This window comes from Taudactylus pleione, unplaced genomic scaffold (genome assembly GCF_031769625.1).
Source record: "Taudactylus pleione unplaced genomic scaffold, aTauple2 ptg001303l, whole genome shotgun sequence".
Classification (NCBI taxonomy): Eukaryota; Metazoa; Chordata; class Amphibia; order Anura; family Myobatrachidae; genus Taudactylus; species Taudactylus pleione.
In genome coordinates, this window is record NW_028285703.1 from 1672834 (window position 1) to 1961191 (window position 288358).

General features: G+C 46.6%; 2 protein-coding genes and 1 long non-coding RNA gene across 4 annotated transcripts; 2 read left to right on the forward strand and 1 right to left on the reverse strand.

Annotated features, from left to right (window-relative positions):
- Nucleotides 1–5717: 5717 nt before the first annotated feature.
- On the reverse strand, nt 5718–176321 carry ITPK1 (inositol-tetrakisphosphate 1-kinase). Of its 2 annotated transcripts, none has more exons than XM_088462990.1 (11): nt 176178–176321; nt 174872–175053; nt 117149–117173; nt 63989–64114; nt 56093–56210; nt 26758–26856; nt 24362–24402; nt 22933–23098; nt 22539–22606; nt 10923–11085; nt 5718–7046 (listed from the first exon to the last, which is right to left on the reverse strand). In XM_088462990.1, the coding sequence occupies exons 2-11, from the start codon at nt 174964–174966 to the stop codon at nt 6757–6759; spliced, it is 1191 nt and encodes a 396-aa protein (XP_088319116.1). In that variant the 5' UTR covers nt 174967–175053; nt 176178–176321; the 3' UTR covers nt 5718–6756. The 2 variants fall into 2 exon arrangements, with proteins under 2 accessions (XP_088319116.1, XP_088319115.1); XM_088462989.1 differs by having other exon boundaries at nt 175940–176321.
- Nucleotides 176322–213245: 36924 nt separating this feature from the next.
- LOC148443312 (uncharacterized) lies at nt 213246–214914 on the forward strand. Its single transcript, XR_015875694.1, has 3 exons — nt 213246–213282; nt 213789–213914; nt 214631–214914. It is a non-coding gene; the product is annotated as an uncharacterized LOC148443312 (long non-coding RNA).
- A 33831-nt stretch (nt 214915–248745) lies between these two features.
- LYSET (lysosomal enzyme trafficking factor) lies at nt 248746–259404 on the forward strand. Its single transcript, XM_088462980.1, has 2 exons — nt 248746–249158; nt 255074–259404. The coding sequence occupies exon 2, from the start codon at nt 255090–255092 to the stop codon at nt 255483–255485; it is 396 nt and encodes a 131-aa protein (XP_088319106.1). The 5' UTR covers nt 248746–249158; nt 255074–255089; the 3' UTR covers nt 255486–259404.
- Nucleotides 259405–288358: the final 28954 nt, after the last annotated feature.

Genomic DNA, 288358 nt, shown 5'->3' on the forward strand with positions numbered 1-288358 from the left:
AATTTTTTTATGGTCCAAAACCAGAGCTGCCGGTCGCCAGTCATAAAATGCAGAGTAACAGAAACGCAACCCTGTCCACCACAACTAGCCCCAAGGATGACATATAAGCACCAATTATTTCATTTAATTAAAGGATTGCAGAGTTTCTTAATAAGAAACTTTTGACCTGTGGGTGCCATAAAAAAAATACTTATATTCTAGGGTGCAGTCATTCAAGAAAGTTTGAAAAATACTGCCATACAGTATACAGCCATGGCCAAAAGTTTTGAGGATGACACAAGTATTGGTTTTCACAAAGTCTGCTGCTTCAGTTTTTATGATGGCAATTTGCACATACTCCAGAATGTCATGAAGAGTAATCAGATGAATTGCAATTAATTGCAAAGCCCCTCTTTGCCATGACAATGAACTTAATCCCAAAAACATTTGCACTGCATTTCAGCCCTGCCACAAAAGGACCAGATGACATTATATCAGTGATTCTCTCGTTAACACAGGTGAGAGTGTGTTGAGGAGGACAAGGCTGGAGATCACTCTGTCATGCTGATTGAGTTAGAATAACAGACTGGACGCTTTAAAAGGAGGGTGAAGCTTGAAACCATTGTTCTTCCTCTGTTAAGCATGGTTACCTGCAAGGAAACACGTGCAGTCATCATTGCTTTGCACAAAAAGGGCTTCACAGGCAAGGATATTGCTGCTAGTAAGATTGCACCTAAATCAACCATTTATCGGATCATCAAGGACTTCAAAGGAGAGAGGTTCAATAGTTGTGAAGAAGTTTTCAGGGCACCCAAGAACGCCCAGCAAGCGACACAGAACCGTCTCCTAAAATTGATTCAGCTTTGGGATTGGGGCACCACCAGTGCAGAGCTTGCTCAGGAACGGCAGCAGGCAGGTGTGAGTGCATCTTCACGCACAGTGAGGTTGCAGACTTTTGGAGGATGGCCTGGTGTCAAGAAGGGCAGCAAAGAAGCCACTTCTCTCCCGGAAAAACATCAGGGACAGACTGATATTCTGCAAACGGTACAGGGATTGGACTGCTGAGGATTAGGGTAAAGTTATTTTCTCTGATGAATCCCCTTTCAGATCGTTTGGGGCATCTGGAAAAATGCTTGTCTGGAGAAGGAAAGGTGAGCGCTACCATCAGTCCTGTGTCATGCCAATAGTAATGCAGCCTGAGACCATTCAAGTGTGGGGTTGCTTCTCAGCCAAGGGAGTGGGCTCACTCACAATTTTGCCTAAGAACACAGCCATGAATAAAGAATGGTACCAAAGCATCCTCCAAGAGCAACTTCTCCCAACCATCCAAGAACAGTTGGGTGACAAACAATGCCTTTTCCAGCATGATGGAGCACCTTGCCATAAGGCAAAAATGATAACCAAGTGGCTTGTGGAACAAAACATTGACATTTTGGGTCCATGGCCAGGAAACTCCCCAGACCTTAATCCCATTGAGAACTTGTGGTCAATCCTCAAGACGTGGGTGGACAAACAAAACCCCACAAATTCTGACAAACTCCAAGCAAGAATGGGCGGCCATCAGTCAGTATGTGGCCCAGAAGTTGAGTGACAGCATGCCAGGGCAAATTGCAGAGGTCTTGAAAAAGAAGGGTCAACACTGCAAATATTGACTCTTTGCTTAAATTTACTGTAATTGTCAATAAAATCCTGTGACACTTATGAAATGCTTGTAATTAACTTCACTATACCATAGTAACATCTGACAAAAAGGTCTAAAAACAATGAAGCAGCAAACTTTGTGATAACCAATACTTGTCATTTTCAAAACTTTTGGCCATGGCTGTAAGAAAAAAAAAAACTCTTAAACCAGAGGTTCCCAAACTCTGTCCGCAAGGCCCCCTAATGTTCCATGTTTTAAGGATAACCATGCTTGGGCACAGATGATGTAATTAGTACCGCAGTCAATTTCATTTAACCATCTGTGCTCAATCATAGATATCCTTAAAACCTGGACCATTAGGGGTGCCTTGAGTTTGCGATTCTCGGAAGTTGACACCACCTAACCCCATATCCAGTAACTCTGTAAGTTCTCAAACTGCGAACCCCCTAGCAGTCCAGGCCTTAGATATCCTTGGCTAAGGAAGGACGGTTATATTCAAAATGAATGACGTACTAGTTAAGTCATCTGTGCCCAGAAGCTGGATTGTTAGGGCACCTTGGGACAGAATTTGGGAACCTCTGCTATAGATGAAGGCAGATTTTCAACTATGAAATTGAGAACATGGACAATGACACCAGATATAAATATATATACTGTATGTCCTGTATCTGGCATTGTGGCCCGGATTGTATCCAGACTCGCACACAGGTAACCAACATAGGCTATCCAGGTTATATATCCAGTTGGGAAAGAAGCGTCTTATTCACCGGTAGGAGCGATCTTAATGGTACTGATACCTGGCGAAATCTGATGTTTTGGAGTGCTTGTGGCGTCTATTCTGCGCGCTTTCATTCAATGTACCTTTTATTACTCACATTAAGGGTCATTTGTAGCCCAATTTAAAGGTATAGGGCCACACATGGGGCCCTTGAAACATATCAGCAGTCTAGATGTACCCTGAAGTAAGCATACATTAAGATGTTGTTCCCTTGTCAAACGATAGCAATTCCTCTGTGAAAGTGCGACAAGCAGCTTTTTCACAGACATATTCCTAAAAGTGTGAGGTGTGACCACATTCCCCATTCCATGTTACAGAGTGTGTGCTGGCGTGTCCCACCTTTAGGATACCACGGTTTTCGGGTCAGAAGATTGCAGCTAAAATACTCATGCAACTTTGAACTTCTTTGATTCCAAATACTGCATTGCTATTGTTAATTTACATCACCAATAATTAATATTTTAGTTAAAAATAAACAATAATAAACGATAGTACATTAGACGAATGTACATTTCAGTCCCTTAAGTCCAATATAGGTCACCTTGGATAATTTAAGAAAAAAAAGAATAATAAAAAAAAAAGAATGGATGCTACAAATATGATACATTGAAACGGTTTATGACCCCCGACACAACGTTCTATTCAGTTTACACCGCGTTTCGTTTCTTGCGTGGATGTTCCCCGAGTTGCTATGAAAGTCTCAAAAACATTTTTTTTTCAGTCTTTACATTTTATAAATGACAAAAACAGGAGAGAGAATCTCCCCCATACAGCATTAACCCATAATCGTGGAAACACCACTCACTTAAAATTGTAAAAACCGTGCATTGCACTCAATAGCTGCTGAGTAGGGATGTACACAGTATAACTGCCATTGGCAAATTGAATCCGCCCCATTTCAGCAGATCATTCTTGTGTTCGAAGACTGAACCTGCAGACAGTAAAATAGATCACGACAGACTCTTCTAGCTAAAAGTCACATTCATCCTACACAGCGCGCAAATGCTCTAGTAACAAAATAATGAATATAAAATAGTAACTACAATAAGCATAAATCTAGTTATATTACACCATAAACAAAGGGATGACTAGGGATGCATGATTAATACGGAATTCAGGAATATTCCATAACCTTGTAACAAAGCTGAATCGGACAATGAGAAACAAAGAATGTACCGGCTAGCTGTTCTGTAAGGTGAGACCCAAGCCTTAATAAAAAACATAGTGGTAGCTCCCATATATTACCAGATTTTCCCTTCAACTAGTTGTATGATTGGAAAGATGATCTTAAGGGTATATGATCAGCATAAGATATATAAAACTTGTGTGTCCCAAACAACAGATAAGAAAAACATAACGGACCTCATGTAGAGTTTGACAGAAGTGTAAAACGCGCAGAGAAAAAAAAAGTTGAATTGCGCAATCTATTCTGCGTTAGCCAAGACGCGAAACGCGACTGACTCGGCACAGGTAGCAAATGCGGCTCTAATGCAAGTAACAGAAACCGATGCACCAGGAATACGACAGGAGGGGTGGGCTTGAGGTAGAGTACAAAAATTCTAAAAATTACCATATATAACTACCGTACATTACATTGGAGCATTTGAGCCGCTAATCAAACAAGGCGCAAAAGTAATTTTTTTTGTTTCTTACAATGTTTGGGAAGGGGAAGGAAGCTCAGGTGTAGCAGAGAAGGTAGCATACTATATTTTTGTCAAACCAGAATTCAGTACAACCTAACTTTGCTTTTCAATAATAGCTGCTGTAATTTAACGTCATTTGCATTAATGGATGTGACGAGACGTTTATGACGAATCAGAGAAGGCCTGTGGGCCTGATGCAGAGCTGGACGCTATTACGATGTGATGTTTTCAAAGTGCGCATGCGCAAGAAGTCCAGAGACTCCTTACAGAGCAGGCACGTACCCAAGTGTCTGATGGCGTTCTCAACAGCGTTCAAGTTTGCGATACCTCAGCGTTTTATGGCGGAGACTGGGAGGCCACCTAAAGTGATCGCAAAAAGGGGGCGTGTCTAGGAGCGCTGCTCGTTTCCAAACGCAAATTCATTGCTACAGAGGCCGTGTTTAGTTGGACTTGAGAGTAGCTGGAGTAGAGCCTAGGCTACCAGAAGGGTCGATGGTACGACCGATGTTGGTGTGTTTACAATCTCCATCACAAACGCACGGATTACACAGCCTGAAAGTGGGCATTACACCGCTCCGCACAAAGGGAAGGCTGAGATTAGCATTTGCATATTCCCGCAGCCGCTATTGCAAGTTGCGGCTGCATTACTAACCATCTGTAAATCAAATCAGACCCTATGGCGGTCTTCGCCATTCAGTCCGCAACTTGCACCGCGGTTTGAGTACCCACAAGTCATGTCCCTCAAACCAACCAGGTCCATGTGCAACACAGCATGCACTTACTGTACTTAGGCCGTGTTTACATTCCCTATCCAACCCCAGTCTCATCCTATTTCACACACAGGGCATTGCAAAAAGACCCACATGCACTCTAGTGGCCAAAACAAGCTGCAACCTACGTCTACTTCAACTCTAAATAAGGTCCGTAGTGTACACTGTGTGGATTCAGTTACACAAGTATATAAATATAGCTGGAGATTATTGCTCAATCTCAGCTAGAACGATGAGATCTGCCAATCTTCAGTAGCTGACTGCTCAATGACCCGACTTCCATGTGGCTGGTCCACCTACACAGACCATCATCCACGTGTTGTGCGATACTGCTCACATCTGGCTGGTCGGCCTTATAACCAATGGTTCCCTAGGTGGCGATGTCAACAGAGAACTACAAATCCCAGTATGCTCTGTCAGTCATATTGGAATTTGTAGTTAGACAGCAGCTGGGAACCAAAACTTGCCTGTCAGTTGTGTGACTGTCTCAGTAGTCAATGCTGAAGGTAAATGCGTACAATTCTGTACCAGCCTATATGGGCAAGTTTGTTTTGACGACAGGTCTTTCGTGCTCTCGCAGTGCGCATGTTCTCGAGCCGAGTTGTACGCAGCTTGCGTCTGAAAGGGCGACACTTCGCTTTAATACGCAGGTTATGTTCAGTTTGAAGTGCGTGGCGACGGGAACTGTGGGCGATGCAGAGTTTTGCGAGACGAGTATGAGGCCAGGCATACGGATGGGATCGGTGCGGTTAATTAGACGTGCGCTCAGTATACAATGCGAATATGCACGTTTTTCTTTCTGTACACATTGCGGGTGTAATTATAGCAAACTTGCAAGCCCCTCTACATCGGCCCCGAAAGGAGCACAGCTTTCCAAATAAATTCCAAACTCTGCATATGCTAAGTAATGGAGTACATCTGTTTTAATCAGCAGGACAATTCCAATAGTATATACAATTTTTTTTTTTTTTTAAATAAAACTAAAATCATATTTTTCCACTTGCACAAAGTTTAGAGCAGAAGGCTCCTCCGCGCTACGTGGGAAAATGAGCTGGAAGAGCTCAGTGAATCACGAGACGCTGCACGTGACTGGATTACTTGTTCGCACAGATTTTGCCACACGCTTATTAGAGTCCAACTCGCTATCATGTTGGCGGCGGGCGAGCGTTCTTTACAGACGTCTCCCCTACAGCAGGAAGGATTAGTGATTTGAAGTCTTATGTAAAATCTAGCCATTATCACTGGACTAATTCAACAAAAGCAAAAAAAGCAAAAAAGTGCCAAAGTACTAGAAAGAGCCTTAAGATCAAAAAAAAAAAAAAAAAAAAAAAAAAAGAATTAGAAAAACCTACAATTACATAACCAGTGAATGACTTTGTGGTCGCCCTGGACATAGATTCTTTTACAGAATAAAATTTCTTTGTTTAAAAATAATTTCTTTTTTTTTTTTTTTTTTTGTAGAACGTTTGAGGAAAAAAAAAAAAGATGAAAAAAAAAATAAAAATTCTGGGTTCCCGTTATGTTCAGTCTCTCATTGCTGTACATCGCATGGCGGTACCTTTGTCGCTTTCATTTCATTTTTAGCCAAACATGGGTTCTCCAGAGTAGAGGTTCTCGCTGGGCGCCCCATGGTGGAATGATGCTCTTACAACCCTCCACCCCCCCCCGTCACACGAGATTGGTACAAAAGGCATTATTAACGAGCAGCGGCTTTCTTACCACCAATTTAATGCCAGCAGTGCAGATAGGATTGTAACTACAAAAGGGAGTAGGGTGCTATAACTTTTGTTTCATCCCTCCGAGCAGATGTGCCGTTTTCCTGTCCACAGTTCGAGTTCTCAGATATCATCATTAAAACGTAACCGTCCGGTTAGTCCTCCAAGAATCTTGTACACCCCCCCACCCCCATTCATCCGTTCTCCACAGTCCTTCTGGTTTGATAGATTACTGGGAGGAAGCTTTTGCCGCCAAGGAGGTAACGCAGTGCTGCTGGAAGCTAGGGGACATAGCAGAGTTGCACCCTAGTCTTTGGGTTTGTAGTTTCACTGATCCGTTGGTGTCATTCTCCACAATCCAGGGGTCTATCCTGGCAGAGGCGGTACAGCACAGGCGGTCCCCCACAACGCCCACGGTTGGCTCCACGGGAGGCTTGTTTGCGTTGCACTCTGGACGCTGGAGTATGGTTGCGATGTGGTTCAAGAGATCTCCGAAAAACTCTGGGACCCCCTCGTAGCCTGGGAAATAAGACAATTCATTATGCACCATCACGGAGACTGATGAAACAGGATCATTTAGATTTGCAGTGGTTATTAAAACCTTTAACAGTTTTTAACTTGCCCTCTATGATGTTTGTCTGGACTTTCCCTGAATGTCCTTACAAGCTGTGTATATTACAGAAAATGATTCGCAGTTGCTCACAGCACCATGCCATATTGCTAAGAAAATCCATCCTACAGACTTGCATCACTATTTTTACAGCCCTGTTGAAAGCAATTGAATGATTTTAAAAAGTGAGACATTTCTTAAAACTATTCTACATGTAAATTGGTACTAAAGGTGGTCTTGCTCATAGCAGCGAGCCAGACCGGGTGGCATTAAGCAAGGGGTGTTAAACCTGCGTCCCCCCTGAGCCTCCAATTTGACAGTTTCTGGTCTAACTCAAACTGCAGAGAACCGCTGGGATTTTTTTCAGTTTGTTAAATGGTTGTCAAAGCTCCTCCCCTATTAGCTCCCCATTCATGTGTGTGAAAGGCGTTGACAACCCTTGAAAATAAGCTTACGTCTGCCGAGGACCATTAGAAGCTGTGTGGGACCGTCCAGCTCAGGAGATTGCAGGTGAGTGATATTTTCTTGTTTCATTTATCCCACCAGCTGGAAATGTGCTTTAGACTGTACTATAATGGGTCTATGTCATTTACATTTATGAAAAGTATACGGTTTCAGGAGACACAGCTCATTCGCACTGGTATTCATATTCTGCAGCCAGGAAGGAGCAGAAGTCTATTCATATTAATAGGGAGGGATTTCATTAAAATTCATTAACATGCGGGAACGGGCAGCACCTGTCTCATTCGCAGTTATCAGATGTATGACTGCCTGGAAATCAGATCCTATGCAGGAAATTTAAAAGGTCATAACATCTACACAAAAGCATATCGCAGTTGCAGGTTGGTAAAATAAACACAAAAGCACTGCAAATACATTTCCTACAAAATAGGTGGATGATTTCTGCAGAGTGCTGCAAACAATTCTGCTACGCTAATTCAAAAGACGGGGAAGATCTAATAAAGCGCGATGTTCTGTCAGAACTACACACAGCGTACACTGCAGGTAATTATGGGAGGGGGAAAGCAGCAAGGCTACCCAACTCAGCTAACCTGCTACATAGTAGCGTGTGAGGTGCTGGCGGAACCTCCCTGATAATTAACTCTGCCTCCATGTTCCATGTGCAAAATAAACTGCAAGTGGTTTTAAAATGTTGCTCTAGGTTTACAGCTTAAATACCATTAATGTGACAATCTGCACTAAAGTATGGTGCCTCATGCCTCACTGGTCATGAATTGATAGGCTGGATATTAGTTTAGCCCACAAAATGGGTCATTATAGGTTGGCGACACATGCTTAAAGAGAAATGCAAGTATTCATACATATGTATATGCTACATACTTTCTAATATATCACAATGCATGACTGAGTTTGACTATTTGAGAGAATTAGTAATTAAGACATTGGGCTCGATTCTATTCAGCGCGATGTAAATAGCGCCGGGAGATAGCTCCCGGAGCTATTCAATTCATCGCGCTGTTAGGTCGGGGAAGGCTCGTTATCGCGCCTTAAACAGGGTGTTTAGGCGCGATAACGGGCATTCCCCGACCTAACTTCCCGGCGCGAGGCTGTTTTCCCGGCGCTAAGGGCAGAAAACAGCCTCGCGCCGGGAGTTTTGTCGGATTTCTTCTCTCATCCCCGGAGGGATGAGAGAAGAAATCATTAGTCGGACTTGTCAGCGCGGTGTATTGAATAGCTCCGGGAGCTCACTCCCGGAGCTATTTACATTGCGCTGAATAGAATCGAGCCCATTGTTTTTTTCGTGAATAGTGACATTTTTCAGAGCTGTGGTGAATCTATAAACAGAACATAATAGTGCATTATCAAATATACAGTAGCATCACTCTGCAATATTATTGATGTGTACCATCCGCAACTGTTACAAGGTTATGTAAATAGAGCAAGTCCATTCACCCACTTATCGGCCCTTTGATAAAAGATTTAGGGGTCTAGTTACTAAGCAGTGTTAGGAGACAGAGTGAAAAGTGATAAGAAAGTGATAAGGTGCCAGCCAATCAGCTCCCAACTACCATCTCACAGGCTGTGTTTGAAAAATTACAGTTGGGAGCTGATTGGCTGGCACCTTATCACTTTTCACTCTGTCTCCTAACACTGCTTAGTAAATAGACCCCTTAATTATCAAAAAGCGTCAAAACAAAACAAGGGGCCGATCCTACTTTGGCAGGAAGGACCCAACATCCATCTGGTCTCATTGCTATACTGATGTGCCCTGTGTTTCTTAAGTTCTGGTAGGCGGCCCAACCATTTAACACGTGATTTTATTACCTTCTGATTTTTATGTGTAAGTATAAACCGGTCTGTTAAACAATTTTTGTGGTTGCACTAGACACCTAGCTCAATAAGCCATGCGGCGCAAGACGCCTGCTGCGAGTAAGCCATCGGATAGAATGCGACTTGGGCTTACGGCGAGCGTGTCTTTCACGTCTTTTTTTTGCCCGAAAATGAAGCACAGCGGAATTTGGTGTGAAAAAAAAAGCAGCGGCAGCGTAGAACCTTCGCAGACACATTCAAACTCAGTCGCACACAGATGTACAGGTGTCACATATAAAACTAATCAGCGCAGTCTCGTGAAGAGTGTTGTCGCATCCCACTGCGCCTAAGACACATTTTACGGTGAAAAAGACGCAAAAATGCCACTCGCTTTGAGAGACACGGCGCGCCTGCAGTGATAGTGTCTGGGTACACACTAGAACGACATCTTCACGCCTTGTCATATTGGGACAACAAAATCAGGAAGTTTTAGTGTGTACCCACAATTCCACGCTCCCGCCGTTCACTTACGAGATCTTCTGGTTGACCGTGCGGCACGGCCAGTTAGACAATACCGTATGTGGGGCTGTGCAGTTTAACAAAGGCCGGAAAGAGGTACCGTTCCGTCGTTCATTATATGGCATAGTGTGTATGGGCAATCTTGGAGGGCGAAGGGAATTCGTCCCGACAATCGGCAAGATTGCCCGTCGTTTAGATGTGTACCCGGCCTTGACAGGCAGCAGCTGTAGCAGGAAAAGTTGTTAGTTCAGCACGTAAGATGCAAGCAGCAAATGTAGCCTTTAGAAGTTTATTCTGCACATCTAATATCACTCAGATATTAATATTCTCTTAGCTGTTATTGTCAAGCTGAAAGTTAGTAACTAGTGAATAGCAGGGAGAGTTACATTGTAACAAGTGGTTTTAGCACGCATGCACATTCAACAGTCCATTTTATTTATAACTCCATCCCTCATTGGATTCACACTTTATGCCTGGACTCCACAAGGAACCCCTATAAGCCCCACAGTTTTTACGTTCACAAGCGTGTTCTAATGCCAGCAGGAGCCAGGTCCTAATGGGAGGTTGGTTACCTCATTGTGTAATTACACCAGTCCCAAAATCAGCAGTAGGGGTGGTCCAGCTCATAAATTAGAGCACTTCTCATCATAAGAGCAATTCTCTACGCGTTTCTCCACCTCCAGAGCCCATCGGCGGGGTTCCTCAGGAGATGTGGTAATGCCCTATTGTGTTCTAATCATAGTATTTTTTTTTTTTCTTGAGTCAGTTTTTTTTTACCAAATTTTCCCCACAGCGCTAGGAAAAGTAAATATAAACAATTCACTTTTACATAAGTGGATATTCAGTGCGATCTCATTTGCTTTTTTTGACTTGCAGTGAGTAGGGTGCGCTGATATTATAACATCGTATTTTGTCACCTGATAGAGGTCATTACACAAGCTCAGATTCGCAAGCCAAAGTATTATGGTAAAACCCTAAACCAAGTACGGTATTACCTGGGAATGCATTGATGTCAATGACGGCGTGCTGTCCTGTCTTGTTGTTTATTATAATGTCGATGCCGAACAGAGAGATGCCAAGAGCTTGCCGCAGAGCCTTGGAGATGGCGCGAATGACATCGTCACTGGGGCGCTCGAACACACCTTCCACCTTGTCCAGCTGTGAGGAAACGGGAATGAGCAAGACATTCGCAGGAGTGATAGGAATGCAAAATTGGTGACCAGATAAAAGGGGCAGATGTACTAAGCTCTGGTAAGTGATAAACTACCAACCAATCAGCACCTAACTGTCACTTTTCAAACACAGCCTGTATCATGACAGTTAGGAGCTGATTGATTGGTAGTTTATCACTTTCCAGAGCTTAGTACATCTCCCCCCAAAAGTGTAAAACTTGATCCACTCAGTCTCTTATACACCACCCTAAAATTACAGTCTCTGGACAGCAGGGCACCATATAAAAGCACTTTTAAAAAATATTTATAATAAAATAATTTGTTTCATAATGGGATGATGAACTTTCATAATGTAGTGAAAATATACTTCAATATATTCCAGGTTCTTCTGCTAAGACAGGTACACCCTGAATGCTTTTACAATGTATCCCACCTTCAGGGATAGTGCCATTACAGTGGCACACGCAGGATTTTGAAAGGGGGGTTTCCTAATACAGAACCAATAGAAAAACTTTTAACCACAATACTATATGGTCGTTGAACTTTTGCTGACTTCTAGTATCCGGCCAGCACACATGAACCTCTATAGGAAAAAAAATAACACAATGGCCCCCACAAGCAAAAATCCACACACATTGATCCCCACAGAATAAAGAGAAAACATATTGGCCACAATAGGAAACAAATTATTCAGGAAAACACAGGAAAATAATAAAATTCATTGGCCCCCACAGGAAAAAAACTAAAACTTGGGAGGGGGTAGGGTGGGCAGTGTATGTCCCTGGGGCTGCGGAATGTGTGATATGGTGGATAGTGTATGTTCCTGGGTTGGGGGGTACTCTGTCTAGGTAGCCAAAGGATAGGGTGGGAGTGTATGTCCCTAGGGCCAGTTGGTAGTTTAGTCCTATATATATATATATAGCAGATTGTGAAAGATATAGAAGAGAAGGATAGTATGTAGCAGAGGATGATGTAGCAGAGGAGGATAGGGTGTAACAGGGTGATAGATGTAGCAAAGGATAGTGTATAACAGAGGGTGATAGATGTAGCAGAGGATAGTAGGATAATGTGTAGTAGAGGGTGATAGATGAAGCAGAGGATAGTGTGTAACAGAGGGTGATAGATGTAGCAGAGTATAGTAGGATAATGTGTGGTATAGGGTGATAGATGTAGCAGAGGATAGTAGGATAATGTGTAGTAGAGGGTGATAGATGAAGCAGAGGACATTAGGATAATGTGTAGTAGAGGATAGTAGGATAATGTGTAGTAGAGGGTGATAGATGTAGCAGAGGATAGTAGGATAATGTGTAGTAGAGGGTGATAGATGTAGCAGAGGATAGTAGGATAATGTGTAGTAGAGGGTGATAGATGAAGCAGAGGATAGTGTGTAACAGAGGGTGATAGATGTAGCAGAGTATAGTAGGATAATGTGTGGTATAGGGTGATAGATGTAGCAGAGGATAGTAGGATAATGTGTAGTAGAGGGTGATAGATGAAGCAGAGGACATTAGGATAATGTGTAGTAGAGGATAGTAGGATAATGTGTAGTAGAGGGTGATAGATGTAGCAGAGGATAGTAGGATAATGTGTAGTAGAGGGTGATAGATGTAGCAGAGGATAGTAGGATAATGTGTAGTAGAGGGTGATAGATGTAGCAGAGGATAGTAGGATAATGTGTAGTAGAGGGTGATAGATGTAGCAGAAGATAGTAGGATAATGTGTAGTAGAGGGTGATAGATGAAGCAGAGGACATTAGGATAATGTGTAGTAGAGGATAGTAGGATAATGTGTAGTAGAGGGTGATAGATGTAGCAGAGGGTAGTAGGATAATGTGTAGTAGAGGGTGATAGATGTAGCAGAGGACATTAGGATAATGTGTAGTAGAGGATAGTAGGATAATGTGTAGTAGAGGGTGATAGATGTAGCAGAGGATAGTAGGATAATGTGTAGTAGAGGATAGTAGGATAATGTGTAGTAGAGGTGATAGATGAAGCAGAGGATAATGTGTAGTAGAGGATAGTAGGATAATGTGTAGTAGAGGGTGATAGATGAAGCAGAGGATAGTAGGATAATGTGTAGTAGAGGGTGATAGATGTAGCAGAGGACATTAGGATAATGTGTAGTAGAGGATAGTAGGATAATGTGTAGTAGAGGGTGATAGATGTAGCAGAGGATAGTAGGATAATGTGTAGTAGAGGATAGTAGGATGTGTAGTAGAGGGTGATAGATGAAGCAGAGGATAGTGTGTAACAGAGGGTGATAGATGTAGCAGAGGATAGTAGGATAATGTGTAGTAGAGGATAGTAGGATAATGTGTAACAGAGGGTGATAGATGTAGCAGAGGTTAGTAGGATAATGTGTAGTAGAGAGTGATAGATGTAGCAGAGGATAGTAGGATAATGTGTAGTAGAGGGTGATAGACGTAGCAGAGGTTAGTAGGATAATGTGTAGTAGAGGGTGATAGATGTAGCAGAGGATAGTAGGATAATGTGTAGTAGAGGGTGATAGATGTAGTAGAGGATAGTAGGATAATGTGTAGTAGAGGTGATAGATGAAGCAGAGGATAATGTGTAGTAGAGGATAGTAGGATAATGTGTAGTAGAGGGTGATAGATGAAGCAGAGGATAGTGTGTAACAGAGGGTGATAGATGTAGCAGAGGATAGTAGGATAATGTGTAGTAGAGGGTGATAGATGTAGCAGAGGATAATGTGTAGTAGAGGGTGATAGATGTAGCAGAGGATAGTAGGATAATGTGTAGTAGAGGGTGATAGATGTAGCAGAGGATAGTAGGATAATGTGTAGTAGAGGTTAGTAGGATAATGTGTAGTAGAGGGTGATAGATGAAGCAGAGGATAGTGTGTAACAGAGGGTGATAGATGTAGCAGAGGATAGTAGGATAATGTGTAGTAGAGGGTGATAGATGAAGCAGAGGATAGTAGGATAATGTGTAGTAGAGGGTGATAGATGTAGCAGAGGATAGTAGGATAATGTGTAGTAGAGGTGATAGATGAAGCAGAGAGTGTGTAACAGAGGGTGATAGCTATGGTAGAGGAGGATAATGTGTAGTAGAGGGTGATAGATGTAGCAGAGGATAGTAGGATAATGTGTAGTAGAGAGTGATAGATGTAGCAGAGGATAGTAGGATAATGTGTAGTAGAGGGTGATAGATGTAGCAGAGGATAGTAGGATAATGTGTAGTAGAGGGTGATAGATGTAGCAGAGGATAGTAGGATAATGTGTAGTAGAGGGTGATAGATGTAGCAGAGATTAGTAGGATAATGTGTAGTAGAGGGTGATAGATGTAGCAGAGGATAGTAAGTTAATGTGTAGTAGAGGATAGTAGGATAATGTGTAGGAGAGGGTGATAGATGTAGCAGAGGATAGTAGGATAATGTGTAGTAGAGGTGATAGATGTAGCAGAGAATAGTAGGATAATGTGTAGTAGAGGGTGATAGATGTAGCAGAGGATAGTAGGATAATGTGTAGTAGAGGGTGATAGATGTAGCTGAGGATAGTAGGATAATGTGTAGTAGAGGGTGATAGATGTAGCAGAGGATAGTAGGATAATGTGTAGTAGAGGGTGATAGATGTACTAGAGGATAGTAGGATAATGTGTAGTAGAGGGTGATAGATGTAGCAGAGGATAGTAAGATAATGTGTAGCAGAGGATAGTAGGATAATGTGTAGTAGAGGGTGATAGATGTAGCAGAGGATAGTAAGATAATGTGTAGTAGAGGATAGTAGGATAATGTGTAGTAGAGGGTGATAGATGAAGCAGAGGATAGTGTGTAACAGAGGGTGATAGATGAAGCAGAGGATAGTAGGATAATGTGTAGTAGAGAGTGATAGATGAAGCAGAGTATAGTAGGATAATGTGTGGTATAGGGTGATAGATGTAGCAGAGGATAGTAGGATAATGTGTAGTAGAGGGTGATAGATGTAGCAGAGGATAGTAGGATAATGTGTAGTAGAGGGTGATAGATGTAGCAAAGGATAGTAGGATAATGTGTAGTAGAGGTGATAGATGTAGCAGAGAATAGTAGGATAATGTGTAGGAGAGGGTGATAGATGAAGCAGAGGATAATGTGTAGTAGAGGATAGTAGGATAATGTGTAGTAGAGGGTGACAGATGAAGCAGAGGATAGTGTGTAGTAGAGGATAGTAGGATAATGTGTAGTAGAGGGTGATAGATGTAGCAGAGGATAGTAGGATAATGTGTAGTAGAGGGTGATAGATGTAGCAGAGGATAGTAGGATAATGTGTAGTAGAGGGTGATAGATGTAGCTGAGGATAGTAGGATAATGTGTAGTAGAGGGTGATAGATGTAGCAGAGGATAGTAGGATAATGTGTAGTAGAGGGTGATAGATGTACTAGAGGATAGTAGGATAATGTGTAGTAGAGGGTGATAGATGTAGCAGAGGATAGTAAGATAATGTGTAGCAGAGGATAGTAGGATAATGTGTAGTAGAGGGTGATAGATGTAGCAGAGGATAGTAAGATAATGTGTAGTAGAGGGTGATAGATGAAGCAGAGGATAGTGTGTAACAGAGGGTGATAGATGAAGCAGAGGATAATGTGTAGTAGAGGATAGTAGGATAATGTGTAGTAGAGGGTGATAGATGTAGCAGGGGATAGTAGGATAATGTGTAGGAGAGGGTGATAGATGTAGTAGAGGATAGTAGGATAATGTGTAGTAGAGGGTGATAGATGAAGCAGAGGATAGTGTGTAACAGAGGGTGATAGATGTAGCAGAGGATAGTAGGATAATGTGTAGTAGAGGGTGATAGATAAAGCAGAGGATAGTAGGATAATGTGTAGGAGAGGGTGATAGATGTAGTAGAGGATAGTAGGATAATGTGTAGTAGAGGTGATAGATGAAGCAGAGGATAGTAGGATAATGTGTAGTAGAGGGTGATAGATGTAGCAGAGGATAGTAGGATAATGTGTAGTAGAGGGTGATAGATGTAGCAGAGAATAGTAGGATAATGTGTAGGAGAGGGTGATAGATGAAGCAGAGGATAATGTGTAGTAGAGGATAGTAGGATAATGTGTAGTAGAGGGTGACAGATGAAGCAGAGGATAGTGTGTAGTAGAGGATAGTAGGATAATGTGTAGTAGAGGGTGATAGATGTAGCAGAGGATAGTAGGATAATGTGTAGTAGAGGGTGATAGATGTAGCAGAAGATAGTAGGATAATGTGTAGTAGAGGGTGATAGATGTAGCAGAGGATAGTAGGATAATGTGTAGTAGAGGGTGATAGATGTAGCAGAGGATAGTAAGATAATGTGTAGCAGAGGATAGTAGGATAATGTGTAGTAGAGGGTGATAGATGTAGCAGAGGATAGTAAGATAATGTGTAGTAGAGGATAGTAGGATAATGTGTAGTAGAGGGTGATAGATGAAGCAGAGGATAGTAGGATAATGTGTGGTATAGGGTGATAGATGTAGCAGAGGATAGTAGGATAATGTGTAGTAGAGGGTGATAGATGTAGCAGAGGATAGTAGGATAATGTGTAGTAGAGGGTGATAGATGTAGCAGAGGATAGTAGGATAATGTGTAGTAGAGGGTGATAGATGTAGCAGAGGATAGTAGGATAATGTGTAGTAGAGGGTGATAGATGTAGCAGAGGATAGTAGGATAATGTGTAGTAGAGGGTGATAGATGTAGCAGAGGATAGTAAGATAATGTGTAGTAGAGGATAGTAGGATAATGTGTAGTAGAGGGTGATAGATGAAGCAGAGGATAGTGTGTAACAGAGGGTGATAGATGAAGCAGAGGATAGTAGGATAATGTGTAGTAGAGGGTGATAGATGTAGCAGGGGATAGTAGGATAATGTGTAGTAGAGGGTGATAGATGTAGCAGAGGATAGTAAGATAATGTGTAGTAGAGGATAGTAGGATAATGTGTAGTAGAGGGTGATAGATGAAGCAGAGGATAGTGTGTAACAGAGGGTGATAGATGTAGCAGAGGATAGTAGGATAATGTGTAGTAGAGAGTGATAGATGTAGCAGAGGATAGTAAGATAATGTGTAGGAGAGGGTGATAGATGTAGTAGAGGATAGTAGGATAATGTGTAGTAGAGGTGATAGATGAAGCAGAGGATAGTAGGATAATGTGTAGTAGAGGGTGATAGATGTAGCAGAGGATAGTAGGATAATGTGTAGTAGACGGTGATAGATGTAGCAGAGGATAGTAAGATAATGTGTAGTAGAGGATAGTAGGATAATGTGTAGTAGAGGGTGATAGATGAAGCAGAGGATAGTGTGTAACAGAGGGTGATAGATGAAGCAGAGGATAGTAGGATAATGTGTAGTAGAGGGTGATAGATGTAGCAGGGGATAGTAGGATAATGTGTAGTAGAGGGTGATAGATGTAGCAGAGGATAGTAAGATAATGTGTAGTAGAGGATAGTAGGATAATGTGTAGTAGAGGGTGATAGATGAAGCAGAGGATAGTGTGTAACAGTGGGTGATAGATGTAGCAGAGGATAGTAGGATAATGTGTAGTAGAGAGTGATAGATGTAGCAGAGGATAGTAAGATAATGTGTAGGAGAGGGTGATAGATGTAGTAGAGGATAGTAGGATAATGTGTAGTAGAGGTGATAGATGAAGCAGAGGATAGTAGGATAATGTGTAGTAGAGGGTGATAGATGTAGCAGAGGATAGTAGGATAATGTGTAGTAGACGGTGATAGATGTAGCAGAGGATAGTAAGATAATGTGTAGTAGAGGATAGTAGGATAATGTGTAGTAGAGGGTGATAGATGAAGCAGAGGATAGTGTGTAACAGAGGGTGATAGATGAAGCAGAGGATAGTAGGATAATGTGTAGTAGAGGGTGATAGATGTAGCAGAGGATAGTAGGATAATGTGTAGTAGAGGGTGATAGATGAAGCAGAGGATAGTGTGTAACAGAGGGTGATAGATGTAGCAGAGGTTAGTAGGATAATGTTTAGTAGAGGGTGATAGATGTAGCAGAGGATAGTAGGATAATGTGTAGTAGAGGTGATAGATGTAGCAGAGGATAATGTGTAGTAGAGGATAGTAGGATAATGTGTAGTAGAGGTGATAGATGTAGCAGACGATAATGTGTAGTAGAGGATAGTAGGATAATGTGTAGTAGAGGTGATAGATGAAGCAGAGGATAGTGTGTAACAGAGGGTGATAGATGTAGCAGAGGATAGTAGGATAATGTGTAGTAGAGGGTGATAGATGAAGCAGAGGATAGTAGGATAATGTGTAGTAGAGGGTGATAGATAAAGCAGAGGATAGTAGGATAATGTGTAGTAGAGGGTGATAGATGTAGCAGAGGATAGTAGGATAATGTGTAGTAGAGGGTGATAGCTATAGTAGAGGAAGATAATGTGTAGGAGAGGGTGATAGATGTAGCAGAGCAGGACAGAGTTTAGTAAATGTGATTACAACACATTCAACTCAAGTGCTCCTGACCAGAAGACTTACATATAAAGGGCTGTGCATATCAGATCGTCTCCTGCGCGTGTAGGGAGATCGGCAGCTCCATGACACTTCTTCCTGTTAAACAGCATGTGCCAGCTCTTGCATGCTGCCAGGTCCCGGAGCATGCTGTGAAAGAGAGTTTCCAAGCTACACTCTAACACTCCATGGAGTGAAAAGTGCACTTCAACTCCCATGAGTCACCTTGCATATGGTGAGTGAAGCAGACTGCTCTGCTCCCGGAGCTAGCCGATGACTGTTTACAGCTTCCTGATTGCGTTCCGCAGCGTAACGCAAATCCTGGAAGCTTTGCAGCCTGCCCGGCTGATTTACGAATCAGTCAGGGACAGGTGAGCCGGCTGTGATGGGGGGATAATGTGACCGGCTCAGCGGGAACTCTCCCGCTGTCCCGGCAATCAGCCCCTGCCTGTCTGAGCTCCAATCTTTGATGCGCGGCGATGGATTGATGGACAGGGGGTGTTTCTGGGTACTCGGAACCCCCCCCCCCCTGCGTGCGCGTATGCATTAGATGTATAAGTAATTCCCCTTATTCAATTAGAGGCGAATTCGGGCGTTTTTTCGCCGTCATTTGCGAATCGCCCGATATATCGGCCGCGATCAGCTGGTTTGCGGCCTGATTTCACCAAAAACTGGAGAAAACTTTTCTCGAGCCTAGGGCAGACGAAAAAAATTTCCAAAATCCCTGTTTTGGGGTAAAAATGTGGGGACTTCTTACAGAACCCTTTGGACAGCCCCCCTAATGATACTTTAGCGAAAAAAAATTGTAAGTTGCGTACTTTGGTGAAAAACGGCCGCTGAAATTTTGCTCATTTTTTTTTTTTTTCGTGAAAAATGCGTTTAACATATTGGGGCTGGTATTTTGGAGGGCCATAAGGATGTGCCAAGTGTTTTAAACATCGCACATGGCTGGCGCAGGTGGTTTTTTAAAACCGTTAAAAAAACCACCTGCGCCAGCCACGTGCGATGTTTTAAACACTTGGCGTATCTTTATGTCCCTCCGAAATACCAGCCCCAATACATTAAATGCATTTTTCACGGAATAAAAAAATATTGATCGAAATGTCAGTGGTTGTTTTTCGCCAAAGTACGCAATTTCCGAAAAATAAAAATTTCGCTAAAGTATCATTAGGGGGGCTGTCCAAAGGGTTCTGTAAGAAATCCCCACATTTTTACACAAAAAATAGGGATTTTGTACATTTTCCCCCTTGAAAAATTGGCGATAAATTATCCCGATGCGATATCGCCGAAAAATAAGCGATATATCGCCGCTAATTGAATATGGCCCTATGACATGTTACGCTCATAGAACAAAAAAACAACATATTAAAAGTTTGCTTTGCATTTTCAAAAATGAAGTTTGGGATGTTCATTGCTCCGCAGGCCGGGTAGGCACAGCTGCGTTCCAGTCATCCCCAAAATATATATTTAATACACTTTTAAAGTCCCTTTCCAGCTCTACTACATGAACACAATATAGGGTCATAAATGCATTGTACAGTACATGGAAAAATAAGGGACAGAATTTTCAGCTGATTTAAATGCAAATCTAATACGAAGGAGAAATTCCCGTGAAAGGTCACAATTTAAATGTCACACCATGTAATACAACCTCCTTACTGAGCAATTCAAAGAGGAGCTCTAATAATACCTACATAATTACTATTACGGGGGATATCTACATGTATATAATGAAATGTCCTGACTGACTGACTCACAGACTCATCAACGACCAGCCAAAACCCCTGGACCACGAAACATGAAAATTGGGGAGTATATTCCTTCCATAACGTGGACACCCACTAAGCAAGGATTTTCCGAAATTCAACTGACTAGCTATATACTATGGGGTGAACTTTGGGGCGTGGGGCTCCTTGAATTGCTCTGGCTGGGTCACCTTGGTGCATCACCATTTAACACTTATTTTTAACACTTTATATCACTCTTATGTTTGTTTCATAATTATGTAACAATTTCACACATTTTTTTTTTACCTTTCTAACACTTTTAACACTAAGCAGCCACTTTCACACCTAACACGTCTACACTTCATTCTTTCATTTATGTGGTGCCCTGGGGTGGTGTGGGTGGGCTGGTTTGGGGGTGCCCCACACCCCAGACATGAACCCCTATAGTGTTAGGGACTTAACCAATGAGGTTACATTGACGTTGGTGGGTTAGCTCATAACTTTGGCCATATTTATGCCAAAAACCTCATATATAATGAAGTATAATTATTACATGTATTATAACTTTAATGGTTGTATGGTGCACCTGCTCACTTTTTGTCTGTTTATGTTGTAGTACTAAGTCTCAGCTACGTAGAACATCCCATTACAGGTAGCCAGGGTGTGCAGTCCAGGCCCCCTCCCCCTAATGACTTACTAGACATACAGCACTGCAAAGGGGTAAAATGTGTTTTCACAGGTTCCTCAGTAGCTCTTAGGCCAAAGGTGAGGGAGGGTAATGTGTTAGTACAGGTGTGATGGAAGGAAAGTGTTACTACACAGGGGGAGGAAAATGTGTAACAGCAGTGAGAGGGGAATGTGTGACTATGGAGGTGAGGGAGGGGAATGGGTTACTATAGAGGTGAGGGAAGGGAATGGGGAATGTGTTACTATAGAGATGAGGTAGGGGAATATGTTACAACAGTAGGGGAATATGTTACAACAGAAGTGAGAGAGGGGAATGTGTTACTATAGAGGTGAGGAAGGGGAATATGTTACTAAACAGGCAAGGGAAGGGAATATGTTACTACACAAGTTTGTGAGGGGAATGTGTTACTACAGGGGTGAGCAGGGGTAATGTGTTACTACAGTTGTGAGAGAGGGATTGTATTTCTGGGGGATGTGTGTTACTACAGAGTTGAGGGAGTGGAATGTGTTAGCAAGGGATGCCAGCGCTCAGGATCCCGGCACTCAGGTAAGTATCCTAACCCCATGTTGGTAAGTATCCTAATCCTACCCCTGCCTGCAGCCTAAACCTACCCCCCCCACTCAACCTAACCCTAACTCTCCCCCCCCCCCACCGTCTTCCTAGTGCAGGGGTGGGCAATAAGCGGCTCCCCAGCTGTTGTAGAACTACAAATATTAGTATGTCATGCCACGGTTTTACTAAATGGCCATGCTAAAACTGTTGCAGGGCATTCTCGGATGTGTACTTCAACAGCAGCTGGAGGTCCACTTCTTGCCCACCCCTGCCCTGGTGCCTGACTCTAACCCTCACCCCAATACTTACCGTCGGGATGCTGGTGCCGGGATTCTGATTGGTGTCGGATTCCGGCGCCGGCATCCCGACTGCCGGGATCTTAACTGTATGCCGGTAGTACACAGGTGAGGGAGGATAATGTCTTACTATAGCAAAGAGGGAGGGGATACATTACTATATAGGTGAGGGAGTGGAATGTGTTAGTACACAGGTGAGGGAGGGTTATGTCTTACTATAGCAGAGAGGGAGGGGATGCATTACTATAGAGGTGAGGGAGTGGAATGTGTTACTATAGAGGTGAGGGAGTGGAATGTGTTAGTAAACAGGTGAGGGAGGGTTATGTCTTACTATAGCAGAGAGGTAGGGGATGCATTACTATAGAGATGAAGGATTAATGAGTTATTGGAGGGGTGAGATGGAAATGGAAGCAGTAAATATCTAAGGTCTACCCGGGTGAAACCAGGTACATCAGCTACTTATTCCATATGTACCAAGCTATCTGCCTTCTCCAACCTTTTACGGGCAGCCCCTCCTCAATATCAGTGACATCCTAAGCAAATAAATGAAAGGAAGGACACAGATACTGTAATATCTTACAAATAAAAATAAGTCACTGAACCTATATTAATACACAGTAAATTAGGATGTCAAGATTGACCGCCGGGAAGAGGAATAAGGGGTCGTGCGCGTATTTAACTCCCACGTTAGCCGTTCCGTTGTCTCAGAACATGAAAGAGAACAAACTAAAATCACTCACCGCTGTTAGGACTGAGGAGGATTCTGGCTTTGACACATTGTGACTATTAAAGAATATGGATTCTCTATCTGGAAGCAAGAAAGAGTAAGAATTAGAATTTCTACTGCGGGGGAGTAATCGCCTCCTGTCAGGTCGGTATTACAAAAAAAAAAATAGCGAGATGGAAAAGAATATAGCAAAGAAAATCTCTGAAGTCAAAGCTGTAAACAAAGATTAAAATGATTATGAATTCACTGGATCAAAGGCCAAAAGAAAGGAATGCGACTCTAAGACTTGCCACCAGGCGGCAGTGTTGTCAATGAAATCTATTAGCAAACTGTGTTGAGATGTCATTTCTTGCTCCATTCACTCAAGCTCAATGGGCTCACTATAGTCACTGACAGGTGAGTGTTACCTGAACTTCCTGGGGAGAAGTTTTTCAGCGATGGTCTCTCCACGACTGTGTATGAGTCTCCAACTACAAAGACTTTGTAGAGGACAGCATTATGGCTGATGAAACTCTGGATCACGCAGGGGGGCTGTATTGTCCGCAGACCCTCCTGGTTAAATATGATAGCCATCTACAAGAGACACACTGCATTGATCACCAGTAACAAGGCACTTTACTCCACTTCAGTTTTTTTTCGTTTGTTACGTTTCCATTCCTATCTATATGCTTATAATTTTTTTTTAAATCGACCTTAAGCCGTAAAATTATATACACACATACACACACACACACACACACGCACACACACGTTGAGTCTCCCATATCCAAAATGCTTGGGACCAGGGGTGTTTTGGATATCGGAATATTCCGTATTTTGGAATATTTGCATTTAATAATGAGATATCTTGCTAATGGGACCCAAATATACACACAGAGTGCATTTATGTGTTATATACACCTTATACACACAGCCTGCAGGTCATTTTATACAATATTTTTAATAATTTGTGCCTTGGACAAAGGTTGTGTACATTGAAACATCAAAGGTTTCATTATCTCAGTCATGCCAAAACAATTCCGTATTTTGGAATATTTGGATATGGGAGACTCAACCTGTATGTATGTATACACACACGCACAATGGTATATCTTGCTTTAATTGATTTATTTTTACTGCAGGACAATATCAGTTATGACTTAGGTTGAGCTTTAAAGTGTTCAGTAAGAAGAAGAAGAAGGATTTTCATCAAAGCAAGGGCCGGGGAGATGGACAGGGATTGCTGTAGTGGGATCGGAGGGTAGAACCACAGTACAGGCCACCCAGCTGCAGGCTCCTCTCCCGGCTGATCCCGCTAGACGTTTGCAGACAGCTGTGATCCATTAACAATACAGCACACTCCACAGTTTATTCCCGTGACACAGAATTAGCTGCTTTAGAGTCTCTCACCCAATTCATCACAAGAGGGTGGAATTACGCTGCCAAAATAGGCTTCACGTTGGGAACCAGAACAGAACACTGGGAAACGTAATGTTTGGAGCTACAGTTAATTATCTGGGTTTATAGGATATTAAATAACAGTTCCTGCACCCCAATCTGGGGCATACAATACCCGGTGGAGAAGATGGGGAGGGACTGTTACGCCAGTTTGCGCGATTTCATTCCCGGAAATCGAATGCACGCATATAGTGCGATGGCAGACCTGCATGCATTTTGCATGTATCAAGCTTTATGACCGCAGATGGAGGAGGTGGGAGCAGAGAGGATGACAGAAGGAAGGAGGGTCCTGCTTGTGAGCACTTACAATCTAATGGATTATTATCTACCTACTTAACATAACTACATGAGAGTTAATGGGAAAGCCATCAAGGAACAAAGATGAATTAATCTTCTTACCTCGTGTGAGTTCGTGCCATGGGCCACTCTCGTCTTGCAGACTGAAACAAGAAAGGAGAGATAGCTGAGAGCGCCGCCCTTGTGGCTTGTTTGGTGACACATAGCTGAGCTATACAGTATTTCACCATATGAGGGATTGACAGTGGTGAGTTATCTTTGCCTGAAATTAAATATGGGACAATGGTCCTCAAAACAAGCTCAATAGACCACTGTAAAGACCATTCCCTGTAAACACATGTGTTACCAACTCCAAATTCATCAGGGACCCAGCTCTGTATTGTGAGCACTGACAAAGCCATCGGCCTGGCGAGTATCTGAGCTCTTTTGGATGTCTGGTAACGCGTTTCGCCGCACTGCAGTGAACACGGTGCAGTACATGCTCTAACAAAGAGAAGACTGGATAACATGGGGGTTCTCATCCAGGAATCGCAGTAATCAACTTTACCATCTGTGGCTTTAAATAAACCATTTTTTTATTTGTATTCGATACAAATTGGGCATAATATTGACGACTAGTACATAGAACCAGCACCTGCCGGGTCATCTCAGTTTTCCCCCGTGCCGATCAAATTATCCTTTCCCCCCTGTTCCCGGTCATCTTCTCCAGGTGGTCTGTCCCGTAGCTGTTGTTTGGGGAGTCTGTGGCACACGGCCCTGTTCAAGCTTAGAGTGCTAAATGCGTTAGGTTTGGCGGGCACATCGCAGCTACGATTACGGAATTTCTGTCGGCTTTCTTACTTACATAGATATTAAGAAAATAGTGTAAAATAATATTAAAATAGGACTAATAAGCTTTGCTTGGCTTTTTAAATGATGAAAAGAAACAAAACAAAGGCCAATTTATGAAATTTGTGCACATTTGTCTGCTAAGATAATTATCTTATTGCACGCCCTTGACCCTTTTATTATAATATATATATATATACCTGTCAAACAAATAAAAATCTTGTTTATCTATGTCCAAAGCAAAGAACGCCATCAATCCGCCAAGAGGCAATACTTCCCATCAGCACACATGTGGCTGCCATTGTCCGCTAACTCGTGGGTTTATTCCTGATAGCTGGCACATTAGTGAGTAGGGCACGCAACATTAGAAAACAGCATGAGCACATTTCAAAGGGCTCCAAAATCATTGACCACAAGCTGATCCAATATTATAGCACATCTTATAATGCTCACAGATATATACGTCAAAGTCCCCTTACTTGATAGAAATTATAATGTTTGATATGATATTTTCATTTGCTGTGCAGCTAATGTTCAGATACGCTTCCCAGAGCATCTTTCAATAGGACAGATGACAGGCAGGAAGTCTGCAGTGCACAGGGGGGAAACAATCTTCAAATCACAAGTTTTATTTCAAATAACTTTGGGTGAGCAAGTAAGATGATAGATAGATATGAGATAGATAGATAAGATAGATAGATAGATAGATAGATAGATAGATAGATAGATAGATAGATAGATAGATAGAACACAGTGTAGTTTTATACATAAAATAGCACCACAAACGCCCAGAATGAGGTCATATTGACATAATTGCAGCAAAAAAGGGGGGGTTCATAGTAACCAACAAAAAATGAGTTACAATTTTACATAATAAAGTGAATGAACAAACCTGAGATTAGGCACAGAGAGATACTAACTGTTAGAAATTGCCTATTTTCCATGAGATTCTCAATAGTGCAGTTAAAATACAACTTCTAGACCATTTGCTAGAAAGCTCTGAGTAGCATCAGTTATTTTATGAACACCCTATATATATATAATAATAGATATGTGCATCATTCGTTTTAATAATGAATAATACTGTACCGCGCGACTGTAACCTAAGTGTGTGTTAAAGGCTGTGGGAGAAGCATGATACATAGGTTTCCTCTCTCGTCACGTCAGACAGCGCCATGTGGTGCGACTGGCCGCGTGAGCCTCTGCTAGTGCCGGGCATCTTATTTGCGTCATTTTGTGCCAAGAATGCGTATAAGTGGAAATGTGACGCGATCATGACGCACCAGGAGACTCTGCAGATTAATCTGATATGTGACACTTGTATATCTGTGTGTAACGGAGTCTCTCCATCAGCATAGGACGTGCTAGGATACAGCGGCCGCAGACGTTTTCCACGCCCAGTTCCGTCTATGGACAGGCACAAATTAATCAGCACAGTCTTCTTGTGCGTCCTAATCGCATCGCATTGCGACTTAAATGCATTTTTCGGTGCAGAAAGACGCCAGCAGAGCTGATTGGGACCTGACGGCACGCTCACACCAGGCATATCGCGCAGCATGGCGTATTGAGGCTAGATGTAAGAGAACAAAAATCTGTAGGTCTCCTTCTATCCAGAACCTCATTTGTGTTCATTGAAGGCTGGGTTATAGCTACATGTCAGCAATACTTACTGAATGGGAAGGCCAGGCCATTTTTCTCTATAAGCTTCAAGGTCTCCTCTCCGCATTCTTTTGACAGCTCCATGAACGGGGGCGAACACAACCTTTCATCTGGAATACACAAAGAGACATCATAAGCCAAGACATTCGCACCGATCTGTGCAGTATAGAGAGACAATGGGCCTGATTCAGTAAGGAACGCAATTCTGCGTATACGCACACACTGCAGTTACTATTTAAATGTTTGCATTCACATTGCGTAAGCAGCCTGACATAAGGACGCCCACTTCCCCTTACCCACATCCGTATTCTAAGGTAACATAGCAACAATCGGTAACATCGGACCCATGCGCACGGTTAAGGAAGCCCAGACCTCACTCAGGAATTGCTAACTTCTGCGCACACTATGAGTCCTCAGGCTGTGTCTGGTAGCGCAGTGGACAATAAATGCACGCCTCTGCAACGGCATTGAGATACATTGGCATGCCTGCGTTCGCCCGTTACCACCCACAAACGGCACTTCCTGTCAATCACTCTGTAAAGAGTCTGCGTACGCAATGCTGACCGCAGCGTCTGGCTCGCACATGTGCGCTGCGATGCATACGCGGTGCAAATTAATCGACAGATTGCGTGCGTATACTTTGCATGCGTATTCTGCGTTCCTTACTGAATCTGGCCCAATGTTCATATTTACCACCGAACGTCTAATACTACAAATAAAACTAAGATTTATGTATGAGCTTTAATATTCAGGTGTTTATAACACAATAATCCTCCTGCATCAGATGGAGTCACAGCCCTACTTTGTGATGCTGGGGGACCCTGCTCCTTCCAATATATAACTCTCAGTCTGTGGCTTCTTGCTGCCTCCATTCCCCACCTTACAGTGCATCATGTCACTGCACCTGTCCTCACGAACACATCACTCATCAATATTAGCCTGATGTTTGCAATAACTCCTTTTGTATGTATCATCAGATTCTATTTACAGTACAACCTGCCACACAGTGATTTCTGCTATAAACAAACATTTGTGGTTTATGGGATCGCAGCTGTAACTATTACCCTGAAGTTACAAACAAGGAAAGTGGTAAATACACAACTGCTTTGCATATAGCCTCCTACAGTGATTTCTGCTAAAAACCCACATTCTTGTCGTGGGATCACTGCCATCAGCAGGCTACATGCAAATCAAGGTTTCTTTAAAAAAGAAGAAAATTGCCCTCAACCACATTTTTGGTTCAGTCACCTCATGATACAATGTAAGCACACATGTAACAAATCGGAATGATTTATATTTATACTTAAAAAGTTACATTTGTGAACAGCTCAGTGTCCACACACTATGGGGCAGCCATATGATCATTACGCGGTAATCAGACATGACAAAGCTTCCATAGGATTGATGAACACATTCTGTTATCTATCAATTCTACCATCTACATTAAGAACCGTCATGCGGACACTTGTCGATTCATTACTGTGTTTGCAAGCTCACTGTGGAGGAGATGTACTAAGCCTTGGATAGTGATAAAGTGGAGTGAGATAAAGTACCAACCAATCAGCTCCTAACATTTTTCAAACACAGCCTGTAACATGACAGTTAGGAGCTGGTTGGTTGGTACTTTATCACTCTCCACAGCCACCTGTGTTTCTAAAATATCATCCATGACTTCCTTTAGGATATCTGTTGCTCCATTGTATCCAAGATGCACACAACACTACCCGTTAATATGGGGTCTATTTATGCAGCAGTGATAACCAGCTCCGCCAGTAACAAAAGCCAGAGAATGAGGTCATCACCGCTTCCATATATTTAGGAAACGGTACTACAGAGGCATCACAGATTTCTCGCCTTCCCTGTATTTTAGCAGATTACAACATCCCAACAGTCCGCTATGGGAACTGCGGTGTCTGCGTCTAGGGGACCTGCCGTAAAGGCGCTGCTTAGTCATCGACGGGTCAGAATAGTGCGCCAATGGCTGTACATGCACATTTTACAGTGACAGTTCGCCAGGAGCGCTAGGCGGGCAGTGAATTGGAAACAAACCATAAGGGGCCCTGGATTGGCGAATTGCGGTGCTACTAAAACCTGTATTGCGGCAAAAAGCAGCGACGCAGATCTTCAATTAGTGCAGGGTCTACATAAATAGACCTATTCACGATCTGGTCAATGAAAAGACACAGGCCCTAATTCAGAGGCGCTCGCAAAAAGCGAGTGCTGGCTCTGAATCAGGGCGGGCGCTGGTTTTTTTAGTTGTGGCTTCTTGGCCGCTCGCATAACTGTGGGTCACCACCCACAGCTTATGCGAGCGGCCAGGTGAAGACCATCGCGACCATCGGGCTTGCGACGAGACCCTTGTGGTAGGGTCCCGTGGCCGCAAGCCCCAGTGGACTAATAGAGCAGGAAGTCGACCTACCGACATCACGAGTGATGTCAGTAGTGCCACCCACAAACGGTAGGCGTTCCTGCAGGAACGCCTCAGTTTGCCCAGCCACCCCCCCGCACCGCCTTCCACACGGGGCGAGCTGTCGATCAACATCGACAGCCGCCCCATTTGGATGCGAGTGCCGGAGCGAGTGCTTTGTGCGCTCGCTCCGGGGCTCGCGCACGCCGCGCATGCGCACTGGGCCACTATCGACCCGCTTGCGAGCGGGTCTGAATCAGGCCCACAGACCACTGAGGCAAAAAATAGAAAAAAGTTATTTAAAATAATTAAAAAAAAAATTAATCTGTAGCTTCAACAACAAAATAGAATAAAAAAAAAAAAAAAAGTTGCATCGACCAACGAAAAATGTAAAAGGATTTTCTACGTTTTAGGACATACATTGGGCACAAGACATTATACAATAAGTCCTTTGCCTGAAACCTGATCGGTCCTGTTTTAAATATTTGAGGCCTTCCTTTGAGCCTGTACAAAGACTGTTTGCCGCTCATTCTAAATATTTGCACTACGCAGAAACAGCTTAATCCCGTCAGACTTTTACTACTGCTCTGTAGGACTCTGATGACGACTGGGAGTTAAAGAAGCTATGTAGCTGTTGGTGGCTTGGAGGCACGCTACACAGCAATGTACGGCAAAACCGCGAAACCCACAGCCATTTTCTGGTCATACCCAATTCCTACATCTAATGTTAGTCTCCTCATAAATAATAATATGGTTATACATTTAAAGCCCCTTCTCAAAAACTATTAAAAGCGATTCTGAGCAAATAATTCACAAAGTCATGTAAGAGAAGAGACCTGAGTGAGCATACTATTTTATCAAGCATTCACCTAATGTCAATTTCGACACAGTGCGCAGCATTCGGGGGCAATATAATGCAATGGAAACTCTTGCTTAGGCATACCATCCAACAGGGGCAGAGGGGCGTGGTTACACTCCGCAGGGGGCGTGGCCACATCACAACTGTATCAAGCAGTGAAAAGAGTGGACAAGTGTAGATGTTGCCCATAGCAACCAATCAACTTCTACCTATCATTTTATAGAATGTACTTAATAAATGCTACCACAAAACCAATTGGCTGCTATGGGCAATTTTTCCACTGGTTGACTTCTCTACTTTTATCACTGCTGGATACAGTAGCCCCTTACTTCAGGTAGGCAGACTTGGGGCCTTACTTAAGGTCGCCGAATCTATTTTACACCTGATTTGTACTGGATTTATTATAGTAATACAATTGTCCCCAGACAGTCTTCAATTTTCGGTTGCCCCTTCTGCAGGACCTCAGGATCCCTCGAGGAATCCACTGGAAAGAGGAAGAATATGGATCAACTCTCCTCTGAGACTAGGTGGCAAATTTACTAAGTGAGAGTTTTTAGAAGTGGAGATGTTGCCCATAGCAACCAATCAGACTGTAGCTATTATCTTCTAGAACGTGCAAGTTAAATGTTGAGGAGAATCTGATTGGTTGCTATGGGCAACATCTCCACTTCTAAAAAAAACCTCTCACTTTAGTAAATATACCCCTAAGACTTAAAATATAAGCAGGTGCAATAACATAAGTAGTAAACTGCTGCCTCGGTGGCAGAGGACATAGAGATGCAACACTGCTGTAAAAGACTGGTTAACGCATCAATGTCTACCCAACGCGTTTTACACCAAGCGAATCCGAGCTTTAATGTATATTACAACACACAGGAGTGGCAACTGCATGACTGCGGCACATTTGCATTACTAGTGTTAATACCGGTAACAAGGAAAAGTCTTGGTGTTTTGCACATTTGGGGCTGTTCATGGCAGTTCCAGAACCCTAGATTATTATTTCTACACCGTTTTCTACAGAACTTCCTGTCCTGTATCCTCTCCCAGTGGTGATTACATGGGCGTCAGGGCCTCCCTGCAGGAAAGTGAGCCCGTGGATCTAAGTAATCGCCACTACAGAGATAGAATAAATCACCAGTCGTGGATTCCACTGAAACAATGTTCATGTGCTATACAACTGTACATAAGTAATAACTTCTGTAAAAGTCTTGTAACTTGAGCTATATTTAATACAAAATAAGATTTCTTTAATATGCCAAATTATACTTCTGCAGAGCAGAAATAAAAAACAAATCTGGAACTTCATGGTTTGGATCAAATAACCAATAATCAGCAACACACTTATTATAACACTGCAGTAGGGCTGCATCTACAAATAATTCCTATTTCAGGGGTTAATACACAGCAGCAAGCTCTCAGATGATTTCAGAAGGGCAAAGCTTCCCATTGCGTCAGTGAATGTGCCCTGGTGTACTGTACAGTCCATAGTTTACTGTAAAAGGCTTGCTGGGGAACTCGGGGAAAGCCCAGATACTGGCTCGGCCTACCATGTAGAGATAAACAGTATTTAGAGACATATGCCAAATAGAGTAACATGGTTATAGGAGCCTACCCTCGCTCATCAAAGACAGATCAAGTGTACTTGTGCCACCCACCACGATACCAACCTACTGCAATTAAAAGGCACAAAATTCAATTTGTAGAGTTGTAGAGGCCATTATTCGGTTTTAATTTCTAGAGTGCTGCTGAAATCTGTCCCTGCCCTCTCATCTGCATACTGTAGGCAGTGGCACTAGGCAGGAAACCACATCACCCTGCTGGGAGGGCTCTAATATGTTACCCGGCTAATGAAATCTTAAAGATTTTTTATTTAGTGCACTTCTAAATACATTGGATAAACTTTAACATCGAAGGCAAAGCTGGTCTGACATAAAGCTTGGGTACGGCTTTCAATGCAACATTTTGGTCCAGTATAATATCAATAAAATAGTAACTGTGGTAACTGGGAAAAAAAAAACCCTGTAATGCTGGCGGTATAGAAGTAACTGATAATAGATAAATAATAAAGAAATGTACTGGGGGTTTTTTTCCCAGTCGGTCCAACAAGTCTCTGTAATGATGACAATTATTGAATACAAGCAAGTTGTGTGCTGTGCAATGCTTCCACCTAGTGGACGAGTCATCAATTACATCTTCAAAATAAAATGTTGGAAGTCGGTAACCCAATATTTTCATCCATAATTCCCTGTTTCAAAATGACTGTACATTTCACATCACAATATCACAAAGGATTAGCTAAAAGAAACCTCAGAAGATTTGATCACTACTGATGCACATGTTCGATATTGTTTACAATTAGGTAAGAGTTTCTGATATGGTTTCATGTACTTTTAAGCCACTTTGACTAATGCACTCTTTATTTTAACAGTCTGCTTTAACTGATCTCCACTGTGTATTAGATTGCAGGTTTCCAAAACAGGCCAGTATTCAATTAGTTTCGCGTATGCGATAAAGTTTCACCTGCCGACCTTTTTCGCCTACATCGCGTATTTTAGCAGCGGAAACTTATTGCGCGCCTGCCCGCGATTCACCTTATTCAATACCAAAAGAGGCGAAAATGCAACCCGGCGAATGCAAACCAGGCGAAAAGTGCCGACAGAATTGGGGAAATCAGCCTGACACCCCCTAAAAGATGCACTAACATTGGGGATCAATGTACATGCCCCCGAATAGCCCTAATACAGCTATTTGGGGTACTTAAGTTGTGTCAATTTCTTCTAATTAGCGTCTTTGCACAAGTAGTGAAGAATAGCATTAAGCAGTTTTTAATGGTGAAAATAAGTAGTCCGGTCAAATTTGGGGTACGTGAAAATGGGTGCCAGCATGGTTTAAAGTCGCTAATGTAAAGTTTAAAAAAACTTTCAAAAACACACCTTCAGTAAGCACCTGTAATCCAAAAAAACAACTCACCCCTACTTGCAGACCCCCCCAAAAGTCTATTTTTCTAGTTTAAGTTTGTACCCCCACTTTGCACTTTTTCGCCCCCATTTTCAAAGTGCTTTTTTGGGGTGTTCCTCACATTTTTTACGTTTTTTTCTTACGCAGTTATCCTTTCTTTGGGGGGCTGTCCCAAGGGTGCTGAGTGGCTTCCCCACCTTTGCACCCCAAAATAGCAATTTTGCACTTTTTTTCTCCACCTATTCAGAGGCGAATCTTTTTCGCTTATTACATTGCATTGCGTTTTCATGTATGCGAAAAGTGTTTGCAATTGAATACGGAGATAAGTTTCCGCCTGGCGAAAAGTCACAATCGGCGACACTTTTTTGCGGATTACAAATATTCGCGGCTAATTGAATATGGGCTACTGTATGTTTTGGGTGTTTTCTAAGGCGGGTGGGGGGGTTTGGTTGTTAAGGTTGTAGGATAATTGCCTAATATGAGGATACAACTATACAACAGTGAAGGTAATACAGGCACTGCTATATACATGACGCACTTTAAAGGTGTACATGAGTATTTTCTTTCCATTTTGGAGTAAAGATTTTTTCCTAGCACAATTAACTAAACAGCGCTGAGATGCTTTACAGTATTATATAAATAATTTCAAACATTACTGTACTTTTGTGAAATTCGGTAACAATTAATTTTAACATGTACTGCACCTTATTTCTGCCTAGCTGGCACCATAATCGGCCATAAATCATAAGTATTTAAATTGTCTTTTCAGTTTTCTCACATGCAATTTTTTATATTTGTATGTAATGAAGGAGACAGTGAGGCTGAGTGGGTGTGGCCAGAGGTCACATGCCTCTGGCCACAGCCCCTCCCCTTCTCGGTATAGGCCTTTGATTTGCGTTTGAATTTCCTTTGAATCTTTAACACTGAAACCGTGGACCGCAGCCGTCCTAATCAGTGGTGATCACGGCTGTAACACGGAGACCGTGCCGCGTTCGTGCAGTGTGGTAGCCCTCGTTTATTTGTTACTTCCACTAAAGTTAAACAACGATAAAAAAAAAAAAAATAAGGTCCAATTATTTTTGCCAGATTTGCTTCCAGCTGGCATACCAGGTATTCTAGCACTAGACTAGACCATATATAATCAGTTAAAAATTAACAAGATAATAGTCTACAAAGACAAATCCCCCCCAGGTGCTATAGGACAATTATACCTGCACTCCCCTTCCTGGCTCATAGTTTACATTATGTGATGTGACCTCTAATCCCCAACAGGAAAAGAAGAAAATTAAAAATGCTGCTGTAACCCGGCAAACAAACAGCAAGGTAACCGGCAGGTGTCAGACATACCTGAGAACAGGAAAAGCTATAAGAAGAATGTAAATGTGATCATACAAGGAATGTGCGGCTTTTTTTGTCGGTGGTATTTGTGGAATGAATACGCCTACCAAAAAGAACAAGTTTACGGTGTGATAATAATATTACGTTCCTGCTAGAGATGTGCGCGGACCCCCGTGTTTTGTTTTTGGATCTGGATTAATCTTCGAGTTTTGGTAAACCACCCTCACGTGTTTCGGTTATAAATCGATTTCAAAAAATAAATAATTAAAAAGTCAACTAAAAATTGATAAAAAAAAAAATTAAAATGTCAAAATCCAAAACCTGAGTTCAGTTTTTAAAACAGAGTTCCGGACTGGCAACAGATCTGAGCCGAGAGCAGGGTTGCATAAAATTGGATTAGATTAGAAAAAAAAAATTAAAAAATAAAACACGGATTTATTTGATTTAAATAGGATTTTTTATTTAAAAAAATATGAAGTAAACGATTAGCACTTTTAAACTTTTATTTAAAAAAAATTGTAATAATAAAAATCATATTTAAATCAAATACATCCGTTTTGATTATTTAATTCCAATTATATGCAACCCTGGCCGAGAGAGTTCAAACCGGGTCACAAAAGTGAATCCAAACCTTGACCCGGTTTACACGGAACCCCTAAATTCGGGTGTGTTCGGATTTCAGAAATCCGGACCTGCACAACTCTAGTTCCTGCCATCCAGTGTCTTATCCCCCCTTCATATAACCTGGGCTGAATTACCCGATCGTTTCATTCGATAAGTGCAAGCGTAGGACCGTGAGGTACAACAAGAGCAGAACATGATTTCACCAGAGAAACTGGTTATGGTGGCTGGTACAGGTTATTGTAGTTTCGGGGAATGCAGTGGCACATAGTATAAAAAGGTAACCTAACCACTTGCACGTCTAGCAACGCTGGAGGATTAGTCCCCAGGCTGCAGAACTCTCACAAGTCAAAGCCAATCATCGTACATGGTGTCACAGACAAATCTAGAAAGATGACAGTCCCCCCCCCATACACTACACATCACTTTAGGAAGCAGGTTGTGAATTAACAGATGTCATCTGCCTGCCCCCTTTTACAATGCAGAACTGGGTGAGCAGATGCAGCGGCAGTGAGGGGGTTGAGACCTCTCCAGGCACAGCCAGCAGAACAGGGAGACTTACATAAGAACAGTGGGTGCGATGCGCAGAGTCTGCCGATGTCCAATTAACTCAACTGGCTTTGTACAGCACAAAGCACGGAAGAGCAAGCCGACAGGAATTAAGGCACTGCAAGGCGGCAGCTGCCTAATGATGGGGTTACCCGGGTGCATTTTGCGCCGTTAAGCAGTCTGTACATGTTTCCTACGGTGAGAAGAGAAGGAGTTTGGCTTGGGGGAAAGGGGTAGGCGCTAGGTGTTTTTTTTTTTTTTTTAGGCAAGAACGGGCACAATTCAAAAACAAGGCAGGTTGGTGTCATGCTATGCCCAAAACCTTCATATATACGTATCTACGTGGGAAGTAATCTTTGCAAATATATTGCAGAGAAATCAGCGACATTTATTTCATGACAAACTGGATCTGTTCTGAACAAATTTTGTTTTCTGGTATAATAACATAGTTAAAGGACAACTAAATCCAAAATTGTAAAAGGGCATATTTCTCAAACTTTAACTCTGGCGAATAATTCAGAGAGTTATTTAAGAACAGGGATATTTAAATAATAGATTACACCGACATTGTTAACGGCGAGTATCACAATCCCCATAATGTCGATGGGAATGATGATATTACCCAATTTCTCAAGCACCAAAAAGGTTATCTGCTCCAAGCTTGCCTTCAGTAGCAAACGCCATTCAGATCGCAGTAGCTACCAATTCCCATTTTCGGAAAAACTGGTCACGCGCAGCAGTGTCCATTAGGAAGCGAAGTCGGTCACCGCTGCATTCAGCAAGTGCCAAAATAATTTCCAAAAGGAAAAGCGCTTTGCCGAAACAGCCTGGTTTTGGAATTGCTTTCCCGGCAAGGTAAGCGCGGTTACATGGCTGCTATAGATCAAAGCTAAACAATGCTAAATTATTTATTTATGTGGATAAATCCAAAAAATAACAAATAGGTCCCTAAATCTTCACACAGATAATAATAAGGCGTCTAGTTACTAAGCAGAGTTAGGAGACGGAGTGAAAAGTGATAAGGTACCAGCCAATCAGCTCCCAACTGTCATTTTTCAAACACAGCCTGTGAGATGACAGTTGGGAGTCGATTGGCTGGCACCTGATCACTTTCTTATCACTTTTCACTCTGTCTCCTAACACTGCTTAGTAAATAGACCCCTGAGTCACAATACGCTCTGTAGTGGTCATACACTGTCAGATAAAAGTTACCATCAAACAAAGCAACGACCTGACATGCTGTAAACATACCATACCTATGTCATACGTGGTCAGATAATTTTGTTTTGTCTGCCTGATGGCGAGTTATCCGAGCATAAATTATAGCTCCTGCCGGCCATGCTGGAAGTCTTTTCACGCACGACATACTGATAATAGGTGCTCGGATGCGGACGAACACTGCGCAATTATTGGCCCAATCAGCCACTAAGATCAATAGATGAAATGCCTGCAGTCATTATACAAACATAGGTTACATGATATAAATCTAGGTAACACAGAAGTCTGCTTAGTTTAAACGAAGACTGCCTGGCTTATATAGCAGGAATGACATAACAATAGTACAAGGATACTATAAACATTATCTGCAGCCTGGATATTATCCAGTTTATAATTAAATACTATAAAAGAGGTATTCAGGTTACAGTTTACAGATTGGACTTCCCTTCCCATACATACACATCACACCAACCAGTGATGGGGAAGACCCAGGACCCCCGGAGACGCCGCTCCTAAAGACCAAGGGGCCTAAACGTAGTTGGACATGAGTTGCGCCTAATCATAAACGTAAATAATGTTTCCGAAACCCCTCGGTACAGCTAGCAAAATGCGCCTCTTTACTACAGTCAAAAAAGTTCAAAAAACAGTACACAATGCGTACGCGTTACAGTACATGGCCGGACGGGGTAATTCATAGGCAATACAGTTGCAGGGAGCATATAATAATAAAATCAAACACGTACAGAATAATTAGCATTTTAGAAGCCTTCCCTTTATAAAGTGACTGGAATACGCATATTAGTGCGGAATCGGTATGTAATGCCAGCTGTCGGGATGCCTCCTGTCAAAATACCAACAGCAGCATCCAATGGTTGGCATCCCTCCCCCCTTCCCCCCTAGTGCCTAAACCTAACCCTCCTCCCTTCGTGCCTAACCCCCCCTTCCCCCGTGGTGCCTAAAACTGCCCCCTAGGGCTGCCTAAGCCCTCCCCCAAAACCTAACGCGAACCCTGCTATGCTACCTAAACCTATCCCTCCGGGCAAATATCAAAGGGTTCCCCAGACTTACCTCATTCAGGCTGGTGTCCCTCAGGATCCCAGTGTCGGGATTAAGGTGGGAGTCGGTATTTCGACACCTATCTTAAATCCCTTGTCGGGCTTGCCCCGTCAGGATTTAGACCAGCGGCCGCATAACTACTTCCCATTACAGCACAGTGATTGCTCATTGTACCGTGATCCTGAAAATAGATCATGGCAAAATTATGAGAATAACTGGGAGTGATTTAGAGGCTGCCGTCCGTTATCAATTTGCAACTCGCATCAGGCGTCGGGGACCCGAAAGTGATCCAAATCGAAAGACACATATGCGTTGGGTTGGTACGAAGCATACGATGTATTTTGTACCAACACGCCCCTACTGCAGCTAAAAGCGACTCGGTCAGCATATGTATAGCGACATACTACACATGCACCGAGCGAAAAAGAGCACGTTTACGAGGTAACAAAGGGCGGGATGTACTAAGGTTGCGGTGACCATTCCGCCAGTCACCGCAACCTTACTAATCGCATATGTACTAACATATGCGATTAGTATCGCAAAGGACAACTCTTGCGATAAGAGCTGCCCTTTTGCGAAGTAGCCGAAGCCAGGTGACCCCGTCCCGCGGAGGCGGGGGAACCAGGAGGAGCGTGGGCCGGCGACCATGGACAGCAGGTGAGTGGGGGCCAAGGGCTGAAAAATGTGTTTACGTCCAACTGTGCATGAGCCCCAAAATGTAGATATGAAAAGCGCATGTTTACCCTGAGGCATTACCAAATAGCAGTCGGCTCTTAAATCTGACTGCATAGCTCCTGAATTTTATTCTATCTTGCTCAGCCATTTTGGAGAGTCAAATTCGTTGGAGGAAATTCCCATTTGCCTACAGACATAGGGGTCTAATTACTAAGCTTTGTTAGCAGATAAAGTGAACCAAAACTGGCCTTTTTCAAACACAGCCTGTGACATGACAGTTAGGAGCTGATTGGCTGGTACCTTATCACCGTTCACTTTATCTCCTAACACAGCTTAGTAAATAGACCCCATAAAACCCCTGTGAGGGCCACACAAATTATCATCATCATTTACTTATATGGCGCCACAAGTGTTCCGCAGCGCCTTACAAAATACATAAACAAATAAGTAACCAGCGACTTACAATACAATACACGGCCATGGATAATAAACATTGCTATATTACCGACCTTTACACCCACATAAGCAGCCGGGAGTTGGTTGCCCTAGTGGGGAGTAAGAGATAAATGGAAATACAGTAGGGAGAAGCACAAGAGGGTAGAGGGCCCTGCTCAAAAGAACTTACATTCTAAAAACAGTGCAGGCGCTACATGTAAGGGTTAATAACAACAGAAGATGTAATGATTCAGCAAAGAGCCAAAAGAGAGAGAGGTGGGTGGTTGAAATGTTAACAGTATAATGGCACTTGCAGATTATATTCTCGGGTTAGCAGCAGCTAAGGTACACAAACAGCCCGTCACATTGCAGTAGGGCCGACAGTATTTGTATAAAGTCCTTTCACATTTACTAGACGAGCCTGTTCTTCTGTGACCATCCCAGCTGTCATTTTATTTTATTTTTCACTCATTTCTCCCCTCGCAAGGGACTCTGACAAGGCGATGGCACCGAGTGTTGTCACATTAATGGACAAATGCATATATACGTTCGACGTGCAATATGCATTGCTTAAATGAATGGACATAGATGGGCATTTCATCCACTATGTCCATCTATTACGTGGTCACGGCGTCAGGCGGAATTCAGCTTCAAGAACCTAAGATGTAAAACACGGCCTTAAAATGATCTATACATACTGTTCAGTCTGATAAACTGACCAATGAGATAAGAGGCTCTTTAAACTTATTCGTATATTTACTGGGCGTCATTAGACGACCACAGAACAGTTCTATAACGATTTGGCAACATTTTGCGTGCAGTATATAGAATACAATTAAGTTGACTGCGGTTTGGCGGCGGTTTTGCTATCTGCAGATTTACTAAGGCCAAAACCGCTGCAAAACTGCCATCAAAACACATTTTAGAATAGAACACGGCTGTCATTTAGAAACCGCTGCAAAACCGCCACCCGGGGTTTAGAAAAGAACCCGCCACCAAACCGCTGGTGTTTAGAATAGAATTGAACCCGCCGTTAAACTGCCGCTTAGTAAATTTTGCCCAAAGAGTGGATTGATTACAATGATTGTAAATAAAGGGATCCATTTATTGGTGGTCTCTTACAACTGCAGGAAAATGCGGAGGAGAAGCATTCATAATGTATTATATTTGTCCTAATTATCAGCAGGACAGCGTAGAAAGCGACTTGCTGCTGCCTCTAGAAGCGGCCAGGTGGAGTGAAACGCGTTGCCGAAATAGTGAAACATTTTTATTTGTTTTATGGCTTATTTTTCATGTTTTATCCAGATCATGCCAATATTTTCATTAAGTGATATCAAAATATATTCTATTCATCTAAAAATATGTTTCATGACATTGGCACGTGGGAGACCAGATAAATTCACACACTTGAAGGAAGTTTTGGAGGATCATAGACATGTACTGCGCAACGCACCGAGTGTACCTAAAGTAGCGCAAAACTGATCCTTTCGTAGAGGGTGGAAGGATAGGGTTAAAGCTTTAACATTTCTTTTAAAAAAACTCACCTTAAGCTGGTCCATTATGGAGTTATTGGAGGGAAGCCGGCTGCCGGGATAAGACAGTCGGCTTCCCGATTGCCTCCCATGGAAACCTCTTCTGATAAAGGACAAGTGGGGGTATAATTCTGATAATACGTTTTTGTATTATGTACATCCTTAGGCGGTCTGCGCCTGGAGCATGGATGTCTCATCAAGCAGACCCTGAACATGCAGAAGATCCGGTATAGGTGGAAGATATACAGCCATGTGTCATTGTTTAATGAACTAGTCGTCCTCCATTCCTTTGACTGCTCAAACAGACACCAGTGGAAGTCTTGTCATAGCACAGGAGATGAGAAATATTGCCTGGTCACAGAGCCTAAACACTGGGTAATCCACACTTGAATTAAAATGTCTATTTATTTACATTGACATGGAGACGATAGTCTAAGGAAGCTATACCATTCAGGGCTCTGCTTCCTATAAGGGGGAGTCGTAAACTAAAAATTCAGATATGCAATAAGTCAGCTGTTTATACCCAGAGGAAGACAAGCTTCACAAAATTGTAAACAGAGGCCATTATCACAGAAATCTCCCCCGTAATTCCAGAAAAGTGTCACCGATGTCCTGAGAAAGACTTGTTATTTCCAACTAAATTCTTGGAACGTGCACAATGCATGGAGAGATCCGCGGACAGACACAGATTTCACAACTGCTCATTTTGGACTCCAGCATAATGGCCGTCACTAAGTTTTCATTTATGTGTTTGTCGGTGATTCCTGACCAATCAAGGGGCAGGTTCACACTTGGCACGTGTAGCACCCAACCAGATGATGTAAATGATTAATGGAGAAGCTGAAATGATGTAATTGCAATGACACGTGAACGGTGTATTCAAAAGAGATTAACAGTTATGTTTTTTTGTTTTTACATTAATTAACACTGTTGGATTTTCCAAATAGTCACATTGAAGGCCTTTCGGTGAACTGCTGATGAATGTGATATCCACTATGCCATGCGTTAGCTGTTTTTGGTTAACCTCTGCTAAGAGCAAGTGATGTGCTTTGTGAAAACCATATTTATATGGAAAACACTGCAGATTCCGATTGTTGATCTTCCAATCAAAAGAGGCTCTTGTATTCTGCCTTGCACATGGAATAACTATGGGCTCGATACAATTAGGTGCGAGTTCCATCGCACCCGCGAGTAAGTGCGGCTGTATGCCACAATTGCGGTACCTATGGACTTGCACACTTCTGTTCGCAGCCCCATAGGGCCACGAAACCTAGTTGTCAGCGAGTGTCAGTGTTCCACTGTCCTGGGAGACCAAGTGTCAGTAAGTCATTGTCCCGGGAGCCCAACTGTCAGTTAGTTGCAGTGCCAAAAAGAGGTTAACTCAAGATAATCCAGGAAACTGTAAAAAAAAAAAAAAAAAACTTTCTGCATCTCCGCCCACTGCTGTCTTGGGAAATGACATCATCAGCAAAGGACGCCACAATATGCATTATTTGGTAAGAAATTATATCAACAAGTTGAGCTGCCCAGTCGCTGCAGCTAGACCAACACAACAATCCCAACAGCGCTCTGGAGCAGGTTTTCATCCAGGATGTCTCTGTACATTGCTGCATTCATCTTTCCCTCTATCCTGACTAGTCTCCCAGGTCCTGCCGCTGAAAAACATCCCCACAGCATGATGCTGCCACCACCATGGTTCACTGTAGGGATGGTATTGGCCTGGTGATGAGCGGTGCCTGGTTTCCTTCAAACATAACGCCTGGCATTGGCGCCAAAGAGTTCCATTTTTATCTCATCAGACCAGAGAATTTTGTTTCTCATGGTCTGAGAGTCCTTCAGGGGCATTTTGGCAAACTCCACATGGGCTGTCATGTGCTTTTTGACTAAGGAGTGGCTTCCATCTGGCCACTCTACCATACAGGCCTGATTGGTGGATTTCTGCAGAGATGGTTGTCCTTCTGGAAGGTTCTCCTCTCTCCACAGAGGAATGCTGTAGCTCTGTCAGAGTGACCATCGGGTTCTTGGTCATCTCCCTGACTAGGGCCCTTCTCCCACGATCGCTCAGTTTAGACGGCCGGCCAACTCTAGGAAGAGTCCTGGTGGTTGCGAACTTCTTCCATTTATAGATGATGGAGGCCACTGTGCTCACTGGGACCTTCAAAGCAGCAGATATTTTTCTGTACCCTTCCCCAGATTTGTGCCTCGAGACAATCCTGTCTCGGAAGTCTACAGACAATTCCTTGGACTTCATGCTTGGTTTGTGCTCTGACATGCACTGTCAAGTGTGGAACCTTATATAGACAGGTGTATGTCTTCCAAAATCATGTTCAAACAGCTGAATTTACCACAGGTAGGCCCGTATTCAATTTAAAGCGAAATGTCCGGATCTGCTATACTTTTTCGCCGATGACATCATTTTCGCCTGTTTTGCTTTTACCCGTATTCTCAATGCAATGTACTAGGCGAAAAAGTTTTGCCTATGAATAGCAAGTGCAGAATTGGGGTTTTGGGGTGCAACATTGCGGGAACCCCCGTGCAGCCTTCAGACAGTCCCCCAAAGGTAAACTGTCAAAAAATAAAAAAAAACACTTAAGGACTCCCCAAAAAATGACTGAATAAGGGGGTGAAAAAAAAAGTTGGTGTACAAAGTTAAAAACTAGCGAACTTGACTCTGGGGGGGTCCCCAAGTATGCCCCAAGTGTTTTTTTTATTGCAGGTGCATGCGGCAGGTGGATTTTTCACGATTTTTTCAACTTCACTTTAGCAACTTTAAAATATGCTGACGCCAATTTTTAGGTACCACAAATTTGCTGGGATAAGTCATTTTCAGGAAAAAATACTCCTGAATACTATTCTGCACCACGTATAGAAAAACGCTATTTAGCAGCTATTGAGCCCGTTTAAAAACACCAAATACCTTCAGCAAGCCAAATCGGGGGGTAACCATAGCTAACCCCCATGTCAGAGCATCTTTTGGGGGGTGTCAGGCTGATTTCCCCAAATCTGACAGTACTTTCCGCCTGTTCCAGTTTCACCAGGTCCCGTTTTCGCGTACTTTAAAATTGAATACGGGGTAAAGCGGGCAGGCGCGCGATATTTTTCCGCCTACAAAACAGGACGTGAAAAAGTATCGCGGCTCGGCTCAAATTGAATACGACTCGTAGACTCCAATTAAGCTGTAGGAACATCTCAAGGATGATCAGTGGAAACAGGATGCACCTGAGCTCAATTTTGAGCTTCATGGCAAAGGCCGCGAATACTTATGTACATGTGATTTCAAAGTGTTTTTTTATTTTTTTTGTTTTTTTTATTAAATTTGCAAAAATCTCGAAAAAAACTTTTTACACGTTGTCATTATGGGGTATTGTGTGTAGAATTTTGAGGATAAAAATTAATTTATTCCATTTTGAAATAAGGCTGTAACATAAAATGTTGAAAAAGTGAAGCGCTGTGAATACTTTCCTGATACACATGAAATAGAAACTGTAGGTAATTGAGGGCCCAGAGCGTCATTGGGCAGATATCCTGGATAATGGGTGAGGTGTTTATAGTTCTATATTAGGCTTAGTTCTGTCCAACTGAGCATGTAATTTCCGTGATGATGTGGACACTATGATAAAGTTTGCATTATTCTATAGTTAATGGTTTGTTCTCTTACAATTTCCCACAGTACACTGGGTGAGATGTGCCCTTATGATGTGGCATTTACCAACACTCCTGTACTGGTGCAGATATCTACACAGACGCAGCCCAGCACCGTGGTACAATACCGTGTGTGTGAGGTCTGGGCCGCTGTAGTCCATTCTCATTTTATAACAATGGATTAGTGTCTGTACAAGTCCTGGATTTAGAGAAATTAGCATAGGCAGTATTAGCGCTGAGTAAATAATTGACATGTGGTATGTGGTACAAGAACCCACAGGTTTTAACCGCAGCACCTGTTCCTTGCTTAGGTGTGTAAATCATATTCCATTATCTTCCAGATTTAAATCTGCCATATGCTAGTTTCAGCAAGCAGAGCACAACGCTGGGACCGGAGAGCCAGATTAGGGAAATCAGGAGCAGAGATCTGGGTCACAGAACAGTACACAAAGTAGACGCAGAAAATGGAGCCTCAGGCAAAAAGCAGCAAGAACGCGGGAAGACTCCGGGTTCAAAGTTCTAAATCAGTGCAGAGGATTGTGAGCCCCAGCCGGCAACACAGCGCAGTACAAATCCCTGGCTCCGCCACCTTTCACACATAAAGCTCTGCAGAACGATCTGTGCTCATGGGATTACATTTACAGTCCTGAGTTACAGCGGATAAGACCTGCTCTTTCTACTTTCTGCAAAACGCTGCACCCAGCATGACGACATCACAGGCTCAAGACCTCCGTTTTCCTTAAAGGGATGCAGGTACAGTATAGAGACTTTTTCATCTTGTTGTCAGGGTCCTACTGGGATGTTGTGTTCATTCTAGCACCCCGCACCTGTCACAGTTCCTCTTTCCTGCCTGGGGTGTCGCTCTCTGCTGTGGGATGGATGCCGCGTGGCAGGGTGCGCCGTGGACTGCTGTGATGGGGTTTGTACAGCAACTGGTCCACGCTCTCTGCCCCCCCCCCAACTGTCTCATGGTGCCGCCCAGCATTCTGCGAGTCTAGGAGGTACCATAAATACATCATACAGCCGCACTTACTCGCCGGCATGTTACTAGCATCTAATTGGATCTGGAATACCATATAGATCCTATTTCTATACATTAGGCAGAATGTTGAATGATGGTGGAGCATTGTCTGTCTCCTGTAAGGTAAAGCATGTGCCTGGGACATTTCATAAATCAAATAACTAAAAGATTATACCTGGCTTGGATGTTCGCTAGCTGTTGTGAAACTACAAGTCCCAGCATTCAATGTGTTGACAACTACTAAAGCATTCCGGATTTCATCCCTAAAAATGGTGCAATTCAGAATTACTGAACATTTCTTGCATGCCGCCAATGGAATAAAAATGTAACTGGGGCAGCAGGCAGACGTGGCAGCTTATAATACACATTTAGTATATGCAGAAGTAATTCCGGGAATGCCTCCATGTAATTTCTTTATATCTGTATGAACCATGTAAGCATTAGGTTATGTTACTGTTCTTTTAAATAAAAAGAAAAAGAAAAAAGGAAAAAAAAGTCTTCTGATGTTTTTTCTTTTCTTCCAAGGAACAATAACAGTATGTCCTGTGCCTCATCACAATTGTATATACAGATCTGCTGGGGGCTCTGGGAGACTGCAAGGAAAGGTTTCAAACCTGTCTCGCACACATCTGTCGGTGTCACATCTCAACGGAGGTTTTATCCATGTAACAACCGGATTTCACCATTCTTCCAGTATTTAAATTTTGGGTGAGAAAATAACCGAAAAAAAAACCCAGGGGTATCGGATACAAGCTGCAGCTCCTTTCTAGCTATGGGTGTAAGCCTAGCCAGGTTTAAATCCAAACTTTAAAATGTCTGTAAAATACAAGGGTTGATGGGGGTCCTGTATTTCTCCTCTAAGGAGAACATCGCTGCTTCACAATCAGCTGGTTTAAGCCTAGTGATGCCACACGGAGGGCCATATTCAATTAGGCTGCAAAAACTTGTTATCCCCATGTCAGACCATCTTTTGGGGGGTGACAGGCTGATTTCCCCAAAAGTGACAGGACTTTGCTACTTACCTTTCCGCCGAGTCCCGTTTTCACCGATTCCAAATTGAATACGGTGATACTCTGGGCACGTGCCTGATACATTATCCGCATAAAAAAAAACTCAGATGACGGCGAAAAGTCCTGCAACGGACTTTTCGTCTTTAATTGAATATGGCCCTGAATGTAGGTGTGGCCTGTTTATAAAGTATATATGGTAGACAGATTGGGAAAGACACTATTAATAAGCTTTCCCTAAGTCACAGGAACATAAAAGTACTCCTCATCGTCATTGGTTATTTGTAGGGCACCACAAAAACGCTGCAGTGCTGGACAGTGAGAACAAGTCACACACAAACAGTATACGTACACATACAAGCTGGTAAAGGAAGGAAGGAAGGGTTCCGCACTATAGACAGTGAAAAAAGGTCGACAATGTCTAGATAGACTTCAGAAGTTAAACAGTCAATAGGTCGACTGGGACAAAAGGTCAACACACGAAATGTCGACATGTAAGAAGGTCAGCAGCTACAAATGGTTGACACATGATTTTTTATTTTTTTTACGTGTTTTATGGTTAGGCACTTACTAGAGGGTTAGACACTTACCCCGACGGTTAGGCGCACTTACCAAAGGGTTAGGCACTAGAAGGGACGGTTAGGGTCAGGCACAAGGAGGGAGAATTAGAATTAGACACTAAGGGGAGACTAAGGGTGAAGATTAGGGCTAAAAAAAAAAAAAAGCATGCGTCACCCATTTTTGTTGACCATTTGCATGTCGACCTTTTAACCCTGTCAAACTTTTGTCCCAGTCGACCTATTGACTGTCTAACATCTGGTGTCTATCTAGACACTGTAAACCTTTTTACGGTCTATCTGTTAATCCACACCTGTAAAAGGAGAGAGACAGAGAATAGAGGTTATGAAAGAAAAATAAAAAAAATCATGATAAATAGAACAAAATAACTGACATTTACGCCACACGTTCCCAAGGTCCAAGGTCTAGTATAATTTAGCTACGCCCTGCTAGTTCATTACAGCTGGATAAACATTATAAATTCATCATGTCTGGACTTTATTATTTGCAAAGTTTATTATAAAGTATCGATGGCAAGCATGGGCCTAAGGATAAAACAGTATTATTTATCACTGAAATCAAAAACAATCACTGAGGGAGTCACTCTACCCGCCCAGGACCTTGGACTGTAATAACCAATTGAACAGTAATATGTTAAATAATAAATGACAGGCGCACAATAATGGGCTGTTCTCTACTGCTGCTATAGGATAAAACGTCAATTTCATTTAACAATTAAACCAAACGTGACATTTAACAGATATTTCCAACAGATGGAATTCCCCCATTTGTTAAACAATTACAGTTTAATGACCAAGTGAAAATTATTTAGTGGATTATACCACAACAGTTACAATGGGGAGAGCACAGTTATATTCCACTGACTGGAAAATCAATCTTCGAAAACTTTTAAAGGAATTGTGGATCGACTGGAAAAACGCAGAGTGGAAAAAAAATAAACAGTCCCTTCACTCCAACCTACTAACACTATAGGATCACCCTTTCAATAATTTCTCATTTAAAATGTATTTATATCTTAAACATAGATAAAAAACACTATTTGAATTAAGACCAATAAAAGTGTACCTAACTAATAGCCAAAAAGCCCCCCTTCCCTATACACACAGAAAATAACTGCTAGTTACATCAAGGTATGTAATTAAAAGCAAATCTTTGCACAAAACCATGACAGAGTTTTTAATTTTTTAAGTTGAATCAACACTCATTCACTAGAAACGAGTGACATCACTGAGAATGCAGCCTATCCATTCACTAGAAACCAGTGACATCACTGAGAATGCAGCCTATCCATTCACTAGAAACCAGTGACATCACTGAGAATGCATCTTATCAATTCACTAGGAACCAGTGACATCACTGAGAATGCATCTTATCAATTCACTAGAAACCAGTGACATCACTGAGAATGCAGCCTATCCATTCACTAGAAACCAGTGACATCACTGAGAATGCAGCCTATCCATTCACTAGAAACCAGTGACATCACTGAGAATGCAGCCTATCCATTCAGTAGGAAGCAGTGACATCACTGAGAATGCAGCCTATCGTATTGCTCTGAACCAGTGACATCACTGAGATTGCAGCCTAACGCTTGTCACAACAATGATATTTTAAAATGAACTATGGGCATAAATGTCGGACAAATGGTCGGGAATGCATACACACTTCAAAATGTGCACGATATCGGCAGATCGTTCACCACACGTCATGCAACAGGTCATCTCTGTATTCCCAGCACCCAACCTGGTCTGAGCAGTGCAGTATGAGTAAATTGGTAATTAAATTACATAGAGTTGAAGGTATGCACTGAGTGATTTGCCTCCATACACAGCTGCAGAAGGTGCCAGACTACAGAGGAAAGGTCAACAGATGAGATCACATTTATTTGATGTCCTGTTTGCTAGGTACACTGTGTAAGGAGAGTTACTCCATTTCCAAATATGGGAGGATCCCCTAAATAAGGCTCTAGATTAGAAGGAGAGATGAGTTGCAGCACACACAGTAAAGTTCATTCAGTAATCGCAAAATATGCAAATGCATGATACATTTATATTTGCACAGATGTCCCTAATCACTGACCCAGTACATAACTAGGAGGGAGAAATGTGTACGATGGAACAAACACCTCGTCTAGGTCTTAAGCTGGCCACACACTAGACCAACTTACATCCAACCATCCAACTAGTTAATTGGTTGGAATGAATATCTGGTAAGGGATGAAAGCAAATGACAATCAGCAATTTGCTCCCAAACGCCGGAAAATGGACAAAAACTGTTGTTTGAACAAATTATTTTGATCAAACATTTAACAAACTTGTCTAACGACCATTTTCATCTGTTTTCTGGCATTTAGGAGCAAATTGCTGATCATCAGTTACTCCCATACGTTACCAGATTTTCATTCCAAACAATCAACTAGTTGGCTTTAAGCTGGCCACACACCTAAAGATCTGTCCAACCAGCCAACTAGTTGATTGATTGGAATGAAAATCTGGTAACGTATGGGAGTACCTGATGATCAGCAATTTGCTCCTAAAGGCCAGAAAACAGATGAAAATGGTCAGACAAGTTTGTTAAATGTTTGATCTAAACAATTTGTTCAAATAACAGTTTTTGTCCATTTTCCGGCGTTTGGGAGCAAATTTCTGATTGTCATTTACTCCCATACCTTACCAGATTTTCATCCCAACCAATCAACTAGTGGGCTGGTTGAACAGATAATCTTTAGATGTGTGTCCAGCTTTACATTAGTCTTGAGAGTCTACGGACATCAGGAACTTATATGTATACAGAATGTTTATACAACACTGCTGGAAGTGCATCTAGCACTGAAAGTATCGGCAAAGTGTTTTTGTAGAAAAATAATACTCGGCAGTCCCAGTTATACCTAGAAAGCTCCCCAGAATACCACCCCCGCCCCCCTTACCGCCCGCAGACACACACAGTCCTCTCAACTTCTCCCCAATCAGTACAGGCAAACTTTTCCACCTGTGCAGATCCTGGCAATGTATTCTAATAAAACAGTGCCTCCAGTCGCCAAAAAAATACATAATAGATGCTGTTTTACCAGACGAGAACATTCTATTATAGTGGTTCCCAAACTCCGCCATTACAGTCCAGTTTCAAAGATATTCATGCTTGAAACCAGATGGTTAAATCAATTTGACTGAGGTACTAATTAAGTCACCTGTGCTCAAGCATAGAAATCCTTAAAATGTGTACTGTAATGGCAGAATTCGGGAAACCTCTGCTCTACTACAATGGGGGTTGATCTATCAAGCAGTGACAAGAGTGGCGATGTGGAAAAGAAGCCCAGAGTAACCAATCAACTGTGTGGTAGCATGTATCAAGTACATTGTATAAAATAATAGGTAGAAGCCGATTGGTTGCTATGGGCAACTTCTCCACACCTGCCCACAAATAATAAACAAACAAACAAAACAACGGAACTCAGGGCCTGATTCAGAGCCGGACGCTCTGACCAGAGTGCTTGCTCTGAATCAGGGTCCTCCTCCATGAAAATGGAGCGGCCTCCTGGCCGCTCGCATAGCTGTGGGTGACCACCCACAGCATTTGCGAGCGGCCAAAAAGATGGTCGCGATGGTCTTGACCATTGCGACCATCAGACTTGCGACGGAGACCCTGTGGTAGGGTCTCCCTGCCACAAGCCCTAGAGTGATTTTGGCTCTATCAGAGCCAAAATCACTCCCACTTACATCACTAGTGATGTCAGTGGGGCCGGACCCAGACGGTAGGCGTTCCCATGGGAAAGCCTCCGTCTGGCCACCACGCCCCCGGCACGCCCACCAAAGGGGGCGTGCTGTCAATCAACATCGACAGCACGCCCCCTTTGGTGCGAGACCCGGAGCGATGGAAAGCCCGTCGCTCCCCGGGTCTCACGCATGCGCACGACGGAGCTCCCTCCGTCGTGCGCATGCGCAGTGGGGAACATCGACCCACTTGCGAGCGTACTGCCGCTCGCGAGTGGGTCTGAATGACCCCCTCTGTCCCAGTGTCGCTGGACAGATTCACTGTCTGCCGATGAGTTAAAGATTATTTCCAAGCAAAACATTATGAAGAGATTGTTTTTTCTCTTCACATCCTAATGAGGATTCTGGTTCATACAGTTATCCCGTGGGAGTCAGTGAAATTCATCAGGTAATCGGGTCAATTGGAACATACACCCATTTATAAAGTAATCTGTGAAGTGCACTTATGGGTTATTAAATACAAACCCCAGTAAGCTCTGTGGGTTGGTCCCTGAGCCCTATTCAGTGCACTATTGCCTCTGCACCATGGAAGCAACCACTCTGTGGACTGAACCAATGTTCATTACATTAACTATACACCTGGAGCCAGTGACATAATTGAGAATGCAGCCTATCCGTCCACTAGGAACCAATGACCTCACTGAGAATGCAGCCTATCTATTCACTAGGAACCAGTGACATCACTGAGAATGCAGCCTATCCAGTCACTAGGCTACAGTGACATCACTGAGAATGCAGCCTATCCAGTCACTAGGAACCAGTGACATCACTGAGAATGCAGCCTATCCATTCACTAGGAACCAGTGACATCATTGAGCATGCAGCCTATCCATTCACTAGGAACCAGTGACATCATTGAGCATGCAGCCTATCCATTCACTAGGAACCAGTGACATCACTGAGATTGCATGATTAGTATAAAATGCTCTGTGGGACAAAGCAGGCAGCACAAGACACTGACAGCAGCAATGGAAGGAGGTGGGTGCAAAGTACCCGGTCTCTCTCAGGCCCCAGGAGTGCAGGGGAGGCGTAAATATGTCCTCTTGGTACACAATCATACAAACTTGTTTATTTTAAGGCTTCGGGCACCAGGGCATTTCATGGCTGCTGACAGCAAATGTCAAAAAATAGAGGTGAGAATATAGCAGAGGGTATATTTACTAAAGTGAGAGTTTTTATAAGTGGAGATGTTGCCCATAGCAATCAGATTCTAGCTATTATCTTCTAGAAGGTGCCAGATAAATGTTAAGTAGAATCTGATTGGTTGCTATGGGCAACATCTCCATTTCTAAAAACTCTCACTTTAGTAAATACACCCCCCAGGATTCTGTTTTCTAAGCAAAGCAACATTACTGGGTTACTTTATTTTGACAAATAATTGTGAGTAATGCAAACAGACACAAAACATGTGGTACAACAAAATTGTGAGAAAAACAAACACACACAGATCAGAAATAGGATAATAGCAAAATAACAGTCTAGACAGTCCGCTTTCAGCAGCCTTTCTCCCTTCTGAAATCTATCATACAAGACCATACACCTTGTGGCGCGAGACACCTGGCACGAGCGAGCCGCCAGGTGCCACTTGCGCCCAGCACATCGAGACGGGCTGCTTGGTGACATAGCAGCAACAGTGTATGAGGACATTATCCAGCCCATCAACAAGTTAGTGACATCACAGAAGTGCTAGCTAACGGATGGCACAACATGAGGAACTGTACTGTGTGCAGCTGCACTCTAGCAAAGGTTCTGATTTTAGACCCACTTAGGCTTCTTAAGTAATCACAAATAAATGTGGATAATGCTTGGTCAAGTGTTTTTTTTTTTTAAAGAACATAGGGTGCAGGCGCAGAAGGGACGGGATGTATTATAATGACATATCAATAAAACTTAGAAGTCTCTAGGACAAAAACGCGTAGGATGGCCTCCTTTGCTTTTGTTGTTCACACCTGGAACTGCCCCACTTGATCCATCAGTGAACTGGATATTGACCATCATTCTGGCAGTAGTGGGGCATTATTCAGATAAGCAGCAATTATTTTTATATCCTATAAGCATTAATACACTAGGTGGCTGTACCAGATTGCATTTTCAGATAACTAATAGTGGCTTTGGGCCTTACCTCAATCTGGGCCCATATAATTCTGCTATGGATCACACGTTTTATGAGCTGCACCAGAAGCCCAACCTCTGCCACAAGCAGTACCACCAACCCTACCTTTTGCATGAGCCCTGTCATAAGCCCAGGCCTTTCTCCCAAGAACTGCGGCCAGGGGGACAGGTATGGATTACCCGGGCCTGGGATTGTCAGAGGGGCCGGTGGGGAACCCAGGGAGCTGTGGACAACAAACGCCCAACACCTCAAAGTGGCGTCGTGCGAAGAGGATGTTTCTCTTCCACAGCTCACCAGGCTCCGCTGGAGCTGTCTTCTGGTATTTATCATTATTTCTAATAATAATGCCCTGATCCCAATTGAGAAGGCAATGAGCCACTAAACCAAAAGCTCAGTCTTCATGTAAATCCCATTTTCTCTTAACCAAACTAGTGCGGTTATGACAACTGAGAGCTTTGAAGGATCCCTGGTAACTTTTGATTACCATCAATGTATGGATTTAGGGGGTCATTCAGACCCACTCGCGAGCGGCAGTCCGCTCGCAAGTGGGTCGATGTTCCCCACTGCGCATGCGCACGACGGAGGGAGCTCCGTCGTGCGCATGCGCGAGACCCGGCGAGCAAAGGACTTTCCATCGTTCCGGGTCTCGCACCAAAGGGGGCGTGCTGTCGATGTTGATTGACAGCATGCCTCCTTTGGTGGGCGTTCCGGGGGCGTGCCTGCCAGACGGAGGCGTTCCTATGGGAGCGCCTTCCGTCTCAAGCCGGCCCCACTGACATCACTAGTGATGTCAGTGGGAGTGATTTTGGCTCTGATAGAGCCAAAATCACTCCTGGCCTTGCGGTTGAGAAACCCGACCACAGGGTTTCTCTCGCAAGTCCGATGGTCGCGATGGTCAAGACCATCGCGACCATCTTGTTGGACGCTCGTATAGGCTGTGGGTGGTGACCCACAGCTATACGAGCGTCCAGGAGGACACTCCATAGTTATGGAGGTGGGCCCCGATTCAGAGCGAGCGCTCTGGTCAGAGCGTCCGGCTCTGAATCAGGGCCTTAGTCCCATCTACACCACATTACCAAGGAGTTAACTGAACCGCTCATTTGCTTATATAGAACCAAACCCACCTGAACATCACATTGACTCCTGATCATCAGCACAATCCCCACCTACTGAGCTCTATTATATGCTCATAATGTTTATTCATTCATCACAAAGCTGTCCTTTGTCTGTGTATAATACACTGGTCTTTCTGTCTACTTGTATGAGCAACAAAGACTCATGGGAGAGCCGGACACAACAGGTTACCCTCTTCATTGATCCCGTGTGCGAACACAATGCATCTGTTTAATCTTATTAATCAGACTCTGACCAGCCAGAGGGTGCTAGAACGGTCCTTTATTTGTAGTGCCTACAAATATTCCGCAGGGCAAGCCGACAAAGCGTACAAACAAAATTATTAAATATAAGTGGAACCAAAAATTAAACATGTGTATATAAATATATATATATTTTTTTTTTTTGTTTGTTTTGCGTTGCTTACTAAACAAACCACTGTGACATCAACTATCAAACATGGAGGAGGAAACGTGATGGTCTGGGGCTCTTTTGCCGGATCCTTAGCCAGCGTCTTGCTGTGACTGGCGCCCTAATCCAAAAGGGCTCCCGCAGCATTTTGCAGCACCACGCAATACTTATAGTCTACTCCTAGTTGGTCACTTTAGAGTTTCAATTAAAATGTTTAAATGGAAAATAAATGTCATTTTACGTTTTGTGTAGAACTCCTGTCATAACATGAGGATGCTACAAGACGCCTTTTCGTGCTGCATAAGCTTTCAGTTTGGGTTAGGTGTTGTTTAATTGGCTCATTGATTTTGCTAATTAACTGCTAATTGCCTGCTCTTGTCGCATGTTAATACTTTAAGTATTTTAGGAAGAGTTAGGTAACTAGAAGACACGTGGATAAATAAGCCGGAAATCTCTCGTTCAACAAATGTTATTGATGCAAAGTGGACACGTAAACCAGTCATAAGCTGCATACACACGTAAAGATTTCCTGTCCAACCATCCAACCAGTTGATTGGTTGGAATGAAAATCTGATAATGTATGAAAGTAAATGACAATCAGCAATTTGCTCCCAAATGCCGGAAAATGGACAAAAACTGTTGTTTGAACAAATTGTTTAGATCAAACATTTAACAAACTTGTCTGACGTCATTTTCATCTGTTTTCTGGCATTTAGGAGCAAATTGCTGATCATCAGTTACTCCCATATGTTACCAGATTTTCATTCCAACCAATCAACTAGTTGGATGGTTGGACAGAATATCTTGACGTGTGTATGCAGCTTTACTCCAAAAAGGCCACCCATAAATAATACTCAGAAATAAGCCAAGTGACCCGGTTTGTAGTTTTTTTTTTATTTTTTTATTTACTACGTTTGTGCTTTACCTTAATAAACATTAAACTTGCTTTCAGTATTCACGTAGAATTTGGTCTAATTTATTATTAATGGTGCATAGCTCCACAAATGCATTAAACAGCATCTGCTGGTGTTTTTTGTTCCCCATAACATTTGTAAAATAATAAAAACAACAGGTCTGACACTATAAATTGCTGTACAGCTGAAAGGAGGATGGTCAGCCCATGGGAAGCATAGCCAACCCAATGATGGCTCCACGGAAATACAGAACCAAGACCATTCATGGGACGTAGTCCTTCTTTCGGCAATCACAGTGTTGAAATTCAAAAGGTCCACACCAGATCGTCGAATGTCATAATGTCTATATGGTCAAAATGTTGGACACCTGCAACATGTTGACACAGTGCCGACCTATGAAATGTTGACACAGCCATAATAATTGACAATAGAAATTTTAGGGTTAGGATTGGGGTTGACGTTAGGTATAAATTTGGATGTCGACATTTTGTACCAGCTGACATTTTGGCTGTCGACATTTTGAACATCTAGACAGTTTGTCAGTGTTGACATTTCGCAAGTCGACATTGTGACTGTCGCAATGCTGAACATGTCGAAATCATGGTGTCTACATAACGACTGTCAACATTGTGATTTTGACAAATCATCAGACCAGATCTGCCATTCATAGATGGTAATGTAGCTTTACTGAAAGGAAAAAAATAATATTAGGCAGTAAAGCGGACTTGTATTATTATTATAGCGCAGGATAGAACAGCAGGGAGATGACTAGCTTTTCCTGCCTACAGTAACCTTTGTAGTACTGGCATCACGATTACCTTACATGGACGATCTAAGCAGTTCTGCCATCATTGGAACACCCCCACCCCTGCCATCCTATTTACAGGGGGACACCAGTGATACAATTTGGGCATTATAATAATACAAAGATATAATAGAGCAGATACACAGACACGCATAATGGCGTCTGCGCTTGTATCAGCTGAAGCAAATGTCAGCGGGAGCTAGTGATATTGAGGAGGCATGAGGTATGTGTTTGCGGGGGGGGGGGGGGGGCAGACAAATCATGTGAGCACATCACTTAGCCAGTATATATGGTACATATGCTTTATAGAAGCGGCAGCTTACCTTGCATGTAGGACTCAATCCTTCTGATGAGCTCATAAGACTTGGAGCGATCCAGTAGTGTGCGAATGGCAGGCAAAGGGTCCAAAATGATGGTCTCTGGATGGGCCTCGATATATTCCTAATAGTGACAAACAGAGGATCTTAGATTGTAAGCCTTTTTGGCCAGGGACCTCGCCACCTACATCGTATGTTACCCAGCACATGGAACACAGAGAGGTTGGGCAAAAATGCAGGTTTAAACTACAACTCCCACTATGGTTGGGATGATGACCCTGGGATGATATTACAACAAAAAGGTGCAAAGGGCCTGATTCAGAGCCGCTTGTAAGCGGCCGCTCGTTCGCTCCGAGCGATGTTTGCCCAACTGCGCATGTGTACGGATCGTTATACGCATACGCGAACCAGTCAGTGCGGTCGAAATTCATGTGCTCGCAAAATAGCGAATGCCTGATAATTTGAGTGACAGAAAGAGGCGTATGTGGGTGGTAACAGGGGAAGGTGTTTGAAAACGAGGAGTGGAGATCAGAACGCAGGCGTGCTTAAAAGGTCAAAACGGGCGTTTTATGGGTGTGCATAATTAATACAGCAGCGTCATTGACCACGTCACTGGGTTATTTTATAGTCAGAACTGCTCGCAAAATTGTGGTAGCAAAAACCAACCACAAGAATAGCGAGCAGCTCATACCCTGGTCGATGTACTCGATTAATCTAATAAATAGCGGACATGACGTAGGATGCGAGCGGCCAGGGGGTGTAGTTTCCCAAAAAACGACCGCAAGTTTTGTTCGCTCGTTCAGACCTAGAGGCGTGAACAGACTGCAAAGAGCAAACGGTTCATTTGAATAGCCACCCCTTTTTTTTGAACGAACGACCGCAAATAGCGACCGGCTCTGAATCAGGCCCAAAGTTCCAACCTTAACTAAAAGGCAGCAACGTTCGGAAAACGTTTTTTTTGCTAAATTACAAGCGGCTGATTGGCTGCTTGGTCACTGCTAATTTTGCACCTACAGTGGATGTAAAGTTAATAAATAAGGTCTAGAGGTTTCTATGCAGAACAGCAAATCTTACAGAACATATTTATTCTCATTATAGGAGTCCTTTGGAATAACTGACATCAGAATAATTTGGAGTGCCTGAAAAGCCTAAAAGAAGGACCAGAGTAAAGAGAGGCTTCCTTTTATCTTATAGGAAGAGCAGACGAGAGTCCAGCATGTCAGCAGGTGATCCGTTTAGAGGCTGCTATAATACATTAAATATTAATCCAAGGCGAGATATATAGGTCAGGGACGCCAGAAGCAGCTGATCCGCAGTACAAGGACATAACGTGTGCGACATGACCTCAGTCTACGCAGATCACTTTCTCCTCTGCACACAAGGTTTATAGGGCTACTGACTACACAAGACGGTTTTATGATGTTTAGACGGAAACATGTTTTGTAGTTTCCATCGGCCGTCAAAGTGAAATGTTGGTAACATTTAGAGCGTAGGTATTTTTTATTACTATTTATTTATTTCTCAATATAATGTTACTTTGAGATTGGGTGCTAAATTGATAATATCTTATAGAGAAGTGATCACAAAATGCCGTACCATTGTGCATTGTGCTCCTACAGTGACGACAGTGAAAAAACAAAACAGATTTTCAAACAGTGATCAATCGATCTATCTGTATATTTTAGATAGATATAGATATATATATTAGATATATACACACACACACAGATGTGACCTCAACCACTATTGCTGCAGTTGCACCAAATCAGCCCTTTTCGGCGTGCTAGGTCCCGAGTGATTGGGCTTGTGTCGAGTGTCTTTTGAGCGTGTCTTTCCCCGGATAGGTGTCTAAGGGCCGTATACGACTAGCCGCGATAAGTCCGTTTCTGCGGAAAAGTATCGCGAATTACGTCATTTTGCCATGCAAAAAGTTTCCTCTGTATTCAATCCAAATACTTTTCACCGGTGTGGAAACTCAATGCAATGGAACCTGCGAAAAAAATTTGCCTATGAATAGGTGTCGAAAAAAAAGTGCAAAATTGGGGTGCAAAGCTGCGGGAACCACTCTGCACCCTTGGGACAGTTCCCAAAGGTAATCTGAGTAAAAAAAAAAAGTCTTTAGATCACCCCAAAAAAGTACCTTCGTTTTGGGGGCCAAACTTAAAAACTCGCGAAATAGGCTGCAGGGGTGTCCCCAAGTATGCCCCAGGTGTTTTTAAAGTTTGCAGGTGCATGCGGCAGGTTAATTTTTAACAATTTTTACAAAGTACACTTTAGCAACTTAAATATATGTTAGCACCCATTTTCATGTACCCCAAGTTTGCTGGGACTACTTATTTTGAGTCAAAAAACCTGCTAAATGCTATTCTTCATCACTTCTGCAAAGACGCGAAATAGCAGCTATTGGCAGCATTTAAGTACCCAAAATACCTTCAGCAGGGCTATTCAAGGGTATCAAGAGTGATCCCCAATGTCAGAGAATTTTTTGAGGGGCGTCAGGCCGATTTCTAACTAAATACGGGGATAAGCGGGCACGCACGCGATACTTTTTCGCATTGAAAACCAGTGATGTAGGCGAAAAGTCCAGCATGCGAAAAGTACGGGACTTTTCGCATCTAATTGAACATGCCCCTTAGTCGCAATGTGATATGACAAAACTGCTTAAATGGATTGCACTGTTTAAATTGATATGTGACACTACATTTGCGGCGTGTGTATGAGCCTGAATCTGTATATAGTGCTACGATACAGGGGCCACAGCTATGTTTCATGCCAAGTTCTGTTGTGCTTAATCTGCGACTTATTGCAAACACATTCCTGTATAATTAAAATGGCATTGACTGATGTTTCGTAGTGGGTCTTCAGTGCGAATAAGTCACAAATTTAAAATTTAGATGTGTGAAGCTATGAGGACACATCCCACGGTGGTGTGTGGCCCACCCCATAACCCACCCCACCCCACCTGAGATATAAAAAGTAAGTATGTGAAAGGATAAAGGTAAATACCGGTTCATCCCTAAAACATTGCCTTCACTGTCTGCAAGGGTCATGTTCAAATCAATAACTACCCCATAGACCCAAAAGGTTCTGTCGCTCAACTGTGTTCACCCTTCCATGGAGCATTAACCAAAATATCACATGAAAACAAAATCTGAAAGGCTACTACGGAACTTTTCAGCTTTACCGAGTCGCCCCCTAAGTATCTCACACCAGATTGGCCCTTAAATAGAGATTAATAGAACAAATAGACATTTTTACCAGTAATAATGCATTACTACATGCTTGGACTGATTGCTTTATTGTGTGGAGAGTATATTTCTGCCTAGGAGCGGGAAATGTGAGCACACAGCCAGTGCCGTGGGCAGAGGACGGAGTTTGTTCTACGTTTATTGTCAGACGGGAGTCTTGAACACTCGTGGTTTAAATAGTGCTCAAAAGCACCAGAGCGGTGGCAACACAATGAAGAGAAGGCTGCCCCTCTGGTCACATGGGAGTAATTACACTCTGAAGAAGCTCCATGCAACAGTTTGAGCATAAGTTTTGCCATGTGATAGAGGAGCAGCTTACTTGCTTAACTTCGCCATGTCAGCATGAGGGGAACTAAGAGCTTATGGAAGTTAGTGCAGGAAATCTGCTACCATTCAAGGTGCCCGTCTCATACCACCCTCAAGCAAACTAGGGATGTGCGGGCTCGGATTAGTTCAGATTTTCCCGACAAAAATCGGGTCTCCGAAACAGGCAAAATGTCATCTTTCATGGACTTTTGTCCAGGAATGATGATATTTGTCCATGAAAGATGACGTTTTGCCTCTTTCTGAGACCCATTTTTTGGCGAGAAAATCCGAATTTGGCGGGAAAATCTGAACTAATCCGAGCCCGCACATCCCTAAAGCAAACCGCGGTGGGATTGCAGCCACACAGATAACAGTGCAAGCTTGAAGTTATTTTGCTGTACAGTAACAAAGCCCTTCCCCAGCCTCTTCCTATTCGCATCAGCCAAGTGACAAAGCACTGATAGGTGATTGAAGAGGTGACCGATTAAATACAACAACAATATTAGATAAGAAACATATGGTTAATCAGAAGCTTTTAACCGGCCAATGTCTATTTTATAAAACATATATGAGCCATGTGGGTAGTTGCTCAAAAGTTTCACAAAAAAACAACCTCAAAAACAGATCTATATGGTACCACAGCAAATGCAGACCCCTAGAGCCCACAAATGAGTTTTCCATTGAAATATTTTAGGAATAAAGTCACCTGGTACTCAGATTTCATTTAATGGAAAGAACCGTGCTGCAAATAACTAAAAAAAAAAAAAAAAAAGGACACTGAACTCATCTTTATTTTGTTCCTCAGATGATTTCATATCTCCCAGGAACTTGCTGTATACGGCGCGCGCATGAAATTTACAGCTGTGCACTAGCTACTTCTGCCCCATTCTAACTAGTGATTTAATGAAGGTTCATGGGAAGAGTAAAAGGTGTGTATCCACTAATAGACGGAGAAACGAGAGCACGATTACGACATTGTAATCGTGCTGCGATGAAAGATGTAAAAAATGATCAGCTGGTCGTTTTTGACATTTAAATGCCCGATTTGCGGCCGATTACTGAGCGATCGCACGATTACGATGTCGTAATCGCGCAATCGCTCAGTAAGTGGTTGCGTAGTCGATACACACCTTTAAGGTGCTTATCCACTACGCTACCTTACTGAGTGATTGCACGATTACGACATCGTAATCGTGCAATCGCTCAGTAATCGGCCGCAATTCGGGCATTTAAATGTCAATAACGACCAGCGAAGTGCGTGCCCGCTGGTATCATCGCCCGTACATGCTGGTCAACCTGACAATCACGTCAGGTTCAGCATGTCCGGGGAAGATTGAAGTGCATGCACTGAACGACTGAACGTTCAGTGTAGGCACATCACAGACTGTGAAACGACTGCACGATTACAATGTCGTAATCATGCTCTTGTTTCTCCATCTATTAGTGGATACGCACCTTTATATTATAGCGGACTAACCAGAGCAGGAGCAAATGAGCTAAGGTACTGAAAAAAATGCTGCTGGAAAATAATTTAGTTCAGAATTTGACGGGCTTCTTTAAGATGAACCCACTGCTGACATCAGTAATCGATTAAAATAACAAATCAATTGATTTAGTATAGTAATACCATCTCTGGAGGTACCTTCCAACTTTGGAAATGTAATTACCAAACGACACATCCCCTCACGCCTCTATGAAAGCTTGCGATGTTTGCACTACCGTAATTAGCCGATATAAGCACAGCAGAATTTAATCCCCCCCCCAAAAAAAAGGATTTGTCTCCTACAAATCAACTCTAACTTCAGAATTGAACATATGGCCACTTACATAATGTACTGTGGGAAAAATGTATCAAGCCATGTGGACAAAGTACCAACCAATCAGCTCCTAACTGTCACTTTACAGGCTGTGTTTGAAACATGACAGTTAGGAGCTGATTGGTTGGTGCTTTATATCTCTCCATACATTCCCCACTTTGTGCAATAGTCACTGTTTACTTGTCCAATTACAAAAACTAAATTAAACGCTGAAATTTTCTGAAGACTTAATTGGACCCCCTATAAAAAAAAAAAAAGCTGCATTGATACAAAAGGGTTTTTTTTGCGTCCTCTATTATGTGGCCGATGTTTGAGAGCAAAGTGTTCTTCTTTTATATAATCCTGCGGCTATTACATTTACTGGAACATAGAATCGTTACCGTCAGCCATCTATTGGTTGTAAAAAAATCAAAAAGAGTTTGAAGTTCAAACATACAGAGAACGGGAACCCTTAGGAGGACTGGCGCGCCAGTTCCAAAGATAATAATGAGAGATTTAATAAACTTATTTTAGCTGATCTCTGCAGCTCTATAAAGCCTGGCACATACAGGATTCCAGCTTAAGGGACAGGACATTTTTCATGCCCTATTGCCCGAACAATCACTGGCCGGATTAATAGGATGGGAGAAATTTTTTGGGCTTCAGTTTATGTATTCTGTGGAAATTAAAAGATTACATCCTGGTGAAACAGGATAGTGCTCACTGTCTTTTTTTAAAAGGGATATCTCCATGATCCTATTAATAAAGTACACAATGTAAAAACTAATACAGATCGAGTCTCCCATATCCAAAATGCTTGGGACCAGGGGTATTTTGGATATCGGAATATTCCGTATTTTGGAATATTTGCATAACATAATGAAATATCTTGGGAATGGGACCCCAATATATACACAGAATGCATTTATGTGTTATATACACCTTATACACACAGCCTGAAGGTCATTGTATACTATATTTTTAATAATTTTGTGCATCAAAAAAAGTTTGTGTACATACATGAAATTCATTTATGTTTCATATACACCTTATACACACAGCCTGAAGGTTATTTATACTATATTTTTAATCATTTGTGCTTTAAACAAAGTTTGTGAACATTGAACCATCAGAAAGCAAAGGTTTCACTTTCTCAGTCATGCTAAAAATATTCCGTATTCCGGAATATTCCGTATTTCGGAATATTTGGATATGGGAGACTCAACCTGTAGAACAAAGCCACAATATATCTGCCATTACTGTTTTTTTTTTTTTTTTTTTGTATATTATTTTTATCAGATTTTTGATAATATACATCCATACATACATTTACTGTAACATTACAAACAGTTAAAACAACTCAACACAAGCACCATTCTGATAGTGACGTCATAATCAGGAAAAAACTCACAGTACAGGTTATATATAGCACATAGCTGTGTGTGTAGTGCTAATATCCACAAGAATACAGCACACATTAATGGGATTGGAACGAATGACAGAACTCGGTGTCCTGTGCCTCATTTATGTCCCAAATTCCCAGGGAAGCGATGGGCAGTCTACTGGCGGCCATTTTGTAGCCTGAACCAATATGTGTAAGTCTAACAATTCATTAGGAAGCAACAGCTCATGAGTATTAGAGGGAAATTCAATTAGAGGCGAAAAGCCATATTCGCCTGTTTTTTTTGTGAAAAGTGGAAACAATTCTCCAAAAATGATTCTCCAATCAATAGCTGGTGAAAAGAAATGCAAAATCTTTATTTTGGGGTGCAAACGTGGGGAAACAACTCAGACCCCTTGGGACAGCCCCCCCAAAGGACAAATACGCAAAAAAAACAGAAACTAAAACCTAAGAACACCCCAAAAAAGACATATAATTTTTGGGGTGTAAATTTAAAAAGTGGGGGGATAAACATTAAAAGTAGCGAAAAAGACTTCTTGGGGATCCACAAGTATGGGTCAGGTGTTTTTGGGATTGCAGGTGCATGCAGCAGGTGGATTTTTCAAATTTTTTAAAAATTCACTTTAGAGACATAAAAACATGCTTGCACCCATTTTCAAGCACCCCAAATTTGACAGGAATTCTTATTTTCACCAAAAACTACAGCTTTATGCCATTCTTCACCACTTTTACAAAAACGCTAATAGCAAGCAATTTACACAACTTAAGTACACAAAATAGCTTTATTAGGGCTATTAGTACACATCTATTCTGATTCCCTATGTTAGTGCATCTTTTTCTGGGGTACAGACTGATTTCCCCAGTTCTTTCAATACTTTTCACCTGTTCCGTATTCGCCTGTTTCCGTGTCCGCCTGTTTTGCAAATTAATTAGGCGAAAAGCAGGGACGAGCACGGAATAAATTCGCCTCTGAAACAGGCGAATGAAGCGAACAGTCGGACAGGCGAAAACTTCGCCTCTAATTGAATATGGCTCTTAGTCACTAACTCCTCATGGATTGATCAGTTCCTTGGCGATAACACAATAACAGCCGCTCTACATAGCAAAAAAAGGTTGCGGGTATAATATTTTGATCGCGCGCGTCACCCACCTGGAATCTCTGTACTACTTGCACAGACTCGATGTCATTTTGATCAGCCTCTAAGATGACATCCGTTAATTTGTGGATGATGACATCTAGCGGGCCTTGGTCCTCAATGGGTTTGGCCAGATTAAGCTGAAATACAAAAAGACAGGCAAGTGAACTAATTACACTTATGAATGGCAAGCATCAAAAATTCTAACAAATTCCTAAAAAAATGATTAAAGCATTATATGTGAATGGTAACGAAAGGCCTGTAAGCTGCAATATACACCTGGTAAAATATGTTAGACTTAAGGCTCATACACACTAGACGATAAATTGAACGATATGGACGATAAATATATCGTTATCGTTCATAACATTCAAAATCGTCCAGTGTGTATGCACAATATCATTAACAATGAGCGCTCCCGCGGATCGTTAACGATGTCTGCCATCGCCCGAACATGCAGGGCAACTTGACGACATAGTAGGCTGTGCATATTCAGGATTTAGGCGGGTGACGTCACTGAACGATATCGTCCAGTGTGTATGCACGATGTCATTAAGCCGGATGAAGCATATCGTTAAGGTTGTAACCGGCTTTAGGGTACACTAAGCCTTGGAGAGAGATACAATGGACGGAGATAAAGTACCAACCCATCAGCTCCTGTCACATTATAGGCTGTGTTTGAAGGAGGACAGTTAGGAGCGAATGGGTTGGTACTTTATCTCTCCCCAAGGCTTACTATATAGACCCCACCAAACTCAGGTGAAGTATCGGCTAATATTTGCCTGCTCACCATCATATTTTAGGACCTGGCTGCAACCATAATAATTATCGTGTCCCTCAATGCGGTGAAACATAACCTACTTCGTCATGAAAGAATGGTCACAAAAAAAATTGCAACCAGAGCTCTGGAAGAAGACAATAGATTAGAGAAAAGGCTCCTCTACTGAATAATGATCAATGCAATCAAATTTACAGACACCATCACAGAATCTAGGCCTAAGTCCAACTACAAAGAATATTTTATACATTAATAAGTTACGTCAGACAAATATAAAGAGAAAATAAAGAATATATAGGGCGGAATTCAATTGATTCTACCCCCCTTCGCGCCCGACGGAACTATTCAATTTTTGCTCCTGTCGGGCGCGATCAGCTGCTAGCGCTCTATTTCAGCTCGCAGCCCCAGAAGGGTGCGAGCTGAAATCGGTTGAAAAAGTGACCTGTTTGGGCGCTCAAACGGCACTTTTTGCAATCGCGCCCAGCACTTTGGTCGGGGTTAGCCGATTTACGCGGCTAAACCCGACCGCTTTGGGCGTGAACAGCGCGAAAAGCTGGCACAATTGAATAGCGGCCCGCGATCTCCCGTCACTTTAGACGGGAGATCGGGCCGCAAAAACAATTGAATTCCACCCATAGTGTAAGTGTTCCTCTCAAGCAACACTGTTAAAGTTCCGAAAATAAATAGATCACCAAAAAGTTGAGAACTGCAGATCTATACAATTGTAAGACAGTCACGATGTTGACAATCAGGATGAGGACACTGGAATGTGACACAGTTGTTATTCTTAAGGGAATGGCATTAGTGGTGTTAACTTGATGGTAAAGCAGCATGTTTAAACTTGTATTGCCGTCCACTTTAACATGTGATTAGCAGCATTACGACTGTGTAGAACTGCATCCTGAGCACTAAACTATTATTTGCCCTGGTGTACTTTGAAAATTAAAATGTTCCCTTCCTATAAAACATTCCCAGGAAAAAAACAAAAATTGAGAAGAGCTGTGATTGTACTTTGATGTCACTGCTTCCTAGTGAATGGATAGGCTGCATTCTCAGTGATGTCACTGCTTCCTAGTGAATGGATAGGCTGCATTCTCAGTGATGTCACTGCTTCCTAGTGAATGGATAGGCTGCATTCTCAGTGATGTCACTGCTTCCTAGTGAATGGATAGGCTGCATTCTCAGTGATGTCACTGCTTCCTAGTGAATGGATAGGCTGCATTCTCAGTGATGTCACTGCTTCCTAGTGACTGGATAGGCTGCATTCTCAGTGATGTCACTGATTCCTAGTGAATGGATAGGCTGCATTCTCAGTGATGTCACTGATTCCTAGTGACTGGATAGGCTGCATTCTCAGTGATGTCACTGATTCCTAGTGAATGGATAGGCTGCTTTCTCAGTGATGTCACTGATTCCTAGTGACTGGATAGGCTGCATTCTCAGTGATGTCACTGATTCCTAGTGAATGGATAGGCTGCTTTGTCAGTGATGTCACCAATTCCTAGTGAATGGATAGGCTGCTTTCTCAGTGATGTCACTGATTCCTAGTGACTGGATAGGCTGCATTCTCAGTGATGAGTGGGTTCTTAAAATAAAATGTATTCTTGTTTTAAAGAGTATCAAGAGCGAACATATAGTTTTCAATGCAGCATAATATTAAATAACATCCATAGATCTCAATTAAACAAGCCATAAAGGGGCCAAACTATCACGGAAAATGCCATAATAATAAACATACAAAAAGAAGAAGTCTATTTGCGCTAATAAGACATTATTTATTATAAAATAATAAAATATCAAATAATCAGGGGGTCTGATGTTCACTAAACACATATAAATAAATTAATATATTTTATATGCAATGTATATTTATTCAGACTAGAATAGGACTAGCCATAATGTAAATATTAATATTTAGACATATGATACATACATAAATACCAACAAATGCTGCATATAAAAATACAACCAATAAAACGACTATAGTGATCACAATAACTCCATGGAGATCTCCAAGTCTAAAGCTGGGCATCCACTATACAATGACAGTTAGGAGCTGATTGGCTGGTACCTTATCACTTTTCACTCTGTCTCCTAACACTGCTTAGTAAATAGACCCCTCAGTCTTTTTAAAAAAGCACAGTGTCATTCACATATTATGACACTGCTTTTTAAAAAGACTGAGGGGTCTATTTACTAAGCAGTGTTAGGAGACAGAGTGAAAAGTGATAAGGTACCAGCCAATCAGCTCCTAACTGTCATTTTTCAAACACAGCCTGTGAGTTGGTAGTTAGGAGCTGATTGTCTGGCACCTTATCACTTTCACTCTGTCTCCTAATACTGCTTAGTAAATAGACCCCATAGTCCATATATTCACAAGATATTGCTCCTGGTTTTAAGCCACAAATAAAAATACAAATGGAAACATGAAAGCTTGTATAATCACCACTCTCCGCTAGTGTTAGTAATCAGCACTCAGCATGCGCCGTTGCGATCGCAATCGGGTCGAAGGTTAGCCTTGCAAACGCACAGCAGCCGCACTGTGCATGCGTAAGCCCCGAAGCGAGAGAGAGACTCTCTTGCTCCAGAGCTCACTACAAAAGGGGCGGCTGTCGATGTTGATCGACAGCTCGCCCCCGGTTTTGTAGGCAGGCCGGGGGGATGGTTTAAAAAACGGAGGCGTTCCTTAAGGAACGCCTACCGTTTTGTGGGCGGCCGCACTGACATCAACAGTGATGTCAGTGGGGAGCTTCCTGCTGGATCAGAGCAGGAAGCTCCCTGGGGCTTGCTGTTGCCGAGACCCAACCTTAGGGTCTTGTCGCAAGCCCCGATGGTCGCGATGGTGTTCACCATCGCGACCATCAACATGGTCGGTCGCTAAGCTGTGGGTGGTAACCCACAGCTTAGCTAGTGACCAGGAGGCAGCAGTAAAAAAAAAAGGAAGCGGCCGCCCTCATTCAGAGAGAGCGATCGCTTCTTGCGACCGCCTTTGAATGAGGGCCAGAGGGCCTGATTCAGACCCGGTCGCAAGCGCTGAGCGCTCGCAACCGTGTCGATGGTGGCCCAGAGCGCATGGCGGAACCGGCTCCGTCGTGCGCATGCGCGAGACCCGGATAGCGACGGGCAAGTCGTCGCTCCGGGGTCTTGTACCAAAGGGGGCGTGCTGTCGATGTTGAGTGACAGCACACCCTTTTGGTGGGTGGGCCAGGGGAGTGGCTGCCCAAACGGAGGCGTTCCCATGTCAACGTCTCCGTTTGGGGGTGGCCCCACTGACATCACGAGTGATGTCAGTGGGAGAGATTTTGGCTCTGTTAGAGCCGAAATCTCTCTTGGGCTTGCGGCAACGAGACCCTACCACAAGGGTCTTGTCTCAAGCCCGATGGTCGCGATGGTCTTGTCTTGATCATCGCGACCATCTTCCTGGCCGCTCGCTATAGCTGTGGGTGGTCACCCACAGCTATGCGAGCGGCCAGGAGGCCGTTCCGAAAAAAAAAAAAAAAAAAACAGACCGGGGCCAGCGTCTTTTTTTTTTTTTTTTAGAACGGCGTAATATGTCATTCACATATTAGACTAGGAGATCTCCGTGGAGTTATTGTGATCACTATAGTCCTTTTATTGGTTGTATGTATTTTTCTATGCAGCATTTGTTGGTATTTATGTATGTGTCATTACCAACGCCCGTCGGGATCTCTCACTGTCGGGATTTGAACCGGCGGCTGTTGAGCAGATGGTATTTTAATCCCATTCCACCTAAATGTGTAAACACTGCTGTATTATGAAACTGAAAACCTGATAACGGTTGTTCACAATTTCACATTTTGATTTGTCAATTATTGATCTGTACAGCCAGTTGCCGTAATCCATGTCATCGGATCACACAGGGATCTCCCCATTCAGTTTCAATGACCGGATTTGGACACAAATTGCACCTCTTACAGGGTCATGATGAACAATGATGCAATCAGGCCAAATCACTTAGGCCTATGTCTGTTTCTGGAAGATTTAAAGGGTGCACAATGGAGGCAGACACGGTGTGTGCAGAATCAATCATCCTGATAACGCAGTTTATCAGTTCGCTGCATATTTGTGGCATGAACCAGTTTAAGCAGCATCAATAGTGCATTGATAAGACTTGGGGGAGATGTATCAAGCTCAGAGACTGATCAAGTGGAGACATTGCCCAAAACAACCAATCAGCTTCTGTCATTTATCTAGCACAGTATTTGACAGAAGTTGATTGGTTGCTACGGGCAACTCCTTTACTTTAGCTCTCTTTCCAAGGCTTGATATATCTGCCCCTGAGGAAGAGATTCAATTAGCCATGAGGTTCTGTCAGGACCTCTAGCGCTAATAATTCTTGGGTTATCCAGGCAAGAATACCGCACTTATTTCATGCCCTATAGTAGGGATGGGGGACCTCCTGCCCGGGGGCCGTATAAGGCTCCCGGGGTCATTTGGTCTGGCCCTCCGAGTTTTTTTCTGCTAGCCTCATTTGGCTAGCTGGGTGCCTAGAATCCTGCAGCCAGAATCTATGCAGCAGCGCCGCCTGGAGCCTCCTTAGGACGCTTCAGACGGTCACACCGCTGCCCATATATATATATATATATATATATATATCAAAATGGCCCTTGGCAGAAAAAAGGTTCCTCGCCTCCCTGCCCTATAGCAATGCAAGCAAAAACTGCGAGGTTTCCCTACCTGGTAGGTGCGCAGCAGCACGTTGCACAAGGTTCGGGTCATAAAACAGATACCTCCACAATGGTTATATGACCAGTACAATTTAAGAAGCATAAGACTTAGATAAGTGATTTCATTTATTTCCAGTATAATAATAAATGAGCTAAGGGGTCCCTCCATCAGGTGATCAATGTGTAATAAAGTGCGGTTATTAAGTGTACACTAAGTTCAGGCAGAGACCTATATGTAACTAGCTGGGGGCAAGTTTCCAAGCTAAACTCACAGTACACAGCCAACAGTAAATATATGTATTTTTAGCAAAGAGTAACATTGAATGGGAACCACGTTCTTCAAACACATGTTTCAGAGAAATCCCTAAGGCAGTATATATGCCTCCAACACAAACAAATGTCTTGTATAGGAAAAATAAAACTGCATTTATCTGCTCTGCTAGCTGGCACCGAATACATGATTTGCAGAGGTCCTGCCACCGCAATCAGCAATGACCCCACATTACTGTGGCTGCAGAATTTACTTGCGCAATGTCGCCAACCTCGCAAACAACTCACCGAGCTAATCACCGGCATTCCAGGTGGATAAATACCAAATGCCTGCCCTTAAAGGGAAAGATTTTAATTAGATATATATCTATCTAAGTCGTGCCCTTATATTAAGGCTGAATCGAAAAAAACGGAATTCTCCATAGAGAATATTATACATGCACACGCACCTACCTGTGACTGTGTACTATGTTATATCCCTTTTACACACGCTAAAACCCGGGTTATTGCAGGGTTAACCTGGGCAGCTCCTTGGTGTAAAAGAGGACAGGGTTGGATTCCTAGGTGGAGTGACCCGACAATCCAACCCAGGTAACTAGCAGGGTTTAACACGGGAATGACCTGTGAAACTCTGCAGTGTAAACGGCGAGATCCGGATAACGGTGACCAGAATCATGCCGCATGTCTGCCGATTGACCGGCTTCAGTGGAGCTTGGAGATGACATTATCTCCAAGCTTCCACTTCCACGCCGGAAAAGCCGGGTCACTGCAGACCCAGCTCCGGTGTGAACAGCGCCGACTCAGGAATATCCTGGGTCGGCGCCGGCTACACTTCGGGTCTGATCCGGTTTGGAACCCTGTTCCAACCTCCAGGTCAGACCCGGAATTTATGTATAAAAGCTGTATTATACATATAGAAAACAAAGGTAGAAAAGGCGCTCACAATTATTGGAGGTAGTTTAAAATGGTCAATACCACATATACCCCAATGGGTAATAAAAGATGGAACTAAGGCCCTCATTCAGAGACGCTCGCTAGAAGCGAGCGCTCGTTCTGAATGAGGGCAGCCGCTTGTTTTTTTAGTGCGGCCTCCTGGTCGCTAGCTAAGCTGTGGATTACCACCCACAGCTTTAGCGACTGACCAGGGTGATGGTCGCGGTGGTCAAGACCATCGTGACCATCGGGGCTTGCGACAAGACCCTAAGGTTGGGTCTCGGCAACCGCAAGCCCCAGGGAGCTTCCTGCTCTGATCCAGCAGGAAGCTCCCCGCTGACATCACTGCTGATGTCAGTGCGGCCGCCCACAAAACGGCAGGCGTTCCGTCAGGAACACCTCCGTATGTGTAGCCACCCCCCCGCCCACAAAATGGGGCGAGCTGTCGATAAACATCGACAGCCGCACCTTTTGTAGTGAGCTCCGGAGCGAGAGAATTTCTCTCTCGCTCCGGGGCTTGCGCACGCGCAGTGCGGCCGCTGCGCATGCACAGGGCCTAAACATCGACCCGCTTGCGAGTGCTCAGTGCTTGCCAGCGGGTCTGAACGAGGTCCTATGTCTTTTTTAGCATCAAAGTTCTCCTGTGAAAGTTAATTAGATTCTGATGGTTATCCGATAAACGTTGGAGTTCCTTCTTTGAAGGTAATTTTTCTGTGATATCCACCCAGACTCCTCAATAGGAAGAAGAACACCAGTGGGACGGTTCTCCAAGGGACTAATCCTTCCTTTACTGAGGTCTCCACTTTAAGAGCTTCCCTGACTAAGTTGCGGCTTGGGAAACTGATAATACTTGTGTTCACACCTGAACACATGACACCCCTCAATGGCCACAGCTGCTGGGGGAACGGCGAGCCAGGGTGGGGCTAAGCTCCATCCAGTCCGGGGGAAAAAAAACCCACCATCTCCAACGCTCGTCCATCGATGGCTAAGAACCATTGGCTCTCCATCATCAATAGTAAAAGCATTCAACATTGGTCATTAACCATTGATTATTTCGAATCATCGATGGTCATCCCTAACCCATCTGTCCTTGCAGTTTTCATCAGAGAGCAGCTTGCTCTCTACATTGCGATGGTGTATGAGTATCTTCTCCTTTGAGCCTTTCCCACATAGCCATTTCGTTTCCGCATGATTTCAGTGACAATTTGGATTACTAAATAAGCCCCACAGTACATTATGCTGCAGAATGAATTTAAAGCTGGACAAAGTAGGTTTTGGTAACCCCTGTGCTTACGAGCCTTGATGACCGAATAAACTATCAGCTGTAGTTCTGGGAGTATAGGTAACAGGCTGCAGACCTCAAGCATCGGCGAGTGCCGATGTTTTAAAGTAGCAGTAATTTAAAAGGCAAAATCAACCTGGTTTTGCCTCTTAAATGACAGCTACTTGAAAACATCGGCACTCGCCGATGCTTGAAGTCCTTATCCTAGTACATATACTCCATGGTCTCCTGGCAAGCAGTAGTGAATATGAAAGGGAGCAAGATATCACACTACTATATATTCAATCTCACCAAAGGACTTCGTAATAAACAATGAAGAAAAAAAAAATGACAAAACAAAACAAAAAAAAAATTAGAAACCGTATGAAATTCACATTTAAAATGATGCACGACCGTGACGGACAGGTGTTTTGAAATCTTTCCTTCGCCATCACCCGGAGGCATTTTGCATCATACCATAAAGCCGTGCCTGCCTCTGTATAACTCCTGCAAGCAGTTTATATTACCAAGCCGGGTCTGTACTTTCTGTGGAACCCTGCACAGAATCAGTCACAAAAATCTCCACAGGGAAAGGTTAATAAAAATTAATGACTACCTAAAAAAAAAAGAAAGGAAAAAAAAAAAAAACACACAAAAAAAAGTTCTCTCTTTCAGAGGGGAAGGGCCACGGAGTGTTATCTTAACAGGAAATGAAAAGGGGGCCGAAGAATAAGCAGCATTAGTAGCAAAGAATTCTGAAATTCACCCTGGAACATTCATAGGATGAGGCAATACCTAGATTAGCACATTACTGAGGGACTGAGAATGTTGCTAATCTTGGTAAAATAAACCGCTCTGTTCAAATGACCCCAAACAAATGAGAGTGGGGTTTAAAAATCAACCCTGCGCTGACACGTTTTGGAAACCTGAATCAGCTCCTCGTTCCCAATTCTTAGCACAGACGTCGCCCCCAGCGGCGAAGTGGTTACTGACTGACACCTCAGTAAAATATGCCTTGTGGGATTTGGCGTTTGGCCACTGTGTGTGTCAGGTCTTTCCTGTGGAGGAGACATACAGTATTCAGGTCAGTGGTGAATAAGTGCACAATGCAATGCAAGTTTACAGCAAGCAAAAGGGCTCTGACCTTCCGCCGGCAGTTTTCTCAATCTCACCCTCTATGATGGTGTCAGAGGAGGAAAAGCAGGTCAACAGGAAGCCGGAGATCTGGATAAATTACCCCTAATCCACACACTGCTGTTTAAATACACACACCTCAATAATAGGAGTTAGAAATGAGCTCCGAAGCCCAAACTCCAGCATGATAAATGGGCTGCTCCATCAGTGCGCAGTGAAACCGCCAGAGTTCAAATAGAAATCAGACGTTAAACTTTGGCAGAGCAACTGACGCAACGAGGTGGTCATAATGATCACATGTCGACATGACGTGTTTCTACCGTGATCGTCCTAACCCTATCCGAACGCTAAACTTGCAATGTCGGCACTGTCGCGGTCAACATCCACCATGTCAAAATGATGTCCATGTTCACTGTTGTTGTGGGGATGTAGCCGGAATGTTTCGACATTCCGGCTACATCCCCACAACAACAATCACCACGGTCTATATACTGCGTATAACCCTGATGCACCTTACACAATGTTTTCGGCCGTAGGGCCTGATCAGCAGAGGATGGAATGGCAAAACTAGATTTTCCCTTTTCACCTGCTAAGGGGGTGCGCACAAAAACACATTAATTTCCTCAGAAAAATCAATGCGAGTTTGAAATTGAATTGCAATTCGTGGTGCGAGTTCGCCGTCGAGAACGGCCCCGCAGAACCCAACTCGCAACGAACTTCGGGCCTGATTCAGAGCCGGACACTCTGACCAGAGCGCTCGCTCTGAATCAGGGCCCTCCTCCATGAAAATGGAGCGTCCTCCTGGACGCTCGTATAGCTGTGGGTCACCACCCACAGCATATACGAGCGTCCAAAAAGATGGTCGCGATGGTCTTGACCATCGGACTTGCGACGGAGACCCTGCGGTAGGGTCTCCCTGCCACAAGCCCTGGAGTGATTTTGGCTCTATCAGAGCCAAAATCACTCCCACTGACATCACTAGTGATGTCAGTGGGGCCGGCTTCAGACAGTAGGCGTTCCCATGGGAACGCCTCCGTCTGGCAGGCACGCCCACCAAAGGGGCGTGCTGTCAAACAACATCGACAGCACTCCCCCTTTGGTGCGAGACCCGGAGCGATGGGAAGCCCGTCGCTCCCCGGGTCTCGCGCATGCGCACGACGGAGCTCCCTCCGTTGTGCGCATGCGCAGTGGGGAACATCGACCCACTTGCGAGCGTACTGCCGCTCGCGAGTGGGTCTGAATGACCCCCTTAATTTGGCCCTTAATATCGTAATTTAAGAACATTATTAGAACTAGAAACAAGGTAAAGACTTATGCATCAAGAAAATTGGCGCTTTTTTTAAAATTCATTAATCTACCCCACACAAATTGCTGGCTGAGACGGCTGCCTTATTAGAAGAAGCATATCCCATAGATTATTTTCAGCATTCGGCAAAACCCATCATGACAGAATATGGCAATATGCCCAAACTTAAAAGGCTAACGTCACGCTCATGGATTTCGATCTATTAGTGTAAATGTGCAAAATAGCCTCTAGGAACCTCTTTGTCAAATATAACCCCAATACCTAAACACACTATAGAGTTTAGCTGTCCCACAGACCACACCATTTTTGGGAGATTGGTCACTGAGAGTCTACTCTTCACTGTTTCATAAATGTTGTTGGGTTCACACATTTTCACACTGGGATCGGTATGAAATACCGCCGGTTCAAATCCTGATGCTGGAAGACTGGCAGTGAAGATCCCAACAGGTAAGTATTGTTACAATTTACTAACTTAACCCCCCCCAACCCTATTTACTAACCTACCCCCCCCCAACCCTTCCGTAGGGATGATTAACCCTAACCTGCCCCCCCTCCCCAAGTGCCTAACCATAACCCACCCTTCCCCACAGCCGTTAAACGTAAGTCTCCCGGGGGGGTGCCTTACCGTAACCCCCCCTTTCCCTAGCCTAACCCTCCTGGGTGGGTGTCTAACCCTAAGTCCCCCCCCCCGGGAGCCCCTAACCAAACCTCACCCCCCCCCCCCCCCGCAGCTGTCCGAACCAGGCTTACCTTTGATCGGTATGCTCCCGGGGGAGGTAAAATGACAGGCGTCAGGATCTCAACACCTGTTATTAGACCCCTGCAGGGACTAGACAGTCGGGAAGCCGGCGGACGGCATTTCGACCGTCGGCTTCCTGACTGCATCCCTTCACATAACCGTGTTCATAATTGGTAAAGTTAACGAAATAGATGTGGTGGAAGGGGCTGGTCATGGATGTGCAGATGTACTAAGCCTTGGCGAGGGATAAAGTCATTTTTCAAACACAGCCTGTAACATGGCAGATAGGAGCTGATGTAATCATTCATTTTTTTTATTTTATAGAATACCTTTCTGAGGGGGAATTTCTTTCATCTACTCTCAGATACACCCTATTAAAACCTTGCCCAATGAAGAAAGCGAAAAAAATAAAAGGACATACAAGATGTTTGTAATGGGACTATTTATCAATCTGCCCTATTATATGCGGTTATATCATATATAACTATTCTTATTGCAGGGATAGAAAATCGGTTATCGCAGCAATTTAAGTCTTACAATAGCACAGCGGCAACTGAGAAACAACTTTCCGCTCCGGAGATGTGCGCACATGTGACCCTGCTCGCCGGTTGGCGCATGTACACAGGAACTGAAAGCTCAGACTCGGGCTGTCAGTTCAACTAAAACAACAAAAAATAATAAAAAAGTGTAATAAAAAAATATGTTCAGTTTATTTTTTTTTTATTTGTATTTTTTTAAAGACAAGAAATTGAAATAAAGCATTTTTTTCATTCATTTGTTTTTCATAGATTGAAATAACAGAACAAGAACGAGGATTGCGGCTGCAATAACAAAACAAGGACAATGATTAGGCTTTGCTATATACGGCGAGGGTTACCCATTTCCGCTGGAAATAATGCTTTCAACGTGTAATAAACTGATAAGGGTAATGTTAATTTCCCACTAACTCCTCACTCAAGAATGTAGATATGAATAGTCAAATATCACACGTGTGCTTTGGCTGCTTGTAATGAGTAGCAAAAAATCCCACTGACGGAATACATTGGTAATGAAGTGATAAGTTTCCAGCAAACAAACAAGAGGCAGCATCAATATGAACCCAGGTTATCAGGTCACACAGCACATTGGGACAGCCACAGAAAATGCTAAGTACTCCTATAATCACCATAGCATAATCCAGTGTCATTAACCTGCTACATTACATAAATAAAGCCTCTAGAGACGGCCTGGCCAACCTGTGGCTCTCCAGCTGTTGTGTAACTACAAGTCCCAGCATGCACTCCCACAGTTTTTTTATCCGGGAAATGCTAAAAATGTGTATCAGGGCATCCTGGGATGTGTAGTTTCACAACAGCTGAAGAGTCACAGTTTGACCAGGCCTGATCTAAAGGAAAAAGCAATAATAAGAGTTTAGAAATTCTTCAAGTGTACTTACTGCAGAAAGATAAGGCCTAACCCAACTCTAAAATGCAATGTAAAAATCTGAGATATGGTAAGAACTTACCTTTGTTATCTCTATTTCTACGAAGTCCATAGGGTTCCACAGGATACCTTGGGGTATAGGTGATGACGTCAGGCATCGGGCACCATAGAGTTAAAGTTTTCAGCCTCCCAGGATGCACTAGGGTCCCCCTCCTATACCCCGCCCCCGGGCCAAGGCATCTCAGTTGCGTACCAAGCCATAGGCCGGAGGAGGAGGAGAAGGAAGAGAGAGAAAAAAGATCTGGACACACACAAGAATCACATTCTCACCAGAGGGAGACTGAAAAACCGGTGACCAGAGTAAAGCCCATCTGCAGTACAGGTGCGACAGGGCGGGAGTCCTGTGGAACCCTATGGACTTCGTAGAAATAGAGATAACAAGGGTAAGTTCTTACCATATCTCATATTTTCTACTTCAGGGTCCATAGGATATCCACAGTATACCTTGGGGATGTCCCAAAGCAGTATCCTTTAAGGGTGGGGACGCTCCCGTGCTGAAAGGAGAATCCGCCGCCCGAAGGAAGCATCCTGAGAGGCAAAGATGTCAAACGCGTAATACCTCACAAAGGTATGGACAGAGGACCACGGGGCCGCCTTGCATATCTGGACTGCAGAGGCACCACTACGAGCTGCCCATGAAGGACCCACAGACCTAGTAGAATGAGCCCTCACAGAAGGAGGAACCGGCAGGCCTTCATGAAGATAAGCTTCTGAAATCGCCATACGGATCCAGGCTGCCAAAGCTTGCTTTGAAGCAGGCCAACCCTTTTTACGGAAGCCATAGAGGACAAACAAGGCGTCCGACTTCCTAAACGAAGAAGTGCGGTCAACATAAGTCCTTAAGGCCCGCACAACATCCAAAGTGGCCTCACCCACTGAAAGGCCAGGTGAGTTAAAAGCCGGTACAACTATTTCCTCGTTAACATGAAACTGGGAAACAACTTTGGGAAGAAATTCAGGACGAGTGCGCAGCACTGCCCTTTTCCCATGAAAAATCAAGAAAGGGGGTATACAAGAGAGAGCCCCTAAATCAGAAACACGTCTGGCCGAAGCTATGGCCAGTAGGAGAACAGTCTTAGCTGTTAGCCATTTAAGATCCACTGAGCCCAGTGATTCAAACGGCGGTCCCTGGAGAGCCCTCAGGACCACAGCCAAGTCCCAAGGCGCCACAGGTGGGACAAATGGCGGCTGAATTCGCAGAACAACTTGCATAAAGGTGCGCACATCAGAGATTGTAGCAATCCTACGATGAAACCAGACAGACAGGGCAGAAACCTGCACCTTCAAAGAAGCAAGGCGAAGCCCATGGTCCAGTCCCGCTTGTAGAAAGGCTAGAACTCAAGACAGACGAAACTCCCTAGGTGCATAACCTCTCGGTCGACACCACTGGAAGAACGTATGCCACACGCGATGGTATATTCTCACGGAAGATGGTTTCCGAGAAAACCCCCTGGACCTTAACATGGCCGTCTCAACAGCCACGCCGTCAAAGACAGCCGAGTCAGGTCCGGGTGAAGACAAGGACCCTGTGACAGAAGGTCCGGTCGTAGCGGCAACCGCAGAGACTGTCCACGGACAGACCCCGAAGGTCTGAGAACCAGTGCCGTCTGGGAGCTATCAACAGGAGCGTCCCTCCCTCCTGTTTGAATTTCCGGATTACCCGTGGAAGAAGGGAAAACGGAGGGAACAGATAAGCGAACCAGGAATGTCCACCGGACGGACAGAGCATCCACCAGAGACGCCTCTTCGTCTCTTGTGCGAGACCCGTACACCAGCAACTTGTTGTTGTGCCAGGACGCCATGAGGTCGATCTCTGGAAGACCCCACCTGTCCACCAGCAGTTGAAAAACATCCGGGTGCAGGGACCATTCCCCCGGATGAACGTCCTGGCGACTGAGAAAGTCCGCCTCCCAGTTTAGCACTCCCGGGATGAAGACTGCTGATATGGCTGGGAGATTGCGCTCCGCCCATACCAGGATTCGGGACACCTCTACGAGAGCCGCCCGACTTCGGGTTCCTCCTTGCCGATTTATGTAGGCTACGGTGGTAGCGTTGTCCGACTGGACCTGCACTGGGTGACCTTGGAGAACCCGATGTGCCTGCCGGAGGGCATTGAACACCGCGCGGAGCTCCAGAATGTTTATCGGAAGCTCTGTTTCTGCCTGAGTCCACCTGCCCTGGAACAAGTGTGGACCCGAGACTGCTCCCCAGCCCCGAAGACTGGCGTCCGTTGTTAACAGGCCCCAATTCGCCACCCAGAACGGACGACCCTTGTTGAGATGGGTCGTCTGCAACCACCAGGCTAGGGACAGGCGAACCTCCGGAGTGAGCACCATCGTCTGGGACTTTAGACTCTGAGGCAGTCCATTCCATTTGGACAGGATCAGGTGCTGCAGAGGTCTGGAGTGAAACTGGGCATATTCCACCATGTCGAATACTGACACCATGGAGCCCAGTAACCTCATCGCCGAGTGCAGAGACACCCAGCGGCTCTGTAGACAACTGCGCACCCTCAACTGCAAGGCAGAGATCTTTTCCCCCGTCACAAAGATCCTTTGCTGTCCGGATTCCAATAAGGCTCCGAGGTGCAGAATCCGCTGAGACAGGATCAGGGTGGACTTCTGCCAGTTTATTAACCAGCCGTGCCGTTGCAGTACTGCAATGGTCAGGTCCAAGTGGCGTAGAAGGAGCTCCGGAGATCCTGCCACTAAGAGAAGGTCGTCCAAGTACGGCAACATGCGAACTCCCTGCAGCCGCAGGGAAGCCGCCATGACCGCCATCACCTTGGTGAAAACACATGGTGCTGTCGCCAGGCCAAAAGGTAACGCCCGGAACTCCTGCCTCGGACAAATTCCCGTGTACCAGAGTCTGTCTGAAAGGTGCCTACCCGGGAACATGTTCCCGGGTAGCCGCCCCTGCAATCGACCAGGGCTTAAGTCCCGGGATATTACCCTGCTTCTGTCTGAATGGTGCTACCCGGGAATTTACTACTCCCGGTCAGCACCAAGCAGCTTTTACATTGACAGCGCAGATTGTCCTATAGGACGCTCTGCGCTGCTGCTCATTACAATGAGTTGACAGCACTCTGCGCTGCTGCTCATTACAATGAGTTGGCAGTGCAGAGCGAACCTATAGGACGCTCTGCGCTGCCGCTCATCACCCCCCGCACCGGTGGCTGTGGCGCTGACAAACGAGTCAGCGACCATGGCCGGGTCCTCACACCGGCGCTGGAGACCGCCGATGGTTTGCAGCGACAGCGGGCCGCCCGCACTCCCACTGGACCACCAGGGTAGATAGGAGTTATTATATTAACTTTTTAATAGAGGCTGCACTTTGATTGGATGGCTGCCTGCTGCACGATGATGACATCATCAGCGGCAGCCAGAGGGCATAGGTTAGGAAGAGCAGAGGAGAGGCAGGTAATATTTAAAACTAAAAAACCTGGCTTATGTCTGAAAGGGGTCTACCTGGGAATTTCCCGGGTAGACACTGCAGTGTGAAAGGGGGGTCTCGACCAAATGCCCGGGAATTTGCACAGGAGAAATTCCCGGGTCTGAGCAGGAAATTTCCCGGGTTGTATGTCTGAAAGGGGTATAGGTGAGCACATGGAAGCAGGAACGTATAGATACTAGAGAGGCTAAATCTAAGTTGCTAGTGTTTTGTGTATATATTTTGCACCACTTTGTCAAACTCTGCATGTCGGGTGACCGATTGCCCCTTTTATCAGGAATGGGCCTGCCAGCACAAATTCGGAGATGGGGGTAGATGTGTATTTATTAAACTGACTTTCTTTATAGTGTAATTGTCCTTTATGAATGGACTCTTCTGTTATTTCATTTACAGGGCGGTAAAAATTGAAATATCCCTACTTAGGGAACGTTGGAGCAAGTTCTAATTCTGCTAATGAGGAGAAATTTGGACAACAGCAGGTACTTTAGAGGATGCTCTAGCCATTTATTGATGCACATTATTAATTAAAAAAATGTTGTCACTAAGTGGCGATACAAATCCTTTGAAGATCACTAACATGTCCTCCATTGTGGTCAACAACAGTTTCCTTCCTCTATAGCAAAACGTAACATGTCAGGTGGAATAGCCAGCACTTGATGTCAGATGCGGTCTTTCAGATCTGACAGGGTAAAACAACCTTTCCAGTACAAATGGCCATTCGAAAAAAAAAAAAAAAAGTCACATGGGATGAGGTCTGGTGATTGTGGTGGCCAAGAGGTCTGGTGACCTGGTCTTCAATAGTGAAGTGTTGCCTTAGTAGTCGTTGAACACAACAGGTGAAGTCGGGCTTTGCGCCATCTCACATGACAAAATTTGTAACATTTTTTTCCCCCAATAGCTAGCTCATCCCTTGAAATATCTGTTGTCCAAATGTCTGCTCATTACAGGCCTCAGAACTCGCCCCAGAGTGCTCTAAGTGGAGATACTGTCATTTTAACAGCGCTGTATATTTAGTGCAGTAATTCTCACACCTTAGCCAAGACGGAATAGAGGAGTCATGGATGCAGGTACATCAGTCAGATCTTCTGTATCCTGTAACTCATGGTCTGGTCTCCGAGGCCTGGAGAACTAGGAGCAACACGTTCTGGTTTAACTCAACATACAAAAAAAAAAAAACTACTGGCAGCTTAAGTGTAGCCTCCATAGTATTAAAAGGGGATGTGAAGCAAATTATGACAAGTGAATTAATCATTTTTTTTCTTTTTGTACCGTATATATACACACACAAAAGATTGTGGATTGCAGACTCCAACAAGAAGCTGGTAGAGACTTATATGGGGTGCGGAAGTTTGGACAAATACCACGTCTTACCTACCCTTAAACCTTACGCCTAGTTCAACATTTTATTGCAATGAAATTTCTGGCTGGCTCCTCGGTTTTATGTAGTTTAGCTTCCACAAGACAGCACATCAATGTTTAGGATATACATCATTTAATTTAAGAGAAAGGTCTCAGTAGCAGGCCGAGCCCCAGCATTACCTCATGTATAATATCATGGATTGTCTCTGAACCTGGGTAGTCAGTGATTAGAGTTACAGTAGAAACCTCACTACAAACAGCTGTACATAGAGAGTTGCCACATTAGCTTTTGAATATGAATCATACATAAAACAACCAGACAGTACAGCTGCATTACGATATCCAACTTTATGCTTCTTGATTGCACTTCTAACATATTATTAAATAGAATGCCATTGTTTTTTTGGTTTTTTTTATCTCTGTCCAATCTTCTCCTCTTAGATCTTCACAAATGGGTACATATATACTAAAGCAGAGTTCACACTATCCAATTATCAGGACCAATCAGCCGATTAGCCCGATAATTGTATAGTGTGTATGCAGGAGCGCTAGCAGATAAACGCCTCCAATCGCTCCTGCAACAGTCAGACCCTGTACTTGCCTCCTCTCCTGGAAGTTGCTGGAGGCTCACGATTTTCTGGGTAGCTCCCCAACCCCACCCCACCCCCGGGAAGATTATGTGGATCTCCTGCATCCTGCCCACTTCCTAGTGAAGTGGGCAGTATAGGGAGATTATGCAGGGTATTTGCAGGTCCATAGAGGACGGGGCTAAATTTATGTGAATTGTGTCATTTAATCAGGCACCCTCCTCACGGACCCGCAAATCGGATAGCTGCTTGGATAGTTCACCCCTGAAGCTGTCAGCTGCATTTTCTCTCCGTGTATGTACCAGTCATGTACAATCAGTGGGGGCAGCCATTTTGTGACCTGAATCATGTACCACTGGCAGCATGGCTTCCACTTGAATTTGTTTTAAAACTCACGTCACCGGGCTCAAGTCAGTGAATAAATGGTCATGTCAGCCAAGTAAAGTAGTACCTAAACGGTCACCATTGCTATGGGGACAACCCAAGATGATCAAAACAGTCCAACTCCTTCAATGTCAACAGGAAAGAGTCGGGTAGCAAAGTCAAATCAGCCAAGATAATGGACAAGTCCGCTAAGAAGACTTCGACCACCGACAAGAGCCTGAAAAGATCTAGAACCCTGCAGCTGTTTTCTACTCCCCCCCCAATAACTGGATGATGTGATGATTTACTCAGGGCTTAAGCCAGGCAGCGGAAGATTTGAAACAGCAGCTCAAGTGGAAGTGACACAGCGATGATGAGTTACAATGGTGCCCAAATGCCTGAGTACAGTGGTTCTCAAACTGGGTGCGGCAGGGCATTTGCAAGGGTGCTATGGATTGGTGATCCAGCCCAAATCAAATGTTGGGCCACATGCTGCCTGTTGCCTTTAGAGAGGCAATACACGACCATATACACAGGTTTCCCTGTTTAGTATGTGCCTGGCATCCCAGTCCCCTCTGTTACTTATTCACCTTTCTACTCCTGTTTCTTCGTATGGCATCCTACACACAAAGTCCTGGCAGACCTCAATGTAAGAGGGTTCCCACTCCACCCCTGACACCATTCATCCCCCATGTTTGTCCCATCCTCTGTGTTTCTGTCACCAACTTTGTATTATTCTCCCTGTTTCCAACCTGTAGGTGTACCTGTGTCTCTGTCTCCCCCTTTGTGTACCTCTATGTTCCCCACTATTTCTCCAGTTGTCCCACCATCCGGCCTGGTTCCCTCCTTTTTCTACCATCTGCTGCCACAACCCATTGCGCATGTGTACCACGCCATCTCCCACTTAGTCTTCCAGTTCTCCCCCTCTTCATGGTTTTCTTTACTGCTCATCTGATCAACGTCATAGGCCAACTCAGTGCTGGTGGCTGACAATCAAAATTTACATGGACTAAAAGAAGCGTTACCATGTCTACCACCATATAACTGAACCTAAGGATGACCATGAAGCACAACTTTCCCAATTGAATATTGTTTTATATATTCTCTCTATGGGAAACAATTGGCCTTGAAGTGCCGTGAATAAAAAAATAAAAAAAAACTCCAAGACTCTAGGGCGCCATGATTTAAGAAAGTTTAGGAACCACTGCCCTAACAAAGTTACCCATCTGTATGCAGTTTAGGGATAATCCTAAACGCAGAGCTCTATTCTATCTGGCAGAATCCGTGTGGACACACAGCTTCTCTCTATAGATCCGCAAACGTTTATAGAAAGGGTTAAAATGTTTCCAAGCTCGGTCACCGGGTGAATGGGTGATTAATACTTTGGGCTTTGTCCTACAGATGGAGAGGGAACAGCAGGTAACTGAGGACTGAACTTTGTGCCTAAAACATGATGTCAACGCACAGCCCCCAGCATCACCCTCTACCAACAGAAAATGCTATTGAACCGCAGATAAGGTGGCAAGAAGATATGTAAACTATTGCTGCTATGGATAGCCTGTGTGTGACATAGCATGTGTGGAGATGTCTGCCTTTTATAGCCAGCACTAACAAGATTTGGTCGGTTTGGTTTACAAAAAAGCACTGTTTAGTGTTATGTGATATCTTTGGACGTGATACTGTATTCTCATATTGTTTTTTTCTTTTCCTTACCCCATTTTATTGTGAATTGTATTGATAGGTTTATATGAATATGTGTCCCTACTATCTTTGGTTGCATTGGAAGATATCTGAAGTATTTAGATGATAAATCTTTGTTATACGTGCAATCTTTCAAGAGGTTATTGTATTATGGTGCATATTCAATTTCTCATGTACTGTTTTTACTTTTGAAAAATCAATAAAATATATATTTTAAATAGCCACCACCACCACCAATTAAACAGACCTGTGCACACAGGGCCTGATTCAGACCTCCTCGCGAGTGCACAGCGGCCCATACTGACTACTTACTAGTGATGTCAGTAGTGGACTTCCGGCTCTATTAGAGCAGGAAGTCCACTCGGGCTTGCGAGACCAGAGACCCTACCACAGGGTCTCCACGTAAGCTATATGGTCGAGATAATCGCGACCATTGCCAGGGCGCACGCACACGCTGTGGGTGGTCACCCCCAGCTGTGCGATCGACCTGGAGGCCCTGATTCAGAACGAGCGCACGCAAATAGAGTGCGCCTCTGAATGAGGCCCACAGTCTGGTTCCTCTGTAACCTGCTGTTTGCCGAATGGTGCTTTCCTAGCAAGTCTATTCTGCTGGGGGTAGTAGTGTATCCCCCTCCCCCCCTCCCATTGTAGGTAGCGATTACCTACAGCCAAGTGTTCTCCTCAGGCTGTTTTTTGCAGGCGCAACACCCAGCAAAAAACAACTACCATCCGGCACTTCCTCCCCCCGCCCCAATGCGTCACGTCCCCTGTTGCCAAGTCACCCTCAATGTGCCCTTGTTGCCACAAACACGGATGCTGGAAGTGACGCCTAGCTGTGCCGACATCACATGTTCTTCCCATCGGAGGCTCCCAGTCCGTCTGTCATCTGTGTCCGCCGGCAATAAGGACACGTTAGTGCGGGTTTGGGGCGATGGGACACGGCGCACTGGAGTGAGGGGTGCCGGGCAGTAGGTTGTACAGGGATGCAGCGTATTGGGTCAGGGGAGAGTTCCGGGTGGTGCAGCTCGGCCCAGTCACAGTACAGGGTGGTGTCAGGCTGGAGGGCAGAGATCCCTCCCCCAGTAAAAAAGCAAGGGCGTGCTGTTCGGGCGGGAACAGTCACCTGAACACATTAAAGAGAGTAATCCTGCGTCCACTCTCTTTCTATGTAGAAGCTGAAAAAAATATCTGTAGGGACAGTGGGCCCGATTCAGAGGCGCTCGCAAAAAGTGAGCGCTCACTCTGAATCATGGCGGGCGCTGTTTTTTTTAGTTGCGGCCTCCTGGCCGCTCGCATAGCTGTGGGTGACCACCCACAGCTATAGCGAGCGGCCAGGAAGATGGTTGCGATGGTCAAGACCATCACGACCATCGGGCTTGCGACGAGACCCTTGTGGTAGGTCTCGTGGCCGCAAGCCCCAGAGAGCCGGAAGCTCTCTCACTGACATCACTGGTGATGTCAGTGGGGCCGCCCACAAACGGCAGGCGTTCGCTTAGGAACGCCTCCGTTTGTGAAGCCACCCCCCGGCCACACCTACAAAACGGGGCGAGCTGTCGATTAACATCGACAGCCGCCCCTTTTGTAGTGAGCCACGGAGCAAGTGCTTTTTGTGCTCGCGCGTGCGCACTGGTCCACCATCGACCTGCTTGCAAGCGGGTCTGAATCAGGCCCAATATTTGGGAGCCTGCAAGTGGGGACACTGTATCTGGGAGCAGTATAAAAAATTAATTCTGTGGTGCCAGCGCTAAATAACATGATGCGGATTTCACTAGAGGGGCAGATCCTACAGACTTCGATTATGAAAAAGCTGCAAATGACTGGGCCTCTAACAAGAGGAGAATTAATATATAAAATGTTATTTCAAGTTTAAAGCATTATATGGTCAGGATTTATAACATTTTATCATTGCGAAGGCACCCACTCGGCTACTTCTTGATGCCACCCGGCTGGAAACATTTTCTGGGAAGACCACTGCAGCCTATAACGAATAAAAGCAGGAGACTCCCAGGTATCCCATTACATTATTTAACTAAAAATCTAAGGCAATCACACAGTTCTAGCAGCCTGCTTTAAGCATGGCCCTATCCAATGCCCTATTAGTTTTACTGAAAATAAACCAACAGATTAAACAAAATAAATATAATTCAGACAAAAGCTCTATGTTGCCCCCTGACAAATGCAGCCCGAGGCTGGCACCTAGATTGCCGGCACGGTGAATACAGCCATGGTTAGGAGCAGTAGCTCAGCTCCAGCTAGAAGTCACGGCTTGACAAGGTCCCTGCACGCTATGATGCAAGCCGGGTTCTCCCAGCCGCATTGATCACATGGAAAGGAAAGTGGGTCCCTGCACAACGTCAACTAAATCACAGGGAGCAGCATGACCAGCATGAGAAACACAATTAATGTTTGCAGACATTTAACAATAAACAGGATAAAGGAAGAACCTGCTCCAAGCAGGTTTTGTGTTGTTAACGACTTACTATCCATCATGTAGAGCCAGGATTCCAGAGAGATGTACAGTCGTAGGTCCTGTGCTATATTAAAACGGGGGTGCAGGTCGCTGGCATAGGAGAGCCAACGTTAGACAAGCCGTGATAGAGCATAGCCACAATCCTTACTTAAACAATGGCAGATGAAATAAACATTTGTCTTCAGACAGCTGTCACAGTCACTTATACTGTGCTGTGGATATTGCACAGAAGGTTAACTACAAGTCCTCATTGAAGTGAATGTACAGTAGTGAGTGTACCAGTTGCCTTGGTCTACCTTGCTTGAACTGCACTCCCCTACAGCAGGACATGGGTCTAGAGCAGGGGCCAGCAACCCGCGGAATGCTTTTATGTGGCACTCAGAAGGTTCTGAAGCTAGGAACAATTTGAAAGGTCCAGACTAAAGCCGCATACACACTAGACGATGTGTGTATGCAACGACATAGTCAGCGGTGGGCCCGATGGGGGCACCGGTGAGTGACGGATGAGGGGGGGGGGGGGGAGAGATTGGGCCGCCTGGAGATATTGTTAATTACCCGCGGGAGCTCGCATCGTTGGACGTTCGGACCATACACACTAGACGATACGAACGATGTATCGTTGAACGATATCGTTAACTGTCATTGTCTAGTGTGTCTATGCGGCATTAGGTACACACTATAAGATTATCTGCCCAATATGGGTAGGAAAATCTGGTAATGTATGGGAGCAAATGACAATCGACCATTTGATCCAAACGCTAGAAAACAGACAAAAAACGGTCGCTCGGACAAATTGGTTATATCATACGGATGTAGCCAATTTGTCTGAACGACCAATTTTGTCTAATATCCAGCGTTTGGATCAAATGGTCGATTGCCATTTGCTCCCATACATTACCAGATTTTCCTTCCAACCAGCCAGATTGGGCAGATAATCTTATAGTGTGTACATAAGATCAATATATTGCAATTAAAAGAACAACTTATTAAGTTATTGGGTTAAAGGACACTGATAGCAAGGAGGTATCCTATACCTGGTCTAGGCGATTAAAGCATAAATCCAGCCAAGAGAAAACACACACACAAAAAAAAGCTAAAAACAAGCTAAACATAACAAACTGATTCATTTTATTTTTTTTTACAATTGCCAGCTTGGCAAGACGCTAAAGTGTGTACCTGCATAGATGAATACACAAGGGGAAGTGGACAGGATAGCCATACTGATGAGACCTGGGCGGAGGGGGGGCGGCACTGACAACCACTCTAATCTGTTTGACTTGGGTGAGTGAGGAGTTGGTGAGGACAGATAAAATAGTGGTTAGTGGTCATCATTACCTAGCAAGGGACTCTACAATTAATGCATAGCAGTGCAAACTGGAAATACCACAGTTAATTAGTATAAGAATTTCAGTAGGAAATTGTACCTTCTGGTGGAGCTATTCAAAGTACTTCAAATTTGCACCTTTCAAGTGTAGCATACAACCCTCATGGTCTCCACAGAGAGAGGGCAGCCATTTTGTCCTGCTATAGGATTGTTATCAGGGAACTAGGAAACTAGTGACATCAGCTAAGTGCTCTGGAGATAGCTTGTGTGTGTATGGATAGATAGATAGATAGATAGATAGATAGATATTTAAATTAAAGCCAACTTGATCTGCCCTTCTGAGTTAAATTCACAGCCAGTGTGCAGATCGTTACGGTAAGCCCACGGGCAGTTCTGCAAACATTTGCATAATCAATAATGTCTGGAGATTTTTATTTACAAATGCATCTCTAATGTGCAGAAGGCTATACAAATAAAGAAGCATGAGGCCAAAGCAGAGCATAACACCATATTACCCAATAACACTTCTATGGAAAGAAGGTATTCTTAGTAACTTCAATGCCTGGAAGAGGACGGAGTGTGTGATGTCAACAATGAAATTCCATCCATTCCTAAACACACTTTTAAGAGAGAACACCTTCCAAAGCTCTCCACCTTATGCTATATATACCCTCACAAATCAGATGATCCTTGTTCTCCTGAGCTCATCCCAATCTAATATCTGTAATCTCTCTCTATTGGTAGCTTTCCCTCATTATTCGAGGAGTATGCAGTGATTACTCCTATTCTGAAAAAAAATTCTGATCCAAGCTCACTCCTAAATTACTGTCCTCTCTCTCAGGGGGATGTAGTCGGCATCCCGGAGAGCGGAATCCCGGCACCAGTATCCCGACCATCGGCATCCCGAAGGTAAGTATCGGAGTGTTAGGGGGAGGTTAGGGTTAGGCACCGGGGAGGGAGTGTTAGGATTAGGGTGTTGGGAGGGGGAGGTTAGCTTTAGGCACTAGGGGAAGGGGGCTTAGGGTTAGGCACCAGGGAGGGGGGGTTAGGATAACACTTACTGTTTGTTCCTATTGGTGTCGGGATTCTGTCTGTCGGGATGCCGCTGTCGGTATTCTGACCAGCGGCATCCCGACAGCCCGGATTTCATACCCAAACCCCAGCTCCCCTGCCCCTCCAAACTTTTCAGAGACTTGCCTACATCCGCCTCACACACACACAACCTATTGGACCCATTCTAGTCAGGTTTCTTTACAAAACATAAAATTGGGATGTGTAACGCTCAGACCTATTGCTAAGTGGTATTGTTTCAAATGATTGGTTAAATTGAATGGACACAAATTGTTGCGAGATAATAGTTTACTGGTCTCAACAGACGACAATTGGTGCTTGTACAGAGAAATGTAGCAAACATAGATGTGGGTTCTTTGTATGAACAAATATTGTAATGTACAAAATGACACAAGTGGGGCAATTTTGGACATGCAGGATGCAGCAAAACAAATACAAAACAAGTCAATGTGGCAATGTCCATTAACAATTTTGATGCGTCGGGTGTTTGCCGTAAAGTGGAAGGTGGTAGTGGGTCAAAACAGAACCCGGGATAGTCTATTCCGGGATTTAGAGAGTCCAATACATAATTAAGCAGAGTCAGATTTCCACCTAGTGTTGTTGACTTTTCAGAGCTAGGGGCGGCGTCCTGCTTACCTGTCTGGTAATCCTGGTTATGCGTGGTTGGTGCCTGGATGCTTGTGGATGTGTAGCAGAGAGACATGGGCACGGGTGGCCTGGTGTGGTTAACCGCATGACGTCACTCACGCACAATGGGAACCTTCAGGAGATGCTTCCTCCGGCACTTCAAATGTAGACTGACCGTGGGGTATCCATCCTTCTCGTCTGTTACATCAGAGTACGTTGCTGGTACGGTGTGATGAGGCACGGATCCCCAATCCTGGTTTTTTTTGCGGGTTGATTCCTGCTAGGTGTTGGTATAGGTGGTGGTCTGCAGTGATATCGGTTCAGACCAGTGGGTGGCGTGGTCCGCTGTGGGTTCGGGTGTTCACGGTAGCCGTGGTAAAGTGTAGCGCTTAGCATGGAAGATGTGGATGTGACACCAACGTGTTTCTGCCATGGGCGGGCCCTTCCTCAGAGAGTATGAATCTTTACAAAGCAATCCACAGAGATTGCACTGACTACTGCGGGCCATACATCTATGGCCTAGATTCCCGTTTTGCCGATATGATGTAGGCCATCGATCGTCGATCCATCAGAGAGGAAGAACAGCGTGTTAAAAATCCTCGAATCGCCAATCCCAATGATTTTTTTTTGTCTGGATCAGTGAATCGAGGATTTCCAACATGTTAAATTTCCCGACCCCACTGTCTGCAGAATGGGGAATTAGAGCAATACATCGCAGATGTATTGGCCCCTCTAGGTGGTAAATGATTTGATCAGTGCCAGGTCTAAAAGGTCAATGCACACAATTCCTAGGTCTTCAGAACACTGCCCTGTCCTGGTTCTCATCCTACTTATCAAAATCACTCTTTCGGGGTTTCTCTGGATCCGCCTACTGTCCATATCATTTATCAGGATGTGCAGTACCACAAGGCTCAGTCTTAGAACCTCTGATCTTATCGCTCTCTACCACCTCTTCGGAAAAGTAATAAGCTCCTTCGGATTTCAGTATGGTCTCAATAAGGACGATATCCATATTTACCTATCCTCTCCAGATCTCTCAGCATGCATCTTGGCTCATGTTACTGAATGTCAGGCTGCCATTAGAGGTCATCTCGCCACCTCAAAACACGATCTTTTAAAAAACAGAGCCAATAATGTTTTCACCAGTCAACAGAAGTTACCGACCTGGCATCTTTACTACTGCTTACAACAAGATAATAAATCCTACCCCTCAAGCTCAATGCCTAGATGTCATTCGTTACTTATCCAGAACACACATTTCTCACCCAAGACACTGCTAAAACCCTCTAATTCTAACTCCTTATCTCCTGCATTTTTTATTGCCATAGTCAACTTAGTGGTCTTCCCCTAATCAGACTGTATCAGTACCAACAGTCATGGACATGACTGGCCTGTTTCCAAACACTCAGCAGACCACCGATTGCTGGCCTTCCCAATCAGAATCCTCAACAGAACCCAGCTGGGCTCAGCCTCAGGCTACAGATGACATAACACCTCTCCCAGGTGTTACCACTAACCTCCAGCACTGATGACTCATGCAGGGAATCACCTATCAGCAGGCTGTTGCGGTGCCGGCTTCTCTGACCTGCTGTTGCGTCTAAAGATGCAGCATCGGACCATCTGCGTGAGCATTGGTCATCCGAGTAACCCTTAGGTTATCTTAGGATGGTCGGGAAATTCACTGCTGCTGAAGCCAGTAAAGCTGGGTCCGAGGACGCAGCCACTGGCTAGAGCACACCCAGAAAAGGAGTTCGACATGATGTGCGGTCAGGTGAGGGAGAGCCTTACCTGTCACACTTCGGTATACTCCAGGGTTTTGACTATAAAAATAAGAAAAATGTAAAGAAAATATTATAAATATCTTCTTTGTATTATTCTAATATTTTTTATAGTCAATACTCTGGAGTAAAAAGTCTATGGCAGGTGAGGCACTGCCTCCCCTGACTACCTTTTCTGCACATCCCTGATCAAAACACACCAAATTTCCAGCACTATATGCTGCTGCACATTTGTATAATGCCCACATGGACCCTCGGATTCATATATGTATCTGTAAATCTGGCTCTGATACTAGCCAGTGCCTCCTCAGCCATTTACCTCAGCGCACGTCACTGGTCGCCACCCCTAAACGCAGGCAGCATTTTAATCTTGCTGTGGGGCTCTGTGAGCAACTTTGCAGCCCCGGATTTGCAAATGCCCGGTGCATCTTCTATGCATGCGCAGATCTAAAAACATTGGAGATGTACGTACACATCAGATTTACGTACATCTCTGAACTAGGCCCTAAGAGCTCGGAAGACTTGGACAAGCGGCAGGATTGCTTGCGTTTAGTTGATCACAGACCTCTGTTTGCCTAAATTGTATACATGCACCCAAAATCCCATCTCTTTACAAATTTGCAATATTCAGTAACAAATGCACAATTTTTTTTTAATTTTTTTTTAAAAGCATGTAATACGTCTACCGTACGTCTTTTAGGTCAGTTTGGGGCTAAGGCTAAAACATTTTATGAGCGACAACATTTTCTCCAGTCCCCCGGGATTGGCAGTGGATTGCTAGATGGGGTAAATGACAGAAGGTAATTTGGATTATTGGTCCCGCAGAGCGAGTTCCGTTTTCATCAGCGTAATTAGTGACATTTACGTGTACAGCCTAAAAATAAATGCACATGTCTTTTCAAATTTAAAAAAAAAAAAGTTAACATTTTCGATTTTCCATCCATACTCAGGGCAATGTGTGTTTTGGATATCCTGGCACAAAAATAAAAATAAACACGGCTTTGGGAATCAAAGTACGCCAAGTTTCAGTGTGATCGGTTCCCGGCGTCTGTGTGCTTTTCCTGGCTTGGCATTTGAAGCATCTCACGTTTTCCTGATGCTCTGGCTTCTAAGCTGCTGCCATTAATATTTCATGTGAAAATAAACCATCTCCGATGTTTCAAGAAAACAGCAGTTCCCTGGCAACCGGAATTGTGAAAATCCCTCCCCAGCAGTCTTTCACTGAGGGATTTGTGATCCACAAGAACCCCACAAGCAGGGTGCTATGTGTAGGACTGGGTGCTAATAAAAAGCCACTGTGCTCCTCAACCCCTATTCTCTAAGACTTCAAAACAGACCAGTCCTTAAGAATTTATAGAGTAAGAAATCGAGGTCATAAAAAAAAAAAAAAAAAACTTAAAATGCGCCTAATGGCTCAACTTGGCTTCCTGCGTTCTAGATCAGATGATAACATCAGCGTCACTAAAAATGGTGCCAGTAGATGGCATGCTGGGAGTTACGGTTCATCAGTAGGCGGTCTTAATAAAAGTTTAAAAACACAACAAAGGTAGTCACGGAAACTGGATTTTGGGCTTAAAGTAAACAAAGATTATAGGTAATTATAAATTTTCTTACCCACAATAATTCCAACTAAATCTGTCTCTTCTTTCACTTATTTACAACATCACTCATAGTGGCCTTTAATGGATAACTAAAAAAATGAGACCAACTAAAATCACTATGAACTAAAATTTACCGGAATAACTATTTAAAATAAGAATTCGGCCTTAAATTGCCTATTGAAAACACAGACACACACTGCCAATTTTGAATTATTGACTATTCCATAGCAAAACCGGTACAGTCTACTCGTAATTCCAAAACCTGCACTGTTACTCAGTGGTGTATTGCAGGACATAATTATATCTGTGTCCAGCCAGCAAGTGCACAATTATCTGTAAGGAGTCTTTAAAAATTATTGAATTATTTTGTTTCAAATAGTTGATCTATCGTTCAATTCAATATAAGGATTTCAACATTTTTCATTATTGCAAAGTATTCCATTGCTCCCACCCGGCTACTTCTCGATACCACCCCGATAGCAACATTTTCTGGGTTTAACACTGATATACTTTTCAGACATAAGCCAAAAACCCGGGTTTTTGCACATGAACGCACATCGATCCGGGTCTGTATGTCTGAAAGGTTCAACATGGGTTGACAGTCCCGAGTCGTCATCCATGTGTAAAACGAGTAACCCCAGCTTCAACCAGAGCCCAGTGTCCTGGGTCCAAGCTGGGTTTAAGCCTGGATTTTAAGTCTGAAGGGCTATGAGCTGGAGATGGCATAATACCTGGCATGGCACCGAATCAATCAAAAGTAAAGAGGGAGGGGAGAGTGAACGACATAAAATGTCAGAAATTTAATAAAAGTGTAGAAGGGAGTTAGGATAAAACACAAATAAATTATATATATATATATATATATATATATATATATATATATATATATATATATATATATATATATATATATATATATATATATATAGCTGTAATATAAAAAACCTGAAAAATTCACATTGGCACACAGAAGGCTGCAGACTAAACGCGTTGGGTGTGGAGGTCCGTCTGCCTTACGCTATTTAGATTCAGCTCAGATAAGGTGAAATGCTTTTTATCTAATGTACATGTGATATGGTTATAATAAATATATATATATATATATATATATATATATATATATTATATAGTAGAGAAAGTACAAGCGCCTAATAGTGTAATAATTAAGAGTGTAAAGTGAGAGTTTTTAGAAGTGGAGATATTGCCCATAGCAACCAATCAGATGCTAGCTATTATCTTCTAGAAGGCGCTAGTTAAATGTTAAATAAAATCTGATTAGTTGCTACATCTCCAACTTCTAAAGTCTCACTTTAGTATAAATACACCCCTAAAAGTGGTAAAAGTATGTACATAATATTTCTCATTCTAAAAAGAAAATTTAGTGATGCTTATCCATCAAGGGATTCCCAGATTAGTAAATACCCTTCAATAGTCTGTCTGGCATTGACTCATTTGGACATGGATGATGTTATCATGGTTCCGGTATAACAATACATATGAAAGAAAAACTCACAATAGTGTAATAAGAACAAAGATAGTAGGGCGGGGAGTGGTGTAAAGTGCCAATAATTAAGTGCTCGGTGTCATTATAGAAAGCAAAGTCTGCGTACCAGATGGTAATTCTTTAAGGCTTGTCTGTGTCATCTTACATACAGTATATAGCCACCACCTCAGTACAGGTTGAGTTTCCCATATCCAAATATTCCGAAATACAGAATTATTTTGGCATGACTGAGATAATGAAACCTTTGATTTTTGATGGCTCATTGTACACAACCTCTGTCTAAGGCACAAATTATTGAAAATATTGTATAAAGTTACCTGCAATCTGTGTGTATAAGGTGTATATGACACATAGATGCATTCCGTGTTTATATTGGGGTCCTATTCCCAAGATATTTCATTATGGTATGCAAATATTCCGTTATCCCAGATACCCCTAGTCCCAAGCATTTTGGATATGGGAGACTCAACCTGTACTGTCTGGCGTCACTTTCATACACATGTAAAATATATCATCACAGTATGGCAGCATACAAGAAATAAAAATCACAGCACTGCGATATTGTACCACAAAGGGTTAAGGGGTGGGGACAAAGTGTCGGCGCGATAATAAAGTGCTTTGCGCTGTGTTAGCAGTAACATCTGTGTACTAGGAAGACTGTAAGGCTCATCTGCGCTATGCTTTGTACAGTATACGACTTCCTTCTTCCAATGGACATGTACAGGCTCTCAGATAGTACACAGAGATACAAGAAATCCTCCATAGTGCAACATCATTATTTATAAAAATATGAGATATGGTAAGAACTTACCCTTGTTATCTCTATTTCTACGAAGTCCATAGGGTTCCACAGGATACCTTGGGGTATAGGTGTGACGTCAGTCGCAGGGCACCAAAGAGTTAAGCTTTCAGCCTCCCAGGATGCACTAGGTCCCCCTCCTATACCCCGCCCCCGAGCCAAGGCACCTCAGTTAGTTACCAAGCCATAGGCCGGAGGAGGAGAAGGAAGAGAGAGAACAAAGATCTGGACACATACAAGAATCACATTCTCACCAGAGGGAGACGGAAAACCGGTGACCAGAGCAAAGCCCATCTGCAGCACAGGTGCGACAGGGCGGGAGTCCTGTGGAACCCTATGGACTTCGTAGAAATAGAGATAACAAGGGTAAGTTCTTACCATATCTCATATTTTCTACTTCAGGGTCCATAGGGTATCCACAGGATACCTTGGGGATGTCCCAAAGCAGTAACTTTAAGGGTGGGGACGCTCCTGTGCAGAAAGGAGAATCCGCCGCCCGAAGGAAGCATCCTGAGAGGCGAAGGTGTCAAACCTGTAATACCTCACGAAGGTATGGACAGAAGACCACGTAGCAGCCTTGCAGATCTGAACTGCCGAGGCACCACGTCGAGCTGCCCACGAAGGACCCACAGACCTAGTGGAATGAGCCTTCAGAGAAGGAGGGACCGGTAGGCCTTCATGAAGATAAGCTTCAGAAATAGCCATACGGATCCAGGCTGCCAAAGTTTGCTTTGAAGCAGGCCAACCCTTTTTACGGAAGCCAAAGAGGACAAACAAAGCGTCCGACTTCCTAAACGAAGAAGTGCGGTCAACATAAGTCCTTAAGGCCCGCACAACATCCAAAGAGGCCTCACCCACGGAAAGACCCGGTGAGTTAAAGGCCGGAACAACTATTTCCTCGTTAATATGAAACTGGGAAACAACTTTGGGAAGAAACTCGGGCCGAGTGCGGAGCACTGCCCTGTTCCCATAAAAAACCAAGAAAGGGGGTCTACAAGAAAGAGCCCCTAACTCAGAAACACGTCTGGCCGAAGCAATGGCCAGAAGGAAAACAGTCTTAGCTGTTAGCCATTTAAGATCCACTGAGCCCAGTGGTTCAAACGGCGGTCCTTGGAGAGCCCTCAGGACCACAGCCAAATCCCAAGGCGCCACAGGTGGAACAAAGGGCGGCTGAATGCGGAGAACACCCTGCATAAAGGTGCGCACATCCGGGATTGTAGCAATCCTACGGTGAAACCAGACAGATAGGGCCGAAACCTGTACCTTCAAAGAAGCAAGGCGAAGCCCATGATCTAGTCCCGCTTGCAGGAAGGCGAGAATCCGAGACAGACGAAACTCCCGCGGTGCATAACCTCTCGGTCGACACCACTGGAAGAACGTATGCCACACGCGATGGTATATCCTCGCGGAAGACGGTTTCCGAGCTCGTAACATGGTCCGCACCACCGAGCTGGAAAACCCCCGGGACCTCAGCATGGCCGTCTCAACAGCCACGCCGTCAAAGACAGCAGAGTCAGGTCCGGGTGAAGGCAAGGACCCTGAGACAGAAGGTCCGGTCGTAGCGGCAACCGCAGAGGAATGTCCACGGACAGACCCTGAAGGTCTGAGAACCAGTGCCGTCTGGGCCACGCGGGAGCTATCAACAGGAGCGTCCCTCCTTCCTGTTTGAATTTCCGGATTACCCGTGGAAGAAGGGAGACCGGAGGGAACAGGTATGCGAACCGGAACGTCCACCGGACGGACAGAGCATCCACCAGAGACGCCCCTTCGTCTCTTGTGCGAGACCCGTACACCGGCAACTTGTTGTTGTGCCGGGACGCCATGAGGTCGATTTCTGGAAGACCCCACCTGTCCACCAGTAGTTGAAAAACGTCCGGGTGCAGGAACCATTCCCCCGGATGAACGTCCTGGCGACTTAGAAAGTCCGCCTCCCAATTGAGCACTCCCGGGATGAAGACCGCTGATATGGCCGGAAGATTGCGCTCCGCCCAAACCAGGATCCGAGAGACCTCTACGAGAGCCGCCCGACTGCGAGTTCCTCCTTGCCTGTTTATGTAGGCCACGGTGGTAGCGTTGTCCGACTGGACCTGCACCGGGCGACCCTGGAGAAACCGCTGTGCCTGCTGGAGAGCATTGAAGACCGCACGGAGTTCCAAGATATTTATTGGAAGCTCCGCTTCTGTCGGCGTCCACCTGCCCTGGAACAAGTGTGGACCCGAAACTGCTCCCCAGCCCCGAAGACTGGCGTCCGTTGTCAACAGGACCCAATTTGGAACCCAGAACGGACGTCCCTTGTTGAGGTGGGTCGTCTGTAACCACCACGTAAGGGACAGGCGAACCTCCTGGGTGAGCACAATCGTCTGGGACTTCAGAGACTGAGTCAGCCCGTTCCACTTGGACAGGATCAGGTGCTGCAGAGGTCTGGAGTGAAACTGGGCGTATTCCACCATGTCGAACACCGACACCATGGAGCCCAATAACCTCATCGCCGAGTGTAAGGACACCCGGCGGCTGTGCAGACAACTGCGCACCCTTGACTGTAAAGCAGAGATCTTGTCCTCCGTCACGAAGATCCTTTGCTGTCCCGAGTCCAATAAGGCTCCAAGATGCAGAATCCTCCGAGACGGGATTAGAGTGGACTTCTGCCAGTTGATTAGCCAGCCGTGCCGTTGCAGCAGTGCAATGGTCAGGTCCAAGTGGCGTAACAGGAGCTCTGGAGATCCTGCCACCAATAACAGGTCGTCCAAATACGGCAACATGCGGACTCCCTGCAGCCGCAGAGAAGCCGCCATGACCGCCATCACCTTGGTGAAAACACGTGGTGCTGTTGCCAGGCCAAAAGGTAACGCCCGAAACTGGAAGTGGTCGCTGCTGATTGCAAACCTGAGGAACTGTTGATGGCGCCAAAGAATAGGGACATGCAGGTAAGCGTCCTGTATGTCCAATGACACCAAGTAGTCCCCAGGTTCCAGCGCCAGAATGATGGACCGTAGGGTCTCCATCCGAAACTTCGGGACCCGCAAAGACTTGTTGAGTGCTTTGAGGTTGAGAATCGGACGATATGACCCATTGGGTTTCTGTACCAAAAATAGATTTGAATAGAAACCCTGGCCCCTCTGGGAGAATGGAACCGCCACTATAACTCCAGCCTGGAGCATAGTGTGCAATACCTTCCGCAGCTCCGTAGCCTTGTTCCGGTCTGATGGGAGACCCGTGGTGAAGAAGCGAGCCGGGGGTCTGTGCCGGAAGGAGAGGGCGTATCCGTGGGAAACCACCTCCAGAACCCAAGTGTCTGTCGTAGTGGTCGACCAACACTGGGCGAACTGTAGCAGGCGGCCTCCCACCCTGGGATCCCCCAAAGGGAGGCCCGGACCGTCAGGCCGCAGGCTTGTCATCTGGCTTGGGGGCCGGACGTCTGGTACTCCATGCCTGCTTCCGGGGCTTGACCGATTTCTTAGGGCCAGCCTGTCGAGGAAACGACTGTGGTTTGGGCCTGCCCTGGGCCCTAGATGACCGAAAGGACGATGGTCCCGAACCAGAAGGAGCAGCGGCCGACGGGAGACAGGCAGATTTGGCTGCCGCCAGCGTGGCCACAATCTTATCCAGATCCGGACCGAAGAGAACTTCTCCGGTAAACGGCAACGCTTCCAGACCTTTCTTGGAATCTGCGTCCGCCTTCCAGGATCGCAGCCACAAGGTGCGACGAGCAGCTACCGCTGCTGAAGAAATTCTAGACACCAGAGTACTAATGTCTAGAGCCGCCTCGTTGATGTAGGTGGCCGAATCACGGAGATTGCCAATCAACTCCGCCTGATCGGCCGGACAGTCGGATTCAAAAGAAGCCTCTAATGAATCCGCCCAGCGCTCCATCGCTCTGGCAACCCAGCAAATGGCCATAGCCGGCCGTGCTGCCCCCCCTGCAAGGGAATAAGCGGACTTCAGGCAGATTTCTACCTTGCGGTCCGTAGCATCCTTAAGGGAGGACATGGATGGCATCGGCAATGTGGCACTACGGACAAGACGGGTCACGTGAGAATCCACCTGTGGAGGGGATTCCCACTTCGCAAAATAATTATCCGCGAACGGATAAGCCACCGCCAGGCGTCTCTGCGGCTGGTATCTTTTGCCAGGTTGTTTCCACGCCTCCTCTAAATGGTCCACCAACTGACCCGAAAGAGGAAAGACTGTGGCATCGCCCTTCACATCTTTGAAAAAGGCATACTTAGATTTAGCCGCTGGGGGAACTTCGTCCTCAATCACCAAGGCTGTGCGGACCGCCCGAATAAGTCCAGGAATATATACTTTGGACTTAGCATCAGCGTCCTTAGTATGGAGAGGTTCCTGATCGTAAGGATCTAGAATCTCCCCATCATCAGACGTCCCTTCGTCATCCTCATAAGGAGCGGACAGAGACGCCACCGGCCTTTTATGAGACCGCATCACAGACTCCCTTGCAACACATCCGACAAGTGCTGTACAGAACTCGTCAGGGAGTTAACCCACGCTGGCTCCTGAGAACCCGGGAGCGGGGAAATAGGGAGACTGTGGGGTACCACCAATTGTCGTGGGAACCCCTGCATGGGTGACGACACCACAGACTGCTGGGACAAACCCATCGGAGTAAACGCGGGCTGCGGAGCTAACTGGCCCACTAAAGCTGTTAACGCCTGAGCGAAACAAGCCCAGGGCGGCTCCTGTACCGGTGCTGTAACCGTAATAGGCCGCGCCATGGACAAACACTGCTGGCAAAGGCCCTCCGCGCTACCCTCCCCCTCCGCTAACGGTACTTTGCACGTGGTACACTGTAGCCGGAGGGGGAAAATCACTTTCAGACATGATGGCACCACGTATGTGACCTCTCTCACCAATTAAGTATTAAATAGGCGAGAGACCACCCTGCAGCACCGCACCGCAAGGGCTTTAGCAGAAATAAAGCTGACAGTTTAGAGAAGAAAAGATTACAGGCAGCAGCGCTAGCACAGTCACATACAATGCAGAAAAATAACAATTCCTGCACTAACAGCGCTGATCACTCAACTACACAGACACAGGGCCTGGTAGGACACAGCGCTGCATACACAGACCTGACCACAGCGGAGGAGAGGTATGCGGGGGGGACCCAGACCACGATGCTTCCTTCCAGCGCTTCCAGCAGCGTTGTTCACCATGCGTTCTGGAGAAGATGGCCGCCGAGGAGCAGAGAGGAGGCTGGCCTGGGGGAGGAGCGCTGCCACAGGACCAGTCGGCAGCATGCAGAGAGGGCTGTGTGCAGCGGGGGAGGCGCCGGCTGTGAGACAGGGAAGGCGCGCTCCCCTGGCATGCATTTAACCCCTGGGACGCCGCAGCGCTACCGCTCTGCTGCGGTCCGCTGTCCCAGGGGGTAGTGGAAGCGCAGGTTGGTCGCCTGGCTCCACGCTGCAGCCAGTCCCCAGGGAGCCCCCTGCCCCCTGACTTAGGACCATGTGATCAGCGGGGACCCACCGCGGGACCCCGCTGCTTACCTCTGTCCCCCTTGAATCCGGCCATGGTCCGGAGCATCTGGGGTCACCGCTAGCTGTGACCCCAGACGCCCACCAGCATCCCCGGATCAGTACCGGCGTTCTGGTACCGGCGGGGTGTAGGGAAGACAGCATGGACGTCAGGACTGACTGTCCATGCTGTTCATCCAGATGTGCAGCCACAGCTGCATGAAGAATAAGCTTCAGGGGCTCTTCTAGCCCCCATTCCAACAGGTGCACCCGACTCCGGCCGGGCACCAAACTAAACTGAGGTGCCTTGGCTCGGGGGCGGGGTATAGGAGGGGGACCTAGTGCATCCTGGGAGGCTGAAAGCTTAACTCTTTGGTGCCCTGCGACTGACGTCACACCTATACCCCAAGGTATCCTGTGGATACCCTATGGACCCTGAAGTAGAAATTAGATTTATGCCAATACACAGCAAACACGAAAAGCATTACAATGTACATAGGCCAAAACACAAGGTGCTTATCGGTAAGTCTCAGTGAAGTCCTTGTAGTATACAAATGTGTCCTCGTACATCTAGCTCCAATACACCACATGGCGCGAGATGCCTGGCACAAGTGAGCCGCCAGGTCCCGTGCGCCGGACGTCTTTTTTGTCGAAAATGTACCTAAGTTGCAATGCGATGCACTAGGACGCACCAGGAGACTGATGGTTCATTTGAAACGTGCCACTTGCATATCTGTGTTTGAGACTCCTATTGGTGAACCCAACAGCTAGGTGTACATAGTCGTCGGAACGGGGGGGACAAGCGGGTATTTTGCCCCCCCAAACATCGGAGTGGCGGCCACGGATGGTTAGGGGCTGTACTTTATAGTAATAAGCTGCACTGCATGGAGGAGGAGGAGGAGGAGGTGTAATATGCAGTCTTAAAAGACACTACACCTCCTCCTCTGTCCAGCGCAGAGGCCGTGCAACCTATTGCCATAAAGCAAAGCCCCTGACCGTCCACAGCCACTGCTCCAGTCCCTGCCTCAGGATACAGGTAAGTTGGAGGGAGGAAAGAAGGGAGGGAGGGGGAAGCGCCAAAATGAAATTATATATTGTACTCCCCCCATAAAATCGCTCTGACGCCGCTGTAGGTGTATCTTGCCTCAGCCAAAGACTGTTCGCGTAGTGGTACATAGAAGCTTTGCTCGCTTCTGTATTGGACTTGGCATTTATACCCTGCACACAGGCAGCAGTGTTAGATCAGAGCCCCTTGAACACTACTGCCGATACCCTCTCTGTACCCTTCAGGAAACCTGTCCATTAGCACTTTTTATGACAGAAGTGGTGCGCAGGCCCTGGCTCCGATGCACAGACCAGCACACAGTGTAAGCACCAGTTTCCAAAAGCTAAAATGTATTCAAATATTGCTCAGAGGACATTTTTTATTCAGGTATTTATTTTTATCATGGAGTATTCACCATGAGCAAATATTTCATATACTGTATCAAACGGTTTAATGCGACAAGTCCCTGCAGACTATCGCGGGTGATTTTTCTTGAAGTTCCAGCTGTTTTCAGTGCTTTCGTCTATTTTACACTTTTTTGGAGTGCAGACAATTTTTCCCCTGTTCCTTGTAAGGGTCTATTGTAATATCCGGACAACCACTTAGAGGATGTTTCTCCTGAAGCGGAATTGGTTACATGTGTAGTGCAGTATATTGCTAGCAGTACGCTACACATGTGTCTCCTGGGATCTGCTCGTGTAACTGGAGATAATGGATCACTAATGTGTGTACAGTACAATCTAGACTGCAGACACTGCATTTCTTCCCCAGGAAAAAAAAATCAATACACTGTAAGAGGACTGTCCCCAATTGTGCTGTGTGAGGCTGTTGGGGCCTGGACTTTACACATGATAATGACTGGAGACAATCATTGCTTTTGACGAAGGAAACAAACTGTCTAGTCATTCAAACCACCCATTGTGCCACTGTACACCAATTTAATGGATTCTTGTAACTCTTTGGATGTTCTTATAGGTTGGGTATGGGACTCCGGCGGTCAGAATCTCGACACCATCAGGTAAGTAACCTAACGCTAACACTTACCCCTAACGCTCACCCGCCCCGATGCCTGAACCTAACCCTCCCCCTAGTGCCTAAACCAGACCTCCCCCTCCTCACAAAATAACCCTAACCCTCCCCCTAGTGCCTAACCCTAGATACTTACCTTCGCAATGGCGATGGTCGGGATTCCGGCGACGGTATTTTGACTGTCGGCATCCTGCACGCCGTTCTTACATATGTCAAGCATCTTACAGTTTATTTAGCTTATGAGTTTCCACTTCCCCAGCACGGACGTTCCCATAACCAAGTCTCTCTCCGATTTCCAACCATAGCCTCTTATTCCAGAATCCTTGTGTTACTTTATATATGCCACCTTCCTGTATTCCATAAATATATGCAATATACCATACTAGAACGTCTGCGTCATACAAACTATATTCCTTCTGAATGCTATGCCCAGCCCCCCCAAAATGACATAAGCCCCCTATATTTGCCCTGACCGGTACCACCAACCCTAATCATTTTAGTTTAGAAAGTACTTTGCTTGTGTGCAAAAGTGATCAGCTTTGTTTCTGTGTCCTGTAAAGGGTTCAAACTTTATTTAAATCACAAAATTAAATTGGCTAATTTAGTCAAAGTTACTATGTGGGCAATTCAATTTAGCGCGATGTGAATAGCCCCGGGAAGGAGTTTCTAGATCTATTCAATTCACCGCGCTGTTAAGTCCGACTAAAACCACTTAAGGGCCGTATTCAATTAGGTGCGAATGGCAGTTTAGTGCGATAAAGTATCGCAAGTGACGTCATTTAGCTGCTGCGGAAACTCAATGCAATGGGACCTTCGAAAAAGTTTTGCCTATGAATAGGTGTCGAAAAAAAGTGCAGAATTGGAGTTTTGGGGTGAAAAAAAACCCTGCACCCTTTGGACAGTCCCCTAAAGGTAAACTATCAAAAAAAAGTTTAAAAAGTACTTTCGATCACCCCAAAAAAGTAGTTTAATTTTGGGGGCTAAAAAGTCCAAAGTTGGGGGACAAATTTAAAAACTAGAGAAATAGACTCCAGGGGGTCCCCAAGTATGCCCCAGGTGTTTTTAAGTTTGCAGGTGGTTGCGGCAGGTGGATTTTTAATGTTTTTTTAAAACTTCACTTAAGCAACTTTAAAATATGCTAGCACCCATTTTCATGTACCCCAAATTTGCTGGGAGTACTTATTTTCTGCAAAGAACACTGCTACATGCTATTCTTCACCACTTCTGGAAAGACTCTAATTAGCAGCGATTGAGAGCATTTAAGTACCCCAAATACTTTCAGCAGGCCTATTCGGGGGTATCTATAGTGATCCCCAATGTCAGTGCAACTTTTGGGGGGTGTCAGGCTGATTTCCCCAAATCTAACAGCACTTTGACTGTTTGAACTTCGCCGGGTTCCGTTTTCAACGATTTCTAATTGAAGACGGGGATAAGCAGGGACGAGCGCGATACTATTTCGCATGCAGAACCCGCGAAGTCGGCGAAAAGTCTGGAATACGAAAAGTACGGGACTTTTCGCACCTAATTGAATATGCCCCTAAATGAGAGAATGCCGGTTAATGCACCTAAAGCTGGGTGTTTAGTCGAGCTAACCAGAATTCTCAGACTAAAGTGCTGGCACCGAGACTGCCAGCGCCATGCTAAGCTGAAAAAACAGCATCGCGGCCGGGCACTTTAGTCGGATTTCTGCTTGCACTCTCAGGAAAGTGCGAGAAGAAATCCTTTAGTCAGGCTAACAGCACAGTGAATTGAATAGCTCCGGGAACCCCTTCACAGGGGTACTCAGCATCGCATTGCAGAGCCAGCTGGAAACAAAAACGGGGGTTCATTAAAACAAATGCGTTGGATATCAAAATTCATAAAATGCATTGAAACTAAAAAAAGCTCTGGTCCCAAATATGGGGGAACCTTATAATAGTAATATTATGACAATTTTGCTCTATTTGTTTAGTGTCCGTATACTTCTGTGACATCACAAAATTGTTCAGTTGGCCCTATTAATGATGGATTTTGTTTAAAACTGTGCCACAGGTGCCATTTAAGGGTACACATATAATGGAAACGTGCCACTTCCGCTATGATATTAGGATGACCAATCACCCAATTTGTCATTGTGATGTCATCACTGATCCATCCAGCATCCCTAAACATAACAGAGACTTCAGCAAGCAGGTAGTAATGTAAAATTTTGTTTATTACTAAATTTGTGATCAAATTTAAGCCAGCCGATGACCTCGATTCTCTACTATAGACAGTAGAAACGTCTGCCACGTTTTTAGGATATAATGCTGTTGGGATCTCAAACTGGAATAAAGCACATTCAGCAGTTACTGTGACCTCACGGACCATAGCTGTAGTATATTTTTGTTGACAATCACAAACTCGACATGGTTATAATGTTTAACCATGATTAGGGGCGATTCAATTGTTGTTTTTTTTTAAAGTCACGGTAATTAATGGGCTCCAAATGTTGCAATTCAATTGTTTTAGATGCCCATTAATTATTGCACTCTTCGTGGCCAATCAGCCAGGGTTTAGCAGTTTTACTCCCGTTTGGGCGCCCAAAACCAGGACATCGCAGTTTTCAGCTTGCCTCAGGAGGGAGCGAGCAGAAATTCTGTCGCTAGCGGCTGTTCGCACCCTAATGACCCGGCACTACCAGCCGCCATCAAAAACAATTGAATCAACCCCATTGACACATTCATGTCGACATTGACCATGTCGGCACAGGTATAATGTCAAATATGTGTTTTGAGGGTGATTCTATCCATAACCCTAAGGCTAATGGAAAGGTCAACATTTATAATGTGGACACACTGTTATTGTCGACATTATATTGACATTTTCACCATGTCGGCATCATGAAAGTAGACATTCTGACTGTAGACTGCACACCCTGGCCCCCATCCTTGCAGGCATACCGCCCAAATTTGAAATGGAGAAAATTGGGACAGGGGGACGTGCCTATGTCATGGAAGGGGCATGTATGCATGACAGAGGGTGTGCGTGCCCATCACCGAAAATCACTAGGCTGGTCCTTGACCCTCTCCAGTTCCCTCCAATAACCCTGTCACTGACACACGCACCTTCCACTAATACGTGTGGCGTTAATGCAGGGCAGCGGTGAACGGGACACACATGCCAACAGCCTGGCCAATCGCGACAGTGCAGTCCCTATCGAGATGACGGTACAGAGCCCTTAAAATCGGGTCTGTCCCACTGAAATCAGCTGGGAGATATGTTGTGTAAGAATCGACCGATTCACACTTTGCATTTCTGCAAAACAAGTCTGCAAAACGGTCACTCAAACTCTGCTGGCTCAGGGAAGATAAACACCCCCCCTCCTAATATTGCATCCTACTGCAGGGGAACGAAAGAGAACAGATTTGACCTATGTAGTTAAGTGTAAACACTGCAGTTATCTCATGTGCATTATATAGCTCAGGAATAGACAGCCCTCACTATATATCAAAGTCAAATAGTGGCTTTCTTGTTCTTTAAATTGTTAGTTACGTGTTTCTGTCCCTCGCACGCCAACAAATAAACACAAATAAAATCTCCAGTGAAACACTACTTATCCTAATGGGTAAATTCATCGTGGAATATTCCCATCTTGAATTTGCTTTAGAATTTATCCCTATGTAAGAACTTTTTCTATATTGTATAGTTATTTAGGTTAATAGGTTTCACCCTTAATACAATTTACAGGAGTTCCAGGGACTGAAATAGTTACAGATTAATCTCATGAGATTTATTTGTAGAGACAGAAAATAGACCAAAGAGATGCCATTTAAACTCTATAAAATATACTTTTGGCTAGATGAGAAGCAGATCAACTGAATCATACTTCTACGTCGTAGATCACTATGGGAGGCGAAGCACCAGACAGCTAAACTGGGTCAATGTCTTTTTGCTATTTTGGGTAAACTCCAGAGCCACTTTACACGCAGTGGAAACAGCCATATTTTGGTCCGAAGCAGGAGGCGCAAGGATGCAGCCTATCAGCTTATTGGGTAATGAGGTCACGCCACTGGAGGCGCGATGTCACCAATGGGTACATGTTAAAAGGTCGACATGTGAAAAAAGGGATGAATGATCCCCATAGTTAGCACAAGGGAGCAGATTCAGAGAGAGGATTATGCCGGTGAGTGGCGTATCTTGCATGACATCACTGCACGCATGCTCATCCGCGCCATTGCAGACCTGCTCGTGTCTGGCACTTGTGACACCAGAGTTGAAATTGGGGTTGAACAGGGCGATCTAACATAGACCAACTTCAGTAAGGGCAATTGCAGCTCACACAGACCAGCAGTTACGCACATATGTGCCCGTTAGTGGGCACATTTTAGGCACCTTCTACAGGGCCCGTACAAAAACATGCTGAAGACCACTAGGTGCATTTCCTCTACATAAATGGGGAAAGATGCTATTTTGTGGGAATTTTGTATTTTCATGGAGTCATTTTGTTGACACACGTGTCAAGCTGAGAACACAATAAGCAATGCCCTTGGGTTTGTTAAGTCACTTGTGCTCAAAGCCTGGATATCCTAACAACCTGGACTTCCTGGCGGAGTTTGGGAAACCCTGCCATGTACTATAGAAAAGTAGAAGTCAGTCTGAAGAACACATACCGCCTTGGCCTACCAAGCAAATGCCAGCATGGTTCTCTAAATTAGTGTAAAGGAAATATCTACCTTGAAACGACTGCAACTCACTAGCTTGTATGATGTGTACCCTCACTTTTCCATCTAGCTTCCATCTGTGCTTTACAGCCATGCATTTATATCATGAGGAGTTATCTTCCCTGCCTGGGAATGCAGTGGCATTACAAGGGTGGGTCGAGTAGGACACATACCCAAGGCGTCGGCACAGAAGGGGTGCCAGTGCGGGGACTTGCATTCAGGCTCAGGCCTGGCACGCATAATCCTCGGTGGATCTGCCGAGAGCCCACATTATTCTGCGCAGAGGGGCAGATTGCCACCCACCAAAGCCCCAGCAGCACCTGCTCTTCCTAGGCCTCTTCAGTCTGCTGCAGCAGATGTTACACTGATCACATTGACGGAATGACTGCACTTACTGACCAGGGTCATGAAGTGGCGGCACAATAAGGAGACTATGGGGGTATGGCACAATATATGGGGACTCTTAAGAAAACATGGAGGGGGACACTAAGGAGAGCACAGGCAAGGCAGGCACTATGAGGAGATTATGGACAATGAGGCAAGTGAGTAGAGAACAGACAAGGAGGGTACTAAGAGGAGTTTACAGACAAGTGGGGGTACTATGAGACTACGGACAAAGGGGGGCAAAATGAGGATAATACAGACAAGAGGGGCACTATGAGAAGAGTACAGACAAGAGGGGCACTATGAGGAAAGTATAGACAAGAAGTGTACTTTGAGGAGAGTACCGACAAATGGGAACTATAAGGAGAGTACAGACAAGAGGGGCACTATGAGGAAAGTATAGACAAATGGGAAATTAGGAGGAGATAACAGACAAGGGGGGCACTATGAGGAAAGTATAGACAAATGGGAAATTAGGAGGAGATAACAGACAAGGGGGGCACTATGAGGAAAGTATAGACAAGAAGTGTACTTTGAGGAGAGTACCGACAAATGGGAACTATAAGGAGAGTACAGACAAGAGGGGCACTATGAGGAGAGTACCGACAAATGGGAACTATGAGGAGAGTACAGACAAATGGGAACTATGAGGAGAGTACAGACAAATGGGAACTATGAGGAGAGTACAGACAAATGGGAACTACGAGGAGAGTACAGACAAGGGGGGGGATAGGAGAATACAGACAATGTTAGCACAAAGGAAATACAGACAAAGGAGGCATTATAAGTAGAATGCATAAAATGGGAGGGCACTGTATGACATTCTATCTTTATCTGAGTACCAATAGGCCAATTCAGCTAGAATTTTAAAATTACAATTTAAGGGACACCATTTTTTTATTTGTCCCAGGAGCCATTGACCCTAGTTACGCCTCTGCAGGAATGTCACACAAAGCTGATCCCTGGATTGTTATAACCAGTGCAGACAGAGCAGCAAAAGTTGTATGAGGGCAGGTACAAGCTAAAACAGAAATATAAAATCACCTGATTACGGAAATATTTATCTGCTTCCTTTAAGTTTCAAAGAGGCGGAACATGGAAAATTGCTAGTAATTTCACAATAAATAAAAGGTATGCAGTTACAGGCTCCTTTTGTATCATATGTTGCTAAAAATCATGATATAACAAACTAGACAGAATGTTAAAAAAAAAAAAAACCTCTCTCAATACTTCTCCAGTTGTGTTTGTATATTTCTTTCTTATAGTAAATAGTTTTCTAAGGGGTGATTTGCAAAATCTACAGTAAAAGTAGGTGCTGAATATGAAACCGACAACGGCTGCAGGACTTTACCCTACGTCAGCTGTCACTATACGACATCACGCTGCAAAGCTTCAACCCCTCGTCAGGGTGACATAAATAGGATGGCAGTCACCCAGCCCTCAATGAAGGATTACAAATATGCATGAAAAAGGTAATAAAAACAATTCTGGAAGGAAATTTGGCACTAACTTTTCTTAAGAAAGTCAAACCTTGATGACCGAGAGCAGGAGTTACGCACATGGGTTGGGTAGGGGATGCCAGCGGTCGGGATCCGGGCGGTCAGAATCCAGACGACGGCAACCCAACAGGGTTAGGATATGGAATCTGTCGGTCAGTATCCTAACACTCCCCCTCTCCGTACTCCTACCTCCCCGCTGCCTAAATCTAACTACCACCCTGAGTGTCTAACCCTAACCCTCCCCGTAGTGCCTATCCCTAACCCCCCCTGTAACCCCAGTACTTTCGTCGCCTGCATTATAAGCACTGGCATCCCAACTGTCGGTATTATAGCTACAGTCCCCGGCACCCAGAGGCTGACTGCTTGTTGAGCACAAGTCAGTTTTGCAGGTGGATCTTGCATGTTGTCTCACTGTGCATGCTCTGGAGAAGGGGGTACACAATTACAGGCCGATATGGAATAGTACTCCACTACGTCGCATCTCCACTTCCAGCTTGTAACTGGGTGCTTAGCGAGGGCGAGCGGTTGAAGTTTGAGGTTATGCCGTTATGCACAAGTAATCCTACTTTCAGGCGGACCTTGCGCACCAGACGTAGGGATACTGAGGAGGACGGCTGTGAAACTAAGCGTAAGGATAGGGGTGACCCAGTCGCAGAAATGCATACACCTCTGTATACAGGCGGAGAGAAGCATTTAGTCCCGTGCGCGCAACGCAGGTTTAAATTAAGCTCGACCTGCGTTCACCTTTCCGCATACACAAGAGGAAACCAAGGGTTGTGGTGCCCTGCATCATCCGGTGTGAAGAGAATTAAAGAGAATATTTATTAATTTCACCAATAAAAAAGGATTTTACTCTGTAACTCGTTCCTGCAGCGAAATATAAAAAATTATTAAAAAGCGACAGATTTGCAAAATGTGAGATTGCCAACAAATCAAAGGGCCTGATTCAGACCCGCTCGCGAGCGCATAGTGCCTACCACAAGGGTCTCGTCGCAAGCCTGATGGTTGCGATAATCGCGACCATCACCAGGCCGTCCGCTAAAGCGGCAGGTGTTCACACACAGCAAAGCGAGCGGCCTGGAGGCCGGGGAAAAAAAACAAAACGTCCCGCCATGATTCAGAGCAAGCACTCCCGAATAGCGACCGCCTCTGAATTAGGGCCAAAGTTCCAAAGAGCACCCGATTTGTAGAAGTGTCAAATGTGACCAGAGGAAAATGTGTATTATTATCAAAAGTCAAGGAACATAAGTACTAAATGTACAATAAATATTCACACAAACTGAAAGAAAAAAGGGCGGAAGAGCTGTTTTAGTAGACTGTATGGTTTCCTGTCAGAATGACGACATGATCAGAATGTCGACAGTAGATTTTAGTGTTATTATTATTAGGGTTAGGATAAAATATGCTATAAATGGAATGTCAATATTCTGATATTGACATGTTAAATGCCGACATTTGGACCTATTCGACACTTGTGAATGCAAAAAAAAAAAAAAAAAAATTCTGCCGACCTAATGTCTACATCGACATTCAGAATGTCAAAATTGTGGTGTTGACATTGTGAAGGTCGACTTTTCATACCACACCTAACTGTATTATACAAGTCACCATTGTTGTAATTCGCATATAGGGCTGGGGCGGGGAGGGCACCTCTCAGAAAAAGGAACTTCAGCGTGCGACCCCTGAAAAAAGGGACGTGGTCACTCAGGAAAAGCAACGTGGCCTTGAGACATGCTCCCTTTTCATCACTGTAGGGGGTGTGCCCAAGCTCGCAGCGCAGTGTGATTATATGGCGTGCGCATGCGCACGTCATCTATTCACTCGCCGATGAATGTTTCACCGGAACCCCCCAGCTGCAGGACACTGCGGCCTGCAGGTGGGGATGGCTGTCTCAGTGAGGTGCCCCCCCATAAGAGCTTTTCAGCACTTTCAAAACAGCCTAGCGGGAACACTAATAATGCTAGTAAGGAAGAAGTAGTGAGTAAAAAGTCCTAGAATACAAATTCAAATGCCATTTACAGACATATAATTTCACAGTGTGTCCAAACAGCATGCGAGATAAGATACTGCTTGGAATTAACTTTCAAATATGTTAGGAGACATATTGTGATCTATTTGTCGGTATAATAAGAGGAGGAGTGTGCACCTAATAAATGCACACAAATAAATCTCACCGAACGTGACAGTCACAATTATATCAGAACCGTATAAAATAATCTCTGCAATATTATATCATGCATACAAGCAAGGTGTGAGATTAAATGGGCAATTTTGCAGCAGACAAGGAGCGGTTACAATAAAGCTGCCCATCCGCTAGACGACAGGCGAAAGACTGCACGATTACGACATTGTAATCGTGCAGTCGTTTGCTCGTTCAGTGCAGGCTCATCACAGACTGACAGTCATTCAGTGCAGGCTCATCACAGACTGACAGTCATTCAGTGCAGGCTCATCAATAATCTGCAAACATGCTCAACCTGACGTTATGGTCAGGTTGTCCAGCATGTTTGCCCGATGATAGATGTCTAAAACGACCAGCACAAGCGCACATCACTGGTCGTTTAGACATTTTTTAGACAATCTGAAAATGATTTTCAAACTATTATCGAATGATACCGATAATCGCCTAGTGGATGGGCACTTTAAGATTTATTTCACAAAATATTGCGAATATCCACTTCAATAAATCGGCGTTTGTCCGACTTAAGAAAAGTTAGATCACATTCACCGAACCAAATGTTAGCGTGAGAGGGCTTGTTATTTACAGTTCACTAGTACCAACATTAAACAGTAGGACAGAAGTAGGCTTATGTTTGTGGGTGATCTGTATAATTAGGAGTAATCCTTGTGGGGATTAGCACTACAACAGAAACCCAGTGCTGTTACAGAAAGCCTAACGAGAACTGTATGTAAAAAAAAAATATATAAATACACAGAGACAGAAGATGTCCTATATGTAAAACACACACACACATACATATACATATATACATATATAAACAGTCAGGTCCATAAATATTGGGACATTGACAGAATTTTCACATTTTGGCCTCTATTCACCACCAGAATGGCTTTGAAATGAAACAAACAAGATGTGCTTTACCTGCAGACTTTCAGATTTCTTTTGAGGGTAATTACATCCAAATCGGGTGAACGGTGTAGGAAATACAACAGTTTCTATATTTGCCTCCCACTTTTTAAGGGGCCAAAAGTAATGGGACAAACTAAACAATCCTAAATCTAACTTTCACTTTTTAATACTTTGTTGCAAATCCTTTGCAGACAATTACAGCCTGAAGTCTGGAACCATAGACATCACCAGATGCTGGGTTTCATCCCTGGTGATGCTCTGCCAGGCCTCTACTACAAATGTCTTCAGTTCCTGCTTGTTCTTGGGGCATTTTCCCTTCAGTTTTGTCTTCATCAAGTGAAATGCATGCTCAATCGGATTCAGGTCAGGGGATTGACTTGGCCATTGCATAACATTCCACTTTTTAGCCTTAAATAAGTCTTTGGTTGCTTTTGCAGTATGCTTCGGGTCATTGTCCATCTGCACTGTGAAGCGCCGTCCAATGAGTTCTGAAGCATTTGACTGAATATGAGCATATAATATTGCCCAAAACACTTCAGAATTCATTCTGCGGCTTTTGTCAGCAGTCACATCATCAATAAATACAAGGGAACCAGTTCCATTGGCAGCCATACATGCCCACGCCATGACACTACCACCACCATGCTTCACTGATGAGGTGGTATGTTTTGGATCATGAGCAGTTCCTTTCCTTCTCTTCCCATCACTCTGGTACAAGTTGATCTTTGTCTCATCTGTCCATAGGATGTTGTTCCAGAACTGTAATGGTTTTTTTAGATGTTGTTTGGCAAACTCTAATCTGGTCTTCCTGTTTTTGTGGCTCACCAATGGTTTGCATCTTGTGGTGAACCCTCTATATTCACTCTTGTGAAGTCTTCTCTTGATTGTTGACTTTGACACATATACACCTACCTCCTGGAGAGTGTTCTTGATTTGGCCAACTGTTGTGAAGGGGTTTTTCTTCACCAGGGAAATAATTCTTCTGTCCTCCACCACAGTTGTTTTCCGTGGTCTTCTGGGTCTTTTGGTGTTGCTGAGCTCTCCGATGCGTTCCTTCTTTTTAAGAATGTTCCAAACAGTTGATTTGGCCACACCTAATGTTTTTGCTATCTCTCTGATGGATTTGTTTTGAGATTTCAGCCTAATGATGGCTTGTTTCACTGATAGTGACAGCTCTTTGGATCTCATATTGAGAGTCGACAGCAACTGATTCCAAATGCAAATGTCACACCTAGAATCAACTCCAGACCTTTTACCTGCTTAATTGATAATGAAATAACGAGGGAATAGCCCACACCTGTCCATGAAATAGCTTTTGAGTTGATAGTCCCATTACTTTTGGCCCCTTAAAAAGTGGGAGGCACATATTGAAACCGTTGTAATTCCTACACCGTTCACCCGATTTGGATGTAATTACCCTCAAATTAAATCTGAAAGTCTGCAGTTAAAGCACATCTTGTTTGTTTAATTTCAAAACCATTGTGGTGGTGAATAGAGGCCAAAATCTGAAAATTCTGTCAATGTACCAATATTTATGGACCTGACATATATATATAATTTGTTTTTCTATTGCATAAAATGTTGTACAGGAATGCTCACCCCCAGCAAATCCTTGACCCTTTGATAACAAAGACCTCTCTCTCGCCAGTTATAAATGATTTTCATTATATTATAAATATGCTCCTCAGTCTGTGTCTTCCTGCTGCCTCCATTCCCCTCCTCACACCAGGTCACTGTTCCCTGTCACACACAGCCCTGTCCTCACTAACACATAGGGCCCCATATATCAATTAATCTAAATACCAGCAGCGTATTTCATTTAGTAGCGCAATGACACTATAGAATATGCCACTGGTATGTATCATTATCATTACATATCCCTCCGGTGAGGTACAGTGACAATCTCCCTCCTCAGCGAGGGTCTGCAGCTCTGTTGTTGGCAGTCTATCGCTACAAGCAACGGGTTTCTGTGTTATGCGCATGACACAAACTCGGCGGGGACCCGGCAGTGCCCGGAAGGTTTCGCTGAAGCTGGAAAAGCTGCTACAGGGTCTCCATTGCCGACATGGGGCTCATCGCTCTCGCCATCTTTAGATTACCACCGTTTGTTAAATATTGACATACAGACATAACCCTTTCAGCACTCGCTAAAGGTGTCATGAATAATAGGGCCCATAGTATCATACAACATTGTCTAATATTTGGAATACGAGATACTTCACACTGTACATACAACTGGCAAGTACAAGCCAGTCTCCTCTGTAAGTCATCCACATCAACGTATCGACAACCTGTAGCTTTGTAAATCTAAAATATATATACACATTATTCTCTTCCAGTTTACAGACATTTATTAGTCACAGTACAATTAGTATTCAAAAATGAAAGTGCTACAACTTTATTTTGTACAGGTCTCGTAAATAACACACAAACAAAATCTATTTTCTGTCAGAGATAGATGAATGAAGGATTTAACTTTGACATATCAGGTCATCTTATACATTCCAAAGCACATATCCTAACCCACTGCTCCATGCTCCTTCCTCACTATCTACCCCATCTGTGTCGCCCCTGTCTGTCTTAGGGCCTGATTCAGAGCCGGACGCAATTAGCGCTCGCTCGTCCCGAAAATAGGGGTGGCTATTCAAATTAACCGTTCGCTCTTTGCGGTCTGTTCACGCCTCTAGGTCTGAACGAGCGAACAAAACTTGCGGTCGTTTTTTGGTAAACTACGCCCCTGGCCGCTTGCATCCTACGTCATGTCCGCTATTTATTAGTTTAATCGAGTACATCGACCAGCGTATGAACTGCTCGCTATTCTTGTGGTTGGTTTTTGCTACCACAATTTTGCGAGCAGTTCTGGCTATAAAATAACCCAGTGACGTGGTCAATGACGCTGCTGTTTTAATTATGCACACCCTTAAAACGTCCATTTTGACCTTTAAGCACGCCTGCGTTCTGATCTCCACTCCCCGTTTTCAAGCACCTTCCCCTGTTACCACCCACATACGCCTCATTCTGTCACTCAAAATAGCAGGCACTTGCTATTTAGCGAACAAACGATTTTCGGCCGCACTGACTGGTTCGCGCATGCGTATAACGATCCGTACGCATGCGCAGTTGGGCAAACATCGCTCGGAACGAACGAGCGGCTCTGAATCAGGCCCTCAGAATGTAAGCTCTCAGGAGCAGGGCCCTCGTCCCTCACGTGCTTCTCCTCCCCCTACTTATAGTATGTTTTACTCCTAACTCCCCACAATGACACCTAACACTTGGTTGCTGACACCCTGCTGCTGGTGTTATGTAGCTATGTGTATAAACCATGTCCTTGTCCTGCATTGTTTTGTATTACTAGTAACTGTTTTTCTTGTGTGCTCATTTATGTACTGTGTGAGGCGCTGCGGAACCTTTGTGGTGCCATATAAATAAAGGATAATAATTATTCTTCTTCCTGTGTGTATATCATAGTGGGAATAATGGCAAAACAAGATAGGAAAAATGTCCATGCAAGTCAATACCAAGGTCGCAGCGGTCTCAGATGTGTCCACCATACATCTAGCATCCTTGCAGGTTAAGCAGCCCTTCTAGTCGCTCCATGACGTGGCGTGACTCTGTAGCTCCGAGCGTCTTTTCGCGCGACTTTTTATGTATAAATGCGTCTTATTCTCAAAGCGATGTGAATAGGATGCACAAGCATTAATATGGTATGCGGCGTGGCTATATTCCGTATGCGTCTGCGGGTGTATCTGCATGCGAAAGGCTACAACTGTGACCCTAGAACACCGCATTTCGCATGCAGGTACAGAATATTGGCATGCAGCATATCATTTAAATCGGCAGAAGCAGCTTTGTGCGTCCTATTTGTAGCATACGTTCTAGCACCCTGCACCTGTCACAACCAGTGCAGTTCCTCTTCCCTGCCTGGAGTGTCGCTATCTGCTCTGGTGCTTCTAGCACACTCAACTGATGCAGCCAACTTCTAAAATACAGACCAGTGAGCTAGAAGCTCCAGAGCGATACCCCAGACAGGAAGTGCACAGGATGTGACATATGCAGGGTGCTAGAATAAATGCTATGGCCCTGATTCAGAGCCGGACGCTGTTTCAGAGCGCTCACTTTGAATCAGGGCGGCATTTTTATTTTTTTCTCAGCCGGCCTCCTGGCCGCTGGCTAAGCTGTGGGTGACCACCCACAGCTTTTGCAAGCGGCTAGTTGATGGTCGCGACCATTGGGCTTGCGACGAGACCCTAGTGGTAGGGTCTCGTCCATCCATTAGTCCATCCTGCACTAATAGAGCAGGAAGTCCACCTACTGACATCACTAGTGATGTCAGTAGGACCGCCCACAAACGGGAACGCCTCCGTTTGTCCAGCCACCCCCCCTGCCAGCCTCCAAAACCGGGCGAGCTGTCAATCACAATCGACAGCCGCTCCGTTTTGGTGCGAGACCCGTAGCTACGGAGCGCCCGTCGCTGGCCGGGTCTCGCGCATGCGCAGGGGGTAAACATCGACTCGCTTGCGAGCGCATAGCACTTGCGAGCGGGTCTGAATCACTCCCTATATTTGCACTAATAAGACGTATTTAAAGGTAAAAGGTTGCATGAAAAGACGCTCTGCGCTACCGAGCTGCTCGGCGCTCACATGTTATGTTTAACACGACTTGAAGCGCACAGAGGTAAGATTATGAGGACACATCTGTATTTGTACTTACTAACAATTCTAGAAAGAGAAAACAGCATTAATACTACTCACCTGCACGACTTCTATTCCTCTTTTCCTAAAAGAACAGAAAACAGGTGACTTAATAACAGGCATGCAGTGCACTTAGTGCAATTACACAAAAGGCTCAATTCAAATGTAAAAAAAAAAAAAAAAAATGGCAAATGTTAATATTTCTCTATGTTTAAATGAAGAAGAAAAGAGCAGAGGTGGCCTCTGACACAAGCTCCCAAAAAGTATATCAGACCCCATTGAGGCTGATCCCACGGCTGAATTGTACGAGATCTGTGGCCGGATTATGCCTGGCATCGCCGTGGTCAGTCAGTGCATCTACGTTCAAGATCGTAGTCATCTTCAAGATATGAGCACTGTCCATTCAGGCCAATTACAACTGTGATATTACAGCCGTTGTAGGGTATGTTAACAGTATATGGGGGCAGATGTGCTAAGCCTTGGAGAGGGAAAGTGGAGAGAGATAAAGTACCGAGCAACAAGCTCCTAACGGTCACTGTACAGGCGGTGGTTGGAAAATGACAGTTAGGATCTGATTGGTTGATACTTAATCTCTCTTAAAGGCTTAGTACATCTCCCCCTATGTCATAGATTAAATACCCTGCGGCTCTGGACAGAGCTGGCATTTTTGCGGGGCATATTTATGTTAATAAGGGGCCGTAATACCACTCCATACACCTTTGGAGCCACAATCGGTACTGGCATGGATGAGGAGGATCCTTTCACTGGACGCACTTCTGGAAGAAGCAACACAGAAAAAAGAAAGAAAAACTAAATAAAAAACACTTATGACCGGCCAAGACACCTCTAACCTTCAGGTGTCTTGTACAGAGGGAAAGAGCCCCTATTTTTGCTACCCAGATATAGCAGTGTCTGTGGGCTTATGATTACTAACCGGGTCCCGTCTGTTTACATAACATGAAGCCCTTTCATGGTGGAGCTCAGAAGAGAAGAGACTAAATACAAATACCTGCGCACCTCAGACAACACGCTTGCTTTTGTAACACACAATCCTGGCGCTGTGACTACTGGACAACAATGTCACTTACCATACAAGTATTCATCAAAACTGGTGGACAATCTGTAAACCAAATAAAATTCTTCCTAGTACTACCTAGGGGTCTTCCTCCCTCCAAATTGAGACCATATTCTCTTATTCCAGAATTCAATATATATATATATATATAAAAAAAAAATTTTTTAAATACTGCGTTCCATAGCTACTAATACCTTTGGTATATTTGAATGATTCTATCATAATCACCTATGTCCATAGAATGCATAATAACTCAGGAGACACAGAAGAGTGGCTGCCCGATAATCGGAGCACCTCTATACACTAGACGATGTATCGAGGAGATCTCCATTTCACAGCCTGAAGTTGGCTGAATGAAGATATGGAGTATCAGACAGGTTTGATAACCAAACAAAACGATCCAGACCATTTTTCAGGCTGTGAATGAATATCAATCGGATCCATACACTGAACGAATCGTCTGGTGGGCCGGTTTGTAAGATTATCGTGCAGAATATGGGCCGCTTTTTATTACACTAATTACATAGACATCTTAATTTGCAGTATACACAAGAGCCAAACATCAATCTATGCCATGTTCCTATGCTATGAGACAATTAAATGGCCCAAGCTTTTTCAGAGTACAGTTATTATTTTCTGATATCCCAGCAACTGACTGTATGCTATTTCAAAACTTTAATTTACTATTGTTATTATTACATATATAGCACCATGCAATATTTTGTTTCTACACATTACAAAGAATTTAAAAAATAGTGCTAAATTCAAAACGCTGTAAAGGTCATTCAATGTTGAAAAAAAAAAGTAATAATAATTACCCCCAAAAATGTTCAAAAATTAAAAAAAAAAAAAACACTCAACTCTGCAGCCTCCCACCACTTTTTTTCCCCTTTTGTACCCTCTGCCCTCCCCTCCCTGGTTAATTTGGTCATTGAAACAACAGGATTTTGGTACTTACCGATAAATCCCTTTCCCCGATTCCACAGGGGACACTGGAGTGTCAAGTACAGTGGGGTATAGATGTGGGATAACCGGGAGCTGGCACTTTAATAAATCTGAATAGTAGCTAGCTCCTCCTCCTCTATACCCCCCTACAGGTCAGTCTTAAGAAACTGTGCCCGAGAAGAGCTGGAAAATAGAATAATAGAGTAGAAGAGAAGCTAGAACATACATGAACAAACAAGCAAATATACAAACAAATCAAGCAGACTTGAAGAAAAACGACTGTCCAAACCAGAAAGAACAATAACAAATGCAGGTGGAACATCGCCGGGTGGGCGTCCAGTGTCCCCTGTGGAATCGGAGAAAGGGATTTATCGGTAAGTACCAAAATCCTGTGGTTTTCGCCTTCATCCACTAGGGCACTGGAGTCTCAGTCCATTGAGGACGTCCCAGAGCTCACATCCCGGGAGGGAGAGCGCTGAGAACCCTGCAAAACAGCACGGCCATACTGTGAAGCAGATGCCGCAAACGTGTCAAAATGGTAAAACTTTGCAAAAGTATGCCGGCTCGACCAAGTGGCTGCCCAACAAAGCTGAGTCAGGAAAACACCGCGGGCAGCAGTCCATGAAGGACCCACCGAGCGTGTAGAATGCGCTGTGATTAAAGTAGGAGGTTGTTTTGATGCAGCCAAATAGGCTTGTCTGATTGTCAGACGAATCCATCTAGAAATAGTTGCCTTAGAAGCCTGCCAGCCCAGAGGCGCCATATCATATCAAACAAACAGCATATCAGAGTTCCGGAGGGATGCAGTCCTATCAAAATAAATCTGAAGAGCCCAGACAAAGGCTAAGGATCTGGGAGCCGAAGAATCGTCTTTAAACACCGGAAACACAAATCGGTTGGTTGATGGTGAAACGCAGACACTACCTTAGGCAAAAAAAGATAACTGCGTACGTAGCTCAGCCCTATCCTCACGAAAAATGAGGTAAGGCGAATGACAACAAAGCGACCCTAGCTCCGACACACGCCTAGCAGAGGCGAGCGCCAAATGGAGAACCACTTTCCATGATAAAAATTTTAATTCCATAGTATGCAAAGGTTCAAATAGGGAAGACTGGAGAAAAGAGCGGACCAAATACAAATCCCATGGGGCCGTTGGAGGTACAGACGGAGGTTGTAACCTGACAACCCCCTGTAGAAATGTTTGGACATCCGGCAATAATGCTTGTTTCTTCTGAAAGAAAAATCGACAGAACCGATATTTGAACCTTCAAAGATCCCAGACGAAGACCTGCTGATAATCCAGCCTGCAGAAAAAGCAACAGCCTGGCTAAGTTGAATTCTGACGGTGGCGCACACCTAGCGTTCATACGAAGAGACATACACCTTCCATATACGCTGATAGTGCTTTGAGGTAACGTTCCTTCCTAGTCCTTAACACAGTAGGAATCACCCTGGAAGGGATACCCTTTCTTCTTAAGATAGCCCTTTCAACAGCCACGCCGTCAAACGAAGCCGCATTAAGTTCTGATAGATAAAAGGACCCTGTTGCAGTAGATCTTCTTGCAGAGGAAGAGGCCCCTGGTCGTCTATCAGTTGAAGACGTAGGTTGGAACACCACGCCCATCTGGAGCCACCAACAGAACCTTCACCCTTTCTCATTTGATTCTTTGAAGCAGACGAGGAAGACGTGGGAGTGGTGGAAACAGGTAAACAAACTGAAACCGCTAAGGGATTGTTAGAGCGTCCACTGCCACCGCCTGTGGATCTCTTGCCCGTGTGCAGTAAAGTGGCAGTTGATGGTTCAACCTCGATGCCATGAGATCTACCTGAGGGAGACCACAACGCTGAATCAGTTGTTGAAAGACCTGTGGATTGAGCATCCATTCTCCGGGATGAATGTCTTGTCGACTGAGGTAGTCGGCCTCCCAATTTTCTACCCCGGGATGAAAATTGCTGATATCGCTACAGCAAATTCCTCTGCCAAGAGAAGAATGCAGCTTACCTCCCTCATTGTGGACCAACTCTTGGTGCCGCCTTGTCTGTTGATGTACGCCACAGCCGTGGCGTTGTCAGACTGCACTCTGATGGCACAGCCCTTCAACAGAGGATGAGCTACTTGAAGAGCATAGAACACGGCCCTTAGCTCCAGAATGTTTATGGGCAGTACAGCCTCCAGTCGAGTCCAGCGGCCCTGAAAGTGTCTTCCCTGAGTCACTGCCCCCCATCCTCTCAGACTGGCGTCTGTGGTGAGGAGAATCCCTTCCCACATTGCAAACCGCTTTCCTGCCAATAGGCGAGAGGAATTCAGCCACCAAAGGAGAGATGTTCGAGTCCTGGGTGACAGTTGAACTCGCTGGTGAAGAAAAAGGTGGGACCCTGACTACTGAGAGAGGAGGTCCAGTTGGAATGGACGGGCATGGAACCTCCCGTATTGGATGGACTCGAAGGTCGCAACCATCTTCCCCAGAAGGCGAATACACAGGTGTACTGACACGCTGCTATGGCGCAGTATCAATCGCACACTGTGTTGGATGGAGGTGACCTTTTCCTGCAGAAGAAATACCTTCTGTTCCACCGTGTCCAAAATCATCCCTCAGAAAGGCAGACACTTAGTAGGCTGTAGATGAGATTTTTGGTAATTCAAGATCCATCCGTGTTGTAACAGAAGACTCTGTTACCCGGATGCCCTGCAGTAATTGAGTGACTGACGGAGAGAAGGAATGCCTGATGAGGAGGCCAAATGGGAATGTGAAGATAGGCATCCTTTATATCCAAGGATACGAGAAACTCGTCCCTCTCGAGCCCCGCAATGACAGACTGCAGGGAATCCATTTTGAACTTGAAGGTCCGCAAATAAGGATTGAGATGTTTCAAGTTTGGCTTAGGAACTACAAACAAGCTGGAATAAAAGCCTTGACTCTGCTGATGGATAGGGACATGCACTATTACTCGAGAAGACAGTAGCTTTTCTATTGCTTCCTGTATTACAACCAGTTTGTCCGCTGACGGCAAACCGGTTGTGAAAAAAGGAGGAGGAGGTTGGAACTGAAAATCCAACTTCAACCCCTGAATAATGATGTCCCGGACACACGCGTCCTGACAAGACTTGATCCAAACTTCTTTGAAATTGCGAAGGCGAGCTCCCACCCTGGGGTCCCCAAGGAGAGAAGGGAGCACGTCATGCCGGAGCCTTAACTGAAGACTTATGCTGCTGGGAGGAGGATGCAGTGGCTCTACCCCTGCCTCTGGAACCACGGGAGATAGCGGGAGCTCCTCTGCCATGACCCCTGAATCTCCCTGGGATACAAAAGGACGGTCCAGCAAAGGGTTTCCTAGGAGGAGGAGCAGCAGATGGGAGATAATTGGACTTACCACCTGTGGCTTGAGATATCCACTTATCCACTTCCGTTCCAAACAGAGCTTCCCCTGTGAATGGCAGCGCTTCCACGGCTCGCTTAGATTCCGCATCTGCCTGCCATCGTCTCAGCCACACGTCTCTGTGGGCAGAGACAGCCAAAGCCGAGGATCTAGAGGAACGACTACAAATATCTTTTGAAGCCTCTTCACACAGGGGCGGGGCCACAATCTCCGGTTATTACAGCAATGAATAGAGTATGCTGAGGATGCTCCGGGAGCTGTATAGGCAGCGGTGTGAGCGTCTGAAGCATCCTAAGGAAGCTTCAGGCAGCACTGCTGCATAGATTCTGGCTGCATGGTGCCATTCTAGGGACCCTACTAGCCAAATGAGGCTAGCAGAAAAAAGCTCAGAGGGCCAGACCAAATTATTCCGGGGGCCTTATACGGCCCCTGGACATGAGGTTCCCCATCCCTGCGCTAGAGAAACCAGATCCTCCGCCGGAACACCAGTCTTAAAGGCCCTCAGCAAGCTGCGTAGCCCATGCTTCCACCACCTTGTTGACCCAACAGCTGACTAATGCGGGTCGAAGGGACACCCCCGCTACAGTGTACATCGACTTTAAGGTAGTTTCTAACTTCCTGTCAGAAGACTCCTTTAAAGAAACTACTCCTGGAACAGGGACCACCGTCTTTTAAGACAGACGTGACACTGAAGGGTCCACTGAAGGAGGAGTTTCGCATAATTTCCTGCTCTCTGCAGGAAAGGGATAGTAGGATAAGTTTACATGAGATCTGAAACTTTTTATCTGGGTGTTTCCACGCTGAGGTAAGGATCTCGTCCAATTCCTCAGACACTGGAAAGGAGGTCGCTAGTCTTTGTTTCTTATTAAAGATAGATGGCCTAACTTCCACAGGGTCCATGTACGATTCCTCTGGCGCCTGTTCCCCTATAGGGTCCTGTACCTCCCCTTCCTCTGTATCAGGCATGTCGTCCTCTTCCGGATTATCCTACATAAGGGGATTCGGTATTAGTCTCCTAGTAGGGACACTAGAGGACGATGCCACGGGAGGAACCTGGGCTGACATAACCCTTGTCAGCCCTTCTACAGACATGGCTAAAGACCGCGCCCAGTCTGGTTCAGAGAAGGCAGACCTCTGAGATCTTTCAACCTCTCTCTCCCTGCGAGAAGCTTCCAGCTCTGCAGACATTTGAGACATGACTGATGTAATTTGATCAGCCCAAATAGGATGTTGTGGGGATGCTGCAGTCTGTGTTTCTGAAACACACTTCTCACACAACAGGGAACTGGATGGTAGTCCCTGTGTAAACTTCTCTCCACAATTCTTACAGGAGAAGCTTTTTGTGCAGCCTTAGACCCCTTTGAAGTCATGTTACCAATTCACTGTTCACACACACAGACTGAGAAAAAGGTAGTGATACACACAAACACACACAGAAAGACTGTTTAGAAAGAAGATATTAAGGGCATAGAGGGAGATTATGCTATTAACCCAGCCCAACCAGCGCTGATGCAGAGACCAGTGCTGTGTAACACAATATAATGTGCTGTAGTCGCTGTGTAAACACAGTCTTTCATGCTCTTCACAAGTCTAACCCCACTGTGCAGTCACAACCTGGGCAGACAGGTCTCTCTTCTGCGTTTGTCAGTAGCATGTGTCTTCTAAAATGGCCACCAACCTCCTTCTGGGAGCGCTGGGGCAGCTGGGAGGCAGGAGCAGAACTGTGTTAGGCTCCGCCCTTGCTGCTTTTTAATGCCCGCCTGTCATTTCTCCTGGCCGCCCTGCTGCTCAGGGTGCCAGGAGTCACTAACCTTCTTGCTGCCAAATGCTGCCGGCGGCGGCTGAGCTATTGGAGAACCGCGACGAGCACCGCATGCAGCACGTCTGGGTACCCCCCAGAGAGTGGTCCCTGTAGGTGAATTCTCCAGCCCACGCAGCAAGCAGCTGCGGTGAGCCGCCTGTCTGATCTTCTTGCTGATCGAGGATCCTTGACTTTTAGCAGAGAGCTCTTTGTATGTGACCAGCTCCCTTGGCACAAAATTAAGACTGACCTGCAGGGGGCTATAGAGGGGGAGGAGCTAGCTACTATTCATATTTATTAAAGTGCCAGCTCCCGGCTGTTTTAGCGGGGCGCGGTGCCCTGCCCTCCTTCTGGAGGGCAAAAAGTGCCCTGCCCTCACAGCCTGCGAGTACCGTCTTCACCCGCGGGTCGCAGTGTCCCGCAGGTGGGGAAATGTGCAGTGACCCGCAGGTGGGGAAATGTGCATGCGCCCGGCATCTATTCTCCCTGTCTGCAGCGCTAGGGGGCTGCCCAGCGTGTCCGTAAGTGCCGGGCACGCTCCCAAGAGTGACGAAAAGGGGACACGTCCCCTTGTTAATGGCCAAGCCCCCTTTTCGGGCGCACACACGGAAGTGCCCTCTCTAGCTCCGGCGCCCTGCCTGCAGCCGGAGCTAGAGTGAACACTATATACCCCACTGTACTGAGACTCCAGTGTCCCCTAGTGGATGAAGGAGAAATTCATAATAAACAGAATATATAAATATAAAAAAATATATATACAAAAACATTTTTTTCTTGATGTATATATGTGGCTGCTTTATTGATTCTGAAGCATATTGAAAAAAAAAGAATATACAATATAATATGAGTTGGACATAAAATACAATAGGTCAAGCCAATATAAGATATTCATTAATCATCAAATACATTTACTATAATATAATTATAAATTAAGGAATGCCGTGCAAGCAAAATGAACATTCTATCAAACAAGGGGGGGGGGTCATTGTCAATTAACCTCGTTAAAATATTTGTTAAGTAATTGTTGAGTCTGTGTAGAGAGAATAGAAGTGTAGCTCTCCCATACTTCCAAAAATGTAGCTACTCTAGACTCCTTAGATCGGGGCATATTTTTTTTAAAGAAACACACCTTAAGAAAATCATACAAACATTTCATAATACTATTAAAATTTTATGCGCATTTATACATGGATTTGCGAATGATTAAAATGTTCTAGTGTGTACGAGTCCCAACTCATTTTATTGAAAAAAAATATTCACCAAAAAGTCAACTAGACAAAACAGTATTGCACAAGCTTCAGACTGTATTATGAGCGTATATTATAATGGCATTATCCAAGCCCTCAAAACAGGCAGATTTTTAGCTCAAGCCCTTACGTTTATTTTTATTTTATTTATTTTTGCTGATGAATGGTTGTGTCACACAGGAGCAATTTAAAGTTGTGTTTAGAATCCATAATATAACGGCTGTAAGAGTTTAAGCGGCGTTAGAAGGACAGGCACACGTTCAACTTCAAAACCGGATTCTTAATAAAAGGGTAAAAAGCGATCATGTCAAATGCTGATCCATTTTATTATGGCAGGACCTGTCACATAGAACACTTTAAGCACTCATAAAAAATAAAAAAAAGTATAACGTCAATGTCAAAAGATTTTACGTAACAACTGAAGCACTTGTAAGATTTGAAAGGAGCGTTTCCATTGTTAACAGCGCAAGCATTTAAACTGCTAGTGGATAATAAATGAAAAGCAACATAAATCTTATTGTATTTTTTTCTTAACACCTGAAGCCACCAAATTCTCAAAACCGTCTGTAGTCATTTTAAATAAATAGAAAAATATTAAACGTTGTGAGATGTTTTTGCATCACTGCAGAAAAAAACAATTAATAGAACTTCAGTCTCTGGCTTTATTATCGAAGGATTAAAAAGCTGCCATGTTTCCATAACCTATTAAAATGATAGGATACACACAAAAAAAAAAGATAGCAGAGACCTTCCCAAGGCAACTACGAAGTTTTAGAAAACACTACCGTTTAAGGATGGTTAAAGAATGAAGTGAAAGAATAATTATTCCATTTCAAAAAAAATGTTTGAGACGTCAATTTAAATGGAAGACATTGAAAAGCAAGAAAAGTCCACAAAACAAAACAGGAAGAATGGTAGAAGTGCAGGATCAGCATGGCGAGGGCAGATGGGATTATGGTTTCCCTCACCGTAAGGTCTGGTTACCATGACAACCAACTAGGCCTCAATTGGACATCCTGCTAATGGCTGAAAGGTTTTATAGACTTGTCTGAGGGGGCGGCCGTGGCAAAGGGATCAGTCCATAGACAAAATAAAAGACAACTATTTTTATTGATTAAATTAGTTGTGACTGTATAAAATAGTACAAGTGTGCTTTGCTAAAACGTAAAAAAAAAAAAAAAAAATCACATCATCGTTCCACCAAACAAATTATACAAGCACACATCTAACAATTTACACAACAGTACATTGTGAAGATTGTTGTAAAAGAATGAGCAATAATCTCATTTTCTTATAGTATATTAAATTAAGCTTCTAAATGAATTGAAAAGTGGAGGCAAGATTTAGATGGCATTACTCAATAGAGGCCTATGGGCTTCTTTCCGGGATGCTCCCTCTGAGAGGGATCCAATCAGATGCCACCCATCTCTCCCCGCAGCCAGCGGCCTCCTTCTGCGCATGTATAGAAGGATGGCAGGGGGACTTCTGGTTGAGAGGGGCACTTATGAGATACTCTAAGCACATACCATGGTATGTACCGGATGAGAGGCTGGATGTACCGCATTGCGTATGCGATGCTTTGTACATCCCGCCCTTAGGGAGATGCACTAAGCCTTGGAGAGAGATAAAGTACCAACCAATCAGCTCTTAACTGTAATTTCTCAAACACAGCCTGTAAAGTGAGTTAGGAACTGATTGATCGTTATCGCTCAATCGTTCTTTCATCGTGTAGTGCAGGGATGGAGAACCTCAGGCTCGGGGCCAATATAAGGCCTGCGGAATCATTTGCTATGGCCCTCTGAGCTTTTTTCTGCCAGCCTCATCTGGCTTACAGGGAGCCTAGAATGGCACCCTGTAGCCAGAATATGATGCTTCAGACGGTCACACCACTCTCTTTATAACTCCCCAGAGCATCCTCAGGATGCTCCGGGGATTGCTGTAATCACTGGCGATTGTGGCTCCGCCCCGTGTGATGTCACATGGAGGAGGAGTGGTCTGCACCAGGCCCGTGAATACTGTTATATATATCAAAATGGCCCTCAGCAGAATAAAGGTTCCCCACCCCTGGTGTAGTGGATATGCACCTTCAGATCTGTTTCAGAGAACCTTTTCTTATATTATAATGCTATGTAAAATGATAGTATTTTAAAATAATTCATCCCTAAATTCATGTGCCGTTCACCTTAAAGGTTATTTTGCAGAACAGCACCTCAAACTGCCATTTTAACTTTGAAACCTTCGTCCTTCATCTGTTCTCATGTGGTATTTGTTCCTTATCCTTCCGTGAATAGGGAACGTGTTGCTTAATACAATAACTGGATATTAAAATAAATGTTCTGCAAACAAGACATTAAAATTCTGTAAGGAGCCAAACAACAGTCAGATTCAGTGATACACTTGTGCGGCCCAATCGCTTATCAGTGCACATGGCAGTGCACCATTAGTGAGTTTGGAAGCCGAGGGCATAATAAATACAATCTACATCCGTGCCCATACCCACAGCCTTGTAGGTCTGAAATGGCTGAAATAGATGTTAAAATTGTAAAAATATATGGACATTTATTTAAAACACCCGATGGAGCAATTCAATTTGTAGCTCGGTCTGACCGTGATAGCCGCCGGCGCCGACATTTCTACTCGCACCCTCTGGAGGGTGCGAGCAGAAATGTGTGAGAAACCCGTAGTTAGGGCGCCCTAACCAGAACTTTAGACGGGTTTAGCCGTTTTACATTGCTAAACTAGGTCCTAATAGGGCGTGAAGAGGGCGATAATTAACGTGCTCCCAGAACAATTGAGGCGCTCATTATTAATCACCTCCTACGCAACATTTGAATCTCCCCCAGTGAGTCTGTGCTTTCCAAGTCTGTACACAGGCACATACATCATCATACTTCACCAGTGGAATAAGACAAAGAAGGTCTAATAAAGGCCTAAAAGCAAATTATAATTCCCAGTTTAATGGGTAGGGTATGTAATGCAGACAGTCAGGATCCCAGCAGTCAGAATCCTGATGCCGGAATCAAGACAGGGTTAACATACCAACACTTGTTGGTCGGTATGCTAACCCTCACCCTCTCCCTACCCCTCCCTCTTTTGCGCCTAACCTCCCCCCTTAGTGCCTGGATCTAACCCCTCCCCAGCACCTAACCCTAACACTCCTAATAACCCTAACCCTCCCGCTAGTGCCTAACCCTAACCTTCCCGCTAGTGCCTAACCCTAACGCTGTCAGGATTCCGGCACCGGGATATAGTCCGTCGTCATGCAGCTTGGAGGCATGCTGACTACATCCCCATTTTAATATAGCCCTTACAGTAACGATTCAAGAGACTGTACACTGTGAGCAAAGCTCCCAATGTGTGTGCCCAGCACTGCAAAGAACGACCGCGCCACCGACAGGCCGATATATAGGGCGGCCGGTACACATCACACGATGTGGTCCCGACAAGTCGGCACCAGCCGCGTCCTGCTGCATGGGGTCGCCAGTCGCATCGTCAGATTGAGCTGCATGTAGGGCCGACCTGATGATGCATCAGACGACCAAACGGGAGCGTGCGTGGGCCCACATAGTGGGTACATAATAGCCAATAATGACGATCTGTATGCCTGATCCGTCGGTTCGGGCGAAATAGCTTCTAATGTGTACCCAGCTTTAGACTATGCTTAAGGCAAATATTTATTAAACTACTCAGAAAACTACAGTGTGGGTGAGGTTTAGTATGATTTTACAGAGTTTCTTGCAGTTCCAACAAAATGATTGGGAGTGTCGTAAAAGAAATAACACATAAAATAACACATAATGCATTACTCAGGTGGCATGAAGCTTGCTCAAATTATACTTGGCAGCCTAAACTACATTCTCATTGCCAAATACAATAAAATAGTTAGAAGACCAGATTTCCAGTAATCCTGATAAACAAGGCTGTGTTTTGCAAATACAGGTCCTGCGTAAAATCTATTATAGGGCCCCACCTTTCCTCACTGGGAGGAGCAATAACACGGTCAAATTTTTTTCATAAGCCCCTGGAACTCCATGGTGAAACAATATTTCCCTAGGTTCTTATTCAGTTAGTTAGTTTAAAAAAAAAATAAAAAAAAACAACTTTAAACTTTTATAAAAGTTCAAACAATTAATAAAATATGAGATATGGTAAGAACTTACCATTGTTATCTCTATTTCTACGAAGTCCATAGGGTTCCACAGGATACCTTGGGGTATAGGTGATGACGTCAGGCATCGGGCACCATAGAGTTAAAGTTTTCACCCTCCCAGGATGCACTAGGGTCCCCCTCCTATACCCCGCCCCCGAGCCAAGGCATCTCAGTTACGTACCAAGCCATAGGCCGGAGGAGGAGAAGGAATAGAGAGAAAAAAAGATCTGGACACACACAAGAATCACATTCTCACCAGAGGGAGACGAAAAAACCAGAGTAAAGCCCATCTGCAGCACAGGTGCGACAGGGTGGGAGTCCTGTGGAACCCTATGGACTTCGTAGAAATAGAGATAACAAGGGTAAGTTCTTACCATATCTCATATTTTCTACTTCAGGGTCAATAGGGTATCCACAGGATACCTTGGGGATGTCCGAAAGCAGTATCCTTTATGGGTGGGGACGCTCCTGTGCTGAAAGGAGAATCCGCCGCCCGAAGGAAGCATCCTGAGAGGCAAAGGTGTCAAACGCATAATACCTCACAAAAGGTATGGACAGAGAACCACGTGGAAGCCTTGCAGATCTGGACTGCAGAGGCACCACGTCGAGCTGCCCACGAAGGACCCACAGACCTAGTAGAATGAGCCCTCACAGAGGAAGCAACCGGAAGGCCTTCATGAAGATATGCTTCTGAAATGGCCATACGAATCCAGCCTGCCAAGGTCTGCTTTGAAGCAGGCCAACCCTTTTTACGGAAGCCATAGAGGACAAACAAGGCGTCCGACTTCCTAAACGAAGAAATGCGGTCAACATAAATCCTTAAGGCCCGCACAACATCCAAAGCGGCCTCACCCACGGAAAGGTCAGGTGAGTTAAAAGCCGGCACAACGATTTCCTTGTTGATGTGGAAACTCGAAACAACTTTGGGAAGGAAACCAGGACAAGTGCGCAGTACCGCCCTGTTCCTATGAAAAATCAGAAAAGGGGGTCTACAAGAGAGAGCCCCTAAGTCAGAAACACGTCTGGCCGAAGCAATGGCCAGAAGGAAAATTGTTTTAGCTGTAAGCCATTTAAGGTCCACTGAGCCCAGTGGTTCAAACGGTGGTCCCTGGAGAGCCCTCAGGACCACAGCTAAATCCAAGGCGCCACCGGTGGAACAAAAGGTGGCTGAATTCGGAGAACACCTTGCATAAAGGTGCGCACATCAGGGATTGCAGCAATCCTACGATGGAACCAGACGGACAGGGCAGACACCTGTACCTTCAGAGAAGCAAGGCGAAGCCCATGGTCTAGTCCCGCCTGTAGAAAAGCCAACACTCTAGACAGACGGAACTCCCGAGGTGCATAACCTCTCGGCCGACACCACTGGAAGAACGTATGCCACACACGATGATATATTCTTGCAGAAGAAAGCTTCCGAGCTCTTAGCATAGTCCGTACTACAGAGCTGGAAAATCCTCTGGCCCTTAACATGGCCGTCTCAACAGCCACGCCATCAAAGACAGCCGAGTCAGGTCCGGGTGAAGACAAGGACCCTGTGACAGAAGGTCCGGTCGTAACGGCAACCGCAGAGGACTGTCCACGGACAGACCCTGAAGGTCTGAGAACCAGTGCCGCCTGGGCCACGCGGGAGCCATCAACAGGAGCGGCCCTCCTTTCTGTTTGAATTTCTGGATTACCCTTGGAAGAAGGGAAAACGGAGGAAAGAGATAAGGAAACCGGAACGTCCACTGGACGGACAGAGCATCCATCAGAGACGCCTCTTCGTCTCTTGTGCGAGACCCGTACACCGGCAACTTGTTGTTGTGCCGGGACGCCATGAGGTCGATCTCTGGAAGACCCCACCTGTCCACAAGAAGTTGAAAGACATCCTGGTGCAAAGACCATTCCCCCGGATGAACGTCCTGGCGACTGAGAAAGTCCGCCTCCCAGTTTAGCACTCCCAGGATGAATACTGCTGATATGGCCGGGAGATTGCGCTCCGCCCAGACCAGGATACGGGACACCTCTACGAGTGCCGCCCGACTTCGGTTCCTCCTTGCCGATTTATGTAGGCCACGGTAGTGGCGTTGTCCGACTGGACCTGCACGGGGTGACCTTGGAGAACCCGCTGTGCTTGCTGGAGAGCATTGAAAACGGCGCGGAGTTCCAAGATGTTTATCGGAAGCTCCTTTTCCGCCTGAGTCCATCTGCCCTGGAACAATTGTGGACCCGTGACTGCTCCCCAGCCCCGAAGGCTGGCGTCTGTTGTCAACAGGATCCAATTCGCCACCCAGAATGGACGACCCTTGTTGAGATGGGTCGTCTGCAACCACCAGGCTAGGGACATTCGAACCTCCGGAGTGAGCACCATTGTCTGGGACTTTAGACTCTGAGGCAGTCCATTCCATTTGGACAGGATCAATTGCTGCAGAGGTCTGGAGTGAAACTTGGCATATTCCGCCATGTCGAATACTGACACCATGGAGCCCAGTAACCTAATCGCCGAATGCAGAGACACCAGGCGACTCTGCAGACAACTGCGCACCCTCAACTGTAAGGCAGAGATCTTTTCCCCCGTCACAAAGATCCTTTGCTGTCCGGAGTCCAATAAGGCTCCGAGGTGTAGAATCCTCTGAGACGGGATCAGGGTGGACTTCTGCGAGTTTATTAACCAGCCGTGCCGGTGCAGTACCGCAATCGTCAGGTCCCAGTGGCGTAGAAGGAGCTCTGGAGATCCTGCTACCAACAGAAGGTCGTCCAGGTACGGCAACATGCGGAGTCCCTGCAGCCGCAGGGAAGCCGCCATGACCGCCATAACCTTGGTGAACACACATGGTGCTGTCGCCAGCCCAAAAGGTAACGCCCGGAACTGGAAGTGATCGTTGCGGATTGCAAACCTGAGGTACTGTTGATGGCGTAAAAGAATAGGGACATGCAGGTAAGCGTCCTGTATGTCCAACAACACCATGTAATCCCCAGGTTCCAGCGCCAGAATGATGGACCGTAGGGTCTCCATCCGAAACCTCGGCACCTGCAAGGACTTGTTGAGCGCTTTGGGGTTGAGGATCGGACGGTACGACCCATTGGGTTTCTGCACCAAAAACAGATTGGAATAGAAACCCTGGCCCCTCTGGGAGAATGGAACAAGCACTATAACTCCAGCCTGGAGCATAGTGTGCAAAACCCTCCGCAGTTCCATGGCTTTGTTCCGATCTGATGGAAGACCCGTGGTGAAGAATCGGAACGGGGTCCTGTGCCGGAAGGAGAGGGCATACCCGTGTGAAACCACCTCGTGAACCCAAGTGTCTGTCGTGGTAACCGACCAACACTGGGCGAACTGCAGCAGGCGGCCTCCCACTTTGGGATCCCCCAAAGGGAGGCCCGGACCTTCAGGCCGCAGGCTTGTCATCTGGCTTAGGGGCCGGACGTCTGGTACTCCAGGCCTGTTTCCGGGGCTTGGCCGATTTTTTTGGGGCCAGCCTGTCGGGGAAAAGACTGTGCCTTAGGCCTAACCTGGGCACTGTAAGGCCGAAAGGATGACGTACCTGAACTGGAAGGAACCGCAGCAGACGGGAGACATGCCGATTTGGCTGCCACCAGCGTGGCTACAATTTTGTCCAGATCCGGACCAAATAGGACTTCTCCATTAAAAGGCAAAGCTTCCAAACCCTTCTTGGAATCAGCATCCGCCTTCCAGGATCGCAACCATAATGTGCGACGAGCAGCTACAGCTGCCGAAGAAATCTGAGAAGTCAGGGTACCGATATCCAAGGCCGCTTCATTGATATAAGTGGCCGAATCTCGGAGATTGCCTATCAACTCGGTCTGTTCAGCCGAACAGTCTGAATATAAAGACGCCTCCAAACTATCAGCCCATCGCTCCATAGCTCTGGCTACCCAACAAATGGCCATAGCCGGCCTGGCTGCCCCCCCCCCCCCCGCAAGGGAATAAACTGACTTTTGGCAGATCTCCACCTTACGGTCCGTAGCATCCTTCAAGGAGGACATGGAGGGCATGGGCAATGTGGCACTTCGGACTAGGCGTGTTACATGAGAATCCACCTGTGGAGGGGATTCCCACTTAGAAAAATAATTGTCCGCAAACGGATAAGCCACCGTCAAGCGTCTCTGAGGCTGATACCGTTTGCCATGGTGTTTCCATGCCTCCTCTAAATGGTCTACTAACTGACCCGAAAGAGGAAACACTGTGGCGTCACCCTTAATATCCTTAAAAAAGGCATATTTTGACTTGGACACCGGAGGATCTTCATCCTCAATCACTTACGCCATGCGGACTGCCCAAATAAGTCCAGGAATATAAACCTTGGATTAGCGTCCGACTCTTTAGAACGGAGAGGTTCTTGGTCAGAAAGATCCAGAATCTCCCCATCATCGGTCGTCACATCGGCATCCTTATAAGGAGTGGACAGAGACGCCACCGGCCGCTTATGAGGTCTCAACACAGACTCCCCTTGTAACACATCCGACAAGTGCTGTACAGAACTTGTCAGTGAATTAACCCACGCAGGCTCCTGAGAGACCTGAGGAGGAGAAATAGGGAGACTGTGGGGTACCATCAATTGTCTCGGGAAACCCTGCATGGGTGACGACACCACTGACTGCTGGGACAATCCCATCTGTGGGAACGCAGGCTGCGTAGCTAACTGGCCCACAAGGGTTGTAAGCGCTTTGGCGAAACAAGCCCAGGGCGTCTCCTGTACCGGAGCCGTGACAGTAATTGGCCAAGCCAATAAATAACACTGTCGCGTTACCCTCCCCCTCCGCTATTGGTACCTTGCATGTAGTACAAATAAGCTGGAGAGGAGATTCACTCTCAGACATGATGGGAAGTATGTGACCCCTCTCACTGATACTCGTTAGTATAGTGGGAGAACCACCCTGCAATCGCCGCACCGCAAGGGCTTTAGCAGAAGAAGAGCAGGGACAGTGAAATGGCTGACAGTAGAAAGTGAAAGCACAGGCAGCAGACGCTAGCAGAAGTCACATACAATGCAAAGAAATCAATTCCTGCACTATCAGCGCTGATCCTCAACTACGCAGACACAGAGCCTGGTAGGACACAGCACTGCATACACAGACCTGTAACCAACGGAGGAGAGGTATGCTGGGGGACCCAGACCGCGATGCCACCGATCATCAGCGTCCAGCAGCACTCACCATGCTTCCAGCAAAAGATGGCCACCGAGGAGCAGAGAGGAGGCCGGCCTGGGAGAGGAGCGCTGCCACAGGGCCAGTCAGCAGATGCAGAGAGGGCTGTGTGCAGCGGGGGAGGCGCCGGCTGTGTACAGGGAAGGCGCGCTTCCCTGGCATGCAATTAACCCCTGGGACGCCGCAGCGCTGCCGCTCAGCTGCGGTCCGCTGTCCCAGGGGGGTAGTGGAAGCGCAGATTAGTTACCTGGCTCCACGCTGCAGCCAGTCCACAGGGAGCCCCCTGCCTGGGGACTCTGGACCATGTACTCAGCAGGGACCCACCGCGGGACCCCGCTGCTTACCTGCTGCCCCCTTGAATCCGGCCATGGTCCCAAACATCTGGGGTCACCGCTAGCTGTGACCCCAGATGCTTACCAGCATCCCCGGATCAGTACCGGCGGGGGTGTAGGGAAGACAGGATGGACGTCAGCCTTGACTGTCCATGCTGTACTTCCAGATGAGCAGCCACAGCTGCAAAGAAACTTCAGGGGCTAATCTTAGCCCCCCTCTAAACAGGTAGATCCAACTCCGAGCCGGGCACCAACGAAACCGAGATGCCTTGGCTCGGGGGCGGGGTATAGGAGGGGGACCCTAGTGCATCTTTGGAGGATGAAAACGTAACTCTATGGTGCCTGATGCCTGACGTCATCACCTATACCCCAAGGTATCCTGTGGATACCCTATGGACCCTGATGTAGAAAGTGCGAGTACTGAGTCTCACAGCTCATAGGGCAGGGGAGCCTGGTAGCAAGTAAGCTGCAGTATGTGGGCAGGCTATTGAGTAGTATTGGTCATCGATGATTGATGGCGTCTAACCTAACCATCGGTGGAAAACCATAGGTGCTTCACTCCTGCACATGTGCAGACCGCAACTGCCATCGGTCTGCCTCCGCCAATATAGATCATTGGTGCCCCCCCATCAATGGCAAAACTATCTGCCATCGCCATCAAAACATTGATAATTGTTCAACATCAATGGTCATGGCAACTGCTACCTTCGAGCTCATTCAGACCCGCTCGCTATGCTGCGCTCGCTCGCAGCCGTAAGGACGGCCAGTGATGCCAAGATCACTCACTAAGACATTAGGACTCCCCTTATGTCTTGATCTCCGGGTGAAGTTAGACGCCCACTAGCCTGGACAAAAGATGCCCACTTTCAGACGTCATATCCAGGAAGTGTATGAGAACACTGGTACCATCGGGCGACATCGAACCAGCACGCAGTACTTGAGGTAGACCCTAGCCTACCGCTAGCACTGCTAGTGCTGCTGTCCTATTTCACTCGTATGACGTGTATGCGGAAGCTGCGTCTTAATTATGCACGCCCTTATAATGGTGTAATAACGCACTGACACGCCTGCGTTCGCACATCCATACCCCCATTTTGTCATTCCCCTATCACCACCCACAAACGGCCCATGCTGTCACTCAAACTAGCGGGCTGGCTGTATGCTGAGAGCAATCGTCTCCCGATCGCTGTGACTGGTTCGCGGACTGCGTCTTTTACGCATGCGCAGTTTGCAACAATCGGCCGGCTCCGTGCGCAGTCCAGTGAGCGGGTCTGAATCGCCCCCTCAGTACCCGCTTATGCATACAGAGCATTATCCTTTTCCACAGTTCTCTCCGGAACTAATGAAGCGTACACATAGAAAGACAAAAACAGTTTTCACTTCGTGCCCCAAGTACTCTGTAAAAAAGACTCACCGTAAACATTAAACGGGGCAGCTGCAGTAGTAACAAAATAATTTTTAAGAAGAATCTTCTATTAAACAGTGTCCATAAATCTGCCATTTTATAAATAATAGACTTAAGAAGCACATCTAGTGCTTAGCTGTCAGCAAGTAGCCCAGTTCAGAACACGTCAGGAGACAAATTTAGCCGGTTCTAATCCCAAATATGCAATGTGCAAAGAATTATTATTATTATTGTATGCAATATTCTTTTTTAGATTTTAGTTAGTAGATGTGTTATATCATCCGTAGTAACTATTACAGGATACATGTACAGTCCTAACACTTCCTAGTCATTTTGGAAAGTTTTAAGCTTCTGAAGGCGTTTGACAGACTACCAGTTAATTACGGACAGGACTATTTATGCAAGTGCATATTTATTTCTATGGTAACACTGGGTACACAATGGATTATAAACTTACAATAAAAGAGTACATGCAGGGAACTAAACAAAACTACACTGTCATTCTTCATCATCATTATTATAGTTGATTTGTAAGGTGTCGCAATGCCTAAAACAGGGGCAGACAAGGTAGACCAAAAAAAACGCAGGACGTTAAAACAAGGGGTACGGGAAGGCTTGTCAGAGAGCTTACAATCTGATGGGAAAAGGGCATAGCTGAGAAGACTTAAGACACACCTGCTTCCTGGGGATAGGTTGCAGCTACAAAAATGGCCACCACTGTCCACAGGACACTGGTAAATTGAAAGAATCTAGAGCAGCCCCAGCCAAAAGGTCCATCGTGATCTACCGGTAGCTCGCAGTACATTTCAGTATGTTACTCCCAGTATGGGGTATATTTACTAAAGTGAGAGTTTTTAGAAGTGGAGATGTTGCCCATAGCAACCAATCAGATTCTAGCTATTATCTTCTAGAAGGTGCTAGATAACTGTTAAGTAGACTGATTGGTTGCCAGGGGCAACAACTCCACTTCTAAAAACTCTCACTTTAGTAAATATACCCCGGGGGGAAAGATTAATCAAACCTTCAAAAGAGGACAAGTGGAGGTGTTTCACGTAGCAACCAGATTCTAGCTATCATTTATCTAGTATGTTCTATAAAAAGGTAGCTAGAACCTGATTGGATGCTATATGAAACACTCTGGATGATTTGATACGTCCCCCCTCTAGCCATTCTGCTGGAATATCCGCGCTAAATGATTATCTTGTCGGCATAAGCTAGCGATGGGTAACAGGCGGCCCTAGGCCTGCATGCAGCTCCCCTCACCTGTGGACCCAGCTCCTTCCTGCTTTATGGACAACTTGCAATAGACTGAAATATTTTACTGTGATTAAGCCTTTGCGATAGAGGGACATCCGGGTTTATGACCCAGAAGTCGCTCTGGCATCCTTCTGCGATAGCGCAGAATGACACTCACTTTGCAGGGGGTGCTAGGAGGGACCTCCCTCTCTTAGGGAGAAATGTGGCAAGAAGCCCATAGGCTTCTATTGGGTAACGTCATCTAAAGATGCCGTTACCAACAGGTCCAAGCTCCGGAATGTATGGCATTCCAGGGCTTGGTACATATGGAAATGCAGCCATAACTCCAAAAACGAGGGGATTTTCTAAGTTTTGACCGCACTTCGCCCTTTAGTACATCCCGCTCTTTGTAAGCCAACTGAATATTCATGAGCACCCAGCCCAGGGACTAGTACAATAACTAAAAAAGGTCCTTTAATCGTGAGATTACTAGTAGGGGACTGCAAGGGGAGATTTAGCAAAGTTTGGAGAGATAAAGTACCAACCAATCAGCTCCTGACATTTTTCAAACACAGTCTGTAACATGACAGTTAAAAGCTGATTGGTTGGTACTTTCTCTCTCTCCAAGCTGTGGAAAATCTCCCCCTAAATATTGGCTGCCTCCGCTGCATGTTAGTGACAGGTACATGGATATATTATCCCAGAATCACCTCATGAAATCCACATACATAGCTGATAATCAGTGTCATGTAGAAAATAATAGGCGGGTACGCACTCGAACGATATCGGCTTCATTTGTAGCTTCCAGGCAAATCGCAATGACAAATCGGGCATACCGATAAGTGTGTATGCCCGATTTGCCCGCTCCCGTGGTAGCATGCGATATCTTCTGGTTGGCCGAGCTGCACGGTCAATCAGAAGATATCGTGAAAGAGGTCATGCTGCCGACTGCAGCGGGGCATCCTACATCGCGCCGTCGCTCCCTGCATCGCGCAAGTGTGTATGCACTTGCCGATGCGGGGTCCCGTCGTCCGTCGGATCGGCCAGCTACACATCGCTTAATACACAATGCATTTTATAAACCGTCTGTCAGGATGACACCAGTCAGTATCCCAGAGCCAGCATCCTGACGGTAAATATTGAGGTTAGGAGTTAGGGTTGGGCACTAGGGGGAGGGTTAAACTGCGGGAGCAGGGCAGGTTAGGTTTAAGCTGCAGGGGGAGGATTAGGTTTAGGCGTGGGAGAAGGGGTAGGGTTAGGATACTTACCTGCAGGTGTAACCCTGTTGCGATGACTGCTTCGGGATCCTGAATGCCGGAATCCCGTACTCAACCCATCAGGAGTTGTATTCGAATATATTATCTTACAGTAACATTACACTGGTCTTTAATAAGATCTATTGATTTTTGTAGCCATCAATTTAAATAAAAATTTTTTTTTAAAAAGATACAATTTGGCCAACATGACCAGTGACTGGCAGAGTCATTTTCTAGCGTTCGACAACTGGAAGCCACGATGTGACCTTACCAAATTATTTCTGAATCTGTCTCCTTCCCTGTCATAGGTTTATGCAACCAGAAATGTGTTGGGCTCCCTCCAAATATACAGAAGTACAAACACTTGGACATAATGTTTGCCAGTTTGTCGCTTAAAAGCAACACAAGGGGAGTCTGGCCTGCATCAACCATTTCCCTCATTTATACTTCAATGACAGATCATTCATTCTGCCAGGCTTGATTGCCATCTGTTACCAAACAAGACCCTCACTGGCACTAGAAACTGCCATACAAAGCGGTTTAAAAGTGGACTTGCCACTTCAAAAATAAACTTGCTTTGCTATCTATAAACAAGAAATACTTACTCAGCCAGATACCTAAGTTCTGATCAAACGGTGCGCAAGCGTTGGAGTCACAAGTTGGGTGGGTATAAAAAATTTTCTTTAAATAAAAAAAAACCAAAACCCATTGTTAATGCGTAGGGGTGGGGGCGCGTTGGGTTTTATTACGGATATATAAACACTTTTAATTCATGCTGTCAAAGTAACTTTAAAAATGAAACAAGTATTTTGCTCAGGGCATCGTTTCCAGTAACTGGCTCCTGAGAGGTGACATCTTAATTCAAGTGCTTCAGTCCCCGGCGCACTGTGGGGCAAATATTTTGTGGCAGTCGTAACAATTATTTCAATAGGAAAACAGTAAGTTGTCTCAAAAGCGACTCAGTGATATCAGGAGTTCTAATCAGTGGTATATGTATAATAGATACAAGGTGCAATGCACACAGGCTCCCGAGTCTCAGGGGGCCCTGTGCCGCACGCGTGTGGTATAAGATAGACAGTAATTAGTTAGACAATGTCTAGATAGACACCAGATGTTAGACATTTAATAGTTAGACAAGGATAAGAGTTCGACGCAGACAGAAGTCAGACACACTAAAGTTAGACATGTAAAAAGTTCAACAGGTACAAAAGGTCGACAGGGTCAAAAGTTCGACATGAAAGTGGTCGACACAAAAATGATCGACAAATGCCTAACCCTCCCTCCTGGTGCCTAACCCTAACCATCTGGGTAAGTGCCTAACCCTAACCCTCCAGTAAATGACTAACCCTAATCTTAAAAAAAGAAGAAAAAAAAAAAAAAATGTGTCCACAATTTTTGTTTTTTAGCCCTAATCTTTGCCCTAACCCTTCCCATGGTGCCTAACCCTCCCTCCTGGTGCTTAACCCCAACCCTCCAGTAAGTGCCTAACTGTAACACTAGACCTAAAAAAAAATAATATTTTTTTTAAAACGTGTCGACCATTTTTGTGTGGATCATTTCCATGTCAAACTTTTGGCCCCGTCGACCTTTTGTACCGGTCAACCTTTTTACATGTCTAACTTTAGTGTGTCTAACTTTTGTCAGTGTCGATCTTTTAGCCTTGTCTAACTATTAACTGTCTAACATCTGGGGTCTATCTAGACATTGTCTAATTACTGCCTATCTATAGTCCGGAACCCGTGCCGCATGCCCTGCACCCACTATTACCCACTGCTACCGCCTAAAACACAGCACAGAAATACCAACAGTGTGATCGCTGTTTATACCGTGCTTGATTGATCAGTGATTCGCTGTGACTCTTGCATGAACATCTGCTCAGTTTGTCTAGTCTGTATAATTGAAGTTTGATGTATGTAGTTTCCCCAGGGGTGGGGGCAAGCAATAATAAGTCACATGGGCTCGCCGATTTCTTAAGGCACACCTGGTTCCTGGCGATAGGTTGCATCCACAAAATGGCCACCATCCCTGTCCACAGGACACTGGTAAATTTAAAGAATCTAGAGCAGTCCTGGCCAAAAGGTCGATCACGATCTACTGGTAGCTCGCAGAGCTCCCGCTGGTAGATCACGACCAACTTAATCGCAGCAACTGGGTACGCTGGCCTCTGAAGCTTCAGAGTCCAGCGTTCCCAGTGATGCAGTGCGCGGCTGACGTCATGACATAACCTGCAATGTGAGGAGCCTGCGCGCCTGCTGGATTGCAGCGGTAGCACCTGGACTCAGAAGCCTTGACAGCGTGGAGCAGCGCCAGCGTGAAGACAGGCAAGTTTCATCACAGGGGTGTGGGCGGGCTGTTCTGCACTGGGAGGGGGAGCTAGTCCAAAAGTCTGGCCATCCCTGATCTGGAGGAAAAGCGTTCCTGCATAATTGGATTATAGCCATTCATGCTGGTGACCTTACATTTTGGTATGTTACTCCCAGTATGGGGAATATTTACTAAAGTGAGAGTTTTTAGAAGTGGAGATCGGATCCTACTTAACATTTATCTAGCCCCTTCTAGAAGATAATAGCTAGAATCTGATTGGTTGCTATGGGCAACATCTCCACTTCTAAAAACTCTCATTTTAGTAAATACACCCCTGAGGGTGTTCTTTGGCAAGTGTGGAAGGAAAGACGGTAAATCGGTGCGAAAACTACAAGCAGACGGCCCTGCCTGGTGCTTTTGTTCACTGTGCATGAAACTGATAGCAAAGTCCACAACAGATTTTCCTGTACTGGAAGATCACAGTCTGCTTTCAATTACCAGAGCTGTAAAGTAATAAACAGTCATTACGTATCCTTCCATAGGCGCAAAAGACTTGTGTCATAAAATATTACCGGTCTTTGTCTGCGCCAGCTTTGATGGTATCAAACACGGCTTCCAGAATAAGCTGTACAACCAATGCACAAATAGGTCACTGGAAGTTTATTAAAGTGGTATGCCGACATTCACAACGCCGTCATTGTAATGCTGAATGTTGATATATTTAGAATGTCGACAACTTTGTTTATAATGTCGACTTTGCGCATGTCTGAATTATGTACATATCAGCGGCTACGGTTATAGTATTGTTGACATGCACGACGTCAACATGCATGATGTTAATATGTCGACAAAGTGTCAGTGTTGATATTGTAAATGTCGTCATGTCAAATGTCGATATGGAGACCCCCGTTAACATACTGATTGTCTAACTCGTAGACCACACCCATTAAAGTGTACCCGTCGCATATGCACAATGGTGGGGGCATGAGCATAATCAGGCCCTGTTCACTGCTGCGAAAGGACATCCTCATGCGGCGGATCGGGTGCTTTATTACGCAGATCATGCAGAGATCCATGGAGCTGATGTGGTGGGTTCAATATTTAAGAAAAAATATGAGATATGGTAAGAACTTACCTTTGTTATCTCTATTTCTCTTTCATCTACTAGGGGACACTGGAGGTGCTTACGCTGGGGTATAGAGGCGTGGATAACTGGAGCCGGCACTTTAAATAATTTAGAAGTGTGAAGCTCCTCCCCCTCTATGCCCCACCAGCCCTCCGTTTAGAAAATGTGCCTACGGAGCTGGTCACAACCTGCTGTGCTCCAGCAACACATCTATTTTATTTATTTAGGTTTTCTTTCTTTTTACATCTTTTGACACTATATTAGGTACCCTTCGCCACCTCTCTAAAAGTGGGGTCCGGGTACCTGGCGCCCTGTCCTTATAGGAGGCAGGAAGGAGTGCACAGTGCTTCTACTAAAAGCACTGACAGCTCCTTACCGCCACAGCACATTCTCAACAAGAAGAGAGAAGTGCTGACTGCTAAGAGAGAGACTTCTATGGGGGACCACGCAGTGAGTAACCACCTGCGCATCCCCCGGCTCCCAGCCCCACCGCTGCCCAGCGTGGTACAAACTTAGTGTGCTGAGCAGCTTATGCAGAGCGCTACACGCAGCTCCCCTGCTCTCCCTCCTCCCGCTATTACAGGAGACGTTCGGGTGCTTATGAAGCGCGCTACAGCGCGGCACCCGGATCTCCCTTCACCCACTGCTCAGCTTCCTGCTGTCTCTCCTGCCGCTGATTAGCGCGGCTCCCTGCGGTCCCTCCTGCCGCTGACTAGTGCGGCTCCCTGCTGTCCCTCCTGCCGCTGCTCAGCGCGGCTCCCTGCTGTCCCTCCTGCCGCTGCTCAGCGCGGCTCCCTGCTGTCCCTCCTGCCGCTGATTAGTGCGGCTCCCTGCTGTCCCTCCTGCCGCTGCTCAGCGCGGCTCCCTGCTGTCCCTCCTGCCGCTGCTCAGCGCGGCTCCCTGCGGTCCCTCCTGCCGCTGCTCAGCGCGGCACTCGACTCTCCCTGCTGTTAGTGGCGTGGGCAGCCTATGCAGAGCGCTGCTCACGCGGCTCTCTCAAACCCTCTCCCCGCTGTTACAGTGGCGTGGGGCAGCAGGTTAAGTGTGCTACAAGCGCGGCCACCTGCTCTAACTCTCCCCGCTGTACACACGCGGTGTGAGGCGCGCGGGGGGGAGGTTAACGGCCACAGAAGCCATCTTGTAAAGCCCTTCAGGGCATAAAGAAGGGGGTGGAGCTTAAAGGCAGCGCGGGTCTCTCTCCCCTACATGGCAAGCGGCTGTATAACAGCAGGGCTGCCGTTCTTCATTACACAGCAGCACATACTGCATCTCTATATAGGAGATTGCAGTGTAGAGACACAGAAGGCTGGACTCCTCTGCTGCCATGTGCTGCACAAGTGCATCTCCTGATACATCCCTGGTAAAGAGGCTGTAAGTAACTGGGGTGTAAGTGCAGGGGAATCTGATCTGTGGGAGGGGGGTTTCTCCTCCTCTGTGTCCCACAGCCTTCTTGTTTATCTTGTCTGTGTCTTTTCTGTTGTATGCTGTGTTTTCTCTGGGTGACTGTGTGTACCAGGTCCAACAGAACCAAGGCTTCTCTAAGGCTGTTTGTCTGTTTCAAGTGTAACAACAAACAGACTAAGCCACATGCCACTGGGTCCACGTTATGTGATGTTTGTAATAACAACGGGTTCACAGTTGGCGATTACTAGTTCTTCTGCTCCGCCATGGGCAGGAGACACCCTGGTTCAGAGTAAAACGGTGCTTGCACCCTCCACTCATAACAGCGTACTCTAATGACTGTTCTCCAGTCAGAAGAGTCGGACGAACAATTCCTCGCTACAGAGGATACCGTAGAGGGTGATTTGGAGGAAATTTTAGAAGAAACCCCTCAGGAGTTAGAGTCCACCTCCCGAGGGGTAGAACCTCTAATCTTGCAGTTATCAGTGGCCTGGATACAGCCGGATAAGCGGTTCCAAATTCCACGCAGGTTTCCCCCTAGCTACCCTTTTCCATCATCTATGATGGAGAACTAGGAAACACCTCCTCCGGTAGATGCGTCTGATTTCAGTCTCTCTAAGAAAACAGCAGTTCCGGTGCCGGGAGCTACTGTTTTAAAGGACCCTTCGGATCGTAAGTTTGAGACAACACTATGATCTACATATACTGCAGCAGGAGCTCAGCTTTGACCTACCCTTATTACTGCCTGGGTTAACAAGGCTGTGGTTTACTGTGTTGACCAGTTGATTACACTCGGGTACTTCCAGAGCAGAATTAAGTCTACTAGCCGAACACATCTGTGAGTCTGCAGTTTACTTAGGAGAAGTTTCTAAGGATATCAGTCAGATTAGTGCCTGCATACCTGCATCTGCTATTTCTGAACGCAGAGCTCTGTGGTTGCGCGCTTGGCAGGCAGACGCAGAGACCAAGCGTGTGGTTGAGGATTTACCATTCACGGGTGATATGCTTTTTGGCCCGGAATTGGACAAGTGGATATCCTAGGCCGGGGGGGGGGGGGGGGTAAGTCCTCTTTCCTCCTGTCTACTGCTCCGGCTTCCAGAAGACCTTATATTGGACCTTCGTTTCATTCCTTTTGAGCACCTCATTCCTTTTGTGGTAGAGCCAGAGTTGCTTCCACGCAACCGTGAGGCTGCAGAGGTAGAGGTCGTCCACACACGGTTGCACGTAGACCAAAGCCTAAACCAGCTGAGAAACGGGTGGCTTGACGGTCTTCCGTCCCACCTGGGGTTTCCTGCGGTGGGAGCACACTTGCTAGAATTTCAAGTTCTACAGTAGGCTATCAGGTCTCTAGTAGTTTCATATGTGCTAGTTCCGGTTCAGGAGCATTAGCGAGGTATGGGGTTTTACTCAAACCTGTTTGTAGTGCCCAAACCGAACCCATCTTAAACCTCAGGTCCTTAAAATCTGTCTCTGAAGATGTATCATTTCAAACTGGAACATCTGCAGTCCGTCATTGCGAGCTGGGAACCAGGGGGGTGGTTATTATCCCTGGATATCAAGGAGGCTTATCTCCATGTTCCCATTGGGAGCCACACCAAGCTTTTCTGCGTTTTGCCATATTGAAAGATCATTACCAGTTTCGGGCATTGCCGTTCGGGTTATCCTCGGTTCCCCGCATATTCACCAAAATCATGTCAGTCATGATCGCTCTCCTTCGGTCTTCAGGAGTGAACATAATCCCTTATCTGGACGATCTGTTGCTCAAGGCTCCATCGGTATCTCTTCTATCAGATCATGCCTTACTGACCTATCACACTCTAATCCAACACGGTTGGATAATCAACTTCAAGAAGTCAAATCTCAATCCGTCCCAGAAGCTTCTATTTCTGGGCATGATAGTGGATAGGGAATCACAGAGGATTTTTCTTCCAACAGCCAAGGCCAGGGATATCCGGTTGTTAGTTCAGCTAGTCCTCAGTCCAAAGAAGGTGTTAATGCTTCTTTGTCTCTTAGGAAAGAGGGTAGCTGCTTTTGAGGCACTACAGTTCGGCCGATTTCACTCCAAGGTTTTTCGACTGAACCTGTTGGCACAGGGGCAGGGTCTCATCTGCTTCTACATCAACAGATCCGTCTGAGCCCGATTACCAGAATGGCCCTTCTCTGGTGGACGTATCCACAAATCTTTTAGCGGGCCGGAGATTCGGAGTGTGGGACTGGATCATTGTACCAACGGATGCCAGCCTCCGAGGATGGGGAGCAGTAGTCCTCGATTATGAATTTTAGAGGGTCCCCTCTAGAACAGAGATGGCCATAAATGCATTGGAACTCAGAGCGCTTTACAATGCTCTGATGGAGACAACCGAGTTTCTAAAGGCTCATCCGGTAAGAGTTCAGTCCGACAACGCAACGGCCGTCGCTTACATCAACCACCAAGGAGAAACTCTGAGTCGCATGGCTAGGCGAGAAGTAACTCTGATCCTCCGGTGGGCCGAGAACCATTCAGTAATCCTGTTGGCGGTATTCATCCCGGGTGTGGACAACTGGGAAGCAGATTACCTAAATTGACAGGATATCCATTTCGGGGAATGGAAGCTTCATCCAGACGTGTTCAACATGCTGATACTTTGATGGGGATGTCCTCAGGTGGACCTCATGGTGTCACGACTGAATTGTTAGCTACCAGTATACGTGTCAAGAACTCGAGATCCGCAGGCAGAAGCATTAGAAGCTCTGACAAGTCAGTAGATCTTCGACTTCGTTTACCTTTTTTCCTCCGATTCCGCTTCTTCCTTGTCTTCTAAAAAAGGATAAGACAAGCGACAGCCTCTGTAATTCTCGTGGCTCAGAACTGGAATTGGAGAAGTTGGTTCTCGAACCTTCGATCCCTATTGTCAAACGATCCGTGGTCCCTTCCTCTGCGCCCGGATCTTCTACAGCAGGGCACTTTCATACACCCCAAACTAGCGCAACTGCGTTTACCGGGGTGGCTCTTTCGCCAGTTTCGGCTGTGCATTATCATCGCATCTGGCGTGCTCATATCTCACCCGGTTTCTGCTTTTCCTTCAGACAGGTCTGGATTCTGACCTTCATCTGGGAACCTTAAGGGTGCAGGTCTCTGCCTCTTCCATTTTCTTTCAAGGGAAATTGAAAATTGGCCCTCATTCCTGAGGTGCAGACGTCTCTTCAAGGGGTCTGGCGCGTGCAGCCCACTTTGGTACCGCCAATAGCTTCCTGGGATCTAAACTTAGTGCTTCTGTTTCTTCAGTCGCCCATGTTTGAACCTTTGGAGGAGGTTGATCTTAAGTACCTGTCTTGGAAGACTGTTCTGTTCCTGGCTCTCGCTTCTGCTCGTAGAGTTTCAGAAGTGGGTGCTCTGTCTTATAAGCCAGACGGCAGCCGCTTTTCTTGCCAGGGTTGTGCCGGCTTTGCATATCAATCAGCCTATTGTGGTACCGTTGTTGGTGGAGGACTCTGGTGTTTCTTCTACCTTAGATGTGGTTAGGGCTCTCCACATGTATGTTGCCAGGACAGCGTCCATCCGTAAGTCTGAGTCGCTTTTTGTCCTCTATGATGCTGTTCGGAGGGATTGGCCATCGTCTAACCAGACTTTGGCACGTTGAATTCGGCTGACTATTCATCAGGCTTATGTTAGTGTCGACTGTCGGCCTCCTTCATCCATTAGGCTCATTCCACACGTTCTGTGGGTGCGTCATGGGCGGCCGGTAGAGGAGCCTCCACGTCACAATTGTGCCGTGCGGCCACTTGGTCTTCAGTTCACAGGTTTGTCAAGTTTTATAACTTTGATACGTTTGCTACTTCGGCATCCCGTTTTGGCCGCCTAGTTCTGCAGGTGCCGCAGAGCGCTCCCGCCCATGGGGAAAACTTTGGGACGTCCCCAGCGTAAGCACCTCCAGTGTCCCCTAGTGGATGAAAGAGAAAATGGGATTTTGGTACCTACCGGTAAATCCTTTTCTCTGATTCCACAGGGGACACTGGACGCCCTCCTCAGCGCTCTTAGCCTGCCTGTTCTGCTTGTTCTGTATGTTGTATGATATATTGTGTGTTCTTCTCTCCTTTTCTTACTCCGCTTGTTCTCCATCTCCTCTCGGTCTTCATTTTCTAAACTGAGGGCTGATGGGGCATAGAGGGGGAGGAGCTTCACACTTCTAAATTATTTAAAGTGCCGGCTCCAGTTATCCACGCCTCTATACCCAGCATAAGCACCTCCAGTGTCCCCTGTGGAATCAGAGAAAAGGATTTACCGGTAGGTACCAAAATCCCATTTTCTAAGTCCATAGGGTTCCACAGGATACCTTGGGGTATTGGTGATGACGTCAGGCATCGGGCACCATAGAGTAAGTTTTCAGCCTCACAGGATGCATCATGGTCCCTCTCCTATACCCCGCCCCCGAGCAGAGGCATCTCAGTTACATACCAAGCCATAGCCCGGAGGAGGAGAAGAAAGAGAGAGAAGAAAGATCTGGACACACACAAGAATCACATTCTCACTAGAGGGAGACGGAAAAACCGGTGACCAGAGTAAAGCCCATCTGCAGCACAGGTGCGATAGGGCGGCAGTCCTGTGGGACACTATGGACTTTGTAGAAATAGAGATAACAAAAGTACGTTCTTACCATATCTCATATTTTCTACATCAGAGTCCATAGAGTATCCACAGGATACCTTGGGGATGTCCCAGAGCAGTTTCCTTTAAGGGTGGGGACGCTCCTGTGCTGAAAGGAGAATCCGCCGACCGAAGGAAGCATCCTGAGAGGCAAAAGGTATCAAAAGCGTAATACCTGTCAAAAAGGTAAGGACAGAGGACCACGTGGCAGCCTTGCAGATCTGGACTGCAGAGGCACCACGTCGAGCTGCCCACGAAGGACCCACAGACCTAGTGGAATGAGCCCTCACAGAGGATGGAACTGGAAGGCCTTCATGAAGATAAGCTTCTGAAATTGCCATACGAATCCAACCTGCCAAAGTCTTCTTTGAAACAGGCCAACCCTTTTTACGGAAGCCAGAGAGGACAAACAAGGCGTCCAACTTCCTAAACGAAGAAGTGTGGTCAACATAAATCCTTAAGGCCCGCACAACATCCAAAGTGGCCTCACCCAATGAAAGATCAGGTGAATTAAAAGCCGGCACAACGATTTCCTCGTTGATGTGGAAACTTGATACCACTTTAGTAAGGAAGCCAGGACGAGTGCGAAGCACCGCCCTGTTCCTATGAAAAATCAGAAAAGGGGGTCTACAGGAGAGAGCCCCTAAGTCAGAAACACGTCTGGCCGAAGCAATGGCCAGAAGGAAAATCGTTTTAGCTGTAAGCCATTTAAGGTCCACTGAGCCCAGTGGTTCAAACGGCGGTCCCTGGAGAGCTCTCAGGACCACAGCCAAATCCCAAGGAGCCACCAGTGGAACAAAAGGTGGCTGAATGCAAAGAACACCTTGCATAAAGGTGCGCACATCAGGGAGCGCAGCAATCTTACGATGAAACCAGACTGACAGGGCAGACATCTGCACCTTCAGGGAAGCAAGGCGAAGTCCATGGTCTAGGCCAGCCTGTAGGAAAGCCAACACTCTAGACAGGCGGAACTCCCGAGGGGCATAACCTCTAGGTCGACACCACTGGAAGAACGTATGCCACACACGATGGTAGATTCTTTCAGAGGATGGCTTCCGAGCTCTTAGCATGGTTTGCACCACAGAACCGGAAAATCCTCTGGCCCTTAACATGGCCGTCTCAACAGCCACGCCGTCAAAGACAGCCGAGTCAGGTCCAGGTGAAGACAAGGACCCTGTGACAGCAGGTCTGGCCGTAGTGGTAACCTCAGAGGAACGTCTACTGACAGACTTTGGAGGTCCGAGAACCAGTGCCGCCTGGGCCACTCGGGAGCTATCAACAGGAGCGTACCTCCTTCCTGTTTGAATTTCCGGATTACCCGCGGAAGAAGGGAAAACGGAGGGAAGAGGTAGGCAAACTTGAACGTCCACTGGACGTACAGAGCATCTACCAGAGACGCCTTTTCGTCTCTTGTTCGAGACCCGTACACCGGCAACTTGTTGTTGTGCCGGGACGCCATGAGGTCTGTCTCTGGAAGACCCCACCTGTCCACCAGAAGTTGAAAGACGTCCTGGTGCAAAGACCATTCTCCCGGATGCACATCCTGCCGGATGAGAAAATCTGCTTCCCAGTTGAGGAATCCCGGGATGAACACCGCTGATATAGCCGGGAGATTGCGCTCCGCCCAGATCAGGATGCGGGACACTTCTGCGAGTGCTGCCCGACTTCGGGTTCCTCCTTCTCGATTTATGTAGGCCACAGTGGTGGCGTTGTCCGACTGAACCTGCACGGGACGACCTTGGAGAACCTGATGTGCCTGCTGGATAGCACTGAACACCGCGCGGAGTTCCAAGATGTTTATTGGAAGCTCAGTTTCTGCCTGAGTCCACCTGCCCTGGAACAAGTGTGGACCCGTGACAGCTCCCCAGCCCCGGAGACTGGCACCCGTTGTTAACAGGACCCAGTTCGCCACCCAAAATGGGCGACCCTTGTTGAGGTGGGTCGTCTGCAACCACCAGGCTAGAGACAGGCGAACCTCCGGAGTGAACACCATTGTCTGGGACCTTAGACTCTGAGGCAGTCCATTCCATTTGGACAGGATCAATTGCTGCAGAGGTCTGGAGTGAAACTTGGCATATTCCACCGTGTCGAATACTGATACCATGGAGCCAAGTAACCGCATTGCCGAGTGCACAGACACTGCAGACAACTGCGCACCCTCAACTGCAAAGCAGAGACCTTTTCCTCCATCACAAAGATCCGCTGCTGCCGGGAGTTCATCAAGGCCCCGAGGTGCAGGATCCTCTGAGACGGGGCCAGGGTGGACTTTTGCAAGTTTATCAACCGGCCGTGATGCTGCAGTAATGCAATTGTCAGTTCCAGATGGCTTAGAAGGAGCTCTGGAGACCCTGCCAACAACAGAAGGTCGTCCAGATATGGTAACAGTCAGACTCCCTGCGTCCACAGGTGAGCCGCCATGACCTTTGGTGAACACTCGTGGTGCTGTCGCCAGGCCAAAAGGCAGCGCCCGGAACTGGAAATGTTCGTTGCGGATTGCAAACCAGAGGAATTGCTAATGGCGCAAAAGAATAGGGACATGCAGGTAAGCGTCCTGGATGTCCAATGACACCATGTTATCCCCAGGTTCCAGCGCCAGAATAATGGACCGTAGGGTCTCCATCCGAAACAGAGGCACCCTCAAGGACTTATTGAGGGCCTTGAGGTTGAGTATCGGACGGTAAGACCCATTGGGTTTCTGCACCAAAAATAGATTGGAATAGAAACCCTGGCCCCTCTGGGATCCCCCAAAAGGAAGGCCCGGAACGTCAGGCCGCGGGTTTGTCATCTGACTTCGGGGCCGGACGTCTGGTACTCCAGGCCTGTTTCCTGGACTTGAACGATTTCTTGGGCCCAGCCTGTCGTGGAAAAGACTGTGCCTTAGGCCTACCCTGGACACTGTAAGGCCGAAAGGACGACATACCAGGGACCGTAGCAGACGGGAGACAAGCAGATTTGGCTGCTGCCAGCGTAGCTACTATTTTGTCCAGATCCGGACCAAATAGGACTTCTCCATTAAAAGGTAAACATTCTAAGCCCTTTTTGGAATCAGCGTCCGCTTTCCAAGATCACAACCATAAGGTGCGACGAGCAGCAACAGCTGCAGAAGAAATCCTAGATGTGAAGATACTGATATCCAAGGCCGCTTCATTGATATAAGTGGCAGAGTCCCGGAGATTGCCCACCAACTCGGCCTGTTCTGTCAAACAGTCCGAGTCCAAAGATGCCTCCAAACTACCAGCCCAGCGCTCCATAGCGCTGGCTACCAAACACACGGCCATAGCCGGTCTGGACGCCATCCCCGCAAGGGAATAAATGGACTTAAGGCAGATTTCCATCTTGCGATCCGTAGCATCCTTCAAGGAGGACATGGAAGGCATGGGCAAAGTGGCACTTCTGACTAGGCGTGTCACATGAGAATCCATCTGCGGAGGGGATTCCCACTTAGAAAAATATTTGTCTGCAAAGGGATAAGCCACAGCTAAGCGCCTCTGAGGCTGATACCGTTTTCCGGGATGTTTCCACGCCTCCTCTAAATGATCTACTAACTGACCAGAAAGAGGAAACACTGTGGCGTCACCCTTAATACCCTTGAAAAAGGCATATTCGGATTTGGCCACCAGAGGATCATCATCCTCAATAACTAAAGTCGTGCGGACTGCCCGAATAAGGCCAGGAATATATACCTTGGACTTAGCGTCCGACTCTTTAGTACGGAGATGTTCTTGATCAGATAGATCCGGAATCTCTCCATCGTCGGACGTCACGTCGTCATCCTCATAAGGAGCAGACAGATGCCACCGGCCGCTTATGAGGCCGCAACACAAGCTCCCCCTGTAAAACATCCGACAAATGCTGTACCGCATTTGTCAGAGAATTAACCCACGCAGGCTCCTGTGAGACCTGGGGAAGGGAAATAGGGAGACTGTGGGGTACCATCAGTTGTCTCGGGAAACCTTGCATGGGTGACGACACCACTGACTGCTGGGACAATCCCATCTGGGTAAAAGCAGGTGGCGGAGCTAGCTGGCCCACTAAGGTTGTAAGTGCCTTAGCAAAACAAGCCCAGGGAGGTTCCTGTACCGAAGCCGTGACAGTAAGTGGTCGCGCCAATAAATAACAATGCCGACATAGCCCCTCCGCGTTACCCTCCCCCTCCGCTATTGGTACATTGCATGTAGTACACATAAGCTGGAGAGGAGATTCACTCTCAGACATGATGGGAAGTATGTGACCCCTCTCACTGATACTTGTTAGTATAGTGGGAGAACCACCCTGCAATCACCGCACCGCAAGGGCTTTAGCAGAGTAAGATCAGGGACAGTGAAATGGCTGACAGTAGAAAGTGAAAGTACAGGCAACAGCGCTAGCAGAAGTCACATACAATGCAAATAAATCAATTCCTGCACTATCAGCGCTGATCCTCAACTACGCAGACACAGAGTCTGGTAGGACACAGCGCTGCATACACAGACCTGTAGCCAACGGAGTAGAGGTATGCCGGGGGACCCAGACCGCGATGCCACCGTCAGCAGCTTCCAGCAGTGTTCACCATGCTTCTACAAAAATGGCCACCGAGGAGCAGAGAGGAGGCCGGCCTGAGGGAGGAGCGCTGCCACAGTACCAATCGGCAGGTGCAGAGAGGGCTGTGTGCAGCGGGGGAGGCGCCGGCTGTATACAGGGAAGTCGCGCTCCCCTGGCATGCAATTAACCCCTGGGACGCTGCAGCGCTTGCCGCTCAGCTGCGGCCCGCTGTCCCAGGGGTATAGTGGAAGCGCAGGTTAGTACCTGGCTCCACGCTGCAGCCAGTCCCCAGGGAGCACCCTGCCTGGGGACTATGGACCATGTGCTCAGCAGGGACCCACCTCGGGACCTCCGTTGCTTACCTGTCCCCCTTGCATCCGGCCATGGTCCGAAGCATCTGGGGTCACCGCTATACTTACCAGCATCCCCGGATCAGTAACAGCGTTCTGGTACCGGTGGGGTGTAGGGGAGACGGCATGGACGTCAGCAGTGACTGTCCATGCTGTACTCCCAGATGTGCAGCCACAGCTGCCTTGAAAGAAAAAACTTCAGGGGCTATTCTTAGCCCCCCTCTAAACATGTGCTCCGACTCCGAGCTGGGCACCAACAAAAACTGAAATGCCTTGGCTCAGGGGCGGGGTATAGGAGAGGGACCATGAAGCATCCTGGGAGGCTGAAAACTTAACTCTATGGTGCCCGATGCCTGACGTCATCACCTATACCCCAAGGTATCCTGTGGATACCCTATGGATCCTGATGTAGAAACGGCAAGAGACAGATCAAGGTTATTTAAAAATAAAACAAAAAATGTATCAAAGATGTATCAAAGTTTCTAAAAAGGACAAGTCGGGATGCTGTATGTAGTAACAAAACTAACTAACTAGCGTTCCCGCTAGGCTGTTTTAGCAGGGCGCGGTGCCCTGCCCTCCTTCTGGAAGGCAAAAAGCGCCCTCCCCTCCAGAAGGAGGCATGCGCCCGGCATCTATTCTCCCTGCCTGCAGGGCTTGGGGGCTGCCCGGCGTGTCCGTAAGTGCCGGGCACGCCCCCAAGAGTGACGAAAAGGGGACGCGTCTTATAGACACGCCCCCTTTTCAATGACCACGCGCCTTCGGCGTGCGCGCGAACATGCCCTCTCTAGCTCTGGCGCCCTGCCTCACGCCGGAGCTAGAGTGAACACTACTATCATTTATCTTGTACTTTCTATAAGTGGTGGGCACGGCGACGCTCCCGGCATTACACGGCGGGCACTGCGACGCTCCCGGCATTATATAGTGGCCACTGCAATGTTCTCTGAATTATATAGTGGTCACTAAAATGCTCTCGTTATTGTCTGGCGGTCACAAAAATGCTTTCAGTGGTGAATGGCAGTCAATGAAATCCTATCAGCATTATATGGCAGGCATTATCGCTAACATCTATCTTGCCTCTAGGTCGACTAGTATGAAGTTAAGCCAATGCCTGTCACCAACACACTATGCAGGCAGAACCAATATTCAGCCTAACATTCCACTAAAACTAGTGACATCACAGCAATGTCACCAGTTCTTACAGAATAGATTTAGTTACAGTCTACAACATGACTTCCTCCATTATGAACCGGCAATGGGGAGACTTTAAATTCTTGGTATTTAAGCTTCTTCCTTTGAACAAAACGTGTAATAATTGCAGTTGTTTGGTATAAAGTACTGTGGGAAATACAGTAATATAACCCTAGAGGATGAAGTAAGGTCTCATGAGAGTTATTCCTATTTAAACAAGTAATAATCCAGCCAGCGCTACAGGGGGGAGTAGAATGTAAACATCCTAAAATGGATGTACATGCTTCGATAGGATCTGCTGTTTCCGTGACTCCCTGGAAAGGCCAATCTTCTTCCTGGGTCAGGTCATCTATCTAAAGCATTGCTATCCTATGACAGTGCTTTCACCTACATGCCGATCCATGTCTTACCCACTCCTTTAATACAACAACTCCCAGCAGACTACAGACTGACTTATTGTTCTATCACCGTCCTTGAGTTAAGAAATGTTTACCGTTTCATCGAGTGTTGATACACAATGAGGGTTACTTACGGACTATACTTGAGATGTGCAAATCTAAGTTACTACTGTAATGGTTTCTGTGCAGAACTGCACCTTCGAGCAACAGTAACAAACAACCCTCATTGTTATTACTCTAGATGCAGTTACAAGGCTTTACTCTGGGGAAACCACTATACTGTAACTCTTACATCTCCTATGCAAGCAGACGAGTGACAGTCCACCACAATTCCAGCATCGGCAAAACGAATGCACATGCCTTTAGTGGAAAGCCGGTTGGCGATTGACTGTTACCGTGGAACGGCCACTCTCGTTCTTGCTTGGCACAGAACATGGGAACACAATGATCAGTACTCTAAGCCGGCACTGCAGACCCAAAGATTCGTAATTGTGCATTACGAACATTTACAAGGGGGTCCAGGGTAAATAGCGACAGCAGGCGACTTGTCCACAGATCTCGCGGGTTAAATATTGGGGGCCTTTAAAAGCAAAATAAACCCAGTGGATCCGATTATCTATAATGGGAGGATAGATTTCTTTTAAAAGATTATCAGATGATCCTCATTGTAAGCACTGCTTATAATCCTTTATTTAAGGAGAACGCCACATTAATTCACACAGTCAAACCCTCTTTCCTTCATGCAGTCTATCTGAAGCTGGGCCTAAATTGGCCAGGCTGCGGTTGCTGAAGCTTTCCGTAGCCTGGCCAGGTTCTCGCAGCTGAGAGGCCAGGAAATCTGCATCCACCGGCACAGGCTCTGGCCTCATCCCTCCCGGAAAACGGGTGCTGAGCAGGAACGACTCCACTCCGCCCCCCCAAACGCTGCATCATGTCAATAATGCTGCAGCTTGGGAAGGTCAGAGGGCGAGATCACAGGACCCGTTCTGCACATGAGCAGAATGGGACCTGCGCATGCACAGACCACTCACCAGTGGCGGGCTGGGCCGGGGGGCAGGGTGCCATGTGCCCCTCGGGGGCAGGGTGCCATGTGCCCCTCGGGCCGCAGCGCCATGCGGGCCGTCTGTGTCTCTGTGACACGCTGTGTGTTTGTTTTGAGTGGCAGCCAATGAGTCTGTCAGACTCTCACTGACTGCTGCTGCGCCCACTGCAGTAGCCGCTCCATCTTCCGGCTCCTGCAGTGGGTAATGGGAGAGACGTCATGACGTCCCTCCCATAATGCAGAGTGACCCGGCCCGGGGAGGACGAACGGAGGAGCTGATGGCGGTGGCGGGTGCGGGGATAGAGGCAAATTTTTTTTAATTTTTTTTTTTTAATTACATGTGTCCACTGGGGGGGCAGGCACTACAAGGGGGAGACCACTACTGGGGACACTACAAGGGGGAGACCACTACTGGGGACACTACAAGGTGGGGGGGGACTACTACAAGGGGGGGGCACTACAAGGGGGAGACCACTACTGGGGGCATTACAAGGGGGGGGGGGGGACTACTACTGGGGGCACAACAGGGGGAGACCACTACTGGGGGCACTACAAGGGGGGGGGGGGAGGGGGGACTACTACTGGGGGCACTACAGGGGGAGACCACTACTGGGGGCACTACAAGGGGGGGGGGAGGGGGGGGACTACTACTGGGGGCACTACAGGGGGAGACCACTACTGGGGGCACTACAAGGGGGGGGGGGACTACTACTGGGGGCACTACAAGGGGGGGGACCACTACAAGGGGGGGGGGGACTACTACTGGGGGCACTACAAGGGGGGGGACCACTACAAGGGGGTGACCACTACTGGGGGCATTACAAGGGGGGGGGGGGGGACTACTACTGGGGGCACTACAAGGGGGAGACCACTACTGGGGGCACTACAAGGGGGGGGGGGGGGGGGACTACTACTGGGGGCACAACAAAGGGGATCTGCTACTGGGGGCACTACAAGGGGGGGGGGGGACTACTACTGGGGGCACTACAAGGGGGGATTACTACTAGGGGCACCACAAGGGGGGGGATTACTACTGGAGGCACCACAAGGGGGGGGGGGGGGGGGACTACTACTGGGGGCACTACAAGGGGGGGGAACCACTACTGGGGGCACTACAAGGGGGGGGGAACCACTACTGGGGCACTGCATAGGGGGCTTACTACTGGGGGCACATGCGGCACTGCACAAGGGGGGACCACTACTGGAGGCACTGCTTAGGGTGATCACTACTGGGGGCACTACTGTAGGCCTGCATAATGGGGTCCTCTCCTGGGGCACTGCATATGGGCACCACTACAGCAAAAATTAGGCTATGGGCGGTATTCAATTTGAGGTGAAAAGTTATTACGTAATTTTTCGCCAGCCATTAGCTGGAGAAAAAAAAGTGCAGAATTGGGGTTTAGGGGTGCATGCTTAAAATAAATATCCTGCACCCTTGGGAATGCCCCGTAAAAACAATGTGTGCTTAAAAAAAAAAAAAAAAAAAAAAAATTTTTACATTTTGGGGTAAAGAAAAAAAAAGTGGGAACACATCCTAAAGTACCGAAATAGATTCCAGAGGGGTTCGGAAGTATGCGGCGGGTGTTTTCTTCAATGCGGGGGAGTAGCGGCAGGTGAATTTTTGAAGAATTTTTTAAAATCCTTTTAGGTATTTAAAATATGCTTGCACACATTTTCATGTACCACAAATTTGATGGGCATAGTTATTTTTACCCAAAAAATGTGCTAAATGCTCTTCTGCATCACCTTCTTCAAAGCCGCATTTATGCACCTGCCGCGGCTATTTAAAAACCCTACTTCCCTTCTACATGCAAAACGGGGGTACCCATAGTGATCCCCCATGTCTGGACATCTTTAGGGGGGGGGGGGGTCACAGGATGATTTCCCGAAAATTCACATTTTTTTCGCTGATCCCAGTTTCACCGGGTTCCGTTTTCGCGTCCTATCAAATTGAATACGGGGAATATCAGGCACGCGCGCACGATACTTTTCTGCCTGGAAAACAGGCGAAGGAGGTGAAAAGTCAAATTGAAAACGGGCCTATGTAACTATCTAAATGGTTGCAGCTGTACTGAACAAGCATGCCCTGAAAACCTGCACTGTGTTTCAGTGAAGAAGAGTTTGCAAAAAAAAAAAAATTGCCCAAAGACGACAGGACACATTAGATAAACTCGGAATTATTTATTTGTGTTAGGATATATTTACCAAAGTGCGGGTTTTAGCAGTGGAGATGTTGCTCATAGCAACCAATCAGATCCTAGCTATTATCTTCTAGAAGGTGCTAGATAAATGATAGGTAGAATCTGATTGGTTGCTATGGGCAACAACTACACTTTGAAAAAAAACACACTTTAGTAAATATACCCCCAATACAAATAAATAATTCCCAGTTTATCTAATGTTGAAGTGTACATAGTTTATATGAGGTCTGGCCGTGTGTACAGTATATGTAAATGAATAACTATACATAGCAGGAAGCGTATGACTAGGGACACTAGCCAGAACAAACTTACATTACACACACAAGGAGAAATACTGCACAAAGTTCTCATACTAGTTTTTAGCCTATGAAACTTAGATTAACTTAATATTAACCCTTTGCTGAGCGCAGAGTCTATTTTTCTGCCTTGCACTCTCAAAACACACAAATTAAGTGTTGCAGAGGCAAAGATTATAAACAGATGAGGGAGAGAGATTGTCCCTTTCATTGGGGGGGATTCAGTTCAGTGCGATGCCGAATAGCCCTGGGAAGGTGTACCCTACTGACCGAGCTGCCAAGTCTGACTAGAACCACTTAAGTCGGAGAATGCCGGTTACCGCGCCTTAGGCTGGTTGTTTAGTCGTGGTAATTGCATTCTCCGACTAAAGTGCCGGCAGCGAGGCTGTTAGCGCAGCGCTAAGCCGGAAAACAGCATCGCAGCCGACGCAAGCCGGATTTCTGCTCGCACCTTAGTTCCGTGCGCTCTCACTGTTGCGCCCAGAAACGCCCAGTTTCACAGAAAGAAAGATCCGGCCGAGTTGCTTACGACCCAGAGTAAGACAGACACACACAAAGGGTACGATCGCATGTGCACAGAGGTCTGACTCGGCATCAGGCCCATAATGATTTGGCATAAAAAGAAAAAAAATAATAATTTTTAAATAGTCGCTGTGACATTTTCGTTCAAACTGATATGAGTAATGTGTATCCATGACGGACGCGGTCACCTATCACATGGGGATCACTACTAGTCTACTTGTCTTTTTTTTTTTTTCATAGGTTTAGCAAGACAACAGTAAAGGTGCGTATCCGCTAGACAATTAAACTGAGTGATTGAACGATATCATTATCATCATTATCGTTCAATCACTCATTCATCGTTCATAAGTCGTGCGGTAAAATGACGAAAACAACCAGCGATGCGCGCTCCCGCTGGTCGTTCTCAACATCTATCATCGCCTGAACATACTGCCCAAGCTGCCGGTATCATCAGATTGTGCATGTTCTGGGATGAGAGAGGGTGCCTGCACTCAGTGGTGGTTCTAGGGGCGGGCTAACAGGGCCATCACCCGAAGCGCCGGCCCCTAGAGGGCGCCACTGAGTCCCCAGGAGGGAAAAAAAAAAAAAAAATCCCATAGGAAAAAAAAAAAAACCTGCGCCGGTCCCCCCCGTTGCCGGCACCCGCTGATATTTGTTATCAGCGGGCACCCGGCTCCCTCCCTGCAGCAGCAGCCGAAGCTCACTCCAGAGCTTCGGCTCCCGCATAGAGCACTATGGGAGGGACGCCATGATGTCTCTCCCATAGATCCGTGGTGGAGCCGCGGTCGGACCAGATGGCAGCGGACACAGGAGCGGGGCCTAAGGTAAGTATTGTGTTTGTATTTTTTTTATTTATCAGAAAGGAGGCATGGGGGCATTACTACTGGGGGCATGTCTATAAGGGGGCATTACTACTGGGGGGCATTACTACTGGGGGCATTACTACTGGGGGGGCATTACTACTGAGGGCATGTCTATAAGGGGGTATTACTACTGGGGGCATGTCTATAAGGGGGCATTACTACTGGGGGGCATTACTACTGGGGGCATGTCTATAAGGGGGCATTACTACTGGGAGCATGTCTATAAGTGGGCATTACTACTGGGGGACATTACTACTGGGGGGCATGTCTATAAGGGGGCATTACTACTGGGAGCATGTCTATAAGGGGGCATTACTACTGGGGGCATGTCTAAGGGGGCATTACTACTGGGGGCATGTATATAAGGGGGCATTACTACTGGGGGCATGTCTATAAGGGGGCATTACTACTGGGGCATTACTACTTTGGGCACTACTATAGGGGGAATTCCTACTGTGGGCACTACTATAGGGGGCATTATTACTGGGGGCACTACTATAGGGGGCACTACTACTGTGAGCACTACTATTGGGGGTATTACCAATGGGGGCACTACTATAGGGGACTTTACCAATGGGGGCATTACCACTGCGGGCACTACTGAGGGCACTGCATGGGGGGCATCAATACTGGGGCCATTGTGTAAGAGGCACCACAGCTGTGAGCATTCTATAAGGGGCACCACTACTGTGGGCATTGTATTAGGGGCACTACTACTGTGGGCATTGTATTAGGGGCACTACTACTCAGTACTGTGGGCCTTGTGTATAAGGTGCACTAATTTGGGCATTGTGTAAAAGGGGCACCACTGTGTGTCATAACATGAACTGCACATGGCAATTATTCGCCACAAGGGGAGAGCTTGAGGGAAGCCCAGCACCTTCATAAGTGCACGCCATACAGTGTGATGAATTGGGAGGGTTCCGCAAGGACACGCCACCTTTCTGGAAGCACGCAGCGGAGCATCATCTAAAAAGAGTTGGGGGGGGGGGGGCACGCAACTGTGACCTTTCGCCCTGAGCTCCACAATGTCTAGAACCAGCCCTGCCTGCACTTAATGACATATCGTTCAGTGTGGGCACATTATACACTGTAATCATGCAATCGTTCTCCATCCTGTGCAATGTTGTAATCGTACAGTTGTTCCACTCTCGTGTAGTGGATACGCACCTTTAGTCAGTGTCAGGGAGCACAAAGTCACTGGGAAAGCCACGCATCCATCAAGGAATCTTCTCGGCTGCTGAGGAATCACAGCCAGACCCAGGCCACTAAAGCGACTGCCTAAGGTTCCAAGGTGTAAATGGCTCTTGCAATATATCGATGGGCTGACTGGTTTATTTTGCAAATTACCTAGACGAGAACTGACATATGCCTGGTCACTTCAGTCTAACCCCCACCCACCCCCTGCTCTGCTCGATCCGTACCACCCCCCCCCCCCTGCTCTGCTCGATCCGTACCACCCCCCACCTTACACAATTATTATATAAGGGGTCATTACCGGTCTCCGAATATCTCTCACATTGAACCCTTCCCTCTGCGCAAGATCTGCGCCCGTCATCCTCGTTCATAACTTGCTCCCATTCTCGGTTACACAACGTTTGCTGCACCCATTCTGTGGAATGCTCCCCCATGTAGAACAAGCTTTTCCTCTAGCTCAAACGCCTCCCAGCATTTTCTGAAACTTCACCTCTTCCCCTTTATCAGATTCCTGAGCCACCTTCTTAGCCTCCCTAGGCTAGTCTCAGCGATTACCACCCATCTACATAAATGTGTATTTATCCCATTCATGTACTCAGTCAACCTATTGACCTTAAAACCAACATTGCTTTAGTTACTAGATAATACGGCTCCACCAAACCCCTTTGTCATTGTAATCTGGCTAGACTACCATGCAATCTGTGGTGTTCAGCCTCATGTATCAAACACACACACACACACACACACACACACTATATAATATATATATATATATATATACATACACATATACATACATACAAAATGTGAGCTTGCAGGCAATGACCTCTGATACCCAGTTTTGATTTTTATTATCATCATCAGCATTATTCCCTACTCACCTGGGCATGTTCAATCACTGTGTTGAGTATGATTGGTCGACAGTTATGTCATGTCTACATAGATGACATGCCGACATGATGAACTGTCGACAAACTGTCGCTGATGGTCTAGTGATATCTTACCTTGTACTTGTGGTTGCAGCGGCTCCAGTGTCATCTCCTGAGTCCTGGCGGTCACGTGTGTACGAGTTTCATTGGCGATGTCTTAGCAGCGGTGTCCTGGTGAGTATTTTCCCCACTATATCAATCCCGCCCCCTAAAGCCTAACCCTTACCCCCCCCTACATCTTAACCCTAGCCTCCCCCCGCAGCCTAACCCTAACCCTCCGGGCGGCGCCCAACCCTAGCCTTCTGTATCCTCAGAGTGTTGACATTTCACACAGCAACAGTTCAGATGTTGACATTGGAAACATGTTGACATTTTGAGGGTGTCGACATGGTGCCTGTCGACAGTTTGAACCATGTGTTGGCATTGTGGGGTTAACATAGTTACTGACAACCTTCTGACCGAATAACCAATTATTCACTGTGGGCTTCCCCCTCTCTGCAGGTGTTTTAGATAGAGATTACCAGATTAATTTTTGGGGTTACCTTCTACCAAGCTACCATTTAAGCAGCATTTTTTTTGCTGGAGTGCAAGTTTTTCCCGCAAATGTTAAATGCATTGTACCCTCCATTCGCTGTTCAATTCCCATTTTCCACTCCACATCTCATCCTGTACTATTATCTTGAAAGTAACAAAATATATATATATTTTATGAGAACATTTAAAAAAAAAAAATTATTATTCCCAATGTATATTATTTGCTATAAACTATATATATAGTTTAGATAAGGTGACATGAAGGACTTAATGTGCTATTTAGTCATACTCGAGGATTCTGAAGTCTGCCTTCTAGACATAGAAAATAAATATACTGGGATTTCACCTTTCAGGAAAAACAGCAGCGACATAGATTTGATGTCTAGGCGCACTTTGGACATATGACTGGGGTGCTGGCGCTTTACACTTTAAATATCCACAAGTCTAAAAAACAAATAGTCCTTACTTTTTAAACAGATCGGAGGGATCTGTGTGTATATGAGCCTCCTCACTTTTCCTTAACAGTTCTGTACACTTTTCTATTCAGTCCTTGGAAACTTTGTGTGTGGTTTCCTCAAAACAGAAGAAAATGACAACACATAGTATAGTATTGTCTAATTACAAAAAGGGATGAACCAATGTATCTCACTCACATGTAAAACAGAAATATAAAAGCATATTACACCCCACTGGTGTATCACCTGGACCTATCAGTGGGCATGCGGAGGACCTATGACCCGGGGCTCTGGGCTTTCTATTCCCTGCACCATCCCAAGGAGGGTAATCGCGTTGTATGGGATCACGGTGATACACCAGTGGGGTGTGATATGCTTTTATATTTCTGTATTACATGTGAGTGAGATATTGTAATAAAATCTTTGTGATTATCTACTTGACAATATTGCACTACGTATTTTCCTGGTCTCGCAAGCGGGTCAATGGTCCCCCACTGCACATGCGCACGCCGGAGCCGGCGTGCGCGAGACCCGGCCAGCAACGGGCGCTCCGTCACTACGGGTCTCGCACCAAAACGGGGCAGTTGTCGATTGTGATTGACAGCTTTCCCCATTTTGGAGGCGGGCAGGGGGGGTGGCTGGCCAAATGGAGGCGTTCCCGAAGGAACGCCTGCCGTTTGGGGGCGGTCTCAGTAGTGAGCTTCCGGCTCTATTAGAGGGACGAGCCCCTACCACAAGGGTCTCGTCGCAAGCCCGATGGTCGTGATGGTCATGACCATCGTGACCATCACCTGGCCGCTCGCAAAAAAAAAAAATGCCGCCCTGATTCAGAGCGAGCGCTCTGCAAGAGCGTCCGGCTCTGAATCAGGCCCTATGTGCTGTCATTTTCTTCTGTTTTGAGGAAACCACAAACACAGTTTCCAAGGAGTGAGTAGAAAAGTGTACAGAACTCTTAAGGAAAAGTGAGGAGGCTCATATACTGTACTCACATATCCCTCCTATCTGTTTAAAAAGTAAGGACCATTTGTTTTTTGGACTTATGGATATTTAAAGTGGAATGCGCCACTGTGGTTCATTTTTTAATTATTTGTATGTGTATTGGGAGGGGTTCTGAAGACTCCTCATTTGTTTCCACGGGCTGCTATCCACTGATTGCGCAAATTTCTATATTATTACATTGTTAGTAGCTGGCAGGATAATACGCTGTAAATCATATACACTAAAAGCATAGATCTGATTTTGGAGGCTGTAATTCTGTATAACATAAACAATGCAATAAGTGCTTTCCAAGTTTCCAAAGGGAAATGCCTCCTACTCTGAACAATCAATAAGTTTTCACCTTCAAAAATGTTTTAAAAATAGCCAGTCTACAATAACCTGTGTACTGTCTATATCCAACTTGTGTACATAAACAATCACAATACAAACACTTGTATTATTATCATCCCTTCATTATATAACTACAACATATTCCTTGCAGAACGTTCATAATAATAATAATAATTATAAAAATTGTGACTCAAGTAGAGGGTTTAGAAAAAATAAATATACTTCACGGGACGCATGGTAGCCATATAACCTGTAAAAAGGAAAGCATGTTACCCTTATACTTAATAATAACTTAACACAATACATTTAATCATAGAAAGAGACACCTATCTGTAATAAACATACCGGCAACAGGTATTTTAAACAAGTGTCACAGGATAAAGCAAACAAATTTGACATTAAAGAAGTAGCTGGGGGCCACGGGTGACTGCTCGGGGGGGGGGGCTACTGTTGCCCATCGCTGGTTTAGAGAATAAATGACAAACAAAAAGGGGGTAAATACCTATAAGCACAAACCGTCAGCAGTGATACATGCAGAGGCACTTAATAATCTGAAATGCAAAACTGGGACACACGTGTGAAGTTTGCTCAGGACATAAAGTCCATCTAACACTAACTTTTAGGTCTCAAATACAGTTCATAGAAACAGAAAAAAATAACAAAAACAGAAGAGGACCAATAAAGTACAACTGGGACACGGGGACCCCTGTACACGTTAAACTTCCTTTAACAGCGTAATAAGGTTTTCAGTAATAGAATATGGTTCAGTGTTCAAAATGGCTGCCCCTATTCTTACCAGATGACTGGAGCAGTGGAGCTCACCTCATGTTTACTATGGGCCTGTCTCTCCGCAAGAGGACACTTGAATTACACATAATATGTTATTTTTGTGTAAAGAAATCTCATATCTGACATATCTTTAGTTTCCTCATGTCCTCGCAAGACGTTTTTAACACTTTATCTCCTCAAAAAAATAAAAACTATTTGCAGGAACCAAGCAAAACTCTGTATCAACATTAAAGGGAAAACTTCACATATTGGATATTGGGGCCCATTCAATTAGCGCTATTGATCCGCCACCATGACTGAGATGCGGTTTCCCATGTTTTTAAGTTTGGTTTTTTTAACAGACAAAAAAAAAAGGTAATAGAATTTTTACAAAACTGTTAAACAGCAGGGTTCAAAAGCATTGGCGCAACATTTAAGTGCGCAGATCGTGGTGTGATTTTTAATGAGCTATTTCTTACAGATGGTGAAAAATGTTCTTTGGTTTAGTACTGGTTCTGTACTGGTTGCCAGTCTGATTGAAGGCTAACAAAACTGAACTGGAGTCCTGGGCTCTGACAGTAACCATCTAAGGCCGGTATCCAATTAGCCGTGGTAAATTACAGTGGCTAACTATCTTGCCCGGGGCTATCCAATTGGCCTCGCTGCCGGCACTTATAGGGGATTTTGTTTCGCCTGCTTCAAGCAGGCGAGACCTAATCAGTGATAAGAAGCCATTTTTCTCCTGATCGCGGCAGTGAAAATACATAAGAAAAGCGAAAAGTCGTGGACCTATGTGTTTTCGTGAGAAAAACAGAAAATTTTCGGACGTGAAAAGTCAGGGTTTAATTGGACACCACGGAAAAAAAAAATTGGTGAAAAAGACCCTAAAATCAGCAAAAAGAAAAACATTTAGCTGCTAATTGGATAGCGGCCTAATTGTGTATGTGTCTAAAGCTGGGTATACACCGTACGATGTATCGTATGATATATTGTTCCAACGCAGCCTAGAAACACATTGTATAGTGTGTATGTCCGATCCGTTGTTACAGTTTCATCTGCTGTCCTGACTATCAGATGGGACGATGTAATGAACGGATTGTAGTTATGATCTCGGCGCTCAGGATTTTATCGACGACATCCCGACAACTGGGACCATAACTACATCATAAGTCAAAATCCCGGCACCAGCATCCTGAGGGTAAGTATTGAGGTTAGGGGGAGGGTAGGCTGATGGGAAGGAGAGTTAGGTTTAAGGGTAGAGTTATAGCGTTCCCGCTAGGCTGTTTTAGCGGGGCGCCGCGCCCTGCCCTAACTCTGAAGGGCAGAAAGCACCCTGCCCTCTATCGCGGCGCCCCGCTGAGCCAGCCTGCGGGTTCTGGCCCTGATTCAGAGCCGGACGCTCTGACAGACCGCTCGCTCTGAATCAGGGCCTGCTATTTTTTTTTAGAACAGCCTCCTGGCCGCTCGCATAGCTTTGTGACCACCCACAACTATAGCGAGCGGTCAGGAAGATGGTCTTGACCAGGAAGATGGTCTTGACCGAGCGCCCATCGGGCTTGCAACGAGACCCTTGTGGTAGGGTCTCGTGGCCGCAAGCCCCAGAGATATTTCGGCTCTAACGGAGCCGAAATCTCTCCCACTGACATCACTCGTGATGTCAGTGGGGCTGCCCCCAAACGGAGGCATTCACATAAGAACGCCTCCGTTTGGGCAGGAACCCCCCCGGCCCGCCCACCAAAGGGGGCCTGCTGTCACTCAACATCGACAGCACGCCTCCTTTGGTACGAGACCCGGAGCGACGGTGGTCAAAAAGACGGCGCAACGGTCACCACCGGTGAATGGATGCCATGCCGGGCGCATCACTGTGACCGCAACACTTGGGGGCTGCCCGGCATGTCCGTAAGTTCCGGACACACCCCCAGGAGTGACGAAAAGGGGACGCGTCAAAGACACGCCCCCTTTTATTTGGTCACACCCCCTATTTGGACGCGCGTAGAAGTGGCCTAGCTCTAGGTCTGGCGCCCTGCTTGCTGCCGGAACTAGAGTGAACACTAGAGTTAGGGTACTCACTAGTAGCTGTCGGTATTCTAACCAAGTCGGCGTCGGAATTTGAGCGCCAGCATCCCGTACCCAACCCTAATGAACGATGCAGTGCAGTTACATGCAGCATGTACTGATACACTGCGCCGTCCGACGCCTCAAAACGCCGGTCTGATTATGGATCGAACGGAGATATAAAAAAAATAAATAAAAAAAAAAAGCTAAAAACTAAAAAAATCAGACCCGCTATGAGGGAGGATTTAGAGGTGCACACAAGTCTGTTTTGCAGATGGATGTAGAGAATTTTCACACTGTGCATGCGCAGTCCGAGCTTACGCAACTCCTCTGCGTCTTCACCGGCGGCTGACTTGAGTCTAACGGGGCAGCAACTGGGCGTTTGCACATTGGCAACTGCCCTGAGGGCGTGTCATTGGCGTGTAGGAGAGCAATATTCAGAGGTTAGCGTACGGATCTCTTGCACCAAGGATAGGTCTGGTACAAATGCTCACTGATCGTTGTGACGGCTACTTTCACCAGGGTAGGAGCGGTGCGGACGTATAGATGCGGCTGACTTAATACAGGCGGAAATACGGGACGACTTTTGTCAACGATATAAACGATATTGTTCATCGTTATGTCCTTCATATCGTTGACTTTTTTGCACTGAATGACCAACAATGCGCGTGGCCGTATGGACGATAACGAAGGTCGACCGTACATCGGAGGTCGACCGTACATTGCTCGATATCTATGAATTCTTCATCTTTTAAATACGGTCAGAAATCGTTCATAAAATCATTCATGATAGTTGCTGATCACTCAATTTTAAAATAGGAAAAATCGTTCAAAGATATCGATGATCGAGCAAGTAGTCCCGTATGTACACAGTTTAAGGTCAACTTGCGCACAACTACGAATATGATCCTAGGCCTTTAACTACAAGAGCGCTGGAACTATGCGACACCTGGAGCCAAATAACTGGAATGGGATTGAAATACCAGCGGCGGATGCCCGACATGAGGAGATCCCGATTTGGGCAGGTAAGTATACTAACCTCCCCTGTCCCCCTCTAACCCTCCCTTAGTGGTGCCTAAACCTAACACCCCCCCTTAGTGCCTAACCCTAACCTCCCCCCTTAGTGCCTAAACCTAACACCCCCCTTAGTGCCTAACCCTAACACCCCCCCTTAGTGCCTAACCCTAACCTCCCCCCTTAGTGCCTAAACCTAACACCCCCCTTAGTGCCTAACCCTAACCTCCCCCCTTAGTGCCTAACCCTAACCTCCCCCCCCAGGGGTGCCTAACCCTAACCTCCCCCCCCAGGGGTGCCTAACCCTAACCTCACCCCCCAGGGGTGCCTAACCCTAACTTCACTCCCCAGGGGTGCCTAAACCTAACACCGCCTCCCTGCACCCTAAACCTAACCCTCCTAGGGGTACCTAACCCTAATCTCCCCCCCCCAAACCTAATGCTAACCCAGCTAGACTCCCTAATGACCCCCCCCCCCGCTAAGGGTGCCACGGATTTACCTTCATTCGGGCTGGCGTCCTCAGCGCTCCGGCGTCGCAATTAACATAGGCGACTGTATTTCGACGCCCATGTTACATCCCTTGCCGGGATTCCGCTGTCAGCATTAAGACCAGCGGTCTCATCACTACATCCCGAATAACTACCTTGTGAGACCAGACAAGTCGTCCATCAATCACTTAAGGTGGACGAGGGCTGCATAGGCTTGAGACTAGAAAAGTCTTCTGATATGCGTGTGATTGGCTAAGATTAGGAACCGGTTACTTGGGAGTTTTTGTCAGTTAAGACTTTATTACTATTGGTTGTTGTTGGTCCTATTGAATAGTTAGGGGGGGAGGGGCTAGTTGGTTATATATGGTCTTTTGGGGGGGTTTTTTCATATCAGGCTCCATCTTTTTTTCTGACTGGAAGGCCCACCCTCCCATCCCCCACCCATTATTTCGTTTGTCAAATGCGGTTAGTCATTACAAAACTTCTCACAGGTGAGGCACAGCAGGCAGGAGGGCGCTGAAGATCAGCGGGAAACATGTGGCGCAAGGAGCCGCTGTGGGGCACTTGCCCCTTCAAAATTAGGCCAGATGTCCTACTCCTGCGGGGGGACCTGGGCGCCTTTCTGCGGAGGCGCTCAGACTGTGCTCGGGTTAATAGGAGGAGAGTCCTTCGCAGTGCGATTGCGTCCTCAGGAGGGGCGTTATAGTCGTCCCTCATTTGGTGATATATATTTAGTTTGGCTAGAGCTGATCTCGTAGAAACCTCTTTGCCACCTTTTGGGAGATTCCAATTTGGTCATAATTAATATAAACGGTGACCTTTAAACCAAGCAGTGGTTGTCCATCTCTTTATTTCATTTTAGAGTTATAAGGTTGATTATATATATATATTATATATCACAATACTGAATTGCCTTACGTGCAGATGCGGCCGGCAAATGTGATTATAATATTTAATTTCTTTGTAAACAATGTGCGCAGACCCATCACGGAACTGTAACAAACAACGAAAATCTGATCCGATTTGGACGACGAAACCGGAAATATCCTTTTATTGATGACCCCTATTCCACATGTTGGAACTAAAAGTGAACTAAAACTGCTCATTCATATTTGAGAGACAAAGGAATGTTTTAGATATACAAAAATGTGACTGTACACCGGCCGCTGGTTACAGAGGGCGTAAACTTAGACCTATTGTGGTGCGATAGGAGATCCAGACCTGGAAACCTGATGCCCAACAAGTCATGAGAACAATATCTGTTGCAGGTTCAGTTTGAATAAACACAATACAGACAAAAACTGGAGATGACCCAGACCAGGACTGGTTCAACAATGTTACACTAACAGCCATAGAAAAGGACTGACAATGCAACCCACCCAAACTGGATAAGGACAGAGTTAGTCAACACTGGACAAGTCTTGTTAAGAACATGCAACCAGAGAGGACACCAGTCCTACAGACCTCACACAACCATAATACCGTATGTGAATTTGACAAGTAATAGAACCCAGCCCCAGTGAAATATTCACTCAGATTGAGCATTTACAACCTATAAATCTAATTATATCACCTCGCCTTACCCTTATCTCCCAGAATGATCCGATCACCTGCCAGTTACCTTGGCTTGAGCCCTCTATCTGTATAGATTGGACAAATGTTGTGCCACATGCCTCAATGAGGTCACTAATAAACAGGAAACATCTGATTCTAATGGATGGACCATTAAACCATCCATCACAATAAATATAATCCTGCCCTATTCCCACCATTATGCAGGTCTCCCAAGGGGCAAGTATGGCTGACCAGATTGGAATTCCAGTCCAACTTCAGATCTTTAATTCAAAAAGGGGGCCGTGGGTTAAGAACAGCTTCAAAGCATGACATCTCTAAGGGTCCTGGAGTGTTTAGGTACAAGGCAAAAAAAATAAAAAGTAACTTTGCACCTGGGCACTCCATGTTGCAATGCAAGGGGTGCAAATAATTTTTTTTATTTATTTTGCATGTGGGGTAAATACTGGCTGCTTTTGCATGTAGCCCATAAATGCTGGATAGCTTTACGTTTACGCAGCAATTTAGATTTGAGCTAGGACACACCTCTCCAAATTTCTTATGCTGGGCACACACAGTACAATGTGTACCCAGTGATGCGATCCACGGTCCGACAGCCCAATATGTCTGCCCCCCCTTCCTCCGCATAGACCAGCATGGGATCTTTCGTCAATTCTCCAGATCTCTTGTGCATGCAGAAAGATCTGGAGGAGCAACAGGCGACCTCATGGGAGAGCGCAGTGGACGATATCATGCCCACACATGGAACGATATAACTGCGATATCATTCCAATCCGTCGGTACGGCCGCTATATCGCTCTGTGTGTGGGGGCCTTAAATCTCTCTGTACATCTAACATCTCTTCAACCTGCAGTGTAACTGGGTTTTTCTAAAGTGCAAAGTTACTTGCTCTTTTTTGGGGGTTTGCTCCCATCTCAGAATCAGCCCCAGATGCATTTGGAGAAAACGTCTCCATAGAGGAAACACACAAGGGCCGGGATGTACTAAATGGAAAATGCAGTAAAAGCCCCGTTTTCTGGGTCTTCCCTTATTTTCCATATGTATTATTGGCTGTCCGCCGAGACTCCAATGCGGAGTGCTTTTGCTGGCGTTACCTTATAGAAGCCTTTGGGCTTCTTCCGCATCGCGCTGGTATGAGGGATGCCTTCGGATCCCTCCCAGCATGCCCCACGGTGTCACTCTGCACATGGACTGCCTGGTCATAAACCTGGAAGCCCACGGCGCATCGCTGATCGCAAACGACAGCTCTTATTAGGAGAGTTGTCATCCTTTGCGGTACTGATAGCATATGTTAGTACATATGCGATCAGTAACTATACGATATCTGGCGGGATGTACCGCGCAGTGTTAGCACATCCCACCCAGGGGCTTATTCAGATTCGTACAAGCGTAGGCCATGTATAGTAAAAGTGTGTACGTCTAAACGTGATTGAGCCAGACCGGGACACAGACACGTGTGCGCATGTCAAGAGGTACGCATCTTGTGGGTGCTCTCGCCCTAGTCACCCCTATGTACTGACGACAACAATCAGCAGCCGTGTTTAATTGGCGGAGTCCATCTTGACCCCTCCCACTGACAGTATAAAATTATGAGCGGAGCAGCGGTAGTGTATTCACAATATTTCATTGATATCTGCATTCGCCCCACAGCAGGAAAGATGAACATTTACATTTGATTTTTAAAGGAGAAGACAAAGGATACAAGTTAATTAGTATTTATTAATAACATTGTCCATTCACAGACAGACTGTCTAGTTGTATAAGACTTCCATAAAGTACTATATTGTATACATTTACTACTAACACTGTCACACAGGCTATGGTTTTATCCCGGTACAAATCTGGCACACAGGCTTTGGTTTTATCCCGGTATAAATCTGGCACACAGGCTTTGGTTTTATCCCGGTATAAATCTGGCACACAGGCTATGGTTTTATCCCGGTGTAAATCTGCCACTCGTTGCCGTTTTCTCCCGGGGTAACCCTGGCGCATATTCTGCCCCTGCACAATGCGTCAAAACCAACATGTAACATCTGCCTGAAATGACAGTTGGGAGCTGATTGGCTGGAGCACCATTATCATAGGCAACGGGTTTTATCACTCGTTGATCAATAAGGCCCTATGGCGGTTGGCGACAGGGCCTGTATGTCAACTGTCAGAATGTCGACATGGTCAAAACGTCGCCGTTTGAGAGGTCAACACCACATTGCCAATTTTTGTGTTGTTTTTATGGTGAGGCTTAGCGATGTGACTCCGCAAATATTCTGACTACTTGCCGGCACAGCGTCCGCTTTCCGAACTCCTGCAGACCCTTCACACAGCTTCATGAGTACCAAACTCAGGATCCTCCACTGATCATCAATAAATGAATTACTGTATGTTGCCGTATGGCGAGTGTCAAATATCCTATGAGGATATATGAAGACTATGCCGGAGGAGAGAGGCGTCAAGGTCTGAACAGGACAGGAGTTATGGCTGTTACCTTAATTAATAAACAAACAAACAAAACACGCACACACACAAAATATCTATACAACCAGCTCTGCCAAGCAAACAACTTCTCCTACCCTATTTGCCAGGATAGAATGTTAATCCTATCTACTCCCTCCACTAACCTAATCTTACCCCTGGCTCTATATCGGTTTCTGATATATTAAAATGATGTTTATCATGTATGTCATGTGAAATGTTCACTTCATTCCAGTTTTACCGTGTACCTTGGAAAACCTGAGTTCCGTATTTTTATTTTTATTTCAATTATTGTTTTGTAACGTCAAAACAATTACAGTTATGTAGGTGTCAGCAGAGCAAACAGACTCACACTCCTCACTATTTACAAGCATCACTTAGAGCTTGATCCTATTCGCCGCAAACCTGCTCGCTGCGCAGTACCGCAAACTTACAGTACCTCCGTACTCGCTGACTTTTGTTTGCAGCCCCCTACAGGTCTGCAAGTCTGGGGTGAGATCAGGCCGCGCTATGGTGCCGTTGCCGGCGTTTCCACAACGTTGTAATGCTAACCAACCCACCCCCTTCGCCCCTAATAGGACTGGCCCTAAGTGGTATAGAAGTGCCGCTGATGTGGGAAAACACTGCTCATCTGGCATCCATATATAATGTAGCACTGTACAATAACCGGGTAAGGTAGAAAGTTATTTATAGGCTGATATAAATGGCTGAGGGCTCTGGGCCTGATTCAGACCCACTCGCGAGCGGCTGTCCGCTCGCGAGTGGGTCGATGGTCTGCACTGCGCATGACGGAGGGAGCTTTCCTTCGCTCGTAGTGTCTGATCAAAGGGGGCGTGCTGTCGATGTTGACTGACAGCACGCCCCCTTTGGTGGGCGTGCCGGGGGGCGTGCCTGCCAGACGGAGGCGTTCCCAAGGGAACGCCTACCGTCAGAAGCCGGCCCCACTGACATCACTAGTGATGTCAGTGGGAGTGATTTTGGCTCTGATAGAGCCAAAATCACTCCTGGCCCTGCGGTTGAGAAACTCAACCGCAGGCTTCGGCTCGCACTGGCGATGGTCGCGATGGTCAAGACCATCGCGACCATCATCCTGCACGCTCGTATAGGCTGTGGGTGGTGACCCACAGCTATACGAGCGTCCAGGAGGACGCTCCATATTTATGGAGGTGGGCCCTGATTCAGAGCGAGCGCTCTGGTCAGAGCGTCCGGCTCTGAATCAGGGCCTCTGTCCAAAAGAGCTTACAATCTAAAGCAGACATGCAGCAGAGGGGTTAGCATTACTGCCTTGCAGCACTCGGGTCAGACCCAATCTGTGTGGGCTGTATGTTCTTCCCCTGTTTACGTGGCTTTCCTACAGGGGTTGCGGATTCCTCCCACACTTCAAATGACATGCTGATATGTTATTGGACCATAGTGTGTTTGGGAATTCAGACTGTAAGCTCCAACGGGTCAGGATCTGATATGACTATGAAATATTGTCTTTATAGTGCTGCGCAAAATGCTGACACTATTAACAATAATAGATAATATTGTGAAACAATATGAATGGGAGTATTTAGTGAGGACTGCACATCATTACACCTAAACTAGCCTATTATTACCTCTAAGTTGACTTGTTATGGTTATATTTTATGACATCATACTATACTGTATGGCAAGTTACAATTTTACATAAGACCACAAGAAATCATTAGGTCTGTTACGCAAACTGATAAATAATGTCAGGTCATCCGAACGGTTTACAAGTTTTTATGTCAAATTCAGGGGGCAAAAGAGAGAGCCGTACGCGACCCTCAGACCATAGCATACATATACCCCATGTAAGATATGGTTATGTCAGGCTGACACTAATGCCTTATAAACAAGCTTAAATGTGTTCACAAAGGCGACATTTATTTGGAGAAACTCTACAGATGTTTTATTTGGTGCGCTCTTATTTTGAGGTCCTGGAACGTGGGAAATTAGGGACCTCCTTTATCCAAGCCTGGACCCGTTGTACTCAAGGTACAAGTCAATGAAAAAAAAATAGTCTTTAGAAGTTTTTTTTTTTTTTTAAGAACAGGGAGAAGTGGTCCCAGAGACCTGCAGTTTCCACTCGCTGCAGATACACTCCAAAAATAAAGCCAGACTTGCACGTACCAGAGCAGACTATTGCACCTACCTGCACAATTCAGCAAAGGCCTGGAAGTTCAATTTCTTGATCTTTTTTTCACTCAGCCAATATCCCACCCGCTTCCCTTTCAGGAACGTCTGCATTTTCGGCACCTGTCTCAGCAGCGACCCCAGGGAACAGTGGAGGGGGTCAGCCCGGGACCTCCAATCAAAGCGGCCTGCGCCCGTCACCTGGTGAATGGAGAAACGTGTTAGTAAACCAGTTCCGCAGCTACCTGTCGGCAAAGCAGAGCAAAACTTTATCAGCCTTGCCAGTATTTAAAAGGTTAAAAAAAGGGGGGTCCTGCCGTGTTAAGTAGCAAGTGGAGGGGCTGATAATAGCTGAGAAACATCAATTATTCAGCGGTCTTACTGACCAATTTAGTGTCAGGAATACAAGTGTTATGGCGAGCGGGTAGGGGGGGGGTGTTAGCCACAAACTGCTACAAAACAGTATAATAAAATATGTCTATTTCCAAAATGTACCCTGAAATTCCATGTACCCTAAAATTCTAGTGATTCAGGGACCAATTAATGGGGGTGGCATTCACTTTGTGGCCTGACCATTCTAGGGACTTATACAATAGAGGCAAGCAACCCGTGCAGAGATCACTACCCTCAGCATCTCCAGGCCACAGTCTGATGAGCCTTGTAGTCCGACAAGTGCCGAAACAGCCGCCCGTTTGCTTACCTGTGATAGACAGTGTACTAAAGGCAAAATCCAAAGTGACTCATTAACCCCCAGTTCTCTTTACAGTGCCACATGCAACAGGAGTTTAAGTTAAGAAGAAAGCTATACTAATGAGTAAGAGATGGCTCTAGATCTAGCAGCACTGGGAGAAAATGTATGCAAGCTGGATCCCAGTAGAAGCCATACTAGATTTACAGCATGCACAGTTACAAATCGCACACTCACACAGCAGTGCAGGCAGGGCAAGGTGCACCCTCTCTTAACCCTAGCAATGCCAGGGGAGAGGGGGCAGCACGTTTGCATAGCAGGCAGGAAGCATGATGTGCAAGGGAAGCACTGATGAACTAGGTCAGCCTGCCCCCTGCACATGGCACCTTCACTACTGACCTGATTGGCAGCTGCTGGACCTGGAGTGGGGTCCAGTGCAAGGAGACAGCTCCTGCTCTCCCTCTTGCTGGTGATCTGTCTCTTCTTGACTGTCTCCCTCCCTCTCTTGGTGACTGTTTTTTTCCCTCCCCCTCTTTCAGATCTCCATTTGCTAAGCTGGGTCCCTCCCTGGTCTCTGCTTCTCTCCCTGGCTGGAAGGGTTATATAGGCAATTCAGGCTTTCTGGACGAGGACACACCCTCTGTCATAGCTTCAGGTCCTCTTCTGTTCTCTGTAGCTTCATTGGTGGGAATGGAGAGAAGCGTGGAAGTTGGAAGCAGCAGAAGCGGAGAAGGCAGAGTCAGCACACACAGGCTGCTCTGTATGTATGGGGAGGAAGTAGGAGGAAGCATTACCGCTGCTGGCCACTAGGGGGCAGGCCTGAGACCGCACAGCACCAGAACAGTCCCTACTTCATGTGATTGGCACGGACAGGACAGGGACAGGGACAGGGACAGGCAAAGTTTTCACCAGTTTATAAAGGATTAGTAGACCTCTGCAAATTAAAGCTTGAATAAAGGCGATTGCGATGCTTTACAAAATAAATAAACAAAAAAAGACAAGACATTGGCTACATCCTTGTTTATATCATACCAATGATGATGATTATTATTATTATTTCTTATTTATTTATATATCGCTAACATATTCCAAAGCGCTTTACAGATGGCCAAGCATTTATCATAAGGTCCCTTAGACTAAGCACCACTTTAGCGGAATGTGGGTTTAGCGATGGACGCTGTTAGGCTGGGACGCAGCAGCGATGCTAACGTATGCTAATGCAGCAGGCGGCGCCTGACGCCTCCTGACCGCACTGCGACACCATCGGCCATCTGAGTAACCCTGAGGTTATTCAGATTGGCCATGGCAGCTCCATTGTTGAGGTCAGGCAGTCTGCGTCGGCCACCGTTTTCCGGAGTCCGGCATCGCCCCGCCACCCCACCGCCAACTGGCTGCAGCCTGTCAATCAGTCTGCGGGTCAGGGGGCACTGCATGCAGCGACGCAGGACTTGTTCTGCTCAGGCGCTCTGCCATCAGAGATGTAAGTAAACCATTGTACATCTCTGAAGCAAGCCCTGTGCCCTACAGTCAAGGTCATTGTTGGCATCGCCCTAATGCCGGGTACACACTAGGCGATATGTCGTCCGATCCGGCGGATGGGGCAACATATCGTCCACATCGGCGAGTGTGTACCCGCTATGTCGTGAATGCAGCATGGCCCCCATTGTGGCCGATGCCGGGTCCTGCCGCTCACAATATTATGCTGGGTGCACATCGTTTAGTCTATACCCAGCTTTAGGAAGGGATCGGGAGTAAGCGGCCATAGCAGAGGATTGTCACGTCTGAGACTGGAGTAGAGGACGTGGTGGGCCTAAGTTGGGGGAGGAAGCGGAGACGAGGGGCCTGGATGTACGTTCTCCTCATCCACAGGTCTTGAGTGTTGGCGAGACCTGGGCAAAGGTGCGGAATCTAACCCACAGGATGGTGTTCGCCAGTGACCCCCCCAATTGGGATTTGGGCTTAGCTGCACCCCGTGAGCAGGTCGCGGTCCTTTGACCAGGTACCCAAGCCCTGCAGGGATAGAGACACAACACTCGTGGCCCAGAGAGGTTATGCCTGCTTAGGCACAAAGCAATGCCCTAAGCATACAGTAATACACCTTGACACGAGGACCAAATATCAATAAGGATTTCAAGTGGAGAGCGACTCACGGTTACTTGAGAATTCACCAGAGATAGAAGGCACACAGGTAGAGGTGGTATACACTGTAGCACGGATGTTCACCAGAGACGTATAGGCACACAGGTAGAGATGGTAACATTGCTGCTATAAGGAAAATAGGAACCTGGACCGGGAACTCACTAAGGCACGCTAGGAGACAACCGTTGTTCAGGCAACTTCCTGTAACCTGTGGAACAGTTATATACCCAGGGGAACCCTTAGACAGGTGCACAGCATCAGCTGATCACAGACCTATCAGGAAGGAGGATACAGTCACATGGGCCGACTGTCATGGCGGCGCCCATGTCCGGACTTGCGATGCCAGACACCATCCACCAGGAAGCCACTGCATGCGGGGAGAATGCTCAGCTTCTCCCTCGCCGTCGCGCAAGCTGCCCGACCACCCAGGATGACAGGGGAAGCCGGCGGCGCGGTAAGCGGGAGCCGATCCCCGGCTGAGCCCTGACAAGGATGTAAAATAAGGCGGCAGGGCCGTGACCTTGAGCTTTTCGAGAGGATCAGCTGCCCAAGGTGCAAATCTGACGGGGAGGGGGGCTCAAATTTCAGGTTAACTTGGTTACAATTGACAGCTTGGGAGTCGGCAAATTTCATTCTTGCCCCGGTCGCTAACGTTTCTAGTTACAGCTCTGTCATCAGGGGTGTACTTATGGGAGGAGGTTAGTCTGATGCCCTACCCTGAGCAGGGCACTGGCATACATTTAGTCACATGGTCCGCTATGTAATGTAAGTGTGGTGGCACTTAGTGTAGGTGGAGCTGTGTGAGGCGGGGTAGCATTATTATGGGCGTAGACGTCTTCAGTCCGAAATCCAGGTATAGCATGTTCCAGTTTAACCTAAATGAAGGACCGCGGCCAATTAGGCTTAGCCCACCCGCTCCCTCCTTTTCTATTCTCCAAAACTGCGGGATAGTGAGGTTACATCACAGTGTTTGCATGTTATTACAAAATAACAAGAGATTATACAGTTACTATGGTAAAAAAAAAAAAAAAAAAAGATTTTTCTCTGACATTTTGCTGTAGCAGAAAATAGTTTTAAAGCTGCATCACCACCTAGGTAGGATATGTTACTAAGGGCTCCTCCATGGGGCACAGCGAGGGGGATTGTGTAGTCATATGTTTTGCTAGATGGCAGTGCTGGGGCGTAGGTTTTCATTTCACCTGCTCACCTGCTCTTCACCTGATCATTTCACCTGCTCACCTGCTCTTCACCTGATCATTTCACCTGCTCACCTGATCATTTCACCTGCTCTTCACCTGATCATTTCACCTGATCATTTCACCTGCTCACCTGCTCTTCACCTGATCATTTCACCTGCTCACCTGCTCTTCACCTGATCATTTCACCTGCTCACCTGTTCTTCACCTGATCATTTCACCTGCTCTTCACCTGATCATTTCACCTGCTCACCTGCTCTTCACCTGATCATTTCACCTGCTCACCTGCTCTTCACCTGATCATTTCACCTGCTCACCTGCTCTTCATCTGATCATTTCACCTGCTCACCTGATCATTTCACCTGCTCTTCACCTGATCATTTCACCTGATCATTTCACCTGCTCACCTGCTCTTCACCTGATCATTTCACCTGCTCACCTGCTCTTCACCTGCTCACCTGCTCTTCACCTGATCATTTCACCTGCTCACCTGCTCTTCACCTGATCATTTCACCTGCTCTTCACCTGATCATTTCACCTGCTCACCTGCTCTTCACCTGATCATTTCACCTGCTCACCTGCTCTTCACCTGCTCACCTGCTCTTCACCTGATCATTTCACCTGCTCACCTGCTCTTCACCTGATCATTTCACCTGCTCACCTGCTCTTCACCTGATCATTTCACCTGCTCACCTGCTCTTCACCTGATCATTTCACCTGCTCACCTGCTCTTCACCTGATCATTTCACCTGCTCTTCACCTGATCATTTCACCTGCTCTTCACCTGATCATTTCACCTGCTGTTCTTTTTTATTTGTTTTATTACTGTTTTATTTCATTTTAAATGATTCATGAAAGTACTTCCATTATAATTTAGTATTTTGGGCCTTTCATTCGTTGGGTGAAAAGCAATATGCATGGAATCCGTGATCTGCATGGGTACCGATAGCCGTGGTGCACGGCTTTTTTCCCCTCACTCCCCCAGCCCCTTCCCATCTCTTTTTCCTTATTCCCCCATTTCTCTCTTTCTCCTCCTTTCTTATCTGGTCTCTCTCCCCCTCTTTTCCTGTTTCTGTACATCTCCAAAATTCTCTCGCTCCTGAATTTGTATACCCCTCTTTTCCTGTTTCTGTCTTTCTCCCTCCCCCCATTTATCCGCTCTTCCCATCTCTCATCCCCCATGTCTCTCTTTCTCCTCTATTATACGGTCTCTCCCCCTCCTGACTCTCTCTCTCCCTCTTTTTCTGTTGCTGTCAAACCCCCCCCACCCCCACCCCCGTCTTCCCATCACTCTTCCCCATGTTTCTCTTTCTCCCTCTTTTCCGGTTTCTGTGCTCCCCTTCTCCGCCCCCTCTCTCCTTCCTGTCGCTTTCTCTCTCCCCCTGACACCTGGCTTTCTACCAACACCAGACTTTCTCCACAGCCCTCCTTCTCCGGGACAGGACCCCTTATCAGGTGCTTCTCGCTCTGGTGTTCCCACGCCCCCGACTCAGCCGCATTGACATGCTTGCATTCTTCCTTACTGAGGGCCCCATTTATTAATGATCGCATTTGCAATGCGACCTGGGCATGGTACTACCGCCCATGATCGCATGGTATTACAACCCATGATCGCATGGTATTGCCGCCCATGATCACATGGTATTACCGCCCATGATCACATGGTATTACCGCCCATGATCGCATGGTATTACCGCCCATGATCGCATGGTATTACCGCCCATGATCGCATGGTATTACCGCCCATGATCGCATGGTATTACCGCCCATGATCGCATGGTATTGCCGCCCATGATCGCATGGTATTGCCGCCCATGATCGCATGGTATTACCGCCCATGATCCCATGGTATTACCGCCCATGATCGCATGGTATTACCGCCCATGATCGCATGGTATTACCGCCCATGATCGCATGGTATTGCCGCCCATGATCGCATGGTATTACCGCCCATGATAGCATGGTATTACTGCCCATGATCGCAAGGTATTGCCGCCCATGATCGCATGGTATTACTGCCCATGATCGCATTGCAAGATGCGATCATAACGCCGGAATGCATCACCCGGCACATGCAGGGACATGGGCTCCAAAAGGAGCCCGTCCCTGCGATGTGCCTGGAGTGTAGGCCAGTGCGGGGGCTACTGCGCATGTACAATGCCACTGACTGCACATGCGCGGCCGCCATTGCCATGGGAGGGTTCTTATGCAACCCTCTCCCGGTAAGTTTTGCGATGTGTAGCCCATTGGCTACAATGGGTTAATGCCATCTTCGGATGGCAGTAGCTGCGGGAGCCAATCTCCATAATACGTCACATTCCAAATGTTGGTAAATCTGACAGCATCGCATCCCCCATAGAAACTGATACAGGCTGCGGGAATGGAGGGATCGCAGCAGGTTTTGGAGATATCTGCTGCGGTCCCTTCTTCTTACTATAGGGTGATACTAAATATTTGTGGTTACCCCCTGAATATGGGTGTTTTCATGGAATAAGCTGCAAATATGTAATGATAAATGGGCCTCTCAGTGGCAGATGGGGACTGTGTAAGCAGTGTGTGCATGCTAGGGACACACACGCTGATACATGATGTATAGTAACTTCCACACTCTGGACACGTCTTCAGCAGTCCGGACTGCAGCCCCCCGAGTAAACTCTGCCATCCCCAGTGAGCCATGACTGCACTGGCTACACTGTGACTGGCAGGGACTTTCCAATGGAAGCGCCACCTGCCAGTCACACACAGGACTAGCAGCCCCAGTGGTAGGTGTTTTCTCCCCCTGGGACTGCCAGTCTGGGGTGCGATTAGCAAAAAGCGTGATTCCAGTGGTAAGGCACTCTTCTGCCTTCCCTTCAGCCACACCCGGAGCTGCAGCTGATGCAGTCCCTAGAAGTCAGACCTGAGCGCATGCGCCGGTCTGCTGATGTTTGTGCGCCGATCCAGCCCCTACCAGATTCATTGCGCATGCGCAATGGACCTAGCAGGCGGTGAGACATGGGCACTGCAGAAAGTAGCATGGCGGGTAGCCCCCTCAAGGAAGGTAGAGAGGCCACTGATCTTCAGACACGTATTTTATTCAATTCTGAAAGGATTTTACCAATTTTTTTTTTTTACTGTTTCTGGAACTAGTTATAAGGGGGATATTTACTAAAGTGAGAGTTTTTAGAAGTGGAGATGTTGCCCATAGCAACCAATCAGATTCTACTTACCACTTATCTAGCACCTTCTAGAAGATAATAGCTAGAATCTGATTGGTTGCTATGGGCAACATCTCCACTTCTAAAAACCTGCACTTAGTTAATTTGCCCATAAAAGTAAAAAATTAGACCAAACATGCAGGTTTTAGTGGGAGGCTCCCGATTTTTCAGGTAACCCCCCGCACCTCCAGAAGGGTAGGCACTTTTCCCACATTCTGCCCACTTCCTAGTGAAGTGGACAGAATGGGGAGAATATTAGCGGGCATTGGCGCGGTTCTGAGCATTGGGGGCGGGCCCAATGACGCGACTCTGGGAGAATCACGTCATTTAGCTCCGCCCCTATGTTAATTACGCGTAATCACGTTGAATTCCCGCGAGGGGGCAGGGCTTAACGGCGCGATTCAGCCGGCCCTGCCCCCAACTCCGCGTACCTGATTTACCTCCCCGGCTTTCTCCCGGGGAGGAACATTCAATAGTAGGCAAGTATGCGGCACCCTAGAGTACCAGCATTTTTTTTTCACTGCACCCCTAGGCCCCAAATTTGTTATTGAGAAATTCAGAACAATTATTAAATGAAATAAATTGTGCTTACCTGTCACCTGTCAGGTTCTGTTATGTGGTGGTGGGCAGGGCTGTTTGTCCACATATTTTATGACTGGCAGCTGCTAGCATTGGTCTACACCAGTGGTTCCCAAACTTTTTTTGAATCACGGCGCCCTACAGTATCAGCATTGTGTTCAGGACACCCCTAGGCCAAAAGTTTGTCATTGAGAAATTCAGAAAAAATGTAGTAAAGTGAAATAAATGGCGCTGTCCTGTCATCCTTTATGTTCAGTTATGTGGTGGTGCACAGGTATGAGCTTCTGTTTGTCCACATATTTACATTACATTGACTATCATTAATTTTATTTGGTGCTAGATCACCAACCTGAGGCACCCCTGCAAGTGTCCCGAGGCACCCCATTGTGCCACTGCACCCAGTTTGGGACCTACTGAGATAAGGTATAATATCCATATAGTATATAAGATATAAAGGGTATCCAGGTTAAAACAAACAAAACTGGTGCTTTAATATTGTCAGCATACAGCAACAGAAAATAAGAACCAACCTAGCCCCAATGCAGGGCACTACCTCACTTCTTCAGATAGAACTATCCAGGGCAGCAAGTCTATAACAGATCAAGCAGAGAGTGTTGTGTACAGAGACACATCCATAGCGGCAGCGGGCAGAGAAGAGAAGTGTCCCCCACTGAAGCTGCCTCCCTCTCCCCTGGAGCCGTTACACACGGTAGTCTTATGTTTGTTTGTTTTTTGGGGGGTTGGCTGGCCAGGTCTCCTTGGAATTGGTTATGCCCCTCCCCCTCCTAGCCGCAGTACCTGGGCCCCTGCTCCTGGCCTGGCCACCACAGGCTCATCTAGGCTGTACCCTCTTGGCAGCCCATAGGTGTAGTTACACCCCTTTTTAAACTTGTGTAGGAGGATCCTACTGTCACAGCATAGAAAAGTATGTAGTGTGTGTAACTGGACCTAGGTGTATCTACAGCTTGTAGATAGCCCTGTGTGACACTAATCCCCCCCCCCTCCTTAGTAAACCATGTTGCATTGCAGGTGCAGAGATTTAGGGGGAGATGTATCAAACCTTAGAGAGAGAGAAAGTACCAACCAATCAGCGTCTAACTGCCACTTTTCAAGTACAGCCTGTAAAAGTGACAGTTAGGAGCTGTTTGACTGGTACGATATCTCTCTCCACTTTATTTCTCTCCAAGGTTTGATACATATCCCCCTTAGATTTGGGAGGGATGTGTCCAAACTCAAATCTAAATTGCAGTATACAAATAAAGCTGTCCAGCATTTATGGGGTACATGTAGAAGCAGCCAGAACTTACTCTGCATGTGCCAGCACAAGGGGGTTATCTGCACATAGGGCATAGGCCCCTCCTCTGAAGAAATGCAGTAAGGGGGAAATGGGGAGCGGAGGGGGTGTGACACCTTCTCAGAGCTCCACAAAGGAAGTGGCGGAAGCCATTAGTGGAGGGTGCACATCGTTCCGGCTCTCACTGAGCAAGTCAGGGGCAGACACTCACTGAGCAAGTCAGGGGCAGACACTCACTGAGCAAGTCAGGGGCAGACGCTCACTGCGCAAGTCAGGGGCAGACGCTCACTGCGCAAGTCAGGGGCAGACGCTCACTGAGCAAGTCAGGGGCAGACGCTCACTGCGCAAGTCAGGGGCAGACGCTCATTGCGCAAGTCAGGGGCAGACACTCACTGCGCAAGTCAGGGGCAGACGCTCACTGAGCAAGTCAGGGGCAGACGCTCACTGCGCAAGTCAGGGGCAGACGCTCACTGCGCAAGTCAGGGGCAGACGCTCATTGCGCAAGTCAGGGGCAGAGGCTCACTGAGCAAGTCAGGGGCAGACGCTCACTGCGCAAGTCAGGGGCAGACGCTCATTGCGCAAGTCAGGGGCAGACACTCACTGCGCAAGTCAGGGGCAGACACTCACTGAGCAAGTCGGGTAAGACACGCACTGCGCAAGTCGGAGGCAGACACTCACTGAGCAAGTCAGGGGCAGACACTCACTGCGCAAGTCGGGGGCAGACACTCACTGAGCAAGTCGGGGGCAGACACTCACTGAGCAAGTCGGGGGAAGACACTCACTGAGCAAGTCGGGGGCAGACACTCACTGCGCAAGTCGGGGGCAGACACTCACTGCGCAAGTCGGGGGCAGACACTCACTGAGCAAGTCGGGGGCAGACAATCACTGCGCAAGTCGGGGGCAGACACTCACTGCGCAAGTCAGGGTCAGACACTCACTGCGCAAGTCAGGGTCAGACACTCACTGCGTAAGTCAGGGGCAGACACTCACTGCGCAAGTCAGCGGCAGACACTCACTGCGCAAGTCAGGGGCAGACACTCACTGAGCAAGTCAGGGGCAGATACTCACTGCGCAAGTCAGGGGCAGACACTCACTGAGCAAGTCAGACACACTTTTTAGAGCAGATTAGGAAATAACAGATTAGGTGAAAGGTATATAACTGCTTCTAATTCTGGGAGCCGTACAGTAATATGACAAATTTAATCATTTGACTTTAGGGCTAAATTGGAATCTTTTATGTGTTCAGAGATCATTCATTTATTAACCCTTCTCTAGAAATCAACTATTTGCCCCTAAACTGACATCATTCCCCACTGACCTGATTTAGGGCCTGATTCAGACCCGGTTGCAAGCGCTGAGCGCTCGCAACCGGGTCGATGGTGGCCCAGAGCGCATGACGGAGCAGGCTCTGTCGTACGCATGCGCGAGACCCGGATAGCGACGGGCAATCCGTCACTCCGGGTCTCGTACCAAAGGAGGCGTGCTATCAATGTTGAGGGACAGCACGCCCCCTTTGGTGGGCGGGCCGGGGGGGGTGGCTGCCCAGATGGAGGCGTTCCCATGAGAACACCTACCGTCTGGGGCCGGCCCCACTGACATCACAAGTGATGTCAGTGGGAGAGACTCCGGCTCTGTTTGAGACGAAAGCTCTCTGGGGGTTGCGGCCACGAGACCCTACCACAAGGGTCTCGTCGCAAGCCCGTTGGTCGCGATGGTCTTGACCATCACGACCATCATAATGGCAGCTCGCTATAGCTGTGGGTGGCCGTTCTAAAAAAAAAAATGACCGGCCCTGATTCAGAGCGAGCGCTCTGTCAGAGCGACCGGCTCTGAATCAGGCCCTTAGGCAGGACAGTCCTGGTTTGAGAAGACTGTTCTGCAGTTTCAGCAGGGTGCCCAAGAATACCAGGAAGTTGTGTATGTCCCTGCTAACCAAGGTGACACTTACCTGCGCCCACACTCATGTGCCGTGTCCACACGCCTGATGTGGTGGGACCACCAAACCCCCTTACCGCCAGTAGGCCAATGTTGGCGAGTATGCGTGTAGGGCCTGATTCAGCGTTCTGCGCAAATCTAATTGTGGGCGTACAACTCCGGTGCTTGAAGATCTGCGCTTGCATAGGATCAATAATGCACATGTGATGATCTCTTTCTGGAAGCTCGCTCGCAGTGCCCATTTTGGGGGCGGAGCGGAGGTGGCATCAGGCAGCACCCCAGACAATGGGAGCCGTGTCTCCCCCGTTCTCTGAAGGTTACTCAGATGACCGATGGTCATGCAGAGTGATCCCATGCAGCGTATTCGGGCTCAGCAGCGGATCACAGAAGCCGGCAGAGGGGCATCTATTCACATAAGAAGCTTCCTGTGGCATTAGCACATTATTGGACAGCCGCTGCGTACAAAGGCCCTCATTCAGAGCCGTACGCTCTGAGCAGAGCGCACGCTCTGAATGAGGGCCGGCCTCCATTTTCATGGAGCGTCCTCCTGGACGCTCGTATAGCTGTGGGTCACCACCCACAGGCTATACGAGCGTGCATTGTGATGGTCGCGATGGTCGAGACCATCGCGACCATCGAATTTGCGAGCCGGAGCCTGCGGTTGAGGTTTTCAACCGCAAGGCCCAGAGTGATTTTGGCTCTATCAGAGCCAAAATCACTCCCACTGACATCACTAGTGATGTCAGTGGGCCGGCTTCTGACGGGAGGCGTTCCCGTGGGAACGCCCCCGTCAGGGAGGCACGCCCCCGGCACGCCCACCAAAGGGGGCGTGCTGTCAATCAACATTGACAGCACGCCCCCTTTGATCGGACACAATGAGCGAAGGACTTTCCTTCGCTCGTCGCGTCTGGCGCATGCGCACGACGGAGCTCCCTCCGTCGTGCGCATGCTCAGTCCATAACATCGACCCACTTGCGAGCGGACAGCCGCTCGCGAGTGGGTCTGAATCAGGCCCAAAGTCGCATCGGCTGGGCAGTAGCAGCGTGCAGATCTGAATCAGACTGTAAAAGGAGAGCCTAATGATAAAGGCCGGTTACCTGTTCCTTGTGTGCCGTCCCGTGTCTAGTGAAGGGCACAAGGGTTACTTGAGTGGATTAGTGACTGACCTGATGCTGGGAGGACAGGAGAGCTGCTGGTGATCCTGTCATCATTAATTATTAATCTGATTTAATGATTCATACAAAATGACAACACCAGCTTTACCTGTCTCCTCCTTGTGCCAATGTGTGCAAATAAATGGGAGGAAATTCAGTTTTAATAACGTTAGATACCTCACATCCCTCCTTCAAGTCTTAGAGGTAGGGGCATAACTAGGTTTTTAAACCCCCCTATAGCAAAAGTTTGTAAGGGCCCTATGTACCATGGTGAAAAATGTATATAACACAGGTAACTTTGGCAAAGAAGATGGGCTTCACCCCTTGCACCTATGGTAGTTACATACAGTCAGGTCCATAAATAATGGGACATTGACAGAATTTTCAGATTTTGGCCTCTATTCACCACCACAATGGCTTTGAAATGAAACACACAAGATGTGATTTAACTGCAGACTTTCAGATTTAATTTGAGGGTAATTACATCCAAATCAGGTGAACGGTGTAGGAATTACACCGGTTTCTATATGTGCCTCCCACTTTTTAAGGGGCCAAAAGTATTGGGATAAACTAAACAATCCTAAATCTAACTTTCACTTTTTAATACTTTGTTGCAAATCCTTTGCAGGCAATTACAGCCTGAAGTCTGGAACGCATAGACATCACCAGACGCTGGGTTTCATCCCTGGTGATGCTCTGCCAGGCCTCTACTGCAAATGTCTTCAGTTCCTGCTTGTTCTTGGGGCATTTTCCCTTCAGTTTTGTCTTCATCAAGTGAAATGCATGCTCAATCGGATTCAGGTCAGGGGATTGACTTGGCCATTGCATAACATTCCACTTTTTAGCTTTAAAAAACTCTTTGGTTACTTTTGCAGTATGCTTCGGGTCATTGTCCATCTGCACTGTGAAGCGCCGTCCAATGAGTTCTGAAGCATTTGACTGAATATGAGCATATAATATTGCCCGAAACACTTCAGAATTAATTCTGCTGCTTTTGTCAGCAGTCACATCATCAATAAATACAAGGGAACCAGTTCCATTGGCAGCCATACATGCCCACGCCATGACACTACCACCACCATGCTTCAATGATGAGGTGGTATGTTTTGGATCATGAGCAGTTCCTTTCCTTCTCCATACTCTTCTTTTCCCATCACTCTGGTACAAGTTGATCTTTGTCTCATCTGTCCATAGGATGTTGTTCCAGAACTGTAATGGCTTTTTTAGATGTTGTTTGGCAAACTCTAATCTGGTCTTCCTGTTTTTGTGGCTCACCAATGGTTTGCATCTTTTGGTGAACCCTCTATATTCACTCTTGTGAAGTCTTCTCTTGATTGTTGACTTTGACACATATACATCTACCTCCTGGAGAGTGTTTTTGATTTGGCCAACTGTTGTGAAGGGGTTTTTCTTCACCAGGGAAATAATTCTTCTGTCATCCACCACAGTTGTTTTCCGTGGTCTTCCGGGTCTTTTGGTGTTGCTGAGCTCTCCGGTGCTTTCTTTCTTTTTAAGAATGTTCCAAACAGTTGATTTGGCCACACCTAATGTTTTTGCTATCTCTCTGATGGGTTTGTTTTGATTTTTCAGCCTAATGATGGCTTGCTTCACTGATAGTGACAGCTCTTTGGATCTCATATTGAGAGTTGACAGCAACTGATTCTAAATGCAAAAGTCACACCTAGAATCAACTCCAGACCTTTTACCTGCTTAATTGATAATGAAATAACAAGGCAATAGCCCACACCTGTCCATGAAATAGCTTTTGAGTTGATAGTCCCATTACTTTTGGCCCCTTAAAAAGTGGGAGGCACATATTGAAACTGTTGTAATTCCTACACCGTTCACCCGATTTGGATGTAATTACCCTCAAATTAAATCTGAAAGTCTGCAGTTAAAGCACATCTTGTTTGTTTCATTTCAAAACCATTGTGGTGGTGAATAGAGGCCAAAATCTGAAAATTCTGTCAATGTCCCAATATTTATGGACCTGACTGTACATGCCCAGAGGCCTGCTGTGCGCTGACACTGCGATCAGCAACTTGCTGTGATATTGCCAAAATGAGCGGCTTCTATAACAATATATATTGAATATTGAAATATAGGGATTATTTTGGAGAGTGCCTGTAACTCCAGTCTGTACATGGCCAATACCTCCCTGCGTTTGCAGACATATGCCAACTGCACCGACAAGTCTTCATGCAATCCCGTTCCAGCGTAGGGCACACTCAGTGGTGAATGTCATTTAATGCTATGTGTGGACAGTGACATCATTTGAACTTTTCTCATGTAGCACTGGGTGTCGAGCCAAACAGCTCAATTCTTTAGGGGGATATGACTACATCTCGGGGTCTTCTGCTGCAACTGCTTCTGCCAATATGATCGTCAGTCCCAGCTCTATGGGGACACTCATTTGTACTACATTGCTCATCCCTTCTCACCTAGACATGGGTCCCTTGCAATCCTACTAGCTGGTGAAGAAAGAGAAACACCTGTCAAGAGTGCATCTCGCGGCAATGCTGCCTGAATTTCATTAAGGTCCTGCCTTTCCTGACAGCATTGAAGTATAGACTGTCAGCTCCTGTGGCAAGGAGATGGTATAGGTTAGCAAGGGGGTGGCAAAAGATATTCACCTCATGCAGCATTTTACACAGAATTGCCCATGCAGGACCGGAGTAAAGTTCAGTCTTGTTTTCATGTCTCCTTACATTGTCTCTCCTTCCTCGTATGACATTACTAACTCCATGACTCACAAATACACTCCCTAATACTGATCATACACCGTTATCGCATCCAGCTATTATTACCACAGTACTGATTATTCCATTCAATAGTGATAAAATCCAGACAGGTACAAACTGGAACATTTTATTCCTACCAAGGTGATATTAAGGGCCTGACTTTGAGGTGGCCACATTTAAAACATCGGACACAAGCGCCCGATGTTTTAAAACTGATGTTCGAGGTCACCGTTCGCATGTGGCCCGGTGGTTACCACCGGGGGGGGGGACGCAGATCGAAATTGCATGGACATGATAATTATTCCCCAGATTTAATGGTAATCAGCCTAGGCTGTCTTCACTGAAGGTGAAGAATACCAGGGTAGGGTAAAACACACACTTGAAACCCCATTGAAATAAATGGACCATTGACATGAATGGAACAAATTCAGCACAAAGCTGGTGTAACCTCAGTGGGATCATTTTCCTGTTATTAGGAAGGCTGAGGAAGAATTTAAGTGAACAGGAGAAGCCAAACAGGCTGACAGAGTGGTTCGGAGATAGGGCCCGATTCAGCAAGGATTGCCGATGCAATTGCGGCAGCAAGTGCGTACGTAGTTCTGCTGATAAATTATGCAAATGACCGCGAGCGCAATGCCGTCAAAGCACAACACAAAGATGCCCACTTCCCTTTACTCACATCCGTAATACCTTGCAAGTCAGCAAAAACATCGGTACAATCGAGTACCATCGGACCCTCATGCCCAATTAAGGCAGGTCAGACCTCACTCAGGAATGGCTAAACTGTGGTCAGGCTGCGTATGGGTTTGCAGTGGATAATTTAAGCACGCCCCTGTAACGGCATATGCACTGACACGTCTGCGTTCGCTCAACCCCCTCCCCCCCCGCTGTCAGCACCCGCAAGCGGAATTTTCTGTCAATCACTTTCCGATGGGTCTGCGTACAAACTGCGATTGCAGTCCCGATCGCAGCATCTGGTTCACGCACGAGCACTGCGACTTATATGCATGTGCAGATGGCGAAAATCATCCGACTGCGTGCTTCTTAGCACTTGCGATCCTTGCTGAATCAGGCCCATAGTTTGAAAACTTTTACATTCTCTAGGGCAGGCGGGGTTCATGTGGGAGGAGTACAGCTCTGCTCATAAGATGAGACGCAAACTGAATAGGCTTGAGACTATATAAGAGTCCTTAGTGTTTTTGTAATTGGTTAGAATTTTGGTCAACTGTTGCTAGAATAGTTTGAGGGGTTTATTTGGTTGGTTGGTTCTGACCATGTGTGAGTTTTTGGGAGTGGTATATGTGGGCTTTATAAGGCTGGTGTACGCCCAGCAACTTCCTTTCTGGACGGTGTTTGTCCCTCCCTCCCTCCCCTATCTATTTCTTCTGCTCTTTATGTGTTGTGTTCTTACTAACACTATGTTATATTATCATGTTGGGCGGGAAGGTGCTACAAACCAGCGGCCACGTAAGGTGTAAGAAAACGCTGTGGAGCACATTTCCTTTGAAGGGTCATAGTATGGCCTACGTCTGCGGGAGGACTTTGGGCGTCCGTCTCTGCGGACACGCTCATACTATGCAGTATTATAGGGGGTTGTGAGACTTCACAGCTCAGCTTACAATGACCACGGGGGGGGGCATTTCAGTCGCTCCCTAATATTGGTTATGTAACGCTCGGCTTACAATGACCACAAGGGGGCGTATCAGTCGCTCCCTAATATTGGTTATGTAACATATGGCTGGAGCTGAGTGTTTGTAGCATCCTTCTTTGCCTCCCAAAAATAAATTAAATGCTCAGGGTCATACCTTCAATAAAAGTGAGTTATGACCATTTAACCAAAGCAGTCTGTGGGCCTGATTCAGAGCGCAAGCGGGTCGATGGTCGGGCAGTGCGCACGCTGCTGCGCGTGCGCGAGTGAGAACTGCACTCGCTCGGTGCTCACAGCAAAACGGGCCGGCTGTCGATGTTGATAGATAGCTCGCCCCGTTTTGTAGGCGGGCCGGGGGGGTGGCTACACAAATAGAGGCGTTCCCTCTATTAGAGCAGGAAGTTCACTGGGGCTTGCGGTGGATGAGAGTCTACCACAAGGGTCTTGTCGCAAGCCCGAAGGTTGCGATAATCGCGACCATCGCCAGGACGCCCATACAAGTTGTGGGTGGTCACTCACAGCTATGCGAGCAGCCTGGAGGCGGATTTTATTTGAATTTTTAAATCCGCCCTGATTTATAGCGAGCACTGGCAAATAGCGAGCGCCTCTGAATCAGGACCAGTGTCCGTGTCTTTATTTTAGTGTAAGTTAGTTGTAAGTTGTTATATTGTTTAATAAAGTTATGGACGCCTTATCAAAAAAATTGCAATGTGCTAATGACAGATAATTTTTCTGCTTCTCTAAATAGGAAATGAAGTCAGCTGAGAATTGTGGGCATGTTAGATCTCCTCTTACAATGCTTCCTTCCCAGCAGTGACCTGTCTGTTGTATGGTTCTTCTTCCTTTTTGCGTACATTCAGTAATGAATGTTCTTGTCTGACCGGTTACAGTTCTGAAATAGTAATTCTGATAAGACCGTTCCATTGCTGCTAGCAGGCATATTATTAATGTTGATATAGGAATCATATTACAATAGACATGCCAACTTTAGTGTCACCTGGGTTTATTATTTTTTATGTTTTTTTTTTTTTTAATTCACTCACAGGGGCTGATTCTGAGTTGGGAGCAGTAAAGCAAATAACTGTGTACCTGGACAAACCATGCTGCAAGGCAAGGGGTGCAAATACATTTATTATTTTTGCATGCATGGTAAATTCTGGCTGCTTGTGCATGTATCCCAGGAGTGCTGGACAGCCTTATGGATAAGGTGGGTACACACCTGACCGATATATCTGCAGATCGACTGCATACAGACTGCCCGATTCGTCGTGAGTGACATTACAACTGGGCGGGCATTTACATGTGCCCGCCTAGTTGAGCTGTCAATCACCACCGGACCGTGCAGCAAGGGTATTGGCGGTCGGCTGACTACCCGTACACACAGCACGATGCACCAATATATCTGCAGACATATCGCTGGCACACACTGGCCGACACACACACACAATATATCGCCCGTTCAATTGAATGGCCGCTATGTCAGCCAGTATGTACCCAGCATTACACTGCAATTGAGATTGGAGTTTGGACATGCCCCTCCCAAATCTAACTCCCTCTGCACGTTACATCTGCCCCTCCTGCAGTGCAGCATGACTTTACCAAGGTGCATAGGGCCTGATTCAGACCCGCTCGCGAGCGATGAGCGCTCGAAAGCGGGTCGATGGTGCCCTAGTGTGCATGCGCATGACGGAGGGAGCTCCGTTGTGCGCATGCGCAAGACCCGGCAGGAACTGCGTGCAGGAAGTTTAGCCGGGGAATCAGTCGCTCAAGGTCTTGCACCAGAGGGGGCGTGCTGTCGATGGTGACTGACAGCACGCCCCCTTTGGTGGGCGTGCCAGGGGCGTGCCTGCCAGACGGAGGCGTTCCCATGGGAACGCCTACCGTCTGGGTCCGGCCCCACTGACATCACTAGTGATGTCAGTGGGAGTGATTTTGGCTCTGAAAAAGCCAAAATCACTCCAGGGCTTGCGGCCACGAGACCTTACCGCAGGGTCTCGTCGCAAGCCCGATGGTCGCGATTGTCTTGACCATCGCGACCATCATCATGGACGCTCGCATAAGCTGTGGGTGGTAACCCACAGCTATGCGAGCGTCCAAGAGGCCGCTCCATTTTTAGGTAGGAGGGCCCTGATTCAGAGCAAGCGCTCTGGTCAGAGCGTCCGGCTCTGAATCAGGCCCATAGTTACTTGCTTTCTTTGTTTTACTGCCACCTCAGAATCATCCCTACATTCAAATGACAGCTGCATGGTAGCATAGAGGTTAGCATTGCTGCCTTATAGCACTGTAGCACAGGACGGCACTGGGTACCGAGAAATCCAGCACCAGCCCTGACTGTGGTAATGTGTTTTCTTCCCGGCCTTGGCCCTATCTGTGTGGATTTTGGGCCTGATTCTGATGCCCGACCATTGGGTTTGCGTACAAATCCGAATCAGTCTCTTTGTATGTTCTCCTCTTTTTTTTTTTACGATGGTTTCCTCCCACACTCCAAATTCATACTAGTATGTTCTTAGGCTGCGGACTATTATGTACCCTAATATTTATATGTAGTATTCATACACATTTTGCCCCTGAAAATAGAGGGCGCTTTTTCAGAGTCACTCTTTGAAAAAGCCCCCGCTATTTTCAGGGGCGAAACACATCAGAGGGATCCCCCAGTTGTTACCCTTGTGCTGATGTCCGATTGAGATCATTGTGACGGGGTGAGCGTTACTACAGGTTCCGGCATATCCCGGTCTAGCCACAATTCGTCACCCTCTCAGGACAGAGATTTTATTTTGGAGCGAGTAACTATTTGGCTGCCTATACGAGTAATTTTGTCACTATACAGTGTCTGTCGTCTGTGGATTTCACACAGTATATACTAGTGGACGGCATTCAGGTTATTAACTCTGGACATCAGCAAAAGGATTTAAGAGAAATAAATATTTATTAATTTTTTTTTTATAATATATTGCAGTTGATTGGTGAATAGCAATTGGAGATTTAGTGATGTTTAAAGTATACAATGTGCAATATTCTTAGGTACTTGTCATCATAGTTACATTGAATTAAAGGTTATATTTATTTATTTATGATCAAGTCCTGACCATATTTATTTTCTGCCATTTCACAAAAAAAATATTATTAGCGTAGAGCCCTGCTGTTTGTTCCTATGGCATAGTATTATGCTGTTTGTTCCTATGGCATAGTATTATGCTGTTTGTTCCTATGGCATAGTATTATGCTGTTTGTTCCTATGGCATAGTATTATGCTGTTTGTACCTATGGCATAGTATTATGCTGTTTGTTCCTATGGCATAGTATTATGCTGTTTGTTCCTATGGCATAGTATTATGCTGTTTGTTCCTATGGCATAGTATTATACTGTTTGTTCCTATGGCATAGTATTATGCTGTTTGTTCCTATGGCATAGTATTATGCTGTTTGTTCCTATGGCATAGTATTATGCTGTTTGTTCCTATGGCATAGTATTATGCTGTTTGTTCCTATGGCATAGTATTATGCTGTTTGTTCCTATGGCATAGTATTATGCTGTTTGCTCCTATGGAATAGTATTATGCTGTTTGTTCCTATGGCATAGTATTATGCTGTTTGTTCCTATGGCATAGTATTATGCTGTTTGTTCCTATGGCATAGTATTATGCTGTTTGTTCCTATGGCATAGTATTATGCTGTTACTAGAAAGTGATCAACACATTGTCTACCTGTAGTTTAATCTCTTGACCATGTCATACTTACCGACTTTGCATTCTCTTCTAAGGGAGAAGCCCAGAGGAGGGTTGCAGGTGACTGGGCACGGGGCCATAAGAAATTGTGAGGCCCGGGACTGACAAAATAACCATGGCCCCCCCACTCCCTCTAAGCCTCATGAGTCATGACACCTTATCTCATTCTGGCTTCTTCTCCTCCCGATCTGGCTGGCGCTGCTCCTCTGACCTCTCCCAGTGGCGCAGCGTATTGTAATGATGTTATGTGCGCCGACTCCAAAAAGAAAACTTTATTGAACAAGGGTGCGAGCAGGGTCGGGCATCAGCGTGGCGTGCAGGTTGGAGCGGGCCTTCCTCCTATTATTCAATCAGGTAGTGCAGGCCGGTGGCCGGTAGCAGCGGGCCCCCCTCCTTTCACTAAAGTGGGTAGCACAGGCTGTGCGGTAGGAGCAGGCGGTACTGGGTAGGAGCAGGCAGTACTGGGTAAGATGCGGACGGGCCCCCCTGTTCTGCCAGGGTTCGGGCATGGGACCCCAGGTCCCGCAGTCCCACCTAATAGCGGCCTTGCTCATGCTGTGAATCAAGGTTAGATCAAGAGAGGGTGAGGCCAATGTGATTTTCGTGGAAACATGTCATATTGGACACGCACTCTCCCCATGGACCTGTGATTTGCAGTATTATCTGCCCTATAATGCCCAATTCCACAGGAAGTGGGCAGGATGTGGGAGGGCCGCCTAATGTTCCAAAGTGACGTCCTGCAAATTCATGAGTCTCCCGCAAATTTCGGGAGATCAGGCAAGTATGGACCATTTACCACAAACTTTCTGAGCTATTTATAATATAGACAGGGCTCCAAATACTGTGTAATATGGAAACAGAACCCCACCCACCTTTTAAAGCTTAGGTAAAATATTTACTGTAGAAAGGATTTTAAATTGCACCATAAAAGTGAATTATGATGGAGGTGATTTACGAGGGACTGGCCACGTACAGTGTATTTTACATCCTTCTCTTTATTTTTTTTGTGCCAAATCTGTCTAATATTTAACCCGATGAAACTGGTTATATAATATCATATTCATTTAGCTTTTACAGTGAGGAAGGGAGCGCCGTTCCCTCCAAGCACTTGCAAGATTCCAGAATTGCATCACAGATATTTATTTACTGTGACGCTGGCGCAGAGTTTGATGCAATCGTGCCCCAAAGTGCAGGCGCAATTTGCATTCACTAAAAAAAATATGCAAATCCTCACCTACCATACTAAGGAGCATATTCAATTGGGCGCAAGGTTTAGCTAAGTAAAACACTTTGCGCCCAATTTTGGAATACCGCGGGTATGCGCGCTCCCGATAAACGCGGTATCCAATTGAAAAAAAATTGGACGCAGGGTTTACGGCTCTGAAAACCCCACGCCGCATTAAAAAAAAAAAGAATTCATCACTTACCTGCCAGGGGGTCTCCAGTGGTCTCCGCAGCTCCCGGTGGCCTCCCCTCTATCTTCACACAGGAGAGGGCGCTGCAGGAGGTCCTGGGGGCTGCTGGGAGGCTCCAGGGGCTGGTGGGAGGGGCAAGGGCTGCTGGGAGATGTAGTTCTCCCATCGCCCATTCCGGGGGGGAACACACAGACACTGGGCGGCCACACACACACACTTAGAAACACTCACACACACTGACATACTGACCCTGCAGCAGAGGACCCGGCTTCCGACGCTGGATGCAGAAGAAGATGCAGAAGACAGCGCTGCAGAGGGTAAGTAATTAAGGACTATTTAAGCTAATTGGAAACTTTCAATTTCCTGAAGGAGGGGCAGGCCTGCCATCAGAAATCATGGGGCCCGGTACTGACAAAGAAAGCCGGTCCCCCGGGGGAGTGCTACACGGGGGGGGGGGGGTTAAACGTAATTTGTGCATAACCCAGTTTAAAAAATTCTCAAAGTTTGGGGTGGGGAAGGCAGGATGGACATGGGGGTCACAGGGTGGTAATGCTGGACCTTAATTGGGGGGCATAGGGCAGGGAAAGCTGGCTGGACTAGGGGGGAGGGAAGGCTAGGTACACTAGGGGGGAGGCACAGGGCAGGGAAGGCTGGACTGGGGAGGGGCACAGGGCAAGGACTCCTACCTTGTTTCTTCAGCGGGGGCTCGGGAGACAGCAGTGCAGAAAATATGAAGCGACAGTCGGGGAGACACAGCACCGCTGGCGGTATTTGAAATATGACGCTGCCGGTGAGCCAATCACAGCTCGCGGACCGGCAGCCAATCAGGAGCAGCCGCAATGGCTGCTCCTGATTGGCTACCGGTCCGCGAGCTGTAATGTCTTGCGGCCGGCACCATATTTCAAATACCGCTGGCGGCTCTGTGTCTCCCCGGCTGTCGCTTCATAATTTCTGCACTGCTGTCTCCCGAGCCCCCGCTCTCTCTGGGCCCGGCAGTCCCCCCCTGACAGCGGCCCTGAGGAAGGGGGTGCCACTGGGGTCCCAGAGCAAGTCCCACTGTTTTTTACTAAAAAACAAAACATTTTAGGAAAAAACACACTTGCTCTGGGGTTGCGTGAAAAAAAAAACCTCCCGACAGTCAAAAAAGAAAAAATCCCGCACCTACAGGAAAAACCTCGCAGGTGGGGGATTTTTGCAATTCACGCACCCAATTGAATATGCCCATAAGAGTCTGATTTAGAGAAGGACACTAATGGCATTGCACCTGTGATCCCTTACACGGCTTCTGTGTGGTGAAAATATGCAAATGACGCAGACGCCGAGGATTGTATTGAGACCAGTGGTGGCACCGAGGTCAGTGACACCTAGGGTCTCATTCAGACCCGCTCGCAAGCGCCTATGCGCTCGCAAGCGGGTCAATGTTGAGGCCCTGCGCACGCACAGCGGCCGCACTGCGTGTGCACAAGCCCCGGAGTGAGAGAGAAATTCTCACACTCCGGGGTTCACTACAAAAATGGCAGCTGTCGTGGTGATCGACAGCTCGGCAGGGTGACTGGCCAAACGGAGGCGTTCCCGATGAAACGCCTGCCGTTTGGGGGCGGCCCCACTGACATTACGAGTGATGTCAGTGGTGAGCTTCCGGCTCTACCACAAGGGTCTCGTCGCATGCCCCGATGGTTGCGACGCGATCATCAGCCTGGCAGCTCGCTAAAGCTGTGGGTGGTCACCCACAGTCTAGCGAGCGGCCAGGAGGCCGTGTCATAAAATAGATGCGGCTGCCCTCATTCAGAGTGAGCGCTCGCATTTTGCGAGCGCCTCTGAATGAGGTCCCTAGTGTGGTATATAGCAGTCCCCCAGAGGTGATTGAGTACGAAAAAGGGCGTGGCCTCGTGGGAAGGCCGTCAGTTCTCTGAACCAGGGGCGTTTCTACACTGGCAGCCCCCATTTACATCACTTGGGGGCATGCCCAGCATTCCCGGAGATGCTGGACTGCCCCAGAGACTGTGCCTGCACTGCCGGCACCTCCCCAGTATCACTGCTGAGGAGTCAGCATTTTGGTGTCACCCCATTGAAGGCTGGCGCCCAGGTGCATTCCGCACCCCCCCCCTTCCATGACGCCGCTGATTGAGATGCCCACCAGCGGCTTTGGAAATTCAAGCATCTGCATACAAAGATGCAGCATCGGGTGCAGACCATTCGATTATGGCAGTCCTGAGTAAACCCTATGGTTGCTTAGAATGGGTGCGAGACGATGGAGACTTTTTCATTCTGAACATAGAGGCGTAAGAGTGGAGGGGGTCCGTGTGCATTCCCCGCCTGGGGCACCCTCCTCTCTCCCTGGCAGCCGGCCACTTCGCCGCAGCATTGAACTCTGGGCACTAGTGTATGCCCAGTCTACTGCGCATTTTCCTGGTGATTTCTCTACTGCCCATGCACAAAACGCCGGGAAAATGGCAGCGGTGGCCATTTTCCAAGTGCTTTGTGCAGCGCTAGAGCCGGTGCGGGACTTCGGAGGGGTAAGTATTAGAAATACGAGTGCAGTGTGTGCGGTGCGGGACCCTCCTGGATCCAGGGGCCCGTGTGCACCGCACGCCCTGCACCCAGTATAAATACGACCCTGTTTATACGGGATCACAGACGCAGGCTGTGACATGAACCAAAGACAGCCATGACACGCCTGAGTTTTCAGCTGCCACTCCCCGTTACCTCCCACAAACGCTCCCTGACTGTCAGCCACACTGTGAGTGAAAACTCTCCGCTAACAACTATGGGCCTGATTCAGACCCAGTTGCTATGAGCGTACGCTCACTCGATGCGTATGCAAATATTTGAAAGTGACGCGGCGGAGAGCGATTGCTCGCCAAGGCATAAGCATGCCCATCTTACCTGTACGAGCGTTCGCTTTGTGTATGCAGACTCCCCTTAGCGTATGCAGAGACGCCCACTGCCCCACGTCATCTCCTGGAAGTTTGCGAAAACATTGGTACATCGACCACTATCGGATGTGAATGCAGTGCTTATGGTAGCTTTTTTCTACCGCAAACATTGCAAGGAAAACAGAATAAAAAAATAGCTGGTGATGTGTACTATGACGCTGCCTGTTAATTGTGCACGCCTCTAAAACGGCGTTGAAACACTCAGGCACGCCTGCGTTCGCACCTCCACTCCCTCGTTTTTACTGGATTGCCCCAGTTACCACCCACAAACGTCCTCTCCTGTCACTGACTCTGCTGGGCTGGCTTTGCTGTGCGAGCGAGGGATCTGCAGACACACTGTGTAGTTTGCTCACGCGACTGTGATGCGTACGCATGCGCAGATTAGTGACCATTGGCAGTAGCGAGCGCACTGCGGATAGCGTCCGGGTCTGAATCAGGCCCTATGTACCTTGACGCATTCACAGTTTACGGCAATCGCTCAACTGCATACATTTTGGCGTTGTGTACATCTCTGAATAAGGCCATAAGACATGGGCAGGTTGACCTCAGTAGCATAAATACCAGTTTACGCCAGGCGTACGTCACTTGCGCCCATGTTTATAGCCATTTGTTTAGTTTGCAAAATACACATTTGCTAACAGAGGGCCTGATTCCGAGCCGCTCGTAAGCGGCCGCTCGTTCGCTCTGAGTGATGTTCGCACATCTGCGCATGCGTATGGGTCGTAATGCGCATGCGCCAACCAGTCAGTGCGGTCAGAAATCGTGTGCTCGCAAAATAGCGAATGCCTGCTAATTTGAGTGACAGGATGAGGCGTTTGTGGGTGGTAACAGGGGAAGGTGCTTGAAAACGGGGAGTGGAGATCCGAATGCAGGCGTGCCAAATGGTCAAAACGGGCGTTTTAAGGGTGTGCATAATTAACAAAGCAGCGTCATCGACCATGTCACTTGGTTGTTTCTTATCCTGAACTGCTCGCATGATTGCGGTAGGAAAATGCTACCACAAGAATAACGAGCAGTTCATACGCCTTTCGATGTACTCGATTAATCTAATAAATAGCGGAGATGACGTATGATGTGAGCGGCCAAGGGGCGTGTTTACAAAATAGCGAGCGCATGTTTCGTTCGCTCGTTCAGACATAGAGGCGTCAACAGACTGCAAAGAGCGAGCGCTCAATTTAAATAGCCAGCCCCTTTTTCTGAACGAGCGTCCGCAAATAGCGTCCCGCTCTGAATCAGGCCCAGAGATCAATAAAACGTATAATACATCAGAAACGCCTCCCCGTCTCATGTACAAGAAAAAAAGAACAAACACTTGTGCACTGGACTGTATGGGAGCGATTCAATTGTTGCGTGGGCGTGGCGATAATTATCGCCCAGTTTTGGGATTCAATTGTCTTGGGCGCACATTAATTATCACCCTCTTAGCACCTTATTAGACCGGATTTAGCTGTGTAAAATGACTAAACCCGTCTAAAGTTCTGTTTATGGTGTCATAACTGCTAAGGGTCTCATGGTCATGCTGGCTGAGGTATATAATGGCCCCAGAAGCTGCAAACTGGGAATTTATAGTGCAAATGGTTTGAGTCCCAGCACTAAAGGCCTGACGCTATTGCAGCCATGACAGAGACTTTTTAGGCAGCGTGACTACGTCTTTATGCTAATGTCACAACCAATGGGATTCCTACTGAGACGTCGACCAGCTGGGGCGCTAATCCGATGCTGTGCACACAAAGATGCACCGCCAGTCACACCATCCAGACAATGCACCAGCCACATGGAAGCGCACAATGTCCATCCGAACATGGCCGCTGGTGCCAGTGCAACTGTGGCAAAAACTGCAAGCCACTGCCCTGTTACCTCCCAGGAACGGCCACCAAAATTGCTTCTTTCTGTACCCAAATTTGTTCTGCGTCTCCCGCCCGGTAACTATCGGGACGCATGCGCAGCAAGACTCGGACGCATGCACAGACCTAAAACGTTGGCAACTTGTGTCTGGCATCGATATTGCGTTCACCTCTGAATCCAGCCCTCGTTGTCTTTTTCTTTACTTCTGAAGAGCATCGTGTAATCAGTTAGGACCAGGACAAGATGTGGAAACAGAAGGAAGTTGTGTTGTCATGTAGTACAACCACAAGAGCACTGAAGTCACTAAAATGTACAGTATATTTCTTTGTATTAAAAAAAAAAACGTTTAGTAAACCATATGGACATAGGGAGTAATTCAGCAAGGATCGCAACTGCAAAACTGCACGCAGGCTATAGAAATATGATGTATGCACGAAGGCAGCTTTGCACTTCTGTCCTTGCTATTATGCAAATGCAGCAGGAGGTGTATGATACCCCCGGCTGCATTTGCGATCCCAGCACCACGACGGAGGTTGCAGGCTGGGATCACCATCGTGACCATTGGAGGCTTACTCAGCCTCAGCTTACTCAGCCTCAGCTTACTCAGGCTGGCCGGCTTGCGAGCCCAGAACATTGCAGTCGACGCAGTCCCTGGGCTTGCCACTCCCGGAAAATGGGGCAGACACACCTCTGTTTCCAGGAACGCCACCACCCCCGCACTGCAACTTGAATGCCTCTGCCTGAGGCATAGAGGCATAGAAAGGTCTGCGTGTGACTACCCAGGACCCACTCTGCACACTCGCAGAATGGGTCCTGCGCACACACACACAGTTTCCCGATAATTCCTGAATCAGGCCCATAGAGCATTCTATAGGAAAACACTCATTTAGAGAGGCACCAACTATGCTATCATGAAATGTGGGTACCAAATGCCTCAGGTGGTGTTATAAAGGTACTTCATTAAGTTTATATATATATGGTTTTGTATAATGCAAACTGAATGGGACATGAATTCCCGCGGGCTGAATAGCCTAACCCTAACCTCCCCCCAGCAGTGCCTAACCCTAACCCGCCCTTACCGCACCCTAACCTAGCCCTCCAGGGGGGAAGGTGCCTAATCCTAACCTCCTGGAGATAGAAAGTATGTTAGAACAAACCCAAATTGACTTCATCATCAGAGTCAATGATTTTATACTACATCATAATTACCTGTGGTTCGACAGCACATTTTTCTTACAGACCACGGGCACCGCCATGGGATCAGGGGTAGCCCCGAGCCATACCAACCTCTAAGTGGGAGGAGGAAAACATATGGAGGGGGCATGGCTTCGGGGCGGATTTGATCCTGTGGCGGTGATACATAAATGATGTCATCTTTATATGGAAGGGCTCCAGATCATCACTAGAAGAGTTCCTCAACCACATTAATAACAATGACCAGAATTTAATGTTCACAACATACAGTAGCCAAGAAAGAGTAGTATTTTTAGATCTTGCGATGTATATTGACAATAGTAAGATACATACCAAAACCTACAAGAAGAATGTTGACGTCAATATTTACATTTTATCCACCAGTGGGCATCATAAGAGCTGGTTGGACACAGGGCTATAGCTAGGGTAGTGCGGCCGGTGCCATCGCACAGGGCACCACAGGACAGGGGGCGCTGTTTGGGCCTGTCAAATTTCTGTTTATTATCATTCTCACTTTTAACTTTCTCTTATTTCATCCCCAGCATCTCCTGGCCTCTTCTATCTCTTCCCTGGCCCTTCCCCATGAAGCCATTCCCCTTTTTTGGGTGCATTATATCCCTTTGAAAAATGAGGGGGGCGCCAATGCTCTTTCTGGCACAGGGCACCAAAATGTCTAGTTATGGCTCTGGTTGGACAACATCCCTAAAGGACAATTTAGGAGAAGCTGCTCTAAGCTGGAAGACTACCAGGCACAAGTACTATAATTGAGTACCCAATTCATAGACAAAAAATAAAATCCTACTCTGGTGCAACAGGCCTTCAGTGAGATAGGACAGACAGACAGACAGACAAGCACTCTTACAAGTTAACAACACAAGGAAAGAGTCCAACCTACAGGAAGTCCACTTAATCACACAGTATAAGAAATCAGCACAACAGATCAAAAATATAAAAAAAAAAATCATTGGGACATATTATTACAATATCAAGATCTTAATAAAACTCTGAAAATCATATATAGGAAAGCCCCAGATATCAGCAAGAAATGAGTGAAGAATTACATTCCACCACAAACACTAATTCAAAAGGAATGACCTTACATGGAAGAGAGAGGGGGTTTTCACTACGGTGGGAAATGTGCTGGCTGTAAGTGCACATATTCCTGCAGTTATAAGAAAGTGACACAATTTCACTCATCCACGATAGATCAAAGTTTCTCAATGAAACAAAACATGTCATGTAAAACTCGAGGTGTCATATACCTCCTAAGATGCAGCCGTGGTCTCCAATATAAAGGCAGGACGATCAGACCACTCAAGTCCCACATCTATGAACATGTAAGGAACATAAAGATAGGGTATGACAACCACAGCGTATCCAGAAATGTTAAGGAGAGACACAATTCGGACCCCACTGGCATATTCTTTATTGCAATAGAGCAACCACTCACCAGTTGGAGAGGAGGGGACCACTTGAACATCATGGATAAACATGAAATGAAATGGGTCTATACTCTGAGCATCATGGCACCAAAAGGCCTAAATATCGAATTCAACAACAGAATATTGACAATTTAACAACCCCACCGTAAGAAACCAGGGTCCCCACTTCCCCATCTTGTCCTCCTCATCAACCCTTCCAGCACCAGTATCCAGTTAGATCCAAATGACCACGATAACACATAACTAAACTCAATGACATGACTGATACTCCACACTACAACATATATGTTTGGTACACATCAGATTGGGAATATGCTGATGACTGATCAATACTATATATAACAGTTACTACAGAATAATTACCGATAAAACACAAAACATTTAACCGAGATATAACACGATAATATGATAAGTCACGGTAACATAATCCTTACATAACCTTCTGTGTTATATTCTGACAATGCACACAACCACTTTCAAATTGTACCATCAACCTACATTACCAGATATTCGTTAGGCTGACCATACAGAAATACGCAATTATGTACAACCTTACAACAGGAGACACTCTACCATATAGAAGAAAAAGTCTGGCACACAGCTCTTTACTCTATGGGACTTTACCTATTTCTTCTATTAAACACCAAACTGTCGATAATCTCAATCCCTACATATCCTATATTATACATATATATACCCAATAGGAACAGAGACACACTACACTAATACTTTCTAGATAGGGATAGATCGATTCCTGTTTTCAATTAGTTCTAATGATTTTTTACCCATTAGATGTCAAGCAGCACAGAGCATTACATTAAGGAACACGCCCACATAGGAGGTGATTGGCCGGACCACAGGATATCTACCAATCACTCAGGCACATACACCCATCCTTGAAGAAGGCTCTGATAGGCTGAAACGCGTCGACACGTGACCTCCATACACAGAGGGGAGAAGTTGCAGGGAGACCAGTGCACGGTTTCACGCTGCCATAGTTTCCTCTCATCCCCGCAGACAGACTTACCCCATTGACAACCACAGCGTCCGACACCATCGAGGAGAAGGGTCCTTTCCGACCCCACCATCGAACTAATGGACCTCCTATTTAAGGACTAAGGGGTCTATTTATTAAGCAGTGTTAGGAGAAGTGAAGAGTGAAAAGTGATAAGGTGCCAGCCAATCAGCTCCTAACTGCCATCTCACAGGCTGTGTTTGAAAAATGGCAGTTGGGAGCTGATTGGATGGCACCTTATCACTTTCTTATCACTTTTCACTCTGTCTCCTAACACTGCTTAGTAAATAGACCCCTAAGACACAGTCCGCACCTCTCCCTGGGAACCAGCTCTAATGAGCAGGAGCGCTAAAGGACCCTGAAAACATTGATTGGTATCATACGGAAAAGAGACCCTATTCCATACAAAGGTCTTCGTACATCCCTATTTGTACAGCAATAGAGGGTTTACTAATACAGTTACACACACAGGGCTCTATTTACTACAATCCGCATATTGAATGCGGATTGTAGTGTGATATTACCGAGTGAATTCGCATTGCGAATTCAGGCAATATCACAGGGATTTACTATAAATCCCTTGCAGGGACAGAGCTTGCGATAAAGCTCTATCCCTGTGGATCCCATTCGCACTCTAGTCGCGGTATTTTCGGAAAAAATACCGCGACTAAGAGCCCGCGCATGCCCCGACCCACCGTCGCTGCTACCCCCCACGACGCTAAACCCCGCCCCCCACGATCACGGACCCCCGCGACCCCCCCCTCCCTTCATTACACTTACCTACATCCTCCTGGCCTCCGGTGATCTTCTCCAGGCTTCCCGATCAGGTGATCTCCCATACTGCACTGGGGCCCGATCACCTGATGACCGGGCAGCAGTGCACTGTGGGAGACCAGCTGACCGGAGAGGAGCCATCACCAGAGGCCCGGTCACCGGTCCCTGGATTCAGGTAAGTAAAAAAAAATGTTTAATTTTTTTTTCTTTTTTTTACAGCAATCAGCTTGCGGTCTATTTAGACAACATAGCTGATTACCGGTACCGGCTGCCGCCTCTGCTCTCCCCGTCAGAGCAGAGTGGGAGCCCGGTAACCGGGGGAGACCCTGGATAACGCCACCTCCAGGTGGTGTTATTATCACAGGGCTTACCCCGGTATTTTTTTACAATTTATTTTTAGTAACTTAGGTCGGATCACATTTCCCATTACAATTATGGGAAATGCGATCTGCTTTACTAAAAATAAGTGATAATTAGGGGTTGGAGTAGAATTTTACTAATTCTACTCCAATTGCCCTATAGTAACTACAGGTGAAACTAAAATAATGTGAAAAGGGTGTGAAAAAACACCCTTTTTCACTTTATTTTAGCAAAAATAATGTTAATAAATAGAGCCCACAGTGTACATAGGGTGACTTAAGTAACATACAGAGAGTAACCCTCTAAAGGGGAAAACTCACCACCCAAGTAACTCCCATTTACATTCTACTTTGACTACTCAGAGTCAGGTTGCCACACCATAGGTGTCTGGAGGGAGACGTAGTGCCTTAGTAACACTACGGATAGAGGCACCCTAAAGGAGCCAGCTAATTTCCCTGGCAACCATCCCCAGATTTGGGATTTTTAAACAATAAATTGTTGAGAATTGGAGCAATGTGTCTGCCAAGTTAATAAACAACTTTTATATACATACATAAAAGTTACTCATAATTCCTCATAAACTAATTCATCTTATATATGATTTTTGGTCATTAGGGGCTCTATTTACTACAATCCGCATTTGTAATGCAGATTGTAGTGTGATATTAATGACTGAATTCGCATTGCGAATTCAGCCAATATCACAGGGATTTACTAAAAATCCTTTGCAGGGACAGAGCTTGTGATAAAGCTCTGTCCCTGCGAATCCTCTCCGCCCACTTATCACTGTATTTTCGCAAAAATACAGTGACAAGTGCCCGCGCATACACTGACCGGCCGCCGCTAAGCCCCGCCCCCGTCGCTAAGCCCCGCACCCCGTGAACGCGACCTACACTTACTTCTGGTGATCGGGGCTCCGGTGATGTCCTCTGTGGCTCCGGTCAGCTGATCTCCAATCCTGCACAGGGACCCGGTCAGCTGACCGGGTCCCAGTGCAGGATGGGAGACCAGCTGACCAGAGAGAGGACATCACCGGAGCCCCAATCTCTGGTCCATGGACTCAGGTAAGTTATTTTTTTTTTTTCACTATTTTTTTTTTACAGTGTATCAGCGTGTGGTGTGTGTAGCAGAGATCAGCGTGTGGTCTGTTTAGACCACACAGCTGATCACTGGGGCCGGCTCCGGGCTCTGCTCTGCCTGTTAGAGCGGAGCAGGAGTCCGGTAACCGGGGGAGACCCTGGATAACGCCACCTCCAGGTGGCGTTATTATCACAGGGCTTCCCCTGGTATTTTTTTCACAATTTATTTTTAGTAACTACCAGACAGATCGCATTTCCTATTACAATTATGGTAAATGCGATCTGATTACTAAAAATAAGTGATACTAGGGGTTGGAGTAGAATTTTACGAATTCTACTCCAATTGCCCTGTAATAACTACAGGTGATACTAAAATAATGTGAAAACACAAAACACCCTTTTTCACTTTATTTTAGTAAAAATAATGATAATAAATAGAGCCCATAAAGTGAAGTGAAAAATCGCCTCCTGCATCCATTTTCCCAATATCTATTTATAATCTGACTGTATGGTGGCAGCACAGTCAGATGTCGTCATATCCAGCAGGACAGTGCTTCTGCAAATAGGTATGGAAGCACTGACATAAATTCTACTTTATATATTAAGGTTCATATTTTTGTGTATACTCTATGTGGGTGTGTTTATATACACACACATATATGTTCAAAAGGGTGCTTGATAGACATCAGGTGGTGAATATCTTTGAATTTAACACATATGTAAACTTTCATATACTCTATATTCGCAATCTCATGAGTTGTTGATATACCATTAATTTATTTATACCCAATTTGATACAATGCGATACATAAAACGGGTATATCTTAAAATATGGTAACTTGCTATAATAAATCTATTTTATTTATTACCAGTTATTTATATAGCGCACACATATTCGGCAGCACTTTACAGAGAATATTTGTCCATTCACATCAGTCCCCAGTGGAGCTTACAATCTATATTCCCTATCACATGCTCACACACATACACACGAGGGTTAATTTGTGTTGGGAGCCAATTAACCTACCAGTATATTTTTGGAGTGTGGGAAGAAACCAGAAGCACCCAGAGGAAACTGTTAGGAACAGAGAGTTAGTCAAGCAGACTTTAGACGCACACAGTTCAAAGAAACCATGCTTTAGGCGGACACTGCCTAGAAAGTTTCAGCACGGTGCGGCCTCTGAGCCCTGTAGCAACCTTGAGGGTTGATATATCCAAGGGCCAGATGCACCCTCTTTGCTGTGTGGCAGCTTTAAGGGCTGGTATGCCTTAGCTTGTTGTGGCCTGTGGGCCAAGGACAAGATGCAGCCTTTGGGCTGTGCGACAGCCTTGAGGGCTGGTATGCCTTAGCTTGTTGCGGCCTGTGGCCCTAGGATGAGATGCAGCCTTTGGTCTGTGCGACAGCCTTGAGGGCCGAAAAGTCTCTGATATGGTGCGCCGGACTGCGCACTATGACACTGAGGTGCGACCAATGTCACCTGGTTGACACTGGTGTTGGAACACCGGAGTGTGCAGTTTGGACTCTGGCCCTGATTCAGAGCCGGACGCTCTGACCAGAGCGCTCGCTCTGAATCAGGGCCCACCTCCATTAAAATGGAGCGTCCTCCTGGACGCTCGTATAGCTGTGGGTCACCACCCACAGCATATACGAGCATGCAAAAAGATGGTCGCGATGGTCTTGACCATCGCGACCATCGGAACTGCGAGTGAAAGCCTGCGGTTGTGTTTCTCAACCGCAAGCCCTGGAGTGATTTTGGGCACTAGTGATGTCAGTGGGGCCGGCTTCAGACGGTAGGCGTTCCCTTGGGAACGCCTCCGTCTGGCAGGCACGCCCCCGGCACGCCCACCAAAGGGGGCGTGCTGTCAGTCACCATCGACAGCACGCCCCCTTTGATGAGACACTCCGAGCGAAGGAAAGTCCTTCGCTCGCCGGGTCTCGCGCATGCGCACGACGGAGCTCCCTCCGTCGTGCGCATGCGCAGTGGGGAACACCGACCCACTTGCGAGCGTACTGCCGCTCGCGAGAGGGTCTGAATGACCCCCTCTGTTTGGACTCTGTTGTGCAGTTTGGACTCTGAGGTGCAGCCAATGTCGCTGGGTTGACACAAGCCGCTGGACGCTGGATTGCGCCCTAGGATGTGAGTGCACTCTGTGCCGCCTGGATGACACAAGCAGCAAACAGCAGATGTAATGCGGACCGTGCCGCCTGGATGAAACAAACGGCAGAGAATAGACACGGCAAACTGGAACCGGGAACTCGACTGAACAAGCAGGAGACTCGGCACAACCGGAAACACGTGAGAATGCTATCACCGGCTTCGGAGCAATGTTCACAGCATCTAACCCGGATCAGCCCCCGAATGACAGACAGGAGGTAGGCGGAGTCTCAATGAACGCTGGCCCGGCGTACGCCTCACACAGTATTAGCAGTGTGGCAGCTTGTGACAGAAACCCACGCAAGCACAGGAAGAATATACAAACTCTGCACAGGTAGGGGCGTGGTGGGAATCGAACCAATGACCTCAGTGCTGTGAGGTCATGGGTTTGATTCCCACCACGGCCCTACCTGTGTAATATTAATAAAAGAGTGTCTGGAATTACATAAAATTGGTCAATGTTATTTTATCTTTGTTTGAGAGGGAGAGGAATCCAGTATCATCAAGTATTTAGAGTATATATACCAAAATAAAATGCAATTTGAAATTTACCTTAAAGTCTGATAAAGCATCTATTGACTATTTTGATATAGTATTGGAAGGCCAATCAGAGGAGTCCATCAAGACTAGGGGGCCTATTCATCATAACTAAGCTTTCTCTAGTGGTAATGATGACAGCTTTTCAGGAAATAGATACTTTTTCCTTATCTGCCCTAACTTACCGCAGCTGTAATCAGTGCTGCGCATGCGCTGTTACATCCGTAAATGCAGCGCATGCCCAGGACTGCCTACAGCTGTGGTAATTCTGTGTGCCCCCCCCCCAAACCCTCCCTCCGCTCACCTCCTCCCCATCCCCAACTTACCTGCCCGCGCAGCCGCCTCCGGCTCCATCTGCTGTTCTGACACTGTGTTCTCCAGGCAGAACACAGTAAAGTTTAGAAGAAAAAAAAAACATAATTTTTTTCTTTTCTAAACTTTACTGTGTTCTGCCTGGAGAACAGGTGTCAGTAAGTGTCACCTGCTGTACGCCACCTCACAGGGGCGGATAGTAACTTCATCAAATTCTGAAAATACATAATTTTCGGAATTTGATGAATAGCATAATTTCCATATGCCCACACTAATGTACTAAAGTACTAATGTATGTGGAATGTGGAAATGAACGCAGGCGGACTTAACCAGGAGATATCAGTGATATCTCCTGTGTTAAGTGTGTTCATGAATACTAAAATAACGGTAATTAGGAAAAATGTCCTTAAAAACTTTATTTTAGTGTTGATGAATAGGCCCCTAAAATTTTTTTAAAGAAAACTGATGCCAACAACAGCTATATCCCTTGGAAAAGCTGTAAACTACCCTCTTGGAAAAGTAAAGTTCCTCATGCCCAATTCCTCAGGCTGAAAGGAATTGTACTAGCATTGAAGATTTTTGGGACCAATCAGAAGTATTAAATGACAGGTTCCTAGAGGGAGGATATGAAAAAGAAAACAGCAAGCCCAAAAGAAACAAAGCAGCTGGTAAGGATAGAGAAGAGTTATTGAAAATAAAGGATTCGGGATTGGTGAAAGACAAAAAATATAATGGATCCAACAGACCTTTTATTACTCAGAATAATAGGGAGAATAGAAAAATGCTAAATAGCTTAGAATCCCATTGGAACCACATTTGCCTAAAAGACCAGGGATTAGTATTTAGGAAAGCCCCAACTATTAAAAGTATTTTGGCACCTGGTCAATTAAGAACAGTACGACCTCAAGCAACTGTGGACAATAGTCAAACAAGCTATCTTAACAAAAGATCTGGTTGCTTCCCATGTAATCACTGCATATGTTGTAAATGGGTAGGATATGTAATGCTGACAGTCGGGATCCCAGCTGTCAGAACCCGATGCTGGGATCCCGACAGGGTTAACATACCGACACTTGTTGGTCGGTATGCTAATCCTCACCCTCTCCTTACCCTATCCCTCCCTCTGGTGCCTAACCCTAACCTCCCCCTAGTGCCTGAACCTAACCCTCCCCCCTTAGTGCCTAACTATAACCCTAAACCTAACCCCCCGATACTTACCTTCGGCATGCCGGCAGTTGGTATTCCGGTGCCAGGATATAGTCCGTCGGCATGCCGTGTGGAGTCATGCTGACTACATCCCATTGTAAACATATGGAAAAAAGCCCTTTGCCTGGTAAGGGGAAGATAAGAAAGTTTATATGCCCAGAGACGTGGTGACATGTAACATCAGTTTTATGGTATATAAAATTAAATGTAACTGTGATTATCTTACATAGGAAAAACTAAAATATGTGTCAAAATAAGGATCCAAAAACATCTGAGGAACATTAAACATAAGATAAAGACCCTCATCCTTCCTCGCCAGTTTACAAAATACATAATGCTAGTGTAAAAGATTCCAGCTTCACTATCCTACTGTAGAGTGGGTTAAAAAGGACCCGAGAGGGGGTGATAGAGAACTTCAGTTATCCAGAAGGGAATCCTTCTGGATTTATTCTCTGATTACGCTAGTACCCACCTGCCTAAATGAGACCAATGATATTGTGTCTTTTCTTGTAATGTATATATATATATATACCTCTGGGTAGTATATGGCATTAGATATAACAATGTTTATTTGTATAAAATATGTTTATATTAATATATAGCTCCTAGTCCATTGTGAATTTTGATATAAGGGCAAAATTTACTAAGCGGTGGTTTGACAGCGGTTTCTATTCTATTCTAAACCCCGGGGGTTTGGTGGCGGGTTCTATTCTGTTCTAAACCCCGGGGGTTTGGTGGCGGTTTTGCAGCGGTTTCTAAATGACAGCCCTGTTCTATTCTAAAATGTGTTTTGACAGCAGTTTTGCAGTGGTTTTGGCCTTAGTAAATCTGCAGATAGCAAAACCGCCGCCAAACCGCAGTCAAAACACATTTTAGAATAGAATAGAACCACTGCAAAACCACCACCAAACCGCCAGGGTTTAGAATAGAATAGATACCGCCGTCAAACCGCCGCTTAGTAAATTTTGCCCGAGATGCATTAGGGAAAGTCATGCGGGTTGGAATGCACCCGGAAGTATGTGCGCTCCACCATCAGTACTGTGTAAGTTAGATCATGGTCCAAATAGCAAGTGGAATGCAACCGAAAGTCCGTACGTTCCATGACTGGTGTCAATGTGACCATCCAACTTCCAGTTCCATAGGGGATTAAGGAGGGTATCCACTACCTGACAGTGAAAAGACTTAACGATATCGTTATCGTTCAGTCGTTCACTACACTGCAGGGTGCCCACACTGAACGATATGTCGTTCAGTGCAGGCACAATCAATCATCTGCAAACATGCTGAACCTGACGATATCGTCAGGTTGACCAGCATGTTTGAACGATGATAGATGTCTAAAAGATGTCTAAAAGACCAAATTTTCAAGCGATTTTCAAACGATGTTCGAACGATAATCAAACGATTTTATCGTTATCGTTCAACTTTATCGTCTAGTGGATACCCCCTTTACAGAGACGCTGTGGTTATACTTTGGAACGCATACAGGAAAGCTTTGTGTGTTTCACAAGCCGAAGATGTAGGGAGCATGGGGCTAAGGAACACATATAGGATTTCTGTGCATTTTACAAGCAATTAGCAATTACTGAACCACCAATTAGTGTTTTAAAAATATTTAAAAGTACTAAAAGGTCTTATTATAAAATATAAATAGTGAATTAAGAGTTAGGTAAGCTACTAGTATGCAATAAATGTTAATGGTAAATAAAAGATTAAATCAGGTTGAAAATAAATCTCTTTTATTACACCTGGAAGCATGTGAGGTCACAATGTGGAGAGGACAAACAGATAAACTTCCAGATCCTCAGCTCATTCACCTGCTGGCTGTTGACCCAAGCACACGGAATATACACAATAACCATAGTAAGGGCTCAGTCTGATCCTGTAGGCACTCTGCACTCTGTTGCTTTACTTGATGTTATATTGAATTTTGCCTTTGGTAAATTGCACTATGTTTCACATGACTCTATATAAATGACTAAGTAATATTATTCACTGCTATTCACTTCTATTTGAAAGTTCCCTTAAAGGGACAAAGGATATATATTATGTTAAATGAATTTTCAACCATGCAATAAGTATATCAATATATAAGGTTATCACTCACTTTATATTCTGTTCAATTATGTTTTAATAATACACTAAATATTATTATATTACATATGTTATCATCTTTAATGGATTTAAATATTTATTATTTATTTGTATGTATATTTCTATGATGTACTTATTGACACTCTGTTAAAAAGAGCTGGAAATAATTTGGCACTCTACCACAAGTGGTATGTATTAATGTTTTGTTTTGAAATTACCTGGCAACTGTATTATGTGATTGTATAATGGACACAAAGTCCTATTTACTATGACAGATTATTCTTGGGGGATACAGTCAGGATGCCGGATGTCAGTGTACCGATGCTGGAATCCCGACGCCCGTCAGAATGGCGACGCCGGCATCCTGAAGGGATCAAGATACCAACGTCAGCATCCCAAAGGTAAGTATGTGGGCTAGGTTTAGGGACCTGTCGGGGTGGATTAGGGTTAGGCACTGACCAGGGAGGGTTAGGTTGTGGAGAGGGGTGGTGGGGTTAGGGTTAGGCACCACTGGGGGGAGGTTAGGGTTAGGCACCATCTAGGGAGGGTTAGGTTTAGGGTGTGGGAAGGTGGGAGGTTAGGGTTAAGCACCACCAGGGGTAGGTTAGGTTTAAGGTGCAGGAAGGGGTGGGTTAGGCACCACTGGGGGGAGGTTAGGGTTAGGCACCACTGTGGGGAGGTTAGGGTTAGGCACCACTGGGGGGAAGTTAGGGTTAGGCACCACTGGGGGGAGGTTAGGGTTAGGCACCTCCGGGAGAGGGGGAAGGCTAGCCTACTTGCCGGCCCCCGTCGGGATGCCACTGTCAGTCTTCTGCCTGCAGATATCCCATCCGCCGGTAAATCATACTAATTCCAATCTTGGTGCCAATATAAGATTAGTATATTTATTATGGTTTATATTATTACAGACGAACCATCGGCCAGATTGGTAACTAGTTTTTATATGAATTGGAAGTTGTATCACATTCTCCCTTATTGGTATGTATTCATCCAATGCCCAAAAGGCCCATTACCAATTTTATGTAAAACCAGACACTTTTATCAATATCACTATTATAATATGTTACCATATTTTAAGATGTACTAGTTTTTTGTTTATTTGTTTGTTTCAATGAAGCACTACTCCTGATGAAGTCAACAAAGAGGAAAAAATGTGTTGGCTGTAAGAAATCTGTGTCCACCATACTGTGAAGCCATAATTGGTATGAGCTTGAGTTCTTTTTGGGATGGTACAGAGTGGCATTCTTCCATCAAGCAATCAAAGTGGTATCAGATCTCCAGCTAAAGAGTGCATATGTATCAATGATAGCGATCTGTGTTGTTGAAAGCTTTTTAATAAATGTGTAATATTTTTATGTATGACATTGTATCAAATTGGGTATAAATTAATGGTGTATTAAATTCAAGGATAGTAACCACCTGATGTCTATCATAGCACCCTTTTGAGGCTATTTTAGCTAGACATTGTTTGTTAGAACTCCAACTAATATTTAAATTGTGCTACCTTGATTATTCATATTCACTTAACTGAAATGCCTTTAAAGTGGCTTTTTTTGTTAAATTTAATTTTCATGTATTGTGTCCTATATTTCATGGAGGGAAGGAGGGAGATATATATCTCTAATTACCAGTCAAAAGTTTGGACTCATTCAATGGTTTTTGTTTATTTAAATTATTTTCAACATAGTAGCTTAATACTGAGGACATCAAAACTATGGAAGAACACATATGGAATTATGTTGTAAACAAAAAAGTGTTACACAAATCAAAATGTGTTATATTTTAGATTCCTCAAAGTAGCCCCCTTTTGCTTGGATGACAGCTTTGCACACTCTTGGCATTCTCTCAATCATCTTCATAAGGTAGTCTCCTGGAATGGTTTTCGAAACAGTCTTGAAGGAGTTCCCAGAGGTGCTGAGCACTTGTTGGCTGTTTTTCCTTCACTCTGCGGCCCAACTCATCCCAAACCAGCTCAAATGGGTTTAGGTCAGGTGATTGTGGAGGCCTGGTCATCTGACGCAGCACTCCATCACTTTCCTTCTTGGTCAAGTAGCCCTTACATAGCCTGGAGGTGTGTTTGGGGTCATTGTCTTTTTGAAAAACAAATGATGGTCCCAGTAAGCGCAAACCAGATGGGATGGCATGGAGCTGCAGAATGCTGTGGTAGCCATGCTGGTTAAGTGTGCCTTGAATTTTTAATAAATCGCCAACAGTGTCACCAGCAAAGCACTCCCACACCATCACACCTCCTCCATGCTTCACAGTGGCAACCACACATGCAGAAACCATCCGCTCACCTTCTCTGCGTCTCACAAAGACACGGCGGTTGGAACCAACAATTTCAAATTTGGACTCATCAGACCAAAGTACAGATTGCCACTGGTCTAATGTCCATTCCTTGTGTTTCTTGGCCCAAACAATTCTCTTCTTCTTGTTCATCCTCAGTAGTGGCTTCTTCGCAGCAATATGACCATGAAGGCCTGATTCACGCAGTCTCCTCTGAACAGTTGATGTTGAGATTTGTCTGCTACTTGAACTCTGTGAAGACTTTATGTGGTCTCTAATTTGAGGTGCTGTTAAGTAGCGGTTTCTGAGGCTGGTAACTCTAATAAAGTTATCCTCTGCAGCAGAGGTAACTCTTGGTCTTCCTTTCCTGGGGCGGTCCTCATGAGATCCATCATAGCGTTTGATGGTTTTTGCAACTGCACTTGAGGATGCATTCAAAGTTCTTGAAATTTTCCATATTCACTGACCTTCATGTCTTAAAGTAATGATGGACTGTCGTTTCTCTTTACTGAGTTGAGTGGTTGGTGTCATAATATGGATTACAACAGTAGTCAAATAGTTGTGTCCACTGTGTGCTAACCCTACCTCTGCACAACACAACTGATGGTCTCAAACACATTTATACCCCCTTTCCACCTAAATTCCGGGTCTGACCCGGAGTTGGAACAAAGTTCCTATCCGGATCAGACCCGGAATTTTGCCGGTGCTGACTCGGGATATTCCCGAGTCAGCGCCGCTCACACCGCAGTCGGGTCTGCATAGACCCGGCTTTTGCGGAGTGAAAGTGGACGCTTGGAGATGACGTCATCTCCAAGCGCCACTGAAGCCGGACCAATCGGCCGGCTAGCAGCGCACTCCAGTTCTTCGTGACCCGGAGTGCGCTGTTCCCATAGCAGGGTTTCACGGGCTACGCCCGTGTTAAACCCTGCTGGTTACCTGGGTTGGATTGCTGGGTCACTCGACCCGGCGATCCAACCCTCTGCCCTTTTACACCAGGGAGCTGCCCGGGTTAACCCTTCAAAAACCCGGGTTTTAGCTCCGGTGTAAAAGGGGTATAAGAAGGCAAGTAATTCCACAGATTGACTCTTGACAAGGCATACCTGTTCATTCAAAACCATTCCAGGAGAAGCTGGATGAGAGAATGCCAAGAGTGTGCAAAGCTGTCATCCAAGCAAAAGGGGGCTACTTTGAGAAATGTCAAACAAATCAAAATATGTTTTATACTTTTTTTGTTTACAACATAATTCCATATGTGATCTTTCATAGTTTTCATGTCTTCAGTATTAAGCTACTATGTTGAAAACAATTTAAATAAACAAAAAACATTGAATGAGAAGGTGTGTCCAAACTTTTGACTGGTACAGTGTGTGTGTGTGTGTGTGTGTGTGTGTGTATAATATATATATATATATATATATATATGTATATATATTACACACATATACTAGTTAAACCTGCACCTCTGTCACTGAGGCCCACTTACTCTCTGGCTAGCCCACCCACTCTCTCCTGGTCTCCTCCTCCCTATTTCTCCCTTCCCCCCTTCCCCCTGTGCTCCTGGACATCAGGGCTCCGTCCCAACCTCCCTGCTACTGTAATTACCCCAGCGGCTGGTCATCTCCTAAGGCTTTCCCGTCTCCCTTGCAGTGGGAGCTGTTGGGGCTCCCACACTGAGAAGTGCGTGTTATAGTTTTTTACGCAATATAGGCGGGTAGCAACTTGCCGACCGCTCGTACTCACAGCACGATGGACAGATATATCTGCAATTGGCTGTGCAGCACACAACAGATATGTCTGTGAATGACGTCGTCGCTGATGCACACTGGCTAACGGGCACACAATATATTGGCCGATCAATCGATTGGCCAATATATCTGCCAGTGTGTACCCAGCATAAGTGTCCTCTGCCCTGAAGCTCTGATCTCTGGTGCATACCGTGTGTGTATATGTGTATGTGTGTGTGTGTGTGTGTGTTTATATGTATGTATATATATATGTTATATTATATTTATTGATTTAGTGCTTCCCTTGTGACCTAAAATACACTACAAACATCATTAGGGTAAAGGCTGAATATTTGTGTAACATTATGTGCACTGGGTATATAAAGCTCATGCATTGTGCTGTACAGAATGGTTGGTCACACTATTGTTTCATTATTTCTCTCAAACTGTTTTACAAAATGATGGGACCCTAAAACTGTGAGTTAGGAGCTCAAATTTTATATATTATAGGTCCTTGGGACTCACATACTGTAATTTTTGTGTCCGTGTGATCATTCTATGTATAGATAGATATGTTTGTGTGTATGGGGCCTATTCATCATTACATAATTATCACTGGTGATAATTATGTTTTATACTCGCTGCGACTTTAAAAACCCTTTTCAGAGGCATTCATCATGCCTCATTCATCATGCCTCAATTACAAGTATCACTTCCAAAAGCTGGCAATTTTTGCAGAGTCAGCTTTTGGGAATGTGATAATTTCCCCAATACCCCCACTTAACCCTCCAGGTGTCTGTAACCAAAGACCACCCCCCCGAATTGGAGCCAGCAGTTGTCGTCCCGGCCGATGACTCCCCCCCCGTCCCTGTAACTACCTGTAATAATATATCAGGTAGTGCATACTTCATATAATCGAAGAGGGGAAAGAGATTGAGGTGGTTGATAGTAGGCAGTAGCTATGCCCTCTATGGTGCTAGCCACAGCACAGACCACACCCTCTGTGCAGACCAAGGCCCTCATTCAGAGCCGTACGCTCTGAGCAGAGCGAACGCTCTGAATGAGGGCCGGGCTCCATTTTCATGGAGCGTCCTCCTGGACGCTCTTATAGCTGTGGGTCACCACCCACAGGCTATACGAGCGTGCATTTTGATGGCCGCGATGGTCGTGACCATCGCGACCATCGAAATTGCGAGCCAGAGCCTGCGGTTGAGGTTTTCAACCGCAAGCTCCGGAGTGATTTTGGCTCTAACAGAGCCAAAATCACTCCCACTGACATCACTAGTGATGTCAGTGGGCGGCTTCTGACGGGAGGCGTTCCCGTGGGAACGCCCCCGTCAGGGAGGCACGCCCCCGGCATGCCCACCAAAGGGGGCGTGCTGTCAATCAACATTGACAGCACGCCCCCTTTGATCGGACACAACGAGCGAAGGACTTTCCTTCGCTCGTCGCGTCTGGCGCATGCGCACGACGGAGCTCCCTCCGTCGTGCGCATGCTCAGTGCCTAACATCGACCCACTTGCGAGCGGACAGCCGCTCGCGAGTGGGTCTGAATCAGGCCCCAAATCCTCACAACAGCAATCACCTCGTAATGCAGGTCACACCCCCTGCGGCCGGGCCTGGGTAAAGGGGCAAGGCCTAATCATGTGTGGTGTGGCCACGATCCCTTTGGAGAAAAAAAAAGGCACTTTTTACAGCGCCACTGGGGAGGGGAGCGCTGTTAGTCCCTCAGCCCGGCGCATTGCCAGTGGGGTGCGCAATCAGTGTGATCGCTCCCACCACAGGCATAGGAGCCGTGAGCAGTCTACCAGAGCAGACCAGCAGTGAGCAGCGTGTGCTGGGCTGCTGAGGTGGGGGAGGGGGGTGCTGCCGGGTCCAGAACCCCACTGGGCCCCTCCAGCAAGCCCGGGTCTGGGTAATTAGTACCCGCGCCCTGCCTGCAGAAGCACACAATAACCCATACTTACCTACTGTACCGGAATGGCCGGGAGGCTCTTGAAAATCGGGTGGTGCTCCCAGCCACCCGGAAGAGTAGGCAAGTCTCCCGCAACCCGGTCACCGCCGGACCACAACCCTCGTAGCCACCCACTTACTGAGCAAAAGAGGGCAATCTGGGGAGGGCGATGAGGCAATTCACACTGTAATATTGGTTGTGTATAGCTGGGGGCTGGTCTACGATGATGCAATTTAGCCCCCCGTCGCGCCTACCACGTATTGACATGCCACGCCCCCTGTTGTGAGGAGGAAGCCAGAGGGAGCAGCAAGAAAGTTGGTAAGTATACAATAGGCCCTTCATAAATTTCAGCTCCAGGCCCCTGCGGACCTTCTACATAAAGTGGTGAGCTTACTATATTACTATATTAAGGACCAGCTTCTCCCACTATTGTCGCACCAAGACAGGAAAAGTATCGTGCGCGTGCCCGCGTATCCCCGTATTCAATTTGAAAGTACGCGAAAACGGGACCCGGCAAAACTTAAACAAGCGGAAAGTCATGTCAGATTTGGGGGAATCAGCCTAACACCCCCCAAAAGATGCTCTGACATGGGGGTTCCCTATGGTTACCCCCGATTTGGCTTGCTGAAGGTATTTGGTGTTTTTAAACGGGCTCAATAGCTGCTAAATAGCGTTTTTGTATACGTGGTGCAGAATAGTATTCAGGAGGATTTTTTCCAGAAAATAACTTATCCCAGCAAATTTGGGGTACTTGAAAATGGGGGGCAGCATATTTTAAAGTTGCTAAAGTTAAGTTTAAAAAAATCGTGAAAAATCCACCTGCCGCAAGCCCCTGCAATGAAAAAAACACTTGGGGCATACTTGGGGACCCCCCCCAGAGTCTAGTTTGCTAGTTTTTAACTTTGTCCCCCAACATTTTTTTTTCGCCCCCAAAATGAAAGTGATTTTTTGGGGTGATCGTAACTGTATTTCAAAAAAAAATAATTGATTCAGATTACCTTTGGGGGACTGTCTGAAGGCTGCAACGTTGTACCCCAAAACCCCAATTCTGCACTTTTTTCCACCTGCTATTCATAGGTGAAACTTTTCCGCCTATTACACTGCAGTTTTCCAAATTGAATACGGCGATACTTTTCCGCCTGGTGAAATGACGTCATCGGCGAAACTTTTTCGCCGATTCAGTCTTTTCGCCTCAAATTGAATACGGGTCTTAATAGGAAATGTATCAAGCCTTGGAGAGAGATAAAGTGTGTCACACTGCGGACTCCCACACACGTACACGCAGGGGGGGGGGGGGGGGTCCGAGTACCTAGAAACCCCCCCTGGCTGCCGATTTACTACACCTGCTAATTTTAATTTTTTTTATATTTTGTATCAGCGTACATCGCCGCCGGCGCAGTGCAGCCACCGCAGTACAGTATGTCACTCACTCACTGCGTGGCTGCATAGCTCCGGACTGGCGTGTGAGAGGCAGGCCGCAGCTGGCAGGTAGGGGGAGCTGCTCTCAGCAGTTCCTCTCAGGCTGCTCTGTCACATGGGATAAGCAGTGAGCATTGACTGTACTGTGTCCTCCGAGGTGGCTACAAAGTGCAGGCACAGGTAAAGTTGTGCACTCACTTCTGTATGGGGAGAGCGGGCGGGTGCCGGTATAAGTCATCAGCATGATAGCGGGAAGGCAGGGAGGGAAGGATGGTGGTAGTGCTGCCTGTCTTTGGATGGGTGGTGCTGTGGTGGGAATGGACATGGTGGTTGTGCTGTCTGTGTATGGGGGTCGGAGGTGCTGTCTGTGTAGGGGTGGTGCTGGGGTGGGAATGGACATGGTGGCTGTGCTGTCTGTGTATGGGGGGCTGGGGGTGCCATCTATCTATGGAGGGGGAGGGTGAAGCATCATACTTTCATTTCTAATGGCAGCCGTATTTGGAAACCCCCCTTTAAAAATCCTGCGTTTGCCACTGTCTCAGCCAACGCTGTCAGTTCATCAGCTGGCACGTCCTTGTCTTTCCAAGCCACACATGCTGTGACAAGCATTGACTCTGAGTGATAGCGTTTTTCCTGAAGCCAGCGCGGCATGGGTGCTACCATCTTGCTTTTGGTCAGCTGACTCCTGAGGAGCCAATCGCTGACCTATTTCTTCCCATATGTGCTACCAGCAGGTCTGACTACTGACTCCTGTGTCAGATTGTACATCAGGGCACCTGTGCTCATCTCCAAGCACTGTGCCAGTTCTCTGCTGCTGTTCCATACATGCCTACTCTCCCGAAAATCGGGTGTTGCTCCTGGTCCGCCGAGAGTGGGCACGTCTCCCGGCCCCTCCGCCCTCTCGCTTAGACCACTGCTGAAGAGAGAATGCTGGAGTAGAGATCCAATACCAGATTTTGGGGCATTGATAGAGGGGAGCCTGGACGCAGAAAAAAACCCATCATCTTTTGCAAACAGATTGGAGCCGGGGATGTGAGTAACGACTGAAGCATCTGTTAAACATCAAATCAGGTGTTTGCTCTTTCCCCCGTGTGACAAGCGCAGGTATGGAGCAGATCACTAACAACGATTGCTCCTGGTACTAAGTGAATAACAGCAATACTATTGAAGTAGTGAGAACAATCTTGATTAACACACTGCACCACTTATGCCAGTTATCGGCGTATGTGCAAGACTGCAGTTGATTAAAATCAATGGGCTGGATCATCGCCCTGGGACATTTATAAGACTGATTGCAGTGTGGTACTCTAAAAGGGCCATTATATAATATATTCTTAGATAGGATCCGTTTTATTGTGATTGTATTTAATTTTTAATGAACAGATTTTGTGAATAAATTTGGACTATGACGGTTTATGCATATCGTGGTTGATATATACGTTTTTATAATACATTTGCGCTCCTAATGGTGAAGTAGTATATACCTCTCCTTTCTAGTTGGTTATACACCTGCACATACATGACTGTGGACTCTACCTGCACCTATCGATCTGTGGACTCTACCTGTACTTACTGTGTGCAGTGTGTAATAGTATATTCCTGTATGCACTATTTACCACGGTCTGCTAAGTCATAGTGTAGTCCAGTTGCAGCCTTTGTATTCCTGTATACATACCGGGACGGACTGGTACTGCTGATCAGCCCTTGCAGTCTGCCTGGAAAAGGGGTGTGGCCTTCTCACAAAAGGGGAGTAGTTACACAACACAGGGGCGTGCCTCGAGTCACGGGGGCCTGGCCTCGCGGCACGCCCACATCTTTCAGTATTCCTGCCAAGCAGAGCGCCGTGAGGCGGAGCCGCTCGGCCAGGGTTTAAAACCGGACCATCTGCCCTTCTGGCATTTGCATATCACCCTATAAGTCTATAGGCATCCAGCAATCTAAAATGTACCTCACCTGCAGAGGGCGCATATCCCTAATGTGTATTCTACGTTTGGACTATTCCACAGTGCTCCTGACACTTCCACGTCAAGCACCATTCTTTTACTAGTGCTTTATGCCACACCCTTTGAAAGGGATGTAGTTTGGAAGCCGGCAGTCTAAATCCCGACCGCCGGCTTCCAGACGTTCTAATCCCGGTGTGGTACTAAAGACAGGCGTCTAAATCTAGACGCCTGTCATTAACCAGACGCTGGAAGACCGACGCCCGGCATCCTGATCGAAGTGATGCCGGGCGCTGACAGCCGTGCGGGGGGGAGGGTTAGGTTTAGGGCTCCCGGGGGGGACTTAGGGTTAGGCTAGGGGAAGGGTGGGTTAGGCACCCCCGGGGGGAGGTTAGGATTAGGCACCCTCCCGGGGGACTTAGGTTTAGGCGGCGGAAGGGGGGGTTAGGTTTAGGCACTTAGAGGGGGGATTAGGGTTAGGCACTTGGGGGGAAGGTTAGGGTTAGGCACCCCTAAGGGAGGGTTAGGGGGGGAATTAGGTTAGCGATACTTATCTTAGGGACGATCGGGATTTTCACCCTTGCCGGGCTGCCGCTGTCGGGATTTGAACCACCGGACATGCGTCCGGCGGTAATACCTACTACACCCCTTTGAAATTACTGGGGCCCAGCAAAGAACTCTGCAGACTGCTGGCAGATCATAAAATATCATGATGGCATAGCAGATTGAGGGGTCTATTTACTAAGCAGTGTTAGGAGACAGAGTGAAAAGTGATAAGAAAGTGATAAGGTACCAGCCAATCAGCTCCCAACTGTCATTTTTCAAACACAGCCTGTGAGATGGCAGTTAGGAGCTGATTGGCTGGCACCTTATCACTTTTCACTCTGTCTCCTAACACTGCTTAGTAAATATATAGACCCCACAATCTCTTCCATAATGGTGTTTTGGCTTTTAGCTTCTTTTCCGGAGTCCAGTGCCTCCATGTTCCTGGAGGGGTCTCCCTTCAGGCATGATTATGGAAGAGAGGCGGAAACTTCTGAGTTATGCACCCTTGGGGGAGGAGGGGGAGTCTGACTCCCTTTTGACACTGGTGTCACCACTGCACGGCAGGGCCTTAATGGTATTGAAATGGTCTGCCTGTCCCTTCGTCCCTTGCCACAATTTTGTAATTCGCTTAACTGTTATTAATAAATGCAAATTTGAAACAAAAAAAAAAAACAACAGTTGTCTGTGTCCTTATTTACTTAATGCTAAGTTATGTTTATAATGTGAGGGTGTTTTTTTATATAGGGGACAAGCTGGCGTGTGCGAAAGTAGTTTATACTGAGGCCCTGGTCTCAAACCTGTAAGTCCCATCCCATTTAGAAGCTAAAAATCAGGACTGCTTGGGGGTAAGTGGGGATTGGGCAGAAACACGGGTAGTAGAGGTGAATAGACATGATTTAATCCAGACCACATATGTTATCTCAGGTAGGCTCACACAGACCTGCAAATCCTTTATCAGAACAGATGCAAGCACAGTCCCACTTTTATGCAAGCGCAAGACTGCAAGAGTCAATGTGCATTTTTTGCAGAGTGATATTAGAAACCAAAGGTGGGTTTACATGTCAAACTGGAAATATGAGACATTCAGGGATTAGATAAAATAAATTGTGCTCAGTTACAGCAGGAGGCTCAGTTTGCACAGTAATGAAATAAGCAAGGAAAATGTCAAAGCTTTTGTCTGCTATCTGGCTGAAGAATGAATAATTACATGCTATGCTCACGTCTCTGGCACAGAACCCACCTTGGACCAGTTGATACAGAGAGAAGTGGGAATGCGTGGGAAGAGCCTGATGTTCTGCACGGAAGACTGGTCCTGGGCGAGACTTGTCCCCGTGTCACCTTTTTTGGGTCAAACTCAAACATTCCTCTGGTTCTTTCACACTTTAACTTCCATTTCTGTCGCGTTTCATCTTGTGCTGAAGAAACAGACACTGCATGTAGGGCACCTGCCCCTTCATAATGTCATTCCCTGGTGTCTTACAGATTGTTATTATGGTTATAATATAGTACATTGAAAAGAAGCATTTCACTTAAAAAGAATAAGTACTTCAAGTTGAAATTTGAGGCAACTTTATAGAAAACATTTTAAATATACAGGAGGGGAGGTGGGGGGAGTTTTTTTTAAAACCTGTTCACTGTTGAGGAATGTATTGCTGGACTGAAAATAAGGGAATAAGGGCCTGATTCAGAGCTGAATGCTCTGACCAGAGCGCTCGCTCTGAATCAGGTCCCTCCTACCTTTTTTTGGAGCGTCCTCATGGACGCTCGCATAGCTGTGGGTTACCACCCACAGCTATAGCGAGCGTCCATGATGATGGTCGCGATGGTCTTGACCATCACGACCATCGGGCTTGCGATGGAGACCCTGCGGTAGGGTCTCACTGCCGCAAGCCCTGGAGTGATTTTGTCTCTGACATCACTAGTGATGTCAGTGGGGCCGGCTTCAGGCGGTAGGCGTTCCCATGGGAACGCCTCCGTCTGGCAGGCACGCCCACCAAAGGAGGCGTGCTGTCAATCAACATCGACAGCACGCCCCCTTTGGTGCGAGACCCGGAGCGGCAGCTTGGCTGTCGCAGTCCGGGTCTCGCGCATGCGCACGACGGAGCTCCCTCCGTCGTGCGCATGCGCAGTGGGGAACATCGACCCGCTTGCGAGCGTACTGCCGCTCGCGAGCTGGTCTGAATGACCCCCTAAATCCAGTATAATGTAGTAATTGTAGAAGGCTGTCTCTTTTGGTCTTACTTGTCTCTGTTTGTTTAGTGTTTTTTTATGACTTGGTAAATTAACTGAGCGTTAGTAACCATGGTGCCTACTCTCTGGAGAATGGGGCAACTGGCTAAAATATTTAGCATTACTGTGAATACCAGCCGTGTTACGGAAGATGAAAACCGTGTTGCTTTATGCAGATGTGGTGATTTCTGTCCAGCCAAACTGTTACATGAGGGAGATAAAACACAGATAATCATCAACAATGTCCAGTATCTGGTTCTCACTTTCTCTTTTGCAAATGTTCATATTATATGTTAATCACAGTTCATGTATACAGTTCTAAATATCCAAATTATATTGACAGACTAAAACAATTTGCAATAGTCAGTTGCTGTCAGGGTCGGCTCCAGGGGTCTGAGCACCCTGTGCCATCCCGTTACAATGCGCCCTGTAATCGCGTGCGGGTCAGAAATTGAGGGTGTGGCCTCATTACCATAGGCCACACCCCCTAAGTGACGTTATTAGGAGGCGTGCTTGCATGGCACGCCTCCAAATAACATCAGGCTGGGGGTAAAGCCCAGCCCTCCGTCACTGGCTGGGCTTCCCCCAGCCCTCCCATCAGTGAATAGATGCCGCACGCTGCATCCATTCACACTCCGGGGGTCCAGCACCACTGCACAGCTGCGGCGGTGGGGGTCCCCAACCTCCCGATTTAACCACCCGCAGGCCATTTTGGGTGGAACCAGGGCTGTTGAGAGCCTGGCCGGGCCTGGGTAATGGAGGGGGCATGGCCTAATTGTGGGAGGTGTGGCCACGCCCCCATGAAGAAATATGAAAAAATTATAACTTTTTCAGCGCCGCGTAGCCCCCCAGCCCGGTGCTCAGTGTGATCGCTCCCCCCCCCCACAGCCATAGGAGACTGCTCCTGCTGCTGCAGCAGCCGCGAGCAGTCTCACACAGCAGCCCAGCACAAGCGTGTGCTGAGCTGCTGGGAGGGGGGGGCGACACCGGACCCAGGCCCCCACCGGGCCCCTCTAGCAAGCCCGGGCCCGGGTAAACTGTTCCCGCTCCCCCCTCTCTCAGCGCCAATGGGTGGAACGCTGAAATTGGGATGTCGGGGAGGAGTGCGCCCTCTATGGATGGTGCCCCTGTGCGACCGCACTGGTCGAACACCCCTAGAGCCGGCCCTGGTTGCTGTGCACAGTGTGCAGCACTGGAGACAACTGAGATATAGGGGCTTATATGGAGCAAATAAAGAAGAAGCAATTTACTCCATCACAAACCAAGGGCTGCAAATGCATTTATGGTAATGTCTAAATCCCCTTCACGGAGAGGACCCTGACGTCATCAGCCAGTGTCCAGCGTCATCCCTACCATACAAGTGGGCACAAAGGGGGAACATAACCTTGTGCGAGCGCAGCGAGCCACCAAATCCGAAGCGTGGTGAGCTCAGCAAGCCCACGAGGGGCCAACTTTCTTCTTTAGGTTGGCTTGATGGGCATGGAACTGCACTTCCGCCCTCACTCACGTCACTTCCAGGTCCCTAGCATGAAGGGGAAATAAGCTCTACCATGCATTTATTTATTTTGCATGCAGGGTAAAAATTGGCAGCTGTGCATGCAGGGTAAAAATTGGCAGCTGTGCATGCAGGGTACATACTGGCTGCTGTTGCAAACGGGAAATAATAATGACTCCTGTTGCCTGCAGGGTAAATACTGGCTGCTTTTGCATGCAGGGTAAATTGCTAACCTTCGTCTTCCGATGTCCATCCTTAGTGATTTCCGGGTAATCACTAGGGATGGACATCGGAAGCTAATGGTTTTCAATTCGATGGAAGTACTTTTTCCATCGAATACCAGAAATTCGATGGTTGCCAGCCCATCGCAACGGTTATACTATTTAATGGTGGCGATGCGATGGCTATTTGCCATTGCATTGCTGGATTTCATGGAAGAAGCCCGGTAACCATTTGATGCCAGGCTACTGATGTCCATCCCTAGTAATCACTGGGTGCTGTTACATGCAGGGTACATACTGGCTGCTGTTGCATGCAGGGTAAATCATACTTGCCTACACTTCTGGAAGTTGCCGGAGGCTCATGATTTTTCGGGTAGCCCCCCACACCCCCGGAAGTGTAGGTAGATCTCCTGCACCCTGCCCACTTCCTAGTGAAGCGGACAGGATGGGGAGATTTAATGGGGAATTTGCGGGTTAGTAGGGAGGGGGTGGGGCTAAATTACGCAAATCGCATTGTTTAGCCCCAAAGGGGTGGGGCATAATTAAGTAAAAAGTCCAGCCTTGCCCCTGCCCCCCCCGCGCGGGAGCGCGCATCGCTGGTCGTTTCCAACGTTAATGAGCGATTGCACGATTATGATGTTGTAATCGTGCAATTGCTCATTAATATCGCCTAGTGGATGTGCCCTTAACAGTCCAGGTTTTAAGGATAGCCATACTTGAGCACAGGTGACTTAATTAGTACCTCAGTTATTTTGATCTAACCATCTGTGCACAAGCATCGATATCACTAAAACCAGGACGTGCCTTGAGGACCGAGGTTGAGAATCACTGTATTATAGTATAATTTATACCGTTGCTGTTAGACCAATTGAAACAGTGAGCTTAACGTTACACCACAGGTTCTCAAACTCAGGCCCTGATTCAGAGCCAGACGCTCTGACAGAGTGCTCGCTCTGAATCAGGGCCGTCCTTCTGAATTTTTAGAGCAGCCTCCTGGCTGCTTGTATAGCTGTGGGTGACCACCCACAGCTATAGCGAGCGGCCAGGAAGATGGTCGCGATGGTCAAGACCATCGGGCTTGCGACGAGACCCTTGTGGGGGCCAGTGCGAGCAGAAGCCTGCGGTTGAGTTTCTCAACCGCAAGGCCCGGAGTGATTTTGGCTCTATCAGAGCCAAAATCACTCCCACTGACATCACTAGTGATGTCAGTGGGGCCGGCTTCTGACCGTAGGCGTTCCCTTGGGAACGCCCCTGTCTGGGAGGCACGCCCCCGGCACGCCCACCAAAGGGGGCGTGCTGTCAAACAACATCGACAGCACGCCCCCTTTGATCAGACACAACGAGCGAAGGAAAGTCCTTCGCTCGTCGCGTCTCACGCATGCGCACGACGGAGCTCCCTCCGTCGTGCGCATGCGCAATGCACACCATCGACCCACTTGCAAGCGGACAGCCGCTCGTAAGTGGGTCTGAATCAGGCCCTATGTTTTTACTTTTAATCTGGCAATTATTTACTATAACCTAATTTCTTTTTGTTTAGTGTAACCTCAGTCTAAAGCCGGCCATACAACATGCGATATGCACCGTGCGACGTGACAGGGGATCCGACGTCCGACATATCAGACGGTCCCCACACACGGTGCGATCAGGTGGCTGTCCACCAAATATGCCGCCCACCCGCATAGCGCTGCATGGGATCACACATTGCATCCCCAGATCGACTGAACCTGCAGTAAGATCTGCTGGTGCGATGTACGACCCCACGGGAGCGCACTATCCGATATCATGCCCATATACCGTACGATATAGCAGCCAAATCGTACCAATCCATCGGCTCGGCTGATTTATCGCACCGTGTATGGGCACCTTAACACCTAATCTTTGCAAATATTGAATGAACTGACATGTTTCTTCTGTTAAATATTTAACAGGTACTTTCCAGTGTTTGTAAATTATTATCTAATACCCCTAATAAATATGAAGGTTTCATAAACACTAACTCTGATTTTTAAAGTGTATTATTACTAATACAGTGAGAGGGGGTGATAGAGAGAGGGGGTGATAGGAGAGGGGGTGATAGGAGAGGGGGTGATAGAGAGAGGGGGTGATAGAGAGAGGGGGTGATAGGAGAGGGGGTGATAGGAGAGGGGGTGATAGAGAGAGGGGGTGATAGAGAGAGGGGGTGATAGGAGAGGGGGTGATAGAGAGAGGGGGTGATAGGAGAGGGGGTGATAGAGAGAGGGGGTGATAGGAGAGGGGGTGATAGAGAGAGGGGGTGATAGGAGAGGGGGTGATAGAGAGAGGGGGTGATAGGAGAGGGGGTGATAGAGAGAGGGGGTGATAGGAGAGGGGGTGATAGAGAGAGAGGGTGATAGGAGAGGGGGTGATAGAGAGAGGGGGTGATAGGAGAGGGGGTGATAGAGAGAAGGCTTTATTAAAAAGAGAAACATTTTGGATTCTAACACTAAATACCCTGGCACCGGTTGGTCTCAATGAGGGTTATGAGATCACTCCTTTTATTTAAGTAGACATGCTGCCTATATCCTTTTGTCCCTCCAACTCTGTTTTTTTGGTCTATTAGGTGTCCTAGTATGTATTTTATGCATTTTTCATTATATTATCTGTATTTATGTATTTATATGTATGTATTATTATTACTGTAATTTCGTTTTTTAAATTTGTTGTACATTTTTATGTAATCTGATACTATTTGAGTGGATTGTACCATTAAGCCTGTTGTATATTCAATTGGCTGATATTGGTATGATTGGGCTGATATTAGCATACAAATTCATAGTCGATGTGAATGCATTATTACTGTACCACTGTTCTGTAGATGTGCTAATCTGTTGTACATTATGTTAAGATTAAGCGATCTAATAATTTTGCATTATTAAGTCCGTTTCGTATTGAACGGGCTGAGATTGGTATGCACGAGCGCACCATTTAAATGCACGCGTCACTGGTCGCGTGCATTGTTTACATCAGTAATACCGCCCAGCTAATGGGTTGATTGGTTGCACGCCAGGTTAAAACTGATACCAAGCGTCACCAAGGCCATCCCTGATGAAGTCACCTGACGAAACGCGTTAGGGCGTGGCCTTAGTGACGCAATCACAGACTGCCCTGCATCTCCTCCTGTCTCCTCGGTCTCCGTGGCACCGGCACGATCCTGCTACTTTTGGCGGCTTGGAGCGTGGGGTGTGTGTCCCTGGAATTCCCCTGGATGACGGTTGGTGGCTTTGTCCTTGTACGCAGCTTCACTGCCTTCAGTTGTGTGAAACCACCAGCCATCCAGAGCAACCTGAAGATTACTCAGCTCACTGATGGTCATGCAAGAGATCCGATGGTTGCGTCCTGAGACCATACTTGCCGGCTATTACATTTTCCTCCCCGGGAGAAGCTGGGGGCGGGGCCGGCCGGATGGCTTCGTTAAGCCCCGCCCCTCACGAGAATTCACCGTGATTATGCATATTTAAAATAGAATTGCGACATTATGCCCCGTCCCCAATGCTCAGAACCGCCGATCCCAGCTAATTTTCTTCCCATTCTGCCCACTTTACTAAGAAGTGCAGGAGACGTGCCTACCCACCTGGGGGTGCGGGGGGGTTACCTGAAAAATCGGGAGCCTCCCGCGAATTCCGGGACGGTAGGCATGTATGCCTCAGACGCAATTGCGGATCACAGAAGCCGGCAGGAGGAGTCTATTTACTCAAGACGCCTCCTGAAGTATTAGCTCATTATAACACAGCGGCCCTTATAGTATTATTACTAAGCTTGCCATAATATCCCTTTAATCCGGAACATCTACGATTTGCACAGGTTCTGTGGCTGATTAAAACCAGGTGAAATCAAGGTGTGAATTTAGCCAGCCGCAGAACCTGTGTAATTCATGTGTGTTCCGGATTAAAGGGATATTATGGTAACTTGGTAAGCCTAATTATCACTGATGTTCTTTCCGAACATCTTTCTGATTTTTTTTTTTCTGTTAATAGATTTGGTTTTCAAAGAATTCCAAAAGCTGCAGAATTATTTATCTCATCTCTAAATAGCATTGTGTTTATTTAAACTCTTGTGTAATAATTAAAAACTGTGCAGGCAATAACAGACTGCTGAGCAGAGCATAGAACATTTGTGTATAAGCAGAAAAGTGATGAATCCATACTGCCTCCTGGTGGCAGAGGATACCAATTGCTACTTGAGTGCGTTAGGGATGGCCATCCACCGATTTTCCATTGATTGAAATTCCTGAGGTAGGACTCGCCGTGTGGCGGGACAATGTAGGCCACGTCGGCGGGGAGAGCTATGCTTCATAACTCCTGCACTGGTGGTAAAAAGCAACAAAACATTGTGTGCTCTGCCATCGACCATCGTTGGCAAACCGTTGTTGGTCAATATCCATTCCTAGTGTGTGTTTAGTGTATAGGACATGTGGAGCTTTCAATATATATTCACCATCACATAGACACACATGTACACACCAGGGTTATTTTTTCTGGAGTGTGCTTCTGGAGTGTGGGAGGAAACTAGAGCACCCAGAGGAGAACGTGTAAACTCCACACAGATAGGACTTGACCGGGAATTTAATTCATGACCTCAGTGCTGTGACGCTGTAACGCTGTAACGCTAACCACTACGCCTTATATGTTGCTCAAGGAGATACCAAGCTCCTTTGCCAAGATAAATATATAATATACACTGGCATCAAAAGGGGGGCGCGGGCCGCACCCTGGGTGTCACCAGCCGAGGGGTGACACCAAAGTGCTGGCTCCCCCTCAATGACAGGAGCCAGGTGTAAGAGAGAGGGTGGTCGTGAGGAGGAGGTCGTGATCGGAATGAAAGGAAAAAAAAAATGCACAACACACAACACACAACACACCTTCTGACTAGTGCTCAGAGGGGGAAGGGAGGTGGTTGTGGTTTGCATTTGTTATGACAAAGATAGAGAAGACTTGGTTGTGACACAGTGCCCACAGATGTCCACATAGAGTTCTCCATCTGCATAGAGATGACAGCTAAAATCTAGATGAAATAATGAATTCCACATGTAACCGAGGCGAAAAGGTCCACGTCTTGCTGCCTGTTATAATAGATATCCATGGCAGAGTCAGCAGTGGCGTATCTATAATGGGTGCAGTGTGTGCGGGGCACACGGGCTCCCCGGGTCCAGGGGGGAACCGCACCGCACACACTGCACCCATATTATTTTAGACTTACCTGTCCGTGGTCCCACATTGGGTGTCTGCACTGCTCAGAACACCGGAAAATGGCCACCGCGAAAGATGGCCGCTACGGCTATTTTCCGGTGTTCTGCGCATGCGCAGAAGACTCCGGGCGCACTCTGGTGCCCGTAGTCTACTAAGGCTCCGGTAGCTGGCTAGCCACGTCAGTTGGCTGCCGGCCACCAGGGAGAGAGGAGGGGGCCCCGCACAGGGAGTGCACACAGGCCCCCTCCTCTCTTAAGACGCCCCTGAGAGTCAGGGTTTAAAAGTTTTATATGATTTGGGATCTAGTATCATGTATTCATCTAAATTGCATTAAGTGTAAGTTTATTATGTTGCGTTTTACAATTGGGAACAAAGGGCCTGAATTCAGCAAGGATCGCAATTGCAAAGCTGCACGCAGGCTATAGATATGATGTATGCACGCAGGCTATAGATATATGATGTATGCATGCAGACTATAGATATATGATGTATACACGCAGGCTATAGAAATGATGTATACACGCAGGCTATCGATATGATGCATGCACGCAGGCTATAGCTATGATGTATGCACACAGGCTATAGATATATGATGTATGCACGCAGGCTATAGATATGATGTATGCACGCAGGCTATAGATATGATGTATGCACGCAGGCTATAGATATATGATGTATGCACACAGGCTATAGATATGATGTATGCACGCAGGCTATAGATATGATGTATGCACGCAGGCTATAGATATATGATGTATGCACGCAAGGTATAGATATATGATGTATGCACGCAAGCTATAGATATATGATGTATGCACGCAGGCTATAGATATATGATGTATGCATGCAGACTATAGATATATGATGTATGCACGCAAGCTATAGATATGATGCATGCACGCAGGCTATAGATATGATGCATGCACGCAGGCTATCGATATGATGCATGCACACAGGCTATCGATATGATGCATGCACGCAGGCTATAGATATATGATGTATGCACGCAGGCTATAGATATGATGTATGCACGCAGGCTATAGATATATGATGTATGCACGCAGGCTATAGATATGATGTATGCATGCAGGATATAGATATGATGTATGCAGGCTATAGATATATGGTAATACTTCATTTGTTTTAAAACTTGCAGCATAAAATATATAAATAGCATAAATATAAAATATATATAATATAAATTATATAATATAATATACATAATAACAACAAAAACTTAGGTACACATAATATTACCACATATTATGCCCCCTCCAAACAAATATCACCTAACTTAACCATGTATCAGTTAACCCCTACAAAGAAAAACTAAGCAAGGATTTATAACACACATCACCTATTCTAAATCACACAGCTAACAAACTTAACTCTACCCACCACCATTACCTGCCACCTCCGGGCAGATGTATGCAAAACCTTCTCATAAAAATAATAATAACAACAAAATCTACGGGGCGTGTAAGAAGAAAAAGACTCCCAGTTGGACAAAAAGAGGCTATCCACCACCCACTCAAGGGGGCTTCAACTGACCCCACTGACAGAACCAGCTGACAGTGTCTAGCCTCCCCCTATCCAGATCCATCATCCTCTTCACCTCCTGTAGAATCTAACCTACCACCACTTCACAGAGGAGGACCTTTCTCCGTATGGATACATGACACCGTGCGCCTCATGTGTGGTACCTAACTTGTAAACTAAGAAAATTGTGGTCAAATCAAATCCACCGTACCTTCTGACTACCCCATAAGCCCACTCAGGGTAACTAAGACCCGAAAGGCACGGGATTCCAATGGCCTTTGAAACCTCCTCATAAACATTTACATTAAAGGGGTACTCAAGCAGGAAGTGGTCCATTGTCTCCTCCACCCCTGGACATTCCTCCCGTGGACAACCACATTCACTGGCACTCCTCCACTTGAGGTTCCCTCCAACATAAAGCTTTCCATGAAAAGAGAGCCAGGCAATATCTTTAAACTTTGGCGGTATCCTAAGTGAATTTAACAGAGCTAACCCATCCGAAGCGGCATTACCAGGGCAGTCCCTCAGTGACAGCAGGACATGAAAGTGAGTCTGCAAAATTCTGTTCCCCAACTCCCTCCTGGAACAGTTTTTTACTTCTCTCACTTCCACATTGTATCGCCTTATCACCTTCAAGCTCTGGTGACGCAGACCGGGAGGTAATCATGCCGAATCTGAAAACTTTTCACTTGGCCATCATCTATCCATAGACTGAGGAAGGGAGATACCCATGGTATGAATCCCTCTACCCACCGAGGGGGAGTATCCAAAAACATACTCTCAACATTGAATTTTATCAAATCCTATACCCCCACAACAGCAGAAAGAATGAGGTGTTCAATCTAGCCCACATAGATTGAGGCAGAAAGCGTAACTGACATACAAAAAAATAGGGACCAGGTAAATTTTGCACAGGTTAACCTTTTCCCTAAAAGATAACTTCCAACTTTTCCAGAATTCTACTTTCTTGGTAACATCCTCCAGCCTTTTAACCCAGTTTAGAGAGTCATAATCACCATGATCAAATTTGATGCCTAGGATTTTAATCTGATCGCTGACCTGGTGGAAGCTGTCTGGAAGGGAAAATTCATCACCTTCCGCACCTATCCAAAAAACTTTGCACTTTTCCCGATTTACCCTGGAGCACGAGGCTTCAGAACACTCACAGATAAGGTGCTCCATGTCACAGGCCTCTGCCTGAGAAGACAGAACCACTGTGACATCATCTGCGTAGGCTACTACCCTGAAGGGACACTCCGGATTCAGCTGCACCCCTCCTACAGTTCCACTCTCTACCCTTCTGATAAAGGGATCGATCGCAAACACAATTAAAAGGGGACTCAGGGGGGGCGTGGCCTAGGAGCGCATGGAGTAGCACGTAGGGTGAAGTGCTCTCCAGGTCTCATCTATCCGCCTTACATATCCTGCGTTACCCCGGGACCCAAATCCTAACCGGCTGGTGTTGGAAGGTGCGGTGATCCTCTGGGCTGACGGCTGAGTCGCTGAGCCACGCTACCGGTGCTGCCGTAGCCTTCTTCTCTGGGGCCTGCTGCCGAGACTGGCTGCGTGGCACGCCGGCGGCGTCTCCGTAGGATTTCACCGCACACAGCGCACTGAGCTGCGCTCTATACACATTGGGGCGCTGAAGAGGTGAGACCATCCGTGGACTCTGCTGGAAGAGGGGCTGAGGAGAGGTGCAGAGACACCACCGTAGTGCAGACTGCTAGCCCGGTCACGTGATGGGCCAACGCCATCTTTCCTTAGTAGAGGGGTCTACCCTGAAACGCTCTGTGATGGCAGGGGTGTCTACTGAATAACCTGGAGGAGCTCAATACTGTGTTTTCATCTCCCCTGAGTCCTGCTCATGATATCTATGAATCCTGGGTATCCTATACTGACCTGCAAAGAGGGATATCAAGTCTAATCAGATTAACATACCTCAGCACTTGCTGCTGCAAGAGTTTTTTTCTCTTACAAACAGCCCTGTTTGTGTTTTATATAGCTCACCTCAAATATTCGTTGCTTTATCTGTGCATAAGCGCATAATTGTGCGGACTGTATTATCTGCATATAAACATGGTGAAACACCAACATCACTCAGCTGCGGCTGCAAAATTAGTACAATATGCTAGAGGCTCTGGCGCTCAATCTAAAGCTGCTGATCATGGGAGTGAGGACCTCATTCAGAGTCGGTCGTTGCGGCTGCACGGTCGTAAGGTAAAAGGGGACGGATATGCAAATGAAGCGCTCGCAAGTTGCGTCATTAAGATAGGATCGTTAGCTGGACGAGCGAGGGGAGGATGCAGCCGTAAGACTAAAAATACGCCCCCTTCTCGTTCGCATTACACGTCATCTCCGGGCATATAAGGATTAATTGAGACCATCGGGAACCATCGGAGCTGCTCGTAGAGCTTAAGGTTGACCATACCCTCTCTTAAGCACTACGATCAAGTCAGTGTAAAAACCTCCCATGTCACATGTGCCATGACGCTACTTAGTTAATTATGCACTCCCATAAAACGCCGTTTGCATAGTCAGGCACGCCTGCGTTCGGATCTCCACTCCCCCGTTCACAAGCACCTTCCCCTGTTACCACCCACAAACGCCTCATACTGTCACTCAAACTAACGACCTGAGTGTGTTCAAGGGGAGAGAAATTTCTGATCGTAATAGCTAGTTTGCGCACGTGCATTGCGAATTTTACGCATGCGCAGTTTAGCGAACATCGGTGGTGTACGGACGCAACGACCGACTCTGAATGAGGTCCTGAATCCCCTTCAGATACTCCCTCGGATATTGCGATGCAGAGGGTTATTGATGTAGTTACGGCATGTGAAACTAGACTCTCTGATAAAATTGGTAAAGTCCAATCGGACCTATCGTTGATACATCATGATTTGCAATGTGTCACAGAACGTGTGGGGGAGCTCGAAACCCGCACGTCCACTCTAGAGGATCAAATAACACCTTTAGGTGTCAGAGTTGGATCCTTGGACACGCAGATGCTAGTGGTCCCGAAAAAACTGTCAGACATGGAAGGGCGGCTGAGAAGAAATAATGTGAGGTTCGTGGGTCTGCCAGAAAAGGAAGAGGGCAATAGTCCAGAACAATTTATTGAAAAATGGCTGACCGACACTTTCGGTAAAGACTCCTTTTCACCGTACTTTTCAGTGGAGAGAGCCCATCGTATCCCCTTTAGGCCTCTGCCACCGGGGGCCCCGCCTCGCACGCTCATCGCGAAGCTCCTTCACTACAGAGATCGGGATGCTATCCTTTGCTTGGCCCGTATGAATGGCCCTCTGATGTGGAATGGGACTCGGATTTCCGTGTTTCCAGATTTCGCCATAGAGATTCAGAAAGAGAGGGCACAGTTCTCAACTATAAAAAGGCGCCTGAGAGATCTCAACATACCTTATGCCATGATTTATCCGTCTAAATTGAGGGTGGTTGCTGATGGAGAAACAAAATTCTTTGCATCCCCGCGAAACGCGGCCCTGTGGCTAGATCGGCGTAGGCCGGCGAGACTCCCGTTAGCCCAAGACTGAATCTTGCATACTTCCTTCCTGTTGGTGTGCTTTTTGAATCGTTACAACTATCTAAAGTCCGTATGTATACTGAATGTGATAAATGTTATTTGTATTGCCAAAACATGTACTATGCAAATTTACATTTTTATTATTTTTTGTATGTTAAGGGACAGAAAATATTTTCCAATGGAGAATTTAAATTTTTTTTTAAGTTCCGGGTGCACATTTATAGACTTGGGGACCTCATTTGTGTTATGCCTTAGGGCCATTATATTTTTTGCTCTAGATACATTGTGTAGGTAGAGGGACAGTGTTATAATTGCACAGTCCTAGTTGATTATTACAAGGTGTAAGGAATAAGAGGGGGGGAGAGTTTTATTTAGTTTAGGGATGAGGTATGTCGTAATTCAGGCTGGTATACAGGGTGGGGGGTGGTTGAAGGGGGTAAAATGTTGGGAATTTCTTGTGCTATTTTGTTTCTGTATCCTTCATAGTTCGCAAAATTTGTACTATCTGAGGATTGGATGAATGGTCTCTCCATTTATAAATATTATAATATTTCAAGATGGCATCACTAAATGTAAATTGTTTATTTTGGAATGTTAGAGGGTTAAATGACAAGATCAAGCGCTCTCTGGTCATTAGACAAATTAAACAATATACAGCTGATATTATTTACCTAATGGAGACACACTTAGTTGGAGGACAACTAATGTCATTAAAGAAACTTTGGGTGGGTTGGGCGTACCACTCAACGCATACGTATGTGTCTAGGGGGGTCTTGATACTGGTACGTAAGTCAATTTCCATTGTATTAGATCAGATACAATCCGATGTGGGGGGCAGATATGTTTTTCTAAAATGCAGAATACACTCTATGTCATTGTTGCTTCTCTGCGATATATATCCCTCCCCCGTATTCACACGAAATTCTTAAAAAGGCAGCTGAATTTATAGCTATGTTCCCAGGACTACCAATAGTATGTGCCGGTGACTTTAACAATGTAATGAATGTGTCACTAGACAGATTTGTTGGCACACGCCAGGACGGTGGAGACCGGGGGACTGGGTTTGCGAACATGGGCCCTGATTCAGACCCACTCGCGAGCGGCTGTCCGCTCGCAAGTGGGTCGATATTCAGCACTGAGCATGCGCACGACGGAGGGAGCTCCGTCGTGCGCATGCGCCAGACGCGACGAGCGAAGGACTTTCCTTCGCTCGTTGTGTCTGATCAAAGGGGGCGTGCTGTCGATGTTGATTGACAGCACGCCCCCTTTGGTGGGCGTGCCGGGGGCGTGCCTCCCTGACGGGGGCGTTCCCACGGGAACGCCTCCCGTCAGAAGCCGGCCCACTGACATCACTAGTGATGTCAGTGGGCCGGTGGTGTCAGTGGGAATGATTTTGGCTCTGATAGAGCCAAAATCACTCTGGGCCTTGCGGTTGAAAACCTCAACCGCAGGCTCCGGCTCGCAGTTTCGATGGTCGCGATGGTCACGACCATCGCGGCCATCAAACTGCACGCTCGTATAGGCTGTGGGTGGTGACCCACAGCTATACGAGCGTCCAGGAGGACGCTCCATAGTTATGGAGGCCGGCCCTCATTCAGAGCGTGCGCTCTGCTCAGAGCGTACGGCTCTGAATGAGGGCCATGGTGCGTTAGTTGGGCCTACTGGACGCATGGAGACTTAGACACAGCGCATGAAAGGCAATACTCTTACTTCTCATCTACTCATAGATCATTTTCCAGAATTGATCTGGCCCTAGTATCACCAAATATTATGCCCCATATACAAAGGATCCATTATCAAACTAGGGGCATCTCTAACCACTCTCCTATTTCACTGACCATTGACTTACAAGGCCATAGAGGACAATCATTCTGGAAATTAAATCCGTTTTGGTTAACACGAATGGGTGCTGGTCTCGAACTGGAAGCTGCATGGTCAGAATTTTTTTATTTAAATAGTGAACCGTCTTTTCGACCTAGTTTGTGGGATACTTTTAAAGCATTCCTTAGGGGTACGTTGATACAGAGGGTGGCTAGTCTTAAATCATTCTATAAAAAGCAGGAGCTTGAATTGGAGACAAGGTGTAGAACGCTGGAGCTGACGTACCTTTCAGATAATTCTGAATCTAATAGACAGGATTGGGTAGATGCGCAAAAGGCATGGACAAAATGCCTGGAGGATAAGGCAAACTTTAAACTGCTATTTTCATCTCACCTCCAATATGCCTCAGGGGATAGACCTGGATCATATCTGGCCAATTTGGCTAGAGGCGAGCGATCATCTATAAATGTAGCCCAAATTATTGACCAAGATGGAGTGGTATATAACAAGGTGCCAGATATTGCTAAAGAATTTGCGAAATATTACAGTCAATTGTATAGTTCTCGTTTGAATGATGAGATACAGGATATTCGTAACTACTTGGCAAATATAGATCTTCCAAGACTTAGTCCAGAAGGCCGTGATCTTTTAGATTCCCCCATAACCATAGAGGAGATTGAGTTAGCCATTAACTCCTTTCCCACCAGCAAAGCTCCAGGGGTGGATGGCATCCCTCTTGAGTTGTATAAGAAACACAAAACCTTTTATTTGCCTTGCCTGCTTAAACTTTTTAATCAAATATATGAATATAACAAACTCCCTTGGTCTATGTCAGAAGCTCTTATAATTGTTCTACCCAAGCCTGGTAAAGATGCCTCACGTACAGATTCGTACAGGCCCATATCATCACTACCCACTGATGTAAAGATAATAGCAAAAATTCTAGCTACTAGAATTAACCAAGTTATACTACAATTAATTCACCCGGATCAAACAGGCTTCATGCCTGGCAAATCGACCGCCATTAATCTCAGACGCCTGTTCAACCATTTGCAAATGCCCCAAAGTGATGACTCAACATCTGTTATAATTAGAGATGAGCGGTTCGGATTCTGTGGAATCCGAACCGCTCCGAACATTGGGGATCCGAGTCCACCCGAACCCTGTTCGGGTGTTCACCGCCTGACTCGGATCCCCGTTCGGGGCCGAACGGCGGCCGCCTGATGTCGGATTCTCACTAGAGAATCCGACATCAGGTCTCCTCGCGTGTAGGGCAGAGCGCAGTGATAGCGCTCTGCCCTACACAGACACAGACACACAGCCGCCAGCGGCAGCTGTGTGTTTGTTACAGCAGCCAATGAGAGTCACACAGACTCTCATTGGCTGCTGCACGGAGGGAGCCGGCTGGAGCTCACACATGAGCTCCGTCTTCCGGCTCCCTCCTCAGCGTGTGACAGAGCGGACGGCGCGGGAGCGGGGATACAGGTAAGTTTTTTTTTGTTTTTTTTTTACTTGTCAAAGGTCCGAGGGCGCTACTGGGGGGGGGGGTCTGCACTACTGGGGGGGTCTGCTACTGGGGGGGGGGCTATACTACTGGGGGGGCCATACTACAGAGGGGCCTGCTACTGGGGGGGCTATACTACTGGGGGGGGGTCTGCACTACTGGGGGGGGTCTGCTACTGGGGGAGGCAATACTACTGGGGGGGCCATACTACAGAGGGGCCTGCTACTGGGGGGGGCTATACTACTGGGGGGGGGTCTGCTACTGGGGGGGCCATACTACTGGGGGGGATCTGCACTATTGGGGGGCCATACTACAGAGGGGCCTGCTACTGGGGGGGGCTATACTACTGGGGGGGTCTGCACTACTGGGGGGGGTCTGCTACTGGGCAGGGCTATACTACTGGGGGGGCCATACTACAGAGGGGCCTGCTACTGGGGGGGGCTATACTACTGGGGGGGGTCTGCTACTGGGAGGGCCATACTACTGAGGGGCCTGCTACTGGGGGGGGCCATACTACTGGGGGGGCCTACTACAGGGGGGGCCATACTACAGGGGGGGCCCATACTACAGGGGGGGCTACTACTGGAGCAGCCTACTACTGGGGGGGCCTGCTACTGGGGCAGCCTACTACTGGGGGAGCCATACTACTGGGGGGCATACTACTGGGTGGCATGCTAATGGGGGGCATACTACTGGGGGGGCCTGCTAATGGGGGACATACTACTGGGGGGGCCTGCTAATGGGGGGCATACTACTGGGGAGCATTCAACTGGGGGCACTGCATAGTGGACCGTACTACTAAGGGGACTGCATAGGGGGCACCACTGCTGGGGGACATTGTGTAAGGGACACCGCTACTGTGGGCATTGTGTAAAAGGGTCACTACTGTGGGCATTGTGTAAAAGGGGCACTACTGTGTGTCGTAACATAAATAAGAGACACTACTTTATGGTGTAATGTGAATCAGGCCCTATGTGCGGTGTAATGCTAATAAGATTGTGCACTGTGACTCCTAGGGCCGTAGCCCACTTTGTAAACAAGTACTGTGACTCTGCTGGCCGTACCCCACTGGGTGGGTGCACTACTTTTCATTTCTGCCACTGCTGTGTGGCAATGTGTCATAATGTGCTTTATACTGTGGTGTCTGTGTCGTTGTGCCGCTGCTTTGTCGCTTAGTAACCAGTCAGCTCACTGCAACCTTTGGCCAATAATGTTGAAAACAATATTATAAGCTGTGATATGGTCTAAATTGACTGGAAATTAATGTTATTGAGGTTAATAATACTCTAGGATGAAAAAAAAGACCAATTTATGTGATTTTAGCTTTTTTTGTCAATTTTTGTAAAAAAATCCAAATCCAAATCCAAATCCAAATCCAAAGCCAGTCACCGCAGTTTGGCAAATCCAAATCCAAATCCAAAGCCGGACGACGAATTAGAACCAAATCCAAATCCGGCAAAAATGGTCCGGCGCACATCCCTAGTTATAATGTAGCTTGACGCCGCTAAGGCGTTTAATTCAGTGGATTTATAAAATGGGTTAAATTATTGTACTCGGCTCCAGTGGCAAGAGTTGCGGTAAATGGATTTGTCTCATCCCAGTTTCCACTGTTCCATGGTACTAGGCAAGGCTGTCCCGTCTCCTATCTTGTTCGCCCTTGCCATTGAACCCTTGGCGTGCAAAATTAGAGCCTGCCCTCATATATTAGGACTTACCGTGGGAACTAAAGTAGATAAGATTGCGCTATACGCAGACGATATTTTATTGTTCATTTCAAAATATGCGGTTTCCATACCGGTCTATGTGTGAATTGGGACAAATCCTTTGTGCGCCCGTTTGTAGATCCTGGCCCAACTGATCCACTGCAACGCTTCTCGCTAATTTGGGTAAATTCTTTTAAATACCTTGGAATCTGGATTGCAAAGGATCCTTCATGATATCTGGCCCTTAATATTAATCACCAGGTGGAGTTTATTAAAACTCGAGTCTCTGCTTGGGGCAAATTACCCCTCACTATGACAGGCCGGGTAAACATAGTTAAAATGGTCGTACAGCCCAAACTATTGTATGTTCTACACCATTCCCCAATATATATTCCACAGCGAATATTTATGGAGGATACTGATGGGAAAGGTTTATATCCGCACACATCCATTCGTTACATAGTGTAACCCCATATTCAATGTATAAATAATAAAATATGTTTAGGAGGGTGCTGCCAACAGACAAATGGTACTAAATACCTTTTTAACAAATATACAAGAAGAGAGAAAAGAAAGGTTTGTCTATGGTACGCATGTCGCATTATATCAGATACAGGTATACCACAAGATGTCCTCACCCCGGTAATGGTGCATACACACGATCAGATTTTTTCTTCAGATATGGACGATAACGATTTAAAAATCGTTCAGTCGTTCATATCTGATGGAAAATCGTTCATATCTGACATGCCTGAACGATGGACGATCAACGATGCGCGTTCCCGTTTGTCAGATAACGATATCTGACATCTGATGGGTTTGCAGTCAGACTTGGACGATTCCATTCATTTTAATGCAGTCAAAAATCATTCAATCGTTCAAATCGTTCAAATCGTTCAAAACTTTGGTAAAATCGTCCAAATCGTTTAATCGTTCAGTCGTTCATCTGACAAATCTGACCGTGTGTATGCACCATTACACTGAGGATGATTCTATTGGTAAATACCCTAAAATATTTGTAAACAACATGTGCATGCTTGCTAAAGTGTGCACAGCGAGGGAATGGATGGCACCTAGTGGCCCCAATATTAACACATGGCTATCACTAGTAAACAAAGTAGTTTCACACGAAAAATATGTATTTATAGCCAGGAAGTCAGAAAAGAAATACCTTAAAGTATGGTCTATGTGGCTTGAATCGACACATGCCCGTCATACCAATTAATAGTCTGTCGGTGATTAGTAACTGTTTAATGAGTCCTGCTGATAATTATTAAATATCTGATATAATAATTTTTTCTATGTCTAATGTTTTCCTGTGATTCAAAAAGTTAAAAAACAGGTATTTGAGGCTTGCTAGATCGAGATAACTGCAATTGATCAGGATTGGTCCTCCTTTTTCCCTCTTTCTATATATTTTATGTTGATGTTTAAAATATAACAAAATAAGAGGCCATGTCCATATTATCTTTGAAAAAGAATATATAACTTTATTGTGAATTAACAACTGTCAATATAATATATTGTTTTTTACAACAATTCAGCAATGTCAGTTTAATTTTATGTTTGTATTGTTTATAAAAATCAATAAAAATTTATTGAATTAAAAAAAAGGGGGACTCAGGGGACAACCCTGATGAACCCCAGAGCATACCTCAAAGGCAGGACCCAGCCAACCGTTCACAAGTGGGAAGCTTTTAGCCAGTCGATATAGAGTCTGTAACCAATTAATCACCCGCCCTGAAAGACCATACCATTCCAGTTAAGCCTGAAGGTACTTGTGGTTTACCCGATCAAAAGCCTTAGACTGATCCAATGCCAGTAGGTACTTTCCCCACTTCTCACCCCTGCACCGCTCAATGGCCTCCAGGACACCAAGGACAGCACTAAATGTGCTTCGACCCTTCACAATATAGCGCTGAGAGGATGAAAGCAAAATCTCAGAAAATTCTGAAAGCCTATTAAAAAGTACTTTTGCCAAATTCTTTCTGTCTGTATTAAGAAGGGCTATGGGGCGCCAATTCTCAATACGAGCCGGGTCTTTCCCTTTGGATAGCAAAATAAGTGCAGATAACCTCATGGAAGGAGGGAGAATTCCCTCATCCAGGCTCTCATTAAATACTTCCACTAGGCGGGGAATTAGGAGGTCTGAAAAGGTCTTATAAAACTCAGATGTCAGACCATCTGGTTCTGGTGATTTCTTGGGGTTCAGACCCACTAACGCTTTCCTAATTTCCTCTGCAGTTATATCACAGGCCAAAGAGTCAAGAGATGTATTCTGAGGAATCAGATAAGGAGTCCCCCTCAGAAATGCTTCCATCCTTTCTCTAATAAGTGGCTGCTCAAACAACAGATCAGAATAGTAGGACACAACTACATCCAGAATGCCTTCTTTATCCTATCAAAGAACACCATGTCCATCAACCAGTCCTCTGACATGTTTGGCATCAACTGACGCTTTACAGCTCTGGTAAGGATCTGGTGAGTGGTACGAACCATAATCCCTTTCCAAAACCAAAGACGCCAATCAGTTAAATTGAAATTCTCTCATCTGAGCTTTCACTCCGGAGATTTCCCCACAGTCTCCCTCCTCAGAGATCAAGAAATCTAATTTCTTTCTCAGTCTATGGTAGACATTTCACTTTAATAAGTTTCTCTTGGCTACAAGACCACGGAAAAACTTACAGATTCTCTTTTTTATTACCTCCCACCACTCCAACCAACTCCAATCAGCCTCCAGAAGTGTCTCCTGAGATTGAAAGAAGACCTTGAAAGACTGCCTATCTCTCTCTTCTTCCAGCAGCTCCGAGTTGCCTGTCTGCAATTCTATAATCTTGCGTACAGTTACCATGGCAGTAAAAAGTACTGCCACCCCACCATACGGCTCGGCCGCAAGAGACCAGTAAGAAGGACCCCTCCTCCACTTACACTTTGCTTTGTGAAGGAGATCCAATTTACTAATCCTAGTCTCTTGCAAAAACAAAAAATCAACCTCAACCGTGCTGAAAAAATAAAAAGCCATTATACGAGCATGTTCGGAAACTACGGAAGCCGCATTAATCGTGGCGCATCGTATAGGGTGAAGATCCATATTTATAGATTATAAAAGACACACGACCTTGCTTATTTTTACTTCTCCGCGTGAAACTTCTAACCAAGAAAAACACAACCAAGAACAACTTAACCCTGCATACCAGCCCCCAATGGGCCAGCAACTTTCACAGCCGAAGTCAAGGGTACTTCCTGCATACCCCGTCCTCCATCTCCTTGTGAAAACTCCCCCCCCACACCATCAGAAGGCCCTAGAACTGAGGGATTTGACACAAGATTTACATCTCCAACCACATCACCCGCCACCTGACTAGTCCACTATAGATCCCAAAGAGGAATCAATCATCTTATCCTCCATCTCTAATCCTTGAGTCTCCTCTATAACATCCACCACCTCCTCCACCACCCTATCAATTTTTGAATCATGTTCCATTAACTCTGTTGCAACCGGGTCTCATATCAAACCATCCTGATCCTCTTCTGGAGATAACTCCTGTTCTGGCCCTTTCTTCTTTTTCCCCTTCCCTTTATCACCACATTCAACTTCACCTTGTTTTGCCATCCTCCTCACTTTCCTTCTTCTAACTCCAGATACCAAGAACAACTCACCTCCCTCCCTCACTATCTCACCTTCCTTGTCAGATGTAAAAACATCAAATTTATTTGACAACTAGCTGGAGTACCCAGGATTTTAAGACTGTTTGCACACCATCCTCCACAAACCTCTCCTTAGGCAGGCCTCACGAAAAGTGTTACAAACTTCCACATACACAGTCCTAAGGTCTTTGAAGGAAGTAGGACCTGTAATGGTGTAAAGCAAACTTCAGAGATAGAAGCATTCAAAATTTGTCGGATGTACAGTGTAAACACGGCCAAGAGCTTCTGTTGCTCTGATACCACGATGACTGTGTACTTCCTGGTTGCTGGATCGCACTATGAAATGCACAGCAACTACTTCCAGTTCCTTGTGCAGCTGTTTCTGGCATTCAGGGTCTCCACGGTGTATAAGATTCATCCAATCGGTTTTACCCTTCAGGGGCTGACAAAGGAATGAACCGGAAGTAGCCTCTGTGCATTCCATAGTGCGTTCCCGCAACCAAGGAGGTAGACAAAAAAGTTTGGTCGCCACTGTTGACATCATGTAGTTGTGTAAGCTCATGCATGAGCAAATATAAATAAAAATTTGTGCTGAACGATGTCAGTCCATGTCGCTCATGGAGCTAATCGTCCCATGTGTATGCAGCTTAAGTTTTGTGTGAACTCTGTAGAGCAGAGGTTCCCAAACGTGGTCCTCAAGGGAAGGTAATTAGGTAGAATAGCGTATGTATGTATGTATGTGGGTGGGTGGTTCTGAAATGTCATAAACTGCCTGAAAAGGTGAGTTTTCAGGGAATACACAAAAGTTTGGAGACTAGAGGAAAGTCTTATTGTGCGGGGCTGGACATTCCGCAGAATGTCTGCAGCCCCCCAAAAAGTCTTGTAATTGTGAATGGGAGCAGGTAACAAGCGTCAAGAAGAAACACATATGTTGAGCGGAGAGGGCAAGCTGGGAGTTATTTTGAGACAAGGGAGTAGATGTACGTTGGTGCAGTTTTGCGGAATACCTTGTATATTAGTAAAATTATTTTATATTGGATTAGGTAAAATTAAGGGAACCAATGTAAGGAGTGACAAAGCAAAGCTGCAGAAGAAGAATGTTTTGTGAGGAAAATCTGTCTAGCAGCTGCATACACAATAAATACAGATGCTGTGTTCCTCACTTATTTTCCCATTTAATTTTTAAACCAGCCTAGGAAAGTAATAATGCGGATACTGCCTCACAGCACGGAGGTCGTGGGTTCGATTCCCACATTGTGTAGAGTTTGTATATTCTCCCCGTGCTGTTGTGGGTTACCTCTGTGTGCTTCGATTTCCTCCCACACTCCAAACAAATAGTGGTAGTTTAATTGGCTCCCCACAAAAAAATTAACCCTAGTGTGTATGTGTACATCTGGTAGGGAATACAGATTGTTCGATACGCTGGGGCAATGGTCAAAGTATAAAGCGCTGCGGAATATGTGTGCGCTATATAAATAACTGGTAATAAAAAAATAAATAGGGAGTTGAGAGCAATACCGTACAGTAAGCCTGCTTCCCTGGTCTGGCACGGGTGTGGATTGAAAGATCTACAGTAAAAAGGTAGAAAATTACTAGGTAGACACCCGATGTTAGACAGTCAATAGGTCGACAGGGTCAAGAGGTTGACAAGGACAAAATGTTGACACACTAAAGGTCGACATGTAAGAAGCTCAACTGGTGCAAATGGTCGACAAGGTCAAAAGGTCGAAACAAAAATGATAGACACTTTTTTTGTTTTCTAAACCTAATCTTCACCCTAACCCTTAGGGTAGGTGCCTAATCCTAACCATCCTTTCTAGGGTCTAACCCTTCAGTAAGTGCCTAACCCTAACCGTTGCGAAAAGTGCCTTACCATAAACCTTCGGTAAGTGCCTAACCCTAGCAAAAAAAAAATTGTCGACCATTTTTTTGGTAGACCATTTTTTTGTTGACCATTTGTACCTGTCGACCTTCTTACATGTTGACATTTAGTGTGTCGACATTTTGTCCCTGTTGACCTATTGATTGTCTAACATCTGGTGTCTATTTAGACATTGTCGACCATTTTTCAGGAGATTTATAGACCTGATCCCGTCTGGCACCACTTGACTCCATTTGGAATGGTAGTGTCTAGATGCCATTCGTGGAGAGGACCTTAATGTCATCAGCTATCGTCCAATGTGATTCCCTACAATTCACGTGGACATAGAGGGGGAATATAATCTTGTGGCAAGCGCAACAAGCCCGCAAGGGGACAAGTTTCTTCACTAGGTGGACTTTATGGGCATGGAACCGCACTTCCGCCCTCACTGCACGTCACTTCCAGGTCCCTAGCACGAAGGGGAAGTAAACTCTACCCTTTTTTTGGGAATTTGGATCGCGTGAAATGACGTTTCCGCCAGTAGAGGGCGTGTGCTGAGTAACTACAGCTCAGGCCTGGCCTTTGCGACACCCATACAGGCGTCAAGAAGTAGGAGGCAGCCATCATGCTAAAGGGCAAAACCTATAGCACTGCCATTATTGAGTTGGAAGAGCATTTTGGAGTTATTTGCGGAAACTGCTTCTGAATATGGAGCGTTATCATTTTACACAATGTAAACTGAGGTAATATCTGCCTCTGGTGTGTTCTTAATATATTTTGACAGCCAAGGGGTAACTGATCAATGTACGAAGCAGTCTCTTTATTTCTCTGCTACAAGGCAAGATTACCAAAGGCATTTTCCGCCCACAACTAAGATGGCTGCCGCTACCTCGGGAGGACACTTCCGGTCCAGGGTTTTTTGGAAGCGTCACTCACAGTATGAGATGAAAGGGAAGTGCATGAGCTGAACCAGGGGCTCCGGCCGGGGCTACAGGAAACTGCCTCCCCGGAGACAGGTGAGACACAGAGCGCCAGGAGGAGACCTGGGGCAACGGGGAATGAAACATATGGCACAGGAGAGAGGCATGAGGCAGCCACACAGGAGAGGGGGTGAGAGGCATGAGGCAGCCACACAGGAGACAAGGGAGAGAGAGAGGCATGAGGCAGCCACACAGGAGAAGGAGGAGAGAGGCATGAGGCAGACACACAGGAGAGGGGGTGAGAGGCATGAGGCAGACACACAGGAGAGGGGGTGAGAAGCATGAGGCAGCCACACAGGAGAAGGGGGTGAGAGGCATGAGGCAGACACACAGGAGAAGGGGGAGAGAGGCATGAGGCAGGCACACAGGAGAGGGGGAGAGAGGCATAAGGCAGCCACACAGGAGAAGGGAGTGAGAGGCATGAGGCAGCCACACAGGAGAAGGGGGAGAGAGGCATGAGGCAGCCACACAGGAGACGAGGGAGAGAGAGGCATGAGGCAGCCACACAGGAGACAAGGGAGAGAGAGAGGCATGAGGCAGCCACACAGGAGGAGGAGGAGAGAGGCATGAGGCAGCCACACAGGAGAAGGAGGAGAGAGGCATGAGGCGGACACACAGGAGAGGGGGAGAGAAAGAGAGGCATGAGAGACAGGAGGAGACCTGGGGCAACGGGGAATGAGACATATGGCACAGGAGAGGCATGAGGCAGCCACACAGGAGAAGGGGGTGAGAGGCATGAGACAGCCACACAGGAGAAGGGGAAGAGAGAGGCATGAGGCAGCCACACAGTAGAGGGGGTGATAGGTATGAGGCAGCCACACAGGAGAGGGGGGAGAGAGAGGCATGAGACACAGGAGGAGACCTGGAGCAATGGGGAATGAGACATATGGCACAGAAGAGAGGCATGTTGCTGCCACACAGAAGGGGGAGAGAGGCATGAGGCAGCCACACAGGAGAAGGAGGAGAGAGGCATGAGGCAGCCACACAGGAGAAGGGGGTGAGAGGCATGAGGCAGCCACACAGGAGAAGGGGGTGAGAGGCATGAGGCAGCCACACAGGAGAAGGGGGTATGAGGCAGCCACACAGGAGAAGGGGGCGAGAGGCATGAGGCAGCCACACAGGAGAAGGGGGTGAGAGGCATGAGGCAGCCACACAGGAGAAGGGGGTGAGAGGCATGAGGCAGCCACACAGGAGACAAGGGAGAGAGAGAGGCATGAGGCAGCCACACAGGAGAAGGAGGAGAGAGGCATGAGGCAGACACACAGGAGAGGGGGTGAGAGGCATGAGGCAGACACACAGGAGAGGGGGTGAGAAGCATGAGGCAGCCACACAGGAGAAGGGGGTGAGAGGCATGAGGCAGACACACAGGAGAAGGGGGAGAGAGGCATGAGGCAGGCACACAGGAGAGGGGGAGAGAGGCATAAGGCAGCCACACAGGAGAAGGGAGTGAGAGGCATGAGGCAGCCACACAGGAGAAGGGGGAGAGAGGCATGAGGCAGCCACACAGGAGACGAGGGAGAGAGAGGCATGAGGCAGCCACACAGGAGACAAGGGAGAGAGAGAGGCATGAGGCAGCCACACAGGAGGAGGAGGAGAGAGGCATGAGGCAGCCACACAGGAGAAGGAGGAGAGAGGCATGAGGCGGACACACAGGAGAGGGGGAGAGAAAGAGAGGCATGAGAGACAGGAGGAGACCTGGGGCAACGGGGAATGAGACATATGGCACAGGAGAGGCATGAGGCAGCCACACAGGAGAAGGGGGTGAGAGGCATGAGACAGCCACACAGGAGAAGGGGAAGAGAGAGGCATGAGGCAGCCACACAGTAGAGGGGGTGATAGGTATGAGGCAGCCACACAGGAGAGGGGGAGAGAGAGGCATGAGACACAGGAGGAGACCTGGAGCAATGGGGAATGAGACATATGGCACAGAAGAGAGGCATGTTGCTGCCACACAGAAGGGGGAGAGAGGCATGAGGCAGCCACACAGGAGAAGGAGGAGAGAGGCATGAGGCAGCCACACAGGAGAAGGGGGTGAGAGGCATGAGGCAGCCACACAGGAGAAGGGGGTGAGAGGCATGAGGCAGCCACACAGGAGAAGGGGGTATGAGGCAGCCACACAGGAGAAGGGGGCGAGAGGCATGAGGCAGCCACACAGGAGAAGGGGGTGAGAGGCATGAGGCAGCCACACAGGAGAAGGGGGTGAGAGGCATGAGGCAGCCACACAGGAGAAGGGGGTGAGAGGCATGAGGCAGCCACACAGGAGAGGGGGTGAGAGGCATGAGGCAGCCACACAGGAGAAGGGGGAGAAAGAGAGGCATGAGGCAGGCACACAGGAGAAGGGGGTGAGAGGCATGAGGCAGCCACACAGGAGAGGGGGTGAGAGGCATGAGGCAGCCACACAGGAGAAGGGGGAGAAAGAGGAGAAAGAGAGGCAAGAGACATAGGAGGAGACCTGGAGCAACGGGGAATGAGACATGTGGCACAGAAGAGAGGCATGAGGCAGGCACACAGGAGAATGGGGGGAGAGGCATGAGGCAGCGACACAGGAGAGGGGGAGAGAGGCATGAGACAGCCACACAGGAGAGGGGGAGAGAGGCATGAGACAGCCACACATGATACAGGAAAGAGGAGAGAGACCGGTAAGAGGTATGTTGGAGGAGAGAGCTATGTAAGATGATATAGCTACACATGAGACAGCAGAGATTAGAGATGGCTACACATGAAACAGAAGATAGAGACCACAGTCAGAGGCTGGGTGTGTGGCATCCAGCTGCTACATGTCTGGTGTAATTGTGTATAGCAGCGGCTCCCAAACTGAGTACTGAGGTAGTAATGACATCATCTGTGCTGAAGCATGGGCTGTAGTGGTGGAGTTTGGGAACCTCTGGTGTACAATATAGTGACTGTGGGTAATGAGCTCACTGAGGGTGCTATGCTGTCACTAAACCACTGTAGTACAGAGCAACTATTGTAATTGTAGTAGGGTGTCACTTGTACACAATAAGTTAATGTGAAGAGGGTAACCGACCCAACCACTCTAATGCCGCACATCCACTAGCAGACCAGAAAACGACTGCGTGATTACGACATTGTAATGGTGCAGTTGTTTCAGTCTGTGATGAGCCTGCACTGAGCGATTGATCAGTGCAGGCACCCTCCATCATCTGTGACCATGCCCAATTTGTCGTTATGGACAGATTGACCGGCATGTTCACCCCATGATTGATGTCTGAAACGACCAGCGGGAGCGTGCATCGCTGGTCGTTTCTGACATAAAAGTGCACAATTACGATGTCGTAATCGTGCAGTCGCTCAGTATTATCGGCAGGTGGATGTGCGCCTTAACACAAATCTGCATCGCAAGAATATCTTTCAGGAAATGTACGAAGTGTTATATTATTTCACAAACCGTTTCACTTCCTCTTTTAAGTCTAAACAAAGGGAATTGGTTTGAGAAGAGAATATTAACATTTAAGAAATGGTGGTCTACCCAATGGACACCACTTGGAGGACTGGTATGATTTTGCGATCTATGGGCCTGATTCAGCAAGGATCACAACTAATACGCACGCAATCTACTGATTATTGCGTATGCATCGCAGTGCACCAACCGGCCACTGCGACCTGGACTGCGATCGCAGTGACTACGCAGACCTATCGCAGAGTGATTGACAGCAGCGTTTGGGGGTTGTGCGTTTGAACGCTGTTGCATGGGCGTGCATAAATTAGCCATTGTGATAGGCTGTGCAGCTTGAGCTCCCACTGCCTGCAATGAAGTTAGCAATTGAGGGACTGATGGTACCGGTTGTTTTGCTATTTAGCTAAGTGTTATGGATGTGCGTAAGGGGATGTGGGCATCCTTATATTGGGCTGTGACGGAATTGCAATCAGCATATTTGCGCAGTGGATCTGCGTGCGATTACAAAGCTGCAATAGCGATCCTTACTGAATCAGGTCCTATTAGCACTACTTGTAGTCACAGGATGACCATAGGCCATCGTTTTCCAGCATTCAGTTTCTGTATTACAAGCTGTGGTCGGGTATAATTCTTATCAAAGTGTAACCACAATGTGCGCTTCTAGATGCAAGGTCTCCTAGTTATTCCTTTTTGCACTTCTGCTTGTTGATTGGATGGAAGGAAAATCTGGTAACGTATGGGAGAAACTGATGATCAGCAATTTGCTCCTAAATGCCAGAAAACAGATGAAAATGGCGTCAGACAAGTTTGCTAAATGTTTGATCTAAACCAGCGGTTCTCAAACTGTGGGTCGCGCCCATCTCAGCATGGGGTCGCAACTCACCCAAAGCAAGTTAAAATGCCTGGACCAGTCCCACTCCCTGGCACCGCTACAGTGTTAATTCTGAGAGGTACACCTGCGTCAGCAGTCCCCCGCCGGGTCCTCCTCCCAGCACTGTGATTGACACCCATGAGACGTCCCGACGTTCGTGCGCCATGACGTCACCCGGGTGTCAGTCACAGTGAAGGAGCCACACCGCAGCCTGTATAATTGTAGGACGGAGTCACTGCCCTGCGCTATTAACAGCGAGTGGCAGCTTTATATATAGTGTTAAAAAGAAAGAACCATTTTTAATGGTAAGTAAAGTAAAATGTAGAACTAGGGTCATAAATGAAAGTAGGATGATGTTTATACATGTTACACAACCTCCCTTGTCCATCGTCTTCCCTATATCAGCTTTCTTATATATGTGTATGCCATACAATCTTTAAGGAAGATGATGGTCCTAAAACAAATATAGGAAAGATGATGGGCAAGGGGGTAATGTGCATACATTTTATGCCTCATCACCCCCCCCCCCCCCCCATCATCTTTTTATATTATGCCACCTTTCTTATGAGTATCATCTTTCTTATACATTTATGCCCATCATATTCCTTTTTATAGCATACAAATATATAAGAAATATAATGGGCATAAATATATATAAGCAAGATGATGGACATTAATAAAATTATATACATAAAAGTGTAATTAGAAAAATCAACAGGGGCGGGATGCATCACGCCGCCTTTCCCATGCATGCCGGTGTTGATTACGCCGCTATGCATGAAGGTGACCGCAAAGACAGCTCTCTCGGTAAAAGCTGTCCTTTGCAAATGAGGGACTTCCGGGACCATGACCCAGAAGTCCCTCTGGTGTCATTCTGAGCATGTGCAGAGTGACATGCGCTGCTAAGGGTGCTAGGAGGGATCTGATTGGCGTTATTTGAAGATGGTGTTATCCACCACTTGGTGCATACAGTATCAGAAATGCGGTCAGAACCCTGAAAACAGCATTTTTGGGGGTTTGAGCGCATTTCTCTCATTGCTGCATCCCGCCCCAGATCTTAAAAAAAAATGTGTTACCTATAAATATATAGGGGCATCGTTCTGCGGTAACTTCCTGGGGTCCTGTAAAAAAAAAAAATGTTTTGTCAGACGGGGTCCCGGCGCAAAATAGTTTGAGAACCCCTGATCTAAACAATTTGTTCAAACATCAGTTTTTGCCCATTTTCCGGCGTTTGGGAGCAAATTGCTGATTGTCATTTGCTGTCATACCTTACCCGATATTCATTCCAACCAATCAGCTAGTTGGATGGTTGGACAGATAATCTGTACGTGTGTCTGCAGCTTATGACTGGCATACTTATCAGTGGTTTAGGCCATGATGCACTTGGAGATCCTATATCGGCTGTAGCTGTCATTGTTTTGCTCTGTGAAATAATCTGTTACCACCATGTGACTATCTGATCACAGGACAGACGTGTGATCGAATGCATCCTGTGTAAGTCCACGAGTTACATGCCGTATGCACTGTGCAGCTCATTGTGGTTTTCTGGTGGCAGTTAGCTGGTTCCTAGATTGTGCATCATCCTGCCCAGCAAGACTTGTATTTCATATGAGGTTCTGTGTGGCTGATGCCTGTGTGCCTGACCTCTATCTGCGCTTTCAGACGCGGAGCATGGAGAATGATGAATTTTCGACAGAGGATGGGATGGATCGGGGTCGGCCTCTACCTCTTCGTGAGCGCTGCTGCCTTTTATTACGTCTTTGAAATCAACGACACCTACAACACACTGGCCCTGGAGCAAGTACAGGTGAAGCCACGAGATCCCGACACTGAAGCATCATGGGTACACTCCTTAAAAGCCCGCCTGCTCTCCCTGCCCTTCTGGCTCTGGGCTGCCTTGTTTCTCCTGCCCTACTTCCAGGTCTTCCTGTTCCTATATTCCTGCACAAGAGCCGACCCCAGGACCGTGGGTTACTGTATTATTCCCATATGCCTGGCTGTCCTGTGCAACCGTCAGCAGTCTTTCATCAAGGCCTCTAATCAGATCAGCAGACTGCAGTTGATTGAAACTTAAATCTCTTCTGTCTTTGGGTTATGGACCATGAGCAAAAAGAAAACGCTGATTGCAAACCCTGCAAATGAAGATTGGACTAACGTGCCTCTTTCTTTTCTTTTTTTAAAAGTCGTGGAAAGTATTGCCTGGCTGCTATAACCTTGGGTGGAAACTGCACTGTAATTGTTTAAACAGTCTAAAATGACTGATGTTGAATAACCGGTTTTATGGAGATCAGTTTTCGCTTTCCGACATCTTGGATACGCTGTAAGAGGCATCACTCCACTTACGAAATGTATCTGCCACCAGCAGCCCTCGGAGTCGGGGAGGTTTTAATGACTCGTCATCTGTCTCTTGCTACCACTGTGTTCTACAATGTAGTCACTGGTTCCGGGGCAGGGCGATTTACACTTGATTTTTATATACAGAAATGACAGTGGATGATGTGTTGAAATGTAATTTTTGTATTTGAAACGTAATCGGATCTTGTCAGACGTTTTCTAAGCTGTTTACGTGGATGAGCTGCGCTACCAGTGACTGCGTCAAATAAATTATGGAATTAAAAAAGAAAAAAAATACAAAAATGTTTATTTCAAATGAAATTATTCTAAAGCTCATTTTATATCAGTTTTGTCGGGGATACGTGATGAGGCCGATTGGTAAACATTGGACACTTGTCAGTGTTTGAATGTTTTTCCCCTCGGTGATTAGTTGTAGAATTGCTTTGTGCGGTTCCTCTGTGTCTGTATAACGCCCCGGCTACACACGGTACAAACCTGCCACTTGGCCTGAGCCCAAACCACCCACACACACATACTGTACACAAAGGGGAAACTGCACCAGAGCTGGACGTCTGATATTTGGGTCATACCTCATTTGGGTCTCCATTTATTAATGATCGCTATTGCAATGCAATCTGGTCATAATACCGTCCATCATCTCATTGCAATAAGCGATCATAGCGCCCGGATTTATCATCTGGGACATGCTGGGACACGGGCTCTAAATAGGAGTTTGTTCCTGCGATGTCCCCGGAGAGCTGCCGGCCAGTGCCATGGCTGCTGGGCATGCATAGTCACGCTGACTGCACATGCACGGCCGCCATTGCCTGGGAGGGTTCCTCCCGCTAATTGTGCGTGGTGTAGCCCATAAGCTACAGGGGCTAACGCCATCTTCAGATGGCGTTCGCTGCGGGGGCCAATATCAGGGATGCATCGCATTACAGATGTTGGTACATTTGGCAGCATCGCATCCCCCATAGGAACCTATGGGATATACGGCTGCCTGCGGGAGTGGAGGGATCACAGCAGGTATCTGAGATACCTGCTGCAGTCCCTCCTTCATACATCCGGGGGATACTAAATTTTGTGGTTAACCCCTGAAACCGGGTGTTTTTGGGGCTTATACCTGAAATATACATTGGTAAATGGGCACCCAGGGGTCTGTTTAGTGTATTTGGAAGATGACCCCACACACAGACCAATTGCAGCCATCTATGAACTCCATTTACCAACATGTAGATTTAGTTCAGATTAGCTAGCTAATAATAAGGCTACACGCTATAATATTGGGCCTATTGACGCATATCACTACAGACATTGCAGCACCTCTGACCAGCTATTGTCTGAAGGACAAGAGCTACAGCAACGACATATCAAGCTCTACTGTGTAGGGATATTTATTCCAACAATACAGCCATAAAATAGATTTATAGAAAATGGGTAACTGCAGTATATCCTCCTCAAATCTGTTCAAATACAAATGTAAATGCAATACTTATTGCTAGTGTCTGGTTAAGCTGTTGCCTCTATTTGGGGCATTTAAAAGGCTGCACTATTAACATTTTTGGTACTAAAGCACGCTTGTCACCTACACAGTGGAGGCAGCTATGTGGGTCAACACAATAATCATGAGAATGCAGCGATCGGTTCGGAAAGGACCAGACACCTTGTGCCTCATTGGTTCCTAGTGACTGGATAGGCTGCATTCTCAGTGATGTCACTGGCTCCTAGTGACTGGATAGGCTGCATTCTCAGTGATGTCACTGGCTCCTAGTGACTGGATAGGCTGCATTCTCAGTGATGTCACTGGTTCCTAGTGACAGGATAGGCTGCATTCTCAGTGATGTCACTGGTTCCTAGTGACTGGATAGGCTGCATTCTCAGTGATGTCACTGGTTCCTAGTGACTGGATAGGCTGCATTCTCAGTGATGTCACTGGCTCATGGTGAATGGTTAGGCTGCTTTCTCAGTGATGTCACTGGCTCATGGTGAATGGATAGGCTGCATTCTCAGTGATGTCACTGGCTCATGGTGAATGGTTAGGCTGCATTCTCAGTGATGTCACTGGCTCATGGTGAATGGTTAGGCTGCTTTCTCAGTGATGTCACTGGCTCATGGTGAATGGATAGGCTGCATTCTCAGTGATGTCACTGGCTCATGGTGAATGGATAGGCTGCATTCTCAGTGATGTCACTGGCTCATGGTGAATGGATAGGCTGCATTCTCAGTGATGTCACTGGCTCATGGTGAATGGATAGGCTGCATTCTCAGTGATGTCACTGGCTCATGGTGAATGGTTAGGCTGCTTTCTCAGTGATGTCACTGGCTCATGGTGAATGGATAGGCTGCATTCTCAGTGATGTCACTGGCTCATGGTGAATGGTTAGGCTGCATTCTCAGTGATGTCACTGGCTCATGGTGAATGGATAGGCTGCATTCTCAGTGATGTCACTGGCTCATGGTGAATGGATAGGCTGCATTCTCAGTGATGTCACTGGCTCATGGTGAATGGATAGGCTGCATTCTCAGTGATGTCACTGGCTCATGGTGAATGGATAGGCTGCATTCTCAGTGATGTCACTGGCTCATGGTGAATGGATAGGCTGCATTCTCAGTGATGTCACTGGCTCATTGTGAATGGATAGGCTGCTTTCTCAGTGATGTCACTGGCTCATGGTGAATGGATAGGCTGCATTCTCAGTGATGTCACTGGCTCATGGTGAATGGATAGGCTGCATTCTCAGTGATGTCACTGGCTCATGGTGAATGGATAGGCTGCATTCTCAGTGATGTCACTGGCTCATGGTGAATGGATAGGCTGCATTCTCAGTGATGTCACTGGCTCATGGTGAATGGTTAGGCTGCTTTCTCAGTGATGTCACTGGCTCATGGTGAATGGATAGGCTGCATTCTCAGTGACATCACTGGTTCCTAGTGAATGGATAGGCTGCATTCTCAGTGATGTCACTGGCTCATGGTGAACGGATAGGCTGCATCTTGCCACAAAATGGCTGCTTGCACTATATGTAGGTGACGAACAAATGGATAAGACCCTGAACATGTTGATTTGTGTCCATTTTAAGAAAGTTTAGCAAATGCAACTCGTTGGGCTGATTTTCTTTCCAGTATGTGGTGTTCTATACCTGCCTTGTCTGTATGGAATGAATTGCCTTAATATATGTAAATGAAATGACTTGGGCTGTCTCATGGAAGTAAAGGTTTCTTTAAATGTGGGGTGTATCTCTTTATTAAATGACTCCCTCCCTCTCTCTAATATGTGTATGCTGTGCATCCTATGAGCAAACTCAGGAGTTGTCTCTTTGCCTGTTCCCTGTTTCTCTGCCTATCCTTCCAGTCTGGGATAGCTATATTTGGCTGGGAACCTTGGAGCTCAGATGGGATCTCCCCTGCCATTAATGTTGATGAGGGATCCTCTGCTTTTATATCCATGTAACCCCCAGGCACGGTCACTGGCCCTGTAACTGTTTTAACACTGTCTACAGATATTTGATATTACTGTTATCTGCAAAACTCACTGTTTCAGGGTAAATATCTGGAGTTGCACTAATCATATGTGATGGAAACTTTTTTTTTTTTCTCTCTCTCTAATTTTTGCCTATGTTTCCTAATATAATGCCAAAATATATTTATTCCAATAAAAAAAAAAAAAAAGTTTTTATGTCTGAGTAAGTTAGTTTCTTATCTTCATTTCTCAGAACTATTTGTATGCTTACCAAGTACTCCCTAATAAATGTGTGTAGGTGTGGTTACAAGTATATCTGCCGGGTTACCTCAGCCTACCGAAAATTTAACTAGACTAATGCAGACCTGGTAAGTTCAAGGCGCCCTGCTGCAGTAAAGAAGAGGTATGCCAACCTTATATATAAATATATACACAGTCAGGTGCATAAATATTGGGACATTGACATAATTTTCATATTTTGGCCTCTAGTCACCACCACAATGGCTTTGAAATGAAACAAAGAAGATGTGATTTACCTGCAGACTTTCAGATTTAATTTGAGGGTAATTACATCCAAATCAGGTGAACGGTGTAGGAAATACAACGGTTTCTATATGTGCCTCCCACTTTTTAAGGGGCCAAAAGAAATGGGACTATCAACTCAAAAGCTATTTCATGGACAGATGTGGGCTATTCCCTCGTTATTTCATTATCAATTAAGCAGGTAAAAGGTCTGGAGTTGATTCTAGGTGTGACATTTGCATTTGGAATCAGTTGCTGTCGACTCTCAATATGAGATCCAAAGAGCTGTCACTATCAGTGAAGCAAGCCATCATTAGGATAGATCGTTTTAGCACCTTATCGTGTCCTGGAGTGCCGGGGAGGGTTCAAGGGAAATCGTTCACGACATTGCATTGGTTGCACATCGTCTAGTGCAGGGGTCTTCAAACTTGGCCCTCCAGCTGCTGTGGAACTACACATCCCAGCATGCACTGCCACCTTTTTGATATAACAGCATGCTAAAACTATGTGCAGTGCATGCAGGGATGTGTAGTTCCACAGCATCTGGAGGGCCAAGTTTGGTCTAGTGTGTAGGCACCTATACTACTTGCTTGGCAGAAATGACAGACAGGGCCTGTGACTTTACACAGCAGCCGAGTATACTGCTAGCAAGATTACAATAATGTAATGAAACATGGCATGTTTGTGTTTATGACCGAAGTTTACAAGGGCAATGCTTTTAGTAGCTGTGTTTTGCTAGTAACACATTTTAAACCCTTTGAAATACTGCGTATTACCATGATTGGAAACGCTGGCTTTTAGAACACAATAAACACCAGAGGACAGATGGAGAGATGAGCTAGACAATACTGCTGCGATGTAACACTTTGATAATGACAATGAGGACATATGGAGAAATAGGAGATGAGGTATAAAAAGATGTAGCGGAGCGTAGGGTTGTGAAGGTGGGAATGAGGACACGTTTTGAGATGTGAGGCGAATGCCACAGTGTAGCGCTTGGAAGGGGAGTCAGCGGTAGTGACAAAATATGTTACTGCCGCAGGCGCTGGGTTTTGTGTAGTTAAGCCCACGGTCGGCATCTAGTCCCCACGCTTGCGTACAAAGACGCGGCATCAGTTGCACAATTGATTTTCTGAGCAACTCTATGGTCCATCGGAACTAAGAAGCTGGGGCCAGTAAAGCTGAATGAAAGATGCAGTTGCAGGCTGCGACTCGGCCACATGACATTTGCGACACGCTTGCATTTGATTCGCCACCCCCGTTACCTCCCACAGACATTTGCTGATTGTCACTTGATCTGTGTCCAAGTCCTCACTGCGACCTCCGTCTCTAAACCGACCGGGATGCATGTGCGGTAAAAAATACACTGGCCAGCTTCGCAAACCTCTGCATTACATAGTATTCATGCTAGGGGGCACCGAAAGGGTGTTTGTTTTCCCTCAAAAAGGGGGTGTGGCCAACTGGGGAGAAGGTGTGTTTTGACACTCCCCTATTCGTCACTAATACACCTTTCAGACATCTCGAGGTTCCCGGGAATTTGGCCTGCCTCAGCCAAATTCCCGGGAAGCCAAGTCTGTCTGAAAGGTACCTACCCGGGAACATGTTCCCGGGTAGCTGCCCCTGCAATCGACCAGGGTTTTTCCCGGGACTTAAGTCCCAGGAAACTACCTTGCCTCTGTCTGAATGGTGCTACCCGGGAATTTACTACTCCCGGGCAGCACCGAGCAGCTTTTACATGGAGTTGGCAGCGCAGAGCGTCCTATAGGACGCTCAGCGCTGCTGCTCACCACCAGTCCACACTCGCGCTGGACCACCACTACTGCCCCTATTTCCCGGGCTTAGCATTGGGTGACTGGGTGAGATGCTGGCTCGCTGGGGGTTCTGCCTGCTCCGGCCACTGTAGAGGTGAGAGGCAGGGAGGGCTGGGTGGGACACTGCTGCTGCCGCAAATATGGGTGGGCGACTGCTCTTCGTACACCTGTACCCGGCCTGTCCTGCCCTGGCACCTCAGCCGCTGCTCTGCTCTTCTCTGTGCCCGTGATCAGTGCCAGGCAGGAGACTTGTGTCCAGGGGCAGCCCAGCCAGAGGCCTGGGGGCGAGCTGCCAGGGCACCCATGGGAGGTAGTTTGGGGACATGTTGGGCAGTGTTTCAAATTATGTGCACCCCCACATACACAGCATGCCAGTCACAGGGGGCACATTGTTGTGTGTGATCAGGGCCTGGCACCACTCACATCAGCTCCACCTCATCTTTGTGTCCAGCAGTTGCCATGTAATCTAAAAAACCCTGCTCTTGTCTGAAAGGGGTCTACCTGGGAATTTCCCGGGTAGACGTTGTAGTGTGAAAAGGGGGTCTCTACCAAATACCTGGGAATTTGCACAGGAGAAATTCCTGGGTCTGAGCAGGAAATTTCCTGGGTCGTATGTCTGAAAGGGGTATTACGGAGGTGCTGGGCTTCCCCCAAGCTCTTGTCGAATAATTGCATGCGACCGCAAATCAACTGTTATCGGACGATTTGGTCGTCCGCTGTCCGATTTATGTTGGTACAATCCATGACGCACCATTGCGTGCGCGCGTATCCACACAACACTAAATAGCGAATAATATACAACACTCACACTGACACAATATTCATACAGGGTTTAGTTAGTAATGAGAAACAGCTTCTGTATACATGTCTGAGAAAAGTAATTAAAAAATATATACATCAGGATACTGAGTGTTTTACATATAAATTGAGAAGCCCTGCATACAGATAAGTATGGCTGTGGCAATTGAAATATAACCCAGACACTGATATGCACAACTGAATTTGTCTGAGTGAGAAGTTAGAAAACAATGGTCGGAGGTTTGCTTAAGAAGTACTGACAAGTGTGTTCTAAATAGGCTGAGGAAAACCTTTGAATTAGCTATCAGACGAAGTGGTAACGGCAGTCAGCTGGAGGGTCCCCACCCTGCTTGAAAGTGAACCCAGCTGCTTGTAACACATTGCACTGTAGTTTTAAAATATGTTAGAAAGGGATAATATATTAAATCCATCATAAATACACTGAATTGCATAACACACACACAGACTTACATGCATACACACATTAAACAAAACATATAAATATTATAAAAGCACAAAACACAAATGCACCCCACATATATTAGCGAAACTACGCAATATTCTTACACTTACACATTGCACACTTACATAAAAAGGTTCCCTAGCATTAAGGTTAATCAAGGTTTATTCATTACTAATTACGTAATGAAGCGACTGTATTTAAGATCTCAGGTTTAGTACATGACAAGCAGACAGTGTTTGGTGCTATTCTCTAAACCACTGTTTATTTGCAGACTTCCGGCTCCATCGGCAAGGAGATCGCAGCAGGCATTCGCAAGATATGAATTATAGGTTAGAATGTATGTAGTGTCTATTGATTAGTTAAAACGGATACAAAGAAGCTGTTGTAGACTGAACTATTACAATACAAACTGACCTATGAACTGCGTCGTAACAGGAGAACCAGGAAGAACCAATGAGATTATGCCAACTTGTTCTATTGTATTGCCTATCTCAGCAAGGGTTTATATGCAAGGTCCCTGAACCTGCTAGGCAGTCATCATATTCTTTCTGTTGACGGAGGCTTCACCTTTGATGCCGGAAATCTGGATCCAGAGCGCATGCGTAATGTATTGACTGTACCTTGTTTATGTATAATCTTTTGTGCTAATTGTATTTAGATCACAGCATGTAACTATCTGCTTTTTAGGGAATATCTTTTTGTGCTTCGGAACCACAATCCAAGTCTGGAAAGCAATTATTTCTTGTGCGATCGAAAACGCTAAATAGCAACATTTAGGGTGTATAGATAGGTAGGAATCAATACTCTCCCCTCATGGTGAATAATACATTGCATACACCTCTTTCCGCACACACTATAGCAATTATACCTGTGAGTGGGCGGGCTTACTCTGCCACCAGTTATACCTGTGAGTGGGCGGGCTTACTCTGCCACCAGTTATACCTGTGACTGGGCGGGCTTACTCTGCCACCAGTTATACCTGTGACTGGGCGGGCTTACTCTGCCACCAGTTATACCTGTGACTGGGCGGGCTTACTCTGCCACCAGTTATACCTGTGAGTGGGCGGGCTTACTCTGCCACCAGTTATACCTGTGACTGGGCGGGCTTACTCTGCCACCAGTTATACCTGTGACTGGGCGGGCTTACTCTGCCACCAGTTATACCTGTGACTGGGCGGGCTTACTCTGCCACCAGTTATACCTGTGACTGGGCGGGCTTACTCTGCCACCAGTTATACCTGTGACTGGGCGGGCTTACTCTGCCACCAGTTATACCTGTGACTGGGCGGGCTTACTCTGCCACCAGTTATACCTGTGACTGGGCGGGCTTACTCTGCCACCAGTTATACCTGTGACTGGGCGGGCTTACTCTGCCACCAGTTATACCTGTGACTGGGCGGGCTTACTCTGCCACCAGTTATACCTGTGACTGGGCGGGCTTACTCTGCCACCAGTTATACCTGTGACTGGGCGGGCTTACTCTGCCACCAGTTATACCTGTGACTGGGCGGGCTTACTCTGCCATCAGTTATACCTGTGACTGGGCGGGCTTACTCTGCCACCAGTTATACCTGTGACTGGGCGGGCTTACTCTGCCACCAGTTACACCTGTGAGTGGGCGGGTTTACCCTACCACCAGTTATACCTGTGAGTGGGCGGGTTTACCCTGCCACCAGTTATACCTGTGACTTTTTGCACACACAATATAACAGCCAGTGCCTCTCTCTCTGCACACACTATAACAGCCAGTGCCTCTCTCTCTCTCTGCACACACTATAACAGCCAGTGTCTCTCTGCACAAATATAACAGCCAGTGCCTCTCTGCACACGCTATAACAGCCAGTGTCTCTCTCTGCACACACTATAACAGCCAGTGCCTCTCTCTCTGCACACACTATAACAGCCAGTGCCTCTCTCTGCACACACTATAACAGCCAGTGTCTCTCTCTGCGCACACCATAACAGCCACTGTCTCTGCACACACTATAACAGCCAGTGCTCCTCTCTCTCTGCACACACTATAACAGCCAGTGCTCCTCTCTCTCTGCACACACTATAACAGCCAGTGCTCCTCTCTCTCTGCACACACTATAACAGCCAGTGTCTCTCTCTGCACACACCATAACAGCCAGTGCTCCTCTCTCTCTGCACACACTAACAGCCAGTGTCTCTCTCTGCACACACTATAACAGCCAGTGTCTCTCTCTGCGCACACTATAACAGCCAGTGTCTCTCTCTGCACACACTATAACAGCCAGTGTCTCTCTCTGCGCACACTATAACAGCCAGTGTCTCTCTCTGCGCGCACCATAACAGCCAGTGTCTCTCTCTCTGCACACACCATAACAGCCAGTGTCTCTCTCTCTGCACACACCATAACAGCCAGTGCTCCTCTATCTCTGCACACACTATAACAGCCAGTGTCTCTCTCTGCACACACTAACAGCCACTGTCTCTCTCTGCACACACTATAACAGCCACTGTCTCTGCACACACTATAACAGCCAGTGCTCCTCTCTCTCTGCACACTATAACAGCCAGTGTCTCTCTCTGCACACACTATAACAGCCAGTGCTCCTCTCTCTCAGCACACATTATATAACAGCCAGTGCCTCTCTCTCTGCACACACTATAACAGCCAGTGCCTCTCTCTCTGCACACACTATAACAGCCAGTGTCTCTCTCTGCACACACTATAACAGCCAGTGCTCCTCTCTCTCAGCACACATTATATAACAGCCAGTGTCTCTCTCTGCACACTATAACAGCCAGTGCCTCTCTCTCTGCACACACTATAACAGCCACTGTCTCTGCACACACTATAACAGGCAGTGTCTCTCTCTGCACACACTATAACAGGCAGTGTCTCTCTCTGCACACACTATAACAGGCAGTGTCTCTCTCTGCACACACTAACAGCCAGTGTCTCTCTCTGCACACACTATAACAGCCACAGTCTCTGCACACACTAACAGCCGGTGTGTCTCTCTGCACACACTATAACAGCCACTGTCTCTGCACACACTATAACAGCCAGTGCTCCTCTCTCTCTGCACACATTATATAACAGCCAGTGCTCCTCTCTCTCTGCACACATTATATAACAACCAGTGCCTCTCTCTCTGCACACTATAACAGCCAGTGCTCCTCTCTCTCTGCACACACTATAACAGCCAGTGCTCCTCTCTCTGCACACACCATAACAGCCAGTGTCTCTCTCTGCACACACCATAACAGCCAGTGTCTCTGCACACACTAACAGCCGGTGTGTCTCTCTGCACACACTATAACAGCCACTGTCTCTGCACACACTAACAGCCGGTGTGTCTCTCTGCACACACTATAACAGCCACTGTCTCTGCACACACTATAACAGGCAGTGCTCCTCTCTCTCTGCACACACTATAACAGGCAGTGCTCCTCTCTCTCTGCACACACTATAACAGGCAGTGCTCCTCTCTCTCTGCACACACTATAACAGGCAGTGCTCCTCTCTCTCTGCACACACTATAACAGGCAGTGCTCCTCTCTCTCTGCACACACTATAACAGCCAGTGTCTCTCTCTGCACACACCATAACAGCCAGTGCCTCTCTGCACACACCATAACAGCCAGTGCCTCTCTCTGCACACACTATAACAGCCAGTGCCTCTCTCTGCACACACCATAACAGGCAGTGTCTCTCTCTGCACACACCATAACAGCCAGTGTCTCTCTGCACACACCATAACAGCCAGTGTCTCTCTCTGCACACACCATAACAGCCACTGTCTCTCTCTGCACACACCATAACAGCCACTGTCTCTCTCTGCACACACCATAACAGCCAGTGCTCCTCTCTCTTTGCACACACTAACAGCCAGTGTCTCTCTCTGCACACACTATAACAGCCAGTGTCTCTCTCTCTGCACACACTATAACAGCCAGTGTCTCTCTCTCTGCACACACTATAACAGCCAGTGCTCCTCTCTCTCTGCACACACTATAACAGCCAGTGCTCCTCTCTCTGCACACACTATAACAGCCAGTGCTCCTCTCTCTCTGCACACACTATAACAGCCAGTGTCTCTCTCTGCACACACTATAACAGCCAGTGTCTCTCTCTGCACACACTATAACAGCCAGTGTCTCTCTCTGCACACACTATAACAGCCAGTGTCTCTCTCTGCACACACTAACAGCCAGTGTCTCTCGCTGCACACACTATAACAGCTACTGTCTCTCTCTGCACACACTATAACAGCCACTGTCTCTGCACACACTATAACAGCCAGTGCTCCTCTCTCTCTGCACACATTATATATCAGCCAGTGGCTCTCTCTCTGCACACAATAACAGCCAGTGTCTCTCTCTGCACACACTATAACAGCCACTGTCTCTGCAAACACTAACAGCCAGTGTGTCTCTCTGCACACACTATAACAGCCACTGTCTCTGCACACACTATAACAGGCAGTGCTCCTCTCTCTCTGCACACACTATAACAGGCCGTGCCTCTCTCTCTGCACACACTATAACAGCCAGTGCCTCTCTCTGCGCACACTATAACAGCCAGTGTCTCTCTCTGCGCACACCATAACAGCCAGTGTTTCTCTCTGCGCACACCATAACAGCCAGTGTTTCTCTCTGCGCACACCATAACAGCCAGTGTCTCTCTCTGCGCACACTATAACAGCCAGTGCTGCTCTCTCTCTGCGCACACTAACAGCCAGTGTCTCTCTCTGCGCACACCATAACAGCCAGTGTGTCTCTCTGCGCACACCATAACAGCCAGTGTCTCTCTCTGCGCACACCATAACAGCCAGTGCCTCTCTCTCTGCACACACCATAACAGGCAGTGTCTCTCTCTGCACACAGCATAACAGGCAGTGTCTCTCTCTGCACACACCATAACAGCCAGTGTCTCTCTCTGCACACACCATAACAGCCAGTGTCTCTCTCTGCACACACCATAACAGCCACTGTCTCTCTCTGCACACACTATAACAGCCAGTGCTCCTCTCTCTCTGCGCACACTATAACAGCCAGTGCTCCTCTCTCTCTGCGCACACTAACAGCCAGTGTCTCTCTCTGCACACACTATAACAGCCAGTGTCTCTCTCTGCACACACCATAACAGCCACTGTCTCTCTCTGCGCACACTATAACAGCCAGTGCTCCTCTCTCTCTACACACTATAACAGCCAGTGCTCCTCTCTCTGCACACACTATAACAGCCAGTGCTCCTCTCTCTCTGCACACACTATAACAGCCAGTGTCTCTCTCTGCACACACTATAACAGCCAGTGTCTCTCTCTGCACACACTAACAGCCAGTATCTCTCTCTGCACACACTATAACAGCCACTGTCTCTCTCTGCACACACTATAACAGCTACTGTCTCTCTCTGCACACACTATAACAGCCAGTGCTCCTCTCTCTCAGCACACATTATATATCAGCCAGTGGCTCTCTCTCTGCACACACTATAACAGGCAGTGTCTCTCTCTGCACACACTAACAGCCAGTGTCTCTCTCTGCACACACTATAACAGCCACTGTCTCTCTCTGCACACACTATAACAGCCAGTGCTCCTCTCTCTCTGCACACACTATAACAGCCAGTGTCTCTCTCTGCACACACCATAACAGGCAGTGTCTCTCTCTGCACACACCATAACAGGCAGTGTCTCTCTCTGCACACACCATAACAGCCAGTGTCTCTCTCTGCACACACCATAACAGCCAGTGTCTCTGCACACACTAACAGCCGGTGTGTCTCTCTGCACACACTATAACAGCCACTGTCTCTGCACACACTATAACAGGCAGTGCTCCTCTCTCTCTGCACACACTATAACAGGCAGTGCTCCTCTCTCTCTGCACACACTATAACAGCCAGTGTCTCTCTCTGCACACACCATAACAGCCAGTGTCTCTCTCTGCACACACTATAACAGCCAGTGCCTCTCTCTGCACACACTATAACAGCCAGTGCCTCTCTCTGCACACACCATAACAGGCAGTGTCTCTCTCTGCACACACCATAACAGCCACTGCCTCTCTCTGCACACACCATAACAGCCACTGCCTCTCTCTGCACACACCATAACAGCCACTGCCTCTCTCTCTTTGCACACACTAACAGCCAGTGTCTCTCTCTGCACACACTATAACAGCCAGTGTCTCTCTCTGCACACACTATAACAGCCAGTGCTCCTCTCTCTCTGCACACACTATAACAGCCAGTGCTCCTCTCTCTGCACACACTATAACAGCCAGTGCTCCTCTCTCTCTGCACACACTATAACAGGCATTGTCTCTCTCTGCACACACTAACAGCCAGTGTCTCTCTCTGCACACACTAACAGCCGGTGTGTCTCTCTGCACACACTATAACAGCCAAAGTGTCTCTCTGCACACACTATAACAGCCACTGTCTCTGCACACACTATAACAGCCAGTGGCTCTCTCTCTGCACACACTATAACAGCCAGTGCCTCTCTCTCTGCACACACTATAACAGCCACTGTCTCTGCACACACTATAACAGCCAGTGCTCCTCTCTCTCTGCACACACTATAACAGCCAGTGCTCCTCTCTCTCTGCACACACTATAACAGCCAGTGGCTCTCTCTCTGCACACACTATAACAGCCAGTGTCTCTCTCTGCGCACACCATAACAGCCAGTGTCTCTCTCTGCGCACACCATAACAGCCAGTGTCTCTCTCTGCGCGCACTATAACAGCCAGTGCTCCTCTCTCTCTGCAGACACTATAACAGCCAGTGCTCCTCTCTCTCTGCAGACACTAACAGCCAGTGCTCCTCTCTCTCTGCACACACTAACAGCCAGTGTCTCTCTCTGCACACACTATAACAGCCAGTGTCTCTCTCTGCACACACTATAACAGGCAGTGTCTCTCTCTGCACACACTAACAGCCAGTGTCTCTCTCTGCACACACTATAACAGCCAGTGTCTCTCTCTGCACACACTATAACAGCCACTGTCTCTCTCTGCACACACTATAACAGCCACTGTCTCTCTCTGCACACACTATAACAGCCACTGTCTCTGCACACACTATAACAGTCAGTGCTCCTCTCTCTCTGCACACATTATAGAACAGCCAGTGGCTCTCTCTCTGCAGACACTATAACAGCCAGTGTCTCTCTCTCTGCACACACTATAACAGCCAGTGCCTCTCTCTGCACACACTATAACAGCCAGTGCCCCTCTCTCTGCACACACTATAACAGCCAGTGTCTCTCTCTGCACACACTATAACAGGCAGTGTCTCTCTCTGCACACACTAACAGCCAGTGTCTCTCTCTGCACACACTATAACAGCCAGTGTCTCTGCACACACTATAACAGTCAGTGCTCGTCTCTCTCTGCACACACTATAACAGCCAGTGTCTCTCTCTGCACACACTATAACAGCCACTGTCTCTGCACACACTATAACAGTCAGTGCTCCTCTCTCTCTGCACACATTATAGAACAGCCAGTGGCTCTCTCTCTGCACACACTATAACAGCCAGTGTCTCTCTCTCTGCACACACTATAACAGCCAGTGGCTCTCTCTCTGCACACACTATAACAGCCAGTGCCTCTCTCTCTGCACACACTATAACAGCCAGTGCCTCTCTCTCTGCACACACTATAACAGCCACTGTCTCTGCACACACTAACAGCCGGTGTGTCTCTCTGCACACACTATAACAGCCACTGTCTCTGCACACACTATAACAGCCAGTGCTCCTCTCTCTCTGCACACACCATAACAGCCAGTGCCTCTCTCTCTGCACACACCATAACAGCCAGTGCCTCTCTCTCTGCACACACCACAACAGCCAGTGCCTCTCTCTCTGCACACACCACAACAGCCAGTGTCTCTCTGCACACACTATAACAGCCACTGTCTCTGCACACACTATAACAGCCAGTGCTCCTCTCTCTCTGCACACACCATAACAGCCAGTGCTTCTCTCTCTGCACACACCATAACAGCCAGTGCCTCTCTCTCTGCACACACCATAACAGCCAGTGCCTCTCTCTCTGCACACACCATAACAGCCAGTGCCTCTCTCTCTGCACACACCATAACAGCCAGTGCCTCTCTCTCTGCACACACCATAACAGCCAGTGCCTCTCTCTCTGCACACACCATAACAGCCAGTGCCTCTCTCTCTGCACACACCACAACAGCCAGTGCCTCTCTGCACACCATAACAGCCAGTGTCTCTCTCTGCACACACCATAACAGCCAGTGTCTCTCTGCACACATCGTAACAGCCAGTGTCTCTCTTTGCACACACTATAACAGCCAGTGCCTCTCTCTCTGCACACACCATAACAGCCAGTGCCTCTCTCTCTGCACACACTATAACAGCCAGTGCCTCTCTCTCTGCACACACTATAACAGCCAGTGTCTCTCTCTGCACACACCATAACAGGCAGTGTCTCTCTCTGCACACACCATAACAGGCAGTGCTCCTCTCTCTCTGCACACACCATAACAGCCAGTGTCTCTCTGCACACACCATAACAGCCAGTGTCTCTCTCTGCACACACTATAACAGCCAGTGCCTCTTTCTCTGCACACACCATAACAGCCAGTGCCTCTCTCTCTGCACACACTATAACAGCCACCGTCTCTGCACACACTATAACAGCCAGTGCTCCTCTCTCTCTGCACACATTATATATCAGCCAGTGGCTCTCTCTCTGCACACACTATAACAGGCAGTGTCTCTCTCTGCACACACTAACAGCCAGTGTCTCTCTCTGCACACACTATAACAGCCACAGTCTCTCTCTGCACACACTATAACAGCCATTGTCTCTGCACACACTATAACAGCCAGTGCTCCTCTCTCTCTGCACACATTATATAACAGCCAGTGGCTCTCTCTCTGCACACACTATAACAGCCAGTGCCTCTCTCTCTGCACACACCATAACAGCCACTGTCTCTGCACACACCATAACAGCCAGTGGCTCTCTCTCTGCACACACCATAACAGCCAGTGTCTCTCTCTGCACACACCATAACAGCTAGTGTCTCTCTCTGCGCACACCATAACAGCCAGTGTCTCTCTCTGCGCACACCATAACAGCCAGTGTCTCTCTCTGCGCACACTATAACAGCCAGTGCTCCTCTCTCTCTGCAGACACTATAACAGCCAGTGCTCCTCTCTCTCTGCAGACACTAACAGCCAGTGCTCCTCTCTCTCTGCACACACTATAACAGCCAGTGTCTCTCTCTGCACACACTATAACAGCCAGTGTCTCTCTCTGCACACACTAACAGCCACTGTCTCTCTCTGCACACACTATAACAGCCACTGTCTCTCTCTGCACACACTATAACAGCCAGTGCTCCTCTCTCTCTGCACACACTATAACAGCCACTGTCTCTCTCTGCACACACTATAACAGCCACTGTCTCTCTCTGCACACACTATAACAGCCACTGTCTCTGCACACACTATAACAGCCAGTGCTCCTCTCTCTCTGCACACATTATATATCAGCCAGTGGCTCTCTCTCTGTACACACTATAACAGGCAGTGTCTCTCTCTGTACACACTAACAGCCAGTGTCTCTCTCTGCACACACCATAACAGCCAGTGTCTCTCTCTGCACACACCATAACAGCCAGTGTCTCTCTCTGCACACACCATAACAGCCAGTGTCTCTCTCTGCACACACCATAACAGCCAGTGTCTCTCTCTGCACACACCATAACAGCCAGTGCCTCTCTGCACACACCATAACAGCCAGTGTCTCTCTCTGCACACACTATAACAGCCACTGTCTCTCTCTGCACACACTATAACAGCCAGTGTCTCTCTCAGCACACACTATAACAGCCGGTGTGTCTGTATGCACACACTAACAGCCGGTGTCTCTCTCTGCACACACTATAACAGCCACTGTCTCTGCACACACTATAACAGCCAGTGCTCCTCTCTCTCTGCACACATTATATATCAGCCAGTGGCTCTCTCTCTGCACACACTATAACAGCCAGTGTCTCTCTCTGCACACACTATAACAGCCACTGTCTCTGCACACACTAACAGCCGGTGTGTCTCTCTGCACACACTATAACAGCCACTGTCTCTGCACACACTAACAGCCGGTGTCTCTCTGCACACACTATAACAGCCACTGTCTCTGCACACACTATAACAGCCAGTGCTCCTTTCTCTCTGCACACATTATATAACAGCCAGTGGCTCTCTCTCTGCACACACTATAACAGCCAGTGTCTCTCTCTGCACACACTATAACAGCCAGTGCCTCTCTCTCTGCACACACTATAACAGCCAGTGACTCTCTCTCTGCACACATTATATAACAGCCAGTGGCTCTCTCTCTGCACACACTATAACAGCCAGTGCTCCTCTCTCTCTGCACACACTATAACAGCCAGTGCTCCTCTCTCTCTGCACACACTATAACAGCCAGTGCTCCTCTCTCTCTGCACACTATAACAGCCAGTGTGTCTCTGCACACTATAACAGCCAGTGTGTCTCTCTGCACACACTAACAGCCAGTGTGTCTCTCTGCACACACTATAACAGCCACTGTCTCTCTCTGCACACATTATATAACAGCCAGTGTCTCTCTCTGCACACACTATAACAGCCAGTGTCTCTCTCTGCACACACTAACAGCCAGTGTCTCTCTCTGCACACACTATAACAGCCACTGTCTCTCTCTGCACACACTATAACAGCCACTGTCTCTCTCTGCACACACTATAACAGCCACTGTCTCTCTCTGCACACACTATAACAGCCACTGTCTCTGCACACACTATCAGCCGGTGTGTCTGTCTGCACACACTATAACAGCCACTGTCTCTGCACACACTATAACAGCCAGTGCTCCTCTCTCTCTGCACACATTATATAACAGCCAGTGGCTCTCTCTCTGCTCACACTATAACAGGCAGTGTCTCTCTCTGCACACACTAACAGCCAGTGTCTCTCTCTGCACACACTAACAGCCAGTGTCTCTCTCTGCACACACTATAACAGCCACTGTCTCTGCACACACTAACAGCCGGTGTGTCTCTCTGCACACACTATAACAGCCACTGTCTCTGCACACACTAACAGCCGGTGTGTCTCTCTGCACACACTATAACAGCCAGTGCTCCTCTCTCTCTGCACACACTTTAACAGCCAGTGGCTCTCTCTCTGCACACACTATAACAGCCAGTGCCTCTCTCTCTGCACACACTATAACAGCCAGTGCCTCTCTCTCTGCACACACTATAACAGCCAGTGCCTCTCTCTCTGCACACACTATAACAGCCAGTGCCTCTCTCTCTGCACACTCTATAACAGCCACTGTCTCTGCACACACTATAACAGCCAGTGCTCCTCTCTCTCTGCACACACTATAACAGCCAGTGGCTCTCTCTGCACACACTATAACAGCCACTGTCTCTCTCTGCACACACTATAACAGCCACTGTCTCTGCACACACTAACAGCCGGTGTGTCTCTCTGCACACACTATAACAGCCACTGTCTCTCTCTGCACACACTAACAGCCACTGTCTCTGCACACACTAACAGCCGGTGTGTCTCTCTGCACACACTATAACAGCCACTGTCTCTCTCTGCACACACTAACAGCCACTGTCTCTGCACACACTAACAGCCGGTGTGTCTCTCTGCACACACTATAACAGCCATTGTCTCTGCACAAACTAACAGCCGGTGTGTCTCTCTGCACACACTATAACAGCCACTGTCTCTCTCTGCACACACTATAACAGCCACTGTCTCTGCACACACTAACAGCCGGTGTGTCTCTCTGCACACACTATAACAGCCACTGTCTCTCTCTGCACACACTATAACAGCCACTGTCTCTGCACACACTATAACAGCCAGTGTCTCTCTCTGCACACACTAACAGCCAGTGTCTCTCTCTGCACACACTATAACAGCCACTGTCTCTGCACAAACTAACAGCCGGTGTGTCTCTCTGCACACACTATAACAGCCACTGTCTCTCTCTGCACACACTATAACAGCCACTGTCTCTGCACACACTAACAGCCAGTGTCTCTCTCTGCACACACTATAACAGCCACTGTCTCTCTCTGCACACACTATAACAGCCACTGTCTGTGCACACACTATAACAGCCAGTGTCTCTCTCTGCACACACTAACAGCCAGTGTCTCTCTCTGCACACACTATAACAGCCACTGTCTCTGCACACACTATAACAGCCAGTGCTCCTCTCTCTCTGCACACATTATATAACAGCCAGTGGCTCTCTCTCTGCACACACTATAACAGGCAGTGTCTCTCTCTGCACACACTATAACAGCCACTGTCTCTCTCTGCACACACTATAACAGCCACTGTCTCTCTCTGCACACACTATAACAGCCAATGTCTCTGCACACACTAACAGCCGGTGTGTCTCTCTGCACACACTATAACAGCCACTGTCTCTGCACACACTAACAGCCGGTGTGTCTCTCTGCACACACTAAAACAGCCACTGTCTCTGCACACACTATAACAGCCAGTGCTCCTCTCTCTCTGCACACACTATAACAGCCAGTGCCTCTCTCTGCACACACTATAACAGCCAGTGCCTCTCTCTCTGCACACACTATAACAGCCACTGTCTCTGCACACACTAACAGCCGGTGTGTCTCTCTGCACACACTATAACAGCCACTGTCTCTGCACACACTATAACAGCCAGTGCTCCTCTCTCTCTGCACACACTATAACAGCCAGTGGCTCTCTCTCTGCACACACTATAACAGCCAGTGCCTCTCTCTACACACACTATAACAGCCAGTGCCTCTCTCTCTGCACACACTATAACAGCCAGTGCCTCTCTCTGCACACACTATAACAGCCAGTGCCTCTCTCTGCACACACTATAACAGCCACTGTCTCTGCACACACTAACAGCCAGTGGCTCTCTCTCTGCACACACTATAACAGCCAGTGCCTCTCTCTACACACACTATAACAGCCAGTGCCTCTCTCTGCACACACTATAACAGCCAGTGCCTCTCTCTGCACACACTATAACAGCCACTGTCTCTGCACACACTAACAGCCAGTGGCTCTCTCTCTGCACACACTATAACAGCCAGTGCCTCTCTCTCTGCACACACTATAACAGCCAGTGCCTCTCTCTCTGCACACACTATAACAGCCAGTGTCTCTGCACACACTATAACAGCCACTGTCTCTGCACACACTAACAGCCAGTGCCTCTCTCTCTGCACACACTATAACAGCCAGTGCCTCTCTCTCTGCACACACTATAACAGCCAGTGCCTCTCTCTCTGCACACACTATAACAGCCAGTGCCTCTCTCTGCACACACTATAACAGCCAGTGCCTCTCTCTCTGCACACACTATAACAGCCAGTGCCTCTCTCTCTGCACACACTATAACAGCCAGTGCCTCTCTCTCTGCACACACTATAACAGCCAGTGTCTCTGCACACACTATAACAGCCAGTGCCTCTCTCTCTGCACACACTATAACAGCCAGTGCCTCTCTCTCTGCACACACTATAACAGCCAGTGCCTCTCTCTCTGCACGCACTATAACAGCCAGTGCCTCTCTCTCTGCACGCACTATAACAGCCAGTGCTCCTCTCTCTCTGCACGCACTATAACAGCCAGTGCTCCTCTCTCTCTGCACGCACTAACAGCCAGTGTCTCTCTCTGCACACACTATAACAGCCAGTGTCTCTCTCTGCACACACTATAACAGCCAGTGTCTCTCTCTGCACACACCATAACAGCCAGTGTCTCTCTCTGCACACACCATAACAGCCAGTGTCTCTCTCTGCACACACTATAACAGCCAGTGCTCCTCTCTCTCTGCACACACTATAACAGCCAGTGCTCCTCTCTCTCTGCACACACTATAACAGCCAGTGCTCCTCTCTCTCTGCACACTATAACAGCCAGTGTCTCTCTCTGCACACACTATAACAGCCAGTGTGTCTCTCTGCACACACTAACAGCCAGTGTGTCTCTCTGCACACACTAACAGCCAGTGTGTCTCTCTGCACACACTATAACAGCCACTGTCTCTCTCTGCACACACTATAACAGCCACTGTCTCTCTCTGCACACATTATATAACAGCCAGTGTCTCTCTCTGCACACACTATAACAGCCAGTGTCTCTCTCTGCACACACTATAACAGCCAGTGTCTCTCTCTGCACACACTATAACAGCCACTGTCTCTCTCTGCACACACTATAACAGCCACTGTCTCTCTCTGCACACACTATAACAGCCACTGTCTCTGCACACACTATCAGCCGATGTGTCTGTCTGCACACACTATAACAGCCACTGTCTCTGCACACACTATAACAGCCAGTGCTCCTCTCTCTCTGCACACATTATATAACAGCCAGTGGCTCTCTCTCTGCACACACTAAAACAGGCAGTGTCTCTCTCTGCACACACTAACAGCAAGTGTCTCTCTCTGCACACACTATAACAGCCACAGTCTCTCTCTGCACACACTATAACAGCCATTGTCTCTGCACACACTAACAGCCGGTGTGTCTCTCTGCACACACTATAACAGCCACTGTCTCTGCACACACTAACAGCCGGTGTGTCTCTCTGCACACACTATAACAGCCACTGTCTCTGCACACACTAACAGCCGGTGTGTCTCTCTGCACACACTATAACAGCCAGTGCTCCTCTCTCTCTGCACACACTTTAACAGCCAGTGGCTCTCTCTCTGCACACACTATAACAGCCAGTGCCTCTCTCTCTGCACACACTATAACAGCCAGTGCCTCTCTCTCTGCACACACTATAACAGCCAGTGCCTCTCTCTCTGCACACACTATAACAGCCAGTGCCTCTCTCTGCACACACTATAACAGCCAGTGCCTCTCTCTCTGCACACACTATAACAGCCACTGTCTCTGCACACACTATAACAGCCAGTGCTCCTCTCTCTCTGCACACACTATAACAGCCAGTGTCTCTCTCTGCACACACTATAACAGCCAGTGGCTCTCTCTGCACACACTATAACAGCCACTGTCTCTCTCTGCACACACTATAACAGCCACTGTCTCTGCACACACTAACAGCCGGTGTGTCTCTCTGCACACACTATAACAGCCACTGTCTCTCTCTGCACACACTATAACAGCCACTGTCTCTGCACACACTAACAGCCGGTGTGTCTCTCTGCACACACTATAACAGCCACTGTCTCTCTCTGCACACACTATAACAGCCACTGTCTCTGCACACACTAACAGCCAGTGTCTCTCTCTGCACACACTATAACAGCCACTGTCTCTCTCTGCACACACTATAACAGCCACTGTCTCTGCACACACTAACAGCCGGTGTGTCTCTCTGCACACACTATAACAGCCACTGTCTCTGCACACACTAACAGCCGGTGTGTCTCTCTGCACACACTATAACAGCCACTGTCTCTGCACACACTAACAGCCGGTGTGTCTCTCTGCACACACTATAACAGCCACTGTCTCTGCACACACTATAACAGCCAGTGCTCCTCTCTCTCTGCACACACTATAACAGCCAGTGGCTCTCTCTCTGCACACACTATAACAGCCAGTGCCTCTCTCTCTGCACACACTATAACAGCCAGTGCCTCTCTCTACACACACTATAACAGCCAGTGCCTCTCTCTCTGCACACACTATAACAGCCAGTGCCTCTCTCTGCACACACTATAACAGCCAGTGTCTCTGCACACAGTAACAGCCAGTGGCTCTCTCTCTGCACACACTATAACAGCCAGTGCCTCTCTCTCTGCACACACTATAACAGCCAGTGCCTCTCTCTCTGCACACACTATAACAGCCAGTGTCTCTGCACACACTATAACAGCCAGTGCCTCTCTCTCTGCACACACTATAACAGCCAGTGTCTCTGCACACACTATAACAGCCACTGTCTCTGCACACACTATAACAGCCAGTGCTCCTCTCTCTCTGCACACATTATATATCAGCCAGTGGCTCTCTCTCTGCACACAATAACAGCCAGTGTCTCTCTCTGCACACACTATAACAGCCACTGTCTCTGCACACACTAACAGCCAAAGTGTCTCTCTGCACACACTATAACAGCCACTGTCTCTGCACACACTAACAGCCAAAGTGTCTCTCTGCACACACGATAACAGCCACTGTCTCTGCACACACTATAACAGCCAGTGCTCCTCTCTCTCTGCACACACTATAACAGCCCGTGCCTCTCTCTCTGCACACACTATAACAGCCAGTGCCTCTCTCTGCACACACTATAACAGCCAGTGCCTCTCTCTCTGCACACACTATAACAGCCAGTGCCTCTCTCTGCGCACACTATAACAGCCAGTGTCTCTCTCTGCGCACACCATAACAGCCAGTGTTTCTCTCTGCGCACACCATAACAGCCAGTGTTTCTCTCTGCGCACACCATAACAGCCAGTGTCTCTCTCTGCGCACACTATAACAGCCAGTGCTGCTCTCTCTCTGCGCACACTAACAGCCAGTGTCTCTCTCTGCGCACACCATAACAGCCAGTGTGTCTCTCTGCGCACACCATAACAGCCAGTGTCTCTCTCTGCGCACACCATAACAGCCAGTGCCTCTCTCTCTGCACACACCATAACAGGCAGTGTCTCTCTCTGCACACAGCATAACAGGCAGTGTCTCTCTCTGCACACACCATAACAGCCAGTGTCTCTCTCTGCACACACCATAACAGCCACTGTCTCTCTCTGCACACACTATAACAGCCAGTGCTCCTCTCTCTCTGCGCACACTATAACAGCCAGTGCTCCTCTCTCTCTGCGCACACTAACAGCCAGTGTCTCTCTCTGCACACACTATAACAGCCAGTGTCTCTCTCTGCACACACCATAACAGCCACTGTCTCTCTCTGCGCACACTATAACAGCCAGTGCTCCTCTCTCTCTACACACTATAACAGCCAGTGCTCCTCTCTCTGCACACACTATAACAGCCAGTGCTCCTCTCTCTCTGCACACACTATAACAGCCAGTGTCTCTCTCTGCACACACTATAACAGCCAGTGTCTCTCTCTGCACACACTATAACAGCCAGTGTCTCTCTCTCTGCACACACTATAACAGCTACTGTCTCTCTCTGCACACACTATAACAGCCAGTGCTCCTCTCTCTCAGCACACATTATATATCAGCCAGTGGCTCTCTCTCTGCACACACTATAACAGGCAGTGTCTCTCTCTGCACACACTATAACAGCCACTGTCTCTCTCTGCACACACTATAACAGCCAGTGCTCCTCTCTCTCTGCACACACTATAACAGCCAGTGCTCCTCTCTCTCTGCACACACTATAACAGCCAGTGCTCCTCTCTCTCTGCACACTATAACAGCCAGTGCTCCTCTCTCTCTGCACACACTATAACAGCCAGTGTCTCTCTCTGCACACACCATAACAGGCAGTGTCTCTCTCTGCACACACCATAACAGGCAGTGTCTCTCTCTGCACACACCATAACAGCCAGTGTCTCTGCACACACTAACAGCCGGTGTGTCTCTCTGCACACACTATAACAGCCACTGTCTCTGCACACACTATAACAGGCAGTGCTCCTCTCTCTCTGCACACACTATAACAGGCAGTGCTCCTCTCTCTCTGCACACACTATAACAGGCAGTGCTCCTCTGCACACACTATAACAGCCAGTGTCTCTCTCTGCACACACCATAACAGCCAGTGTCTCTCTCTGCACACACCATAACAGCCAGTGTCTCTCTCTGCACACACTATAACAGCCAGTGCCTCTCTCTGCACACACTATAACAGCCAGTGCCTCTCTCTGCACACACCATAACAGGCAGTGTCTCTCTCTGCACACACCATAACAGCCACTGCCTCTCTCTGCACACACCATAACAGCCACTGCCTCTCTCTGCACACACCATAACAGCCAGTGCTCCTCTCTCTTTGCACACACTAACAGCCAGTGTCTCTCTCTGCACACACTATAACAGCCAGTGTCTCTCTCTGCACACACTATAACAGCCAGTGCTCCTCTCTCTCTGCACACACTATAACAGCCAGTGCTCCTCTCTCTGCACACACTATAACAGCCAGTGCTCCTCTCTCTCTGCACACACTATAACAGCCAGTGTCTCTCTCTCTCTCTCTGCACACATTATATATCAGCCAGTGGCTCTCTCTCTGCACACACTATAACAGGCATTGTCTCTCTCTGCACACACTAACAGCCAGTGTCTCTCTCTGCACACACTAACAGCCGGTGTGTCTCTCTGCACACACTATAACAGCCACTGTCTCTGCACACACTAACAGCCAAAGTGTCTCTCTGCACACACTATAACAGCCACTGTCTCTGCACACACTATAACAGCCAGTGTCTCTCTCTCTGCACACACTATAACAGCCAGTGGCTCTCTCTCTGCACACACTATAACAGCCAGTGCCTCTCTCTCTGCACACACTATAACAGCCACTGTCTCTGCACACACTATAACAGCCAGTGCTCTTCTCTCTCTGCACACACTATAACAGCCAGTGCTCCTCTCTCTCTGCACACACTATAACAGCCAGTGGCTCACTCTCTGCACACACTATAACAGCCAGTGTCTCTCTCTGCGCACACCATAACAGCCAGTGTCTCTCTCTGCGCACACCATAACAGCCAGTGTCTCTCTCTGCGCGCACTATAACAGCCAGTGCTCCTCTCTCTCTGCAGACACTATAACAGCCAGTGCTCCTCTCTCTCTGCAGACACTAACAGCCAGTGCTCCTCTCTCTCTGCACACACTAACAGCCAGTGTCTCTCTCTGCACACACTATAACAGCCAGTGCTCCTCTCTCTCTGCACACACTATAACAGCCAGTGCTCCTCTCTCTCTGCACACACTATAACAGCCAGTGTCTCTCTCTGCACACACTATAACAGGCAGTGTCTCTCTCTGCACACACTAACAGCCAGTGTCTCTCTCTGCACACACTATAACAGCCACTGTCTCTCTCTGCACACACTATAACAGCCACTGTCTCTCTCTGCACACACTATAACAGCCACTGTCTCTCTCTGCACACACTATAACAGCCACTGTCTCTGCACACACTATAACAGTCAGTGCTCCTCTCTCTCTGCACACATTATAGAACAGCCAGTGGCTCTCTCTCTGCAGACACTATAACAGTCAGTGCTCCTCTCTCTCTGCACACATTATAGAACAGCCAGTGGCTCTCTCTCTGCACACACTATAACAGCCAGTGTCTCTCTCTCTGCACACACTATAACAGCCAGTGCCTCTCTCTCTGCACACACTATAACAGCCAGTGCCTCTCTCTCTGCACACACTATAACAGCCAGTGCCTCTCTCTCTGCACACACTATAACAGCCACTGTCTCTGCACACACTAACATCCGGTGTGTCTCTCTGCACACACTATAACAGCCACTGTCTCTGCACACACTATAACAGCCAGTGCTGATCTCTCTCTGCACACACCATAACAGCCAGTGCCTCTCTCTCTGCACACACCATAACAGCCAGTGCCTCTCTCTCTGCACACACCACAACAGCCAGTGCCTCTCTCTCTGCACACACCACAACAGCCAGTGTCTCTCTGCACACACTATAACAGCCACTGTCTCTGCACACACTATAACAGCCAGTGCTCCTCTCTCTCTGCACACACCATAACAGCCAGTGCTTCTCTCTCTGCACACACCATAACAGCCAGTGCCTCTCTCTCTGCACACACCATAACAGCCAGTGCCTCTCTCTCTGCACACACCATAACAGCCAGTGCCTCTCTCTCTGCACACACCATAACAGCCAGTGCCTCTCTCTCTGCACACACCATAACAGCCAGTGCCTCTCTCTCTGCACACACCACAACAGCCAGTGCCTCTCTGCACACCATAACAGCCAGTGTCTCTCTCTGCACACACCATAACAGCCAGTGTCTCTCTGCACACATCATAACAGCCAGTGTCTCTCTGCACACGCCATAACAGCCAGTGTCTCTCTTTGCACACACTATAACAGCCAGTGCCTCTCTCTCTGCACACACCATAACAGCCAGTGCCTCTCTCTCTGCACACACTATAACAGCCAGTGCCTCTCTCTCTGCACACACTATAACAGCCAGTGTCTCTCTCTGCACACACCATAACAGGCAGTGTCTCTCTCTGCACACACCATAACAGCCAGTGCTCCTCTCTCTCTGCACACACCATAACAGCCAGTGTCTCTCTGCACACACCATAACAGCCAGTGTCTCTCTCTGCACACACTATAACAGCCAGTGCCTCTTTCTCTGCACACACCATAACAGCCAGTGCCTCTCTCTCTGCACACACTATAACAGCCACTGTCTCTGCACACACTATAACAGCCAGTGCTCCTCTCTCTCTGCACACATTATATATCAGCCAGTGGCTCTCTCTCTGCACACACTATAACAGGCAGTGTCTCTCTCTGCACACACTAACAGCCACTGTCTCTCTCTGCACACACTATAACAGCCACTGTCTCTGCACACACTATAACAGCCAGTGCCTCTCTCTCTGCACACACCATAACAGCCACTGTCTCTGCACACACCATAACAGCCAGTGGCTCTCTCTCTGCACACACCATAACAGCCAGTGTCTCTCTCTGCACACACCATAACAGCTAGTGTCTCTCTCTGCGCACACCATAACAGCCAGTGTCTCTCTCTGCGCACACCATAACAGCCAGTGTCTCTCTCTGCGCACACTATAACAGCCAGTGCTCCTCTCTCTCTGCAGACACTATAACAGCCAGTGCTCCTCTCTCTCTGCAGACACTAACAGCCAGTGCTCCTCTCTCTCTGCACACACTATAACAGCCAGTGTCTCTCTCTGCACACACTATAACAGCCAGTGTCTCTCTCTGCACACACTAACAGCCACTGTCTCTCTCTGCACACACTATAACAGCCACTGTCTCTCTCTGCACACACTATAACAGCCAGTGCTCCTCTCTCTCTGCACACACTATAACAGCCACTGTCTCTCTCTGCACACACTATAACAGCCACTGTCTCTCTCTGCACACACTATAACAGCCAGTGTCTCTCTCTGCACACACTATAACAGCCAGTGCTCCTCTCTCTCTGCACACATTATATATCAGCCAGTGGCTCTCTCTCTGTACACACTATAACAGGCAGTGTCTCTCTCTGCACACACTAACAGCCAGTGTCTCTCTCTGCACACACCATAACAGCCAGTGTCTCTCTCTGCACACACCATAACAGCCAGTGTCTCTCTCTGCACACACCATAACAGCCAGTGTCTCTCTCTGCACACACCATAACAGCCAGTGTCTCTCTCTGCACACACCATAACAGCCAGTGCCTCTCTGCACACACCATAACAGCCAGTGTCTCTCTCTGCACACACTATAACAGCCAGTGCCTCTCTCTCTGCACACACTATAACAGCCACTGTCTCTCTCTGCACACACTATAACAGCCAGTGTCTCTCTCAGCACACACTATAACAGCCGGTGTGTCTGTATGCACACACTAACAGCCGGTGTCTCTCTCTGCACACACTATAACAGCCACTGTCTCTGCACACACTATAACAGCTAGTGCTCCTCTCTCTCTGCACACATTATATATCAGCCAGTGGCTCTCTCTCTGCACACACTATAACAGCCAGTGTCTCTCTCTGCACACACTATAACAGCCACTGTCTCTGCACACACTAACAGCCGGTGTGTCTCTCTGCACACACTATAACAGCCACTGTCTCTGCACACACTAACAGCCGGTGTCTCTCTGCACACACTATAACAGCCACTGTCTCTGCACACACTATAACAGCCAGTGCTCCTTTCTCTCTGCACACATTATATAACAGCCAGTGGCTCTCTCTCTGCACACACTATAACAGCCAGTGCTCCTCTCTCTCTGCACACATTATATAACAGCCAGTGGCTCTCTCTCTGCACACACTATAACAGCCAGTGTCTCTCTCTGCACACACTATAACAGCCAGTGCCTCTCTCTCTGCACACACTATAACAGCCAGTGCTCCTCTCTCTCTGCACACACTATATAACAGCCAGTGGCTCTCTCTCTGCACACACTATAACAGCCAGTCTCTCTCTCTGCACACACTATAACAGCCAGTGCCTCTCTCTCTGCACACACTATAACAGCCAGTGACTCTCTCTCTGCACACATTATATAACAGCCAGTGGCTCTCTCTCTGCACACACTATAACAGCCAGTGTCTCTCTCTGCACACACTATAACAGCCAGTACCTCTCTCTGCACACACTATAACAGCCAGTGCCTCTCTCTCTGCACGCACTATAACAGCCAGTGCCTCTCTCTCTGCACGCACTATAACAGCCAGTGCTCCTCTCTCTCTGCACGCACTATAACAGCCAGTGCTCCTCTCTCTCTGCACGCACTAACAGCCAGTGTCTCTCTGCACACACTATAACAGCCAGTGTCTCTCTCTGCACACACCATAACAGCCAGTGTCTCTCTCTGCACACACCATAACAGCCAGTGTCTCTCTCTGCACACACTATAACAGCCAGTGCTCCTCTCTCTCTGCACACACTATAACAGCCAGTGCTCCTCTCTCTCTGCACACACTATAACAGCCAGTGCTCCTCTCTCTCTGCACACACTATAACAGCCAGTGCTCCTCTCTCTCTGCACACTATAACAGCCAGTGTGTCTCTCTGCACACTATAACAGCCAGTGTGTCTCTCTGCACACACTAACAGCCAGTGTGTCTCTCTGCACACACTAACAGCCAGTGTGTCTCTCTGCACACACTATAACAGCCACTGTCTCTCTCTGCACACATTATATAACAGCCAGTGTCTCTCTCTGCACACACTATAACAGCCAGTGTCTCTCTCTGCACACACTAACAGCCAGTGTCTCTCTCTGCACACACTATAACAGCCACTGTCTCTCTCTGCACACACTATAACAGCCACTGTCTCTCTCTGCACACACTATAACAGCCACTGTCTCTCTCTGCACACACTATAACAGCCACTGTCTCTGCACACACTATCAGCCGGTGTGTCTGTCTGCACACACTATAACAGCCACTGTCTCTGCACACACTATAACAGCCAGTGCTCCTCTCTCTCTGCACACATTATATAACAGCCAGTGGCTCTCTCTCTGCTCACACTATAACAGGCAGTGTCTCTCTCTGCACACACTAACAGCCAGTGTCTCTCTCTGCACACACTATAACAGCCACTGTCTCTGCACACACTAACAGCCGGTGTGTCTCTCTGCACACACTATAACAGCCACTGTCTCTGCACACACTAACAGCCGGTGTGTCTCTCTGCACACACTATAACAGCCAGTGCTCCTCTCTCTCTGCACACACTTTAACAGCCAGTGGCTCTCTCTCTGCACACACTATAACAGCCAGTGCCTCTCTCTCTGCACACACTATAACAGCCAGTGCCTCTCTCTCTGCACACACTATAACAGCCAGTGCCTCTCTCTCTGCACACACTATAACAGCCAGTGCCTCTCTCTCTGCACACACTATAACAGCCAGTGCCTCTCTCTGCACACACTATAACAGCCAGTGCCTCTCTCTCTGCACACACTATAACAGCCACTGTCTCTGCACACACTATAACAGCCAGTGCTCCTCTCTCTCTGCACACACTATAACAGCCAGTGGCTCTCTCTGCACACACTATAACAGCCAGTGGCTCTCTCTGCACACACTATAACAGCCACTGTCTCTCTCTGCACACACTATAACAGCCACTGTCTCTGCACACACTAACAGCCGGTGTGTCTCTCTGCACACACTATAACAGCCACTGTCTCTCTCTGCACACACTAACAGCCACTGTCTCTGCACACACTAACAGCCGGTGTGTCTCTCTGCACACACTATAACAGCCACTGTCTCTGCACACACTAACAGCCGGTGTGTCTCTCTGCACACACTATAACAGCCACTGTCTCTCTCTGCACACACTATAACAGCCACTGTCTCTGCACACACTAACAGCCGGTGTGTCTCTCTGCACACACTATAACAGCCACTGTCTCTCTCTGCACACACTAACAGCCACTGTCTCTGCACACACTAACAGCCGGTGTGTCTCTCTGCACACACTATAACAGCCACTGTCTCTGCACAAACTAACAGCCGGTGTGTCTCTCTGCACACACTATAACAGCCACTGTCTCTCTCTGCACACACTATAACAGCCACTGTCTCTGCACACACTAACAGCCGGTGTGTCTCTCTGCACACACTATAACAGCCACTGTCTCTCTCTGCACACACTATAACAGCCACTGTCTCTGCACACACTATAACAGCCAGTGTCTCTCTCTGCACACACTAACAGCCAGTGTCTCTCTCTGCACACACTATAACAGCCACTGTCTCTGCACAAACTAACAGCCGGTGTGTCTCTCTGCACACACTATAACAGCCACTGTCTCTCTCTGCACACACTATAACAGCCACTGTCTCTGCACACACTAACAGCCAGTGTCTCTCTCTGCACACACTATAACAGCCACTGTCTCTCTCTGCACACACTATAACAGCCACTGTCTGTGCACACACTATAACAGCCAGTGTCTCTCTCTGCACACACTAACAGCCAGTGTCTCTCTCTGCACACACTATAACAGCCACTGTCTCTGCACACACTATAACAGCCAGTGCTCCTCTCTCTCTGCACACATTATATAACAGCCAGTGGCTCTCTCTCTGCACACACTATACCAGGCAGTGTCTCTCTCTGCACACACTATAACAGCCACTGTCTCTCTCTGCACACACTATAACAGCCACTGTCTCTCTCTGCACACACTATAACAGCCAATGTCTCTGCACACACTAACAGCCGGTGTGTCTCTCTGCACACACTTTAACAGCCACTGTCTCTGCACACACTAACAGCCGGTGTGTCTCTCTGCACACACTAAAACAGCCACTGTCTCTGCACACACTATAACAGCCAGTGCTCCTCTCTCTCTGCACACACTATAACAGCCAGTGCCTCTCTCTGCACACACTATAACAGCCAGTGCCTCTCTCTCTGCACACACTATAACAGCCACTGTCTCTGCACACACTAACAGCCGGTGTGTCTCTCTGCACACACTATAACAGCCACTGTCTCTGCACACACTATAACAGCCAGTGCTCCTCTCTCTCTGCACACACTATAACAGCCAGTGGCTCTCTCTCTGCACACACTATAACAGCCAGTGCCTCTCTCTACACACACTATAACAGCCAGTGCCTCTCTCTCTGCACACACTATAACAGCCAGTGCCTCTCTCTGCACACACTATAACAGCCAGTGCCTCTCTCTGCACACACTATAACAGCCACTGTCTCTGCACACACTAACAGCCAGTGGCTCTCTCTCTGCACACACTATAACAGCCAGTGCCTCTCTCTACACACACTATAACAGCCAGTGCCTCTCTCTGCACACACTATAACAGCCAGTG

Excerpts from the sequence above, each read along its gene's own strand:
- ITPK1 (XM_088462990.1), bottom strand. The coding sequence starts at position 174,966 with ATGCAGACGTTCCTGAAAGGGAAGCGGGTGGGATATTGGCTGAGTGAA. Across the intron at positions 117,174-174,871 it reads GCCTTTGCTGAATTGTGCAG|GAAAAGAGGAATAGAAGTCG; the intron begins GTAGGTGCAATA and ends CTGTTCTTTTAG. Across the intron at positions 22,607-22,932 it reads CTTCTCCCCAGGAAGTTCAG|ATAGAGAATCCATATTCTTT; the intron begins GTAACACTCACC and ends TCTTGCTTCCAG.
- LYSET (XM_088462980.1), top strand. The coding sequence starts at position 255,090 with ATGATGAATTTTCGACAGAGGATGGGATGGATCGGGGTCGGCCTCTAC.